A 288,358-nucleotide genomic window follows, 5' to 3' on the forward strand; every position below is an offset into this window, starting at 1 on the left:
TAGTCCCTCTGTCTAGAATGCTCCATCCCCCAGATATTCGCAAGAATAATTTTGTCATCTCCTTCAAGTTTCTGTTCCAGTGTCTCTGATTAGTAAGCCAATTTATATAACATAGCAAACATTTTTCATCTCCCTGCCAGATACACACACACACACTTTAACGTCCTTAATGTTTCCCTGAAGCACTTATCACCATCTGATATGCTAATGTTTAATGTCTGTCTCCCTCTATTAGAATAGAAGCTCCATTCAATAAATGTCACTGAAGGAATACATGTTAGTATATGTAAGGATTTTTTTTCTGATAGTATACAGGAGAGAAAGCCAAGTGGTAAACTTTAGAGAGACTGAGGGTGAAGTGGGAAGGGAGGTTTTGTTCTTTCATGTCTTAACATATTATTTTAATTATCTCATTATATACATATATCAAATCTATTGCTTTTAAGTCGTCAGGAGTTATCTGATATTTTGTTTTTCATAATGTGTACACTAAAAATAATAAATGATTTTTAAATAATAAAATAGATATTTGCCATGAGACTTCCCCCCTACTTAAGTGGTCCATCCTCTCCACAGATCAATGAAATTAAACCCCCAGCCCATCGCCCCACTGCCTACCAGTCCACTCCCTCCAGGAGTCCACTCTACCACAGCACGGCCCATTCTAAAGACTGTGCAAGGATGTGCAATGATTATAAGAACAGAAAATTAGAGGAGTGTTCTTATTACCAACTAGCATCACATGTGTTAACTATAGTATTTCTGAGTCAACCTTCTGTTCACCAAGCTTAATATTCAGCCCATGAGGTATGGAACCTTCCTTACCGTACGCTTCCCATATACGTCAACTTCCCTTTCATGTCAAACCTGCTTCCCCAGGGAGCCTTCATCTTCAAGGTGTTGAGGGGCAGCACAGCACAGGTGGACCTCGCTGGAGGAACTTACCTCTCTTCTCTCCATCCTAGCCACTTCTCCCTCAAGTCTAGCCATCCCTTTCCCACCTCCACACCTTATTTCAGTTCTTCAAGTCCTCTCCATTTTCAACCATGCTTCAGGAAGCCTGCCTTTACTGTTGGTGGTTTTTGTTTTTTTTCTTAAACCAAAGGCCCTCAAATCTACCATGGGGTCATAAAAGCCCTGACTCTCAAAACAGAAAGCCCTAGCTATTTCCATGAGATAGATACCCGAGGATTCTACAGCTGAGAAAACAAAATAGAACTCATTTCTCGATCAGGTGCTCACGGCATATACACATAAAAGAATTTTAAAAAATCATTCCTAATCCAACCATGAAAAGGTACCAGAGCTAAAGCTTTGGTACATTTCCATATTTAAATCATTGAAATCATATAATATATTTAAACGTGCATGGCAATTTTTTCATGTACCATTGGAACACAAGCAATAAAAATTCTTCATAAGCACAGTTGTAAATGACTGCTCACTAGCTCCCTATATGGATCTAACACCACTTCCCTCAATCATTTCCCATTCTTTGGATATTTAAATTGTTTCATTGGATATATATAATTGTTAAATTATAAATGCTGCTAAAATTAATATATTTTGTGAAAATCTGCATTTTAGATCATTTCCTTAGGAACGATTCTGAGAACTGGAAGTGCCATGTCAAACAATATTAACACTTTGGGGCTTTCAGTATATGTAATCAAAATATCATATAAACATGTAATTACAACTTAAACTCTGATCAAGTGTGTTCAAGCATTAGACATTGCTGTTTGATAACTATATACATAAAAATAGTACCTCACTGTTTTATGCTAATTTGATTATTTTTTAAAGTAAGCTTTTTTTAATGTTCTTTAGAAAATCCTCTGAATTGTGCACATCTTTTCCTCTTTTACTGAATTTTGGTCTTAATATATTTTTTATTGATTTGTATGATTTCTTTAAATGCTAAGTACAATATTACCTTACATATCTGTTAAAAATACTTTCCTAATGTGTTAACCTGCCTTTTGCTATGTATCATCTTGTTTTTATATTTTTAATAGAGGGTTTTTAAAAAATTATTTTTATATAAGAAGTCAAGTCTAGTAGTCTTCTCCTCATTGCCTCTAGGCTAAAAAATTCTTTCCTATTCCTGGCTCAGAAGACATTCCTATTCCTGAATATTCTCCTATATTTCTATCTTTTTTCGTGTTTTGTTGATTTTGACATTTAATGTTTTAATCTATCAGAAAATAGATGAGAATTTAGTAAGAGAAAGGATTCTAAACGTTTTTCTAATTATTCTAGAAGTAATTATTAAATAATTCTACGCTTTATTATTGATTTTTTGGTCTCCTTTATCAGGTATTAAATCTTATTTACATTTATTTTCCTGAATTATCTATTTATTCACTTATCTACTAGTACTGTGCAGATATAATTGCTATAACTTTATAATAAGTGGTAATAAATATTCTAAATAGAATTCAGTAAGGTTGTTTTCTGCCTCATTATATTTCTTTTTCAGCATTTTTTAGTGCTGTTACATCTTACTTGTTTATTTTTCTAAGTCATATTAACAGATATTTTGGCAATTTTTAAAAGACAAAAATCCTGTTGGAATTTTTATTGCAATTACATTAAAACTATAAGTTGATTTAGGAAAAGTTGACATTTTCAAATTAATCATGCTTCTCTTCAAGAACATTTTATGTCTATATTATTCAAATTCTTTTATATCTCTCAGTTGAGTTTTGTAATGTCCTCCACAGAGATACACACATTACATTTTAGTGTTATTCATAGACATTCTCCCCCTTTTATTGCTACTGTGAATAGAATCTTTTTTTCATTATTATTGTTAACAGGTTATTGCTATAGAGATTAGCCACAGTAATTTCAACCCAGAAAACTTTTAAAGCAAGTATTACCAAGTGCTCATTTCTATAAAAGAGAAAGAAATCTCTGTGAAGTACTCATAAGGCATCTAACCTTAAGAATTGCATGTCTTTCTGATGAACCCGCTAAAATAAACTGCACATACTTCCATGTAACTAAATAAGTTGATTTGATCGATTGCTTAAGCCATAAATTTTTGGATATAGGATCATGCTCACTAAAACAATTATTTTTAGTTAGAACGGTTACTCTGAAACCATAGCTTTTGCTAATAATTAGATAACAAAGCCAGGTGTCTATTGAGATTTCACCTAAACTATGAAAATAAAACCATGCCATCTGCTAAAAGAAGAATGCTTGATTTTCTCTTCTCTGTAACAGGGTGAAGTGGAGGGAAATGAGCATGTGCCCACCTCATTTGAAAATTCTACAAAGTCTCTAAGATGCATGTGCCGTAAAGAAGAAAAGCCAGAATGTGAATATTAACACTATGAAAATGAATTCATTTTTGCAGGCTGTCAATGAGCATCAATGGTTGCATGTGACAAAACTTCAACTCAGTTCAGCTTAAGATAGAAAGAGCACTTACTGACTCACATAATTGGAAAGTCTAAGAGTAGACAAGACATACTTAAGGTTTCCCCCTACCTCCCCTCTCTTCATCTGCCTTCTCATTCTTTCTTTTGGTTCTGCTTTTCTATGCTGCTTTTTGCTTATTAGCTTTATTCACCAGTGGAGATAAATAGGGTTTATCTCCACCCCTGGAATTCATGTGTCTTCCCATGTATCTGCCACTTATTTCTCATTCTATCCTGTTAACATGATCTCATCAACACAACGGACCAAAGTGAAGTTCTGCAGAATGTCCAGATAATCCAGTCCCTTCAGACTATATTATGACAGACGGAAGGAGAGTTAGCACATTCCTGTGGCAAGATCATAAATGTACACTGCTGTCCATTCCACATAAACGAAAACTTGTTCTGATCCTTTTTCTTGATAAGGATGAAAAAATGCATTCACCATATTGATGGCTCTATATCCTTTATCTGAGGCTGTGTTTATCTGCTCTAGCGAAAGTATATCTGGCACAGCAACTGCAACTGATGCTACTGTTGACTGCATTTGTGGCAGTCCACTATCATCTGCCAGAAACCATTTAGTTTTTGTAAGGTCAAGACTGGTAAACTAAATGGAGATGACCACTTCTGCCTTTTTTTAATTGAGAAGGTCATCAATCTCTGAAATAACCATAGACTGCAACATCGTGATTTTAGTGTCTTAGCCAGGATGTAGGACAATTTCTGAAACTTCCAGTTGGCCTTCCCCACATGATAGCTCTTAAGCATAGGCCAAGAAACCAATGTGGGAGTCCTACCAACTTCCAAGTATGTCCATTCCAATAAGACCTTTCTTCTTTTCTAATATAAGCATTTAAAGCTAGAAATTTCCCTCTAAACATTGCTTTAGTTGCATCTCACAATTTTGATGTGTTGTATTTTCAGTATCATTCAATTTGAAATATTTCCTAAATTCCCTCGTGATTCTGGTTTTGACCCATGGATTACTTAGAAGTGTGTCCATTCTAATTAAATATTTGAGAAATGGGGAAACAACCACTAAGTGGGTTCAGGACGCTTTGTGAGCTAGACTTGGCCAGGACTCCACTTATTACCTGGACCCTGTACACCACTCCACCTGGGAGGCATTATAATGCTTTTGGTCCCCAGATATCAATGTCAACTTGGACCCTGTGTCAAATAATCTTCAAAATGTGGAGGTATTTCCCTTTCCGCAGTGGAGGATTTCCCCTGTATAGGGTTACCTGAGTAAATGGGCATGATCCCTTTGAAAGACAACTGGAAAATTCCTTAGTGCATATGCTTACCATAGTATTTGGGCATTCTTCCTCATGGGAACTACTGTCTCCTTCAATCAATGGCTTCTGTGTCTGAGAAGTGACTTAGTCCAAAAATTGGACAAGGATAATGACATTTTGTTGGGCTAACTGGTATCAGCATCTTGATCATCCATCCTTAATTTCTTTTGATTGTATAAATGAAGCAATGCTCTTCTTAAATTCCATCTATCCTGACCCTAATAATATTGTGTGCTATTAACCGTTTCCATAGCTCTCTGAAGTTCGGGCCCGGTTCGCTACCATTCCAACCCCGTTGCTCACTACAATAGTTGCACCCATCTTGTTTCTGATGGTTAAGTGGTGCCACCTGGCCTATATCTATCAAGTACGGTTCTATAACAGCATCTTCTACCATCAGTTCTGACATACAAAGCTTCTCAACAGAGGCCTCGCCAATCCTGTGAGGAGCTCTTAACCTGGGATGGACCTTCAGAGCAGTCCCAAAGTGAGGCAAGTTGGCCAGGACTTTGTAGCCCTGAAGCGACCAGTCATTGACTTTAGACTGTCTCTCCCCACCTCCAACCCCTCCAACACAAACCCCAACCCGTACCCTCACCCCAGAAGAAGGAATAACTTTTGGTGAAGCAGCTACCTTCAGTTGGCAACTCCCGAAGAGAGATGCTCTGTGAGGTGTAACCAGCCAGCACTCATGGCAGCTAGGGTAAGGAGGGCCTCAGTCCACAAGGGTGGATCTGGGTGGTGCACCACAGCATCCACCACAGTAACACACATTTGAGGAATGATTAATAAGATAAAAGGCCTATAGTTTTTGGAGGGTGGGGGAATAGAGGATTGATTTTTATTTTTAATTGACTGAATTACATTCTAATTCAAATCTGCTGAAGCCATTTCCATACAATTAATAAAAATAAATAAACTCAGGAGATTAGACACATAGCTTCAAAATTGTCATTAAATGGCTCCCAAGGCAGGACACCTTCTCTGAATATTTTCTTAGCTTTATGAAGAACCAGGGTATTTGGATCGCACACTGGTGGCCTAAAAGTCCAAAACCTGCCCACAGATGTATTTTGATTGGCACACAGAATGTTTTCTAAAAATTAAATTCCTTGCAAACAGTTAAAATCAATAAATCTCACAATAAAATCAAATTGTTGACTTCCCCTGCAAAATGGTAGATCTGGGAACACTTGTCCTACAGGAGTGCATTCTCAGGAGTAGGCTGCCCTCTCCCCATTCTTATACCCAATGGCTGGGACCCCAGCTAAACTGGTCAGTCTCTTCTGGTGAAAGTACTTTCTATTGCCTGTAGCAAAACAGATATAAGTTGGCAGAGGTTCAGGCTGCAAGAAGTTTGCACCACTGTAAGTTTGCAACCAAAAGCCTAGAATATATATTTTACTTTCTGGAGTTTCAGAGCATCACTAATAGAATTTGCAAACACTTTGATCCACCCAATTCTTTAAGACCCCTAATCTCTAAAGGCCAACCATACAAACAGACAGAGTCTGGGACAACTATGTCAAAAGTTAAAAGAACTGATGACATTTTAGCCAGTCCAGAATATCCACTGTTAACTGTGTTCATAAACAGAAATGAACTACACTATACCTCATAATGCTGGCTCGCAGGTTAGATATTTTTAAAAGTTTCCCTTAAATTATCTCCCACCCTACAATTCAGTATTAAAAGCTGCTTTGTAAGGACTTTTCTATTTTAAAAGGGTACATCTTTACAAAAAGACTGGCCCATAGGAGAGTATCCTCTTGCTCACTAGACCCAAAACATACATGGCATTCAGATCCCTGAGAATCATAGCTTTATTGCATAATGTGTAGAATGGGCCAATGAACTTTATGTGACCATGCGCCCAAATATTCAACAAGCACCTTGACGAAAGGAAGTACAAACGTTAAGAGCAATCACACCTAGATGAATAAGGAAAGGAAAACAGAGACTCCTATCATTCATGCCAGGCACTGAGAAGCAGCCTCGCTAATGCTGACAAGGGAAAATGGTAGTAACTGTGATTCCTCACAAAGTATGTAAGGTTTTTGCCGCCAGCATCCAAGAAAGAGATGAAGTCCAAAACTTTGACCGTGGTCTGAAACACAAATCTCGTGATATCAACACAAAACATCAGGATCTCTATATAAAAAGCCCAAATGTTCAACAGAAGAGTCTTAATCATTGGGGGTCATGTAGGTGTTTCCTAATAATCGTTCTTCTTTGGTAATAATGTGTTTGGCTGGAGCAAGCAGAACAAAGGGAAAAATGAGATGGTGGCAGCCTGGGAAAAACAGGCAAAGTGCTGAGGTAAGAATATAAGGTTTCTAACGTTGGACACTTTCCAATGATGATAAGATAAACCCATCTCACTGGAGTCTTGTGGGAATGAGGTAATCAAAATTATGCTATGGCTTATTATGCATAGAATGATGAACAGATGTTTTCGATCTCCTCTGAGGAGCCAACAAGTAGGAAAGGGCACACACTGCAGCATAAAGTATGTAATAGTGTTTCTGCAACTTTAACGTGCATCAGCATCACCTGCTGAAGCAGAATCTCTTGGGAAGGTGGGGAGGCAAGAATTTGCATTTTAGCAAGCACCACAGGTGATTCAAACAGAGGTGGTCTATGGGCCACATGTGCATAAACCCTGCACAGAAGTGAACCAGAAGGAGGAGCCATCTAGAAGCTGAGGGTTAAATCTCTGGAGTGAGATAGTGATGGGAATTACTGAGTCTCAGATGTCTTTAGAAGTAAAACAGGGATCCTGCTTGCATAGCGAACTGTGCATAGTTCTGGAAAGCAGAAGGAAAGGGATTTTGAGGCAAATGTGTTCTTTTTTTAGAATAAAACCCCATTGGCTACATCAGCAGGAGGGCAAGAAGTAAAAACTGGAGTGGAAAGATGTCTAGACTGAGCATAACGTTGTTGAGTACTCGTCTCTCCTCAACTCTAACGGGCAGAGCGAACTTGAACAAATCACTTTATACTTGGTACTTCTTTGGGCATGATTTTCTTCATGAATAAAATGAGATTAGCCTAGAATTCCCAGGTGTCCCATCTTAGTTTTTCTATTGCTTCATAACAAATTACCACACACTTAGGAGCCTGAAACAACCCAAGTTTATTATCTCACAGTTTATGGAGGCCAAAAGGTCAGGCTTGGCAAGGTTGGATTCTCTGCCCAGAGTCTCACTGGGCTGAAATCAAGGTGTCAGCCTGGGCTGCAACTCCAACCTAGAGTTTGGGGTCTTCCTCTATTAAAGACTGAATTGTGATCCCACAAAATTCATATGTTGAAGCCTTAACCCCACAATGTGACTATATTTGGAGATAGGGTCTTTAAGGAGGTAATTAAGGTTAAATGAGGTCATAAGGGTGGGACCCTAATCTGAGAGGACTAGTGTCCTTACAAGAAGAGGAAGAGACAACAAAAATCTCCCTCTCTCTCTCTTTCCCCACCCGACCTCCTCCTCCCCCCCCCCCCCCAGGCCCTAGTGCACACAAAGAAGACCATATGAAAACACAGTGAGAAGGCAACTGTCTGCAAGCCAGAAACTAACCCTGCCAACATCTGGATTTCCAGAACTGTGAGAAAACAAATTTCTATTATTTGAGCCATCCAATCTGTGGCATTTTGTTATGGCAGCCCTGGCAGACTAATGCATCTTTCAAGCTCACATGGTTGTGGCAGAATAAGTTCCTTGTGGTTGTAAGACTGAGGTCCCTGTGGATTCCTGGCTGTCAGCCAGGGGCTAGTCTCAGCTCCTAGAGGCCGCGTGCATTCCTTACCATGTGCTCCCTTGCATCTTGAAGTCAGCACATTGACTCTCCCTCATGCTTCAAATCTTTGACTTCCTCTGTCTCTGACTTCTAGACCCAAATTTAAAGAGCCCATGATATTAGGTCATGTCCACCTTGACAATCTTTCCATTTTAAGGTCACTTGATTTGGGATCTTAATTACACCTGGAAAATCTCTCTAAGCAATACCAACATTAGTGTTTGATTGAACAACCAGGAGAAGATGTATGTATACCAGGGTCCAATAATCTTGGGGACCATATTAGAACTCTTCCTACCATACCCCTTCAAAGAAGTCAACTAAGCTCTAATGTTTTATAGTTTGATGTTATCGAGAGTTACTCATTATTCTCCTCTCATGTATACTGTCATAGTTCCTGGTAAGCCTGGACATATTATATTGTGCCTTCATAAGGTTCCTGGTTTTACGTTTTCCCCTAAAAATGAAATTTGTGGTCACTGCCTTTTTCTTAAAAAGATTAAATAGAGTGGTGATGAAAGTTTGTTTGTTTTTTCAAAATCTCAAAAATAAACAGAAAAATACATTTGGACTACTATCTTCCATCTATAAAAGAATAAAACTGAAGATATTTAAAATCACTTAGTCCACTCATTTTTAAATGTTTCTTTAGCTGATGAATCCTTTTAAGGAATGAAAACTACATAGAACTTCAAATAACAATTAGGCTAATCTGCTGAAGTGAAATGGGATCCCATTTGGCCCATAATAAATAAAGAGGCACATCCATATGGAACATAATCCTACTCCCTCACTTTACTGAAACTTTCAACTTTAAAGACAAATGTGCCTTATTCAGGCCTATATACTCAAATCAGTGACAAAGTCAAGCCTAGAACTCACATTTCCCAGGTCTTAGTTTAGTGTTCTTTGCAATCAGCATGTATAGTAGACTGTAGTTCCTCCCTGAATCTTTTCTACCTACAGTAGATATTTAAGGTGTGACAGTAAAACTTGCATGAATTTCTTTTTCCTTCTTCACAATTTCACACACAGAAAATTCATTCTTACTGTAGATTTTACCAGCATCAGCCTGTGATTTCTTTCTTTCCCTATTAAGTCAAGAACTTCCACTTTTTCCCTTGAAGAAAGCACTTTTCGGCTGCTCTTTCACATATCTGAATTGCCAGCATCACTACTCTTGCATTTTGGGGCCATTATTAAGTAAACTAAGGTGACTTGAACACAAGCACTGCAATACTGCAACAGTCGACCTGATAACCAAGAGAGCTACTAAATGACTAACACAGGTAGTGTATCTACAGCGTGGATACACTGGACAAAGGGATGACTCACCTCCCCAGTGGGACAGAGCAGGATGGGGCAAGATTTCATCATGCCACTCAGAACGGCCAGCAATTTAAAATTTATGAATTGTTTATTTCTGGAATTTTCCATTTAATATTTTCAGACTGTGGTTGATCAAGGGTAACTGAAACCACAGAAAGGAAAACCTGCAGATAAGGGGGAAATACTGTACTCAGCATTATGTATTTACCATGCAGTAGTTGAAGAATTGGATTAAGCCCACTTCCAGAGATGGAACTTGATTGTTTTAACCTAATCAGGTATGTCCCCTCACTTTTGCCACAGTTAATTGGTTAAGGTAGACCAGACCTAACTCACTGTAAATAGCATTCCTTAGGTCAAAGTGATTGATTCAGAAATGAGTATATGACCCAATTCAGGCCATTTAGTCTTAGCAGGAACTGTACGGCAAATGAAGATCCCTCACTCTTCTGAGAGAGTCAGTAGAAACCAGTCCTTACAAAGATTGATGCCACGCTTTGAAACATCTCAGTATGTGACTGAATTGAGGTAATCAGTCCCTGGCCTAACTGCCATCCAGAAGCAGAAGTAAATCATCACTGGAGAAAGATGACAATGTCCAGAGCCTCAACTTCTCATTATAATTTTACATATACACTGCAGAGCATGCAATCTGAAATTATTGGACATCAAAAAGATAAGAATTGTCTGAAAATTAAGAAAAAAAACAGACAACAGAAACATACCTATAGGAAATCCAGATACCGAACCTATCAGACACAAAATTTAACATAACCTTGGTTGATATATTCAACTTAAACAAGCAAGATAGAAAATTCCCAACTGAAAACTATTTTAAAAATCAAATACAGGGGGCCGGCCCCATGGCCAAGTGGTTAAGTCCGTGTGTTCCATTTTGGTGGCCCAGGGTTTCACCGGTTTGGATCCTGGGAAAAGACATGGTACCGCTCATCAAGCCATGCTGAGGAAGAGTCCCATATAGCACAACCAGAAGGACCTACAACTGGAATATACAACTATCTCCTGGGGGGCTTCAGAGAGAAGAAGAAGAAGAAAAGAAAAAAGATTGGCAACAGATGTTAGCTCAGGTGCCAATCTTTAAAAAAAAAAAAAATCAAATAGAAATTCTGAAATTGAAAAACACAACTATTAATATTAATCAGCTGGAGATAGAATTAATGACAAGAAGATAATTCAAAAGAAAATATCAAGTGGATAGGAAGACAATATTATCAAGATGTCAGTTCTTCCCAACTTTGTGTATAGATTCAATGCAATCCCAATCAATATCCTAGCAATTTATTTTGTGAATATCAACAAACCGATTCTAAAGTTTATATTAAGAGACAAAAGACCCAGAATAGCCAACACAATATCGAAGGAGAAGAACAAAGTTGTAAGACTGACATTATCCAATGTCAAGACTTACTATAAAGGTACAGCAATCAAGAAAGTGTGGAATTGGCAAAAGAATAGACAAATAGATCAATGGAACAGAGTAGAGAGCCCAGAAATAGAGCCACATAAATTTAATCAACTGATCTTTGACAAAGTGGCAAAGGCAATACAATGGACAAAAGATTGTCTTTACAATAAATGGTGAAGGAACAACTGAACATCCACATACAAATAAATGAATCTAGACACAGACTTTATACCCTTCACAAAAATTAACTCAAAATGATCATAGGCCTAAACATAAAATGCAAAACTACAAAACTCCTAGAAGATAACATAGGAGAAAGCCTAGACGAAGTTGAGTATGAGGATGACTTTTTAGATACAACACCAAAGTCACAATTCATGAAAGAAACAATTGCTACGCTGGACTTCATTAAAATTTAAAACCTCTGCACTGTGAAAGACAATGTCAAAAAATTAGAAGACAAGCCACAGACTAGGAGAAAAATTTGTAGATGTCACACCTGATAAAAGACTGTTATCCAAAATATACAAAAAAGTCTTAAAACTCAACAAGAAAACAAACAACTCGGTTAAAAAGTGGGCCAAAGACTTTAATAGCCATCTCACCAAAGAAGATATACAGATGAAAATAAGCATATGAAAAGATACTCCACAACACATGTCATCAGGGAAATGCAAATTAAAACAAAAATGAGATACCACTCAACACCTGTTAGAATGGCCAAAATCTGAAACACTGACAACACCAAATGCTAGCAAGGAAGTGGAGCAACAGGAACTCTCATTCATTATTGGTAGGAATGCAAAATAGTTCAGCTATTTTGAAAGATAGTTTAGTCATTTCTTAACAAAACTAAACATACTCTTACCATACAGCCCAGCAATTACACTCCATAGTATTTATCCAAAGGAGTTGAAAACTTATATCTACATAAAAACCTGCACATGGATGTTTATAGCAGCTTTATTCATAATTGCAAAAACTTGGAAGCAATCAAGGTCCTCAAGGAGGTGAATAGATAAATAAATAAACTGTGGCACCTCCAGACATGGAATATTAGTGTTAAAAAAGAAATGAGCTATCAAACTATGAAGAGACATGGAAGAAACTTAAATGCATATTACTAAGTGAAAGAAGCCAATCTGAAAATGCTACCTACTGTATGATTCCAACTATATGACATTCTGGAAAAGGCAAAACTATGGAGACAGGAAAAAGCCTGGTGGTTGCCAGGGGATGAGGTAGAGGGGACAGGATGAATAGGCAGAACATGGAAGACTTTTAGGGCAGTGAAAATATTCTGTATGATCCTGTGATGGTGGACACATGTTCATTATACATTTGTCCAAAGCCATAGAAAGTACAACACCAAGAGTGAACCCTAATGTAAACTATGGGCTTTGGGTGATCATGATGAGTCAGTGTAGGTTCATCAGTTGTATCAAATGTACCACTCTGATGGGGGATGTTGATAATGGCGGAGGCTGTGCACGCATGGGGCTGGGGGTATACAGGAAATGTCTGTACCTTCCACTCAATCTTGCTGTGAACCTAAAACTACTCAAAAATAAATAAATAAAACCTTTTTAAAAAGAAAATATCCAGAAGGAATCAGGGAGAGAAAAAAAATGGAAAATACAAAAAGTTTGAGACCAAAAGGAATATGATAAAAATATGTAAGACGTGTAATTGGGCACCCAGAAGAAGAGAGAGAATGGAAATAAAGCAATATTTGGAGCTATAACACTACACATTTCCAAAAAAACAGTGACAGACATAAATCCACAGATTCAAAAGACACTAGAAACCCCAAGAAGGATAAATACAAAGAAAATCATGGCTGGGCACATCAGAGTAAGATGTACCTAGTTTATTTACCGAACTAAAACTGCTGAAAAACAAAGGTAAAGAGGAAATTCTTAAAGCAGCCAAAGTAAAAAAGTAAGATCACTTTCAAAGGAGAAACAATAAGACTTGGGATAACTTTTCAAAACAAATAACGGAAGCCAGAAGATGATGAAATAATATCTTTAAAACACTTTAATCTAAAATTTCATACAAAGTAAAATAACTTTTAAAAGTGAAAATTCAATAAACCCATTTTCAAACAAACAAAAATAAAAGCATTCATCACCAGCAGACCTACAAAAGAGGAAGACAGAGAAAGGAATTTAGAATGGTTTGGAAAAATATCAAACAAACAATAATATGATAGGTATAAACACAAAAATTTAAGTAAATACAACAAACTTAGCCTTACTAAATAGCCCAATTAAGAGACAAACATGGGCAGCTTTGAAAAACAAAAATAAAACTTAATTCTATATTCCTCATAAGAGACATGCATTAAATCTAAAGACACCAAAAGGCCTAAAGTAAAAGTTGGAAAAAGATGTACCATGCATACACTAACCTAAAGAGAGTTTATGTACCTATGCTAACGTCACGCAAAGTAGACTTTCTGGCAGGAAGCCTTATTACAAATGAGGAAGGATATTTTATAACGATAAAAGTACTATTTTAGCAGGAAATTATAACAGTTTTAAATGCATTCATATATAATAAATATAACCTAAAAATAAATAAACATTAACAGAACTAAAAGGAGAAATAAACAAATTCATAATCATACTGAGAGCGTATAACATACCTTTCTGAATAGTTGATGGAACAAGCAGACCAAAAAAATCAGTTAAAGATAGAAAAAATTTGAAAAACAATTAATTAAATTCGTCTATTTATATAGAGCACTGACCATAGCAACTGCAAAAGACACATTCTTTTCAAGTATATGTGGAATACGTACCAAAATTAGCAATAAGTTAGGCCATAGAGCAAGTCTCAATAAATTTCAAAGGATCAAAACCATTCAGAATATGCTCTCTAGCATAATGAAATTAAACTAGGACTCAATAACAGAAATATAACTAGAAATTACCCACATTTTTCCAGTTAATATGTTTCAAAATTATCCTTGGGTCAAAGAAGAAATAATAAAATCAGGAAACACTTTTAGTTAAATGAAAATGAAGGTATAAACACACTGGCAATTGTGCAGTACAGCTAAATCTGTTCCTAGAGGGAAATTTATAGTCTTTAGTGACTATATTTGAAAAGAAAGAAGGCTGAAAATCAATTATCTTATCCTAATAAGGATACCAGTCATCGGACTTGGTGCCCACCGTGATGGAATATGAACTCATTTTAAGTTGGTCACGTCTGCCAAGATCCTATTCCAGACAAGGTCATATTCACAGGTATCAGGGTTAGGACTTCAACATAACTTTTGGGGGGACAAAATTCAACCCACAACACTAAGTATTAAAAATATAGACTCTCTACCACATTTTGGAATAGATATAACGCTATCTCCATCAAAATTGAGGCAGATTTGTTGTGGAAATTGACAAGCTGGTTCTATAATTAATTTGGAAATAAAAAGGCCTAGAACAGTCAAAACAAGTTCGAAGAAGAAAAAAACGAAGTCAAAAGATTTACACACACTGCAGAACATCTAAAATAAAAAGACTGAGTGTCAGCAAGAATGGAAGCAATTGGAACTCTCCTACACTGCTGTTGGAAGGAGAAGTTGGAAGAATCAGTGTGGAAGAATGTTCAGTAGTGAGATAACACAAAGAATCAGATTGTCAGATCAGGCTCAGAAGATTCAAGGCTCTCCCCCCATATCAAAGAATAATACAAGGATACTGCTCATTATGACACAGGCAAAGCAAGGAGAGAGCGGTGACTGCCACTCTCCAGATTCTTTCTTGTCATGTTAGGTCTGTAAGGAATGCGTATGGGGCATCACATATACAAACAGAAGCTGTTTCAGTTGTGAAACATCGACATTTTATATTCTGATAATTAAATAGCTTAGGTGACACTTTCTTGGAAGTTATGTCCCACAAGGACATACATTCTAATTTTATTTACAAAAAGCAACATAAACTGTTAACTACATCCTTCTAAAAGCTTTCCATAGATAAGGACTCTCACACTAGTAAATACTGTTAGTCTATTTGTTAGTGGGTCTTTCATTGGCCTGTTTACAAGTGGATTCACCTGGGTCATAATTCTTCCTTTCTCTGGCATTCTTTTTTGTGTCTGTGTATGAGGAACGTTGGTCCTGAGCTAACATCTGTGCCAATCTTCCTCCACTTTGTATGTGGGACACTGCCACAGCATGGCTGATGGAGCAGTGTGTAGGTCTGCACTTGGGATCTGAACCTGCGAACCCTGGGCCACTGAAGCAGAGTGCCCAAACTTAACCACTATACCACCAGGCCAGCTCCTCTCAGCCACTCTTAATAAAGGAAGAAAATTGATTGCAGAATTCCTACCAAATCTTTCCTTCCTGGGCAATATTTTTGAAAGCTGAAGACATGCATAGCCTAATGCACAGCAACTCCACTTTCATATTCCTGTCCATCAGAAAAGCATTATATGGGCAACAAAAGACACATAATGTGTCTTTATGTATCAGTCCTGTTTGTGGTAACCAAAACTGGAAACAATCCAAATGTCTATCAACATTAGAAAAGACAAATAAATTGTGATATTCACAGATGGAATACCAGAAAGCGAAACAAATTAGTAAGTTACTTCTCCACCCAACAACATGGATGAATCTTGCAAACACAATGTTGAGTAAAAGAAACCAAGTATCAAAGAATACATACTATATAATTCCAGTCAAATAAAGTACAAAAAAAGGCAAAATTAATCTGCAGTGTTAGAAGTCACAGTGGTGGTCTCTTTAAGGAGTACCAGCTGCTTCGTGGGGGCATAGGAAGGCTTCTGGGGTGCTGGTAATACCCTATGTCTTTAAACCGGCAGTAGTTACATGGGGAGATTCACACTGTGATAACTTGCTAGTCAGTATGGTTACGATTTGTGTGCTTTTCCGTATATATGCTATAATTTAATTTTAAATTTTTGTGTGTTTTTCTTAATTCTCTGCACTCACAAACCCTGCCCAAACACTCGCCATCTCATTATGACCGGATGACTTCGCTGTCTGCTTCACAGAGAAAATAGAGGCCATTAGTAAGGATGCTTGTACTTCTCACCCGACCCGATCAGTCACTCTCCTTCACAAACTCGTCTGCCTCTAAACCTAACCCGCTCTCCTTCCACGCACAGTGAAGAGCTAGACCACTCCCGGCTTTGTTTGGGACTACCTCCTTGAGAACCTCGTTCCACGAAGTATCCTCCTCTCGTCTTCCTCACTCTGCTTTGTCCTTCCCAGTAGCATCTACTTTTCTCAAGTAGTTCCCGTGAGGAACAACCCTACTGTGGTCCTCTAATTACTGTAACCCCTCTAGTTACTGCCCTTGTGTTCTCCTTTCCCAGCACAGCAGCTTGAAAGACTTACCTGTGTTTGCTTTATCTACTCATCATCTTACATTTACTATTCACGTCATTGTAATCTGATTTTGTCCATGCCGTTCCCCTGAATGTAACCTGACCACCTGTTTGCTAGGTAATAAAAAGGGTATTTCCCAGCCCTTGTCTCAATTGACTTCTCCGGAGCAGTTGGCTTCTCCCTCCTTGACACACCGCACATTCCTCTCTCCAGATTTCCTTTCACTTCCCTAGCTCTTTCTTCGCTGCACAGGCAGTTCACAACGGGGTTACTTGCTTCTTCAAGGCCAGCAGGAGAATGTGTGCTGCTGCTTGTCACTTTTAAAGCCTACCTAATCAGGTCAGGCCCACTCAGGATAATATCTCTTTTGCTTAACTCAAAGTCAACCAATTAGGGACCTTAATTACATCTGCAAAATCCCTGTACTCTTGCCATACATCATAGGGTGGTCACAGGAGCAATCTCTCGCCATATTCACAGGCTTGCCCACACTCAAGGGGAGTGGATTATATAAGAACGTGAGTCCCTGGGGCTCATCTTGGACTTCTGCCTACCGCAGGCCCTGGTTAGGAAAGGGCTCTGAGAGAACCAATGTTTGAAGGGCAACTTGTAGGATTAGCGTGAGAGTTTGCCAGGAAATAAGAAGGGGGGTGGACTGATCTCCACCCAGCTGGGGGCTCATTTTCTTGACCCCCCCTACAAGCTACGGAGGCCCCACAGCACCTTTCCCGGGGACCAGGAAGTTCTGCCTTGGGCAATGGCAAGCTTCCAGGTGGGAGATTTCCCCTGAAGGCAATGCCCGGATGGGAGCACGGGGTGAACAAAGGGGCAGGGAATCAAAATCTGGAAAGGAATGTGAGGGTTTTTTCTTTCTTACATTTATCAAAAGGAGTCATGGATTTCAAAGAATTGAGAAATGCTGCATTAGGGGTTGATGCATAAACGCATGAATGCGTGGTCAGATGTAAGTTGGAGGAGGACAGCGTGAAAGCAAGTGCAGACAGGAGAGCTACTGCAGAGTCCACCCACTGGTCCCCTCCCCAGCCCCACCCCCCCAGGGCCAAGTACAGCGTCCGTCCGAGCATAATGGGTGAGAGCATCAGCTGCTGGTTACTGAGCTCCTGATAAGGAGCCCTCGCTATTCATGGAGCTTGATGCATCTGCTCTTCTCCCCACAACAACAGGACATCAATATGACCTTCAGCTTGCAGATGAGGAAACTTGTAAAGCAAATTATTCAAACAGCCCAGCTAGTAAGTGGCTGAGCTGGATTTAGGCCAGACTGTCTGACCCAAAAGGCTGCACTCTTAACCATGATGCTAAACCCCCGCTGAATAATCCCAAGCACCAACTGGCCTCACACAGTGCTAAAGGATTTGTAGATATCTTCTCATTTACACCTCTAGAGGGCTCCAGGAGTAGGCATCAGCTCTGCTTACAGAGCAGCAAAAAGGATCAGAAAGCACCTTGCCAAAATGCATGAGTGTCAGAACTGGAATCAAATTCTGATCTGTCTAAGGTTCATCTAGACGACTTCCATGTTTAAGCATAGCCCTTTTGTAAGTGAGCAAAAAACAACAATATCTGGAGGCTACTGAACAGATCTGGACCTTGCTACCTCCGAGGGGATGTCTTGTCTTCTCATCCGGCTTCTTTCTCAATACCTTTCCTCATCTTCCCCCTTTTTCTTTGTTACCACCCTGCACCTGTATTTCCTTGAAGCATCTATACATAGAAGAATCCACCTTTTACTCCTGGAGATGGATTTAAGACAGGACTTTAACTTTCTAAGGATATGTACTTTTAAGTCTCATTCCAAATTGCAGAGTCAATAGTCTTGCCCCAGTTAAGGAATTTTAGCAAAATGGGGGAAAATTGGCAGGGAAGATTCCAGAAGTTTTGCCGCAGATTGTGAACTTTCCTCTGGCTCTGTGCAATTGAACATCTGATAATTTCCTAAATAAAAATTTTACTTATACATATATATATACTTATATATATATATGTAACTTTATATATATATATATATATATATGAGAGGTTTTAGGGGTTTTTTGTTTTGTTTAACACAGTTTAGAATAATAAGAAAAATATTCTACTATTCTTCTGTCTCAGGGCTTCTTCAACTCCCCAGTACTTATCAACAAAATAATTCTGAATGTTAAATCCTCTTCTTTTAAGGCCACCAGTGTAAGGCCCACCTTTATGACCTCATTTAACGTCAATCACCTCCTAAAGCCTTATCTCCAAATAGGGTCACAGTGAGGGGGGAACAAATTCAGTCCACAGTGAGAACTAAGGGTTTCATCAGGTACATGGGGTCTCAGAATGAAAAGCAGCTTGTCTGGTTAAGGAAGAGAATTTGATCACTATGTGATTGCGGCACCTGGTTGTCTAAATTAATCTTTATTGATTGTTTTCTCAAATCAAGCGTCCTGGAGGAATAGGGAATAAAAAAGCAATAAGCTTTTGTAAGACACACATCAAGCAGTGAATGCCCAAATTGATTATTCAATAAAAGGGTAATTTTTTAAAGTTTCTATCCTCTCATTTCTACACGGCAGCCAGTCTTGGCTTCTAGAGCAATCTTCCTTTTGTTAAGAATGTTAGAAATAGAAACTTCTGGCGCACTGATTTGTGTGTTTCTGTGAACTGAGCCCGCCATCCAGTGGCGAATGTAGGAACTTCAGAGACGCACGCAGCGTACAGTACTCGGGGCAGAGATGGACCGCTTTTCATCAAGCAGTTTCACATAGTCGCTGCTAATTACAACTGCCACCTCCAAGACAAGAAAACACTTCTAGAAAACAGTTCCTTTAATCCTAAAGAGTTTGCCTCGGACTTTCTCAGTTGGGAGGAGGATAGAAAACAGGGATAGTGGGGTTGTGGGTAGAATGTAGTGAGGAGAGCGTCGTTCTCAGCCTTAGCTTCCCTCCCATCCACAGCCCTCCCTCTCTCCCGACGTCCCGCCGCCAGAATCTGAGCAGACACCCGCCGTCTTTGCCAGCCTCCACGCCCCATCGCTGCTGCTGCTGGGTCTGCCAGGGCTTTGTCTCCCCCCACCTTTTTCTCATTCCTTTTAAGCAGACATAATTAAAATCTCTCAGACTCATTATCTTTCCCCCAAAACTTGCTGCTTCACTGGTGTTTGCTTTCTCAGGGAATGGCACCGCCATCTGGTCAGACGCCCGGTCCGGGCACCTAAGCCCTCCTCTGTCCCACACGCTCACAGCCACGGTCACTGAGTCCAGCCCAGGCTACCACTGACCGTGTTTCCAACTCTCCTGTCCTCTCTGCTGTTACTATCACTTCAGCCCTATTGATTTTTGTCCCCATTCTTGTCCCGTCTGCGCCCCTCCAATCCATTCTCCATATTGCTGCCCAATAAACTCTACAAATTTGTACTCCCTGCGCACTTTTTTGGTGAGCCATATTAGAAAGTGCAGCTAAGCATTATTTGAGGAAGTAAATAGAAGACTCCTCACAGGAAATATAAGATAGACCAAAATAAAATGAATGTAGATAATAAATATGAATAAGTATTGTGTGTATGGGTGGATGTGTATGTACAATACATATATACACACAGAGATACACAAAGATATACCAAAGTGGAAAAGACCTTTCTAAACATAATACAAAATCCAGAAGCCATAACGAAAAGATTAATTTGACTACAGAAAAATTTTAAATTTGATAAAGAAAAGTAAAGTAATAAAAGTGGGGGCTTTCTGGCCAAAGATCAGGGGAGATGCCCTTTCCCTTGGCATATTTTAAAGAAATACAAATATAAAGCTGTAAGGAAAAAATTCAGAATTGCAAAAGATAGACATCAGTCAAAAACTACTACTCAAATGATTGATATCTACTCAAATTATTATAAAGTAATAATCAAGTATCGCAAGAGCTGCTTTCTCAGGCCTCTGCTGGGAGGGGTTCTTGCTTTTCATTCACATATCTGAATGGTGGGACTCCTTCCACCCATCCTTGGAAGGACCGACAGAGAGCTCTGTCTCCACCAAGCCCGAGGATGAGAACTGCTCCCTCTTCCCAAGAGTGAAGTTACCTGACTCTTTTTACATCGGAGCTGATGAGAGTGATGAGATGAAATTACAACTTTTCTTATTCGGGTCACTTAGAGCTGAGCTCCCTCTGTTTTCTATTAGTAATACTATAGAATAACAAGTGTGCTTAATTTCTCACACAGAGCAAAAGACCTAAGAAATTTAGGGGCCAGCCTGGTGGTTTAATGGTTGGGTTCACATGCTCTGCTTCAGTGGCCTGGGGTTCACAGGCTCGGATCCTGGGCGCGGACCTACCCACTGCTCGTCAAGCCATGCCGTGGCAGGCATCCCACATACAAAACAGAGAAAGATGGCCACAAATTAGCTTAGGAATAATCTTCCTCAACAACAAAAAAGAAAAAAGAAAGAAAGAAATTTAGAGTGTATTTCATTTTCTATTTCTCTTCTTGTAACTTTATTATAAATTAACTTTTTGGAATGAAACTGCTCAGGCCTTGCTCTAAGAACAAAAGTGACAGCCTATCAAGTCCCTCTCTCTCCAGGTGAGACAAGGAATGTCAAATGTAAAAGTCAAAGCAAGGGTCTTAAGCTGGACAAGCAGGATTTTTCCAGAAAGAGTCTCCTGACACAGGTACTAAACTATCAGCTTTAATAATCACCTCCCCCCAACCCCTGATGGCCCCAGCAGAGGTCTGACCTGACTCAACTACCCGCTGACTTAACAGGGAGAAGTGAGAAAATCGGGGGAGCCCAGAACAGGGAAACTGCTAGACCAAGCCCAGAAGCATGAAGCCTGGTAAGAAGGTCTTACAGGGAACCAAACAAGAAACCACGCCACCAGTGCTGGGCGGTGACCTCTGGCAGATTCAACCCCCTCCTGACAGAAAAGCAGGATCCAACCAACAGATTAGCCCCTCCCTGAAAACAGGAATCATGAGGGAGAAATCCTGTCACAGCGGGCAAAAATAAGAATGCAGACACCTTCCCTTCACCACACCACCAATAACACACACACACACACACACAGACTTTACCCTTTTACCTCAGTGTTGGAACAACCAGGTTGGAACAATGAACTAGGAACGTGGGTCTCTCTCCCAGGAAGAAAACCTGCAGCATATCAAAGCAGTTTTGCTTCCACTTTCACGAGATTTCTCTGTCTATACCTATTATTGCTCATTACGTATCTTCCTTGAGCTCCTGTGGATGAGATTTCTGAGACCCTTTAGCTCTGAAGTGGCCAAAACTGAACATTTGCTGAATTAACTTCAAGGTCAAACTGCACCCTGAGCCCAAATTCACTCCCTACCTATTTCCCATCTTGAATTATGCCCCGCTGCAGGATCTAATAGAGCTCCCCAAGAAGTGTGCAAGGAGCACAAAGGGCATTTTTAAATCCCCAAATCCGTCAGCAGCAATATAAATATGCACCAAATTTAGACATAATGAATCCCTTCAAATAGTAAGTGTCTAGGGAGAAAATGGACTCCGGAAATAAAATCCTCTTGTATACAGCTGAAAAAATTAATCCCCCCATTTTTTCCACTCCCAAATCCTTATTTGCTTAGTCTGAGAGAATCTCATCTCACTGCCTGGGTAGGGTCAGACCCTGCCTCAGTCGCCACAGCCTGACTTTCACAAAGTGGATTCCTTCATCACCTCCCAAGCTGAATTAACCAAACTCAAATCTCTCTCTTAAACCACTTGTACAAAGAATTAGAGTAAATAGGGAAAGAAATCGAGCATCAGCACCCCAGGCACAAAATGTAGAAAATACAAATGGTCAGCTCCTACCATGGTTACTCCAAACAAAATAATCTCAAAATCCAGAATTTAAAACAATCCAGAATCACATTAGGAGAACTATGCCATCAAAAAGGTAATAGTGATATTATACATCCCCTCTCCTGGGAAAAATAATTCACCTATGAACACTGCACCCTCTCCCAGAAAGGCATTTGAGACCCTTCTGTCTTCCAGCATGTTGGTTCACAACCTCAGGAGGTTCCCAGATGAAATCTGAAACCGGCCCGCAAACATGGAGGGCAGGGAGAGACCAAAGAAAGGCAGACCACTCCAGACTGGTGGGCGTCAGGTTTAATAAGTGAGGGAACTTACATACAAGGCTTGTCTTGGGTGGCCCCAAGATGAGTAAATCGCCGCACCTGGCTGCCAGAATCTTAACAGTTTACCTAGAGGCCTTAACTGGGTTCCGTCACATATACCGTCCAGATGATCTCAATGACACATTGCTCTCTCAAGGCTGTGTCCTTGCGAACGGCTCCCACTGTGGGAATAGTGGGCAGAGAGTACATTCCAAAGATAGGGCTGGGGGGAGAAGGAGAGGAGCCTCTGATTGCCCCATCCTGCTCTTGGGTCAACCAGGGGTCACGTCCTCTCGAGGACCTCCTCCAACACAGCAAAACGGAGAAATTTGCAAGATGGTGCCTCCAAGTCTCCAGGTTTTACCTGAGATCCTCTTTCCCCCGGCATCCATTCTACATATTTTAAAGCCTTAATATTGTTTCCCCTCGAACCTTGTGTCCCTGACGTCTTCATACTTAACTGGTTTAGAATTTAGACAGGGAAGAGTGATAATTATAAATTAGATACAACTCAACAATTTATTAACAGTCATAAGATCCTCCATCCCAAGCCTGATCCCAAAAGGCACACAGATTTGATATATTTCGTATCCATCTGACCTGAGCTCTAAGATCTCACTCTTTCTCCTAAGGAACTTCTTTTCTTCCTCCAGCTCAATCAACAGCCTTTGCTTCATTTTCCTTTTACTTCCCAAGTGGTCCTATTCTGAGCCAAGCCTAAAACTTGATTTTACCAATTCTAATCCTTCTTGAGTTTCAGGGCAAACCTGATTCTTAGAGGTACCTATATTCCAGCTACAGGCTCTTCAATTTTCTCCCAAACTTCAGGGGTTAGAGAATTCAAATGAATTTATTCTCAACCACAGCAAAAAAAAAAAAAAAAAAGATGAGGTAACAGGCACATTTGATGACCCTTGAATTTACAACATTTGACACTAAATAGTTGTGAAATGCAGAGGTAAGAGAAATAAAGGAAAATATATGAGTTGCATGAGACCCAGTTTTTTAGGAGGTAGCTCCTTGCTCCACACATCAGAATAGATATATTCCCTAGGACTGTGATTTATCTCAAGTATATTTGTACTGTCTCTCCTCTAGGTCAGGATCGCTATCTTCCCCGTCTTTTATTGCCAGCTTACAGTATCCTACATGTAGAAAGGGCCCGGTAATTTGGGGAGCACCCCATAGGCCTGTTAACAACAACTACAGAAATCCCACCCCTGTATGCTATTGCGACTCTGATTCTTACCGCACACGACATAGTCAAAAGGCCAGGGTCCAGTTTCTGCCCAGGCAATAAGCGGCTGTATGACTCTGTAGAGTGGCTTCACTTCAGGGGCCTCTCTTGCCTCGGTTACAAAGTGAGAGGGTTGGACCTGACCTGTCTCCCACATCTCTCCCAGCTCCATGTTGCCATAAGAATTACTCTCAAGTCTTCTTAAGATAATGTGCATTTTGACCACGTTAAGATATTATATTTGTGGAAAGAATGTAAATAACTAGGTAATTAACAAATTAGAAGAATTAACTGACTGATTGTCCTCTATAGAGCAGTTAGCTGAACTTCAAAACATGCATATTTTTTTATATATGAGTGTGTGTGTGTGTGTGTCATTAGACTGGTAAATTTTGAGTTTCAAGCAGGAAATTTTGGAGCATGAATCTTGTCCCAATATTGGTACACGGGAATAGAATCCTGAGCATCCAGCAGGCAGCCTAAGGCACTCAGTGCTTCAGAGGACTTTTCCAAAGAGGCAGGAAGCTCTCAGAGGAAGACGACACCAGGACTTGGCCCATCATCGTCCTCATCACAAGTCTACCAAGGGACAACTTTGGTCCTGCAGAGAGCAGGGAGCTGAACTGATTGCCTTACCTCTGGCATGACCCAGGAAGCCACCGTTTGCAAATTCCTTTCCATTTTTCTTCAGGGAGGTCAGTTATTCTTTTGAAACTATGCTTTTCTCTCTTAGATTCCTGTACATTGCTGGGTCTGACTGTCGTTTTTGGCCCCGTCACCATCCTCAACGTTTCAGCCCAGAGTGGGTGCCTCCGTGTGTGTGTACCGTAAATAGACATGCTAATTCTAGCAGCTCTTCAGACTGTACTTGGCTTCCCCGGACTTTCAAACACCCCTGCTTTAGCAAGAATACCCTCTCCTTCAATAAATGACCAAGTGTCACTGCATTTCAAAATGCCAGTCCTGAACACAAATGGCACACTGTCAGTTCGGGACATCAAAAGGCCTGTTAGGGAGAAAAGCTGTTAGGGGCTGCAGGTGGGCCTGACTCTGTAAAACAGGGGGGTTAATGACACCTTTGTCCAACAGCTAAGATCAGGAATTAAATCTTAATTCTCTATAAGAATAGCAAGTTGGAATTGGATCACATTTAAAGGAAAGTTGTATACCACCACTGAGAAGTGAAAAATAAATCAATTCTTCAATCACATCCGCAAAGTTTCCCAGGGAGAAAATCCAATGGGATTTTTTTTTTAATCTATATCCTCAAACTCTACCCAGGCTACTTACCAAGTACAATTACACAGACAGACATGCATGCACACATGCACACACATTCATGTACGTACACAGATGCAAAATATTTAAATCCAACCAAGAGTTTCATCCATAGAGTTACACCATGCAGATCCTTATTTTAGCTTCTGATAAACACACAATCTGTTTTCAAATGTTTTTTATTCTATTTCTCCTTACAATACTGAGTACACTAAGTGCTTTTCTTAACCTCACTGAATACTGAAGTCATAGTTCTCTCTTCTTCATCAATAAATCGGACCGTATTTTTTCCATGTAACCAATGTCTCTCTGACTCAAGTGTCCTAGATTACTTCTTAGCATAACCAAAAACTTCTTGAGAGAAGAGATTTCCATTAGCTTTAGACTCCTTTCAGAGTTTTTCTAGAACTCTAATGGGAACTTCAAGGCAAACATAAAAACCTCCCTCCATGTGAGAGATGAAGGCCTTTCTAAGAGACACCTATTAGAAGGGAGTCTTCGCGTGGAAGCGTGCCCTCTGAGAAAGGGAAAACATGGAACATACTCTGGCTGCCCCTCAGAGCAGAAAACCCTCTGTACATCAAGTCACGTAACCTTGTGGAAAAAGCCAAAATAGACACAAGAATAATCCTCTCCCAAGTCTTAACAAATAACAGATCCATCGACAATCTCAACGCCTTCCTTATTTCCTATTTAGTTGCAAAGAAGTGACTGTCATGAGATGGAGGAGATAACCACGATCTTTGTTCTGCCAAGAGCCTTCATGTAGCTGGGTCCTTTCCACGTGCTCCGTGAATGGACACACAGATATCCATGGGACTCTGCTAGCCACTCGCAGGCAACTCTCTCACCCACTGTAGATCAGCGCAAATACAGCCGGTGCTTCCCTTCACTGCTTTCTAGTAAGTCAAGCATACACTGGACACTGGATCATTAAGCTTGCTTAGGAAAAGTACACCATAGCTTGATCTATTATTGTCAGAGAAACCTAGGAAAAGTAATTTCCTTTACAACTTGTTAGCTAGCTAACATAAAACTTACTGTTTAGACACCAGAGCATTGGGCATAAAATAAAGAAGTTAATATTTGAACACTGATGCCCTTATAATCAATACTTAGGGCACTTTTTTTTTTTTTGGCTTAGAAGTACACACTGCATCTTTTTATAAGATGAGTATCAAAATTGAAGTAACTCCTTTTCTATGTGTTAGATATATTTGAATGTGTATAAATCAAATTTCAAATAAACCATTTTAGGGAGTCGCAAAAGGAAAACTTTTTCTAAAAAACACAGACCTATAGTTTGTGATATAAGCAGTCAGGCCCCTAATGTATATCTTTGGCAAATTTTCATGTTTATTTGTTAAGATATTTTATTAAAGTCAAGCCCGCTTTGATTACCTGAAAAATATTGACCAATCATGAACCAGGACTTCTGACAACAAAGGAAAATCCACCTCCATCATCCTCCAGTGCTGGCCTCTGTCTCATAGAAAATGTTGATGGATTTTGGGTGTATGAAAATATGGGAAACTCTACTTCTTACAGCTAAAGACACAACAGGAGCTTCCTCTGAAAAGCTCCATCATAGTAACACTGCACTAGCGGAAATGCCAGCCATTCTGAGGCACAGGGAAACCGCGAAGGGAAGGCCCAGAGGAGAGAGCACCACTTTGTCCTACAAGACTGAAAAAAGAAAGATTCTGGATTCTCCCCTCCCCCTCATTTCTTTCTGTGGCCTCTTACAAAGTCTATCCAATTTAAGCCTTTTTAATTGTGTTATTTAAAGCTATTTTAGATCACCTCCTAACGAACAGCGCTGTTGTTTCTCACAGCTCTGCTGCTCTGAAACAATAAACAGGGGTAGCTGGAGGTGACCTCAAACCACATATTGTTACAGATCACGGATTCCCATTCTGTAAGGCATGGAGCACGTTAAAGCTTAGAGCAGATGGCCTGAGCCGCATCACATCTGGTGAAGGCTTTTCTAGTAAATCAACTCAGAGACTAGAGTGTACATCCAAGGAAGGATAACTCCCAAAGCCCTTGGGAAGTGAACCTTCTGGCGACCCCAGGAAGGCGCTGAAATGGATGTTTGTTTTGTAGACAGATTCTCTTCTCAATCCCTTCCTTGTGGCCATTACCCTGGGAGCGTTTGGAGGTTGGGTTGATATAAACAGGCTATCGGACAATCGGTGCGTTTGAAAGATGTGGAGCTTGGCTACTTACCAAGATCTGAGAGAACTTTAGCCTGCGCTGCCTGAGAGCCCTAGCAAACAGGCGAAATCCACACAGGACCCCCAAGAAACAAGCGCTGGACAAGCAGAGGGATGCTTCTCCCCAGGAAATGGGAACTAGTTTGAAAGGAGTGAGTAATGCTGAAATAAAGATGAATTTCACATTGAACCCAAACGGGTTCCCCTGGGGTCTGCTTAAGAAAGCTTGAGTTCCTTAAGAGCAGCCTGGGAAAGGGAGTGACTCACTCTCGTCTCTCCCAGCTTAAGCACAAGCCCCCTGGAAGCAAGGCACTGGCAGGCACCATTTAACATGACAAAAGGCAGAAAAACCTCAGCTAATTACAGCCCTGGAGGGAGGCAGGTGGCCAGCATTTTCTCGTCTCTACACCCGGCTGTCACAGAGAGTGAGTCACACTCTGAACCCGGCTCGCCTCAGAGGCAGCTCAGTGCCCCCTGAAACTGCATTTATTCAGCTGGCCCACCATCTGGGCCAGCCCAAGACAAAACCACGACCCAGTCGAGTTTGCCTTGGGGATCCTCCCAACTGCACTTTTGCAACCACTTTTGGCTTCTGAGCAGAAGTAGAACAGTATCTCCCCTTTCCCTGAGATATGTGACTTTTCTGGTTTGTGTTATTACTAGGACATTTCTAAAGAGAATTAGAGTAATCACCACCTCTATCCATGTCACAAGAACATCTCCAAGCCCAGGACCCAAATCTACATCTCCAGGTTGGAGCTCCTTCCTGGGTTCCCAAAGTCAGTCTCCTCTACATTGCTACTGACATGTCCCAGAAGTATCCCCAAATTCAGCCTAGACACAGTGAGTATCTTCTCAACCCAATCCTACAACACCTCTGGTATTCCGTGTCTTGGTCAAAACACCACTATCCAACCACTAATCCAAGCAAGACACTGGGCACCATTCCAGGTTCCGCCCCTCAATCCAGTCTCCAAAGCCTAACAATCACAGCATTTTAATATCTCTACATTGGGTCTCTTCTCTCTACCCCATCACCTCATTCCTGAGAAGCTCCCAGGTTACAAAATTCAAGTAATTCCTTTTAGCTGTGATTTTTTTTTTTCTGACTGTTTGGAATAATAAAAGACTATTTTTATATTGGAAGTTATTTCTATATTGAAAATGGACTAAATGAGGCTTTATCTAGAACTATTCAGAAATGGGACCACTACTTTCTTATAAGACGTTCTTCAAGGGACATAGATCAACCTAAACAGAAAATTCCTTGTAAAGTTTATATATATATTCTCTAGCCAGACAATACAGAATAGTATATAGGTATCATAAATCTGGGAGAAATTTGACACTTACTTCTGGCAGGCAGGCCAATATTTTAGACTATGTTACAGTTAGCCCCTATTCTTAACATCTTCTATTTGCTCTCTGATACTTATTCTTAACCTTTCTCTACCCTAATGTGAGCCTTAGGAGGTTGACTAGAACAAACTACATCAATGGGATCCTGTGGCTTCTGACTTTTGGTAGGATTTGGCCAATGGAAGGCACTGGGAAAAGATCAGAGGAAAGGAGTGAGGTCAAGGGACTCATTCTCTCTCATCTCTCTCAATACCCTCCCTTCCAGATTGTTTGAGTTGGCAGTCTTCTCCCAAAGGGTTCCGGTAACTACTTCCTCCCCTTACATCTTCACGAGGGTGGTATCAGCTCTCCACAATTCCCATACTATAGTACTGCTTTATTCTCTGTTGGTTCCTTAAACTTTACCTACACCTGTATAAATAGTCCCCTATTAAGCTCTCCTCAAAATAACTACTTTGCGTATACCATTTGCTTTCTGACAGGACTCTGACTGATAAAGTAAATGGTGCCTGGACTGATCCTGGGAAAAAGACTTTACAATGGAATTCTGGGATTTGAGAAGTTCACAAATAACCTCCTTGTTAAGAGAAAATGGAATTCAAGTAATCCATGGTATGAGTTGGCATCACAGTTACGCAAATTATCACATGGCACGGGATGAACTGGAGGTAGAAGGCAAGTTGCTGAGAGAAAAAATGTCTGGAACATATCACTGCTATGGCAACAATAGTGCTTGTAAAATTTGTGGGGTGGCTTATAAAGATCGTGGGGCCAGCTGGCTTCTGATGGCCCAAGAAAGTATACACAGGGAGAGGAAGAAATTGGAGTTTGTGACCATCCAACTCAAAACATGAGTGGAAAATCAGAACGATTCAATGGCAGGATTTAAAGAGTCCCATATCTTATGGAGTCACAGAGAAGATATGGCTGAGGACCAAGAGCAGGCCTGATTTTAGGACATGTAAAGTTAGAAAACCTATTAAGTGCTCAGCCCTACCATGTCTCTTCACCAAGATAAGAGTATCGGCTGGTAGTGAAGGAGTGGGAACCTGAAACATGGGAAGCGGTCATTTGAGCAGTCAGAAATGAGGCTGAGAACTTCAAACTCCCAAATATTTCTGAACCTTCCTTAAGAGTGGAGCTAACCCCTCCCCACTCTCCATCTGAAGGATGCAGCCTTCTGGGAGAGAAAAAAATTTCAATGACTATACCTGGGGTTGTTGCTTCAAAAATGGATGCTTATTGGGCCTGGCCCCGTGGCCGAGTGGTTAAGTTCACATGCTCCACTGCAGGCAGCCCAGTGTTTCGTTGATTCGATTCCTGGGGACGGACATGGCACCACTCATCAAACCACGCTGAGGCAGCGTCCCACATGCCACAACTAGAAGGACCCACAACGAAGAATATACAACTATGTACTGGGGGGCTTTGGGGAGAAAAAGGAAAAAATAAAATCTTAAAAAAAAAAAGATTTAAAAAAAAAAAAAGATGCTTATTCTCCTCAAGACCTCAACCATTTCTTGCCTCCAAGTTCATAATAGGAGTTTGGTACTAACAGAGCTCAGACAAAGAAGTGCATTATCTGCTTCAGGATTCTGAAGAGCACTTATATGAATGATCTGAAGAGTGTGACACCAGGGAAACTGAAATATAAAGTTTGATTGGACTACATGTATTGATATGGGTCCACTTACCCAAGAATTAGAATTTAATGCATTGGCTTCAGCACCCAGAAGTGGTGTTGACAGTCTACTGGATTGGTTAATTGAAGCCTGGACTCAACAGTGACAAGCAGTCAATGAGGCTAAAATGTCAAAAATTTTGGTTTACTGTAGAAGGAATCCAAAAGCTCAATGAGATGGAAATGTTGGACCAGATCTCAACCTAACCTTACCCTCTAGAAGGACCTGAGGACACTTCATTCATCGAAACACTAGGAAATTAAGATATTTATTGATGAGAAGGGAAGTTATTTATTGGTAGGGAAGGGAGATAATCAGTATCTTTGAAAAGCTCTATGGCAGCTGGCCTCTATAAGCCCATGACAACAGGGGGAGATGCTGCAATGGAACCATGCTCCCTGGTTTCAGTGGAAAGAATGGGATCCCTGAATAGTAGAAGACAGGTGGTAGCCATCTCCAGCATGGACAAGATGGGCACAATTACCACAATAATGAGGTGACAGGATAAGTGGTGTGTTGGACCAAATGGATCACCCAGTGGGTCCAGTGAGACCAGAGATCCATCCTATCTGTGGTTATTCCCTTAATCCCAGAATGTAGAGTGGGAATAGATGTACTTAGTAACTGGTAGAATCTTCACTTTGGTTCTCAGGCCCGTGAATTGAGGGATATTTGGGTAGGAAGGGCAGAATGGAACCCTCTAGAACTGCCTCAACTCTTTCCAAAATAATAAACCAAATACAATAGTACACCTCTTGGACAATTGCAGCAATTAGCACCGCCATCAAACATTTGAGAAATGCAGACAAGAGACGGTAATTCTTTTTTTCTAATTGTTTTAAAAACACATAACAGATAATTTCACATCTTACCCATTTTTAAGTATACAATTCGGTAGTGTTAAGTATATTCACATTGTTGTGCAACAGATCTCCAGAACGTTTTCACCTTGCAAAACTGAAAATCAATATCCATTAAACAATAACTTTCCATTTTCCCCTTCCTCAACCCTGGGCAATCATCATTCTGCTTTCTGTTTCTATGAACTTGACTACTGTAGATACTAGGGATGGTAATTCTTAACACAATACCACTTAACAGGTGTGTTTGCCCAATGCAAAAGCCAGCTAGGGCACAAAGATGACTATAGATTATTACAAACAGTAGCAGATGGTGATGCCAACCACTGCTGCCATTCAGATGTGATATCTTCTCTGGAGCAAATTAACATAGCCCCTGGCAATTAGTGGAGACTTAGCAATTTTTCTCATTCTTATTAGTAAATACAATCAGGGGTAGCTGCCTTCATGTAGTAGGAAGAACAGTATGCACTGTCTGACCTCAGAACTATGTAAACAGATACCAAAATTCAACAAACAGACTGGGAATAAAAAAGCAAAGAAACGTACAGGAAATCAAATTTAGTAAGAAAATTAAAGGATCAGATCAGGAGATCTAAATCAGAAAATCATGATCTCCTATAAAAAACAAAGGAAAAGAAATAGAGAAGAAAATTTTTTTAACATCCCAGAACTGAAGACCATGAATTTCTCAATTGAAAATATCCACCAAGTGCCCAACAAGGTGAATGAGAAAGGCTATTTAGCGACAGACCCTCTAAGGAAGTAATTAAGGTTAAATGAGATCATAAAGGTGGGGCCTGATCTGATAGGATTAGTGCCCTCATAAGAAGAGACACTGGAGAGCTCACTCGCTCTCTCTCCACACTCACCAGGGAAGGACCAGGGAGGACATAGTAAGAAGGCAGTTGTTGGCAAGCAAGGAAGAGTTCATACCAGACACTGAATCAGCTGGAACCTTGATCTTGGACTTCTAGCCTCCAAAACTGTGAGAAAATAAATGTCTGTTGAATAAGCCACCCAGCCAGTGGTATTCTGTGATGGCATCCTGAGCAGACCAATACAAAATTGAAAGCATTCAAGTATAAGAGAATAAAAACACGTTCAAACATGCAAAATCTCAAAAAGTTAACCTCACGTGCATCCTTCTCCTACAAGTTTCTGGAGGACCAAGTATGGAAGTAATCTAAGAAAGAAGACGGCGTGGAATTCAATGCAGGAAAGAGGCCAAAAGAATTTCGAGGGTGATAGTAAAAGGGAAACCAACATTCAGAAACCTTCCTGGAGAGAATCTATCTTGATTGGGTCAGGAGAACTCAGGGCTGCAGCAAGAAAGTCACCAAGGGGGAAAAGAACGGGTGGGGGGGGGGGGGGAGTTAGAGGGTGAGAGAGAAAGAGAGGGAGAGAAGGAGGGAGCGGAGAGAGAGAGAAAGGAGAGAGAAAGAAAGAAGACCTTATGTGTTTGAATGTATTGTGACAAAATTTACATTTCTGACCAATGCAGTTTGGGACTAAATTAAACAGGTCAATAAAAAAGTTAGAAAATTAAAACAAATACTATATTTAACACATAGAAAAGAAAAAGTTGTATAAAAAAGTAAACAAAATTACAGTACACTACATAGCTGAGCTGTGAACAATATGTACATAGTCGTAATAAAATAAACATAAATATTGATTTATCATATATGTGATATAGTAGGACTACGTATTATATGTGTAGGGGGTGGAGGAGTATAAAAGAATGAAATATTCATCTTCTATTGTGGAAATTGGGGATGGAGGAATTACAAAATAGTGATATAAATATGTTATTTAGGAATATTATGGTAAATAGCAAAGGGAAAAGCTAAAAGTCAAAAACAGAAGTTAGGGTGGGAAGCAAGAACACCTTGCCAAATATTTTACTTTATATACTCTATTTTATTGTTCTTTAATTTAATAATAATTATAATAGCGCACCAAAGAAAGAGTACTCTCTTTTAGAATTATTAAACAACCATTTCAGCGGTGGCACCTAATCCTTGATATTTGTCTAACAGTTCTGTCTAACAGAAAGAGTATAGTCTATGGCATTTTTAAAAGAGTAACCCTTTGATCCATGAAAATTCCTTTCCTTAAATTAGCAATAAATTCAGCTTTTATGATTTTTTTTCAGATGTTAAAACATCAACACACACCTGTGTTTTTTTTAAAATGGAAAGAAAAAAGAATTCTCCTCCTCTGTGTTGTGTGGCTTTTATGCCACAGACCAGGAGGGGTAATAATATACTCCTGGCCCTGCTATCTAATTCTTATATGAAGGTTTTACCCAAGATCAGCTATTCAAAATCAAAATCGGAGGTTTTGGTAAACGTCATCAAAAACTGCTGCCAAAAACCACCACATTGCAAGCTTATTTGGTTCCTAAGAGGTGTGTAATACAACCACTTTATCTTGAAGGATTCACCAAAAACTAACATTACTTAAATTTAGATGTCTTTTTTTTATGTTGGAAAGCATAAGGATATCATGACCATGCTATATTGTATAAGAATTTGGAATTCATTGTCCAGTTTGTTTTTGTGTTGGAAAAGCTCCTGCATTTTTTAATAATAATAAAATGCGATTAAAATAATAAACTCATGCTTAATTCATGAAACAAGCTTGCAGTTTTCTAAACATGACATTTGACTACCCCAACTCAACTATCTAATAAAGTATATATGTCTGCTCCAAACTGAAAATTAGAGCATCATCAAGCCCCAAATTGGAAACTTAGAGCATCATCCATCCAGAATTTGTGAAAGAGTATAATCTCACAATTCTGCCATTCAATGCTGATCAAAAGTGCAGTTTCAAAGCATGATTTTACGGGTAATTGCTTGGTAATAAAAAGAGCATTCTTTCCTGACAATCATAGAACTAGATACCAGGACCACATCATTTTTAGTCCTCAGAATGGCTTACGCTGAATTGTTCTGTGACATTGTGCCTGCAGCTGGCTTTGAAAGATAATAATAAGCAGCTCTATGAATTCCTTTATAATAACCCCATTTAACACATGCTTGATCTGCACGGATTTGTTATAAACCACCTTGTGATGGTTAATTTTATGTGTCAACTTGACTGGCCTAAGGGCTGCCCAGATAGCTGGTAAAACACTATTTCTTGGTGTATCTGTGAGGGTGTCTGTGAAAGAGATTAGCATTCGAATCAGTAAACTGAGTAAAGAGATGCCCCTCACCAGTGTGGGCAGGCATCGTCGCATCCGTTGGAGTCCCAAACGGAACAAAAAAGTGAAGGAAGGAGGAATTCCCTCTTCTCTTCTTGAGCTGGTACATCTATCTTCCTCTGCCCTCTGACAACAGAGCTCCTGGTTCTCCGGCCTCCAGACTCCAGGCCTTATACCGTCAGCCACCCTGGTTCTCAGGCCTTTGGGCTCAGACTGAGTTACAGTAGTTTCCCCTTACCCACGGGGGATAGGTTCCAAAACCCCCAGTGGATGCCTGAAACTGCAGATGGTACTGAACATAGTATATATGCTATATTTTTTTCCTAAACATACATACCTATAATAAAGTTTAATTCATGAATTAGGCACAGTAAGACATTAACAACAACTGATAATAAAATAGAAACGATAATATACCATAATAAAAGTTATGTGAATATGGTCTCTCTCTCTCAAAATATTGTATTGTACTGTACTCACTCATCTTCTTGTGATGATGTGAGATGATATGATGCCCACATGATGAGATGAAGGGAGGTGAATGATGCAGGCATTGTGACCCATGTGTGTCCCAGGCAGGACGGGATGGCATGAGATTTCATCACACTACTCAGAATTGTGCGCAATTTAAAATTTATGAATTGTTTATTTCAGAAATTTTCCATTTAATATTTTCAGACCGTGGCTGATCTCAGGTAACTGAAACTGTGGAAAGCGAAACCACAGATAAGCGGGGACAACTGTCTACCACCAGCTTTCCTGATCCTCCACCTGCAGACAGCAGATATGGGACTTCTCAACCGCATAACTGTGTGAGCCAGTTTCTACAAGTAATAAATAAATATATATAAAGGTTCTGTTCCTATTGGTTCTGTTTCTCTAGAGAACACTGACTAATACATATCTGATTCTGAAATATTTTCCTAAAAAATAAATGACTTTAGGGCTGGTCCCCGTGGCCGAGTGGTTAAGTTCACATGCTCTGCTTCGGCGGCCCAGGGTTTCACCACTTTGGATCCTGGGCGCGGACCTACCACTGCCTATCAGGCCATGCTGAGGCAGCATCCCACATAGTAGAGCCCGAAGGATCTACAACTAGAGTATATGGCTATGTACTGGGGGGCTTTGGGGAGAAGAAGAAAAAAGCAAAATAAAATAAAAATAAGATTGGCAACAGATGTTAGCTCAGGTGCCAATCTTTGAAAAACAATCAAAGAAACAAAAAATAAGTGACTTTAGTATATAAACAACTTCTTATGGAGTTTTCATGCTTCCCCAATGCTCTGCCTGCTAAAATAACATTCTTAGGCATTCTTAATGCCTCAGAGTCACCTGTTATATTAAATAGTCGTTCTGTCTCCAACTTTGCTGTCTGCTGTCACTAGCAGAGTTTCTTTTCTCTTCAAATGTCCCTTGTGATTTGCTACCAAGCTTTTCTTTCATGAAATCAATTTCACAAGCTGCTTCTGTATGGGCAGAGGCTCCATAGGCCTCTCCCAGGGCAGGCTCGCTCCCAAATGCATGGTGGCTCTTAGAGAGATCTGGCTACATCTTGTTGGAGCCTAGAGTCCTACCATCGAACCCCTCCGCTGATTCCACAGCTTTCAAGCCAAGCTGTCATCTTCCTAAACTACTTTGAGTTACCTCTTTCCAATCCCTCTTCCATCAGAAACCTATTCCACACACCCTCTTTTGCTTCAACTATTAAGTGTTTACATCCTATTGAAGTTCTTTTTTTCAATATCAGTTAATCTCCCTCCAAGTAAGAGTTGATCTCCCTTTCCCGAGGGGCCACCTGGTTGACTACACAGACAAAAGGCCAGGTCCTAATGCCTTCATTTCAGAGTCTAACCTCAATGCTACCTGGCCTGCCACTGGGTTGCTTGTGTAAGAGATTAAAAGTTCTACTCCAAGCAGCCTGCAACTAAGTCCATTAGGTCTGCTAGCTTTTTTAACAAAATAGAGGTGCCAAATCCAACACAGCCTGGAGCTTCTAGGGGCAACATTAAACCAACCTCGTTGGCAATAGACTAGGCTCATCGGAACAAGCCTCCTGTTTTCTGATGGGTAGTTTCAGGAAAATAAGCCCAAGTATAGCTCACGACCACCAGAGGTAGTCTGAAGCCCAGGCCAGGACCCTGAACTCCAGGATGGCCCTAAAGTTTACCCTACTTGATGATGCAGAGTCCCAGTTATCAGTCCCAGGGCTTCAGGATCCAGGACCCAGGGAAATTAGGACACTAGAGGCCCATCTTGGGACCTTCTAGAAACACTTTTTCCCCAGTGTCTACTTTCTCTAGGATCCACAATAACGTAAAACCAAGGCCGGTCCACCAGAGCCCCAAGTCAGCCCCCAGAGCCATCCTCCTCCATTTCCAGCAGCGTCCGTGCACAAGCCTAAGTTTCTAATTGAGCTGAGTTTTCTGCTGCCCAGACCATAGGGAACAAAATCAGGACCCCACTTCCACTAATAGCATAGCACATTGATACGAAAGCAAGTGTAAAGAAAATTCAGAGCTGCTTATTGAAACTAAACTGGAATCCATACGTATTCCTTGTAAACCTCTTTAGTCACCATCAATCTCCAGGCCAGAACTGGACCTTTATCGCTTGCTGGTATATACAACCAAAGGGAGAGGAATGAATCTAAATGCACTATGGACACTAGAAGACTGGGGACAATCTGAAACCCAGACATGCCAGTTTCCTAAAGTAAAATTTTGAGCCCCCCAAGGCCAAGTTGACAGGGCCTCATTTACCCTGGTCCCCAGTCTGGGACACTGTAATGGATTAAGAGGGGCTTGTGAAATCAGGTGCCCAAGTGTCTGCATGCTAAAATCTCAAAGTAGAAGCAAGAGTTAGACATTTTTCTAGGCATTTTATAGGATGATTCTTATAGGCTGATAAATCAGAGATATAAATCGGTGTATACAGAATTTTCTGATAGAATATTGCCTTCAGACGAGGTCAGAAGAGATAGTGTAATTGATATGTGTACATGGCAACATAATGGATAAAGGTAGTCTTTAGGGATCCACCAAATAGCAGAACAAAGGAAGAAAACTTTCCAGAACCAGGGGTTTGGGGCCCAGAGAGACAGACAGAAGCAAAGAGTCAGTGGGAAATCTGAGAAACTAACACCGGAACCTATAAAGATGGGGTGTGGAGAAAACCCTCCTAGAAGCCATTTGGAAAGAAGGAATGGACACATGTCTGGCTTAGTGTCTGCCACAGAATCTTCTCCAGACTATGTAGGTAGATTTCTCCACTTAACAACTTCTGATAATTAAAATAACCACTGGAAATAAAAGTGGCTTATTATAATAAACAGAAGGATACAATACCAAGTAAAATATCTATGAGGAAACTATGAAGGCTAGATGTTACCTTTAAGCCATGAACTGCTTTTTATTTGTTTTACTTAAAACAAACATTTTTATTGCATTTATTATGTGCCATGAACCATTTCTAAGAAGTTTTCAAATGTTAACACATTTACTCCTCATAACAACTGTAGAAATAAACAAAGACTGCTCAAATGCAAACAAGTAAAGGCTGTATTTTCCCGTCCCAGCTTGCTATAGCAAGGGAATCAGCCACCATCATTTGCTTTTGGCAGAGACTCAAAGTCAGGCAGAGGAGTGAGGAAGTTTTATAGTGGAAAAAAGGGAAGTCTTTGGGTATATCCTGATTTGAGGCTGTTGGCATAGGGGAAGCTGTAGGCAGACTAACCAGAAGCAGGGTATCCTCTGGGATTCATTAAAGATGAGTATTTGTCTTTCTCTGGTTGGTCTTAAGTTGGAAGCAGGAACAAAAATTGGAGATGCTGTCACTTATTAATCAAGTGCTGATCATCTTAGGCTGATTGATACAGCTTTTACTGTTTGGCTTCCTGGATTATTTACTAGAGATAGTGGTCTAACTTCCTACAAGTCTAACTTCCAGATAGTAGGCTGGCTTCCTGGGCTGGTTACTGTAGATAATGGGTTGGGCCAGTTGCTGTGGATTGTGGGTCAGAGTTCTCTTTTTTATATATGGTCTGGCCATCATTCATTTGTATATTCAGTCTCCCAGTCCTACCTTTTGGTCATTCTCTCATTTGCAAGAAGCTGATCAATTCAGGGAAAACGAGGGATCAAGATTTTTACCACTCGGACTATCCAGTCATCTTCATAGTCAACCATATTGCAAGATATTCTCAACCTTTTTGTTGTTTCACCATCATGGTGATCATCTGATGAGAGAGCAGCTACATATAAGCATTTAAGAGTCTGGATAGAATGCAATGGACCAGTATCATGACCACTATGACAAAAACAAGAACAATCAATAGTCCCTGTAAGGTGCTTCAAAACCAAGAACACCAATTACTCAACCCAGGCCAAGAAAACAAATCCCATAGGCCATGAGGATCAATCTTAGAAAGCCAAATAGCTTTTCTCTCAAGGTAATCTATACCCTGTTCCACCTTGCCTGTTTCATTGATCCAAGTACAAGCATTAACAAAGGCACAGATGCTACCACGACTAATCAACAAGAAATCTAGAGCAATGCAATTGCCCATCACAACACATGCCAATGAGATGAGACTGGTCTGTATTCTATCTAGGGCAGAGATGGTGTCTTTAATGACTTCTGCCAGATTAATGATAGATTTCTTACAGCCTTTTCTATTTGTATGATTCCCACCAACGGGAACACTGCTCTGATTGTTTGCATAAACAATCAGTCAGTAATTCCCCCAGGTAGTATGCCTGAATAACAAACAGTGGTCTCATTTTGAGGCTCATATCTAAGTCCAAACTTGATGACTTACAGAATTTGAGTCTCTGTGTTCAGACAAGCCTCAGAATACTATTCTTAACATGTCTGAGGTGTTAGTCTGAGGCAAACAAGACCAGGTATCCAGGCCACAAAGGAAGTGGTGTCCAGTAGGGGCACATAGATGTACAGGAAAAAAAGGAATTATTCATGACATGAGGTCAAAGCCAAGACCTTACCTTTGCTAGGTTACATATTAAGATCTCTATCAATCTCCTCCAGGTAGTAAGTATTTGTCCCACTGCCCTACGAAGTTTGTTGAATTCAAATTTAGAATTACCTAGGATCTGATCAATAGAATGTAATTATTGGTTATTTTTATGAGATAAAGGAATACTAGCAAAGTCCCATGTTAATTTGTTTAAGGCCAATTTTCCATGTAGGTACAAGTGAACACACTATCAGCTATAAATCCCTTTGGTCCCAGTTAATAAAACCAAAATTGCCCAGAGGTTTTTATCACAGGGTCTAGTAATGGTTAGCACGTCCAGGAGTCAGTAAGATTGAGGGCAGTGGTTACTGTCTGTATAATCTAAGAATGATGTTGGCATGAGTATGTTCTGACCTAACAATTATAGTAAGGAGGTAAGAAAAGAGGAAAAGGGCCATTATGAGTGGACAAGAACAAAGGGCCTATAGAAAATGAGAAGAATGATTATAAGCAAATAGATAAACAAAACAGGAATTAGATAGGGGTCTTGGTCCAACATCTTGGGCAGAAGTGCCCACTATCCATTGTCATCTGCTTATTCTGAAGGTCTTGGGTCAGCTGTCTACTTCTGAAGAGTAGCTGCTTCTGGAGGATCACTGAGAATTCTCAGTTTGATTTCCCCTATTGGAAGAGCCTTCCAATCGTGTGGAATTCTGAATTTCTTCTTTAGTTGTGAAACACGGACCCAAGGATTAACTCCCTGGAATTTCACTGCTGTCCTTTTTGTTAATGGTGTCTGATAGGGCCCCTTCCAAGTTTCAAAGGCAGTCTTTCTCTGATGTCTCTTCCAATAGGTGAAATCTCCTGGTTGAAGATCATGAAGAGGCTATTTAGGAAAATGTTGTGGGGAGGTGACCTTAACCTGTTGGTGATAGGACTGGGTATAGTCCATGAGTCCCTTGCAATGTTTTGCCATGTCTACACACAGCAGGGCAGAACCTCATATTGGACGTGACAAACAAATGGCAAGCAATAGGATATATTGGAGTATATGAGGAAGCCATTTGTTGTAAACCTAATTAGGTCTGACCTTGTTTTCCAAAAAAGGCCTGACATGGCCCTTGAGCATGCATTCTACATCTGCTTTAAGCATTTTTTATGTCCCAGTAACAAGAACAAATGGCCTTAAGATAAAGATGCAACTTCCCCCACATTGGCATTTCCTTAAGGATAAGCATCTTTCCCTAGGCTAGGAACTGATTGCTGCGCCCACCCTGTGAGCACCCAGCTGGAGACAACAAACTTGCTACCCTGCTGTGTCCATCGAGACAGCAGACCTACTACCTGCTCTGTATATTAGTCGCTGTGCTGACAGAGAAATCTTATGACTACTGTAAAAGGGACATTTCAATCATATGTGAAACATGCTCTTTGAGGGTATCTAACCACTCTGTACACCTCCACTTCTTTGGTGCCCTTCCTTCCTTGGGGAAGAAAGGCCCCAGACTAAGCTAGTCCTCAGATCTAGCTCAGAATAAACTCACCCCAATTTTCATTTATAGATTGGTTGTGGATTATTTTCATCAACAGAGGTGAAATCCTAAATGCATGGACCTTCCAGTTACTAATTCATAGGTGGATAATCAATGTGTCCCTGAGAGAGTAGACTGTATGGCCATAAGGGCTGGTGGGAGTACTTTTGGCCAAAGAAGCTCAAGAGTTTCTGAAAGTTTTACTAATTTTAATTTAAAGATGCCATTGGTCCTTTCAACCTTTCCAGGTTTAGACTGTGAGTGGTAAAGACAGTGTTGTTTTTGAGCAAGAGGTAATGTCTTACAGAGTTCTTTTATAATGGTTCCTGTAAAGTGTGTGCCGCGATCACTTGATATAAAAGTTGGAATGTCCTAGGTTGGAAACCCAAAATCAAGCAGTTTTTTAATAACTGTAAGGGCTTTAACTTTTCAGCAAGGAAATTCTTCAACTCATTCTGAAAATAGACATATAATAACTAAAACATATTCAAATCCCATGGAGGGTGGAGGGTGGATGAAATCCATCTGAAGGTGTTCAAAGGGACCTGGAGGTTTTGGCTCCTGATCATGTCCCACCTTTCCAGTTTTTCCAGGATTATGCTGTTGACAGGTACACATGATCCAAAAATACTCTCTGCTGTCTTTCCAAACTTTCCCCATCAATGTTGATTCAAGATACTAACCAATTTGTCTATTCCATGATGAGTAGTTTCATGGAGAAACTTAGTTAATATCCACTTGAAATCATCTGGTGTTACCAACTGGCCATCTTAAAAGCGCCAGAGAGTGCACTGAGTGAAGGGTACAACTAGATGCTTCCCAACCTCCCCTTTCAAAATCAGGGCCAAATGGTGCTATTTTAAAATGGCCTCTTTGAATCCTTCCAGGGATTTATCCTTTGAGGGTTTAGATAGGATCATAATTTTGGTTAAAGCAGCTTGTTTGGTATAATGGTCTGCTAGAGCATTTCCATATTATCTTTTTACATGAGTCTCAACCTCTATAGCCACCTCTCTAGGAAACAGGAGTGCATCTAAAAGTTCTTTAACTTGCTGTCTATTTTTAATGGGAGTTTCAGCAGAAGTGAGAAATGCTCTTTGTTTCTCAAGCGTCTCAAAGTCACGTACTACCCCGAGAGCCTATCTGCTATCACGTATATATGTTTACTCTCTGGTCTTGAGCTAGTTGACAAGCTCTAGTAAGTGCAATAAGTTCTTTCATCTGGGCTGATCTTACCTCAGGTCAAGGACTATATTCTTAGATTAGTGATTGCATATCCTGCTTGATAACTTCAAGTTTCAGTTTTGAGGTATGATCCATCAACAAATAATATTGGGTTAGTATTCTCAATAAGAATCCCTAATAAATCTGAGTGAGGGACAGAGAGTTCCCTATTGGAGGTACAACAATCACGAGGCTCCCCTTCTTCTGGTGGGGGCAGGAGACTGGCAGAATTCAGGGTATTACGGTGGTGAATAAAATTGTTAGGAGTAATAGAATCTCTTAAGAGGTTAATTGGCTGGCTGAAATTGTTTTGCGTTCTCAGTCAGTAGTAATATCTGCACTGCCTGAGGAACCATAAGGTCAAGCCATGAGCAGCAAAAGCATCGACAAGTTTTGCAGCAGCAGCGACTGCCCTAAGACAAGGGGAATAAGTGTTCGCAACTGGATCAAGGGTGAGGCTATGGTAAGTGATGGGTTTTTGATGGTTCCCATGAAGTTGAGCTAAAACCCCAAGAGCTTGTGCAGATCGCTCATGCACAAATAGACGAAATGACTTTTTGCAGTTAGGGGTGCCTGGGGAAGGAGGCTGCTAAAGAGCCTTCTTCAGGTTACAGAGTCTGTTCATGGTCGGACTCTCAGAGCAGACGGTGTCTTACTTCGAACTTAGTCAATTCATAAAGAGGTGCTGCAGTGTCAGGAAAATTGAGCACCCCTTGTCTGCGATATTTAGTTAAACGCAGAAATTCCCTCAGTTGTCATTTTGGAGGGATCTAGGATAAGTCTGGATAGCCTTTATCTTTATCTTTATCATCTTTATCTTTATTAGGAGAGAGTGTTTTTCCCTCTTTAAGTAAATCATGCTGTAAATAATGAAATAATGATAAAATTGTAATGTATCTTTTGAAACCTCATGTCCCTTTCCGCTTAGGCTGAGAACAAGCAAACGCGATCCTTTCTGTAGGCTCCCTTGTTCCCAAACAAAGCAGCACATCATCTACGTATTGTATCAAAAGTGAATCGCAGGGGAAATTTAGATCTTTTAAATCTTCATCGAGGACTGGGAAAAGTAGGAGAAGGCTTCAGTGAACACCTGGGGCATGACTGTCCAGCTACACTGTTGTCCTCTCCAGGTGAAGGCAAAAAGGTGTTGACTCTCCCAGTCCAGAGGCACAGTGGAAAACGCAGAGCAAAGATCCCCTCGGTGAAGCAAGTGGTTTCAGGAGGAGTTGATGACAGGATGGTATCTGGGTTAGGTACTGCCAGGAAGTGAAGGATAACAGTTTTGTTGATGGAACCAAGATCTTGACCAAATCAACATCTTCATCCATTTGGTGTCTTTACTGGCAGGATGGGAGCATTACACAGGCTAGGGCAGGGCATAAGAAGACCTTTGGATAAAAAGCTTCCAACTATAGGTTTGCTCTCTTTACTTCTGGCTTCAAGGGATATTGCGGACATCTAGGTAATAGTTTGGTAGGATCTATGTGATCTTTTAGAGGTTCTGCTCCTATTATTTTGACAATGTCTGTGGAAATTTTGGCCCATAGAGTGTCAGGTACAGCATCAAGATCCTTGTCTGGGGCATACATTAAGTATAATGGAGGGGGCAAAGGCATATCCAGAGAAGACACAACTTGATTATGAACTGAAGAGTCCTTTGAACCTTAAAAAACAGTCCCATGGATGTGCATTTAATATTATTCCATTTGCAGGGTAAGTGTCCCCCTATTAAATTTGCAGAGGTGGCATCACAGAGCAGGAAGAGATGTTTTTCAGTTAAGAGCCCAAGGGTTACAGTGAGGGTTGGAAGAGAGGGAAAATCTCTGTGTTATTAGAAATATCAACCACTGTGTGGTATGTTCACTGTGAAGAAGATGTGGAGCAATGGTGACAGGGTGCAATGCAGAAACAGTGGTACCCACATCTACCAGGAATTGATAAGAAGTCCATCTGTATTTTTATAGTTACTTCACCTTCAGTATTTAAGGGTATGGTAGGATGTGGGGTGCTTTTTCCCTGCTTAGAGACCCGCATTGATCTGAATTGAGGGATTTTTCTTTGTTTTGGTTTTTCCTTCATAAGATGGGACAATCTTTTTTCCAGTGTCCTTTCTGTTTACAATGTCTACAAATGTTCTTGTCAGTAGGTGGTTGGTTGGGAAGTGGGCCACCTAGCTGTTTAACCTCCAGTGCCACAAGTTCACTTTTGTTTGTGTCTCGCTTTTGTTCTAAAGCCTTTTCAGAATGTTCTGCCAGGTGTCATAGTTCAGCTAAAGGAAGTATTTCCCATTCTGTATTAGTCAGAATGCTCCGGAGAAACAGAACCAATAGGAGATATCTATATCTATAAATACATCTATATATCTATATCTATATAAAAATCTATATCTATATAAAAATGGGGAGAGAGAGAAAGATTTATTATAAGGAATTGGCTCATGTGATTATAAAGGCTGACGAGTCCTAAGATCTGCAGCTGGCAGGCTGGAGACCCAGGAGAGTTGGTGATGCTCCAATCCAAGTCCAAAGGCCTGAGAACCAAGAGAGCCAATGGTGGAGGTCCAGTTCAGATGCCAGCAGGCTCAAGACCCCGAAAGAGCCAATGTTTCAGTCCAAGTTCAAAGGCAAGAAAGAAACAGAAACAGATGTCCCAGCTTGAAGGTGCTCAGGCAGGAGAAATTCCCTCCTACTAGAGAGTCTTTTTGTTCTTTTCAGGCTCTTAATTGATTGGATGAGGCCCACTCACATTAGGAGGCAATCTGCTTTACTTAGCCTACCCATTAGAAGGTTAATCTCATCCAGAAACACCCTCACAGACACACCCAGAACAATGTTTGACTAATATCTGAGCACCTCCTGACCCAGTTAAGTTGACACATAACATTAACCATCATATATTCCAATTTTTGTTTTTAAACTAAGTCTCCAATTTCAGGTTTAACTCCATCCACAGAATGAGAGGAAAGGGCTGCTGTTATATTAGCACCTTCTTTAACTTTCAAATGTTGGAAGGCATTTTCCGATCTATCCCAAAAATCTTCTATAGTTTCATCATTTTATTTGTTTGCATGACTTAATTATGGTTCAATCAATTTTCATTAGAAATATTTCAAGTATAGCTCTTAGGAGACTTTGACCTACTTTTCTGGCCTTTTTTGAACTTCAGGTTGAAAATGAAAAGAAGGATCCTATAGATTTCTACAGGATCTCAGGTTCTGAGTTAGTCCAAGCAGCTTTAGCCATTCAGAATTTAGCATCTGAGGTTCCGACTAACGTGTACGAGTTGAAATAGGTCAGATAACCCTGGGTCATATGCACCCAAAAGAATTCTAACTACTTCCATGAATATTTGCTAGTCTTGTTTGGGTTTAAAGAAATCTTTAATTCTAGCTCTTAATTCAGCTTACATCCAAAGCTTAAATTCTATAGTGGTTTGCATGTCTGGCTCATGGGAAGAATGGATTTTTAGAAGCAACTGACATTTAGGGATCTTAGGAGAGCTGTTGGGAAAAGGTAAGGGTCTGCACACAGGGCAAGGAAGGAGGAGGTTCAGAAGGATAAGGAGGAAGGGGGAGAGCTGGATACAGGGAGGCAACTGGAGGACTGGAGGGGAGGGTTTACTTGGAGAATAAATCTGGTTTGTTCTTGCTTATGTTTGTTTAACTGCTCACCAGCATTAGCCAAAGAATCTTTTAGTGAAGCAATTTGTGCCTTAGAATTTTGTTTGGAGGCCTCTGCATACCAGTCAGAAGACACTGCCCATTTTCCCTTCCTTTTCTAAGGGACCTCTCCAAAGAACAATTTTCTTCAAATCAAATGTTCCCCCCAGTGGCCACTGAAGGTCCATATCATCCTCAGTGAACTTATGCTATTTAGAAAGATTGACACAAGAATTCGCACTGTGATGAGAGTCCCTAAAAGATGTAGGAGTTTTTCCTGGCAGAGGAGAGGTTTAGACCTAGACAACCCCATGAGATGTGGCGACCGTCAGCAGGAATGTAATGCGTGGGCACCTCGTGACTCGGGCTCCCAAACTAAGGGTTGGCTGCCTCCAAAAGCAGACCTGACAATCTGCACCCTTTGCCTCCCACCCTAGGCAGAAAATCAGAGAATGCTCTCTCTGGACCAAAGCCAAGCTCTCTGGACACAAAACTGACGTGACAGGAAAAGCTCAGCTGGTTTTATTGGTGACTCATAGTAAAGCTTGTCCAAATGGATGCCAGTCCAGTGAGAACAGCAAACTTTGTGAGGCAGCTTCAAACAACAGGCTTATAGGGACTATGCCTGTGTTCCACCCTATGATTCTCCTTCTGATGAAAAACTTCGAGATAGTACAACACAAAATAGCAGTGCAAAAGATAGCGAAAAGTGATGAAATGACCTGACTCCACCAAGGATGCCACACAAATGGGAACCAATCATGGAACTCAGTACCAAACTGAGAATAGATAGTCAAAGAACTCAAGGCAAAGAGAAGAGTTCAGACCCAGTATTGACCAGCGATGTCCTCACGAACTCCATGAGGTAGGACCGACAAGGCACAAGGGGACTCTGTGGGTACTGCACCTGGTTGAAGGCGGGGGTCTGTGGCAACAGGCAGTGAGCCCAGGTCTCTGTGGGACCTCCACAATAACTGTGAAATAAAAAAAGCCCACACCAATGAGAACAAGCAGAGGCTATTGATTCAGAGCTTGCAAGAGAGCAAGGGAGTCAGCCACTATCACTTACATTTGGCGGAGACTCAAAGGCAGGCAGAGGAAGGGGAAAGCCTTACAGTGGAAAAAAGGAAAGGCTCAGGTGTGCCCTGACTGGAGGGTGTCTGCATGAGGAAGCTGTAGGAGGACTAACTAGAAGCAGAAAATCCTATGTGATTGGTTAGGGGTGCAATTTGTCTTTCCCTGGTTAGCGCTAAGTTGAAAGCAGAGACAAAAATCAGGGAAGCTGCCAGTTATTAATCAAGTCCTGGCTGTTTGGGGCCAATTGTTACAAGGGGTTACTGTTTGGCTTCCTGAATTGTTTGCTAGAAATAGAGGGTCTGATTTCCTACAAGTCTGACTTGAGAATAGAAGGCTGGCTTCCCGGGCTGCTTCCCATGGACAATGGGTTGGTTTTCTGGGCCAGTTGCTATGGATTGTGGGTCAGAGTTGTGTTCTTATATATGGTTCGGCCACTATTAGTTCATATATTCGGTCTGTCACAACCCACAGGGTAAATAATATTATTCTCACCTACAAATGAGGGGAGTGTGGGACAGAGACACAGTTTGTAAATGGCAGAGCTAGAGTTCAAACTAAGGCACCCTGTCTACACCTGTGCCTTCAGCCCTGCAGGAAGCTGCTTCCAATGTTGCTATCCTGGTGTTGGGTCCATTCTGGACATTCATTTTCTGTGAAGAAATGTAAATCTCAGTTCTTCTTCCCAGCTATTTGGGGTCCTACCCCCCATTTTTGTGGCCCAACCAAAGAGGATGAGAGCTTGACTCTGGTATGCTAAAGCACAATGCCGTGTAATGTATTGTTACTTTAATAATTTATTAAACAATTTTTTTAATTTTGTGTTTGATTGTCTTCCCTGGTAAGACTAGGAAAGGAGAATTTTCACAGTTGCGCTCCCCGGAAGCAGACTCTGAAGCAGATTAGTACGCAGTGAGTTGATTAGAGAAGGCTCTTGGACTCAGCCCCTGTGGAAGGGAGTGGTGGGAAGCAGGACCAAGCAGAGAGGGAAGTGCACTGTGATGCAGCCTCAACGAAGGACTCAGCCACCCCTCTGAGGCACAGGGAAGCTGGGACAGCCCTTCAGAGTTGGCCTGCATTGCAGCAAGGGCATCTGGCCTTATATTCCCCCTGAAACTGGTGAGTAGTGCAGGCTGCCCCCCAGAGCAGCCATGGGCAATTTCCAGAGGGAGCCAAGGCTGAAGGCTGTCTTCTGGCAGCACCCCCAGCAACTGGGAGAATGAGGCCTTCCTCCATAGGGGGAATCAGCATCACAACGTCAACAACGGAAAATAAGTGTGGAGTGTGTTTACTGAAAACATCAGTCTAAGAGAGCGAAGCACTAAGAAATTACTCCTCAGAAACTACTAACAATAGAAAAAACTTCTTAAAGTGCTAATTCCTGGTGGTGTTATATTTGGCTGCACTAAAAGAGAAACAGTTGAGGCAGTAAGGAACAAGCCCTGAGTGCTGCTGTGACAACCTTCTGGGTAAGTGAGCTCCTAGAAATACATACCCAGAAATGTCAGGGTGGTGGGGGAGGCCACGCGGCTTATTGCTCCAGCTTGTTCTAAAGATGCTTTTGTCCCAGCTTGACCCTCATTCACACCACAAACTTTGTGATTTCCTTAAGACACCAGTGGAAGGACACAACACTTGGCTCCTGAACTGGAACTAGACCACAGTATGGGTCAATCAGTGAATGCCTTGGGATTTAAGAGCAGCTTCTCTACGTGCTGTAGGTTTAAATCTTGTGATCCCTGAGCCAGGGGCCTCTCCCCTGAACTCTGTCCAAGTCAGGGGCGATCTGGAAAGAGATCGACAAAGTTCCACGAGGAGGAGGAGAGGCAACAGAATGGAAGAAGGAAAGAGAGTGTGCAGGAGATAGGGAGGAGAAAGGGGGAAAGGCGAGAGGAAGCAACAGACTGAAAATGAGGAGGCTGCTTACAGTGTCCCACCTGAACACACGAGACAGATCAGAAGACACGGCAAAATTCTTTCATCCTCTTGATTCTAAGATTAAGTTGACTTTGCAAGTAATTTCCTGGTAGAGATCATATGCCCCTCTCCCCACCTACCAAGGCTGGTTTGGATTTGGAGAATAAAACGTTGTTCTACCTACCAGCACTCTCCTACAGGAGAACACAGTAAAGCTTTGTAACCTTTCCCTCCTGTCACTTTGAGCAAATAGTCTACAGAAAGACACAAATCATTCACTGAAACCAAACCCTCCCCACTTATAAAGAAAATGGGTGGCAGACAAAGCCAGGAAGAGTGACACCCCATAAAAACTGAGTAGAGAAAGCTGAAAGCAATCTTTTCAATTCACACTAACAGTAAGACTATGAAAAGGAATCATCTATTTTTCAAGTGATTTGCTCGTTATAACAGAGTTCAATGCAAAAACAAAATGCTTAACAGTTCAGAAAATAGCTTTGAAATTTCATGTACATTTTCAAAATGTATATGCAAATTCATATACATCTGAGAATTTTCTCAGAATGACCCACAAAAAACTGTATACCATTTGTGGGAGGAAATAAGCTATTTTCAAATATTGAAGAGCCCAATAAACGTATCTCTTAGATTTCCTAAATATCCTAATAGAAACTCCTTCTCTTTATTGCACTGAAAGTTCCCTTCAGAATGTTAGGTATACATTTATTCCAAAAGTGCCCTCCTCTGAGATTTGGATTTTTCTACTTTTTTCACAGGTCTCTTAGCAAAACATTCAGGTTCTCCTGGCCTCATGCTGACTCAGACAGCTGAAGACTTGTATTAGTTAAGGCAGGTTTTGGAAACTTGCTTTTTTGACTTATAATATGGCTAATTCCCATATTAATTTTTAAGAAGTCATTCTTACACAGATTTAACTAAAACTCAGGTAACCTGAACCAAACTCACCTTGGAAGGATGTTAGAAAGTATAACCCTTGTGCTATGCGACAAGATTATTCTTTCCTTATTATTATTGGTATTTGGCAGCCAATTAAATATTCGTTATTTACACCAAGTTGTCCATTGTGGGCACTTCTGGAGAGAAGATTTTGGTTTCATTTTATTTTTCTTTATTTTGGTGCTTGTTAGAAGATCCTCCTTTCTTTTTGCATGGGAACATTCATTTTTTAATTAAGTAATTTGAGGTTTTTTACAGATACAAACTGGAAATTTCATGGAAGAAATTTGTAAGGTTGAACGATTTAGCCAAGAATATGCTCTAAGTTTTTACTTGGCAGAGAGGGGATTACTTCATAATTCCCATTCCTTTTAACCAATCTCTGTTTCTAACACCATCACCGAATCTGCCTCAACTGGAGAGGACAGCGTCATCTCTAAATATGGCACATCTTCCTTCTCTTTATTTACTATTAGGAGACAGTACATGTATCTATTCCTATAGATATTTAAAAGTGGGTTCAGGTAGACAGTCATTCCCCACCCACCATAAAATATTGTACAAAGCAAAACCCCAGTTCCATCAATATTATGGGACCCTGGGATTTCATGGTGTCTCCAATTTAGTGACTTCTCCACGTCAACAAGGTCCCGAAATCTTATATGACCTATTTCTGTAATTGTTCCATTTTGTGCAGCATCACGTATCCCCTGGCAGACATCATTTGGCAGGAAGGGGTTCTAGGCATAAACTGAAGCATCATGTCACAAGGAAGGCAAAGCTCCACAGAAAATGCAGGAATAAACTGACACTTGCAGTCTGTCACAGGGATGAGGGTCAAAATCATCACTTCAGCTGTGCTCCGGTTTCCTAAACACCAGGAGCCTTGCTGGGATGGTAAAGGTGACAGTTCACAATTTCATAGGACCCGGGGCTGAGAATTTAATTTTCTTTTCCATCATGTTTTGAAGTGATATTGCTCTACTTTTCCCATGAGCACAGAGAGACTAACATAGATGCAAAAGTGAGCACTTTTTAAGCAAATTAATCCAGTTTTGCTTAGCATAGACTTTGGTGACATTCTAGGTAGGGTCTGTGTTGTGCTAAACCAATAACACAACTAAGGTGCTAAGAGAGTATGGAGGAGTCAGCAAAAGTTTCCATTTGAGTAGATCTATGAAGGCTTCACGGTGGAGGTGACATTGGACCCAGGCCTTGAAGGAAGAGTAGGGTTTCACTCAATAGAGAGCTTTCTATGAAGACAGAGCAGCAGGAAAGTGTTGGGCTCTCATGGCAAACATGTGGTTGCATGCAGGTGCACACGACTTTTCTGAACTCCTGGAAAATAACAAAATATCCTTCAGTCACCATTAGTCATAAAAATAATTCAAAAATTAAAATACCTAGTCCCATATAATAGTGGAAGTTCCAAAGCTCAGCTTAGCATTATATTTTCTCCAACGTTTAACTTTTTCTGGCTTCAGTTCAGAAGTGAGGAAGGAGCTGTGTGGTTCTTCTGCCCTCTACCCTCTCCCAGCTTACTTCCTGCCCTACAGGGAAGCTGCACTTTCAGACTGCTCCTGGGTCAAACCCGGATAGCAGCAAGTGAGGAAAGAAGGGGTTCTTGCTTGACCAGTATTCCCAGATGGGCCTCCCTGTTAACTACACATGAATTGTGGTGGTGCTTTCCTTGGGCTCTTCAGAAGTTCCCAGGACCCCAGGGAGCCTCTTAGCAACTCCTTCTTCAACGCTTGGGCATCCAGAGGCATGCTACCAGTCTTCTTATGCTAAGTTTTCCTCACTCTGCCAGTCAACCCTATAAAAAAGGCCTCCAAAAGACAGCACACCAGGTCTCTCTCCGACTTGGTCCACATGTGTCCACAGGAAACAATCAGGCATCCTTTACCCTGACAGTCGCTCCACGCACAGCAAGAACCAAGCACTTTTCCTGGCTCTGCCATCAGAGTAGCCTTTAGTCCTTCTCTCACCCTCTGGAATTCCTATGCAGCTATCAGACCCTAGTCCTCTGTGTCTCTCAGCTGTGGGGAACACATTTCAAAGCTGTCTAACTGGCCCCATGGAAGCCGTGATGGGTTGGAGTTAGAAAAGAACACCGTGTCACCCGTCTTCCAAAGGGGGCATTTGTCTGTGCATATGTATCCATTGATGGATGAAGGGATAGATAGAATAAATTACATTTACTTAAATGGGATCATACCACTTTTAATAAAACAGACTGAATTTAACAGAAGGAAAATTGTGAACATAAAATCAGTGTTCTTTCTTCATAAGATACATTATTGCTTAAAACATCTTTCTAAGGATAAGAAAAAAGAGGAAAACTTAGTTTTCAGTCATTAGTTTTTTCTTACATGCTTCAATTTCAGATAATTGACTAACTCCTTGCCATAAAAGAACATGTCCTGTCATATCTCTTCTTCTAACTCCTTGATTTTTCTTAGTTGTAATATTATTTTACATTGTTTGGATTTATATCATTTACTTTATATTCCGTAACCATGATTCTTAGGGTTTTAGCATGAGATCTATATTTGAATGGATTCAAGTCACCTCCCAGTCATTTTATTTTAGCATCTCTATTCTGGTGTTTTTTATTTTGATTCAATTCTTATTTTTCTAGATTCATTGGCAAATAAATTTTCATGAGTACTGTAATTTCTTACATGGTTTATGCACTTCGAAACACTCACCAGAAGTCTTTGGTTGAAGAACCCTCTTCGTTGACTGTAATTTTCTTGGGTCAAAATTTCTTCCCCTCAGAATTTTGTGGACATTGTTCCACTGTCTTCTGGCATTAGATATTGGGGAAGTCGGGGAGCAGCAGGGACCAGTCGGATTCCCCCTTGCAGGTGATTTGCTTTTTCCATTAGGACACCTGAGGGTGCAAAGTGGAGATAAAGAACGAGGGCACACCAGGGGACCTGGCAAAGATGAGGATGTTCACAAAACAGTGTCACCAAGCAGTGGCTGTCGGCTCATCACAGAACCAAGTGTGCTCTTTCTCTGTTTTCATCACTCTCCCGAAGGAGGAGGAAAAGTCTGCAGGAATGTCCTCTCCCCAGACAGAGGTGCCGCTTCTCAGATCCTTGTGGTTGCTGGGGACAGCCCAGATAGAAGTCTGTATCTTTCCAATAGTTCTAAGACAAAGACAATATTTTCAATAGAATTTAAAAAGAAAATGAAGAAAATTTCAGTCAAGGCCTATTCAGTATCTCTCAGAACTCCAGTGAGTCAGAACAATAGAGCCTGCACATTTAGGACAAGCACCACTAAAACTAAAGCAAAAGTTTCTCTGGTTCAGGTTTGATTTGAAGAAAATCATACACATATACCAATATGAGCCTGAAGTTTACCAAGGACATTTTATTTAAGGAAAAAAAAAATGAGAGCTAGTCACTAGTAATCTTTAACAAGATTTATAAATTTAAATATTGTAACAAATTTTTAATACAGCTCAAGGAAAATATCAATTAATACTAACTAAAAATTCACTCCATATCTACTGATGCGGGGTCAGTGAGTCAAGGAGTCAAAAGAAAGATTTCTTGGACTCTCAAGGTCTGGCAGTAGTGCTGTTTTATTTACAGAATAGTGTGGAATAGCATGGGGACAGGACCCATGGGCAATCAGAGCTGCTGCTGCAATGTATTGAGGGTTAGGGCTAAATTGGGTACGTGATTTATTTTTACTGGAAAAAGAAAAGATGATGTAAAAAGTCATTAAATGGTTTCAGTGCAGATGGGGTCTGGTTATTGTGTGGTCGTATAACTTTAGATATGAATCTGGTCATACAGATCGGCATGTAGGCAAAAAGAGGAGGATCAGCAGTAGTTAGCTCAGGGCTAAGCTTCCTCAAAAAAAAAAATAAGAAGAACAATAATAAAGAACTATCAAGTACAAATTCTATATTTGTGAAAATATCCTTCAAAAATGGAGGGAAATACAGATATTCTCAGATGAAGAAAAACTAAGCATTTGTTGCTGATAAATCTATCTTTAAAGAATGGCTGAAGAAATTGTCTAAATAAAAAGGAAATTATAATCCAAGATGAATTTGTGGGACTTCAGGAAAGAAAAAAGAATATCAGAACAAGTAAAAATAGAGGTAAATATAATAGATTATCTTAATACTTATGAATTTCTTAAATTATATGTTATGGTTAAAGCAAGAATTATAACAACATCTGGTATGGTGATCAATGACTGTAGAGAAAATACTTGAGACAAATATATTTTAAAAGTGGGAAGTGTAAAAGAACATAAATGGAGTAAGTTTTCTACACGTCACCTGAAGTGGGAAAAAGTTGCTATCAGTAGAATATGACACGATGTATGGATATTGCAACACCTGGAGTAAGCACTAAGAAAACTATAAAAAGAGATGTACTCAAAAACACTATAAATAAATCAGATGGAACCCTAAAAATTGTTCAAATAAACCACAGAAAGTCAGGAAAAGAAAACAGAGGAATGAGAAACAAAGGAAATAAACAGGAAACAAATAACAAAATGCCAGAGTTAAGCCCTAACACATAGGAAAAGACAAGTTACAGACTGGGAGAATATATTCGTAAACCACATAACCAACAAAGTGTCAGTATCCAGAACATATAAACAACTCTCAAGGGGCTGGCCCCATTGCATAATGGTTAAGTTCACAGTCTCTGCTTCAGCGGCCCAGGGTTCACAGGTTTGGCTCCCAGGCATGGACCTACACACCAATCATCAAGCCGTGCTATGGTGGTGTCCCACATACAAAACAGAGGAAGATTGGCACAGATGTTAACTCAGCAACAGTCTTCCTCAAGCAAAAAGAGGAAGATTGGCAGCAGGTGTTACTTAAGGATCAATCTTCCTCACAAAAAAACAAAAAACAAAAAACAAGAACTCTCAAAACTCAACAATGAAAAAAAATCCAATTAGAAAATGGGCAAAATATATGAAGAAACATTCCATCAAAGAGGATATCCAGATGGCAAATAAGTACATGAAAAGATGCTTAATATCTTTACCCATCAGGGAACTGGAAATTAAAACCACAATGACACAGCACTACACAAATATCAGAATAGCTAAGACTAAAAATAGTGAGAACATCAAATGCCGGCAAGGATGTGGAGAAATCAGATCACTCATACACTGCTCGTGAGAATATAAAATAGTACAGTCACTGTGGAAGACAGTTTGGCAGTTTCTTGTAAAACTAAATATACAACTACTATATGACCCAACCATTGCATTCTTGGGTACTTATTTCTCAGAGAAATGAAAATTATTTTCATACAAAAACCTGTGCATGAGTGTTCATTGCAGCTTTATTCATAATAGCCCAAAACTGGAAACAATCCAGGTATTCTTAAACAGGAGAATGGTTAAACAAACTATGTCACATCCATACTATGGAAACTCGTCAGCAATAAAAAAAACAAGCTATCAATACATGCAAAATCTTGGAGGAATCTCCAAGGAATCATGCTAAAAGAGCCAATCTCAAAAGATGACAAACTGTAGGATTCCAAGTACATAACATTCTTGAGATGACAACATTGTAGAAATGGAGAACAGATTAGTGGTTGCCAGGGTTCAGGGATGGGAGGTGGGGTGGGTGTGTCTATAAAAGAGAAACTCCAAGGTTTTTTGTCATGATAAAATTGTTCTTTATCTCGACTGTATCAATATCCTGGTTGATATATTTGCAAGATGTTACCATCGGGGGAAACCAGGTGGAGGGTACACAGGTAGAACTACATTTAATCTACAATTATTTCAAAATGAAAAGTTTAATCAAATTTTTTCAGAACTTCTTTCTGGGGAATGTTACCCATTCTTATTTATTGGACTGTAGAAAAATTAATGTTTAATATCTAACATAGGCACATTTATTTCCAACTCTGCTGTTAATTCTGGTCCCAATGAAGGATAGCCGACTTGTTTCAACTCCACAATTGCTAAAATTAACATATATTACAAATAAGCTCTGTCTAATGCTTCCTGATCCTGATATAGCCAGATGAAACCACCACTAACCATCAAAAGACTGGGAGGCTGCTGGCTAATTTTCATACTGTCTTACTAAGATCAGGAATAGTAACACCCTCTAAAAAAACATAAATTAGTATGCAAGAAGACAGTATCCTGCTCTTGGCCAGGTAACCAGTGATCTCTGCAATGCCAAATCTGGTGGGCACTGTTCTGTCCCCACCTTCCACAGCTCTCAGCCGACCACTCTCTTCTCTTGAAGCTCTTCAGACTTGGCATCTGTGCCATTGTTCTCTCATGGTTTTTGTCTACCTCATCGGTGCCTCTTCTCAATGTCTTTTACAGGCTGTTCCTCTTCTACCCATTGTCCAAATGGTGGCTATCTCAGAGCTCATTCCTTGGCCCTCTTCTCTTTATTTATAGTCTCCACCTGGGCGATGCCGTCTATTTCCTAGTATGTAAATACCTACCTTATGCGGACGTCTCCCAAATTTACATTTCCTACGCACATACCTCTTCCCTGAACTACATGCTCATGTACCCAAATTTTCACTCAAGTATTTCACAGGCATCTCAAAATTAACATGCCTAGAACTGAACACATGTGTGATTTACACACACACACACACACAAAGACATGTTGCCAAGTCTTCGCTGTCTTAGTAAATGGCACCATTATCCATTTGACAAGCCCAAAATCTGAGCACCGCCTTGATTTCTCCCCAAATCTAATTGTTCAGCATGTTGTTTATTTCTACCTCCCATATATCTCAAATCTCTTGACATGCCTCTTCTCTGCTGTCACCCTATTAGTCCACACTAACATCAACTTTCTCCTGGACAACTGTAAGAGCCTCCATATTGGTCTCCCTGTTCCCCCCTTGGCATATAAATTGGACCAAGTCATTTCCCTAATGAAAACCCTTCTAGTGGCTTCCCGCTATACTTCAAATAAAATCTAGATCCCTTACAATGGTCTCCAAGACTGAGCCTGGCCCTTTTCTACCTCCCCAGCCTCACCGCTGGTTCACCTTCCACACTTCTGTCAGGATGACTTTGAACTACCAATTCTTCACTTTAGAGCCTGTCAGTTTCTTCTGACTGAATCCCTCTTCCTCTTACTTTTCATATGGTAGGCTCCTTCCCACCTTTCAAGCCTAAGATTAAATATTGCCTCTTTAAAGAGATCTTCCCAAAAGTATACCCCCACACTATTATCTGTTATTATGGCCTATTCATTTACTTTATTTCACTTATAAAAATTGTGTATATATAAATGTTTGTTAGGAACTGGATTTTGCACACAACTGATTTCCCAGCACCCGATCCAGTACAATAGGACATTCAACAAATGCGTATTGCACAAATAAATATTTGAATGCGTGAACGAATATGACAGAAATAAGACTGGTTAGCTTCAGTTGTAAATAGAGGAAAAGTAGAAAAGGACAAAAGAGAGAAAGAGAGGAAAAAAACGAAAAGAGAAGGAAAATGAAATTGAGAAATAAAGAAGAAATACATACAAAATCAAACTTGGATCTTTTATTTTAAAAAGTTGGTTTGGGGGCCAGCCTGGTGGTGCAGCAGTCAAGTTTGCACATTCCACTTCGGTGGCACGGTTGCCAGTTCAGATCCTGGGTGCAGACCTATGCACTGCTTGTCAAGCCATGATGTGGCAGACATCCCACATATAAAGCAGAGGAAAATGGGCACAGATGTTAGCTCAGGGCCAGTCCTCCTCAGCAAAAAAAAAAAAAAAAAAAAAAAAAAACAACGAGGAGGCTTGGCAGCAGCTAAGGGCTAATTTTCCTCAAAAAAAAGTTAATTTTGGCTTAGGGTTTAAGAAATTGTTATGAAGACGCAACTCAATTCATTAGTCAGGAAATTAACCTGGCTCGTTCAAGTTTGGCATTCACGTCATTGTTTCACTTCGTCTGACGAGTTTGATGGATAGGAATTTGTATAGCCATGTAAGTGAACACACACACATCCAGTAAGCACTGGATTGCAGCAAAAATCATAAAGATGACTCAACCTCTATTCTCACCCCAGAGAATTTATCTGGCTTAATAAAATGCCCATAAAACTGGTGACTTTTGAATAGATCTAGGGCATTTTATCACCAAAAGACCAGGGTGAGAGGCATCTGAATTAGACAAGTTCTTCCCCATTAGAAGAAATGAACTTTTGGAAACAGGTCAATTTGTAGGTTCTGAAATCACATCTCTCTAAATACAAGGCAATTTTTTTTATTATGTTATATTGAATTAGCGCACTTTTGAGAAATTAGTTACCTTTGTAATATCATCAAAGCCGGGCATCACATTATTTTATCTATAAATCAATATCTCAGTTCACTTGACAGAACTCTGAAAGGTCTTATTGACTCATCAGCAGGCTAGGATCCTAGCAGATGACCTATGGAGCAGACTTGCCAAGGTACACAGCAGGATTAATTAGGAACAACACAACAATTTGATCACACCATTTTTGAGGGGCAGAGTTCATCTGATTAATTAGAAAATACACTGGAACTCAAGAACGTTCCTGGGAATTGATGGTCATGGGGGAAAACTAAGAACTTCAGACTTCGTTTACCCCATTATGCCCAGCCATTAACCCCAGCTGCTCGCTAATCCCTCTGGAACTCCATTTTGCTGATCTCGCTCTACTGTTGGCATCGCTTCCCCAGCCCTCCTCCAGCCCTTCCACCACCACACCGCAACCACCATCACCCCGCCATTTGAAATCAATCTAAAGTCCTTGAAAGAGAATGGCTAAGTGATACAATAATACCTCTCAGTATTGGGAGCAGAGGGGAAATGGAAGCAGCTCTGGGCTGTGATAAATCTATAAAGAATTAATTTCCTTAACCCCAAGTGATCAGATATAATTATTACAGATATAATTATAATTATGACTATATTCCCCTTTTTACCTGGAGAATAACTTCCACCTTAAATCAAAGTATTATATTCACTTACTACTGTCTACACACTTTTTCTCATGAATGTTTAGAAATTATTGCCAAATAAATTAAAATATACAAACTCAACATTTATTGAGCACCACGGGACATACAAAGAGGCTTCTTGCCCTTGGTAAGTTTAAAGTGTAGGTGTAGAAACAAAATTAAAACATGTATTGAGTGAATAACAATAGAAGGAAGACAACAGATCAGCCCTCGATAAACTGCCAAAGAACTGTTCAACCAGAAAAAGGTAAAGGTGTTCAAAAAAGATCTGAATGACTTTGGAAGATTTTTATAGTGTAGAAGGAATTGTATCGGCTTGTGAAGAATGCTAGAATTCAGAGAGGTAGAGAAGAAATCGAAGAACCCAACCAACCGCAGCAATGTAGAGTGAGCTGCTGGCAACTGGGTTAAATAGTCTGGGTGACAGAGAGTTTGAAGAGAAAAATGGTCGGAAATTAAGCCAAAGAGAGCTGGTTGCCTACTTCAAGATGGCATTAGAAGTCCACCTATTTAACTTCCTCTTAAAAATAAAAATGTGGCGGGATCTTTATCAGCTCTGAGCATAATATGGTATTTATTGGAAGTCAGAAATTTCTAAAAACATTCTACAAGATATAGTACAACTGGAATCAAATTGAAGGAAGGCCCCACCAGGCCAACTTTTAATGTATAAAAGCAAAGTGGGCAGGAAATAAGGAGTTGGGATTCCTAAGAAAAAAAAATTATACATCCAGCAAACTCTGAGTCGTGGGCCTGGAGGCAGCGGGGGCTGAGCAAGAAGAGCAGGAGCCCACATCACCCTTGGAGACATGTTTGGAGGGCAGGAGGCACCCGGCCCCAGAAAATGCCCTCCCTCCAGCCGCACTAAAATGGGCGGGGCGTTAAGGTTAAGGAGAGAGAGGGGATTTTATTCATCAGAATTCCTCTGAAGTGGAGTGCTGACTTTCCCCTCACAACAATTTCTCCTGAGGTTCTCAGGAGAAATTAGGGTGAAGGAGGAGGGAAAGGACTCTTAAGTCTGGGCACAGCATGAGGACACACCCCAGTGATGTGATGGCCGAAAGGAGATCTTGCGAAAAACAGAAAATCAAGGAGATGGGTTTACTTGCAGTGGGGTGTGCAGCATAAACTCCTACCGCATGAACACACACCTCCCTGCAAAACTCTTCAGGAAAGTCTACATGTCTCTTAAATTTTTCTGTGTGACCAAATTCTTTTGATGGATAATAAGCTCTCCATTCAAACTGGTGTATAGGGGGGAAGGAGGGTGGACAGACGATACATGTCTTGACACAGAAGCAGAGTACTTCATAACAACCTGGAATTAATTTTAAAAAGTTGTGGGGTGGGCTCTCAACTTTTCCAGGATGCACTCGGCAGACAGTACAAGCTAATTATGCCAAGATCACTAAGGGAACACAAGAGAGGCAGGTGGGTGGGGGCATCTGGGATATAGTGAACGGTGGGAGGGATTAAAAAAAAATCCAAAAACTTTTCCATCTTCAGGACACTATAAATTAAAATAATTTTTTCATATTTAATAATGTTAGTTGATAAATAAAGCAGACAGCAAAATCTTGTGAGCCCACCTGAACGCTCCAGCACTCATAAAAAGGAAGAAATAGCCCAATATACTTTAGCACAAGAGTTCTTCCTAAGGGCAGAGCCAGAGTCCTGCTAGTAAGAGAAGGATTCTTTTCTTATATAGGATTAGACTGTGTTGCTTATTTAAAAAATTGCCCTAACAAAGAGAACAGTTCAGTGGTTACCAGGAAGAAGGGGGCTGCCATGGCGGGGGGACAAATGGTGAAGGGGAGCACTCATATGGTGATGGACAAATAATAATGCACACTAAAATTTCACAATGTTGTAAACTATTATGACCTCAATAAAAAAAATGCCCTGTAGACAGTTGATTAGGCGATTGCCTAGCAGTTCTATTGACAGGAAGATGACACTAGGATTGAATCGCTGTTCACCTTCCCTGGACTCCAGTCCATTCTCCTTCCTCAAAACTTGTGCAGAAGCAAACATCATTTTTTCTGGTAAACTCATCGAGAAGCAAGATAGTTTCAGACAGAAAGCAAGAAAGGTCTCCTCCTATGGAATGAGTGTAGTTTTCTTGAGGGAGAACAGGGGTTACCCAAATAAGAATCTTGAAGAAGGGAGTATGTAAGATGAGGGCATGAGTCTGAGGGCAGGAGAGTCACAGACACGAAGACCTAATCTTCGTATTGCTCTGGAAGGCAGCAAAGGCCAAACCTTGAGAAGCGAAAAGGAAGAGGATCAGCTACATCTGGACACAGCATCAAAGTTCCCTATCTGATGTCTGACTTTGGCTCTACCTTCTGCCTTACTTCCAACAGGCTTTGATCAAGCAGAAACAACATCCTCCAAGTCAGAGAGGCAGAGGCTGGAGCTGATGGTGACAACAACACAAAGCTTGATCCCATAAGCAACTTCAGAAAAGGCAATATGGGTCAATGTGCAGGAGAGAGAGCAGCAGCGCCCACCTCACTTATTGTGTGTCACGTGGGGCTGTTGCCATGGTAGGCTCCTCCTGAGGGTGGTCAGGCACCAGTTGATGCAAGGGTGATGGCCTCACTGACTTTCACTGCCACAGTAGACAAGGGAAAATAATAGCTTGAGTCAGTTGTGAAGTTCTTGGCCATTCAACTGCCTTGGGCTATGGCTTTCTTAACGCTTTTCACAGTTAATTAGAAATTAAACTAGTGAAATAAAAGCACAGAAAAGATAGGTGGTCCTCTTTCCTCTTTTTCTGGGACTGAAAGATTAAAACAGAGGCTCATAGCATCTCTGAATCTCCAATTCTAACACTGGAAATTATAGGCTAATTTACCAGTGAGATTAAGTTAAAAAGGGAAATCACCACACTCCTGGTTTAAAAGAAGTGGACTAAGCTGGGGAAAGGAAGTACCTGTCCCTCTATGAAATAACTTTGCAAGAAACATACAGCAACCTTCAAAACACCCTATTGTATTATCACTACAATTTAGAAGGATGTTGCATCTAAGAAATGGGGGAGATCAAGATCAGGGAAGTCAGTTTTAGACGTAAAGGAAACTACAGGCTATATAAAATAAAATGGAAGTATTAAACTGTGAGTTAGATTATCACAGGAATAATGTAGAAAATTGGAAGTCTAGCTTGAGAAATTTTCCCAGAACTCAGAGGAAAGATATTGCAGTGAAGAACAAAAGAAGAGATGCGGGAGGCTATGTCACAGTGGTTTAGTCTAGTCCGGGAGTCACACAGGCCTGGGTTTGAATCCTGGCTCTGCTGCTTTCTAAATAGGCAACCTAGGGAACTATGTAGCCTTTCTAAGCCTTATTTCCTCATCTATAAAGTAGGATCAATAATAATAGTATCTAAGTCATAGGGTTGTTTTAAGATTTAAAGGAGAAAATATATATATAATAAATGTAGCACGGGACCTGGCACTTAGAAAACTGGCACCCAGTAAATGTTACTGGTGATGCTGTTGCTGGTGCTGATGAAAATGATGATGCTAACGGCAATAACAGATCCAGAAACATAAATATACTTGTAGTAAGAATTGTAACATGAGAGAATGAAGTAGATGGTGCAGCATTATGTCAAAAAAGATGTTTTGGCTACAAGTAGTAGAAAACCCCACTAGAGTAGTGTAAGCAATAAGGAAATTCATTGATTCACAAAGAAACAAGTCCCAGGGGAGGGCAGCCTCTCAACCGTATCAGCAAAATCCAAATTGTTTCCATCTCTATATTCTACTGGCTCAGAGTGTCAGCTGTTCCCCTCAAGTTGGTCAGATGGCTTCAACAGGTCTAGGTCTCACATCCCCACACACCAACATCTGCACCAAAAAAAAAAAAAAATCCTTTTTCCTTGTGATCCTCTTTTTGAAGCAAAGAAACATTACCCAGAAGCAGCTCCAACCCAATAGACTCCCCTCATTGTCCCATTGGTCAGAACTAAGCTCCATGCCCACCCCTAAACAAAGAGAATGAACCACAATGATTGACATTGCATAGTCTATGTCTTACAAAAGTTAGCACATTGTAGTTAACAGGTGAAAGTAGACTTTTGGCAAGCCCTATTCTCTGGCTACAGGGCAGCATGTCCATTAGCAATGCATTCAGCTGCAAATAGGAAACAGAACAATCAGTGCCATAGGTCTTCACCTGACATACAGAACCGAAGCCCTGAGCTGACGCATCTACTCAATGATGCCATCAGGGACCCGGCTTCTTTCTTTCTGCTCTGCCATTCTTAGCGTGCTGGAGTTCATCTTTAAGCTTGTCTTTTCCTGTACCTCCAGATATCATATCTGCATTTGAGTAAGGAAATTTATCTAGGAGGAAGGGGAAAGGGCAAAGAGGCAGAGGGGCTTCCTCCTAATGAAGTCTTTGCCTTTTTGTTCCAAAAGCAACTCTGTCCCCAGGAACCTGTGCCTACATCTCACTGTCAGAACTGTGCCGCGTGCCATAACTAGCTGCCAGGTAGACTGGAAAACTGAGTAATTTTAGCTGAATACTTTGCTGCCCTCGACAAAACCTGAGCTCAGTTTCTAGAGAAAAATGGAAGAAATGAATGCTGGGTAGCCTACTAGCGGTGTCTGCCACACTCAATAAAACTAGAAATAGAAAAGGAGGCAGATACTTTTAAAAGTCAAACTCCTTGCAAATTTAAAACCAATCTCCTTAGTAATTCTTGGATTTAAGAGAAAGTAAGAATTATAATGCCATCTGTACTAATTATAACATAATACTTCATACCAAAGCACACGAAATAACCCCAAAGGACTCAGAGTAAGATTTGGGGCTTTATTTTTATTATTACTTTTTTAAAAATGAAAATAAATTAATTGAAGAAACTAGAAAGAGCATAAAATTAACCAAATGAAAGTAGGAGATAGGAATTAGTTATGGTAAAATCAGAAATCAATTAATTATAAAGTTAAAAAGAAACACAATTGATGAACATATATCAAAGCTGTTCTTTGAAAAGACCAATAAAAGCCACAAATCATAGTAAAAAGCATTTATTAGAAATCACTAGTAAATATAATTAATGCTAAAACAAAATTATCACCAGAAACAAGATAAGCATACTTGATTTCACCGCAATTACTCAACAGTGTTCTCAACGTTTCTCCAATGCAAATTGGAAAGGAAGAATTAAGAGATATTCATCGTGAACAATAAAATAAATCGTTATCCTTTGGCACATGATAGTCTACCTGGAAAATCATAAAGAACCAATGAAAAATGTATATAACTAACAGTTCTTGTTCAAAAACTATTATTAGTCTTACTATAACAACCAGCTGAAAATGTAATGGAAAAAGTGTCTATTCGTAATAGCACTAACAGGAGCAATAAAACCTACCCAGGAATAAACTTAAGATACATGATAGATATATATGTATATATAAGACCTAGGTGAAGAAAATGGCAAAGCTTTACTGAGAGGCACAAAAGAAATTTGAGAAAACCAAGAAATAAGTTTTGTTCCTTCTAAGAAAATTTTGATAATGTTATATGAGCTATCTAAAAAATTAATCTACAAAATTAATGTAATGTCAATGAAAAGTCCAAAATAATCTTCGGAACTTAACAATTTTAAATTCACTTCGATGAACAAATCTAGGAGAACAGGCAGGACATTTTTTTAAATGAGGAGGAAGGATTTGCCGTAGGCAGATGTTAATATATATTGTATGTAACATATATACTATAGAGTGGTAATATTCAAAATAGCATAGCACTGGCACAAGAACTGATGGATCAATGGAACATAAAAGAAAGTCCAAAAGAGATTAAATTTTATAAGAATTGAGTAGGTAATAGCATATAAGCATTAGTTGCTCAATAATTAATCATAGGGCAACTGTCTGGCTAATCATTGGAAAACTAGAGTCGTACCTCACTTCTTACTCCAAAATAAATTCTAAATGGAAATAATTTTAAACGGAGCTTAATAATTTTTCTAATATATATATTTTTATATTTTATATTTTATATCTTATATTTGCTTTTGAAAAAATGCAAACAAAATTAAAGGTAAATGACAAACTGGGGGAAAAATTAGAAATATAACAGAGAAAAAGTTAAATCCTCAACCCATAAAAAAAAGTATGTATAATTTTATGTTTTTTTAAAAAGAAGGTCCAATTTTTAATGGACAAAGTACAAATTACCAATAAACTCATGAAATAATGTTTGATCCTCATTAATAATAAAAGAAATTCAAATTATATACAGTATGGAGAGAATTTTTTGCCTATCATTTGGCAAAAATACAAAAGACTGATGATACCTAGTGCTGGTGCGGGGGGCGGAAATGCCCACTTTCTGGAGGTCAATTGGCTAATATGTGTCAAAGTCCTAAAATGGGAAGTTTTGACCCTGAAAGTCTATATCCAGGAATTTGTACCAATAGGATTTTCCTTTTTTAAAAGTATTTAAGTAGATGCCCATTGAAGCATTGTTTATAATACTGAAAAGAAATAGAAATATTCTAACTATCCAAAAATAGGCGATTCGTTAAATAAAGCACGGTACATCATACAACAGAATGCTGTGTAGCCATTAAGAATGACGTTGTGGGCATGACAAAATGTCGAAACATATTCCAAAGTGGACAGGAAAGCAAACCCCTAATTGAAACTATGGTTAATTCTCAGTGGGTAGAATATACGAATTTATTTTTCTAACTGTGCTTCTAATGAACATATATTTGCAACTTTGCTTTTAAGTTTAATATAAGGAAAGTTAGTGCCCAGTTCCAGAAGGCCTTGCATTCCAAGCTAAGAGGTTCTTGGAGCCCTTACAAACGCAGACGGGGCACCTGCAAACATGAAGGAGCTGACTCCCAGCCTGATGCTCCTCCGTTCCCCTCTCCATTGCTAAGGATGAGCTCAGTATGCCCCAACTGAGGTCTCAATAGGGAAGAGATAGGCCTAAGCTAGAACTCCCACACTGGAGAACCTCAGGACCCCATAGAATGAGTGTGTGAATGGAAAACACTGCTCAGAGAAAGCCCGTTTATCAGGATGAATTTGAACAAGAGACTCCAGATGTTTTAGTTGGCTAGGATTCCACAACAAAATACCGCAGACTGCATGGTTTAAACAACAGACACTCATTTTCTCACAGTTCTAGAGGCTAGAAGATCAAGATCAAGGTGCTAGAAGCTTTGCTTTCTTCTGAGCTGTCTTCTCTTTGGCTTGTATATGGTCATCTTCTCCCTGTGTCCTCACATGGCCTTTCCTCTGTGTCTGTCTGTGTCCTAATCTCCTCTTCCAATAAGGACACCACTCACATTGGATTATGGCCCACTCTGATGCCCTCATTTTAATTTAATGACCCCTTTAAACACCCTATCTCCAAAGACAGTCACAGTCTGTGACGCTGGGGGCTAGGACTTCAACATGTGAATTTGGGCAGGGACACAATTCAGCCCATAACACAGGGTTATCCTGGGACTGCACTTATCACAGCTGGGGATGAGCCTAAGGTAGGTCCCCTCTAGGATGGTGAACATACGGCAGTTCCCTAGGCTTCAGAGATGCTCTCTACAGGACTGCAATTCTATCTTGATGACACTCAGAATCTGGGTTTGGAGACTAGACATAATCATGAGATTTGCTAAATGATGACTGAGCGTCATTCCATTCTGTCTATGAGGCTGTGGGTTGAGTTCTCTATGTTGGGGGGTGGGGTAGGTGAGCCGAAAAGAAAGTTGAAGAATCCCCTTAAGGAACTGTGGGGAGCCACAGAATTTTCTCAACACAGGTCGAAGGAACCTTTCCAGTTGAGAGCAGGGAAGTAAATCCTACTATGTCATGCACATAGGAACTGATGAACAGACTTAGATTCAAATTACTCCTGCTCTGTAAATGAAGGAACAAAGATTCCAGCTTCTCTGTGGCTCACTGATACTGGCCCAGAGTAAACATCTCCCCCTTTCCCTCCAAATCTTGACACATGAGCCACATACCTGAAGACAAAACTGAAAGAAATGGTCTGATTTTCCTGTGCACCATACAACCTGAAATTACCAAAACTGACCAGTAGATGGTAGTCTTGAACCGGTGAGGTAAACGTTTAGTTTAGTTACTCCCCGCGTAAAAATCAGCCAAGGAAGCGAAAGAAATAAGCTGACCGGGTTTTTTGTTTTGTTTTGTTTTCTGGGTTTTTTTTTTTTTTGAGGAAGATTGGCCCAGAGCTAACATCTGTTGCCAATATTCCTCTCTCTCTCTCTCTCTTTTTTTCTCCCCAAAGCCCCAGTACACAGTTGTATATCCTAGTTGTAGGTCATTCTAATTCTTCTATGTGGATGAGGCCACAGTATGACCAGATGAGCGATGCATACCTCCAGGCCCAGGATCCGAACCAGTGAACCCTGGGCCACCCAAGCCAAGCACGCAAAAACCATTCTGCCACGGGGCCAGTTCCCTGATGGGTTCTTGGTGAATGCCTTAAACTGTATAAAATTCAATAAAAATAATAAATTGCCCCTAGTAAGACTCAAGACAGGCCAGCCCGGTAGCGCAGCAGTTAAGTACCCACGTTCCACTTTGGCAGCCCGGGGTTCGCTGGTTCGGATCCCAGGTGCTGACATGGCACTGCTTGGCAAGCCATGCTGCGGCAGCCGTCCCACATATAAAGTAGAGGAAGATGGGCACGGATGTTAGCTCAGGGCCAGTCTTCCTCAGCAAAAAGAGGATTGGCAGCAGATGTTAGCTCAGGGCTAATCTTCCTCAAAAAATAAATAAATAAAAATTAAAAAAAAAAAAAAGACAAGGCAAAGAGGGTCTGTGGGGTTTATCAAGTCCCATATCTTTCTCTCCAAGGCTTACAGAGTTTCAGCAGACACCTCTGTCTCCCTCCTGCTTCTCACTGTCTCACATGTTCAGCACTCCCCACCTCAAATATCCCGACCCTTAAATGAGCTACAACAGCCTTTGAGGAAATTAAAAGTAACTTATATTCAGGAACTTTGAGTGCCTTAGCAGATAACCAATTCATGAACCAGAATATTTCATCAATTTCCCAATATTTTACTATTCCAATTATTTTCTTAAAAGCTTCTGGAATGCCCATCCCTTTGTATCCTTGGACAGTTACTTTGGTACATCAAGAAATATAGTCTGGTGTCCTTAAACACCAAAATTACCTAACTCCCCTTTCTTTAACCAAACCACTAAGAACCTTCTGATTTTGATGTGGCTCCCCTGTAGCTTTCCTATGGGCAAAGGATCAGAATAGCAAACGTTTATGGTACCCATAGTGTGCTAACAACTATGCTAAATGATATATTTCATTTAATTCTCCAACTACTCTAAGCCTGTTTCCTCTTCTATAAAATGTGAATAAATGAGGCATATAGAAGATTGATCTGCTCAAGGTCGCAGTTACAAGCTGTCAAACCCAGGCTAATTCCAGATCTCAGCTCTCCCCTTCTCAGGAGCCTTCCCCGACCTTGCTGGAAATACCCCCTACCTCCTTTCCTGCTTTGTTCTCCTACCACTTACCACCACCTGGGAGAGAACGTTTGACTTGTTTTCTTTGTTTTGTTCACAGCTGTATCCCCAGCACCCTGAACAGCGCCCCCTACAGAGTAGGAGCTCAGTAAATATCTGTGGAATATTTCCTTCAAGCTCTATCAACTTGGATAATGAGAGCCTGAATCTGTGCCCTTAAAAGAAGGATCCACTTTGGGGTGCTGACACCCCAGATTTTTCAGCAATCACAACAAGGAGCACACGCTTGAAGACTGTGATTTCACCAGGTAGTACCTGCCAAGTAACATCTGGGGAGACAGACTGCTTCCCGCTGGACACCCAGCCACTGACTCTGTCCCTTTTCTGTTAGAAATTTCTACAGCTACAACTGGGCAAACACCAACGATGTGTGCTGACCATTGTTAAACGATCTGCAGGCATTGTGTTTAATCCCAGCAACATCTCTTTATGTTACAAAGTGTTTAAAGAGGCTCGGAGTGTCTAAGTAACTTGTCCAATGTCACATAGCTAGTAAACAGCAGAGCTGTGGACTTTTTTGAATGTAGGCCTGGCCTACCGAGGTCCAGAGGTGGTTATAGAGGGAAACTGTGCTGTTGGTGCAGGGAGAATCAGCTCATGGATACAAGCCACTGCTTCTGGCCCTGGCTCCATTCTGCACCGCAAAGGGTCTCCTGTGCACACACATGAGTCCTCAGCCTGGACATCCAAGCCTTGCCCATAACTCCTCCAAACAGCCATTCTTTGACCTGCTTCAGGCCAAGAAATGAGCACACCAGAGGGCAAACCAAGGCAAGAGGCTCTGGGGGGCTCAGGAATATCTGGGCTGGGCATTCTTGGGTCCTACGTACTGGGAGCATGGTCTAGAAAAGGGGGCAGGTATGGGCTCCAGGTGAGCATGTCCCTTGGGCCCAAGGATTCCTCACTCCATGAAAAAGGTGGGGGACATCTTCTCATTACAGCTTAGCTGCTAAGAGGTCTAGCAAGAGGTAGGTCACCAGCAAGCCTATCCCACAGATCCCAGACAGATAGATACCGGCCCTGATATCAATTCCCCTACATTAAACCCAGCATATATGGGGTTAAAACCAAAGCACTCATCTCCTTTCCCTGCTTACTCCTTGGCTTCCTGGCACCAGAATCCACCATCCACCATGGAGGCAGACAACCAAGGAGATCCACCTGCAGATTCCCTTATCTCGCCATCCTCCTTGCAAGCAGCCCCATAAGACCAAACGCAGGCTGGTGGAAAAGCGCCAACCAGCAAGGCCACAGGCTCCCCCTCCCTACAAGCAGCCACGTTCCTTGCAACGTTGAAAACCCCTTGCCTCTCATCTTTTGGGGAGACGAGACAAATTTGAGGGTTCACTCTCATCTCCTGGCTGACATCACCTGAAATAAAAAGGCTTTCCTTGCCATAAGCCTGGCATTCCAGTTTTTATTTGGCCCCTCTTGTGTGTTGGGTAAAGAACCTATGTTTGTAGCTGGTAACAAGATCCCCAAACAGATCCCAGCAAACCTAGACCCACCTTCCCCTTGAGGTCCAGGAATCTCCTTAGAATCCTCTACATTCCTATCTTTGTCCTGGGGCTTTCCGACTTGTCTCCAAGTTCTGTTCTCACCAAAACAGAGCTCCAGCCAGCACTCTAAGGCCCTGCTCGCCTCCAGTCCCAGCCGTCGGGAGACGGCCCAAGGGAAGTGGGTGAAACAAAGCGAGAATGGAAGGAAGCAAACGTATTGATCAGTCGTTATCCTTGAATGCTCTGCCTACTTTTTCATTTTAAAATTGATATATACTGATTTAATTTAAAACAGAGATTATAAAAATTTAAATAGCCGGCCCTTCTACCCTTCCAATTCCACTCTCCTGAAATAACAAATGTTAATCATTAGGAGAGTGTTTCAGTCCACAATTTATGCTCCTACAAACATATCATGGATGGACATGTTGGGGTATAAACATAAACTTCTACTTTTTGTAACTGCCACCAAGTGTCAATTCTCCTTTCCCCTTGGTTAGTGGCTCCTTTCATATCTCAGCCCAATTCCAGAATTTTCCATCACTTTGGGATGTTAGAAGAGTCTTAATTCAGTTTTTAAGTCTTCAATCACACGTGATTCAGAGTTCTCATCTCCACCTCTGACTCGGGTTCATGCTAGACTGCTGGTTCCAGCTGTCTCTTCCACATCTCCTCCCTCTTTCTATGCACTTACCCTTTGGAGTTAGTGCAGGGAAGAGGTGGAGGAAAAACAAAATCACATGGCCGACCAGCAGAACTGCTATTCCCTTTCTTTTGGTTGTGGTTGCCTTTCTAGCCAATTGACTGGCGGTTGCTCAGTCTGTTGGCAGATATCCAAATGCTGGCTCTCTTCAGGGTGCAATAGTTGGTCCTTCCAAAGGCCCAGGGGGTGTTACCTGTCTCCTACCTCCTGCCAAGTGTGTTCTTGCTGCTGGGATGCCCTTACCCATCAGGTGGCCCTCTTTTGAGGGTACCATTAGGATGGCCCTTAAATCCAGCTCCTTCCAAGGGGTCCACTCAATCTACAGGAAACTCAGGCATACTTGCTGTGCCGCATGTAGAGGGCAGGCTGTTCTCTTGGCACCAGTACTCTCAGTCCCACTGTATCTCCAAAGCCCCAGGAGCATTAGGTACTCTGCTGGACCAGCAGATCAGAAGTTTGCAGAAAAAGACAATCATACTCCTTAAACTAGGGTGCTGTTCTAACACCTTCAGTCTGCTAGGAATAAGGATGGGAGGACCAAGTGAAAAGCCTCCTTTCTCATAGTGAAGGGAGGATGAAATGTTTGCTGCCCACCACAAGCTGTTTTCCCTCGCAAAGTCCTCTTTCTCACCCAATACTCCTCTTTCACAGATGGGAGCTGGGGGAGACATGATAGCGTCAGTCTTGCTAAAAAGGCACTTTCATACAAACAGCTGGAAGTGCTCTGAATTTAGGATCTGGGGCATTTAGTACCATTTGTTAATCCATTCTAAGTTTAGTCAAAATTCCAAAAAAATAAGGAAAGCCCCACTCGGTCTCTAACCCCACCTGGTTACATATTCATATGCTGTGATCTCTTTTCCCACTTTTATATTCTGTTTGCACAATAGGCAAATATATGACTCTAACTCTCCAGGTCATACTGAAGGCTGACTGGACAGGGTATGACACACAGCAAATGCTTAATAAATTATTAGCTATAATTGCTATTATGATGATTCCTTCAGGTGACCTCCTGACATACCCATCCAGTTACATTATCCTTAATTTCTTCTTTCCCACTGGGTACATAGTTTTGTCTTAATTTAGGGAAGCAGACCAAAAAAAAAAAATTCCTATCAGGCTTTAAATATCAGCTTCTCACTTGGAAAAACTTCTGATCATAATTTGCTAAATCCTTTCAAATATCTTGTTAAGTTTCAGCTGGTACGAACAGTAACTATTCTGGACATAATTAAACGACTCCATTAATTTTTTAAAATTTTAGTTTCCCCTTGACTGTTTAAGGGGAGCAGTTTCCCAGAAAATCTCTCAGAGTCTCTGTAACCCTGGGAGGGGCTCTTATTTGGTCCTCCTGCGAAGGTAGATTACAGAAGTGTCTATAAAAACCAGGACTTAAATGATCTTACCTGATTAGAATGTTCCTCCTAACAGCCAAATACATCTTCTGGAGGCTCAAAAGAACCCCACAGTGGCCACTGTAATTTTAAATTATCTTGGGTTATCTTGATCCAAAAATTCTTTTCTTCTTGCAGTAAGGATCCTTTTTATAGCTATTTTTGAAGTCAATTGACCATTTTAAAGTGAGATCTCCTTTAGAATGTTTAGTTAACATTGCCTGGAGGGTGGATTTATATGCCCTCACAATATCAGGCAAGGGAAACGTTTCCCAGTGAGACACAACATTTATCCCCACAATATAATTTAAAATAGAAGCAGGCATAAGAGATGTAATCATTTTTATATAAAACCCATCATTCCCAGCTGCACCTGTTGGAAGAAGATTAGCACAAAGACAAAAGAAAAACCAAAACCCTGAATAGCTGTTCTTACCTACTTCCACTGCCACCTTGAAACCTCCTGCTGAGGCATCTTGGCTCCAATGGTGAGGTGACCCCGACTGTAACCTGGGGTGATCAGGTGTCTCTGATCCCTCACCCAGTCCATCCCTCATGGACTGCTACGGGCCCCTGGGAGAGGGGATCCCTTAAGGGACCCGTAAAACCATTCTGGGGAGAGGGACTCCCTCACTCCATTCCTGGGGAAAGGCCTCTCCTTTCCCTCAGTCCATTCCTGGGGAGAAGCCCCTCTTCTCCCTCAGTCCTGCATGCACACACACACCCTGTTATGACGCTAAACCAAAGGGAGACTTTGTGTTGGCTCGCAGGAGATCCCTATTGACTCAAACGAAGCAGCAGAAGACAAAAGTCTAAGTGCAGCCACTGGTGCCAGTTTGCTAAGAGTCAGTGGGGAAGAGTCTGGGGGCCAAGCACTGGGCAGGACAGTCTCGGTTTCCCTCCCGGTTCACAAGCCTCCCAAAACATTGGTGAGTCAACACGGGATGTGCTGCCACAGCTCATTGCTTCACCTGTTGGGAGTTGAGAGGCCAGAATCAGAGGAGCCAGAAAATATTTTAGTCCCTCCAGAGTTGCTGTATTTTGTTGCCGAGCCCTAAGGGACTGGTGACCCACAAGTGGGTCCTTTTGCCCAGAACCACTCATGCCAACAGAACAAGACCGGGTTCTGAATAGCAGAGCAGAAACTATTCATTGATCAAGGAAGATGAAGGAGAGCTTGTGCTCTAAAAACCTTCTCCCCAAAGGGAAGGTGAGTAGAGTTCTTATGGGATGTGAAGAGGGAAGGGTCTCTGCATCATCGCTCAGGGTGGGGGCATTTGGGGCATGCACAGATCTTCCCTTCTTGCACACAGCACCATTTGCACACATTTCATTTTGTGCATGGCACCTTTTTTGCATGGCACCCCATCACCATTTTGTACCTTTCTGGTTTGGACTAGTTCTGTGATTTGGCAATCTAGCAATGCTCTGCCTTGGTTCCTATAGTTTAAAAACAAAGCATTAGACACGGAAAATGTTTTAGGGACTTCTTTAGGTGACAGTTTCTCACTAAGCATTGTGTCATAGAGACCTATGATATTGTGTGAGTGTTATTAATATAAGTGTTTTAAAAATTATATGACATTCCTAAAATTCTGATCTGTCCTGGTTGTCAGCCATAATTCTAGTTATTATATTAAAGTGTTGTATGTCACAAAAATAGCGAAATTTCTTTGTCAATTGCTGTTTTTAAGTCTTTTGTCATTTACAGACAGTTTTGTTTTACTTTGCTTTTCCAAATATGTTTCATCTTCAGAAAGATTTATGGAAAGGACTCTGACATGTGCTCTAGAATATAGTTTCTGATAAACTTTCAGATCACAAGACTGAGTTGGGTAAGAAATTACAGAACTCTAATGGAGAAACTGATGACTTCATGAAACTGCTAACAAAAGATCAAGAGTTGGTTGCATGAAACTGAATGAACTGATGAGGATTATTATAATTTTTTTAAATTTTCTTTAAAATATTGTTGGCTTTTTAAAATATTGTTTTTCCAGATTTAAGGAAACATTTTCCTATTAAACTAACTATGACATGGCAATTTGGTAAACTATACCTTTGTAAGCAGAATTGAAACAGATGTCTTTTTCTCTCTACCTGAATTTGGAAACTCTTAGTGAGTAAATATTCTTATTTTCACGGCAATATAGTTATTTGCATAAGTTTAATACGAATGTGATCTCCTATTTATAGCAGGACACAATTGGAAACACTGGTTATATTATAAAGGCTTTGGCTGGAATGTCATATTTGAGAGAAACAGGCATAGACTCAGATGACCCGACAGCTTTGAGGAACAGAGACTGGACTTTATGGAATAAAGCCCCTTGGAAATATTGGCCTGGTACCTTGCTTACAGGGCTCCCAGCAACCTTACCAGGTGAGTAAAGAAGGTCACTTCCCTGGCAGGTACAAGGAACCTCAGGATATTTTGGGGAACCTCAAGAGAAGAGAGGAATTCACCCAAATCTAAGGTATTGCAGGTGGAGTCTGATGACAAGTCCTTGGCTTTGCTTTCCTGCAAGAGACCTTTAAAGCTCAGAGATTCCTTATAAAAAGTTCCCACAAAGCAGAATTAAAAGAACCTATATGATCCATTACTATTCTTGCTGCACTTACGTAAATAATCGGGCCAAGTTTATTGAAATTATACATTTTAAAAACCACTTAGTCTTAATTTGGCTATCTTGGGTAAAAATGAGGATTGGTTTAGAGACAGAAATTATGTTTCTGTAGAAACTATAATACATAATTGTGGATATTAGCTGCTAGTTCTGTTAACTGTCTTTGAGGTTTTTGTTTCCTACCTGTAAACTGAACTGGATCCTGAATTCTAGTTTCCTCAACTATCTGGTTACAGATCTCCAAACTTACTAGCCAGAGATGTAATATGGTGTGGGTATCAGTGGGCCCAAAGAACAAGTGGTTTATTAAACCTTTAAGCTATAAACTGGGTCAAAAAAACAGTTAACCCCTTCCTTTCTATATGTGCCAAAATACCCTATTCTTTTGCTGGGTAGGCACCTACTGCATAAATTACGAGCCTCCATTATTTGAAAAGAGACCAGTTGGAGACCAGCTGGAAGTAAATGTGCCCTCAGTCTTTGGTCACCAGCTGATTCTGCTCCTGAAAAAAGGGACTGAGTAAAAAGATTTAAAGGGAAACTTAATGGAATTACCAGAGGTAAATCCCCAAGTTTGGGCCCAAGAAAAAGTGGTGCATGCCATCCAAGTGAACCCCATGACTGTCAAACTAAAACCTGGCACAAGTGCCCAAATGTTAAACAAGATCTTCTCAGATAGGATGCCCTAAATGGCACGGCCCCTGTCATAGAAAACTTGATCAAGGCTCATCAGGCCATGCCCATCAGCATGCAACACTCCAATCCTCCCAGTCAAAAAACCAAGTGGGGAACACCAGAGGTACAGGAGAACAACTAGAGTATGCCCTTCAGGTAGCGGAACCGGTAAAGGCACTCACAGCGTATGGAAACCAGGTCCTGCTCAGACCCACAGACCTGGCCCTCCATCCCTTCCAGCCCGGTGACTGGATATTCGAAACTGCTCACGGCCCTTCCAAGATGCACCCACTCCTTAGGCTTACATAAATAGCACTGACATCATCAAAGACAGCACTAGGCAATTAGAAAAGGCTAATTGGTTAAATAAAAAGGCCAACCAGATCTAACAAGACAGATCTAGAGTGGGGTTAGATAGGCTCTTCCCAGTCTGATCTGGTCTCTACCTCTGCTGGCTATTCTGCTTCTTCTACCCTTTGGACCTCACATTCTAAACTGTCTGGTTTCCTCTGATACCAAAAGACTAGGATCTACTAAATTCCAAGTGGTATTAACCCAGGGATACAACATGTTCAGAGTCTAACCCAGTGACAACCAAACATACCTAAAGTTGCTAGGGATAAATTCTTCTCCTCTATGGGCCCCTATGACAATGCCCCTGGTCAGCTGAAAGTGGTTATGGAAGACGGACCTTCATCCATTGCTCCCCAAGAATGAAGACCAAGACACACTCAGAGAAGGGATTTTGTCATCCAGAGAAGTCCCTAAAACATTTTCCATGTCTAATGCTTTAAGTTGTGTTTACAGGAACCAAGGCAGAGCACTGCCAGATGGCCAAACCACAGAACCAGTCCAAACCAGAAAGGTCCAAGAAGGCGATGGGGTGCCATGCACAAAAGGAAATGTATGCAAAAGGTGCCATGCACAAAAGGCGCTGTGTACAAGAAGATTTGCACATGTCCCAAATGCCTCATCCCGAGTGATGATGCAGAGGACCCCCCACTTCACATCCCATTAGAATACTATTCACCTTCCCTTCAGAGAGAAGGTGTCTTAGAGCCCAAGCTCTCCTTCTCCATATTCCTTGATTAACAAATAAAGTTTTTGCTCTGCTATCCAGAACCCAGTCTTGTTCTATTGGTGCAAGGAGCTATGGCAAAAGGACCCACTTGTGGGTCACCAGTCCCTTAGAGCTCAGTAACACTTGTTTTTAAGAATGAACCTGAGACAAACTTGAGGCCTGAGACTGCTGAAGAACTATGCTACACCCAAGAAATTCAAGTTCAGTTCACTTATTCTTACAGCAGTTAATTCTGTAATGTGCTGAGATCATTTTGTACCAATAATTTGCACTTGGTGATCAGGCAGGTACATATAGCAGAGGCTACAAAACACATTCTGGTGGTAGAGAGCTGGGTGGGGGGCATGCACCAGGGAGGATACCAAACCCCCAGAGGGAACTGATGGGAAATGGAGAACTTGGAGGTTTGGGAACTTCTGCCTCTGCCTAGGAGCATGCTGCTATGTCTTCTACTTTGTGGAATTATCTCTATGAGATTCCATGTCCTCTGCCATTAAAGAAACTTTATATCTTCTGTGTCTGTTGGTGGGGGCGGGGGGGGGTCTGTCAATTACATGACTGTACTATTTTGACAACTGCACACAATTGGAAGTTAAAAACAAAGAAAAAAACCTTCATTCAAATAGGTTTAATGTAAATAAAAGGAATTTAATGTCGCATGCATCTGAAATATTCAAAGGTATGTTTGATTTCAGGAAAGGCATGAACTAGCAGCCCAGAAATATCACCAATAACCTGATTTGGGGGCCATGTTTCTACTCTGCCTAGCTTAGTGTCAACTCACTACAGGATGATTTCTCTGGTCCTAAAATTGCTCCAGGACTCCAAAGGTCCATGCTTCCTCATTAGTAACAATAGAGAAAAAGAGAACATATTTATTCCAGCATTTCCATAAAAAGTCCTTAGATTCACTCTGATTGGAACAGCTTAGGTCACATCCCCATGAAGTCACAGATGCCAAATCCGCATCCAAATTGCAATTATACTCCCTGGAACCAACGCCAACAGAAACCAAGAGTCATGTATGCTGGGAAAGCATAAAGTCCACTACAGATGATAACATAAACAAAAAAAGTAATGTTCCCTCTCCTTCTGGCTATGTATCTGGCATGAAACTATAGACCATATTTCATTTCAAGAATGTTCAAAGCAGTGCTTAAAACAGGAGAAAAATTGGAAGCAACTTTAATGTCCAACAATATAAAATCAGTTAAATAATTCATAGTACATCTATATAATAAAATGCTATGTTAGCAGTTCTAAACCACCTAGGTCTCAGGTCCCTTTTATAATCTTAAAAATTATTGAGGACCCAGAAGAGCTTTTGTTAATGTGGGTTACAGCTATCACTATTTACTTTTTTTTTTTTTTGGTGAGGAAGACTGTCCCTGAGCCAACATCTGTGCCAATTTTCCTCTATTTTGTATGTGGGACACCACCACAGGATGGCTTAAGAAGTAGTGTGTAGGTCTCTGCCCAGGATCTGAACCCACAAACTCCAGGCCACTGAAGTGGAGTGTGGAAACTTAACCACTACACCACCAGGCCAGCCCCACTATTTACCATTTTAGAAACTAAAATTGAGAGATTTTTTAAAATATTTATTAATTTGTTTAAAAATAGCAGTAGTAAGTCCATTACATGTTAACATGAATACATTTTTTTGAAATGCACCCCCCCACCCCCCCCCAAGAACAGAAGAATAGCACTATTGTCTGGTTTAACAGAAGTGGCTGGATTCTCAGATCTGCTTCTGCATTCAATCTGTTTTGATATGCTGTTTCAGCTGTAGTATATGAAGAAAGTCTGACCTCAAACAAGTATGTAGTTGGAAAAGAAAGGAGTCTTTTAATAGTCTTTCCAAATAATTGTAGACATTCTTCTTTAAAACCATACCAAAACTGGACAAGTGTTAGTTCCTTAAAAACTAGTCGTAATGTGTAATCTGAAACCATATAAATGAATTTTTTCATATTCTGCGACATACATTAAAATTCATTGGTCCATTGTGCGCTTCAAATGTATCTTTTATCCATGCATGATTTTATAAGATCACATATTAGTCATCCAGAAAATATTGGTTCACTGAGTTACGTAATCTTCTTAACTGTTGACAAAAATAATTATATAATGTAAGAAAAAAACTGCTAATCCTACCCATCTCATTAGAAAAATCCTACCCTTCTCATTATGGGAAGCTGTCAAACTCCTGGAAGCAGACACAAGTTTTCCAAAATTACAAATTTTGCTAGAAATCTCAAATTTTATCATTGGTAACAAATAACCATTAGTTTTCCTTGAAGAGAGACACTGACTTTGTTCCATTTTGAGAAAATGTCCACCAAATGCCCAAGTCTGAATAACCAATTGTAACCACCCCTGATGCAGGAAGGGTTAATAATCACTGGAAAAGGCTTGCCAACAAACTGTGACCTGGAGGTGAGGAGGTTGGTTAGCCCATGACGGGTAAGATCTCCAATGGGAGGCAACCTAAGCCAGGCACAGTCACCTAGGGGCACAGATGGAGACACGATATCGGGAGCAGGAGGGGCCATTGCCTAGGAGGCCTTGCATGCTCCGAGATAAAAATATACGAGCACAGCAATAACATGATAATATCAAAACACAGTTCGAGGGAGGGCTCTTTGAGAAATCACTAAGAATTCTTGGCATTCACTAATTACATTGTCCAGAACACCTGTGTATGTTTAACAGATGTAAGCTATGTATATATTGAAACGCTGGTTATAATAAACTCAGAGTGGCCTTCAGCCCTCTCCACATCTATCCTGGTGTGTACATTGGATCGCGACACCAACACCAATCATAGTTTTCTATCAGTACTTCTTTTCAGTAAAATGGTATTCCCCTCCCCAAAAAAGTAAGTAATTCAATTCACCACTCAAACCGTCAAAGGAGGGCTTTCCTTGAGATGACCATCATAGTCTAGTACATAGAAGAGCTTATGCACACTTTCCATTTCAGCACACAGAATATTGCAGAGATGTGTTAAGATTGAGAATTAATAAAACCAACAATTTGGTGCTATTGCCTTGATTTGCACTAAAGTACCAGTGGTTATACTCATTATTGCTTTGCACCTCAGTGCAAATACCAACATAGTACAAAAGGCAAATAACACCTTGGTTTTATGAAAATAGTTTTGCTTTTGCAGATCCCCTGAAAGGGTCTCATGGACTCCTAACTGCCTGCAGACCACACTTTGAGAATCACTGTACTACATAAAACCACAAAAAAAGATTCTGCGGAAGACTATTTAATGACATGGGGAAAAATATGTTCAAAATAAATTCAAGTGAAATATAAGTAACAAAAAGTATGTTTTTGACTCTTTAATTCTACTTCTAGAAACAATCTGAAACAGAAAAAAATGACAAAATCGCCAATAGAAAAATGATTATGTAAATTATAGTATATTCACCAAATAGAACAGTACGTAGCTGTAAAAAACAGTGAGATAAGTACGTAGCTGTAAAAAACAATGAGATAGACCAATATATACTGAAATGGAAAGGTCTTCATGACATATTAAGTAAAAAAATTTTTGTTGCAGAAAATTGCATATTATATGATCTGATTTGTGTTAAAAAAAAATTAAGAATATGTGTAGATACATATGCAAAGGCACGTAAGTGCAGAAGAAATGACTAGAGAACTTCTGTCACATATTTAGTAGGAGGCACCCTCTGGAAAGGGGCTGGGAATGGGATGTGGGGAAATGGGAATATGCGGGATTTTTGTGTTTTAAGTATAGCGTGAATGTTTTACAAAGAAAATTCATTCATATATCATTCATGTAACAAACGAAGAAAGGAAATGAATATAAAAAGGTTTGGGAGGATACATGAAAAGGGTTAACTGATTATCTACTGGAGGGACTACTAGTGATTTTTCTTTTCTTTTTTTTCACTTCTCTGGATTTTCTAGTTCTTCTACAACAAAGATGTATTTCTTCTTCATTAACAAGTTATTTCTATTTACAAAAAAGTCAATTAAAGGCCATTTGGTAAACTGCTTACAGTTTTATTAACTATGGTTTACCCAGCTCAGTGTCAGAGTATGGCTTTTACATATTTAAGTTATATGTGCTACACAAAGAGAATTTAGAACCAAACTCTGACATCCTTAAAAAATAAAATACTCAAAGTAATTCAGTAAATGAAAGCTTACAAAAATATCTATCTTTATAATATTCAGTATGAAGGACTTTTTTTTATTATTTGAAAAATAATAGAAATAATATATAAAATACAAAGTGCATATTTGCCTAGTGCAATTGGTCTCCTTTGTTATAGTCTTTTTTTCCTCCTTACATGGAATCCAAAATGTTTCATTTTCACTTATCTGGTCCACTGATACCAGTTAACAATGTGTATAAAAGTTTCTTCTAAAGATAGTAAAAACAATTTGTAAAACAACTATGCTTTCTTTATTTCCAAGACAGAATTGCGGGAATATCAGAATATTTAAATCATGCACACAATCACTGTATACCTACTGTTATCTATATCAAATCACATTTTCCAAATATACTGCTGAAATAAATAAAGAGATTAGAAAACAGGGCAGTAACAGTGCAATCTTAAAGGAAACTAATTTAATATTCTATTCTATGATGTAATCACCCAGGCTCTCAGAAGACTCAACTTTATGTGAATTGCACAGGGCTGTTTTAAGATGCCAGCTGTTCAATAAAGTGAGTTTTACTTTGAGAGTAAAATGATTTTTAAACTGAAACATCACTCCCCAGTCTTTTCATAAATGAAATACAGCACCCCTCTTACAATACAGCAAGACACACATAATTCCTCTAGCAATTGCCAATTTAACTAAAAAGACCCTTCTTTTTCGTTCTGGCCATTGATTTTTTGCTGGTATCAACTAAGATCTTATCTCTCTTGCCAAACCCCGCATACATTCTCTTTAAGGCTCCAGATGAAGTCTATAGGAAAGAAACAGAAAAAGAAACATTTGTACTGTTAAAAATATGTGGCAGTTACAAAAAGTAACACAGGTCACTGAATATACACCCACCACTCTTTCCTTGACAAAATAAAATTTATTTTTGGATTAAGAAGTAAATAAAAGAGACAAAATCCCTGTATCATTTCTTTAGGCAATTACTTGTTATCCTATTATCTATTCTCAGACACTCAAGTGTAGAGACACACTCATTTGGGAAGGAAAGAACTGAATGTTATTTTAGATCTATGTCCCATTGAGTATTTGCTTTGGGTTGACCAAAATGGTGAATTTAACATTCAGAGGAAGGTATGTGCCTGAAGATGTATGCACGCGAGTGTACACACACACACACACACACACACACACACAGGGAGTGCTATTAGGCATTTGAAAAAGTAACTTCTACATCTACAATAGTAAACAGACTAAAAAAGTGGTTCACTCATCATCAGCACCTTGCAGAGTCGCTGAAACAGCAGATACTCAAAAAAAATCCGCTGAATAAATGAAAAACAATTGTTTTTTGTCTCACTCTTTTGAGAATCTGCTAACAACTATAGAGATCCACTTCAGAGAAAAAAAGACAAACGAACACATGCACAATACTTTGCACAATTTTAGGGATCTCACGCATCAAATAAGCCCTCAGAACCCTAAGATAAATGTCCCTGATAAACCATTTTTTTAAGAACCCAAAAGCAGTGGTTGTGTACTATACGACCTGCACATGAAAAAAATAAATCACTTTTAAGCAGGTAAGTGTTCCACAAGCCTAAAATGGTATTAATGTGTGTTATCTCAGTTTGAGCACTAGATCCTCAAACATGACAGAGAAACTATTCTAATACGCATCCACCTTGGAATCTGGCAGGGTTAATTCAGTTATTGGAACTATTTGAAGGACTTTATAAGGTAGCCTCATCCAAGTTACAATGTTTCTGTTAGCTTAAGGAACAAAAACATAATTTATTCCATTTCAAGAATGACGCCTATATCCATATATTATTCACCAACTGCTTGCTATGTTTTATTACGTTTTCTACGTTTAAAAACGGTTTCAAAATATTTAAGGATGGGGAAAAAAGTAGAAGATCTTTGGCAGAAAACTGCAAAACTTTATATTAAAAAATGGTAAAAACTGTTAGCTGTTCTAGCTTAATTAAAGAAATCCAGTGTAGGAGAAAGGGCTATTCACGCATCAGTAAAAGCTAAAGAAAAAACTGGGCCGAGATAGCAACTTTTCCTCTGGGTACCTATTTCTTCACAGGGAAGAGAAGACCAGGAGAACAGATGAGATTTTTACTCGCTGTAAGATACTACAACATTTGACCTAGAAACAATAAATATTGGGGATATAAAGTGACACAGAAAAGGGTTGGGCAGAGATAAAATTGGCCCCGAAATATTTATTCTTCCCAAAAGACCTTAATATCAAAATCCCTTATAGTCACAGACAACTACAGTTGGTTGCAATTAGAGTTTGAAGCTCTGAGTGCACTGGGAGGAGAGAAACCAGTGAAGATTATAACAAAGCCAAATGTAAAACAGAGCATGCATCTGAACCATAACAGAAGAGAGGGAAAAACCCCAAGTCTTGTCGTAGCTGAACACCACAGAAGAAGCAAGGACTTTGAAACCAGACAAAACTAGGTTTCAGTCCTAATTGAGTCACTTGTTAAATGTATGACCTTATGAATATTATTCAAGTGTCAACTTTTTCACACAGAAAATGAGAATAATGATACCTAACAACCCTGGATTATTTGGAGAGTTAAGTGAGAATATATGCAAAATATCAAAACAAATTCTGACTTATGTGTGGCACCCATTAATTGGTACCTAATGTCACTTAAAGTCTTTTATCTTCTATAACATTTCTACAGAATATGATCTTCAGCGCTTGTAATTATAAGAATGATCTTATTTCATTGAGAAAGGGGAAAAATGCTTACTTACACTGAGTGTATCTTTTAAGTCTCAACAATAAGTATCTGGAGAGACTTTAATTATGACGTCTAAGTCACCTGACGGAAATGCCTTTCCGTGACTACTTCTTTCATCAGTAGAAGACTAAAATTCCCAGAAACCATAATAAAATTTTAAGAGGGTACTTACACCTTTTTGACACTCCGAATTCTATTAACAAACTATTATCATTGAGAATACAAACCATTAACTCATTTCTGGTTACATGTGTGCATATGTATGTAAGCAAATAAAGAAATATGTACGTTATATTCACAATTTAATTTTATCTGAAACTAAGATAAATCTAAACATTAGTTATCAAGTCTGATGTACATGTCATGAAAACTATTTTATTAAATCAATTTACCTGTGGATGAGAGTCTGTAAATAAATCTTCTATTTCTGGATCGCTGGATGGCTGATTCCAAGATGTCAGTCTCAGTGAATTTCTGTGACTCTTATCTTTTGGTGAAAGATCACAAGGATGTTTTCCATCAACCTTTAACATTTTTATGGAATACAAAATAGTTACAGCAAAAAATGGTTATTTTCTTAGCAAAAAAAGCCCCAAAAACTATGCCTAAAAAAGCAAAGCTTAAGAAAATTCTTATTATTCTGAAGTACTGAATTTTAACAATAATGATTATAATAAATTACCTATAAGACATTTTTTCTAAGTATCTTAAAATAGTTAATAAATAATATGTCTATTTTAATTTATAATTAAACTCAGTAGCAGGGCAGGACATATCACTCTCTCTCTTTCTCTCTCAGGCAGTCAAGGAAAGGAAAAAGGAAAAAAGTGATATAGGAGGAGAAGGTTTTGGGAAGATGGTTGCAGCAACAGCGTAATTTTTTAATTTCTCTGAATCCCAGCATTAAAACAGAGAGAACAAGATAGCAACAGCAGAAATTCATCATCTACATTTACAATGAAACTAAAGGTATCCTTGGGAAACCCAAAGTATAAACACCTGAAGACAAACCACCAACAGCCACAAGACCTGCATGGGAGAAAGCAGAGGGAAGCAGTGAGGTGCGGGCACAGGAGAACCCCAGAGCAGCCCACAGGTGGACAGTGGAAAGCAGAACAGATTAACACGAGAACAGCAGCTGAAAGTGCAATAGCAGGTGACTGAAAGGTGTCCATAGCAGTGCCTGAGGGGCTGAAGCAGCTGGCTCCAGGAACTCTCCTGACCAGCTGATGCTGCCTTCCAGGAGAAGGGCCCAGAGAAGGGCCCACACTCAGGGGAACTGCTGGAGTCAAACCAGAATCAAGCAGGTCGGGTGTAACAGAGACAACGGGAAAGAAAGCCCAGTGGCAAAGGAGTATGTCTCATAAACCAAGTTTCCATATTTTGAACATTACACACACAAAAAAGGAGAACAAGCTCTGTGAAGTTGGAAAAACTATCCTGAACCATGCCTTCTTTTGAAAGTGCCGGAAAACTAAATTCACATGAAAATGAGCAAGAGAGATTACCAAAGTCAAATCCTAGACACCAGAAAGACTTGCTGAGATACAGAATAAAACTGTAATCTCTCACAATGAGCTGAAAAACACTGAGAAAATGATTCAAAGCAGGATAGAACATCATACATCGAAATCAGAAAAATTCAAAACTGAGGGGGAAAGCTCAGGAAAGAATTAGAAATAAAAGAAAAAAACTACAGAAGTGAATACTGAATTACAAGAAACACAGTAATAAATACAACAGATTATGTCCAAAGAGAACTGGAAAGGTGAAAAAGAAGAAAACAATTTTAAATTAAAAAGAAACGAAGAACTAAAAGGAATTCACAAGCAGTGACAAAAACTGAAGGGAGGTAAAGAAGACCCAACATAGAGATAGTAGGAGCCCCTGAAGAAGAAATACAAAGCAATGGGAAAAAATATTAAAAAGTAAAATTTAAGAAAATTTTCCTGAAATAAACAAAATTTTTAAAACTATAAGAAAACTTTCCAGAAATCTTAAAAAACTACATATTTAAAGAACTCACTGTGTACCTACGTATATTAAATCAGAACTACCAATAATCAAGAGATAATCTTCCTCCATTAAACATAGGCATGACTGAGCTTCTATCTCAATAGCCATCACAATAGATGTAAACCAACAGTGCATCAACGAATAAAAAGAACTGGCTCTGACATTTTTCTTATCAGAAACCTCATAATTATAAAATGAAATAGACTAAGGGATACAACCCAGGTCAGTAGAGAAGACGAATGTTAACATATGCAAGATCCTGAAACTAGGCCTCCAACAGACTCTACAGTATTCAGAAGAGCTTTCTATACTGGGAGGCAGATGTAGGAAAAATAGTTTGGCTGGCTCGTTCACCTCTTAATCTACTTCCCAGGCCAAATATCCTTGTTCCCTTAAATGGGGGAGGGAAAGGGCTAAATCCAGTAGGCTTAGTATGATTTCCACCTCCCACCCCCCAAAAATCCCACTCTGTTGTCAGTATCTCATGTTATATCAATAGGGGAAAAGCAAAAATGCTAATATGTGGTTAAAATAATATTTTACTACAAATATGCTTCGATATTCACAAAAAATAACAAGTTACTCCTTTTCATGTATTGAAGGGTAGAAGTTGGGAAAAAATAAGGTTTTAGGTACCTGATATAGATTTCAGAAATAAAAGGTTGAGAATAGAAGCCACATTTCACTAACACCACCCACATATATTTTCTTTAATGCCTTTCTTACAGCTAGTTCAATTGTCAAAATAATGTAAAGAATTCCAATTAAGTCAATTTCATAAGGTTATCTAGGATGTAACTATATATAAACCTGAGGTACAGAATTTTAAAAGACCAATTCCTTTATTTTTAAGCTACTGAGAAAAGAAGTTTAATTGTTGGAAATCCTACAAAGATGACCTCAGAACTGAAATGGAGTCCCTAATTCTCTAACATAAATATCAGCAACCACCTACTACCATGCTCAATTTATCATCTAGGAACTAAAATAATTTTTTAGTTAATTATTAGTTTTCACAGTTTTCATCATGGAGTCATGTAATTTTGGACCTGGAAGATACTGAAGGTCAAATTTTCAACTTTATACAATCATTTAATAGAGTCACATTGTCAAAAAAGTTATTTTCTGATTACTATTTATCTTTCACTGCACAAAGCAATAATTTCCAAAGCATTTGATTTCAGTAAATTGTACCATCTAAAATAATACTAAATCATGGTCTTTCTCCAATCATGCAAAAAGTTCATCGGGATATGCTCAGGTCCATAAGCAACAATTATCCTTCTACCTGCGATATCCAATATAACAGGAACAGAGCATGAGGAATGACAGAACGACAGACAAATCAGTTTGGGGGGTATTTGTAATAGAATTTGTTTTCATTTTCATTAACCACATAAAGGGCCATATGCTTAAAGCCAATATTAACTATACCCATGAAAGAAAGAGAATTTCCAGGCTATATAGCCAATATAAGGTAGAGGTAAAATTTAAGCTGACATTCCACACAATAAGCTAAATAGATGGACCACATTCCCTTTTCTGTCGTTTAAAACATCACTTTTCTCAGATCAGATTTATGAAAAGCAAAGGAAATACAGCACACAGATAAAAAAAATCACCTTATATCAGAATTTATAATAGTTTCAAAAATACAGCATTATTAGAAGCTGCAGATTGAACAAACTGACACTTTATGAAAATTCTACATATAATTAACACCTTGGTATTAGTGCCTACTTCGTCCTTGCTTCTCTTCGAACGTGAACAGCTGTCCTCAGAGTTGGGGAAACATCTCTTTTTATTGGAATCACATGAAGGTTGGCATAACGGTCTGTTGTCACAATCTTTTCTCAGGATCTCAATTGCCATGTAGATAAGGTATGTGTCAATGTTTTCAGGAACAAACATTCTAATTAGTTTAGTTTTATTGATATCTGTAAAGGATGAAAAAATAAGATTTAAAAATAAACTACATAGACTATTTTAGAAAACCTATGAGCTGGAAATGGTGAAATATTTTGTAGAAAAAGAGGAGAAAAGTGGCCAAAGAAAATGTCCCTCTGTCAAATGCCGATAGCCCTAGAGAACAAAAATGGAGTAAAACGTGCCCCCTCATTCCTCCTGCCCCACCTGCACCCACTGCCTCCAAAACCCAAAGACAAGCCAGTGCCATCGACTGCATAAATTATGTTTCAAACTATCTTTTGTGGGCTGCCCTAAGAATCAAAACCACCATTCACAGAATTGTTTCTAAAGGAATTATGCTTCAAATTCCTAATATCAATAAGAAGTTAATTTTTTGAAGATAATTTATTCTTAAAATAGAAGCTAATAATACTTGTAAATAAGACGCTAATAAAAAGGACTCTTTCAATGGATATTGTAGCATTACAAAATACATCAATCATTTAAAATGCATATTAACTAAATGAGTTTTCTGGGAAAGATATATCTTATTTTCAGAATCAGGGAATTTTTAATTTTTCTAACTCAATGGAACTGAATCAGACTGTGTCAGTCTCTTCCCACCTTTTACAAATCATGGAGCCATCTCCCACAGACCACTATTCATGTTTCAGGTACTTCCTTCCAACATCACATTCATCTGCAGTTCTGTAGAGTACGGTAAAACCAAGCAGCTTAGAACCTATTCACTCATCTTCATGTAATTTATAAAACTAGTATCAAACATTTCTGACACACAATTCAAATTCAAAATCAAAAACTGAGTATTTTTAAATGCCACCATGAAAAGGCGGTCTTTAAATTATTGCAGTTTCCAGGTTTATATTCTCCTTTCTTCCAAAGACCTTATCTTGCTCCTCCAGGACTTCTCCAAAAAACCGCAGTTAAAAAAAAACAACAACAAAACAGCCAGGCAGAGAAGGTTACACAGCTAACAGAAACCAGGACAGGGGCTACTTAATTATTTAGCCTGTACTCTAACTTTAAAGTTTTAAAATGTAAAACTGATGCTAATCAAAATCTTGGAAAGATAAGATCACCTCTCTAAATGTAATAAAATCAGCAATGTGACTATCATATCTATCAACCAAACTAAAGCTTTATTTGTCCCTTGGTCATTACCACTGAAATTCCACCAATTTTACTACTTCATCATTTTTTAATGGCCCAAGAGTTTTCTGCTGTATATGTCTATCAGAGTTTACTTTGAGCTCCCTTTCATTTGTTTTCAAATGAAAACAGACGACGCCAAACTTAACCACTAGGCCACAGGGCCAGCCCCATTTATCTTCAATTTTTCTTTCAAAAAAATTTTCTAATGAACATATCATATGTATCTTTCCATATTGCTAGATTCCCAGAAGTGAGATTGCTAGTTCAAAGATTAGACACATTTTATATTTTGATACATATACCTCGATAACTGTGCTGTCTGATACAACAACCGCTAACCACAAGCAGCTACTGAGCACTTGAAATGTGGCTAGTGTGGCTGAGGAACTCAGTTCTTAATTTTAAGTAATTCTAATTAATTTAAAACTGATACTTGATTCGGTTATCAGAAAATTTTTAAGTATGTTTGGAACAAATTTGGTGTCTTCATCTACTTTATTCAATTGTAAATTTTATGAAAGCTAAATACAGATCAAGTATTTCAAATTAAAATTTAGCATCAGAATTGAGATACCCTGTAAACCTAAAACGCACACTTGATTTCAAAGGCTTAGTTCAAAAAATTAATACATAAAGTTATCTTACAAATAATTTTTATATTGATTATATGTTGAAATAACATTTTTAATATATAGGGTTAATCAAATTAGATCATTAAAATTAATTATTTTTTATAAAACTTTACAAAATAAAATTATCTGTTTATTTTTACTTTTTTAATATGGCTACAAGAAAATTTAAAATTGTGTATGTGGTTCACACCATATTTCTTTTTGGATAGTGCTGCTGTAGAAAAACCGTACAAATTTCCCCGTACTCTAGCCAACCAATACTACTGTATTGAATTCATTTTCTTCTTGTAGGTATTTAAATATTGGACAAATAAACTATACATCCTTAATTTCACCATACTGTAAATGTAGAATTTATAAACCAATTTTTGGGAGAACATCCACAGAATCTTGAACTATCATAGCATCGTGGGCTAAATGAATTATTTTGAAAAGAAAAAATGAGTTATTTTATTCCACTTGATACAAGCTATTTCTAAAATGAGAATGTTTTCTTTTTATAAAATTATGATGTATAAACATTTGCCTAAGGTTTTAAGCCACAGTTAATGATTTAATAAATGTAGAAAGTTATACTGTAATTAGAATATAATATCTAGATATAATTAGAAAATTCATATATTTACTTACACATTTCTATAAGTACCCTTTATGTTTTTATCTTAAAGTCATCCTACAATAAATATATGCAAAGAAGTGGCATCTAGCTTTAAAGGGGCATCTTATTCTGTTCTAACTTTCCAGGCAAGTTAGTGCTGGAAATATCTCCTGGAGAATAAAATAATGAACACCGGCGGCACTCCTCCAGCGCTTTAAGAGATCATGTTACCTTCACTGTTGTGGCAGGTCCCTTGGAAACCACCCTTAATTTTCCACTTACATGCACATAAAGAACGGGAGAATGAAATTACTCAAAATATTATCCAGGAGCCTCATTAAATGCCTTGCTTAATGTATAATTAAGCACAGTTAGAATCTCAACTCCGTAAAAAAAAAAGCTTAAAATTTTATAAACATGGAAAAACTAAAAGAATAAAAAGGTAGAGAATTCCTTTAAATATTAAGTTACGAAGAAAAAAGCTACTTAATAAATAAGATAGCATGAAAATAATAGATATGATTTCTCAGTTCACAAATACTCTATTCTTTGGTATAAGCTTATGTCATAATAAAAGATAGAAAATTCTCAATTCAGGATTGTGCAAAATTTAAATGTCAATCAAACTTGTTCATTAAAACACCGAATTATGTGATATGGCTATAGTTAAATAAAAGATGAAAATAACATATCTGAACCATTAACGTAGCATGTATATCTTCACTTCTTATTATAATTTATAATTCAACAATGTTTTCTACAGTAAGAGAACAAATCGTATTTTATCAAGGAAAAATAAGAATTCAAAAGTAAAATTTAACATCAATAAATAATTTCTTACAGACTATAAATGTACAATCAAAAGAAATAAAAGAGCTCATAGTGCTCACACCTTAACTTCCTCAATTTTGGTTTTGGAAGTAAACTAAAATAATTTATCTTTTCATATTATATGTACAACCTACACACGGCATATTGACAGAAAGATGAAATGTGTTTAATAAGCATATTTAAAAGTGTTTTCTATTGTTCTTTGGAATTTCAATTTAATATTTATTTCTGAATGAAAATTTATTTGTTATACTCAGTGTACAGTGGTAAAGACAAATGTTTTAACTAATGCTTTAGTCACTATTGATTACAAATATTTTCTCACCTCCCTGATATTTACTGAATCAGGTTGTGCAATTATAAATAGGGAATTTTTCATTATATATTCTGCTTGATTTTAGTATCTCAACTTAAAAAGTTATCTAACATCAGAAATTGAAATTGCTAAACTCAGAACATGGAGGGTTCTAGACATCTAGAAAATATTTAAAGATACTAGGTATATAAAGATACTAAACTGAATATAATTAAGTACCTTTATTTTACTCATCAATTAGAGCCTTATAAACCCAAATCCTGTATCAGGATTAGAAATTGCATATTTCTTTGTTTTACATAGTTGGCATTACAACTTTAACATGTATAGTAAAAAGAAAAACTTGATCAGTCACATTAACCCTGACATGACATTAAAACAATCTGCCACTCTCTAGGCCTCAGATTCCTATTTCTGAAACAGGGTTGGAGTAGGAAAGGGAAATTTAATGAATTCCAATTTCCTTTCCAACTCTACAATTCTATAACTTTACAACAATATGATTTAGAAAGCAAATTAGCAGCACCTCAAATGTTCGCCATGGCCAAAGAAAGTATACGTTGTCAATACATGGCTGAATAATAGAATCTTAAATCTTCCTCTACCATTTTCTCCTGCCAATAAGAACTGAAATTGGAACATCCATTTTATGTCATTCAAGAATATTTGCCCAAGAATTCTTTAGTACTCGAAAAAGAAAGAGATAATTAAAACCTGCCTGAATTATTAAACCTACACCTGTATGTTTCTATAAAATACTGTTTTGAAATCTCCCTTCTGGTATACTTTTTATTAACTTCATATTTTCTTAATTAGCTACTAAAAGGATAGAGTACAAAAGTCACCACATGTAGAGGCATTTTAAAGAAGCCACAAGATCTTACCATCTACTTCTTCAATCATCATCGTCACATTCACCATCACCGCCACCACCACCAGTTATACAACACACACCAAGTGCCAGAGCATTCTGTGCAGTCTCTAAGTGTTTCTCACAATTCTGTGAGAGAGGCAATAGTATCCCTCTGTTTTAGAGATGAGGAAACTGAGGCTTAGGGAGACTGAGTACTTCACCTCAGTCACACAGCTCTGAAACAGTAGAAGCAAGACCTGAAACAGGTCAGCTGTCACCAGAGCCTTTGGTCTTACTGACCAGGCTAACACCATTCATCAGTCTTCATGATTGAAGACAGGCAGCCAATGATAGCAAATAGGACTGTTAATAGGAAAAAAATTTTTTAAAACTGCACAAATTCTTTCAGAGAATACTGTCTACTATCCAACAGCACATCAAAAGACATATATATCTCTAAGTCCTGAGAGATAATACATATATAGAGGAAAAAATAATTCTAGAGTATTAAAATCAAGAAGACATCTGAGTCTTTGAGTTTCCCTAAAACACTAATTCATTTTGCATTGGAGAAAGAGGTTTTATACGATCACAATTCTACTCCTATGAAGTAGTTACTGTTTCCTTCCTCTGCCTTAATTTCTAGGACAATGACTGCTGCAGTTAGAAAGACTGGAATGGGACCAGGAAAGATGGCTATCTTTCTCATAAGATGACTGACAGCTGAGATATCTTCGCTATTTCATCACAATCCAGGATTTGGTCCTCAGGTTTTCAGATTTAGAAATCTAATTTAACCTTAATAGATCCACATTGACCAATTTCAGAAAATGCCGATTCATTAATTTACAATGATGAATTCACAATTATCACAAAGATAACTACCCAGATTAGCATGACTAGTGCATACTTACCCTATAGACAGATCTAGGTGGGAAATCAAACTATAACCAGAAAGGTAAGAACTGACATAGAAGCAGAAATAGTTGTCAGGGTGTCTTCCTCAAATAAGATCTTGACAAAACTTATCAATAGGCCCTTAGTATCCTTTAAGTCTTACTGGTCAGGACTATAAATTGCATATTTCCTTCTTTTAAATAGTTGGCAGTACAACCCTAACATGGTATAGAAACAGAAAAACTTTAGTTCCCGGGAACTAACTTAGAGGACCACTGCCCAAGCTCTCCTCTGTCTCTCTCCTGGGCTTCCACAGCAGATTAATGCAAGTGATGGAGGCATTCTTTCTTCAGACTTTTCAGCCAAGTTGTGCTCAAGCCTAGAATTCACGATGACTTTTAAGATGACTTGAATATCCTGTTCAGATCAATTAAGTATAGTACCGATGATACTTTCAGAGGGTGATCTTATTTCCCTCATTTCCAAATTTTTAGGGGGAATCGTATAGTTGTTCTCAAGTGGGAAAGAATTTGAGGTAATAAAAAATCGAATTATTTGCACTGCAGCTTTGGAGATAAGGGTTTTTTTTTGTATGTCCACTGCCCTGTCCTAACAGTCTGAAAAAATTTATCAGGTTTATTGAGTTATAACACACCCAGTTTATTTGTACATCTGGGGAGAAAAATCTTCTAATGTACCTCATCTTTATCTGTAAAAAATGGATCATAATTTAAAAATAGGCTTATTTTAAAAAGTTCTGAGAGCCGGCCAAGTGGCACAGCAGTTCTGTTTGCACGTTCCACTTCAGCGGCCCAGGGTTCACCAGTTCAGATCCGGGGTGCAGACCTCCGTACACACTGCTTGGCAAGCCATGCTGCCGCAGCCGTCCCACATAGAAAGCAGAGAAAGATGGGCACGGATGTTAGCTCAGGGCCACTGTTCCTCAGCAAAAAGAGGAGGATTGGTGGTGGATGTTAGCTCAGGGCTAATCTTCCTCAAAAAAAGAAAAAAAAATTCTGCGGGGCAAGCACAGGGGCTCAATTTCCACAAGCACAGTTGAGGTTCTGCAGCAAAGAGACAAGAGGAAACCCTTCTACAAGGCACCTAGAGAACTTGGTCCATCCCTTCAATGTCACAGTGACTGATACCACTGACTCTATTGATTAAGAAAGGCTACTTACATGAAATCAATGACAAGGAATCAGAAAGATTTAGGGGAAAACTAGGAGTCCGTAAGCTATGGGGAATGAATATGGAAAAAAACACGTGTTGAATTCAAACGATGAGGTAAAAATTAGGAAAGGATGAAAGTGCACTGTTTTGAGATGGGTGTGGAAGTTGTAATCTGAAGCTGAAAAGCAAAACAAGAATTCTTAAGAGGCACACTTTTCTCTGAGCGATAATGGGAAGAAAGATTGTTTTTCTAAAACAATAAAAAGTATGACAAAAGTCAAATTTTCATAGCAGCATGAAGGGTTAATGCTGTTAAAGTGAAAACAGCAGATGGCTTGTTTACTTTGTCTGGCTTCAATGAGTCGAGTCACTAAGGCTTCTGAGAGGGTCACGGTTATCACCTGAGTTGACGGGAGGGTTTCGGATGACATCAGCAATAATCTTGTGAGTCTCTGGAGTCAGGCCTGCTCGCTCCATGTCGAGTGGGTAGCCGGCTTTCAGCGCTTGGAGTAAGTGTGCGCCAACTGCTGTGAGAGGCAGAGTCCTGTTCTCAGATATGCTTTTCTAGAGAAATAGCAGCAAAACAGCCAGTGAGTTTTTAAAAGTTCCCACTGTACCGTATGGAAAGAAAATGTCCAAAACCTTCAGGCAGTAAATGTTCACTGAGAAATAGACAATGGACTAAACCCTCACTTAAAATTTTCCTGTTAACTATTTCTTTAAAACTACCCACATTATACAATTCCACAGGTTTTACTTTTTATACTTATTATATTCAATAAAACAAAGTCACCTCACTGTAGCTAAGAAATTAATCCTGGTCCCTCTGTAATTATTCACTTTAAAACCTATTAGCGGCAGAGACTAATCACTCTATATAAGTCTAATAGCTACCATGACCTTTTGAAAATATAGTTAACTGTAATCGAATATTCTACATTCTTGAAATAACAGATGGTACTTCAGTTACATGAATTTCCAAGAAGACAAATCCCAAAATGCTTATTGATAACATATGGCTCCAGATGCATTCTATTAAAGGTTCTTGAGAAGATTTTAATAGGTGTTTTAAACTGGCTCTACTCATAAAATGATAATAACCACAATTTAACGAGGGCTATTTTCCTACTATTGAACTTGATGTGAATTGTGTTCAATTTAGACAGTGTTATATATTTATGGAGCTTTTTAAATGAATGAAGCCCCAAATCTATTTAAGATATGTACTATATAAAACATTCCTTAAAACACTCAAAAGTTTAGTCATTCAGCTCTAAAGTATATTCTCTTTTAAAACATCTTGGAAGTCTGCATTTGGTGTGAATGTTGATGCTTTCACAGAATAGAGCATTAAAGCAATATTTTCATCGTTCAAAGATAAGTTTTAAATTACTTTCATTAAATGTCTACCCTTTTCTACTAGATGGTGTGCACCATGTGCACATAATATCAGGGTTATTTGATACCAGGCATTAAATTACCTAAAACTAATTGTATTATTGCTCCTGATTAATTAGTCCTTAGGCATGTTTAATTTTGTGATTAACTAGCAAGACTCTCTCAGACTCCTGGGAGATACAGATAATTATACCACGATATTACACAATAATATACAACCAAATAATAGCAAAAGGCATAAATGAAGATATACCACTCTTCACATTTTTAACCACGAATATGTGACATAATACATAAAACCTCCTATCATGGCTGAGTATTAGAATGTACTTTATTCAGAAAATTTGGAGGCTATACTAAATTTTCTTAGTAACTATATTCAGTTATACCCCCATATATGGTCAAATTATGTGTAGATAAGCATATTTAACATGTACATGTAAGTTACTGTTTAAATAAAGAGTGAACTTAAAATTCCTATTTATCATGTAATCTGTTTCAAAAATAGTACAATGGAATTATCTGCTTTCTCATGAAACGGCTTTTGTACTTTTAATTAAGGAATTTGACTATCCAATTAGAACATCTATTAAGTGATGAAGACAAGCTATGGACTGTTTACTCTTATTTATACTGGACCTTAACCAGAATAAAAAGTGTGTAATGTAGCCTAGTGGATGGAGACAGAGAGAACAGGAAAAGCAGACAGTGGACCCTATAGCCTGTTCCAAACCAATTTAATGTCAGAGAGGATACGAATTCACATTAGTTAAACTTAGCTGGAATTACTCTGTCCCTATTCCATTAAGATATACTCTCCATTTTGTATATTAAGAAAACTTCAACAACCTTAAGGATTTATGCCAGAACAATGAAGAAACATTAAGTATGGCCATTGTTCACAATAATTAGATTTTTTCAAAGAGCATTAGGTATGGTTAAAAAAACAGAACAATACTAGAGGACAGAGAGTAAAAAGCAAGTTTGTTGTTTTTTTAAACTCATTTCTAACGTCCTTCCAGAGATAGTCCGCACATTTTTGTAGACATACTCAAGGATACGTGAATATATAAGCATGCATATATAGATGGAGATACATTCTGAGAAATGCATCCTTAGGCAATTTCATCATTGTGCGAACATCATAGAGTGAACTTACACAAACCTAGATGGTATAGCCTACTACACACCTCGCCTATATGGTACTGATCTTATGGGACCACCATCATATATGCAGTCCACCATTGACCTAACCGGCATTGTGCAGCACATCACATATACACACAAACATTCACATGTTTATTTTTCATACTGCTCGGCATCTCCCTTTTTACTTAAGAATATATCTTGGAGATTATTTCTTATCAGTCCATATACTAATAGTTTTTTAACTATTAATCCAATTTAAAAAGAAAATTGTCTTAAAATACGGCTGCTCTAATATCCCTAAGCTATAATTGTGTTTATCAGTACCTCTCGTATAAGATAATCATGGTAAAACTATTCTTGCCGTTTTTACTTGACAGAGGCAAGCTTAGCAGAAAAAGAAAATGACACTATATTCTAAAATTAAATACAAAATAAAACAACATAAAATATTGTAGGACTAGAAGAAATCTATCCCCAGTCACAACTTTAATATTGAAAAGCTGATAAAACACATGTCTAGAGAGAATTTAAAAATTCTCTCCACTTGAAAGTAACACTCACCAAAGACATGTTCTTTTCTTGGAATAAAGAATATGTGACGGCCACAGAGTGTGAAAGTGAGCGTGCTTCATCTTTCACCACCGGACTTTTCTGCTGTTCTTGAGGCTTTGTACTTGGAAAGAGGTCTGTCTACAAAATTTTAAATGTAGCACAAATGATCAATAATGCTATCAATATAATGATAGATAGAACATCAGTATGATCATTAAGCATGAGGGGGAAAAAATAGTCTAAGGAGCAGTCAAAAATTCCATTTTTATGAGGACCTCAAAGAGAAGTTTGGTTTTATTTTTACATATTCATTTAAAAGGTAAAAAGGGAATAAGTCTTTAATAAAATATTTGTAATAACAAACATGGCTGTGGAAGTAGAAACTCCTAGTCTCTCCTTTAGCTAATAAGAGGGAATAGAAAACGAGCTATGATGTGGACCACTCTGCCTTTAAATTAGTCCCCTAATCCCCTAGAAGCGAATATTGAATGAATGAATAAACAGAATTAGTATCCAAGTTTAGGTACTACAGCCACAAATTCTGCTAATGTATCAGAAGTATACACATATAGTTTAAAAAGATACATACACACTGTGCTTCTAAACTTGAAGCATTATGCAAATTCTTAAACATGGTTCCTTACGAGACGTTTAAAAGAAAAAAAGGAGGGGACTGAAAAACAAGATTAATTAAGAAATACTAGAATTTTTTTAAAGACTGCAAAAAAGGTAAATACTAAATGATAGTTATGATAGTACTAAATGATGCATGATTCACACAGATATATGAACAGTTTCCCTCCAAAATGCCCACTTTACCTTCCAAAACAAAAGAACCAATACTAAAATTAAAAGAATTAAATCCAACAGAACTTGGCTTATTGTAACCCGCACTGGTCCATTCCTACCCTAAACGAAAGTGAGTCTGTAGATTAGTTCACAGGTCTCTGGGACAACTGCAGGCTGGGGAACAGAGAAGCCAGAAAATACAAGACCTAAGGTCTCCAGGTGGTTTTAAGCACTCCTAGATTTTCAAGGAAGAACATTTTTTATTCAATGAAAATGAGTTATTTCCATCTGAGACCTTAACACTGTGAAAATTGGCCTTAAATTTCTAGGAATGCCTAAAATCAAACTCCAGATTCCTCAGGATTACAGTGTAGTCTATACCTGGAGGCAACAATGGGACAGCCCTACACCAAGGTCTTGGAAATGTGACCACCGTGACTTATGCTGGCAAATTCATAAGGATTTTAGGATTCATGGGACAAAATCATAATATCATCTGTAAATGTGTGACTGAAGCATTTAGAAACATCTAAAACACTCAGCAAAGTAATTAAGGTGAGAGCAATGGTCTCAAGGTGGGCATAGAATGTGATTCTAATAAGCAAAAATCTAATCAAATCATGCTTTATATAGATAAACAGAACAGAGTGGTCAATTACAGAAACATATAAATAGGAAAGGAAGAAGGACAAAAGTAGGCAAGGCCAACCCAAGCAGTGCTCAGATGAGAAGACTTCTTGGCTAACGAGATTTGAATATTATCGTTTTCTTGGCAAGTAGTGCATGAGAATGGCTCAAACTGCTTTTGTTCCTGAGAGACTGCTACTCAAGACACCGTCAGGATTTCCCTCGTACGCCAAGCTTGCTGAACAACTTTCAGATAAGACAACTTCCTTTATATCTTCTTCCTCTAGGGGAGGGAACATACTGGTTGGGTCAAGTGAAACTTTTCCAGTATTCTCACTACAATGAACTCACATTCCAATATTTACACTTACATTTATATATACACACAAATGCATATACATAAACCAAGTTCACAGAGAAAGATAATGCAAATCTACTCCCCAAAACACAACTACTCTGTGACAAGACCTACCAACTTTTTGGATTACAGGGGTGAGGACCGAACCCCTAGCCTAGACCATGGCAAACGCCACAGTGGAGCGGCCAGCTAGGCTTCCCCAGAAAATATGTATTCCATCCTGATGCATGTTTAACTAAAAACTGCAAAACACAGGGGCTGGCCCCGTGGCCGAGTGGTTAAGTTCGCGCGCTCCGCTGCAGGCGGCCCAGTATTTCGTTAGTTCGAATCCTGGGCGCGGACATGGCACTGCTCATCAGACCACGCTGAGGCAGCGTCCCACATGCCACAACTAGAAGAACCCACAACGAAGAATACACAACTATGTACCGGGGGACTTTGGGGAGAAAAAGGAAAAAATAAAATCGTTAAAAAAAAAAAAAACTGCAAAACACAGCTATTCTGAAGCTTTAAAATAGAAATAGAAACATGTACCGCCTGGCTCTGTTTTATTTAGGGGTGGTGTATGCTCAGAACATCAAATCCCCACCTCTAGGGTTATTTGATTGGAGTTATCTTTTGCGTTGATGTGAGAGTATAGCTCTGATATGCTTCCATATGCAAACTGAAATCCCAAAAAGGTTTGGAAAACACCTGATTGCCTTGGGTCAGATAATTCAAATTCTAAAATTAGGCAGCATATATATGACATGGAAAAAGTCAAACAGAAACATTTATAGTTCTCACCAAAGCAGTAAACCAATATTCAACTAATATAATTTTTGATTAAAATCCATAAATGACAGGATATGGAAACAAAAATAAATTTCTTTCCCAAAGAAGAGTTCATAAATATTTTTTCTCATACATCTATACATACTATAATGGACCACAAAGATAAACAATCTTATCAAAATAACACCAATATTATTCATCAAGGGACGGGGCTCCTCTTTAACTTTTTTAATTAGTTTGTTACAGTTCTCATTATGACTACAGTGTGCTGTTTTAATCTACCTTTTAAGTGTGATTAGAAAAATAGTTGTCTATCTCTTTTAAGGCTTTTCTAAGTAGCTGCCAACTATGAATTAATCTTTGGAGGGGGGTGGACATTTTAAAAAATTATAATTTTCATAAAATGTATTTCTATAAAATGATTTTAAAATGCTTTTCCTAAATGGCTATCTTTTTTTTTTCTCCCCAAAGCCCCAGTACATAGTTGTATATCCTAGTTGTAAGTCTTCCAGTTCTTCTATGTGGCATGCTGCCACAGCATGGCTTGATGAGCAGTGTGTAGGTCCACGCCCAGGATCCAAAACATCGAACTGCAGGCTGCTGAAGCGGAACGTGCAAACTTAACCACTCGGCCACAGGGTTGGCCCTGAAACAGCCATATTAATGGGTTTAATATTCATGTTCTCATATTTGTAATTTTTGATTTGTACTATGACAGTATTTAACTTTTACTTCAAAATTTTAAGTAACTATATTAAAAGCTCAATGAAACTACTGAATAACAGAACTGTCTTCATTTATTAATTTTTTTTTTTAGTAAATAGTTTGAATTTGCAGAATAGTTCAGGTGTAATACCTAACCACAGAAATTAGCAGTCATTTTCTCTATCCAGGAGGTTGAAAAGATTTCATATCCATTATTTGGAGCATTTATCTTTTGCCCTCCTTCAATTTCCTCTCTTGAAGTGGGGTTGGGCAGGATAATTCTTTCATTATTAAATAATACTATTAATTCATGAAAGAAGATACTACCATCAAGAGTCCAAAGAGAGGAAACTTAGTCAATTAACACTGGTTAAGTATGGTATTCTTTATCAAATTGTTAAGAAATTATAACTTTGTTTTTAAAATATCCAATATGAAACATAAGAAATTTTCACATGATGTCTGGCATAAAAGTATGAAAAGAAAATTTAAAGTTGCCAAAGATATTCTACATCAAAAGAGGGAAATGCTACATACAAAAAGCAGAAGAGTTTTCTACTGAGAGTTAGAGAATGACTTTTCTAAAGTGGGATGGGTCTGTTCACAGCTTACAGAAGGTTCTCAGAAATAAAAACAATACCGCCTTGTATATTTTTAACTCTTCCAACTTTGTATACACATCCCCTATCTTTTATCTTTCTGATTTATCTGTTGTTTCTTTGATATGGGGAAGGACATTTTCATTGTGTGAGGGAGGAAATGGAGACCCAAAGATGTTACAGAACATGTTCGGGTTCACCGTGTCAACTATGGCAGAATCAAAATCCTGATCCCTGACTCCGAGTCCAGCGGTCTCTCTACCACTTCACCCTGCCTTACCCTCTGTGCTGGAGTACACAGGACAGTGCAGTCTGCCTGTGGAGCTGAAGAAGCAAATCCAAACAATCCTTGTAGAAATGGTCATTTATGGTGGAGCAAGAAGTAATAAAAGGATATGAAGAAAACACTCTTGAGACTGAAGAGAATAACATGGAATCTACTTAACATCAAATGGTAGCATGAGTGGAAGGGCTAAGGTAATTAGGGAATACGACAAACAACGAGAAAAACAAAGTGGCTGGGCTTCCTTATCAACTAACAGCAAGGATAACTTTGCAGCTTTAACTTTTACCTACATTTGAAAGTAAAAGTTAGAATTTATCAGCCTAAAATACAGTACTCACTCAAATTTAAAAACGAAACCTCTCAACAAAACAGGAAAAAATAGTAATAGAAATAAAAATGGACAACTACTTCATTATCATCTTAAGAGCTATGTAACTAACGTGTTTTTATAACTGATTTGCTGCAGAAACAATCTGAATTCATTTTCTAAGTGTCTGGTGTGGAAATGAAAATAAAGGCAAAAAATGTTGCTTTTGGAGGGTGTTTTGAAATGGTCAAAAAATGCGTGTATTCTCTCAAAGTTCCTGCAAACCATAGTATTTTACCTGAATACTATTTGTTTGACTGAAATGTTTGATGACTTCCAACAGAGGGGCCAACATAGTAGCTTTGCCTTCAGAAACACCGTCGATCCTTTTCACATTTTCAACCGTAGTAGGTCTGTCATAGAAAAAAAGGGGCAAGAAAGCACTGAAATACTATCACTCCAGCAACACAGCTGACATTCGTCTTCATACTGATGCTCAATAAACGTATATTTTTTCCAACAACCAAAAACAATGCATAATACAGCTAATCCTGTTTTATAATGTTTTCCTTTGCTTTCCACTCTTTAAAGATTTGCTGTTTTAGTAATCTGTGAATAAAAATACCACCACCCCAAAAACACAGTACTAACTGGAAAACAGGCCGTAATCATAAAGAAACAGGCTAACACCTCATGTTTTACTCTATTATTGATCTCATTTTTATAGATATGAAAAGAAAAACTATGAGGCTCTAACTGAGGACAACTAAGAGCCTAAGAAACTCTCAGAATAAAGTCTCATTCATTATTTACAAAGTGTTTACCTGTTACAGTAAACCTGCTAACTACTTTAGGCTTTTAATGCAGTATTTCTTACTGTGTCCAATATCCAAAAGGCTGTATGATGTCTTCTTCTAAAATAGCTGCCCATGTAATGATTACTCCTTTTCTTTTAAATATCTTCTCTGAATATTTAAGTGTGGTCTTAGAATATTTATTTTTCAATGAAACAGTTATTGTAAGATATAAGCACTATGTAGTATCATTAGAAAATTCTGCAGTAAAGTAACATCTCTCAGATGAAATTTAGTGACAGAAACAATTTTTTAAAAGGAAGCATAAAAGAAGAATACAATTACCAGGCAACTATTCTTTGGAATAATTCCTTCTAAATATTTATTGACCACCTAGAATTGACAGGTTGCTGTGCTCGGTGCTTTGGAAGATACAAAGAGGTGAGAAACATACTATCTTTATTCACAGAGTTCAAAATCTAGAAGATATAACACATGTACATGAATAATAACGAAAACATAAATAAAGCATGTGTGGAAATGCCATAGACGCATTTGTAGAATTTTCATTTGAAAGTCCTTCATAAATTCCAGAGAGGAATTACTTTGCTGATAAGAACATGGAAGACTTCAGGGAGAAAACAATCATAAAGCTAGATCTTGAAGGATTTCTTAACAGGAGTTTTGAGGAATTGAGGAAACTATAAGGCAGAAACAACACTGTAAATAAGCATACGGAAAGTGCAAAAGGGTCTTTAACAAATGGTAAACAATCTAGGTAAGATAAGCCATTCAAGATCCCGGGACTTAGATGGAAAAGTAGGTTTAAGTCCACAAACGGAGGGCCTTGAAGTGGAAGCTAAAGAAGCTACACAGTGGGAAACTAGTTAAGCAGAAGTACACGATGTAGGAAGATTAATTTGGTGCTCACATATCAGATGAGACAGAGAGAGACGGAGGAAAGAGTGACTGGTTGAGAGGCTTTTGCAATACTCCAAGGGTAATGGTCTGAACTAAATGGTGTCACTAAAAAGAGGGAGGATGGCATAGGCAGACACACATGAAATATTTAAATAAAAAACCTAAAAACTATTTAAATAAGAGGAAGAAGGGGATATATGTTAGAGGAGTGAAAATGATATCAGGGGTTTTAAACATGCATGACTGAGAACAAAAATAAGAAACTCAGAAAGAAGAGTTTTAGTGTTTGCACGAAACGCATGTAGGGAGGGCTGGATAACGAGTTAGATTTTATATATCCCGGATCTGACTGCTGACAACAGCTGGTTTTCATTCATGTGGAAACGTGGGACTAAAGCTCACCGAAGAGATCACTTCCAGCAGCCTGGGAGATCTGCGAGTCCCCTCACATGCGACAGTTGACGCCATAGGCTTATTATCACAATGATATATTTTACAAACCTATTATGTTAGAAGAAAATAAGCTAGAACATATACAAATAGATGGTTTACCTCATTTTGGCCATATCCAACAGTATCTTATTTGTTGCCAGGATAGCTGGAGGAACGTCCATGTTATGGGCACGTTTCTGCCTAGCTTCTACCAATTCACCGTATAACAGAGTCTGAACAAAAAAACAAAGAAACAACTCAATATTTTTTAAACGTACTTAGAAAAATCCAGTCCTTTATTTTTAGAGCTTCAGACATTACATTTTTCCCTTAGGATGAAAATAAACTGAACTTTATCTCGGAGTCTTAGCTAAAGAACAATTTTTAAAATACTGGCAACAGAATTGAAGCATGCATAGAATTATAACCATCCTCTCAGAAACTGTCTTTTTACAAAAGCCATACCTGAGACTCTTGCTCTTGAGCTGAAATAACAGGTTCTGAGGACTTGTAAGATTTTCTTGGTGATTCCAACATGACGCTAAAATATTTAAAAGAAAATAAATAATAAAGGCTTTTCTTTCCCCTAGTTCACCTTTATTTCACCCTCAGAACAAGAATATCTTTCCAAGTCAACACTAACATTTATTCTTTGAAGTCCCAGCAAGGCAATTTGTTACTTAAATGACAGCCTAGATTTTAAACATTCTGGATCAAACAAATTCATTATAATGGTAAAGTTAAAACTGTAATTTGAGTTTATCACAAAATTGGCATACTTAAGAAGGGTATTTGCCCCATCCTCATCCTCAACCAAATGCTTTGAAAGAAAATATTCCTTATATATACTGAAGATAGCTTTCTTAACCAAAAGGAATACACTCTATGATTCTTAATGTGATATCACTAGTTTTTGGTTGGTGAGGAACATTAGCATGGGATTAACCAAATTATTCACAATTTTCTTCAAAATCAAAGAAAAATAAGCCAAAAGGAGTAATTTCACATTTTGAAAGACAAAAAACACCTAACTGGCAAACAACATGGTATGAAAGGTGCCAGGTATCAAACTACATAGAAAACCAATTTCTACAGAGGCATGTTCATGGATAAATAATTATAAATAGAAAAAGTCATGAAAATGAAATTGCATAAAATAGCCTATAAAAGATGACTAATTTAAATAAATTCCTGCTTTTTTTTAGGGAGAAAGGGGGAGAACATGCTTGATATTTAAGAAATGTTTATAAATTTCTCTGTTGCAAGAATTCAAAATCTATAGTGTAAAGTAAGATTTTGTTTTCACCATTACCAAATCCGTTCACCAAAATAAATAGATTTGAACCAGGGGAAAGATAACTCCAGTTCAAAGAATTAGTAACACCAGGTTACTCAAGACAATTATACATTTGTTTTAAGTCGTATAATTAAATTAACCTTCATGTTAGTATTTACGGAAATCTTTATACTAATGTACAATTTACAAAATGGTATTTTAAATTATTTCACAGACAAATTTTGTTATCATATATACTGGCAAAATTCTGGGTAACACATCCCTGAATCAGAAATATATGTGGAAAACATTTAATAGAAAATGTTTTGCCTATGAATGCTATTAAAAGTGCACAGAAGAAAAGCTCAAAATAACTACGATGAATATCATCAAAGAGATAAGTGGAGGTAGTATATCCATGAAACAAGAAAAGATTGCCACATGTTACTAAAGAAACAAAAGAGAATGAGAAAGAGTTCTCAGAAATTAAAAATTTGAACACTAAAATTAAAATTTCACTAAATGGGAGGGGATATAAAGTCAAGGAACTCTCCAAGAGAGAAAACAAGCAAAAAGAGATTAAAAATAGGAGAAAATAAAAATTAGTAATAGGCACACTAAAAAACCAAGAAAAGGAAAAAAAAAGACAGAAAATAGGAGAAAAGAAAAATTATTACAGGAACACTAAAAACCAAGCACAGAAAACAAAAAGACAATTATTAACACCAGGTAAAATTAAGGTAGTGGTGGCCATGATAACACAGTTTGGCTTAGCAGCATATAATATTTGATATTAATAATGTAAAAGGAAATTATTAATATGACCAAACTTGAAATATAATTATGTTGAGGTGGAGGGACTGAAAGACGGGAAAAGAGGGGAGGCCATATGGGAGATAAGCCCTAATCTACCATGATAAGGCATAAACAGAAAATTTCTAAAACTGTTATGTCAAAAAACAGTAATCCAAACATGTCCCTTAGAAATATGAAGGCAAATATCAGAGAAACCAGCTGGAAGGTTTGAGGGTGACTGCTTCTACAGAACAGAACAAAGTGTATTTGGGAAGGGTGTGGACTGGTGTGCTTTGTTATAAGCCTTTAAGTACCAATTGACTTCTTAAACCACGTACACGTATTATTTTAATGAAAACTCAAATGAATTTTAAAATAAGTTATTGATATGTAAGCATCCTTCTCATTTCTGTACGCTAAGCTCATATAGTAAAGTTAACTCCTGGAGCACTCCACAGGTATTTCAAACTCAGTATGTGTATCATTAAACTCCTAATTTTAACCTCATCCCCTGAACATCCAACCTCTCAAATTTGTCTTCCTCTTATGTTGCCTAATGAAGGGCATGACAGTATGCTCACCCGCAATCAACAACAGAAACCTAAGAGTCAGCTTCAAATCTTCCATTTCCCTTAACCCACCTATCTTTTTAACCACCAATTCCTAACAATTCTATCTCCTAAATATGTTACAAATCTATTTCTTTCCACGCCCACTGCAACTTCTCTTGTCTAAGCCACCATCATCTCTTGCAAATACTACCACAATAGCCTCCTTATTTATGTCTCTACAACTCTGATCCTCCTACAATCCATTCCCTCCATAGCAGAGTCATCAATCAAAGGTTGGCACCCTAGGGTGCATGGGCCAAATCCATCTGTTCTGGTAAGGACTGTAAGCCAAGACTGGCTTTTTACATTTTTTAACAGTTAAAAAAAAAATCAAAAGAAGAACATTTTGTGACATGTGAAAATTATATGAAATTCAAATTTCAGTGTCCATAAATAAAGCTTTATTGGAACATAGCCACACTCATTCGTTTATATACCATCTACGCTGCTTTGAGGCTATAAGGGCAAAGTTGAGTAGTTGAGACAAAGACCACATGGCCCTCAAAACCTAAAATATTTACTACCTGATCCTTTACAGAAAATGTTTGTCAACCTCTGTTCTCAATCATAAACTTGATCATGTCACTGTTCTGCTTAAAACCCTTCCTTAGCTCCTAACTGCCTTCATGATCAAGCCGAGTGTTTGAAAGGAACTTGATATTCTGGTCCCCGTTTAATTCTCTCGTCTTAAATTTTACCACTTTTTTGCCTCCTTGTACCAGGTAATCTCCAGTCACACTACTGAGTTCCTCTATCATATCAGACATTCTCTTGCCTTCAGGTTTCAGTATGTGGTCCATTCCTCTGCTTAGAAAACTCCCCTCACTTCATCTGACTAACTCCTACTTAAGCTTCAAGTGTCACTTCCAGGAAGCCTTCTAAAGCCTCTATGTGTTTCCAAAGTGTGATATCACTGGATGGTAATTTTATGTTCCCTTATTTCTATATCCCACTAGAGCATAAACTCTCGGAGGGCCAGTGACTATGTCTCTATTATTCTCCACTGAATCTCAACGCCTAGACTAGGACCTGGCACAAAGAGGACGCCCAGTAAAAACACAGAAAAGTTTAAATGAAGAAATGCTCCAGCATATTGAATGGATATATTGTTTTGTACACTCTTTAAACTCTTTGTTTACCTAAAACATAGTAATCAGACACCACATACCCGAACAAAAAGAAATTGTTTTGGGTGGGAGACATATTGTGATCAACGTTTTTGTTGGATCCAAAGTAGTATTACCTATCTAAATAATAAAACCATTAGAAAGTGAATAACAGTATTAGAGCACACTCATTTCCTTTCATCTGATATGTATGTAAACACAGTCACTTACTCTGTCTACAGGCCCTGACAAGTTTTTCAAATTCTCCGTCTTCAGACCTTCCGTAATTCTATACATTCGCCACACTTTTATTAAGTCAGCAAGTCAAATATTAAGCTTAAAAGTACAATAGGTGCATTACCTTTATCCTTACCAACTCTACTATCCACCATTTTATGATGCCATAAAATCTTTTCTTAAAAAGAATGGGGTGGGAATATATATTTCATACAAAGATAATTAGTGTTTAGATGGTAGAGGTTGACAATTATAAACCTGAAACCTAGCTCTGCCATTAACCACATGCTCTTGAAGAAGTTAGTTAACTTCTTAACCTTTGGTATCTTCAACTGTAAAATGGGGATAAATAATAGTAGCTAACTCATATGTTGTTGTAAGAATTAAATGAGATATTACATATAAAATGCTTAGTATTTAGCATAGAGCCTGGCAAACAATAATACCCAAAAAGTGTTAACTATTAAATTAATGTTAATACTATCATTTTATAGGCCTGCTGTAATAATTACAACACTGGAGGCTTATGCTTTAACTTCTTCTGCCAGTGAAATAGGCTTAAAAGAATCAAAATAAGTTACTTTCTCAAGTACTTCTAACTGTGCTATTAACCTCAGAAATCATATATCACATATTTTATTCTGTTCATGTCACATCTCCTTCCAAATTTTACGTTTTGTTATATATGGCATTTTCCTCTTTATTAGGAGGGAAATTAAAATATGACAGACCTTTATCTTTAGGAAAGAAAGGAAAAAAGTGCTGATAAAGTATACATAGAAAAGAAAAATTTTGAACTTTGTACCTTTTTTTAGGAATGTTACTCCCAGAAGAAATTTTATCAAATGCTTTATAAGAATACATCTTCTCCAAGTTAGCCTGCTTTTAAACATACAAAGATCCGTTATAAGAAAATTAGAAGTTTCAAAAAACTTTTTTATATGAAGAAAATAAAATACAAAATATCACGAAGACAATTTTTCCTCTGACTAACCAAGTCATCAAACAAATCACCTGAAAATAGGCTCTTGAATTATCAGCTTCTAGGGTTCTAAAGGCAGTTAGAAATGCAACACAACGTCCCATTGCCCCCAGATCTATAGAGAATATGTGATCAAAAGAATTCTTTGAGACACAGCAAGAGCCAAAGTTACAAAAATGATTCCATTACATTCTGCACACTTGAAGAAAGCAGAGAAAGTTCACTAGAAAATTTAATTCAGCATATTTGTCTAATACCCCAGTGTTCTAATTAGCTGAAGTCTGCCTATGGGTAAGTATTTAATCTGTAATACTTACCTAAGATCTAAAACCACAGCAAGGAAGTATGTGTGTATGTGCTTGTCCATGTATGTGTGTATAATTTTAATGAGAACATTTAGGAATCAGGAATACTTTTCCATACTCTACATATCACAATATGTAAAAAAAAAAAAAAAAAAGCAAGCCAAATGAGCTATAAAATAGGCTTAAAAGAATCAAAATAAGTTACTTTCTCAAGTACTTCTAACTGTGCTATTAACCTCAGAAATCATATATCACATATTTTATTCTGTTCATGTCACATCTCCTTCCAAATTTTACGTTTTGTTATATATGGCATTTTCCTCTTTATTAGGAGGGAAATTAAAATATAAAATTCTAAAATAAGAATTGTATCAATAAAGAATGAAATAAATAAAAACCATCTCTCTAATAAAAACAAACCTTATTCTCTGCAGTTAATTCAGTTGGTACTTGACTAGAGGAATGCTGTCCAGTGTCTGAAGATACAGTTTTAGAACTGAAAAATATCAAAATTAAATTATCTCAAATATTCAAATGTAATTAACACACGAATCATTCTATCTCCACTCTTAGAAAGGCAGATAAGATTACATTACTCTTTTAGAACTGATGATTCTTAAAATTGGGGTGTTTTTTTTTTTTCCAGAAAAAGCTCTGGAAAGTTCAAATTTAAAAGAAAAACTGGGGGCCGGCCCAGTGGCGCAGCAGCTAAGTTCATACATTCTGCTTTGGCGGCCCAGGATTTGCCGGTTTGGATCCCAGGTGTGGACCTGCTCACCACTTGTCAAGTCATGCCTTGCCAGGCGACCCACATATAAAGTAGAGGAAGATGGGCACAGATGTTAGCTCAGGGCCAGTCTCCCTCAGCAAAAAGAGGAGGATTAGCAGTAGATGTTAGCTGCCAACCTTCCTCAAAAGAAAAAAAGAAAGAAAAACTGATAATCTAATGTAATCTAATGCACAACCTAGTGATTACAGAAAACAATACTCCATTATAAACTTAAAACTTGCTAAGAGACTAGATCTTAATTATTCTCAACACAGAAAAGAAAAAATAATTATGTGATGTGATAGACGTGTTGGCTAACACTACTATAGCAACCATATTGCAATATACAAATGCATCAAAGCAACATGTACACTTCAAACTTACACAAAGTTATATGTCAATTATATCTCGATTTAAAAAAAGAAAAAAATTGATAAATGATTGATAACATGTAAAAGTACTAAAGAGTAGGCAACAAGTGTATTCTGTTCCCACCTTCGGCACACAGAAGGAAACACGGTATATGGATCCTTCAACATTGATCTCAATGCTGCTCCTTGAATCAATGAGAAAGCAGCTTTCTAAATACTATACTCAACTACTTCCTACTAACCAAGAAAGTCTTCTCTGATTTATCTTTCTCCCACTGACCCACACTCCTAAACTGACTAAAGGAGGTATACAAAAACAAAATCTTTACTCATTTTACCTGTATGGCACCTGTAAATTGGTATAATTTGAATCACTTAAACAACAAAAAACCCAGAAGTTTAAAAAAAAACTGAAAAATGAACCTCGGTAGAAGAAACCTCCTTGGACGCAGCTCTTCATTAGCTTCAAGGATTAGCCTCTGAGGGGATCCTCTTTTGGCTTTATCAAGCCAATTTCTACCCTATCGAAGGCAAGAAGAATCTCTTAACGCATAGCAAGAAAAATTAAATCCAATAGGTAGACTTCCACATCACTTACCTTTTTTGTAAGGGTGCAAATCTTTATAAACTTTTCTTTCCCAGGCACTTCGACCAAGAATCCCTCAGTTATGAGCTGACGGGAAAGAGCCCTCCACCACGCCCTTGTTTGGTCCTTGCCAGTGCCAAAGAAACTGTGACTGCGATATTTATCTGCGAGACGCTTGGAATTCTGAAATTAGGAATAAAATCATTATCTAAAAATGCTTATTTAATTAAACAGGTAAGTAAAACACAAAACCATCTACTGATTCTTTGGATTTAACAATAAATTTCAGCTTTAAAAACCTACAAAATTTTTATACCCATCCTGCTTGCTCTGATTACTTGACACAAATAAATATATAACCAAAATAGTGCTCCTTTTGTGTTTTAAATAATGACAGGAAATTCACATATAATTCACATGTATTTCCCAATGTAGAGTCTGGATATGTTTGGAATAGTTAACCTCCGCTATTTAGACCTTTTACTAACATACCCACATCATTGCTAGAAAACAGTGATCATAATCTACAGCTGGAGACTAGAAGCACGGGTGGTAAAAGGCAGTGTGACCTGAGAGCTAGAAATCAGGGAGTGCAGTGCAACGACCCGCGATTTCCACTGCATGGCTGTTTTCACTGTGCCTTGTTCATACAGCACCGCAAAGTTTACTTCACCGTTTCTGATTTAGCGGCTTCACTGAGATATAGCAGGAAAGCCAGGCGCATGCTAAACAGTTGATGCTTTTGAGGTATATTTTCCTAAGTGAAGAGAGGATTCATACCAGAGACTTCATAGCCATCGAGTTCTAGAAATGTTGGGGAAGCTAGTCTGCCACACGCGATTCTCTCATCCGCTAACAGAGACATCTCTCCCCACCTTCACTCTCTATAAAGTACTTTTCCATTCACTTGGTCCTCTTACTACTTCTTTCCTTCATCCTACGCACTTAAATACTACTTTCAAATGTATGTATGTAGTAGTATATGAACACAGGGCTTTATGGAAAATTGTTCCTGTCTAATGTATTTGTGGTGAACACTGTAGACTGTAATTTCAGGGTCATTCTAACCTTCATCCTCTGTGACTTCTTCTACCAGAGAATCTGGAAAGTTACAAACCCTATTTGTCAAACTTCCTTTCAGCTGGGTTCTGAATATGATTTAAGTCTCACTAGTCAGAAGCATTTTTTACATGACATCTATAAGAAGAAAGTGGTATTTTTGCAGATACACTTGACTGTGGAGGTGTTTTCTTTTCAGGAGAAAGTGTTAGCAAAGAATCTGGCATAAAACTCCTAGTTCCTAAGTATCAAGAGGCATCATCCACTTTGCTGAGAGAGATTAGAGAAGGCGCGGGGTGGTTCCCAGAGCAAGCAGAAGCAGAACTTCCTGATTGTTACAGCCCTTATTCAGCGCAGCTGGGGGTGGATGCTGTAGTGGCAGCTTCCCAAATGACAGACAGCTTCTTGATGACGGAAGAGGCCGCGGCTCCATGGTGGCCTACTTTGTAGTATCATCTCATCAACAATACTATAAGCTATTTAATACTCAGTAATAAATACCTTTCTGTTTCAATTAGCTAGAGTAATTATGAGCTTTCTAATATAACTGCTGTATTTTAGGCTATATTAATGTTTCAAAAACATTCATCTCTTGAATATGGCAAGCAGTTACTGTATTCTAAAAATTTCAATATAAAATGAAATCTAAAATATCAGAAACAGGCACAGCCTGTAATTTAACCTTTTTTATATTTCGTCTATACCCTAATGAAGGCTTAACAATCAATGCATATAAAAATCCAGAGATCAAAATCAAAAGAATATACAGGATGAGTTCCAGCAGACGTAACTCAGGCACTGTACGCTCTCTATCATGAACCTATTGGTTTTATTGAACTGATGAGAATGTTATGGTTACAAGTTTCTCTTTTGGGAATGTTAAAAATGTGAATACAAGTGAAATAGCCTAAATATGGCCGATCCCTCACACAAAGGAATCTAGGATGAAATTAGAATAAATTAGGATACATTGCCATCAGAGACACATCAGTGCCTAGATACTTGGCTTAAAACGAGGCTGCTGATAGGTTTAGTTAACAGAGTCTGTAACATTCTATTAAATCTTAAAAATAGAGTCCTTTTCACTAAAATAGCTAAGTAATGAGCTTTAGTATCATGATGATTATATTTACAAAAATTTTATTAGAACAAGACTTAGAGAAATAGAAACACCCAGATATAATGTGGTACCTTTTTCCTTGTTAACAAACCCAGCCTAGGCTATCAACTTTGGGTCGATTTGAGAAGAATGTTTAAAATCAAACATCATAGAATTTCAGAGCTGGAAGGAAAATTGGAGCTCCTTGATCTACTTAGCAACTTTTTATCATATTGCTAATAAATAACCAGAGACTCAAGATATTATGTGGTATGCTAAGGTCCTTGAGCTAGGACTAGAACACAGGCCTCAGACTACTAGTTCTAATTTTTTATTACTATACCATGCACACACACACACGTGCATGCAGGCACACACAGACGCCGATATACTTGCAGATATACACACATACACATATATATTGACTGCAGGCTCTCAAGTTAGATTACCTGGGTTCAAGTCACAGTTCTGGTACTTACTAGCTTTTTGACTCTGGACAAGTTATGTATCTGTGCTTCTATTTCCTCAGCTGCTATACAAGCATAATAATAGTTTCTATCTCTTGGTGATGGTGTAAAGACTGAGTAACCAGGGCAGAGCCTGGCTCAATAACATTAACTCTTTTTTGGGCTGGCCCAGTGGCACAGCAGTAAAGTTCGTGAGCTCTGCTTCAGAGGCCCGGGATTCACCAGTTTGCATCCCAGGCATTGACCTATGTATAGCTTATCAAGCCATGCTGTGGCAGGTGTCCCACATATAAAGTAGAGGAAGATGGGCACAGATGTTAGCTCAGGGCTAATCTTCCTCAGCAAAAAAAAAAAAAGAGAGAGAGAGAGAGAGAAGGATTGGCAGCAGATATCAGCTCAGGGCTAATCTTCCTCAAAAAAAAATTAACTTTCTTTTTTTTAGTTAACAGCTGATCCTTTAACTCAACCTGAATTTCTTAAGCTAAAAGCAAAACCATGACTTAGTATCTAGTCAGTTTTCCTTGGAACACTCGTAATGGCACTCTACATCAGCTAGGGGCTTACCTTTGTAGTAGGAGAGTCTATTACTTGTAAACTACTAATACCAAAGGTATTAAATTGCCTATCTAGTACTTACTAGCAATCTGAATATGAAAAATTATTCCTCTAGCCTTGCCTTTCATAAGCAGAAAAAACCCTGAAGTGAATGAACACATTTACTAGAATGATGCAATGAGATTTTTTCTAAGCAGCAGGGAGGAATTGTTCCTTCCCCTCAGGATCAATCATCTTTGTGAATACTGTATACCATGTGAATAAATTTACATTGTCTTGTTTCCATGGCAATCACCATGCACAGAATGAAATATCTCTGTTCTTTGATATAGAGCACTTTTGTTTTAAAGGAATCACATTCCCTTTTCAACAAGAAATCCAAACTAACCAAGCAACATTTTTTAAAAAACAGAATACAATAAGGATTTTCAACAACAAATGTGTCACTCTGAGCAAGGCATCCTCCATTAACTGCTTAAGTGTTCCAGTTAACTGAATTTTCCAGGTTAACCCACTGATGGAGTACAAGTGACTAGGATGAGAAACCTAGAGAGGATACAGGAATGTGGACATTGGTTTTAAGGAGGGCACAGTTTTACACACAATCTCTTACCAATCACGAATCTGCATTCTAGCATCTCTCTATCATGCAACCTAAAAATACGAATTTATGAATTTAAAACTGCATGTGAACAGCACAATAAATAGAAAAAGCACTAGAATAGTTGTCAGGAAAGCTTCCTGCTTATGCTGATTCTGGCACAAAGTGATTGGTAAGCTGAATTAGATGAGACTTATCATCACGGAAGGTGTTAGGTGTTACGCAGGAGGAAATAAGTATAGTGTAGCATAGAAAGAGATAAGGGGCATATGAATAGATACAAAGTATTATTGAAGTTCTGAAGAGAGAGTGCTTGTTAATAGCTGGGGAATTAGAGAAGTCTTTGTGAAGTTATCACTAGAGCTTTCTAGTGTGGGAGATGTGGTCGATTTTGGCATTCAGAGATGGAATGAGAGAAGAAGGGTGGAGGGGAATGTGGCACTCCCAGTAGAAGGAATTCCCACAAAAAGCAATTATGATTTTTAAAGATAAGTTAATTCAGAGAAGTGGCAAGTTTGTTTGTTTCCTCTATCAGACAGTGCTGCAAAGATTGTGCTTTTATCAGAAAGTGACACTTTGGGTCATGTACTCTAGCCAGTCAGCTCCCTTTACTCTAATACTCTAATACTAATACCATCAATTAGTAGGTTTCCATATTCCTTAATATGTCATTTTGGTGTCCCTTATTTTTCCAAGCTGACTTTTAAAGGAAAAGAATGAGATAATTTCCCTTGTTGAGTGTATCCCATAGAAGTAAGGACTCTTAGAGAAAAAAGACTATTTAACCCTTCCACCTTATTTTACAGCGGCTGACACTGAGTCCCAGCAAGTTAAATGACCCGCCCTATGTTCTTAAAGTACAAAATGAACTATTTTCATTTTAGTTAGTTAGTTTAATTAAATTAGTTAAAATGTAAACAGCTTGTTTTGGGTTTTTTTTCTTTTAACTCTTTCCCAGTTCCTACAGGCCAAAGAAGCTCACAGCTACCACTTTCAGGGCTTAAGAAAGTCATTGCTTGGCGCTGACCCCGAGGCCTAGTGGTTAAGTTCCACATGCTCTGCTTCAGCAGCCCAGGTATGTGGCTTTGGATCCCATGTGCAGACCTACACCACTCATCAGCCATGCTGTGACAGCAACCCACATACAAAATAGAGGAAAACTGACATGGGATGTTAGCTCAGGGCTTATCTTCCTCAAGCTAAAAAAGCAGAAGACTGGCAACAGATGTTAGCTCACGGTGAATCTTCCTCAGCAAAAAAAAAGGGTCATTGCTGGAGCTGTTATTCCATGTGCAAAATAAAACCAAAAGATAAAGTAACAATAATTATCTCTGGGAATATATTTCAATCAGTTAAAACAGCTTATCCAGAAAATTAAATGGATAACCCTTTTCTCTTAGTTTGAAAATTATAAAGGATGATTAAAACTTCCAATAGTTTTCCAATGGCTGCCTATAGTCAAAGCATCTTTTATCAAAAGTGTTATCTAATTCTGGAGCCATGATAAGGTTTAGCACTTTGATAATGTGATCAACAAAGAGGCTTCACTTAATCTCCTGGTTATGCAAATTAATGAACTGTGTTTCTGTTTTCTAATCTATAAAATTAAGATAATTGTGTACCTTATCGAGTATTCACACAAGGTGTTTAAAGATATTTATGTGGTGAGCTGTTTAGACAGCTAAAACAAAGCTTCTTAGGCAACATTTCTACTATTTAATTTCCAACTAAACTTGCGCTTTAAAAACAAAATTTTAAACTCCATTCACAAATACCTGGATGGGCTGCATAATCGTTTATACTACGTAGACAAATCTTGTGTAAGAAAGGTGAATCGTGTGCTGCTGAAATTATACTTGTCATATATATGTACAAATAAACTCCAAGAGTTCACAGTTTAAAACATTTATCATCTTTTAGATCAAAATGATCTACAAAGATATTAATTTTTCCTAAATTAGTTAAGGTGGACGATTTACTAAATTCCCAAAAGAACTGCAATTATAATTTTTAAAACAATATCCCAGTAGATACCAAGATCACTGCAAGGAAGGGAAAAAAAAACTTGCCTTATTTTCACTGTAGTTAATGTCTACAAATTTTCGTTAAGTGGTACTTTTTAAAAAGTTTTACACCTTTACCTAGCAAGGGTAGTATAAAATTTCACAAAGAATAAACTTCTTAATTTGAGGACTCCCAGAAGAGGCTGTCAGTATAAGTGGTGTGACTTGGTTTTCAAATAATAGGTGAAATCTGATCCCTCTAGGAGCCCACATACACTTATTTGTTGATACTGGATACTGCTGGATTGCACTAAATTAAAATAAGAATAATTTTTATAAAGTATACATTCAACGAGATACACAGGTTTTGAAGACAACAGAGACAGAAGAAACTTTCATAGATCTCATTTATATTTAACCTATCCCTTGCAACTTAAATTATTTCTATAAAAAAATAGCAATCATAGCAGCTAAAACCAAGTTCCTTAGGCAACATTATTATTAAATTTCTAATCAAACTTGTGATTTAAAAACAAAATTTTAAACTCCATTCAGAATCTAAAAATACCAGTACCTGAAAAGTTAGCATGTCTCCAACATATTTCATTAAAAATATTTCACAACTTGAATATGTCTCTTTCTAAACAAAAACTCAGAAAATAAATATGTACAAGAAGCATTCGAGTATTTAACAAATCAATGCTTACCTAAATTATTTTAAAAAATTCTACACATAAAGTGAGACTTTTAATCTCTACTTTTAAGTATATTTTTAACAAATATACAAGTATGCAAAGGATTCTATCTCCCACTTTTGATTTATTCAAGTAATATCAATATGCAATGTTTAGTTTTGCTTTATAGACTTCTAAATCAGGAATAAAATCATATAAACAAAAGAACTATAGAAAAAGTTCTTTAACTGTTGACAGTCACGACTTATTCATATTGTACCTACAATTGTTAGCATAATGCTGGCACACTAATTACTCAAAAAAATAGCTTAATTGACTATTTATTTGTTGATAAAGCAGAAAAAAAAAAAAGGGGGGCCTGGAATTTTAAATACTTCTGAGAAGAAACAGAATAGAGGGAAAGAAAAAATATAATACCAAATATTGTTATTGAACTTAGACATTTATAAATAATCACTGAAATCAAAGTTTTGCTCAAAGAACTGACTACTTTCCAGGGCACCGAAACATATAATTTTGTTCTACTTGTCCCTTGACACATGAAAGTTAACTTTTCTTAATTATTCTAAGAAAGACCAGTCTAGGGATTCATCCAACTGAATGTAATAAACTAACAGAATGCTTCCAGGCTGAAATGAAAAGCTGAACATCAGCCTGAAATATGAAAACGGCGGTAGCTGTGATACGCACAGGTTTTGTCAAAAGTAATGAATGCAGTGCTTAACTAGGAACTTAATATGACTCCCAGTTTCTAATAACTCATCTAAAGCCAAAGCCACAATCGTAATACAGCAAAACTCTCAAGAAAAGTGTAACAGGAGGAAAAGAAGAACTATGAAGGTTATTCACAGATATACTTACGGATCCTTGGAGAAATAAAATTGGAACCCCAATTCCAAACTTTTCTCCTAAGATGTTCACAGCAGATAATAGCTGGAGTGCTTGCGGACCGAAGTCCTGGGCTGCATCATCTGAGTCATCAATGAAAAAGCAATGATCCAATCTAAATAAAAATAATATGGAAGAAAGTTTAGCCAAGGCATGTACCTTTAAAAATGAAAAAGTCTAATGTGATAATTAGGCAAGTAAAAAAATATCTTAAATATACCAAGTGCTTCAGAAGCTACAAATAAAGTTCCTTACAGCCAAGAGCTGGTGAAGCATATAAAACATGAAAGATAAACTATAATATAGTATCACAGGTATGTTATATTGACGGTTCTCAACCCTGGTGCCCTTGAACCCAAATTTTATGGGAGGTACCTTGGACCATAAAAGAAGTTAAAGCAAGGAGAGTGCAGGATTACATCTCAAAGGGCTCCACTTATGTTACATAAATATCAAACTTCTGTGTTAGGTTTTGTTGGAAGAAAAAGTTTGTTGCAAAAATAAAAAGAGTTCTTAAATCTCCTATGCAATAAGTTGTTAAGCTCTAATGAGTGTAAAACATGATAGAAAGATCACAAACTTTTCCTTTAAGTCCATTTAGATGTTAAAATCCTAAGCCATCCTTCAGGTAGTTTTAAAATTACCATTAATAAAAGTGAGAATTTTTTAAAGCAAGGTAAGAACAAAAGGACTCCTTAGAGAAAATCAATCAGTACAGTTCAACTACCTAATTTGATTGCTTTCTTTATAATAAATGTCTTTGAAATAGTAATAAGATTATATTCCGTATTCCAGATATAATTACATGTTTGTGGAAAGAAGGACTATGTTTAGGTTTATTCTCCTATTCTAACTTCTTTAGTATGATACTTAGCTCATTAATTTTCTTAGCTACCAAATTCTCAGAAGATACCACCTATGCTGCATCTTACAAGTTTTAATGTATATTATTATAATTATCACTAAGTTCTAACAATGTTTTAATTTCAGGTTTTTTTCCTTTGATGAGTGATTTAAAAGTGCTGTTTTTAATTTCCAAATGAATGAGAATTTTTTGTTTATCCTCTTATTTACTTCTAATTCAATTGCATTCTGGTCAGAAAATGTGCCGTGTTTGATACCAATACACTGAAAACTTTAGAAACATGCTACAGTCTGGTACAGAGGTTCAAAAACTTTTTATAAAGGGCTAGAGAGTAGACAGTTTGGACTTTGTGGGCTTATGGTCTCTGTGTCACAACTACTCGGCTCAATTTTGTAAAAACAGCCAGAGATAATACATAAACTAAAGGGCATGGCTGCATTCCAAGAAAAGTATTGAAAAAAACAGGCAGCAAGTGGCTGGGTCCACGGGCCATGGTTTGCCAACCTCTGTTCTAATACACAGCCAATTTTTGTAAATACTCCATGTATGTTTGAGAAGTGGTCTCTAAAATTCAATTAGCTGAAGGGGGCCGGCCCGGTGGTGCAGCAGTTAAGTTCGCACGTTCTGCTTCTCGGTGGCCCGGGATTCGCCAGTTTGGATCCCGGGTGCGGACATGGCACCGCTTGGCACGCCATGCTGTGGTAGGCGTCCCACATATAAAGTAGAGGAAGATGGGCACAGATGTTAGCTAAGGGCCAGGCTTCCTCAGCAAAAGGAGGAGGACTGGCAGTAGTTAGCTCAGGGCCAATCTTCCCCCCCCGCAAAAAAAAAGATTCAATTCGCTGCGTGTGCTATACAGGTACTGTCATAAGCTATGTAGGTCATGAAGTAAAAGTGTTTGAGACACATTGCTCTAACCACCTCATACAAGGTTCTATATACTACGTGTCTGATAAATGAAATTTGTTACCATACTGACCAAATTTTCTACAGCTTACTAATTTTTTGACAGTTTAACCTACTGACAACTAAAAATTATACCAAACTCTTCTATCTTGATGACAGATTTGTTGATTTCTTCAAGTTGTTCTGTCAACTGTGCTTTATAGATTTGTAGGACATTTTTTTTAAGATGCACAGACAATTCTGTCCTCTTGGAAAAGGAACCATTTATCACTGCATAAAGTACATCTCCATCCCTAATAACACTTCCTTTGTATAACAGGAATACAGCTACCACCCTAGGTATATGGTTAGCTCAACTAGGTATATCATTTGTTTCTATTTTTTTAATTAATATAAAGTTAAATTGATTGTATGTCTGTGTGTGTGTGTGTGTGTATAAAGTTCTACAAATTCAAACACATCCACAGATTCGTAAGAACAGATTCATCTAATGACCACCATAATCAGCTTCCACCACCACAATCAGGACACACAAGAAATCCATCCCTGCAAATACTCCCTGGTGCTATTGCTCTATAATGATACCCTCCCCCTCCCTCTAACCTCCAGCAACCACTTATCTTTTCTTCTTCCCTATGGTATTGCCTTATGTTTGAGAGAGAATATCATATAAACGGAATCATACTGTAGAACTGGTGTTATTTTTCTTTTAAATGTTTGGTAGAATTTGCCATTGAAAACACTTGGGCTAGAGAATTTTGTTTTCACAGATTTTTAACAAGGATCCAATCTCTTTTTCAGTTGTAGGACTATTCACGTTATCTATTTCATTGTGGGTGAGTTTTGTTAGTTTGAGGTTATCGAGGAATTGGTCCATTTCATCTAAATTATTGAATATACCTGCACTGAGTCATTCATAGCGTTTCCTTATTACCCTTTTAAAGTTTGATGGGCCTGTAGTGAACTCCCTCTTTTGTTCCTGATATTGGTAATCTGTGTCTCCTCTCTTTTTTTCTTGTTAGAAGTTTCTATAAATTTTATTGACCTTTTCAAAGAGTGAGCTTTTGAGTTCATTGTTTTTCTCTGTTGTTTTTCTGTGTTCTATTTCATTGATGTATGCTCTTTATTATTTCTTTCCTTCTGCTTCTTTTTAGTTTACTTTGGTTTTATTTGCTTCTTAAGGTAGAAGCTCAATTACTAATTTGAAACCTTTCTTCTATCATAAGGATTTAACGTTCTCTATCTCCCTCTCAGTATTGTTTTAGCTGCATCCCATATATTTTGTGTCTTCATTTCAACCAGTTCAAAATATTTTCTGATTTACCCTGAGACTTTCTGTTTGACTCATGGATTATTTAATAGTATGTTATTTAATTTTCCAGTGTTTGGACAATTTCCTGTTATCTTTCTATTACTGATTTCTAGTTTAATTCCATTACAGTCAGAAAACATACTGTGTACGAACACAATTCTTTTAAATTTGTTAAGGTTTATTTATGACACAGATTACGGTCTATGTTTGTTCTATCTACATCTGGAAAGAATGCGTATTCTGCTATGGTTGGGTGGAGTGTTCCATTAAAGGCAATTAGATCCAGTTTGTTGATAGTTCTGCTCGTTTCTTCTATCTTCTTAGGATTTTATGTCTACTAGTTCTATTCATTACTGAGAGAAGATGTTGAAGTCACCAACTATAACTGTGGACTTCTCTATTTCTCTTTTCAATTTTGTCAGTTCTTTTGCTAAGTATATACACACTTAGGATTATGTGTTCTTGGATGTGATGGCTAAGTTTATGTGTCAACTTGGCTAGGCTGTGGTACCCAGCTGTTTGGTCAAACACTAATCCAGATGTTGCTACAAAGGTATTTTGTAGATGGTATTAACATTTACAATCAGTTGACTTTAAGTAAAGGAGAAAACCCTTGATAATGTAAGTGAGTCTCATCTAACCAGATGGAGGCCTTAAAGAGCAAAGACTGAGGTTTACTGGAGGACAAGCAATTGTGACTCAAGACTGTTAACATAGAGATCCTGCCTCACCTTCCAGCCTGCCAGCTTGCCCTACAGATTTCAGACGTGCCAACTCCCACAACTGCATGAGCCAATTCCTTAAAATCAATCTCTTTGTCTATCTGTGTGTTTGTGTGTAAATACATATGTGTGCGTGTTTTTCTCTAGAGAATCCTGACTGTTACATTGGTAAAGTGACCTTTTCATCATCCTGTATCATCTTTCTTTATCCCTGGTAATATTCTTTCTCCAAAGTCTCCATCGTCTGATATTAAAATAACAATTCCATCTTTCTTTTGATTAGTGTTTTCATGGCATATAGTTTTTATCCTTTTATTTCTAATCTACCTATATAATTATACCTATAGTGGATTTTTTATGAACAGCACAAAGTTGGGTCATATTTTTAAACCAATTCTAACAATGTCTGCCTTTAAATGGATTTTTTAGACCATTTACATTTAATGTAACTACTGATATTGATATTGATATGAACTATTGATATTGATATTGACATTAGATTTAGGTCTACCATTTTACTGATTTATCTATTTATAAAGCAAAATACTCTAATATTGTTTGCTTTGTCTTCTATTTAAATAAATTCATTATTTTGTTTTAAAAAACTGCAGTACATATATCTCAATGAAAATTCAATTAAAAATGATTCGAAAAGGAAGAGAAAAAAAGACTTTTAGAACGTCCATCTAGAAGCAGAAATCTTTACCTGAACCTGCAATTATCACAGCAATTTTCAGTTCCCATAATGCCCACGGAGGCCTTTCGTAGTTGTTTATCTTCAAAATGAGACAAGATGATTCTACCCAAGAGAAAATTTAAAATTAAATGAAAGAACAAAAACGTATATCTTAAATTCACTGCTGAAAATAATGAAGTGAACTTATCACTGATTCACCTGAGACTTCAATATTTGGCTTCAGTTTATTAAGGCATAAAGAAAGTTGACTTAAATGTCAGAACATATGTAAAACCAACAAAATACTGATTCTAAATACTTCTAATTATTTTGGAAAACGTTTTTCTTAAAAGAGCACCATCCATAAGTCCATGTTATTAACGGAAATAAAACAATACATACTGTCGCCTACACTTGCTGGAACGAAGATATTTTTCCATCTTTTCCATCATCTTTAATTTGTATAATCGAAACTTTTCATCAGGTATGTCACTAAGGCGGTTCCTGTCAATCAAAAATATCACTGGAATATGTAAATTGCATTAGCTGTTTTGTTACTTTTTATTTATTACTGTTTATTTTTCATAACCTATAACATCCACACCCCTATCAAGATAACATTGCTATCATCCCAGAAAGTTATTGTGTCCCTTGCAATCAATGTCCCCAACAAGAGGCAACCATTTTTCTGATTTTTATGAAAACTACTTCAAAAGAATTCTACCTATGTCCAGGCATCAATTTTTTAGCTGCCTTTGAAAAATTATTATAAACCCTAAAGTTTTTCATTTTGATTTACATACTACATGCTTTTGGCAATCTTTCTACTATATATGAATTTTTACTTTTTCCCAGTAAAAGGTTTTTCTTTATTTTATATGAGAAACAAAAGCATCTATATAAGGAATACTAAAAGAGGCTCATGATCCAAATATGAGCCTTCATCCCTATTAGTTCTTCAGCCCTCTAAAAACTATCGCTTTGTACTATAGAGTATTATGGGACACCAGTAAAGCATCAGAATTAAGTTCCTTCCCCAAACGATAATAACTAATTTTTTTCCATAATATTGAATTTCCTTAAAACTGTTAAATAACTCTAAAGACATGTTTGTTCGGTTTTTTTAAAAGTTAATGTTGCTCTAACTTATGACTCTTAATTCTAGTCTTTGGTGAACAAATTTCATGATTATCAGATATCAGATGATGACAATCTCTCAAATAGCTCTGCACATCTTTCCAAGAATTCTTTCCAAGAATAAATAGAAGTCTGAGTTGAAGAGGCTTCAGATCTCTCAAAAGAAAACAACAATTCACCTACAAGATCTACATTATAATACTGACCCTCATCAAAATGGACCTCACTCACTGATATTCTGACTATCCAACCTTCTGACTGATAAAAGTACCTCTGTACAGTTCTCAACGATGACACCAACAGGTAATCCAGTTAAGTGAGTTCTGGGAAGTCTGAACAGGCAAATGACCTCTTATTCAAAAACACTCTTATCATTTGATACCACCAACCACCCTGCCCTTCCATGCAATTTCCCTAAAAGTCTCTTCCACTGCTGACTCTAGTTTCTAGGTTAACCACCTAATCTCATTTTTCCAAGCTCATGGGCTAAATATTGCTCCTTTTTTGCTTTATTTCGTTTGTTTGTTTGTTTAGCTCACCTCCTTCTCCTCAGATAGAAGAAACAAAGAAAACAAATGCCTATACTCTAAGAACTAGACCTGCTCTTATGTTTGATTTGATGATCCACATTTAACTAATCTTATCAGTGTCAGTAACAAATTTGAGAAAAGAAAATTACAAGTCTCTAACAGCAAATCAAACGAATATCTATTCTTCTTCTGGGACTATTACAACAGTTAAAGTACAATATTCTACACAACAAAAATAAGTTGAAGAAGAAGAAAAACTCTAAAAACAATACCAAAAACAGAAATCAGTTGGAGTCATTGGAAGATTTATTAAATTGAGGTTAATTTGCAAATAATTTCCTTACAAAAAAAGATTACAGGGGCCGGCCCTGTGGACAAATGGTTAAGTTCATGCACTCTGCTTCGGTGGCTCAAGGTTTCCCTGGTTAGGATCCTCGGCACGGATATGGCACTGCTCATCAGGCCGTGCTGAGGCAGCATCCCACACAGCACAACCAGAGGTACGCACAACTAGAATATACAACTAGGTACTAGCGGACTTTGGGGAGAAGAAGAAGAAGAGAAAAAAAAAGAAGAGGAAGATTGGTAACAGATGTTAGCTCAGGTGCCAATCTTTAAAAAAAAAAAAGATTACAATAACTATCAGGTTTGACTCTCTAAAATAATAGCAAATGCAGACACTGAGTCTTTGCCAACGGTACAGCCTCCACAATATGAAATATAAAATTATATATTTACAATGATGACTGGACAAGTGTCTTCTCTCGGCCACAGGATTCTAGCATAGGATAGAATTTAAAAATTGTATGAATTACAGTGACATTTTCAGTTGAGAACCAGCAACTCCATTTATTCTAAAACTTTGTTTTTTCTAATAGAAGAGCTTTATCTCAAGGATGGCACATATTCATCCTCAATCCTTGCTGAATTCTCTTTTATCCTGATTAACCCTATAGTTTTATTTCCCTTAGGATAGATGCAAAGAACAACCTGTCTATACTGAAAATTCAAGTATGGGTTTTCTGGTACCACTATTTGATTACCAATAACTGTTACTTCCTGTTAAATCTTAATGAGAACCATTTAAAATATCTTTTGAGACCCACATAATCAGGAACTATTATCTACTGATGAACCTACAAAGCCACGATATAAAATTCAGGCTAAGTCTTCAGCACTTTTAGCATAATGCCCAAAATAATCAGAACTAGTAGGAATCAACTTATGTTTGATACAATCCCAAACTTAACAGTAGCATGCAGAGCTGTGTTCTATCCCAATTACTTTAAATTAATTCATAAGAAGCTTTACATAAACACTAGCGTCACTAGGAAAACAATAATTTGTTTAAGAGGATGGTTTCATTGGCTCTATGTTAGGAAACAAAAGCTACTGGGGCTGGCCTGGTGGTGCAGCAGTTAAGTTCGCACATTCCGCTTCAGCAGCCTGGGCTTTGCCAGTTCTGATCCTGGGCACGGACATGGCACTGCTTGGCAAGCCATGCTGTGGTAGGCATCCCACATAGAAAGTAGAGGAAGATGGGCACAGATGTTAGCTTACAGCCAGTCTTCCTCAGCAAAAAGAGGAGGATTGGCAGCAGTTAGCTCAGGGCTAATCTTCCTCAAAAAAAAAAAAAAAAAGCTACTGACTACTCCTAAAAGGAAGAGCTGAAAATTGAAAGCAGGGGGCCAGCCCCATGGCCGAGTGGTTAAAGTTCCACATGCTCCGCTTAGGCAGCCCAGGTTCACAGGTTCGGATCCTGGGTGCAGACCTACTCCACTCATGAGCCATACTATGGAGGCATCCTAACATACAAAATAGAGGGAGACTGACACAGATGTTAGTTCAGGGCTAAAAAACAAAACAAGAGGAGGATTGGCAATGAATGTTAGCTCAGGGTGAATCTTTCTCACAAAAAAAAAAAAAAAAATTGAAAGCAAACATTTTTACCTAATTAATCCCTATTCTTCTTTCAGACTCAACTTACCCTATCACTTCCTGAAGGAAGCCTTCCTTACCTGACCTTTTTACCTTGGTAAACACAAAGCCCATTATATGCTCACTACTCAATGCATCTTTCCTTCATAATACTGAACACAGTTGTAATTTTACACACATTTGCATGATCCTTTTTAAAAAAACATTTGACTACTGAAATTTTCAAACACAAAAAGAGAACTGTAAAATGAACCCTATGTCTCCATAGTTGTGTGATTCTATGATTAAGATCTGCCATCTCCATTATACTGTAAGCTCTATGACAAGAGCTCCCAGATCTGCTTTTATTTATTATCGTAGACCTAGCACAGAGCATAATACTTAGAACAGAATGGGCACTCAAAAAAAAGCAGCTCACGAATAAAAATAAAAAGTGTATTGGATAGGCACTCTCATCATTTTAATAAAATGGGCTAATACGTCCCTTCAGAGTTCAATTTATTCAGCTATATGGAGATGCATTTTGGCAGGCCCATGAGTCACCACACATAAGATTTTTCCTGAGATTTCCCCCCTATGGATGAGGCAATCAGTTGCTAAACTCTGCCTCTAAAATTTTTGCAAGATGAAGTTTTCCTTTCCAGTATATATCTCACAGAACTTAAGTGCCAACAAAATACTTGTTTAGTATTTAAGAAGAATGGTTTTCCTGTATTTAAACACTAAAAACTGAATTTTTTCATGGCAATCAGTGCAGTGCAACATGATTATTCATACAGTCAAGGGGAGGTGACATGCTCCCAGAGAACTAAAAACTAAACAGCTGGAGAAGAGAGCCAAACAGGGATTGGTAGAAATCATTTGGAATAAGCACAATTGGAGCATGAGAAGAAAGAACCAATAACAAAATAAATGGTACCTGAAGTAACTATGGCTAAAGACATAGTAAACCATGACAGGACCTGAGGAAAAAAATCAGCTCATGGATGCACAATATCAGGAAAGTATGCCAGCGGGTCTACGTTACATTCCCAGTATAGTCCTGATTTAGTGAATTCCTCACATTAAATGAGGGCTGGCTGAAATCGGGTCATCTCCTCTGGGTGGTAACACTTACCACAAACGTTCTTCTCAGATGTCCTATGTTTCATTTGGGTTTTAAATGCACTTAGACACACTTCTTGAAATTTCAGATGCTGCCTCAAATACTTTCAAAGTTTATATGGAAAGAAAGAAATCCACAAGGGTGAAAGAAATAAATGTTTTTACCTATTTAAGTTGATGTCTGTTGGAGTCCAGAGTAGGTGACAAGAACTTTGAAGTCCATCCCGGCCAGCTCTACCAATCTCCTGGTAATATGATTCCATTTCCTTAGGAGCACCGTAATGAATGACTTTGCGAATATCAGCTTTATTAATGCCCATTCCAAAAGCTATGGTAGCTACGACACACTGAGAATAGATAACAGCACAGATTGACAAACATTTTGCAGAACTAAAACCTTACATGTTCAACTTTTGGCAAGAATAAGTAGTTGATTAACTAAAGTCCTTGGCATGAAACTGAATTTGACATAATTTCAGTCAATCACTTATAGATTAAAAGATTATCTGCCCAATTTACAGATTAAGGATTGGTGTCCATAAACTAGGATTTCTATTCCCTCTCTACAAAAAGTAGTAAACAAAGCAGTTTCTCTTAACACCTATGAGTACAAGACACAAAAGAGGTTCTTAAAACGTTTATCATATTAAATGAGACTTTTGTGTTATTATGAAGTTTCAAGAGTCCTTACCTGATTGCACAGTATCTTAATATTTTCTAGCATTATTCTAAGTGGAAGGAAGCTCCTCATTAAAGATGGAAAAATGAAACATGAATACATCTTTGCATCTTTAAAAGGATAAACTTGGCAGAATATCTAATACATTTGAGTATACTGGGATGAGATTTACATGATTGGGGGAAATTTTAAAGAAGGATTAGTGATAAAAACACAAAAAACTGAACAAAATTTTTAAAAAGTTTATGAACAATAAGAATACAATAAGATGTGCCAAAAAAGTAACAATAATATACTACATGGCTTGGAGATAAAAAAAGCATTTACAGAGGAATAATCATGTAAATACATAATAGCTGAATATAAATATAATCAAAATTATATTTTGGGAAGAAAGGGGGTTAGAAATATTTCACATGGATGAGGTGAGGAGAAGGGCGGGAAGGAATGTGAAAGAGAGCTAAACTTTCATCTTTCATAGTGGGGAGTTGAGGGGTAATGCCTAATTCTAACAAAGAAATAAACTAAAAACTACGTAATAGCAGTATGAGCAAATTATTGCCAGAGAGAGTTGTAAACACCAAAAGAATAAACTAAAAGAGTTGGGAGTGGGAAATAGAAGTGGGGAAGGAATGAGTGACTGATGCTTTTCATTGTAAGCACTACAGAACTATTTGGTTGTTTATGTGCATGTATAACTGATAAAAATTAAAGTGCCATTAAAAATAAAATGTGTTAAGATGGACCAAGAGAAGCAAAAGAAAAACAAGAAAGAAATAAAGAAAATGCTGAACAAATAAAAGGAAGCATGAGAAAGGTAACAGAAAAATAAATACAGGAATGGAAATAATATTAAGAAAAAGCATTGAGTGAATAAAGCTGGCAATTTTGCTATATATGACTGAATAAGCAAAATAACAATTTTAATTTTCTTTTTCTAATGTCATTTCTTATGTAATTTTTTTCCCGGCTTTATTGAAATATAATTGACACATAACATTGTGTAAGTTTAAGATGTATAATGTGACAATATAAATGTATTGTAAAATGATTACCATAACGAGGTTAGTTAATACATCCATCACCTCACATAGTTATCATTTGTGTGTGTGTTGTGTGTGTGTGTGGTGAGAATTTTCAAGATCTAATTTTCATCCTATGATACTGTTTTTAGATGAGACCAACCTATTCTACAGATACGATTTTCAAAATATCCTTATAAACTCTCAGGTGTAAAGAAAGATATTTTATCAAATAATTTATTTGCAATCTCATTCCAGAAAGGAAAGAAATTCAAGCCGTCTTGAAAAGGCAAATAAAACACAAAAGGGAATAAAACTAAAAGTCAGGATTAAAAGCAAGAATGAATGGTCACAGACTAAAAATGTGAATCTACATCTGAATGTGGTTAGATTCGGTTAACTCGACCCTGAGTTAACATCTGTGCCAATCTTCCTCTATTTTCTATGTGGGACACCGTCACAGTGTGGCTTGATGAGTAGTGTGTAGGTCCACGCCTGGGATCCAAACCCATGAATGTCAGGCCACCGAAGCAGAGCACGCAAATTTAACCACTATGCTACCAGGCCAGCCCAGGAAGTAGTTGATTTAAACCTACTAAAGTGGCTTGAATTTAAATCTTCCCAAATATTCTGTATGACACCCACTAAACCAGGATTCCAATCATTACAAATTGAAATTATGACATGATTTCAATTATTACAGGAATCTCAGCTGTAGCACTTTACAATAACCTCATCGATACCCTTCCTTTCTTCAGTTTTTCTCCTTCTAATAAATCCTTCATAGTACTGCTAGTCTAATGTTTCTATAATACTCTTATCTTTCTCAAAAGCACAGAATAATCTGTCATGATGGTTTCTAAACTCCATTCTGCGGAGCTCTGTGGATTATAAGACACCCACAGGGACTGTCTTGGAGACAGGGAGGCTCTTGGACCCCTTTCTCCCTCACATCAACTTCAACAAGAATTATTCTACTTTAATTTGTTTTATCCATGAGATAAAATTTCATTTACATAAAAAACTCTAACGCTCAAGTAGTCTGGAAAAACTACAGGCACATCGCACCAAGCCCAGCCTGCCTCTTTGCAAGTTTTAAGCCCCTCTATAACTGACAAACCAACCTGTTCAACTTTTTTCCTATGAGTCTCTAACAGTTCCTCCCTGACTTTTTACCTATACTTTGTGCCATTCCTACTCCACTCCCTTTCTCTCCAACCATTCCAAACTACTCACAATTTCCTGAACCCCGTATGCACTTTCATATCACAGTGCCTTTGAACAAAGTCCTTCTTCCTGGAATTCTATAACCAATTCCACGTCCCTCATCGCCTACTGGCCTCGCATACTTGACAAACTTCTATTCACCTGTTCGGACTCTACTCAAATTGCTTCTTCCTGGATGGACCATCCCTGGATCACACAACTTACCTTAACAGCTGGCGTTCCATCCTCTGTGCTCCTGAGTGCTATGTACAGGCTGCTGTTTATACTAGTCTACAATAGTTTGCTCACATTTCTATCTCCCACATTATACACTGATTCTCTTTATCAGAGAGACTGCTTCATGCCCAACGCAAAGAAGGTATTCAATAAAGATCTGGTAAATGAATAGAGAAATATCTGTTTCCACTATAGGGAACAGAGAGTAACAATGCTCGATCTTCACACCTGAATTTCATCTCTCATGAACCGATGATGAACCTCTTTCCTTGAGTTACTACCCATGCCTGCATGGTATGTTCCACAGGCTAACTGCAGTTTCCTGAGTTCAGCTGTAACTTGTTCTGTCATTTTTCTGGAAAGACAATAGATGATAGTTGGACCTTCAAATTCCCAGGCAGAACTAGAGAAAAAGAAAAACAAAAGAACACACATATATATCCACATAGGCTTCAGACCAGTTTGGGTTTTATCTATTTAATTTTCCCTTTCTTTTTAAATTTTTAATTTAAGTTCAATTTAACTTTTTAAATTTTAAGTTAATTTTCCTTTTAGTAAAAGAGTAAAAGGAGAAAGCATATAGAAAACAATGATATATTTAACAACATAAAAATCTAAAACATTATGGAAAGTCAAAAGTGAAAATAAATTATGTTAAACCCCAAATACCTTTGACCCAGTTTTTATCCAAATTAAAGTTAAATCCAGGGATAAGTTTACTTAAGCAGAAGCCTTGATAAAAACTTATAAACTACTGGAAATGCAATTTCCATACTTTAGGAAATGTAAAGCACTAGATTAACAATTAGTCTTCATTTACATAAGAACAGTAAGTGAATATTTACACAGAAGAACGGATAAAATTTATATTTCATTATTCTTAGTCTCTCTTATGATCATATAATTGAGTTTCTATACCTATTTACTATAAAAGCAAAAACTTTCTTGTAAAATTAAAGGATAATTTTAGAGTTCAAAGACGTATTTACTAGTAATCTTGAGACTGTTATAGAAAACAACATCTGTTAGAAAGTCTGTTTTAGAAAACAGTGCTTATTTATTAACATGTAAATGATAATTTCCATAGAACGTTCATTTAATTCCTCACTATATTCATTTACAAATACATTCATTGATGTTGAGTTAATCAATACAAAAAGAATGTATTATTTTAGATTTAGGAAAAGTTATTTTACTTAATTTTTAATGCATATACCCTTTGATACAATTTCAATTTTAGGACTCTATCTTACAAATATACTTACACATCTGCCAAAAGATACATACACACAAATATTCATAGCAAAACTATAATAGTTTAAAATAATCAATTTCATCATTATGTACATTCATATTATAAAATACTACGCAAACATTAAAAAATTAAGTGTATGCAAAATCTTTAAAAAGGACTATGGCAAAAGTTATTGAAAACTTAAAGGAGGAAAAAATCAGGCAGTAATTTCACTCTCAGAGTCTTACTGAATAATCTACTGAAAGTAATTTTTGATAATGACCAAATGGACTTCCATATCAAAAATTCAGTAAATTACTTCATAGAGTGAGAAGAAATAAAAATTACCTTTTTAATGTACAAAATTTCATTTAAAAATCACTTTTCAAGGAAGAAAAAACCATTCACCAAAACGCAGATATTGTAATATCCTATACATTAAGGCCCTAATTTGGGAAAACATAATATATAGAAAGATAGCAAAGATACTTTAAATGAAAGGCGGAAATTGCAAAAAAAATAGATCTACCACAAAACTATTTCCATATAAAGTCAACAACAACAAAAACTGGGAGCGCATATCTGCACCATACAGAGTCAGAGAAAAGACTAGAGCTAAATTCCAAAATATTAATAGCGATTATAACTGAGGAATGGGATGGGAAGATTGAAGTACTTTTTAATTTATATACATCTGTATTGTTCAAATTGATACTAAGATTATGTATCACTTTTTACATTGAAAAGAACAGAAACACAAAAATTTGAACTTATAGAGCAAAAAAAATCAAACGAGTAAAAATTCCTTTTACAAAAGGATTCACTACTTTGCCAAGTGGTTTAGTAAAGACTGTTATTTCTTCACAACAATTTCCTAAAGGGGAAAAACCCTATCTTTTTCCAACCACTAAATTAGATAGGTAAGAGGCTTATCTATCTAATTTAAATGTATCATGAATATAGAAAACAAGTAAGGTCAGAATTTAAGAAACAATGAATACAAAAAATGTGAATACTGACTTTAAAAAATGACAGAATTAAATGAAGGTAAGAAAATGGAAACAAAAGGCAATATTCTTAAAGTCTTAATTACCCTCCATTTCATTGCTCATTAAGAGGAAAACTCTTTGTCTAAGATCTACAGAAAGCATTCTCACTTTCAATGGTTCCCTGCTCCCAAAACTCTTCTTGGAGGACTGAAAATGAATGCAAAATCTTTCTTGATTTGCTTCCGGAAAAGTCATGGTCACATTAAATATCAAAATCTTGGACGGTCTTGGATGCCAGGCTAAGGAGTTTGGCCTTTAGCCCACAGGAAAGAGAGAGCCACTGGAAAGGAACGCCAAGAGTTGGGGACGTGCTTTCAGATGACGGATCTGAACTATGTAGAGAATGCAATAAGGAGCAATGAGGAGGAGGGATTATAACAGTCTGGGCTAAAAAGCAATAAAGACCTCAATTAGCAGAACTAACATGAAAGACAGTGAGAAGAAAACATTTACAGAAAATCATAAGAGGACAATACTATCAGAAAGATACGATGCCACAATGTCACAAAAAACACAGTTTCAAAAAGAAGAGGGTACTGGGGACAGTGCCATAGAGACTGAGAATAACATGGACTGAAAAGGGTCAAAGATGAGGAGAGTGGATAATGGTCTGACTGTGGAGACTCTAGCCTACACAGGCTTCTTCGAGAGAACGTTTCCCTTTAGGACGGAAGGGAAGGGAAGCACAGTGAAGACTCACTGTGGGGAGATCACTAGAGCAGCCAGAGCTCTCAGAACATATTCACTACGTTCTTGTTTTATTCTGAATATAGGACAATCAAGGCAATAGCAAGTCCTACATTTAAATTCATCCTAAAGGTCCCCGAGAGTTACCGTAGGGTTTCCTTAACTTAGGATGATCTCTTCTTTTTATCCCTTTCTGAAAAGGAAAACACTAATGATGTTCTTTAATCTCTATTTGCCAAGATTTGTTTTGTCTTTGTATTAGCGGGACAAATATTATTATAAAATTACATTTCTATGTATTCTGACTTAAAAACGCATTTCATAACATGAAAATTATAAGCCTTTCACTGAGCACACAGAGCAGGGAATAAGGCAAAGGGAAGCTTCTTAGCATACATAAAACGCCTTCAAACAAAATAAATAGGAAAGAGTACTAGTGACAGTTTCTTCAGTAAAATGAAAATATGTAGCTTACTGAGCAGTTATAAGGATTAAACTAGATCACTTATATAAAGTGCCTAAGATAGTCCTTAGCACACAATGTGGGCTCAAAAATTGTTTATTATTAAGATAACTTAAAATTCCCAAATATTCAAGAGTAAGTCATATAATTAGTGAACCAGATAGAATTCAGATAAAAGACTCATTTGTTTTTGGTGTTTACTCGTCAATTATTAAGAGTATATGTCGTGTTTAAGCAACAGCATGGAGTATAGAAATATTGGAAGACTTAGTTTCTGCCTTCAAAGTAGACTTTTTCCTCAGTCACTGCCTTGAATATATAACATCACGCTTGACTTAAACCAAAGCTAAGTAGAATCCAAAATATATTAAATATGCACTAGAAGGAAATAGTAAAAAAACAAAATAAATTTTTAAAAAAGAAGGAAATAGTTAACATAATTTACCAACTATGAAATCCTCACCATGTCTTTTGGACAAGAAATTGCTTCAGATCCTGAAGGATGTTTCCTGTTTTTTGTCCAACTTCTAAATACAAGTTCGGTCGATCAAAACCAGTACAGGTGATCCGAGGGTTCTTCAGTTCTAAGCAACGCACAATGTCGTCCCGGATTGAAGAACTGGCCGTAGCAGTGAGGGCGACCACTGGAACCTGAATGAAGTAAAAGGGATTTTTAGAAGAGAAGAGAACTCATTAATTCCCAACATTTCTACTGCCTTCTTACCAAGAGACTGGAAGACAATTACAGGAGGAACAGTGTTAAAAATGCAACTCTAAAATTATTCTTTGCTAAAGAAGAAAAAAAAAATCCTACTTATTTGTTTCTCAGCCTTCTGAATACATTTACTTTATTTAAATCAAAACTCATTTAAATAAAACATTAAATCTGTAAGATTCCTAAATGCAATCTACCTTGTCTTGTTAAATGAAGCCTACTTATTAGCTATTATCTATTATTATCTTATTATCTATCTCTCCATTTATTGTTTTTGACATTCATTTCATCTGTAAGAATGCTGATATAAATGGAAAGGTATGTATGCCCTATTTTTGATTCATCTATAATTCACAAGTTATAAACCCTTTTAATCACTGAAAATCTAACTATACAAAGCAGGGAGTCTTTTTTTGTGTCCTATATTAAATATTGTGGTTTATGGCTCCTCAGATCTAGAAGTGAAGCTCTCAATGACTGGGATAACATTTCTCCAGTTTTACTAAGTCAGTCACGGCACAGTATATATAATAAAAATGCATAAAATGAAACATCAATTATTAACTAATTTCTTGAGCAACCAAGTCATGTTCTATTCTCAGTCTAGCAAACACTTCTCAAACTGGATTAGCAGTCAAAGCAGGAGGCACAGCAGGTACCAGAAAAAACATGAATATGTAATCTTTCAGAAATTCTAAAGTAGGACAACAACATATCCCCCATGAAACTACATTTAAGATCTTTGTCCCTATCATCACAGGGAGATATAATCAACCATGCCATCATTTCATAATCAGGAAAAATGGACTAAGTCTTAAAGTTGTTCCTAAATCATCAGCTGTTCTATACCTAAGAATACAACCTTCCTAAAACACTCTTTTTGGCCAATTACAAATACAGTAAACAATATCCTCATAAAATAGTTCTTCAGATACACTCCATCTACCTCACAAGTCAGTTTAAGGAATTATCTTGTATGTAAGTGAAAATCTGTGGGTAATTTGTAAAAAAGCAATTATAGAATTTGAAAAACAAGATACAATTTATTAAAAACTATAAACTACTTTTACAATCAATATAACTTCACTGAATTAAAAATTACCTAAAAGCTCGTATTAAAAAAATCAATTAAGTTTGGGAGTACTTTTTTTAAATGGAAAAAAATTATATCAAAACCAATGTAACCAGGTAATTGGTATTTTTGCATTCTCTATCTTTAAATTTTGTGAAATTATTTAAAAATGTAACTCCTAAATTAAATTCATTGATTTTTGGCTTACAATCAGACTGTCCTCTGAATTTACAGGGTGCCTGTCTAATAACATAGATGAGTAGGCCAGTTTATAAAGAAGTTAATCAAGCCTTAATATATATATGTTATTATTAATACATATATCTGCCATATAGCTCTACATCAAATGAAAAGAAAATATCTATGTATCAGATACAACGCTGAGAAAAAGGGAAGTTTAAACATCAGAAGTTCTTAGGACGCGCCTTACAACAACAAAGCACTTCCACCTAAATTAATGAATCAATTTATAAATGTACTAATAAAATACTTGTTTAACTACATATGCAAATAAAGACAAGTTTTCAGGATGGAGACTATAAGAAAAGATGGTTTGGTTTGTTTTTCAGCAATATAATGTATGAGTGGAAGGGCAATGCATTTATGGAAATAAGCATGAAACGTGACACCTCTTGAAGAAGTTACTAGAAAAATCAGGCAAAATAGCAGCACGGTAAGGGAAACACTCTGGCATAGAATCAGTTACCTCATTCAAATCCTGCCTTTGCCACTAGTTAGGTGTGAGAGTTGAGCTGTGTATTTAACTCTCTCAGCTTTGGTTCCCTCCTCTATAAAACGGCTACAGTAACAATAACACCACCAATCTCATAACATCGGTGGGAAGATCAAATGAGATCAAACATGTACTGTAATGTGCGGAACACAATGCGCAGTTCACAGCGAACACTCACAAAATTTCAGCTACTCCTGAGACATTGCAACAACTGAAAAGAGTTCTATACGAGAACTCCAGAGACATGGGCACTACTCGCAGGTTTGCTTTGCGGCTGAGTTTGGCAAGGGCTAACTTGTCTTGGCCTTAGTTTCCTGACCAAAATATGAGATGGAGAGGGCCACATGTTAGACTCACTGCTAACCAAAAATTCCCACTTTGCCACCAGAAACCCCCTATTCCAGTGACCTACTAACAGTGAAAAATCACTACAAATTCACTCTTTTTGCCTCGGACATTCTCGCAAGTCCCAGTTAAGAATGTTGCCTCCACAACTAGAAGACAGAATAAACTAAAGAAATATATTAAACTTAAAGAAACAACAGTTACTTTCACTTCAGAAATGAGTAGAGTCTTTTCTCTTAGAAGCTTGTGGTGCTTTACGATATTTCAAATTTATAAACGAAGATGAAGCTTAAAAGTAATACACAGGCTGGTCTGAGAAAGATGACCATGCATCCCGGCTTGCTGGGCACTCCCAGTTTACGCGATCAGAATTATTAACAGCTTACAGCCTTCAATTTTCACAAGCAAACCAGTTTGGATGATAAATTATACTGTCACCTAGTTATATCAAGTTCTTCACTCATGAAACTCTTATTCTTTAAGTCAGCAAATCTTGGTTTCTTTAGGAATATGTACCAAATTTTGTTAAAACAAGCAACAAAATATAAATTAATCTTGTGACCATAAATTTAGCCACATATTTCAACAGTGTAGCACCTACAGATTCAAAGAATTATAACTATTCCATTTGCTTCTAAATGCAGGTCGTGTGGCTAATTCTAACTCTGTACTCCTAAAATCATGCTTCATTCAGTAACTCACCATCTCAAATAGTTTTTAGTGACTACTATGTGCTGATTTTTGTGAAAGGGCTGGGGAGGAAGCAACGGAAAGAACCAACACATCTCATGGATCTCACACTTCCTCTTATTTGAATTTTACAGTATTTTCAGACTGACGTAGGGCTTTCTGCCTGGCTGCTCTTTCTTGAGACTCACTTTGTCTGATTCTCTCCAAACAGGAATCTTTGTGCCAAATGGTTTAGTGATTTCTTTGCTATTTTTGAACTGACTGAAATAATATGGAGTGAAGCATTGCAGGTTTACACCAGTTGTCCCAGTGTAATTACAGTTGGAAGGAGAAAAAAAGCACTGAGAACAGTGAGGAAAATGAGAGTCCCACAACCACAGGTGGCCTTTCTCACCACTTAGCTAAGAAAGAAAATAAAGGAAAACACTTGGTGAAAAGGTATTCTCAGCCATTGCTGGAGGAACACTGTGTTCTCTACTATATTGAATCATCCCAAGAAACGAAAATGATCCAATGGTCCACAGCCAGACATAATAAAAGACTAATTCAACACTGAAAAGTGTTTAAGAACTCCATAAAATATTTAAAACTCCTCTAAGACAATCCTTCTAGAATCAAAGGCCTAGGAAAGGATTACAGAAAGCAATTTTCCTAGGTGCCAAAAGCTTACGTTAAACCATTCTAAATGAATGGAAAGCAGTCCTCAAGGAACACTGAGCCTAGTGACTTCTACCACAGAAATATCTTCTTTATTACATGTAACACTATTAGACTTTCTATATTATTTGTACCATTTCATATACCGTTTATTGCTTGGTACTATTGCTTCTACTTTTATAGGTATGAATCTAAACTCCTCTACTGGACTACGAGCTACTTTAGGGCAGAAATTGTTTTATTCTTCTTTCAATCATTTTCTTTAGAAACTAGCACAGTTTCTACTGCCCAACTCTGCTACTCACCACCTGTGTGGGGAAGTGCCTTCTCTGATTCTCAGGTTTCTCATCAGAATTCATTTATTCATTCACCCAATTATTTATGGAGCACCCACTATGTGCCAGGTACTGTCCTAGATTTTATAAATCAAATCACCGAAAACCCTTCCCCACAAAGAATATTCTAGTAGGGACCCACAGACAATAGACAAAATATAGTACAGTAAGTTAAACAGTCATAAGTGTAATTAAAACAATAGTAAAGGGGGACCAGCCTGGTGGCGTAGTGGTTAAGTTCACACACTCCACTTTGGTGGCCCAGGGTTTGTGGTTCGGATCCCAGGCACGGACCTGCACACCACTCATTAAGCCATGCTGTGGTGGCATCCCACATACAAAATAGAGGAATACTGGTACAGATGTTAGCTCACTGACAATCTCCCTTGGGCAAAAAAAGGAAGATTGGCAACAGATGTTAGCTCAGGGCCAAACTTTCTCACCAAAAAAAAAAGCAAAGTAACATGAAAAACGTTGAACCTTGGGGGGTTAATCTGAAATTTTAAATATAGTGGTCCAGGAGGTCTAAACGAAAAAGTAATATTTCAGCAAAGACCTGAGAGAAGGGATGACACTGCGTGAATGACTTGGGTGAAAAGTATTCAGGGAGGGAAGAGCGGGAACAAAGCCCTACCACAGGAGCATGCTTGGCATGTTTGAAGTATATCAAGGAGAACAGTGTGGCTGGAAGCCAGTGAATAAGAAGGCAAGTAGTAGAGGATGAGGTCAAAGAGAAAAATGGAAGACCACAACACATAAGACATTGCAGTGACTTCTGTCTTTATTTAGAGTGAAGCAGTCTGCTACTAGAGGGTTCTGAGCAGAAGACGTGGTCTATCTGACATATTTTAAAAGTATCACTCTGGATGCCGTATTGAAGTAGACTGAGGAGGAAAAGAGCAAAAGCAGGAAGACCAACCAGGAGGCTGTTGTAACAGCCCAGGTGGAAGGAGACGGTGGCCTGTCCCTGGGCTGTGACAGAGATCGAGAGAGAAGTGAGCAGAGTCTGTATACATTCTGCAGACCTCATGAGATTTCCTTACAGTTTAAATGTAGGGTGGGGTGTGAGAAAAAGAGAGGAGTTAAAGAAAATTCCAAAATTTTTGGCCTGAGCACCAGAAGGATGGAGTTGCTATTAAATGAGATGGGGGAGACAGAGGGAAAAGCAGGTCTGGGATCGAGAGAATATGAGGAAGTCAGTTAGGAACAGGTTCGGTTTGAGAGGCTTGTCTGGCATCTAAGTAGAGAGATGTTGAGGAGGCAGTTACCTTTATGTAAATGTGCATGTGTACCTATGTATATGCAGTCTATAAAATGGTGAAAATAAAAAATAGTGATAACACCAAATGCTAGCAAGGAGGCAGAGAAAATGGATCACCCATAAACTGCTGGTATCTATTCAGGGTGGGGATATAAATTTAGGATCTGCAGCATACAGATGATATTTAAAACCATATGTTGAATGAAATGACCAAGATGGTAACTGCAGAGAGGCAAGAGAATAGGTCCAAAGACTAACATTTCAGGCATGCCAATGTTAAAAGGGCAGCGAGGTGAGAAGAAACAAGCAGAGGAAACGAAGAATGAAGAGACAGGAAAGAAGGAAGAGAACCAGGGAAGTGTGCTATCCTCGCGACAAGTGAAGAGTTGTTTCAAGAAGAAGGTAATGCAGATATTAATCTTGCCGGATTGTTGTGAGGGTAAACCAAGATAAAAGCATTAACCCGGGGCCGGTCCCAGAGTTGGAGCTCAATTCACAATAGTTTGATTCTCCTTCGATATATACTTGCTAACTGGCACATTCAAGTTTTTTGTTGGTTTGTTTTATTTTATTTTAATGTCTGCTCCAACCAAATCTTTAAGAGAAAAGCTAACAAAAAGAAATTATTGTTAAGATAGCTCTCGATTTGCTAGCTATATGCACAAATTAATAAGCAATGAAACTGAACTAGATAATCTACCAAAAGAACAACAAACAATTTCTTACACTTTTTAAAAATTTTTTATTTATTTATTTTTATTTTTTTGCTGAGGAAGATTCACCCTAAGCTAATATCTGTTGCCAATCTTTCTCTCTTTGCTTGAGGAAGATTGGCCTCAAGCTAATATCTGTGCCAATCTTCCTCTATTTTGTATGTGGGATGCTGCCACTACAGCATGGCTGCTGATGAGTGGTGTAGGTCAGTGCCCAGAAACCAAACCCGGACCACCAAAGCGGGATGCGCCAAACTTAACCACTAGGTCACAGGACCAGCCCCTCTAACACTTCTTACTTTACTCATATTACCATTAAATCTTGGGCCGAGAAGACACTATAGCCTCACTACTACCAGAAAACCAACATCGTTTATTCATACAAAATTAATACAGTAGAGTAGAGAACTTAGAAATAGATTCACATAAATATATCCAAATGATTTTCAATAAAGTGGCAAAGCAATTCAACAGAGAAAGAACATCTTTTTCAACAAACGGTTTGAAGCAACTGGACATCTACAGGCAAAAAAATGAACTTCAATCTAAACCTCACACCTTATACAAAATCTGACTCAAAACGGATCATGGCCTTAAATGTAAAACATAAAAGAATAAAAATTTTAGGAAAAAAAATCATAGGAGAAAATCGTCAAGATCTTTGGTTAAGTGAAGAGCACAATAAGAGAAAAAGGTGATAAGTTGGACTTTATCAAAATTAAAAATGTTTGCTATGTGAAAGACACTGTGAAGAGAATGAAAAACCAGCTACAAATTGGAAGAAAATATTTGCAAAGCACATATCTGACCAAGGATTCCTAGCTACAATATATTTTTTAAAACTCTTAAAACTGATTAGTAAAAAAACCAAACATTCCAATTAGATCAGGCATTTCACAAAAGAGGCAATTAGTACATGAAAAGATGTTCAACATCATTGGCCATTAGAGAATGAAAATTAAAAACACAACATGATATCACTCCACTTATCCAAATGGCTAAAATAAAAAATAGTGGGGCGGGCCCCATGGCATAGTGGTCAAGTTCGCACACTTCACTTCAGCAGCCCAGGGTTCGCAGGTTCAGATCCTGGGCGTGGACCTACACACCGCTCATCAAGCCATGCTGTGGTGGCCTCCCACATATAAAACAGAGGAAGATTGGCACAGATATTAGCTCAGTGACAATCTTCCTCAAACAAAAAGAAGAGGATTGGCAATGGATATTAGCTCAGCAACAGTCTCCCTCACTCACACAAAAAAATTAATGATAACACCAAATGCTGGCAAGGATGAAGAGAAACTGGATCGTTCATACATTGCTGGTGGGAATGTAAAATGATATAGCCCTCTGGAAAACAGTTTGTCAGTTCCTTAAAAAGTAAAAACGCACTTATTAGGAGCCAGCAATTTTACTCCTGGTCACTTATCCCAGAGAAATGAAAACTTATCCTCACAGTTTTAATCATTCACCAATTAAAGGACCTTTGGGTTGTATACAAACGTCACAGCAGCTCTGTTGATAATAGCCAAAAACTGGAAACAAAAGTCCTTCACCAGGTGATGGATAAACAAACTGTGATACTACTGTACATGGGAATACTATGCAGCAATAAAAAGGAACAAACTTTTGATACACAGGACAACTTACATGGATCTCAAAGGAACTATATGGAGTGAAAAAAGCTAATTCCAAAAGGTGGCAAACTGTATGATTCCATTTATATAACAGTCTTGAAATAACAAAATTATAGAGATGGAGACCAGAATAGTGGTCACCAGGGATTACTTAGGGGTTGGAGGAATGGAGGGTGTGGCTGTCAAAGGATGGCTCCAGGGAACCTTGGAGTAATGGAACAGTTCTATCTCTTGATTGCAATGGTAGTTATACAAATCTACGTATGGGATAAAACTGTATAGAACAACAGACACACACAAACACACACACGACTACTTATAAAACTAGAATAAGAATAAACTGAAGTAACAATAAACCGGAGACTGTACCAATGTCATATTCGTAGTTTTGATATTGTACTACAGTTATGCAAGATGTTATCACTAGGGAAATTGGGTGGATGGTACATAGACCCTCCCTATACATTTATTTACAACTGCCTGTGAATCCATAATTTTTCAAAATAAAAAAACGAAATAGTTGTCAGTGTTGTAAGTTTTCAAGCTATTCATGTAAAATATGCCATTCATGTACAACACTCATGTAAAAATTTACTGTTCTTTATAATCAGGGAAGAAAGTAGAATTCTAATACTAACAGCTTTATTAAAACCCTTTCGAATAGTTCCATTTTTAGGTCTTCAACATGACACAAGAAGTCATAGCCACACTTTCTTTCACAGCATCCTAGAGTAAAACGACATATGGATAAGAGTGGTGTGAGAAGGCATGACGTCTAACCACGCTTCCTAAGCAGCAGTCAACAAACTATGCTCTACAGGTCACGCCTGGCCCACAGCATGTTTTGTTACGGCCCTTGCGCAAAGAACAGTTCTAACATTTTTAAAGGATTGTTAAAAAAACAAAGAAAAATATGTGACAGAGACCACACTGGCCCATAAAGCCTAAAATATTTATCCAGTTCTTTCAGAAAAGGTTTGCCAACTCCCGCTCTATAGTATTCCTCAATAAACTACATGCCAACCTTGGAAGGAAGACAAGTTAGAACTTTTTAAAAGTCTTTCCCCTGCTTACATCGTTCATTTGCTCTTTCACAGAGAAGTCTTCGGCAATGGCTCCAGGGAACTCCCCAATCCTGGACTCTCCCTTAGTAAGAGTGTCATTTCAAGACATCACACTTGGCAAAACTTACCAACGGGAATGCTGTTTTTAGGGAGCCCAAATTCCTGAATGAATTTCTAAAATCATGTCCCCACTCAGAAATACAGTGAGCCTCATCCACAGCAATAAGTGTGATACCTATAAGAAAGAAAAATATAAAGGGGGAAAATAAATTAAGTTCAAAATGAAAGAATAAACTCATCTAAATCAGTATCAATTTCTTCACTTAGGATATATAAATATTACAGGAAGGAGAATGAATAACCAAATCAAAGTACTTGGTTCATATAAAAATATAAGTGTAAATAACATCAGATATCACTCAAAGTCATTATTGAGAATGGAGGTGGGGAGATATATGGATAAAAGGCATAAGGATAAAAGAAGGAAATACTTATATCTTATTCAAACATATTTATCGGATTTCAGCTTTCATCATTATTTATTATTCAGAAAAATGAATTACTTACTATTATTTTGTCCTCAAAACTATCATCCATGAACCATCTGCAACAATAACATCCTAAGAAAAAGAGCTCTTCTATTTCTCTTTGATAATACTTTCAATTTTAGCTCATGGATTAGCGATCCAAAGAGATAGAGGAGTCAGCACATTTCTAGTGAGATTAAGTGCATCACTCTCCACGATTGATCACAGATCATATTAGAGAGAGTTCCTCTGAAATGCCAGTATTGGAAGACAGGAAGACAGCCACATTTTCTAATGTAAAATGCTAAGGGAAGAACTAAATCTCATTATGTACGAAATAGATAAGAAGGAATATCACTTGTTCTTTCTTCTCCAGCAACCTCTCCACTCTACGGCCACACCACACACCCATGTTGAAATGGAATCAATAGTGTACAGTAATGCATTTCAGAAAAGAGCTTTATTGTATAACCATCCATTACGACAACTTCAGATATTTCAAAGTAATGACAGTGGGTCTTTTGCCCTCAATTAGCAAATTAATACTCAAGACAAAAACAGTTTTTTCCTTCAACAGGGATGATCATTACTTGATACTTATCTGAGTATTAAGAATGTGCTGCTACTAGCAGGGCAGTTAAAAACATGTGTGTGCTCGGGAGTCAGGATTGCCTGGTTGTAAGAATCTGGATCCGTCCCTTAGAATGTGTATTACCTTAAGCAAGTTACTTAAGCTTTCCAAGTCTCAGTTTCCCACAAGTAAAAGGTGGACAGTTACTCTGAAGATTAAATTAGATCATACACGTAAAATGGTAAGACAGGGCCCAGCATAAAAGAAAGCTCGAGAAAAAACATGACTATTATTATTATGGTTATTAAATGCCTGCTATGATCCAAACACTTTTCTAGAAATAAAAAGATTAATAAAATGCAATCCACGACCCTGAAGCTTACGATTCTAAAAGAAGAACAGACATTTAATCAACAACTGTAATTCACTGAGATTACCAAAGAAAGGATAAAACAAAAACCTACTAAATATGAGCAAAGTGGGTTGATTAGGATCAAATTTCCCTGGTTACTACTCAGTGGCTGGGAAAAAGTCAATTTACCACTATATTCATTTTGGCTTTAGAAACTAATGACCTAGATTTTAAATTAAATAGGTTAAAATAAAGATGATGGCTCCTCCTTTATTTTAAAAGCTTCCTTTAATAAACAGGTTTGACTAACTACCCTTGAAGGGAGCTGAACTTTGTCCCTCACAGTCAGTCTAGGCAAGCATTTGCCAACTTTCACTCTAAATGTGCAAGTCCAAGTGTCTACCTAGTCCCTACACATATTTCATTTTGGCATAGCTGTCACTCAAGCCTTATTTCCAAAGTTACAAGTTAAAAGACAATTATGAGAATGTTTGGTTTGAAGGAGCCTCCATATAAAATTATGTTTGCTGCCTCTGTTACACACTCATACTACTTAAATAATGTAACATTTACCATAAAAATCATAAATCTGATTAGCTACATGTCAGACTACTGTACAAATAAAATTCTGAGTATATTCACTTTTGCAAGCATCTTACAATTTCCTGCAAACAAAAGACAAAGAAAAATATTTCAAAAAGAATTTATCTCTTTTTGTTCAACATTGAAAGTCAAGCAAAAAGAACATTTTCATCCATCATATGCAGAGTATTCTGCTTTAATGATTGCAGTATTCATAATTTAATCCATTACAAAACAAAAAAAGAGAATTAGAACTACCTGTCAAAAGGATCCAAGTAAATAAGCCCATTATTAACTCCATTACAGGAACAAAAGAAATACCAAAATGGGACAAAAGATATACAGACCACTATGGACACAGACCCTAGCTTTTGCAATAAAACTATGAAATTTATGTATCTAGGGTAGCTAGGCTTAACCTAAAGTGAAATATTCTAAAGAGCTTCATACAACCCAATAGGAGATACACCATATTTGTTTTCCATTAAAGGCAAAATATAAAATGCCAATAAGGGAGTTTAACATCTGATGGATGCACTCTTTGATAATATATTTAAACAAATGTTAATTGCTGCCCTCATTCTTCTGTTGGTATTTAGCATATTAAAAAGATACAAATTTCTTTTCATTATATTGCTAGAAAAATTGCTAAATGCTTTCCTAGAGTTAAATCACAGTAACCATCAAACAAGATGTTGCAATATTGAAAACTTTACCTATCTGGAATTATTTTAATATAGAATTATACAGCAAGATCATCTAATATTAGAAAACAAAGATTGGTTGGTTCAACTGAATGTTTGAAATATGTGCATTCACAATAGAAGCCATGACTGCAACTCTTAGACAGCTAACCCTAACCATTAAGAAGGGAAAAACGAACAGACAAAAAATTTTTAAGTACAAAAAGAAGGGCCCCAGCTTTTGATTAATTCTATATTTACATTTCCTAGGAAATAAGCTCTGACTTATTATTTTTTTAAAAATTAATCATGCTTACTGGTGGCAAATATTCAAAGGTACTGTGGTTTCTAACCCTGACTACACATCAGAATGTGATGAAAAACTACAGACGCCAGGGCCCCGCTCCAGGCATGTTAAGTCAGGATTTTCAAAGTTGGATGAGTCCAGTTTTTCTAAAGTTTGAAAGGTGATTCTCGTGAACAAGGGTGGAGAACCACTACCATGATTTAATTAAGATTCAGAATACGAAAAAGGAAATTATAATTTCATAGAATCTAAGGTTCAACATTCATTCAACAATACATTTAAATGCCTACTACGTGCCAGGCACTGCACTAGGGAAAAATAAATAGAAAGGAATGGCATTTTTTTCCTCAAAAAACATATAGTCTAGCAGAAGAAAACAGATATATAAACAGGTAATTATAATACAGGAGCCTAATTTTAGGGTACTATGGGATAAGACAGGAGAGACACCAAGTTGGAGAATCAAAGATTTCCTGGAGGAGATAATGCTTGAAATAAACTTCAACAGATGTGAAATCCAGTATCCATGCATAAGTTTAACTTTAAAGGATAACTCAACTCAATAAATACTCTAAAAGATCCTACTGTACCACTTACCAATATTAGCCTGAAGTTGGTGGAGTAGGTACAAGTTCCTCGAACAGAATTCTGGAGTTATGTATACAATCCGATATTTGCCTCTGCAAAAACAAAGAAATAGTAGAGGAAACATACCATCATAAAGAAAACAATCACTCAATGAGTTACAACTTAAAACCATAATATCTGATAAATCTTTTAAATAGTAATATATTACGCCACTTATCAAAAACTAAATGAATGTTATACATGTGTGTGTATATCCACATATATTAGTTTTTGATTTCACTTCAACGCTTGAAAATAAAAATTAGCAATGCTTGTCATGGAGTACTCAGGATTAAGGTGACATTAGAAGCCAGGTTCTGATCTCCTGCAGTCTTGTCCCAAAACTTGAATTAAGTGCAATCCACCCACATACCACCCTCCTTCTCAGAGAACTACAGCCCATTATCCTATCTCTGACTCCCTCCCCCAAGATTAATCTGACAGCACCCATGTTTCTCAATGTATTCTGCTCTCTTGCCTATTTCTTCTTGGGCCAAGGACAGACAGTGTATCAAAGTCAAGTCAATTACTCTCTGTCCTGGAATTTGGGCATCTGACCAAGAAACAACCAGTCTCTGCAAGTGATAAGACCTAGAACACATAAAAAAAGGAGCTGCAGAGCAGTCTTCTCCTATTTTGTGACTAGAAAAGCAGAGAATGCTTATCTCCTCAGAGAGAAGAATGAGGAAGACACATAGATGCTCTAAGTAAAAAGAAAGCCCTGTAATATTTTCAATACCCAATTCCAGTCTGTTCCTAAAGACTGGCTAACTTCTTTTCAGTGGGAGCCACAAGACATACCTGCCTCCTTAACATAAAATTCAGTATTTGCTTAAGCTCGCTTGATTGATTTCTATTCCGGACAGACAGAATCCTAATTAATACAATGTTTCTAATAAAGATTAGGTCTTGTGCAAAATATGTATATAGTCTCTTTTCCATTCTACCAAATGAAGACAGATCAAGTTAAATGAAATGAAATTTAGTTTTCTATATAAAAAGACTAAAATATTTAAATTTTATTGTCTATTGTGTGCTAGGCATGGTGCTTCCACTAGGAATTATGAACAAAACAATTAAGAACAAAACAGATATCCTTTTAATCTCATGAAATTAATTCAGTATTCTAACTAACACAGGAAACAGTATATAATAAGCTCTGCCCAGGTTTGAATCTCAGCTCTACTTCTTACAAGTTAAGTGATCTCAGGCAGGCACTTAACTTCAGTGTGCCTCAGTTTCTACAGCGTAAAACTGTGATAATAATTATAAAGACAGCTAATTCTTTATATACCTAGATCCAAGGGAAACCCAAACAAAATCCAAGCTGGCATTTTAGTTGAAAAGATGATTTTGAAATATTTATGGAAATATAAAGGACCTAGAACAGACAAAAACCTTTCAAAGAAAAGAATAAAATTGGAAGACTCGCACTACCTGATTTCAAGGCTTTTTATAAAGCCATAGTCATTAAGACACCAATCCAGACAGACGAACAGAAAATAGAGTGCAGCAATAAACCCACATATATGTAGTCAATTTATCTTTGACAAAAGTGCAAAGGTAATTCAGTGGAGAAAGGACAGTCTTTTCAACAAACAGAGTAGAACAAATGGATATCCTTATGCAAAAAAATAAATTATAATCAATATCTTGTACAATAAACAAAATTTACATAAAATGGGTTATAGACCTAAATGTAAAACTTAAAACTGGAACACTTTTAGGAGAAAACACAAAAGAAAACCTTTGTGATCTTGAGTTAGGCAAATATTTCTTAAATTTAACACTAAAAGCAAAATCCATAAAAGAAAAAATTGACAAACTGCACTTTATCAAAATGAAAAACTGCTGCTCTTCAAAAGAACTGTTAAGAGAATGAAAAAAGTCATAAACTAGGAGAAAATGTTTGCAAAGCATATATCAAATAAAGGATTTGTACTCAGAATATATAAATGACTTATCAAAACTCAATAAAGAAAAAATAACAATAAAGAATGGACGGGGCCAGCCCAGTGCTGTAGTGGTTAAGTTCACGCACTCTGCTTCAGCAGCCTGGGGTTTGCAGGTTCGGATCGCAAGCGCAGACTGACCCAATGCTCATCAAGCCATGCTGTGGCAGCATCCCACATACAAAATAGAGGAAGATGGACAAAGATGTTAGCTCAGCGACAATCTTCCTCAAACAAAAAGAGGAGGATTGGCAACAGACGTTGGCTCAGGGAGAATCTTTCTCACCAAAAGAAAAAAAAAAAACAATGGACAAAAGATGTGAATAGACACTTCCTCAAAGAAGATATACAGATGGTCAATAAGTGTATGAAAAGATGCTCAACATCATTAGTCATTAGGAAAATGTAAAATAAAAACACTGAGCCCCTATTAGAAGGGCTAAAATTAAAGACTGGCCATACCAAGTGATGGCAGAGAGGAGCAGAAACTGGAACTTTCAGACACTGCTGGTGATGGTACACTCGCAAAAAGTCTGGCAGTTTCTTAAAAAGTTAACATAGAATTACCATATGATCCAGCAATTTCACTCCTAGACACATACACAAAAGCACTGAAAACATATGTTCATATAAAAACTTGTACACAAATGTTCATCGTACCATTATTCATAAAAGCCAAAAAGTGGAAACAACCTAAATGTCTGTCACTGATGAATGGATAAATAAAATATGGCATGTGAATGGAATATTATTCATCCATAAAACGAAATGAAGTCCCGACAACATTATGCTAAGTGAAAGAAGTCAGACACAAAAGGTCACATACTAGATGAGTCCATTTATATGAAATGTCCAGAATATGCAAATCACAGAGACAGAAAGCAGATTACGGTTGGAAGGGGGTAGTGGAGGAACAATGGAGAGTGACTACTTAATGAATATGGAGGACTTCTGGGGGTGATGAAAATGTTCTGGAATTAGATAGTGAGGATGGCTGCACAGCATTGTGAATGTACTAAAAGCCACTGAACTGCAGACTTTTTAAATGGTTAAAATAATGAATATTATATTATATAAATATACCTCAGTTAGAAAAAAAAAGTTAAACATATATCCATCACAGGATTCAGCCATTCCACTCCTTGGTTTAAATCAAGGAAATGAAAACACATGTCCGTAAAAGACTTTATAGAAATGAGTGAAGTTTGGGGATGATGGCTATGTTCATTTTCTGGATTGTGGGGATGGTTTCGTGGATGTTTTTATGCCAAAACTTACCAAATTATACATTTTAAGTATGTAAAGTTTATTGTATGTCAATTACACCTCAATAAAGGTGATTTAAAATGTTTAGGAAAAGAGAAAACATATGTTCAAAAAAAGATTTTATAGAAATGATCACAGCAGCTTTATTAGTAATTGCCCAAAACTAGAAATAGCTGCAGCGTCTATCAATAAGGAAATGAAAAAACAAACTGTGGTATTTTCATACAAAGAAATACCACTCTGATATTTAAAAAAAAAAAGAGACTATTCACACATGCAACAACATGGAAGATTCTCAAAACATCATGCAGAATGAAAGAAATCTTACACAAAAGAGTTCATACTGCATGACTCCATTTATACGAAGTTCTATAACAGACAAAAGGACAGTAGAAAAAATTAGAACAGTGGTTTGCTTTAGGATGGAAGACAGAAGGACAGACTGGAAAGGGACATGAAGGAACTTTCTGGAGTGACAGTAATATTCTATATCATGATATGGGTTTGTGTTCCATATTTGTACGCATTCATCAAAACTCAGTAAACGCATGTGTGTATGTGCATGTATTAATATATACACACGTATTTTTGTTTGTGTCTGAGCTCTTTGGTAAGAATTATGTCATGATAGTACTGCTGGGGCAAGAGATCTAGAATCCAGGCCCTGCTCAGCCATTTATTCCCTGAGTGACTTTGGGCAAATTACTTTCTCCGGGCCTAAGTTTCCTGATCTGTAAAGTGAGACAAAGCTAGATACTCTCCAAGTTCTCTTCCAAAACCAAACTTTTACAATTCCATGATCACAGTGCTAACCTTACAGGCCAAGAACTGAAAATAAGAGGTTTCTTTAAGTTTGAAAGATTTTAAAATTAATAGTTCTGCAAATGTACTATAAAAAGAAAGTACATTTTTAAATCATGGACATTTTGTGCATGCATTAAATAAAATTTCTGTGTGTACAAAATTCTCTCACATACCATAGACACCTGACCATATGATCAGAAATCACATAAATTACTTACAATTTAACATCCTCTAGAACATTTTTTGACTGTGCTGATCCCAGAAAACAAGCTGGAATGTTGGACATTCTATAAGGAAAAAAGAATATTCTGGAGACATGTATGTACTACAAATATCAACTTCATTCTTAAGTGAGAAGGAATAAAGAATACAATGATGTACATATTCCTCTTCTTTGCAATCCTCACTCTTTTTGTAACTCACTAATTTTATAAACCAATTCCTTCAAGGAAGCAGGCTATTAAGGTGGGTTTTTCCAAAAAGAATGCAAGCTCAGGTTAAAGAAGTTAAAAATTTTTTTGTAACTAAAAAACGTACTTCCATGCATACACTTCATACAAAGCTAAAGAGCAAGGGTAGCCAAAAGAAAAGAATTTTGAGATATGCAATGTAAATTGGCATAAAGTTTGCTTTTAAAAAAATTTTTATCATGCCACTTGGTAGCCTTGAATTACAGTGAGCTCAAGAAAGAAGAAAAGTTCCTCCACTAAAGTGTCATTTATTACTGATAAAGATAAAGCAACACTTATAGAAATGTGTTACTAGGAAATAGATTTTAACATAACATGATAGATCAGATGTTTCCTTCACTGAATTAAAAAAGGGGTGATAATGTGGCAATGAAAACATTACTTACTCAAGCTGGAGCACTTGGTCTTCCATCAAAGAAATAAGAGGAGAGATGACAATGGCAATCCCACCTACATAAACTGGTGGATACTGGAAGCATAAACTCTTTCCATATCCTTGAAATAAAAATAATGCACTCATAGAAATAAAAATAAAGCCTTGGTACTTCAATTTCTTCTTACAATGTACTTATATTAGATGAAGGATCACTATTAATATGCTATCTTCCTAAGAGGTAATGATGCATAAATTTGAGCATCTTCTCTCAGTTCACTCTCTTCTATATTTTACATCATTTGAATTTCTATTTGTATTTGTATTCGTATTTTGAGAGTTTAACGAAAGATTAAGCATTTCGAAACATTTTTGTTTTTTAAAGGATTAGGTTATTTGCGTAAGTATAACTTACCAGTTGCCATGACAACAACGTTATCTCTTCTTTCTTCCAATACAGAATGAATCACTTTCCACTGAACCCTGGAGAATGATAAGCAAAAAGCTGTTTTGTACTAACAGGAAACCCAAGGGACAAGGTGAAATCCTTTTAATTTTTTCACTTTCTCTAACTGAATTTCCTTTACATTTTTAAGCTTCAGTATAAAAATGTATCAGCCCCAGAACTTTAAAACAAAGAGCCCCATTTGGTCAACCTCCCATTTAAGAAGACTGAACAATTAGGAGTTTCTATGGTATATGTATTAAATTTTATTACATACATCTCAAGTATAAAATAAAGTACAAGCTGCATACTAGATATCCAACAGAATCACTGGTTTAAAATAAATAACAGCAATGCTCCAGCGACAAAGGTTGACTGAGAAGGGAAATGAGGGAACTTTCTGGAGGGATTATAATCTTCCATATTTTATTTTATTTTATTTATTTATTTTTTTTTTGTGGAAGATTAGCCCTGAGCTAACTACTGCCAGTCCTCCTCTTTTTGCTGAGGAAGCCTGGCCCTGAGCTAACATCTGGCCCATCTTCCTCTACTTTATATGTGGGACGCCTACCACAGCATGGCGTGTCAAGCAGTGCCGTGTCTGTACCTGGGAACCGGCGAACCCCGGGCCACTGAGAAGCAGAACGTGCGAACTTAACTGCTGCACCACCGGGCCGGCCCCTATTCTTCCATATTTTAATAAGGGCTTAGGTTATATGGGTGCATGCATGTACACTTAAGACTTGCAAATGTACACTTAAAGTTTGACCATTTCCGTGTATGTAAATTTTACATCAAAAGAAAAAAACATAAATAAATATTTAACTATGGTTACTGATTCATATGCTGAAGTACTTAGGGAGAAGTGTAATGATGCCCACAGTTTACTGTAAGATGCATTTTAAAAACTGGATGGATTAAGGAATGGATAGACAGATGATCAAAGGATATATGATAAAGCAAGTAGACTAAAATGTTTAAAATACAGGTATTCATAGTACAAACAAATTCAACTTTATCTTTGAAAACTTTTTTAGTAAAACATTGAGAGAAAAATCAATTGGACATGTGATCTCCTGGTGTGCTGATAATGACCTATTCTCTTTTATCTGAGTGCTGTTTACAGAGGAGGCCTAGTTTGTGAAAATTCATTGATCTGTACATTTGTGTGCACTATTCTGTATGTAGGACATAGTTTAATAAAAAAAAAATTTTAAGATCAAAATAAAAAAGGAAATAAATGCTTCCATGGATTAAATTTTAAATTCCCAGAATCAGAAAAATCCAGTCTAGATTTTTGCACTCTTCTCAGTTTTATTCAAATTTACTTGTTTCTCATCTCATTTTAATACTCAGATGTAAATACATTTGAATATATTAAAACTGATAAAATTATCACTGTTCTTCAAACTGTTGTCTTACAAATTTCTATTATATCAGCATGCTTTGGACAATAAGATGCACACAATAGGCACATAGATACTTATTTAATGAAAAGTCAGCATTAAGATTCATTTATTAATGTACTTAAACTGGTTTCTACCCAGAATTCTCTAAAGTAAGGAAAACCATTTTCTTGACTTATAAGAACAACTTGCAGATATGAATTTTATATAAATATTACTTCAAAATAACTCTGTAGTCACTCACAGGAAATACAGTGCAGCATGTATAAACTAGAGCGAAGCTGGGCTGTTACTGTTAAATGGATGGATTATTTGCCTTGTTTCCTTTGCAATAAGATAGGAAATACGCAATTTAATTAACTGAGATTATACTCACGGCTTAAAACTGGAATGGCCAAAGTAGGTCTTGAGGCAAATCACTTGCTCTGCATTAGGTCCTGGTAACAAACGGTCTGAAGATAAAAGAAAATGGGCATTATGTTAAAATAGAAGCACACAAGGTAAGAGGGAAGGAAAGTTTTATTTCACTGGCTTCTTTTAAAGAATACAGTGATAGATACCAAAGGTTACTGTTCTCTGCCTTTTAAATCCAACTAATTTGGCCATCTGGGTACCAATCATGACTCCAGTTAATACTTTGATTATCAGCTAATACTAAGGATTAGAACTTTGTTGTGGTTCACACTTTTGCTGGCACTGTCAAAAACCAATGTTTTGGAATTTGCTATCCTTCTAAAAACTAACGTTTAGACCCAACCTGGAAAGCAATATACCAATCCAAATCTTATAAAAATGGTAATCAGAAATTACATTAGTGTCACAAATAAAATCCACAGATAAAATGAAATCTTAATTTTAGTTACCACTCCACCAAATCTTTGACCAAAATTCTAACTGCCTAGAATAAAGAAGTTACGTCAAAATTACCCAACTGATTTTCATTTTCTTCTCAGGTTTAAGGGTTCATAAGTGGCCAAGAAAGAGCAAAGCAAAGAATTAAGACAATTCATCTTTAAACAAATGAAAATTCATTATTATACTTCTCAGCTTTAACAACTCTAAATAGAAAATGAAACTGATTTGGAGATATCATGTCTGTATTTGAGACAAGAAAAAGGGAAAAACAATTTTTTTAACATCTTCATATATCTTCCACATACAAAATACATTTAAAATTTTCCACTTTGTAACACTGATGAAATCCAGCTCTAGAGAGAGTTCTCTTTATGAGAAGATCCCACAGTTTGCTACAATTAATGCTATTACTTACACTTAAATAACAGAAGGTTCATTTAGTGGATTCTTTACTATGGTTAGCATACACAGCATGAAAATTAGTCCATTTTGCTATTTGTTCCTGTACAACCTGTTTTAAGTAATAAGCTCCTGAAGAAGAGACACTACGTATCTACGCCATTTACAATAACGTTTAATATAATTAATGATTTTTTTATGATTTTAACAAACCAAATATAAAATTCAGGACGAAAAATTTCACATCACCATGTTCACCAAATGACACAACACTTCTATTACTCTCCTTTATAAGTAGTAAGATTGTGCTTTATGGAGACCAAAATACTGAGGAATTTAGTAACAAGTTTTTAGGACCTAATTAACAATATCACAAAATCCTTAACCTCCCAAAGGTTTAAAAACTAGACTCTAAATCAAATTCAGTGCTAAGTATCAGAGGTGAGTCATTCCAAACGTATTACAGTGCTTACCTTCATCATCTTCTTCTTCCTCTTCAACAGCTTCACTCTCATCTTCCTCATCTTCAAAAGGAACATCCAGATTTCCTTCCATTTCTGTGCCTTTTGAATGAATTGGATCTACCGTGACAGTATTTAGGTTTTCTAAAGTCTGGAAGTTTAAAAGAAATTTTAAAAGCAAAACCATCAACAGTGTCATATCTTTTTCACCAAACACAAAAGGAGTATTATTTACAGAGCCTACAATTTTGTTCAAAGCTGGCAGATGTGCAAGCAATACCACAAAAGAACATGTGTGCTCCAGTTTAAATATGAGCTCAAGAATGGTTTCTAAGGCACAAGGCCAAAGATGGAATACTTTCAGCATGAACAGTGTTCATTAATAGCATATAATGAACTGTCTCTGGGGAAAGTTATCATAAATTTTGACTTTAGATAACTTGAAACATTTTTTCTTTATCACACTTCAATGTTTTCAATTCTGAAAGGGCCAATGTGGGTTTTAATGTTACCTTTGTAATGAGTTTCTCTATATCACGTGTCAGTGTCAGTCACATCCTTTTTGAGTAAGCATAAGGTTTAAATCATAAACAAACAATAAATGTGGTTTTGGAAGCGTCAAAACAACAACAACAAAAAGATTCAAATAACTTTAGGAAAGGAATATTACAAATGTGAAATAAAGTTATTTGTTTTTATTTTGACAATATCTGATTTCCTCCTCTAAGTGAAGACGATCAATTTAAAGAGTGTTAGGATATTTCAAAACTATTTCACCTCCAAAATTTTTTACTGAGAAGTGACAGGAAGAATTACTAAACCACAGTTGTCATTTTCTCTTTTTATTAAACCTTCCATTTAATAAATTTGACTTTAAAGGTTTAAAAAAAGTGTATTCATTTCAAGCCTGGAAAGGGGAAAAATGTGATTCTGTTCCTGATTTTTTATTCAAGTCAACAAACATACTTAGAAAAGCATTTTGAAAATAAAGTTCTTTCATATGGGCATCCAGATTGCCTTCTAAGAGGTTCAATATATAAGTTTGTAGAAGTACACAAGTATCCTATAAATGCACTACTTGAACAGTACTCCTCAGAGAAATGGTTAATCAATGAAGGAATATAATTTGGTATTTACGTTCTGTTATTAGTGTTAGCTCATATTTACTGGACACTTAAAAATTCCAGACTCTATACTAAGCTCTTCACAAGTAACACCTTAAATAATAATTACAACTGTTAACTGAGTATCACAAAGGCTAAGAAACTTGCCCAAAATCACACAGCTAATAAATGGAGAAGCTGGTATTCAAACCCACATCTAAATTCAGAATCCACATTCCTAATCACTACTCACTACGCTGTCTCAAAACTAAAGAATCAGGAACCTAACCTCATTTCAAAAAAACAAAAATCACATTGACCTAAAGATGAAGAATAAAAAGTATGCATAATAGTGAACTACTGTATTTTTCTTCATTTTTCATTTAATTTGGCTAAATTTTTGCTTTTCTTTCTTATTGTCCATCCTTAGTTCACAAAACCTAAAAAAGAAACTGGAGGTTGAGTGAAGGGGTAGAAAATACATAAATTATAAAATAATATTTTCAACTTATATAATAAAATTGGGGAAAACGGAATCATCTAAAACATTAGAAAATTATATATAATAAATATAAAATATCCATAGTAAATAAAACCAAAGAAAGTAGAGATGAATATTGAATGTATCAAAATAGAACTTCCAAATAAAAGGGGACATACATAGATGGGAAGAAAGAGAAACTTATTTCAATACTGGAGAGCTGAATCACTACCCACATTCCAGAAAAAGATGAAAAGAAAGTGACCTAAGAGGGAACAGAGAAAACATAGTAGCATGCTTTCTAGTATGTAAAAATTAGTATACTATCACTAAAATATTATTCATAGACATATAAAGCTGTAAAGAAATATGAACTGGAAAAAATATAATGTTACATAATTGATAGCAACCTCATTGTGGTGGGACCAGTTTAGAATTAGGTAATACTTTACTTAATTACATATCCTTTGGAAATAACTGGAAGTAATTTTCTATACTTTTAAACATACCTTAAGCATCTCCATTTCTAAATCTTCATCACTTTCAATTATATAAGATACATCCTCTTCATTATCCTTGGAGGATACATGCTTTAAAAAAAAGTATTTCAAACATTAATTTCCAATATAATTGACTTCATACCCTCTTTTCTACAAAATAAAGTTCCTATACACTAGATATCTTTAGACAACTTCCTCTTCTTCTCTAGCAGATAAATTTATATGACATATTTATGTTTATATGATACGTAGGTAAAAAGGGAGAGAGGGTAGTAGGGAGGCAGAAAGAGAAGGAAAAATAAACATAAAAACAAAGAAAGAAACAAAGAACCAAAAAAAAACAGAAAGAAATATAATTGGAAAGATAGACAAGATAAACAGACTTGAAATAAAGCCCACCCTCTAAATGAGAATACAAAATGACAAGTTCAACCATGGTTAAAAAATGTCAAACTGTGTTTCCCAAAGTTTTTGACTACAGCAACTTCTTTGCAATGTTGGAAAATTCTGTACAAAGCCAGCAACAACAGGTGTTCTTTTATATCCACTGATTTAAAAAAAGATCACCAAAAGCTACTATGATTGTAATAATACCTTTAAATAAATTGCTATTTTACAAATAGCATCTACACGTATTTGAAAAACAGTGTCACAAAAGTTTATTTATTCAGACATAGCCTATGTTTGGATATAAGGAGCTTTAACAATAATTTGGCAATCCCCAGGAAGCAAGTGTCCAAAAGCATGGAACCTGCACAAAAGAAACCCACAAAACATATATAGAAAAAGCATTCCCCAATATGTCTAATGTTTACGTTGAAAGTAGGAAAAGGAAGTACAGCCTTAATTAGCCTGCAAAAACTAAGCCTTAAGAAAAGACTGTAAGTTTTATACAAGAGAAAAATTCTTTTACTTTTTAAATGGGGTCTTTAATGACTAAAGGAAAAAAATGCTAATAATTATTGCAGAATAAAAATTGGCAAGAATTGGGATAAAAGATATCAGTCAGATCATGAAATCCTGATCACAATTCTGTATCATTATATGAAACATATCATTCTAAAGTGTATACCTAATGAGAAATTTCTAGAAAATGAAAGACTAATGCAGACGTTAGCAAAAGATATTTCCCCAAAGGGGAATCTGTCTTAGAAGTGGTTGGTATGAGAATAGTTTGAAAACAACTTTAAAACAAAATGCATTTATACACTGATAGAAGTGATTGCTAACACAGTTACCAAACATAGACAATTTTTTAAACACTGAGACTTTGAGCGCCATTAGAAAACTGAGGAGGAAATAACCCTAATAAATGACTTGCAAATCTAATTTTAAAAAGTTACTGCAAAAGAAAATGCATAAAATTCTACCAAATATGGGCACTCTAGGTAATTTTCTTAACTGATGAACAACAATTATGTGATAAAAGTATACAGCTATATGATATCTCTTTTTATGATGTGTCTTTATAATAAAAGAAACACAATAATTCCTCTAACACAACTTCACTGTTTCAAAAACTACGCATAACTTAGCCAGGAGAAAAACATAATTTCACAACTTAATTGAATCAGAACATAATAATTAGAAATCTAAACATGAAGTTGAGAATATGGAATATTTAACAATAATCTATTAAGAAAAAAACATGGATTGGTGACTCTCCAGATGACAGAAAAGGTTAGAGTCAAGCAAAAAACATCAGTTTATTAGAAACCCTCTCACAATAACAAGTAGAGAAAACCCATATGAGGAAATAAAAATACTCCCCAAAATCAGGTTTGGGAGAGTAAGCACTAGAAGGTATGTCGGGAATCCACAAAAAGCAGAGATACCTGTTATGTAAAAAGCAAGAAAAAAGCTAAAATAGCAAATTACAACAAATACGTATTGACACTATAAAATCTTTCCACTATAAGACTATACGATGCTGCTTATTATACTAAGTAAGGAGCAGTAAACTATGGGTCACAAGCCAAATCCAGCCCGCTTTTTGTCTTTGTAAACAAAGTTTTAACGAAATGTAGACAGGTTTATTTGTTTACATTTGTCTATAGTTGTTTTCACACTAAATTGGCAGAACTGAGTAGTTACAACAGAGACTGTGTGGTCTGCAAAGCCTAAAATATTTACTATCTGCCCCTTTACAGAAAAAAAATCTGCCAACCCCTAATAGTGAATGAAATTGTTTTCTCTTGATTTAGTACCTCAGGAGATTTGTAAGTAACATCACTAAGATTTTTTTCCTGAGCCTGCTGTTCCAAAATTTGGAGTTCATATTCTGTGATATCTAATGACATAATTCTTTCTGTTTCCTCTTTCAACTTATTGGCTTCTAGTTCATCTTCAAATTCATCGTCTTTTCTTTTCACTTCATTTCCAAGTACATTTTCTCCATCATGTTTAATGAAATTATCCAGTGTTGTGTCCCATGTCTCATCTTTAACTTCAGTAAAAATTTTATGTTCTCTAATTTGTTTCTGTAGTACTCCACCAGCAGTCGGGTCTCCCAATGGTAGTAAGTTAGAATTGCCGCTAGGCTTCAATTCGGTCTCGGTAGAACCAAATATCATCTTCCTCAATGAATCGAGATTTTCTGAAATATCCTTCAACAGTACAGAAACCCTATAAAAATTTTAAGAGAGGCTAATTCAATTTTAATTGCATTACAATTTTAATTAACTATAAGGACAAGTTTTAATGCATTTTAAACAAGTAGAAGCTTTCTAAACTTTCACTTAAAGGACACATTGGATTAAAGCTGCTCTTCATTCCCTAATTCCCCCATATGTGAATAGCTTGTGAGCTCCTGTCTAGTACAGTAAGGCACTTCTGCATTCAACAGTTGACATGTATGCTTACTAAGCATTAGCAGTGTTTGGTCCCAAAGTAACTGCTTATACCAGTTATACTCTTTATGGTAATCAAATTAAATGTAAATCAAGTCAACGATAAATGACCACCAAAAAAAAAAAAAACTATTTCATTGGATTCTAAGTTGAACACGTGGACTTTCCAAATTTCCTTTTTAAATAAAAAGTTCTATCTGATTAACTATAGTCAAAAGAACTATAAAAGTTTGGAGGAAAAATCTGAAAAACTCCTAGGACTCTGCATTCAGATTGCTTCAAGTGTCTTAAGTTTTCACTCCTGTACATTTAAACAAAATGAAACTGGAAATTGTAGATGATATATTCCGGGTGTGCTTTAAACAAGAAACACTCAGAACTCCAAGCAGCAGGCCTATAATGCATGAAAAAGCCATTATGTTATCAAAAGATTAGGAACCAAATATACATTAATATGTTAAGTCAAAAGAACATTTTTAGGATCCCATGTTTTACCTAACTTTTTCAATTTACTGATCAATTACCAGTCCCAATACATAAGAGTATTTATGTTTTAATTCAAAAATGATGCTATTTTGCATCTTCAAAAACCTCAAAACTAAACATATTCTTTGGAATAGAAAAACAATGTTCCCATCAGTGGACAAATATAACAAGCAAGAAAACATGGAAAAGACGTATATGAATCTATATGAATAAATATGAACTCAACTCCTTAATTACATTTACTAATATAACATTTGCAAGTCTTAAGTGTACATGCATGCACCCACGTAACCAAAGTCCTTATTAAAATATGGAACATTACAATCCCTCCAGAAAGTTCCCTCCTTTCCTTTCTCAGTCAACCTTTGTCCCTGGAGCACTTCTGTTATTTATTTTAAATCAGTGATTCTATTAGATATCTAGTATGCAGCTTGTACTTTATATGACTTAGTGATTTTAAATGGCTATACTATAACCAAACCTGGTTAACTGCAAAGGAAAACCACCACTGGAGTGTAAAATGAGGCACACTATCTTATTTGTTGGTTAGAGGCCTTATTAAAGTAATTTTTAGTTACTTCATAAAAGTGGAAATTAGAGGGAGAAAAGGGAATATGAAGAGCAAAGAGACATTTTACTATTTAACTAATGCTTTTGTTTAGCTCTTCTAATTTTTGTATTAAAATCAATAGTTAATAGAATCTGACATGACTTTTTAAGTTTTATATTGATGATTCAAATAAAAATTTGATCATTCATGGAAATAAACTATCAAAAATGCTGAGTTGTTTCATGAGTTATTTCCATAGTAAAAATAGCACCATTAACAGCACTCCAAAGTTGGATTCAAGCTTAAGATGACAAAGTCTACATCAACACAAACAAAATCAAAAGGAAAATTAAGTTCAAAACCTAAAAACTCACTAATTCTAACACTCTAAAATTTTTTACATCTTATAAAGAATGTTTAGCATTACACACAGGTATTCAAATATAAGAACAACAGGCAAAACTCATTTTATTGCACTTCACTTTACTGTACTTCACAGATACTATGTTTTTCATAAGTCCCTTCACCAGCAAAAAGATTACCATGCATTGAAGGTGCAGATGATGGTTAGCATTTTTTTAGCAATAAAGTATTTTTTAATTAAGGTATGCACTTTGTTTTACAGACATAAAGCTATTGCATACTTAACAGACTACAGAATAGTGTAAACATAACTTTTATGTGCACTGGGAAACCAAAAAATTCATGGGACTCGCTTTATTGCAATAATACCTTACTGCCACAGTCTAGAACCGATCCCACAATATCCCCAAGGTATGCCAAAATACTTTAGTAGAAACAGATACGTGACACAGTTTACTTGTTAAATGCATGAGGAATGCTGCCACATATAAACACAGCAACAGTGACATACAGATTGACTGACAAGACTACAAGGGCTCATTTATCCTGTGCTAACATCAGAAAATGACACGTTTCATGTAAGATAACAATTTACCCTAACAAATATCAAAGGCCGTCCTGCCTTCTTCCATAAGGCATAGTGTACTTTTCCTTCTTTCTTAGGATTGTTATTATGCATATTAGTAGCCTGCAGACAGTCTCCGCACCCAGCAGAATGTCAAGTACATGACGGCAATGCAACAGATATGCACTGAATTTAAATCAATGACTAAGTCATACTGTATAATTCAATACCCTCCAGATCCACTGAAGCAGAAAGCTGTTCCCTGCAGTAACAAACCACAAACCACTCTATTTTAAGAGTTCTTAGTTCTAATTCTTACAGTTTGTCCACTCCACAGACTGCCAGCTGTAACTTCCAGCTGTTGTCATGTGCATACCATTCCTCATCCATACCTGGTTTTCATTTTAACTGGATATCCAAGCTTGTAAAACTGTATCTATAAATGAAAAGCAAACATGTTCTGAATGTGGCCTCATGCACTCCACTGGAATTCACTGAGCTTGAATTCATGCTGACGGCACATATTTTGGCTGTTCAGAGGCCTTTTTGGTCCCCTCTGGTTCTGAAGTGTAATCTAGATAAGTCAGGTATTACTGTAGACTTGTTACAAAGAATCTAAAATAAGAGATTTAACTAGTTGTTGTTTTGACACTAAAACTTTACAAGATTTATCTTTACTAAAAATATATCTAGTATTTCCTATTCTCAAATTTTAAGAAAACCTATTTAGCTTTGGTGTTACAAAGCAAAGCATTAAGCATATGCAATTTACATTCAGTAGATACTTTAATTGCTAGAACAAAGATCTGAAATGCATGTACACATCACGTAAATGGTGATTTTTCTTCTTTCATGAAGGGAAAAATGTAAAAATGAATAGGAAATGGCTTTACTGGTAACCCTTCCCCATTATCTTCCAGAAATTCTCAGTTACATAAAAACTACTAAAAGAAATGGCTAGGAGGAAAAATGACTCTGAAAAAGAGCTAAATTTCTTTATCATATTTTGAAATCTCTCAATCAAAATATATCACAAATTGCATCCAAAAAAGAATACAGTAACATCGCATTTTGTCAGAATCAGAATTCTATTTCAACTAACTGCTTCACATTTCTACAAAGTATTTTTGCCTCAAAATTATATTACCACATCGTAATCATTCTCTGTTCAAGAGCATTCCTGCTTTTAGAAGAAGTAATTACACAGCACCAGTAGTCCAACGTCTATTAATCCAAATATCTCAAGTTATCTAGTGCTTTAGCTATAAAAAGATCTTTAAAAGCTGAATGCCTCTTGTTCTAATTGTCTACTGATGTCTAAAAGTTGCTTTTATTTGTAGATTTCAAGTGACCAAACTATAAATATAATTAAAGGATAGATGCCCATAAACAGACAGAAAAACACAACTTTGAATCTTAAATATTTTACTTCATGTGGACTTATGAATTTTATTTTACTGGGTTTCATAAAACATCCTATAGAGCAGACAGAAAAGTCTTAAAATGTTTGATGCACAATTTAACAACTGGAAGATATTTCTCAAATTTATATGTCAGTCTGTGTGCACGTATTCAAGCAAATTTATTTGAGTCTACCCTAACAAACAGTAATTTTTCATATATAGGAAAATGCACTAAGAAGCAACAGAATCGATAAAAACAGATAAGATTTAACCTCTGTGGATTTTCCAACTTTCTGAAAGTGTCAGGAAGACGCTTAGCCAGATCCATCATCTCCTCGGAGATTGAAGTCAACTGTTTCCTCACGTCACCAAAAAGAAGTTCCTCCTCTGGAAAAATAGAATCAATATTAATTTTCAAACCACAAAGCAGAAATATTTATTTAGCCATTTATTTAAACAGCATTAGGGCTCACATGTTCATTTTCTTTCTTTAAATGAATTCCAACAAAAAGACTTCCTTATCCTATACCCAAATCACCTCAGTCACTTTACTTCCCTTTCAAATTTCGCTATTTAAATTTTAGAGTAAATTCCAAGTGATGTGCATTCATACATATTACAACCCAGTGGTTATCAACCTAGGCAGAAAAGAAAGTAGAAATGAGACTCTGAACTCATCTGCCACCATTTCAAAATCAGAAATCAATGCAACACCATGTGGGCTGCTACTTATTAAATACAGTTTCTTAAACATAACTCTACCCAACAGCCATTCTTCATTGCCCTCATTGCCAGTCATCACCCAAATAAAATGCAAGTCTTTCTAATCAGTGAGCACCTTCCAAACTCTCAACTTCATTCTGTCTGGTACACCATTCTCCACCAACACCACAAAACCTGCCTTCCTTTCCCAAACCCCTCCCCTGCTCAGAATTTCTTACTCTTCATCAACACTCCTCTCGTCCTTTAGAAAGTCCAGCTCCTCTGAAGCATATAACATAGGATTACACCACCTGTTATTCCTGATTGCTGCAGTAATCTCGTGATCTCAAAATCACATCCTTTCGGTGTACCCACAACATGACTAACAAAAATGTACAACTGAAATCTCACAAGGTTGTAATCTATCATAACATTAATAAAAAAAAAAAAAAATCACATCCTTTCATTCATTGAAGGCTTTAGCACCCAGTTCACTGTCTTTCCCGTCACTACTACTCTTGTGATAACTCCTAGTGATTTCAACATTCACAGAGATGCTCCAGCTAAAAGTGTGGCCTTTTCAGTGCCTTGATCTCTCCATTTCCAACAATATTCTCCTCAGCTGACCTGAGCCACCCATTCCCATAGTCATACCCTTGACTTTATAATCGCCAAAAGTCACCACTCTTCCAAACTCCAATTGTAGGCATTACGCCCTCTGAACATCAGCATGCTTGCCCCAATATAATTCTTGCACACTCTCAGAACTAAATCCAGACTCACCACCTTTTCCTTACCCATTATCCTTCCCACTCCCTCTCCCCACCATGTCTTACTTTCCTTTCTTACCCATATTGTAGTAATCATTCCCTTCTGTGGACTCTCAACTCTTTTGCTCCTTCCTCTCTCCATGGGACTTACCTGACAAAACCCCCATTCTAATTAAACCAAGCTTTTTTACCAACTTGATGCCTACACTCGAGCAGTTGAATATAGCTGAAAATAAAACACAACTTCAATGACTCACTTCACTTTGCTTTAAATTCATGACACAGATCTCAAATGAACCCTCAGTAATCACTGTTAATTATTCTACATTTCCCACTTTCCCACTCTCAAGATGACTATTTCACAGCTATTTCTTTCTCTCCAGGCCTCCAACATCTGCTTGTCCCTCCTTTCACTCAGAGAACAACTTCACCTTTTATTTCACTAAGAAAACAGAAACAAGAAGAAGAGAACTATCTCATTTTCCGACCCCCAATCTGCTAATTAGTCTGTATTCATATCCCTCTTCTCTTTACAGCAAAATTCCTTGAAAGAGGTATCCATTCTCACTGTCTTAATTTTCTACTCCCATTTTTCTCCTAAACTGATGCCAAGTAAGCTTCCATCCCACCAAAACAGCAGACCTGCTTTGGAAAGGTTACCAATGGCCTCCATACTGTCAAATCTAATTGTTAATTCTAGCCCTCATCTCACTCCAACCCTCAGAGGTATTTAAAATAGTTGGTAACTTCCTCCTGCTTAAAATATTTTCTTCACTTATCTTCAGAACACCACTTCTCCTGTATTTTCTCCATCATGACTGCCCCTTCTCAGTCCTCTCGGCTGCACTCTCCTCATCTTCCTGACTGCTGGTGTGCTCTTGATGTCAGTAATTGGGCCTCTTCTCTTCTGTACTCCATTCACTCCTTATTTTATCTCATCCAGTTTCACTGTTTTAACTACCGTCTGTATGCTGACGATTCCCAGTTATATTTTCAACCTCTACCTTTCCCCTAAACTACAGAATCACATTCCCAACTAATCGATCTTCTTAAATATCGACAACCATCTAAAATTTAGTATGTCTAAAACTGAAATCTAGATTTTTCTCACCAAAACCTGCTCTTCCCATAATTCTTCCAATGTAACTGGCCCTTCCATTCATATCTTGGTTGTTACCCCCTATGGAGAATTCACTCGCAAATCTTTCACAATATATACCTTGAAAATATATACACAGTCTGCCACTTCTCACCTCCTCTATTGCTACCAGCCTAGTCTGAACAGTTACCATCTCTTGCCTGGAGACTGCAAGAGTCTCCTAACTGACTTGCCCGCCTCAACACCCGCCCTCCGATAGCAGCCAGAAAAATCCTCGTAAAATAAAAATTTAATCCTGTCATTCTCCTGTTCCAAATCCTGTAAATGCTTATTTTAGTTAATAAAATATTAAGTCAGAATCACAGCCTATAAGGCCCTAAACGATCTGGTCCAAGCTACCTTTTTAGTTTCATTTTCCTACTACTTTCACCCTTACTCATTTCACTTCAGTTCTACTCGTGTCCCTCAGACAAGGCAGGCAGCCACCCTCAGAGGCTCTGCTCTTTCCTTCCCCTGTGCCGGCTGGGTTCTCCCCTCGGATGTCCGCAGGGCTCATTCCCTCACTTCAGTCAACTGAAGAGGCTTGGTCTGTTTTGTTTAGTGCATTTTCCCCAGCAACTGGAACACTGCCTGATCATAACAAACACTCAACAAATATGTTGTATGAATAAATGAATATTCCCTTTCCAAACCAAGCTTCTAAAAAAAGTTGCTTACACATGCTTTCTCACATTCCTTAGCTCTAACTTAGTCCTCTATTCATGTTAATATGATTTCCACCCACATCATTCCACTACTCCACTCTTGCTATGGTTATAGCACCTTCATGTTACTGAAGCCAATGGACCCTTTTCTGTTTTATAGCACACACTCCAAATGACCACTCTCTCCTCGAAACACCCTTTTGTCACCCAGTACACTTTTGCTGTAGTGGAGAGTTATAGATGATTGCCTCACTGTCAAATCCAATGATTAATTGTAAGTCCTCAGTTTCTCAAACTCTCAGCAGAATTTAAAACAGTTGATAACGTCCTCCTACTTAAAGCATCTTCTTCACTTCGCCTTCTGCAAACCACACCTCCTAATTTCCTTCTATGCCTATGGCAACTCCTCTGGTGTCCCCTCCTCTATGCAAACATTAAATACTACGAGTTCCTCAAGATTCTAAGCCCCAATTCTTTATCTCTAACTCCCAATTCTTTAATTCACACTGTCAACTGAGTTACAGGCTGTAAATCTCAGTGCCCACTGGCCACCTCCACTTTGCGATCTCACAGGCTGCCTTCCTTTAACATATCTAAAGTCAACTGCATGACTCCTTATCTCCAAATCTTGCTGCTCCTCTTCAATGTTTTTCATCCCTGCTGCTCATGCCAACAACACAGGAATGATCTTTCACGCATGGCTCTCATCATCACATCAAATTCTACTGCTCTGTTAAATGTATTTTGAATCTATCCACTTCTCTCCATCCTCAATACAACCAACCAAGCAAGGTCACCACCATCTCTCACTTGAATTACTGGCACAACCTCCTAACAGGTCTTCCTACTGTGATCCTTGCCTCCTACTATCCATCTTCTGCTCTACAGCCCAAGTTATTATTATTATTTTTAATGTAATTCATGTCACCCTTGTGTTTAAAACACTCAACAGCTCTGAGGAGGTAAGGTAAACCCTTAACACGGCCCTATCTGCTTTCCTTTTTCTGCTTCTCCTTCATGCCTCACCCTGTCATCTTCAACAGTTCACCAAACTGAACTACTTTCAATAGTCTATTGATACCATGATTTCGCTTACCTCTGAAACTCTGCACGTCTATTTCTTGCGCCTACGACACTTTCCCTGTATTCTTCAGCTAGCTAACTCCTGCTCATATGTCAGGTCTTGCCTTAAACATCAGTTTCTCCAGAAAATATTCTCTAATAGCTAGAAGTGTGTGTTAGATGTCTCTCCTATGTGCCAACAGAAGCATCTTGTTCTCTCACATCGTAACACTCATCTCCCTACCTTGCAGCTGCCTTTTTTGTTCATCTATATCCCATAAAACTGTAGGTTTCTCTCCAAGGACACAGATTATGTCTGTCTTGTTTAGTACTGTATTCCCAAACTGTAAAGCACTCAACAACATTTAATAAGTGAATAAATACATATTTAACTACTATATCATTTAGTGCTTATTAGCTACCTAATATTTTAACAGTGAGAAACAATGTGCAAATATTCTTTTATTTTCTGATGTTCTAATCTACTTTTATCCTTTAATAAGAAGAAAAAAAACACATTCTTACAATACAAATCAAAAGTGGTCATTTGAAAATACCACCTGGGTATCCACCAGAGAAATTCAAGAAAGGGGAGGCTGAATCCTCTGGCTTAATAACGGGAAGGAAGGTAGGGAGGGAGAGAAAAAAAGGAATGGTAATCTTAGTTAAAATTCCCTGGGATCCTAGTCAAGTTACTTCTCTTCGGATAGCACAATATACTTACACAGACAATGTAGCAGAGGATAAAAGTGAGGATCAAAGAATGTAGTATTGCAGTGACAGGTACACAGACACCATGACTTCAGTACTGACTTATAAATATATGTTACTTCAGTGAGAAATACCTTAAATATTCATCGGAAGCATTTTAATCAGACAAAATTGCAGGAGTAACCTACAAGCAATTCTGCAAACTACAAAATCAGAAAATCATGAATCTCCTCTTTTGAATTTAATTCTAATGTGAGTTAAACAAGTTCTTATAATGTTCTGTAGGTCAGCTTCAAAAACATATCATTTCCTTCAGTTACTCAGGATAATTTCTAGTCACGGCACCTTTGGCTACAGGCAGTGAGCAGGCACTCATTAGAAGTGGCTTTCCAGGGAGAGAAAGAAGTATAAGAAATCTTCTACCTTAAAATATAAAGGAGGGTACACCAGACAGCATATAGATCCCTTCTCAATGACAATTATAAAGGATATTATATAATTTTATATGAGGAAGTCATCCATATTTTTAAGTTTATTTAGCAAAATCACCTAATTTAATTAACATCTTAACAAACACAATTATTTAAAATCTCCAAAAGGAAGCTATAAGAATAGTAATAACAACTCTATACAGACCAATATAGGTGCTTTGAATATTGTGTCCTTTTTCGTGCTCATGACTATTCTATTAAATAGATATTATGCTATCACCCACATTGCAAACATGGGCAAACAGGTAAATTCCAGGTCACAGAGCTGGGATTCCACCACTGGTCTATGTGACACAAAAGCCTCTGTTCTTCCACTCTACTATGTAGGTCTGCTACCACTAATCTATCAAGATATCTTAGAAAGGCACTGAAGATGAATGAAGTGGTCATCGTTTTTGGAGAAAAACAGCAGAGTTATCCTACCCTGGAGAAAATTTAGAAATTTAAACCAGGGTACTATAAAGAATCTTACATACTTTAAATTTTTGTAGCAAGGATGTATAATCTCCAGACTGGGGGACAGTTGGCTGTATCATTGATGTTATCAAAGCCACAAAGACCCAACTCTAGAAGCCTAATGAACAGCGAAGCTACAAAATAAAAGTAGTAAGTCTTGCTTCGCCAAAAGTTACATGCCTGAAACCCTAAGCTTTGGCCAAATCAATCTTACACTAATGTCAAAACTGCCCAGACACTCAAGAAGTTGTAACAGTACTAAAGACTTCGCACATGTGTGAATACTGTCTTTTGGGAGATGAACCTCACAAAAGAGCAAATTCAAATTTTACTTTTAGATCATAACATACCTCTATTTATAGTAAACATTTGCACAGCATCACCCAAAATTTCTAATTTTCGGTAAATAATGAAACCAGCCTATAGAAAAACAGAAAAATGAAAAGAGTATATTAAAGATAACAAAAATAAAACTCTACGTCCCATCTTTACAAAAACTCAATGAATCCCAAAGCACCCAAAAAGCTGAATTCAACCTATTATGTTATACAAAGATCTAAATGTCTTCATTTACTCACCACGCCAATTACAAGAATAGAGAAAGTAAATGATCTATGCCTTAAAATAAAAGTTTAAGTTTTCAACTTTTAACATCAAATATTATAAGCAGGTATCCAAACCAAACAACTTACAAATGGAATCTAAGAAAATATAATCAAGTAAGAGAAATCTGTTTTGACTACAGATATCGACTCCCTATATCTCACGAAATCAGCTGACAATGTCAGTGTATAAAGAGTCTTCCTTCTAGGTTTACTATTAACAGAAACAATCAAGTCACACTAATTTTTAATAGATAAAACTGCTACAGAACTCATGTTAGTTCTCAACAAGTTTTAAGATTTTTTTAAACAGAACATAAAGGAAAATTATCATACTATTTCCCGACAAAACTGCATTTTTTTATGTTTATAAATAAAAGGAGTTTCTATTCCTAAAAATAGACACAAAAAAGGAAACAAGAAATTCATCTACAAATGCAAGTATGAATATGAATTAGGGAAAAATAAATCCACTGGGACACAAAACATATTTCTTGGGGGAAAAAACCCAATAATGCTATATATAAAGATAAACCCATATTTCACTATAAACATGAAAATACATCTGACTAACAGCAGTGGAAAGCTAAATTTGGAGGCAATTTTCCTAAATTTTTACCACATTTAAATATAAATATAAGAAATAAGGCCAGCTTCAATATAGAAACTGCCTTGTAATTATTTTTATTCTGAAGTTGCTTATAAATCATAAATATCATCAATACCATTTGTGCTTGCTCAGTCTGGGCTTATTAGCCTTTCATGTTTTCAGAGAACTCACATTTTTTACATACAAATTGGACATTATTTTGGATTCATGACAATAAAAATAACTACCATTGAACAAACAATCTACTGATTGGTACTTCCTAATTAATATTGAGAATTAACAATTTCAATAAATGTCTCCCTAAGCATTCTTAACGTCAAACTGATTTAAAATATTTTAGTTGAGTTTGTGCCACTACCACAATAAAATTTTTCTAAAGTAATTTATTATAAGGTTTAAAAAATACATCATAGTCTAAAGATCTCTGGTACATACATAAGCATCCGTGGCTGCATACAGTTTCTGATCCTCAGTGAGAGGAAAATTATTCCAATCACTACAGCGGACAGACTTGTCTTTCAGAAGCTGTTTACCGAAGAGGTGTTTAACCAAACCATTGAGGCTCCAGATCTCTGCACATTTCAGCTGGAAGTAATGAAAAATCAACATAGCAAAAATCATTTCCTTCTATTTTCAGATATTCCTAAATATCACCAAATGACCATGCAAAGTAAAGCTGGAAATGTTATACCAAAATACAAGGCAGAGACAGTCCTTAATAAACTTCCAGTCACTAAAAACCTCATTTGCAGTACACATTATAAGAAGTTAATTCTGAGATCAAGATGTTGTGGTGTACATATACATGGAATACTACTCAGCCACAAAAAAAAGATGGAATCTTGCCATTTGCCACAACATGGATGGACCTTGAGGGTATTATGCTAAGTGTAATGAGTTGGATGGAGAAAGACAAATACTGTACAATTTCACTCATGTGCAAGATAAAAAAAAAATGACAAAACAAAAACAAACACATAGATACAGAGGACAGATTAGAAGTTATCAGAGGGGAAGGAGGTGGGGAGAGGGCAAAATGGGTAAAGGGGGCCAACTGTATGGTGATGAATGGAAACCAGATTTTGGTGGTGAGCACGCTGTAGTATATAGAGAAGTTGAATTATGATGTTGTACACATGAAACCTAAATAATTTCATAAACCAATGTTAGCTCAATAAAAAAATTAAAATTAAAAGAAAATTTTTAATTCTGGAATTTCCCCAATGTAGGTACTAAAATTCTTGGAAAGTATTATTCATGGGAAAAAGTTGAATAGTTTGGTAGGCTTTCTACTTCCCAGCCAAAGAATACTTGGCTAAACATGAGAATTTAACTTAATGACTACATTAATAAAATATGTGAAACATAGGCAATGGAATTGATAGTCAAATTTCCACTAAGAGCATCTTACTACAGGGGCGGCACTAGGCTCTCCCTTAAAAAGAAAAGTATTGATATAAATGGATGAAAGAGATAAACTTAAAATACAATATTTAAATTTGCAAATATATGAAATAAAGTGAAATAGTACTAAATATGGGGGGGTTGCTTGCTTAAAGAAATTATTTGCTAAGGCAATGGATTAGAACTGAAGGTTTTCATCATGGAACACTCATTTGGGAATTCTCTATTGTCACAAAAACATTATACAGGTTAAATTCTTTTTTCAAAAAATCTAACATTCACATAGAAGCAACATTCTGTGAAGCACAAATTTACCTTGTTTATGAAAACAATATATGTACCACATTTACCTTTTCATTTGCAACATCTGTCAGCTCCACAAAACTCTTCAATTTGATGTCAAAGTCACGTAGAAGTTTCCACTGATCCCCTTCAATTCCTACACCTACTTTTTTAATTGCTTTGTTTTCAAGCAACATTTTTAATCCCTGAGGAAAAACTATAACATTTTATTATTATTTCCATAGGTCCTATCAAGTATGATGGATTTATTTCTACTTCCTATATATTCTATGTTTATATTTAAATTTATGTTTATATTAAGTTTAAAGTCAGAAACACACTCACCTTGAGTATTTCTTTTCTTCCCTAAAGCAAAAGACCCGACTGATAAATGACAAGAAAAACAAGTAGTTTGAATGTCACCTCTCCTAACACTAACGGTACATTCCTGGTCTTTTTGCCTCTCTAAACTTCAGTTCTCTACTCTCTAACACAGGATGAATATCAATGCCTGACAGAGATGTTGTGAAAATTAAATAAAACAGGGATATGAGTGAATCAGGCGTAACATAAATACTTAAATAAACGGAAGGTGATGAGATTAATTTTATAGGGATAAAGTTGACATAATACAATTCTCTACCATATAAAAATGGAACAAAGACAAGAGATACAAACCTGACATTGAAGAAATATGAAACAAGTAACATTTGCTCTCTGACACACACAACTGAATTAGTGCAACTCTGTCCAGTTTCCGTTTATTATATATTGGTGGCCATTCCATGTCAAATCCCACCACATCTCCATCAGACAGACTCAAGCTAAAGGGGGGGGAAATAGTACAAATTAATTACATTAAAATTTTAACTTCTGCATACCTAACGAAATCATTCAAAAAGTTAAGAGAAGCCATAGGTGGTAGAAGATATCTATGATACATATAACTCATAATGAATAGACAGAAAATATTAAAAATTCCTTGAAAAATCATAAGAAAGACAATCGAGTGAAAAAATGGAGAAAAATAACATAACATATAAACAGGCAATTCCCAAAAGGAAATCTAAATGGTCAATAAATCCAAATAAATATGCAAAGACATGAAATCTCACTAGAAATCAGAAAAGTGGAAATTAAATTTATACAACTTCATACCTATCTGACCAGCAAAAATTCAAGCCTCACAACATCAAGTGTGGAGAAGAATATCTACCACTGGGACCACTCACATAGTGGTGAATGTTTAAGGTGGTAAAACCCTCTTGGAGATAGCTCTGACAATATCTGGCTGAAGGGGTACAAACACTACAACCTGGCGCGCTTTTCTCACAAATACGTCAAACTCTCATATGTGCACAACCAGGCAGAAATGCTTAAGAATGGTCACCGCAATACCATTCCTACTGGCAAAAATGGAAACAAACTGTATTTCCATCAACAAAAGAATGGATAAATTGTGGTATATTGAAACAATGGAATATTATATAAAGGTTAAACGAGAACTACATATACCAAAAAGAAAAATTCTCAAAAACATAAAATGTTGAGTGAAAAAGACAAGTGGCAGAATACACACATAGTTTGATAGCATTTTTTAAAGTTTTTAAATCAGCAAAATAATGGTATGTATTTTGGGATATAAAATTATGAATATTATAGAAAACAGGTGGAGGGAATGCTAAACACTGCACTCATGATAGAAGTCATCTGACAGAGCTGCAGAGGGAGAATCAGAAAGGGCAGACGGAGCTTCAGCTGTATTTTACTGTTTCATTTCTTAATAAAGCTTTGAAGAAAATGAATATTAAGATTTAATAAAGCTAGGTGGGAGGAATACGGGTGCTTGTTACAATACATTATCTATTATTGTTTTTATTTGCCTATTTCACAAGTTTTAAAAATTAAAAATGTGTTTTAAAAATTTTTTAAAACTCAACTTCTACTTTGGGCCAAGACGGATTAATAGTGATCAGAGATACATCTCCTCCATGAACAAATAGAAAAGTGGACAAAATATATAAAGTTCCAGACACTGGACAACAGGCAGTACAGACCTATGCTCTCTGAGGGAAGGGAAACAAAGAAGAGCCTCACTGCTGCCCCAGCTTTCTGCCTGGAACACTTCCCAGACAGCAGAACAGGCAGCAGAACCCAAAGTAGAGCGCTGAGCTGGGGAGACAGGGTTCAAGCCAGAGAGGCTGAGGCAAAAGTTGTGGGTAGAGTTCTGGAGAGGAGGGAGGCAGGCAAGAAAGGACATGCAAGCACTGAGTGAACCTATGAGGCCGGACAAAGAACAACGAGGGAACCGTAAGCTGAACAAGTCCTAGGGCCTACACAAAGTAAGGGGCAGTAAAGTTCTGAAAAGTCAGAGTAGAGATTTTTGCGGATCACCTGGGGCAGTCAGCAAAATAAGCGTCAAACTGTAAAGCTGATCTTAGGTAATTTAACCACCCGACAGAGCAATGCTCCTTTCTCGGTAGGAAGACAACAAAATCTAACATTCAACAAGGTAAAAGCACAATGTCCAATCAGAAACAGCCAGCTAAGAAAAAACAGGAACATGTGACCCATAACCAGGACAAAACTCAATTAATAGAAAAAATAACTAGAATAATGGAAGTAAGACAAAGACATTAAAACAGCTATTATAAATATGCTGAATATGTTCAAAGACTTAAAAGAAAATATGACTATGATAAGAGCCAAAAGGAAGATATTTTTAAAAAGAAACAAATGGAACTTCTAGAGGTAAAAAATACAATAAAATTAAAAATTCATAGGATGGGGTAACAGCAGATCAGACACTACAGAAGAAAAAAAAGTGAACTTACAGACACAGCAAAACAAACTATTCAAACTGAAGAAGAGAGAAAAAAGAATGAAAGAAAAACAAGAAGACCCAAACGAAAGTGAGCCTCATGATCAATGACACAGTCATTAAGCAATCTAACTTACGTGTGTACTGAGTGTGCCAGGAGAAAAGAGTAACAGAATGAGAGAAAAAAATTTGAAGATATTTTTTAAATTTGATGAGACTATAAACCCACAGATCCAAAAAGCCCCAAGCAGGATAAACACAAACCACACTACACAAAGGCATATCATAATCAAATCGTTGAAAACTGGCGATAGCCAAAATCTTTAAAGTGGTCAGAGAAGATAGAAAAAAAACCAGCCTGCCTTTCGTAAACCACATGGAATTCATCAAAACTACATTCTTCAAACCACTTATGCTTATTGCCTTCAGATACGACATACTATGGCACGGTCAAAGGTAAGATGGTGGAGTTAATAATCATAAATAACAGAACCTACCTCCTCTGCAGGAAAAATTTAAATGTATATAATGAGACCCAACAGTGGCCAGACAACTACAACGGCAGTGAGGACCCCTGAATGCTTTCTAGAATACATCTCACCAGGAGATCATTAATAGGTAGCTTAACTTATCTCTGCTTCTATTAACCCAATGCGTAACAGTTTAAAAGAAAAAAAGAACAAGTATAACAACTTCAAAGAAGATCTGAGTGAATTCCCTACTACTTCTCCTTGTAAAATGCTTCAAGAGTCTTAGATTGCATTATTGCAGAGTCCTAAGTTAACAAGGCAATTTTTAAAAATATTAGCAGTCATCTTTGATGTTCTTTTTAAGGATCATTTGCTATAGTTATTGCTGACTAAATGCAACAGAGCCAATCGCAACCATTACTCAATATTACTATGTCGGTATTTTTAACGAAATATAAAGGGGAACCTGAAGTTGCATAATTCTTGCAGGTTTTTTCCTAGATTGGTGAAATATAATGTGTTCAGTAATTCTATATATAACATCTAAAAAAGTTAGCTGAAGCAATAGAAAGGCTTATGAATGAACAAACAGGTACATTACAAACATAATTCAGTGATTTCAAGTTTTTATTTAAAAAGTAGAATTAGAATTTACTGATATTCTACATGTAGAAATAATTCTTTACTGAATACATCTCGACTGTAAAACTCAATACACTTATAGATATTACCGTAATGGTTATCTTCAAAGGGTGCAAACTCAAATGAAACCAGGAAATTCAAATCTCTTACCTAATATCTTCTGATAGGAAAGAACAATCACTAGCTTCATAACTGTACACAATGGATCCAGTGAATTCTAAGAAGGGAAGGTCATCTTCAAAAACACTCTTCTGACTAGATGCCTTAAGTTAAAGAAAATTCCAAAAAGCCACAAAGAAAGCGCACATTAAATAAAACATGTTCATTGAAATAATAAAGTTCACTGAAGCATTAGAAGTATAAATCGAAGTTTTATCAACTAATGCTTTATAGACTAACGGAGTCATAAGGACAATTTACAAAGATAAAGCTACCCATTTTTAAATTATTTCCTAAGAAGTTTATTTGCAAGCTTCTAATCTTATTTTCATAAAAGCATTTATTTTATTAATTTTTTCCTGTAATTATATTAGTGTTCTAGGTGTAATAATGTTGCCTTAAAATGCTAAAGACTGGTTGGTAGATCTTAAATCTATGAGGACTTAAAAATAATTATAAAAACTCACCAAAGTAAATACTGTTCTAAATTATTATCGGAATTGCAACAAACTAGTAAGGTCAACCACGCAAACCAGATAAAAAAGGGAAAGCATAGAGTAAGAATTCTCATTTTGTAAACCCAATTAAAATTTAATCCCATTCACCCACTCAATGACTAGATTCTGGCTCATTCACACAACAGCAGCTCTAACTTACCTAGCGACCTGAAGTGAGGATTGACTCATTTTACAGTCAAATTTACATTAGATTTCCCATCTGAAAGGATAATTGGCGAACTGCATACCTTTCTTTCTTCTACAGCACATCTCTTACTAGGCATAGACATCCATTCAGGAAGTCTCCGCTTCGGTGGAGATGTTTTCAACTGTTTTTCATTCATCTTTAAAAGGCTCTAGTTGCAAAATCCAAAAAACAATTACTTTGTGAATAAACACAGTACAATCTTTGAAATAAAACTCAGAGATGAGCCTGTCAATACGTCTGAAGAACTAAACATATATTCTTAAAGTAAGTTATGGCATCTAGGCACAAGAATAGGTTATCAGAGCAGCAATCGCAAAAGAAAGAGAAACAGACACAGCATTCTAGATCTAATAACTATACATTTAGCATTCCTTCTTTTTAAAATAAGTAAGCCAGTGTAATTGAGTTCTAAGGTTCTAGCAGTTTTTGATCCTTTCAAAGAATAATCTCTATCTCATTAACAATGAGAATCCTTGGGTATATAAATTGCTATAAATATTTAACATCTTTAATTTTCTTATTATCTGTCCCTAAGATCTAAGTACACTCAGCAAACAGTGGGATTTGTTCACAAATCTACTTGAAGAAGAATTTTGAGACAGATAACAGCTTTTCTCTATTAAGGTTTTGTTATTACACTCTTGGCCCAGCAAGTGAACAAGCTTCCCTAAGAATAAGAGTTTTTTAAGACTCTGTTACTAGCTTTAAGTGCTCTTCTCAGTGCAAACCAAACTTCAAGAATGGTTACAGAAAACACAATGAATAGGAGAACCATGACATACTCTTTTTGTTAGTGGTAGAATGGATCCATACCTTCAGGTGAGTTAACATACGAAATTGAATAGCCTCAAATTCTTAATAAAATTTTTCAAGCCCCAAGCTTAGTTCCTATTATCTCAAATTTACAGTAAAAGGGCAGCAGTGTTGAATATCCACCTGAAGACTCTTATGATGAAACATGGTTAATGTGAAATAACCAGAGCAACTACTTATCATTCAGGGATAGCCTGTTATCCCTATTGATATTCAGCAATATAACTCTGAAGAAATTAAACAATAAATTTGGCAAGTATCTATTTTAATGGCTCATTTTTCCAAACATAAACCCCCGAAACTGCAAATATTGATAATTAATGGAAGAAAATTTTAAAAGATTACTTTAGCAAACAAATTTTCCATATAGAACAAACTCCACCACTCTTATGCATTGGGAAGGAAAGGGTTAACAGTGGGCTAGTAACTCATTCTCCCTACTGAGGATCCTAATAAACATGCTAATGACCTCAAAGCAGATGGTAGCCTGGTACACCTATCAATGTGTATTTACTAGCAGAAAAATACCAAAGAGTACCTATCCAGAAAATGTTAGCAAGATATAGCTCAACTATCTAGATTGCTAACTGTAAATAAGTCTGGCATTATGGTGTATTAATTTATGGTTGGAAAATGGGGGGTAGTGAAGTAAGCTGTGTAATTAAGAGAATTCAAAACAGGGGCCAGCCCAGCGGCACAGTGGTTAACTTCACATGCTCCACTTTGTGGCCCAGGGTTTGCAGGTTCAGATCTCAGACATGGACCTATGTACTGCTTGTCATGCCATGCTGTGGTGGTGTCCCACATACAAAACAGAGAAAGAGTAGCACAGATGTTAGCTCAGCAACAGTCTTCCTCAAGCAAAAAGAGGAAGACTGGCAGTAGATGTTAGCTCAAGGCCAATCTTCCTTACCAAAAACAAAAAAGAGAGAGAATATAAAACAGAGGAATTTTAAAACCAAAACAACTTTCTTCCTTTGTGCAATTTCTCTTTTTTTTACACACATTGCTTAAAACTATTCTGTTAGTCCAAAACCATAACATGGCCTAATGCAGAAGAAAAGCACAATTTTGGAACCTGTGTCTGACAGTTTGGGGTTCCTCCAAATAAAAAAATATTCCATCTGCACTTGATGCTTGCCTGTATTCTCTGAATCATTAGCAAAGTCTGGCACTATGTAAGATCTCTGATTCACTGAATCAAAATTGACAACTCAAGTCCCTGGTGTCACCACCTGCATTATATGTAAGAAGATAAAATATGTAAAATATACATGCTTTATTTACTATAAAGCATTTTACAAATGTTCATGGTTATTAATGAGTTCATAGTTGCCACAAATTCAAAACCCTTGACAGGAGAATCAAAAGCTCATCCCAAAGTGTGTATATATAGAGAGAGAGAGTCTATTCTTAATGTTAAAATATATTTTTATAGAACTGGAAAACAAGTTTTTGCAATACACAGAGTAGATCATTTATCTGCAAAACTGCCAGAAAATTGAAGTTTCTACAAATAATACACAACTCTATAAAAATAACTATCAAATTTTGGAATTTTGTAATTCATTTATACTGTCAAAACAGAAATAAATTTCAATAATTTATCTACAGCCACCTATAATACTAAAATCATTTTAATTTGAAACGTCTAATTTTTAGATGTAAATGTTCTCTTTTGCTTACAAAATTCTTTCTAAATGTTTCCAGGCAAAGAATTTGAAAGTAAAGTTGTTTACAAACCCAATATCCTTGTCAAATTTACTCACACCTTGGTACAGATAAAAAGCACACCAAAAATCAAAGTTGTGGAATAATTTTCAATAGGAAATTCTTCAACATACTTCAGGATTTTAATCATTAATCAGTTAAAGGTTATTCTTGGAAGTGATCCAAGCCATTGAATAATAGAATATTTTATGTATACATTTAGCTGTTATGTTGTTGAATATGAACAACTTTGACACATCTTTTTCTAAAATCAAGTCTTTCATCATTTCATAATGGTTCATGTTGTACCATTAAAGGATCTTAAATTCCTCTTTGAAATAAATAATGTATTTTGATTTCCTTTGATTTGGACTTCCCTGGAATCATCTTGCCTATCCATCCACCACTATCTGCCACTTTTCAACCTTGATCACTTTTTTAAAGGCTGTCTTGAAACAACACACACCTGGGACTTCTGTTGTTGTTTGTTTTTCTGGTTTTTGTTTTGAATAGCCCAATTTGAACATGTCTTTCTTTCAATAGGGAAATTCATCTCATTCACAGTCAGTGTAAGAACTTGAGTTTTCCCTTTCATCTTACTTTGATTAGTATTTATCTTACTTTCTTCAGTTTCCTCTTATTCTTTTCTATTTTTTTCAGACTGGGTGAAATTATCATTCATACTCTTTTTTCCCTTTGTCAATGTTAAAATTTCACTTTTTTCCCATCCTACTATTACAGTGCTATCTAAGCAAAATAATAAAATTATACCTCCTCCCCACCCAGACCCTACATTTGCACTACCCTCTACCCAGCAAGGCAAAACTCTTAGAACGTTTTTACTTCTCCACCCTTCTAACGATGGTTTTTTGCTGATATGGTTTCAGTTACAGCCTGTCAATTTTCTTAGTATTGTCCTTCTATTTCAAGAATTCTTACTGTTTTCTAAACATTATGTTACAAATTTCATCATCCATTTAAATATAAATGTGTATATAAACTTAAACACGTATGTAAACGTATATATGGCTTACTATAGTTTCCTCTGCCCTTCATCTTACCCTATATTGCATCTCTGTTCTGACTCCACTGTTTGTTTAGAGGACTTTTTTCAACTGTTTTCTTCAGGTAGAACATGTAGATAATAAACTCTGATTCCCTGCATATGTGAAAATGTATTTTTCAAATAGATAGGAGAACAATGTGTTGGCTGAGTGAAACAATCTCTTAGCAGTTCGTAGATGTTCTCTTACAGTCTTTACCTTTTTTTTAATTGGCCCTGAGCTAATATCTGTTGCCAATCTTTTTTCTTTCTTCTTCTCTCCAAAGCACCCCCGGTACATAGCTGTACAACAAATACCTATTTGGTTATCAGCCATATTTTTCTACGACAACAATTCTATTGAGCATTTTATTTGGGGAATTATGTTTTATTCCTTTCTTACCCTCCAATTTTCCTTTTCCACAGTTTTCAGTTCTTTTGTTAATACATTTCCTGTTGAATCCACTGATAACACTTATCAGGACTTTAAGTTCTTTTTTGTTTAGAAATTATTTTTTATCAAGGGTGACACTATTCAGCTTATTGAGTTTGTAACTGCTGATTTTCCTCACATCCGTGATGATTCTTGATTGTCCACTTCATTTATCAATGAAGGTCTACCCCAGGAGCTGACAACATTTTCTAGTTCACGGCACTGTCAGAAAATGAAAATATTTTTATGGCATACTGGGAAGGGGATCGGCAAGTGTGAATATAAAATTTTGTAAAACTTTTATAACTTCTTTATAAAATTAAAATTTTCAAACCTTTTAAATAAAGTTGAAGTTGTTTAGATGCACATGACTGTTTTGTGTCAGGTTTATGTCTAAAATGGCTACACACGACTCCCGAGACCTTTTAACAACATTTTCTTAACGCAGTAACCATCACAAGGAAGCTTTGTTAGCACAAGTGACAGCAAACGGCAAAAGAGGAGGCTTCGCTCCAAGGCACTGAAAACTCCTTTTTCACCATTAGCCAGCATTCCAATAATTCAATCTTTTTAAAATTGTGCCTCAAAGGTGCTAAAATTCTTTAAATCTAATAGCTCCTCCTTTTCTTCAAAGGTGCTAAAATTCTTTAAATCTAATAGCTCCTCCTTTTCTTCTACTGAGAGATGTGCTAATTTCTTTTGATGATGTAAATAAGCATTCAAAACGAATTTTTTATATCAAGCATTTCAATATCATGCTAGAGCTCTGTCTCAGCACACGGTGACTCTGTCCTACTAGTATTAACTCTTCTTTAGGATTCAAATAACACCAATTACACATCACTTCTAAAACTATTTTAACTTCACTCTCCAAAACCAAAATTTTACTCTGAATCCATAAATTTTGTCAGTACACGGTTAATATATTTTCCGTATGATCATCGCACTTTTGATTAAGCTCATTCAAGTGCTCAAAATGTCAATTAAGAATACCATTTTTTGAAGCCAATAACTACACCTCAACAAACCTGTAAGAATTATTCACATAGAATAATTTGAAATTTTCCTTTTAGCTCATAAATCTTCCACTGGACCATCAACACTCTTCAGTAATGAAATGGCTCATCACATTTCTTCACCTAAAGCTAAAAAGAAGGCACTGTAGAGGCTTGGATTTCACTAGGTTCACCATTTTTATGACATCATTTAATGTGGAATTCAGAACTACAGGCAAATTTTAATAAACAAGAGCTTCTCTGTGAATAAGACAACACAGTACTTGGCATATCAGGCTTTTTTATATATATTGAACTTAACGTAAAGCCTTTACACCCTCCTGTTATTACCAGTCCCAAACTTCCACTGTTTCCATAATATCTTATATGTTTCAAATTATTCATTGTTTACTTTGCATACTTCATCCCCAGTTGGTTTTGGAACTTCTTTGCCAAGCAGTAAGTCCCTTCTCGGTGTTTTTCTTCAAGGATTCTACACAGCCTCCTAAGTGAGGACGAGTACCAGTATTTACGGATTCATATCTGCCATGAACACCTTTTTCATTGAGTCTTCTGGATTAGTGTTCTGTCTTTAACAAATTCGCAACATATCTTCTAACAGAATAGTCGAAAACGGCAACTTTTCCATCCACTTCCTTTGCCTCGCTGGTCCCAAACATACTGTTCCACACAGGCAGGAAAAAAGAGCTGATTTGGTAAAATAGTGAGATATCTGGGCTTCATTAGTTGTGTGATCCTGTAACCAGTTTCTTGAACTCAATCTGATGATCACTTGTATCAATCTCTTAAAAGAACTTTGTTCTTATTTTGTGCTCAAAGATACTTTCAAAAGTTCAAATCTTTTTTTAGTAAAATAGATGCTTTTGAAAAGGTACCAGAGTATTTTGTTTGACACCCCTATTTCATTTGATTTAGGCTGAAAAATGAAGAACTATGGGAATATCACATTCTATTCTGAGATAATCTTTATTGACTAATTATTGATTAAATATTTACTATTATGTTAACTCAAGAATCAGACTACTTTCCAGCTTTAATCACTAAATTAGACATTATAGTGGGAAAGTAAATATCTGTAGAAATTAAATCTATTTGAATATAAAGTACTTAAAATACTGTAGGTCTTTAATTCCGTGGGAAAAGTTTTTTGTGAATTTTGAGCTTGTCCGAATTCTTATATGAATATTTTTTAACAAATCTTATCCAAAAAAATTTTTTAATTAAGAAGACTAAATAAAAACTGAGTGTAGTGAAATATTTATTTTCATTGAGTTTAATAATAAAAAAATTTAAAGTTAACAAATACACTTCCAGGTAATCAAAAATATCTTTTAAATGAGTTTCTGAAGTTATGAAGGCCTATATTTCCCTTATTGAATCAACTGAATTGCATATGTTCAATTATTAATTATTTTTAGATAAAAGCACTAGTTAAATGCTAAAAACAAATGTACTATGAAATTCTATTAAAATCAAGGTTTGACAAATTGTCACATCAAAAGCCCATAATAAATAATAATTAAAAATTAAATAACAAGAAAATTAACAAAATTAATTGTATTCTATTAGAAAAAACTAAATATCATGAAATAATCATTAGCTAACAATCATGATCTTTTCTACGTTAGCAGTAAAATTACGAAAACTAAGACAAACAAAATTGAAAGCATTTTATGTACACGAACACACCTATCTTTCCCAATGATTAAATAACATACATAGACACAATTAAAGTAATAATTAGATAGGAAATTATTTAACAGGAAAGTCAGGAGCAAGTACTACCTGATTCAGCCATAAAATAACTCTTTCTGACCATGTTTATTATGCACAGCCACGCATGTTCTGAACTCAAGTAGTTTACAAAAGGATCCTCTTCATGAAGGAAGTTCAAATATAATTTCACCTATTATAAATCTTTGAATGTTTTATTAAATGCTTTATACATTTGAAAACTATAAAAAACATGCAGCCATCAAAACCTTGCATTACCTATAACCCATAGCACTACGCTGCAGCCCAAACTGGAAACCACTAACTCTGCCGCAGCTAACTCTTACCAATAGTCACCAGGCGCCCAGTGTCGCCAGACTTCCCAATTTTTCAAAAGAAGACAAAGAATTGGATGTTACAATGCAATCTTCCACTTGATATCAATTTCCAAGACCACTCTGCAGGCCAAAATTTGGCCTGAAGCCCTCTCAGTTTACAACCTCTGCTGCAAACAGATCGATACTAGCAGCTGGTGTGGGCGTCCCCAGGAATTTTAAAAGTCAATACCCTTTCACCAATCATTCTTTGAGTGAAATACTTGGGTTCATTTTTGTAGCTACTCTACAGAATGACTGGTGGCAAAAGAGCAGGAATATGCTAACAAATGGAGCTCCCTGAAGAGGCACACACAGGACACAGGGTGGTGGGCGGGAGCACCTGCTTAATTAGCGGAGTAAGAAGTGAATTATCCTAAGGATGGAGCAATTCTCCTTTTCACCCCCATGTCTGAGTCTACTGTACCAACTCACACTGGCCTGCAGCATTACTCCGCTTTTCTCTGTGGCATCAAAAATCACGCTGGGAGCGCCCACAGAAAATCATTCACTTGCCTGTGCTGCAGAATCATGAGAAAACCTATGAACCCAGAGTGGGTGGGGCACTGGCCCAGTTCTTCCAACCCATCAACTACGAGTATCAAACATATGCTTTCACAGTCAGATTATTAAAAGGACTTGTTTGATGGTCTAGTGTGAAAATTAATGTGTCTAACCAGAGCCTAGGAAGAGAAGCCATCTTCTCTTCATGAAGGCAGTCTAAGGATTTTCACGCAATATCAAAATTTCCCTCAAAATACTTCTTCAGGTTTCAAACCACTTTACACATAGTTTCATTTTTAAGAATTAATCTTACAAAAATAATCAGCATTCATGGGGCCAGCTCAGTGGCATAGTGGTTAAGTTTGCATGCTCTGCTTCAGTGGCCTGGGTTTTGCAGGTTTGGATCCCAGGCACGGACCTACACGTCACTCATCAAGCCATGCTGGGGCAGCATCCTACATACAAAACAGAGGAAGAGTGGCAACAGAAGTTACCTCAGAGCCAATCTTCCTCAACAAAAAAACAAAAACAAAACACAGCATTCCTCAGAAAGATTTATATACAAGGATAGTCATCCTTCTTATGTATAATAGTATTTAAAATATTATATAATGCAACATATAATATTTATAATAATAAATAGTTGAAAACAGCTTACATATCCAACAATGGAAAAATGATTAAATAATAAATTATGGTACAGACATAAAATAGAACACTATGCAGTCATTAAAAACACGTTCTTATAATTTATCAAGTGAAAAAAGCAGGTGAGACTCTAATTTTATAAAATAAATGTGTGTGTATTTGTGTATGTGTGTATACATATATACATATTAGATATTTTTAAAGGTCGGGCATAATGTATACCAAAATATTAGTGGTTATCCCATGACTGCAGATAGTTTTTTAAATTTTTTTCTTTATACTTTTCTAGATGTTCCAAATGTTCTATAAGAACATGTGTTACTTTTAGCCATCAAGAGGGAAAATATGCCAATAAAAGAGGGAGAGTTTTATTTAAATGAACAATCAAGGCTATATTTTTTTATACTATAGAACAGGAAGAGTCAGCAAACTTTTTCTCTAAAGGGTCAGACAGCAAATATTCTGGGCTTCACGGGCAGATTGTCTCTGTCACAACTACTGAGGTCTGCCGTTGTGACACAAATGCCATAAACAATAAAGAAGCACGGCTATGCTCCAATAAAACTTTATAGATGATAAAATCTGAATTTATACAAATCTCAGGAAATATTCTTATTTTTTTCAGCCACTTAAGAACGTAAAAACCATTTCACTCACAGTACAAAAACAAGCAGTAAGTCAAATGCATCCCGCCAGCCAGTTTGCCAACTCCTGCCATAGAACACAGACAAAATGCTCTAAGACTAGAAAATGTCCAATGCTGCTATTAACAACTGTAGCTATTTATTAATCACCATGATACAGTGATAAAATACCTAAGAATGACACTTCTTGGTAAAGTCTTTTTGATAAATTAATTGCAAAATGGACCTCCTGACAGGTAAATGAGTAGGCTTATTATAGGGTTAGGGTTAGTAACATTAGCTAATTAAATGTTAAGAGATTATCTGCCAAAATTATGAATTATGTTTTGAGAGAAATTCATCTTAAGTGATTTTATTTGATAGCAATTAGATAGTAGGACAAGCTGTCTACTGAAGCCACTTCTAGTTCATGTCAATAAAAATCACACCAATAAATGTAGGAAAATTAAGAGTAACTGCATTCCACGTTAGCTAAGAAGGAATAACTTTTTAACTATAACAACCAACAAATCTAGGAAAATTAAGAGTAACTGCATTCCACGTTAGCTAAGAAGGAATAACTTTTTAACTACCCAGCTTCTAAACCACACTCTACTCTACTCTGGCAGAGTAGAAATTCATCTCAAGAGTACATTTTTCCACTTAGAATGGTGTCATCTTCTAGAATGGACAGACATAACACCAGTCTCATAGAAAGGAGGGTTTCAGTGGATTAGCTCAGAGATTTCTTTGTTCCAAAAACCTCTCAGTAAGGTAAGGAAATTAATACCTACTGTTACCATGGTAACTGACTTGCCTAATTGCTTGAGGGCTAAACTGAATAAAGTATCCCAACCTTTTTGACAAGCATAAAAAAAAAAAAAAAAAAAACCACTTTTAAGTTAAATGGCACATACAGATAAACATTTCAAGTCCAGGAACAAATTGTTAATAAGTAGTTCAATGTTCAACTCTAAGAGGCAATTATGTTGTTTAATGTGGACAAATCTGTACTTACCTAAAATGGTTCAATCCTATTTTTGTTCAAAATATGCAAAGGCTAATCTGATGAAATACAGCTTTATAAATTCTGATTATTTAATCAAAAATACAACAATTTTTACAAAGACTCTGAAATTTGCTAACAAAATGTCATAAAAGAGTAGTCATGGTACATAAACTATAATTTCAATTAGTCTCTCTGAGCATTTATGGAAATGTTAGAAATACCCATTGAATTTCAGAATATTTTCACATATTCACAATGTTTCTCCGGGGAAGACAGCTTAATAATCATCAATGAGCACAAGGGAAAACTAATAACAAAGGCTAGCTGATTCTGCAAAAGTTAGCAGACTGCTCTAGTATTAAAAACTATACTATGAAGAAGCAGGGAAGTACAGGAGAAAGAAGTCTGGACTTGGCGTCAAAAAACCTAGGCTCCACGGGGCTGGCCCCGTGGCCGAGTGGTTAAGTTCGCGCGCTCCGCTGCAGGCGGCCCAGTGTTTCGTTGGTTCGAATCCTGGGTGCGGACATGGCACTGCTCATTAAACCATGCTGAGGCAGCGTCCCACATGCCACAACTAGAAGGACCCACAACAAAGAATATACAACTATGTACTGGGGGGCTTTGGGGAGAAAAAGGAAAAAATAAAATCTTTAAAAAAAAAAAAAAAAAACCTAGGCTCCAATGTTGCTTTGTGTCAAGAAAAATTATCCAAAACTTAGAAGTAAGACAAAGAGAGGGCAGTATGTCCTTTCAATGTCATATAGGAGCATAAGCCCTCCCAAAGATTATGTCATTAGGGAACATACCTTCATTTGACTCATTGTTCACTATTGTTTAAAAACTCAGACTCTATGAAGCTACACGTTAACTTGCAAACTTTTGCCTAGTAAAGATGCAACTGAATTCTGTCCAGTAGAAAAGATCATCTCAAAGCCTATGGTTTTTATTGCCTTGTAGGACAGCTTTGCATCTAACCTAGCAATCTCATCCCAAAGTTCTTTCTCCAACGTCTATATGTGATGGTCAGTTTTATGTGTCAACTTGACTAGGCTAAAGAATACTACTAGCCCAGAGCTGGCAAACTTTTATTTCTGGGTGTGTTTGGGAGGATGTTTCCAGAGGAGCATTTGAATAGGTAGACTGAGTAAAGAAGATTGCCCTCACCAAAGCGGGTGGGCACCATCCAATCTGTCGCGGGCCTGAAGGAACAAAAAGGCAGAGGAAGGGCAGATGTGCTCTCTGCTTGAGCTGGGACATTCATCTGCTCCTGACCTCACACATCAGCAGTCCTGGTTCTCGGGCCTTCAGACTCAGACTGGGACTTACCACACTGGTCCCTGATTCTTGGGCCATCAGATAGACTGGGTCTTACACCATTGGTTCCTCTGGTTCTCAGGCCTTCACGTTTGGAGCAGAACTACGACATCACTGGCTTTCCTGGGCCTCTAGCTTGCTGACGGCAGATCTCAGAACTCCTCAGCCTCCACAATCATATGAGCCAATCCTTCACAATAAATCTCTTTCCATATATCTATATATATCTCATTGGCTCTGTTTTTCTGGCGAATCTTGACTAATACAATGTGTAATCTTTATTCCTCTTTGAACCAACTTTATCTCCTGTTGGCTCCCTCATTAAAGAAATGAATAAATGTGACATGTTCATTCTGTATTTGTATGAGAACCGGTCTTCAATTTTTTGGAAAATTATGCTTTGATACTTGGCCACTTAGCATCCATGTGACCTTGCATAAGTCATTTTACTTTTCTAAGTTTTCATTTCCTTGTTTGTAAAGTGAGATTATTATATATTATCATTATGTATTCTATTACTCGCCTTAATATATTGACTATTATTCTATATTATATTAATTGCCTTACTGACCACAGGGTTGATGTGAAGATGAACAGTGATAAACACAATGCCACATCTTCTAAACTGCAGCTGTACTTGAGTTGGTACATTGATAGGAGTGGTGAAAGATCCTTTACTGCTCTTATACCTCATTCCCCCTACTGTATACTGAGAGGGATCCAGAATCTACAGGTGCAAATAGAGATACCAAACCCAAACAGACTACACAGAGTATACCAACTTACCAAAAGTTAATTAAGCACTGCAGCACTTCATAGGTAGAATGTTCTTTCAAATGATACAGTCAAACAGAAAAGAGAAAATGGATTCATTTACACAAGAAGACTTCATTCTTACCCATCGGACCTGACTCAAGGAGTAAACTGAATTTTAATATTTTAATATGCATCTATTTTCTTTCTCTTTACACTAAGCAAACTATATTTAGGAGGTTTCCAACTATAATCTAAATTACAATAGTAATACTTGTATACTCATCTAACTTCTCATGTGTGTCGAAAGGAATAAAGAAAATTTCAAGGACTGATAAATTATAAGACTGAATTAATAAGTGTTTTCAAATAACCTAACACAGAGAGCTTATAAAACCAAAGCAGCTTAAATGCTTCAGCAATTCAATTTGGTTATCAATGCCCTAATTTTGCTTAGACTCTTAGGGTTTCACCTATAAAATTACGTTATTTTCACTAAGAGAGGCAGCTTCCAGTTAAAAAAGCCTTTCAAATTTAATCCACAGTGCAATGAACTTTAAAAACTTAGGGTTTGATATCTTTTCATTTATTTTTTTCCAGTTTTATGGAGATATTACTGACATACATCACTATATGAGTTTCAGGTGTATAGCATAAAGGTGTGACTTACACATATTATGAAAGGATTACCACAAATAAATTCAGTTAACATCCATCATCTCATATAGATACAATAAAAAGAAATGGGAAAAAAATTTTTTTCTCCTTATAATGAGAACACTTAGGATTTACTCTCTTAACAAATTTTATATACACTATATAGCAGTGGAACTATACGCATCATGTTGTACATTACATCCCTAGTACTTATCATAACTGGAAGGTTGTACCTTTTGACCACCGTCCTCCAATTCTCCTTCCCCCAATCCCCACTCTCCAGCCCTTCCTCTAGTAACCACAAATCTGATCTCTTTTTCTATGAGTTTGGGTTGTTTTTTTTTTTTTTAGATTCTGCTAAAGATCACACAGTACCTGTCTTTCTCCGCCTGACTTATTTGACTTAGCATAACGCCCTCAAGGTCCACCCACGTTGTCCATCCGAATAGCAGGATTTCCCCAGGTTTTTTATGGATGAATAACATTCCATTGTATATATAAACCACAACTTCTTTATCCATTTACCCATTGATGGACACAGCTTGTTTCCATGTCTTAGCTGTTGTAAATAAACCTGCTATGAACATGAGGGTGCAGATATCTTTTAACTTATTATATTACATATTTTCTGAAAATGTAACCTCACCCTTTGAGTGTTTCTATACTTACCAATATACTAGCAACTAGTTTATATATATACATACATATATACACACACACATATATACATACACAATCTATAATTTATTGTAAAAGATATAATTTACAAGGCAATCTCTTGTATTGTTTTTGAGAATTCCTTTCTACTTTTCTATGCAATAATAGAAATAGGAGGGGATGGGATGGAAGAAAACAAAGAGAAACCAAAGAATCCATGACAAAGCCTTCATTAAATTCCCTAATTAAAGAGGCTTTCAGGACTTCCATTATGCTATTGCTAGATTTCTGCTAATCTAAATTCCCCTTCAAATAACTCAAGCAAGCAAACTAGACAAGCTAAATAAGACCACCTATTAGCATTGGTTTGGCTACAGTTAAGTCGCTGCAATTTTAAAAAGTAATAGGATGAATTTTTCCTCGTGAAAACTATTTCTTTATAGGTATCTACCAGATTTTCATAACTGTCAAATATTATATAGTAATTTTTATATAATAAAAATTACATAAAAAGCATTCTGTATTAATAAAGTCAATTGAAGTAAAGTGTAAATGGAACCAATCAAATAAATACAATAAAATGCCATTAAAATGCTAGCAACAAGGGAAAAGGATAAAAGCCTTTCTAAGCTGCGTCATGGTGAGAGGCCACACTGTCCATAAACCAGGAACAGAACTTGACCTGAACTGAATCCACGGCACAGTGAAGTGCTTTATAACTGAATTTCATTATCCAACTGAATAATTCATTATTTTTAATGAATTTCCTCTGTTCTGTAAGTAGCTATAGCCAGTCAGCTGAAATCAAACATTATAAAACGGGAAACTGCAGAGAAAGTTTTCAAGTAAGTCAATTTAAAACTTGCTTAGGTTGCCTATTTTTCCTTTTATATTTATTACTATTACTTCATGTGGTCTGAGATGAAACTTTATGGGACCCATTATCAAGTGGACATTGAGGGTTGCCTACCCAGCATCCATTCCACCCTGCACCCTTTCTACGGTACCATAAATTTAATTAAGATAATGACCAGTTACCCACAAAGCCAATGTGCTTCAGGGAAGCTGCCGCCACTCCCAGCTCCCATGGTAAACCCAACTGATCTAAAGGTAACCCTATTCCCCTCGCCACAATGAGGATTCAGAAATTCAGGCCCGGATTTGGTTTAAGAATAAAATCTATGACAATTCAGGCCAATAAGGCACAAGAGGAGGTGTTTAGGAAGGTTTCTGAGAATAACACTGTCTTGTTCTAGTAACAAGGCTACCAGAAGAGATGCCCTCTATTTGAGAACGTAAACCTGGGCCTTCTACAGCCACTTTGCCACCATGAAGGACGTCAGCTAGAGGACAAAGCCGATTTAGGGACAAAGCCAACACACAGAAGGCAAAAACGAGAAATGGAGCCACAGTCAATGGATTAAAGCAGTGTTCAAGTCAGCCTAGCCACCTTCAAGTTACATTTTAATAATAAATTTCCTTATTTTTTAGGCCTATTTAAATCAAGATTTCTGTACATATGTTCTAACTAACAGACAAAAACCATTGAAAACAAAATTATGTGGTCAATCTTTGTCTTTCTTTAATCTCTTATCTTAAATAAAAGTAAATTATAAGGAGAAACAAAATAGCCAAAGAAAGTATACAATACCAAAAGTTTCGAACGTCATATATTTAGTTACAAAACTTTTTAAAAATCAGAATAAGAATCAAAACAACATTAAATAGCAATTTAACAAAAAATTATAACTTAACTAAATGGGAGTGATGTTTAACTTTAGGATGCAAAGCTCTGTGTTGGGTTGAAATTCAGCAATGCCAGGTAGAAAGAAAAATGCATAAATTTTACAATAAGACAAATTTAAGTGTGGGAAGAAGAGTTAAAGATAAAAATGGAAACTAGGTGAAAAAGAAACTAGAAAATTAATATACAATTCTAAAAGCAATCAGGGGCCGGCACGGTGGCATGGTGGTTAAGTTCACATGCTCCACTTTGGCGGTCTGGGGGTCGCAGGTTCAGATCCTGGGCGCGGACCTAGACTACTTGTCAAGCCACACTGTGGCGGCACCCCACATAAAAGGGAGGAAGATTGGCACAGATTTTAGCTCAGCAACAATCTTCCTCAAGTAAAAAGAGTAAGACTGGCAACAGATGTTAGCTCAGGGCCAATCTTCCTCACAAAAATAAATAAATTAAATAAATAAATGTAACCATAATCTGAACAGACATTTTTCTAAAGATATAGAGATGGCCACAAGGCACATGAAAAGATGTTCAACATCACTAATTATCAGGGAAATGCAAATCAAAACCACAATGAAATATCACCTCATGCCCATCAGAATGGCGATTACTGAAAAACAAGAAATAAGTGTTGTAGAGGACGTGGAGGAAAAGGAACGCTCGTACACTGCTAATGGGAATGTAAATTGGTGCAGCCACTATGGAAAATATGGAGATTCCCAAAAAAATTAAAAATAGAACTACCATATGATCCAGCTACTTCACTTCTGGGTATTTATCCAAAAAACACTAATTTGAAAAAATATATGCACCCCATGTTCACTGCTGCATTATTCACAATAGCCAGGACTTGGAAACAATCTAAGTGCCCACTAACGAATGGATAAAGAAGATGTGACATACACACACACACACACACACACACACACACAATAGAATACTACTTAGCCATAAAAAAGATGAAATCTTGCCATTTACAACAACGTGGATGGACCTTGAGGGTATTATACTAACTAAGCAAAATAAGACAGACAGAAAAAGACAAATACTGTATGATTTCACTCATATGCGGAACATAGATACAGAGAACAGATTAGTGGTTACCAGGAGGGAATGCAGGTGGAGAGACAGTGAAAGAGGTAAAAGGGCACATGTGTACAGTGAGAGACGGCAACACAACTTTTGATGGGGAACACGATGTAGTCTATATAGAAGGCGAAATATAACGATGTACAACTGAAATTTATACAGTGTTATAAATCAATGTTACCTAAATAAATAATTAAATAAATAAAAGCAACCATAAATTTGCCCAATGCAAAATCTTTGCCAAATCTTTCATAAGAACTTCAAATACAGGCTAAAACGAATAAAAGGAAAAATCAGCAATGTGAGGGTTGTACACCTCCTAGAAGACAAAAGTTATCTTCCAGGCCAATTCTCTTTCCACCATACTTCGGTGCTTTCATTTTATTTATGAACAGAAAAAGGAGATCAGGTGCCGACAGGTGACATCTCATGCCACACATCAAAATTTCCAGAAACAACAAAGCTTTGCTATTTTTTCCAATGGCTTCTATTATTCCTACTACAGACTAGGAAGATCCCACACCTATCTTCTTGGCCTCAAGGAGACCTAAAGAGAGGGTGAATCTCTGCCCTCCCTTGAGGAGCTGGCCTATCAGAACAAAGGCGGAAGAGATCATAAAAATGCAGAGACAAGAACAATGGGGTCAGAAAGAAACAAAGGTTTGAAGTAGGCTCAGGAGAAAAGGTCACTGATTCCACTTATTTTGGGGAGAATGTGAAATTATTACAATTTCATATTTTCCTATGAATAAATTATTCAAAAACCATGCTCTTTCTTAATCCTCCCATATACTAAGTATTTTATCAAAAAAAGAAACAAAATCATCTTTAAAGGAGGCTGATTGCTATTACTAACCAGCTTTTACAAGAGGTAAGCTTAATTTTTATCAAAAAGCTAAAGTCTCCTAAAACAATTTTTCCCCAGTATTTCTCTGAAGTCTGGTAATCTATCTATTTGATTAAAAAGAACAAACACTCCTGAGATGACCAGATTCAAGATAAGTATACCCAAATTAAGTTTTTCTATATATGAGCAAGAATCAATTCGAAAATAATAAATTATATTTAAACTCACTAACAGCAAAAATGACAACCTACCAACAAATAAAGTTAACATAAAATATGTAAGACACATTTTAAAGACAACTAGAAAAGTTTACGAAGACATCAAAAGAGGGCTAGATAAGGCACACTGAGTTCCTGGATAGTTAGTCTCAAAACTATTAATATATTAATTAAATTAATATAATCAAGCAGCAATATCAAGAAAAAATGTCAGCAGGATTTTTCACCAAACCACACAGGTTTATATTAAAGTTCACCAGAAAGAGAAAATGCTCAAGAGCAGTAAATACTTTTTTGAAAAATAAGATCAATAAGGGAAAACTCACTCTACTAAATATGAAACAGTACAAAACAACAGTAATTAAAATAGTGCAGAATTGTATAAAAACAGAGACGTAAGTCAACAGAATAAAACATATCATGTCCAGAAATAGATCCATGTAAATACAGAAATCTGACATATAATAAAGGAGGCATTTCTAATCTTTAAGAAAGAACAAAGTATTCAATAAATGAGGACAGGGGCCGGTTCAGTGGCACAGCGATTAAGTGTGCACATTCCGCCTCGATGGCCCGGGTTCACCGGTTCGGATCCCGGGTGCGGACATGGCACCGTTTGACAAGCCATGCTGTGGCAGGCATCCCACATATAAAGTAGAGGAAGATGGGCATAGAGGTTAGCTCAGGGCCAGTCTTCCTCAGCAAAAAGAAGAGGATTGGCAGCAGTTAGCTCAGGGCTAATCTTCCTCAAAAAAATAAACAAATAAATAAGGACAAAACCGTCTATAATTCTGATATACCATTATTAGCAAATATTAAAAAGATTAATCATATAAAATATTTGCAAGAGAACAGAAACTGGTCTCACCATTTTCCAAGACATTTTGTAGAAGTTACTAACATTTTAAATTTGCATACCCTTCAAGCCAGCAACTATATCTATCCTATAGAAATACACACACATGGGGCTGGCCCCGTGGCCAAGTGGTTAAGTTCACACGCTCCGCTGCAGGCGGCCCAGTGTTTCGTTGGTTCAAATCCTGGGCGCGGACATGGCACTGCTTATCAAACCACGCTGAGGCAGCATCCCACATACCACAACTAGAAGGACCCACAACGAAGAATATACAACTATGTACCGGGGGCTTTGGAGAGAAAAAGGAAAAAATGAAAATCTTTAAAAAAAAAAAAAATACACAGACATATGCACAAATATATGCAAAGAATGTTCATTACATCAATCTGTAATAGCAAAAACACTAGAAGCAATTAGTAGGGTAAATAATAGCTAGAAAAACAATGACATATCCATAATACGGCATAATAACTGGTCACTAAAAGAATAAAACAGAACTATATATATTAAGATGACAAGTTCTATAACATGTGCTAAATGAAACAGAAAAAACTAAGAGTCAGCAGTAGTTACCATTTAAATTTTAAAATATAAAATGAAATTCTGTGTATATGTAAATGCAAAGAACAATCCAGGAGGATACATATCAGTTAACAGGGGCCCGTAGAGGGAACAGAATGGAACTGAGGTCAGGTATGTAAAGGGAGAGTTTTAATATTCTACAGTTTCTTTCTCAGCAGCATATTTCTCTCTCTCCCTCTCTCTCTCTTTCCCTCCCTCCCTTCCTATGCCCTCCCTCCTGTCTACCTCTTTCTTGCAATCTGAGAGTAATATGAAGGGCCTCTGTAAATATGGAAGTCAATAGTGATTTATATTTTTCCAATTTGGGATCCTGAGTATAAACACAGCCTCACAGTTTTAGTAAAATCAAGAATGAGAGGAGCATCAAGAGGCTGATTATCTTAATACTGGGAAAGAAGAGGGTAAGAAATTCACTTAGCCCTCAGCAAAGCTTTTTGAATGGGACTGACCTCATCACCAGTACCAGAAACAAAACTCAGCTGCCTTAAGGCCAGCAGGGAAATCCCATTTCCCTTGCCACACAACTGACTCAGGGATAGGAACTATAACCCAGGTCTCAGTTCTCTGGTCTCTGTCCCTCGTCCATAATTACTAGATCAAGGTGGTCCAATCGTAACAAAGCTGAGGATTCTGGTATGGGAAGTGATACTTTTGCTCCTGTCAGATGTGAAGTAAGAAATATACAGCCACGGCAGAGGCACACAACCATCTTACAACCATACAAGAAATCACGCTGAAGGTAAAGCACCTTCACGCCTTCTTCATGGAAGAGGGCCAAGCACAGGTCAGAAAAATAGTCTGAACTTGTCTGAAGCCCACTCTATCTCAGAACCTATCAATTAAATAGGCTAATAAATACCTTTTATTGCTGAAGCCAGTTTGATCTGGTTTTTCCATTAGTTGCAACTGAAAGCATCCCTGTTGACAGGATGGGAAAAGTAAAACCTAATACCACTTTTTTTTTTTTTTTTTTTTTTGAGTAAGATTAGCCCTGAGCTAACATCTGCCGCCAATCCTCCTCTTTTTGCTGAGGAAGATTGGCCCTGAGCTAACATCCATGCCCATCTTCCTCTACTTTATATGTGGGACACCTGCCACAGCATGGCTTAACAAGGAGTGTGCAGGTCTGCACCCAGGATCCGAACCGGCAAACCCCCGGCCGCCAAAGCAGAATGCACAAACTTAACCGCTGCACCACTGGGCTGGCCCCCTAATACCACTTCTTGATATGATTTTTTAAAGACGCTATAAAATTCCATTTTATTTATCATAATTTATTCTCTATTGATGACAATTAGGTTGCTTGCAAATTTCATCACAAATAATGTTTAATGAACACCCTTGTGGGTATGTGTATATCTTTAGGCATTCATATTATCATTTCTATAAGATATAAAATAACTAGATATGAAATTACTAGGTCATAGAGTACTCCCACTTCTCTGCCTGCCTTCTCACCATCAAATTATTCACAGTCCTGAGAGATAAAACAAGCCAAAGAAGAAGCCTACACAGAAAACCAAGAAAAACTTCTACAAAAGCTGCATTATAATAAGCCTTTGGTGACGGATTTCAAACTGACAACTAGAAAAGATGCCTTACATCACCTGCCACTCTTACAAGAATACTTAGCTCAAAGAACAGAAGTCCACGAAGGGCTTATGTGTTGACCATCAGTCGCAACATAACCATATGTAACTCAATACCTAACTTTGCAGTGTTCGACATAGATCAAGTCGAGGGTATTTGAGTTGGGTGTTAATGGACCGTTATCATCATCATCACCATCAGTATTGTAGCCATTTATATCTATATCCTACCTTTTCTCCCCCTCTATTGGTCCAGTGGGTCACGACTTTTGATGCACAATTTCTGAGGAAGATACTATCTCCCAGTTTTCTGACTAGTCCTCCTCCAATAATCTTGCCTACACCCTGCTCCACTCATTTGTCCACATGAGGATACCATGTTATTACCGACTGAATCCTTCCAGAATCTAAATTCCAAGCATCTCACTCTCCGATCAACATCTCCTATTTTTCAAGCTCATTCCCTCTAGAAACTCAACTCAAACAATCTTTTGATCCAACTAGGACCTATAATCCAAATCCTTTTACCTTTTCAGTCTCCTCACCCCCAAATAGTCCCTACTTCCTCCTTGTTTAAATTGCAAAGTTATACCCATTTCCTTGCTTATTCCCTTAACTTTATTGCCTGTCTCTGGCTTCATTATTCTCTCCTGACAAAACTCTAACCTTGAACAAAACAAATTCTCTGCCTACTCTGTGCCTGTACCTACGCAGCTGAAGGAATGGAGCAGGTAAAAAACACAACCATGGTGACTGGTCTCACCTTAAATTTGTGACCACCAACCTCCAGTGGACCCACAAGCTTCCTAACAATTCTACAACTTTTCACTAATCTATTACCCTCCCCTTCTAAGATAATTATTTCATACTTTCTCCTCTTAAACCTATCATAACTCTTCCCCCAACCTTACTCTCAGCTAATGACCTTGTTTCAGATTTCACTTAAAATAGAAGCAACCAAAAAAGAACTTTCACAAGTTCCTACCCTGAAATTTATTCACATAATTGTATCTATGCCCATATACTCACTGTGATGGTTAATTTTATTGTGCGAACTTGACTGGGCCATGAGGTGCCCAGATATTTAGTCAAACACTTTTCTGGGTATGTCTGAGAGGGTGTTCCTGGATGCGATTAACATTTGCATCAGTAGACTGAGTAAAGGAGATTGCGCTCCCCAATGTGGGCGAGCCTTATCCAATCTGTTGAAGGCCTGACTAGAACAAAAAGGCTGAGTCAGGGAGAATTCACTCCCTCTCCCTGACTGTCTTCAAGCTAGGACATTAGTCTTCTGCCTTCAGACTCCAACTTGGACTGAAACATATGCCATTGGCTCTCCTGGTTCTCAGGCCTTCAGACACGGACTGGGAACTATACTATCGGCTCTCCTACGTCTCCAGCTTGCCAACTACAGAAGATATATATAAATAAGGAATTAGGAATTGGCCCATGTTATTATGGAGGACAAGAAATACATATGTATCTAGTAGATATAGATAGGTATATATCCCCATGAGCTATCTGTGCTCCTAAATCCAGCCCCTCCATGTATGCACTAGATTCCACACTCTCTCATCTCCTCTAGGGCATTTTTCACCTCTCCCCTGGATCATCAATTTTTCCCTCTCTATTAGTCTACCAGAAAAGTCGAAAAGTCCCATCAGTATATAAATATACTGCAATTTCTCCCATCTTAAAAAAACAAACAAACTTGACTCTTGGCTAACTGCTCCATTCTTCTTCTCCTCTTTACAGAAAAACTACTCAAAAGAGTCATCTAGATTACCATCTCCATTTCCACTCCTTCCATTGTCTCTCCAACCCACTGGAACTGCTCCACTCCACCAAAGAGCTCACAGCAAGGGTACCAATGACTTTCATGTTGTCACATCCTATAGTCAATTCTCAGTCCTCATCTGGCTCAATACAACAGCGGCACATGACATAATTAGTCACTCTCACCTTCTTGAAACACTTTATGAGGTTTCTGTGACAGTCCTTGAGCCTCCACCTACATCAGTAAGAATTCCTTCTCAGTATCCTTTTCGGGTCCTTCCTTACCTCCCCAAACTCTAAACATCACAGCATTCCAGATTCAGGTTACAGACCTATTCATTCTCTTCTCCATCAACATTCACTCCCTTGTGGATCACATCCAGTCTGATGGCTTTAAAATTATCTACAGCACAAAGATGACTTCCAAATTTATATCAACAGCCTAGACCACTCCTCTGAACTTCAAACTTGTAATTCAATTATCTACTAGATACTTGAGTGTCTAATAGGCATATTATACTCAACGTGTATAAAATTTCTCCAAACCGTCCCACACTGTTGAAATTACAATTCTCAGTAAGTGTACCTCCATCCTTCTGATTGCTTAGGCCAAAAACCTTAGAATCATCCTTGACTCCTCTCCTTCTTTCACACTTCACATCCAATCTATTAGTAAATACTGCTAGCCCTACCTTCAAAATAAAGCCAAAATCCGACCTCCTCTCAACCACCTCCACAGCTAAAAACCTGGTCCACATCACATTGCCTCTTATCTCTATAATCTATTCTCAAGGGCAATCAAAGTGATTTTGTTAAAAAATAATTCAATTTAAAGGATTATACACCATAACCAAGTGAGATTTATCCCAGGAATGCAAGTGTGGTTCAACATAAGAAAATCGATGTACTATATCACCTTAATAAAATGAAGGAAAAAACACATGAACATCTCAATGGACACAGAAAAAGCATTTGACAAAATCCAACACTCTTTCATGATAAAATGACTCAGAAAACTAGGGATACAAAGGAGTTTTCTCAACATGATAAAGGGCATTTATGAAAAACCTACAGCTAACATCATAATCAATGGTGAAAGACAGAAAGCTTTCCCCCTAAGATCAGGGGCAAGACAAGGCTACTCACTTTCACCATTGCTATTCAATACTGTATTGGAAATTTTAGCCAGAGAAATTGGACAAGAAAAAGAAATAAAAAGCATTTAAATTGGAAAGGAAGAAGTAAAACTATATTCATAATCCTATATATAAAAATCCCAAAGAACCCACAAGAAATCTACTAGGTCCAATAAGCAAATTCAGCAAAGTTTCAGGGCGCAAGATCAACACACAAAAATCAGCTGTGTTTCTATACTCCAGCAATGAACAATTTGAAAGGAAATTAAGAAAGCAATTTCATTTACAATAGCATCTAAGGATAAAATACCTAGGAGTAAATTTAACCAAGGAGGTGAAAAACTTGTACACTGACAGCTACAAAACATTGCTGAAAGAAATTAAAGAGGACACTAATAAATGGAGAGACACCAGTGTTCACAGAAGAAAGACTTAATATTGCTAAGATGTCAATGCTACCCAAAGTTATCAAGAGACTCAACACAATCTCTATCAAAATTCCAACAGCCTTTTTTTTACAGAAATGGAAAAGCTGATCCTCAAATTCATAGGTAACTGCAAGAGCCCTGACTAACCAAAACAGTCTTCAAAAAGAACCAAGTTGAGGACTCACACTTGCCAATTTCAAAACATACTACAAAGCTACCACATCAAAACAGTGTGGTACTGGCATAAGGATAAACATATAGATCAATGCAACAGAATTGCGCTTCCAGAAATTAATCCTTACATTTATAGCCACTTGACTTTTGACAAGAGTGCCATTCTGTAAGGAAAGAAGGAGTTCCTCAACAGACGGTGTTGGGACAATTGGATTTCCACAGGCAAAAGAGTGAAGTTGGACCTCTACCTTACATTATATACAAAAATTAACTCAAAATACATTGATTCAGGGGCTGGCTCAGTGGTGTAGTGGTTGGGTTCGCACGCTCTGTTTTAGCACCTGGGTTCACCAATTCGGATCCCGGGTGAGGTCTTATACACCACGTATCAAGCCATGCTGTGGCAGGCATCCCATATATAAAGTAGAGGAAGATGGGCACGGATGTTAGCTCAGGGCCAATCTTCCTCAGCAAAAAAAGAAGAGGATTGGCAGCAAATGTTAGCTTAAGGCCAATCTTCCTCAGCAAAAAAGAGGAGGATTGGTGGCAAATGTTAGCTCCGGGCTAATCCTCCTCAAAATAAAAATAAATTAAATAAATACAGTGATTCACATTCAAGAGCTAAAACTATAAAACTCTTAAAAGAAAACATAGGGGTGAATCATCACGATTTTGGATCGGGGAACAAATTCCTAGACATGATACCAAAAGCACAAACAACAAAAGAAAAAAATAGATAAACTGGACTTTATCAAAATTTAAAACTTTTATGAATCAAAGAACATTATCTAAAAGTGAAAAGACAACATACAGAATGGGAGAAAATATTTGCAAACTGTATATCCGATAAGTGTTTCATAAAGAGAATATATAAAGACCTCCTACACCTCAACAATAAAAAGACAATCAACTCAATTTAAAAATGGGCAAAGAACTTGGATAGTTCTCCAAAGAAGATATACCAATGTCCAATGAGCACATGAAAAGGTGCTAAACATCATGAGTCACCGAGGAAATGCAAATCAGAACCATAATAAGACCCCAGCTCATGTCACCACCTAAAATGGCTATAATCAAACAAAAGAAAGAAAAGTTTGGGAGTGGATGTGGAGAAATCGGATCCCTTGTAACATTGCTGGTTGAATGTAAAATGGTGCTGCTGCTGTGGAAAACAGTTGGGCAGCTCCTCAAAGAACGAAACATAGAATTATCACGTGATCCAGCACGTCCGTTCCTGGGTATACACCCCAAAAAATTGGAAACAGGGACTCAAGCAGATACTTGTAAGCCAATGTTCACTGCGGCATTATTCACAATAGCCAAAAGTGGAAAAAAACCCAAGTGGCCATCAACAGGTAAATGGATAAACAAAATGTAGTATATATACACACCATGAAATATTATTCAGCCATAAAAAGAAATTAAGTTCTGATACATGCTACAACATGGAGGAAACTTGAAAGCACTTTGCTGAGTGAAATAAGCCAGATACAAAAGTACAAATATTATATGACTCCACTTATATGTAATATCTAGAACAAGCAAATTCATAGAAAGAGTATACTAGAGGTGACCAGGGGCTGGCCAGAGGGGACAATGGGGAGTTATTTCTTAATTGACCAATTACAGTTTGTTTGGGATGATAAAAAAGTTTAAGAAACAGTGGTGATAGTTGTGTTACATAGTGAGTGTAATTAATGTCACTTAATTGTACACTTAAAAATGGTTAAATTGGTAGGGGCCACCCAGTGGCTAGCGGTTAAGTTCTACGCTCCACTTGGGTGGCCTGGGGTTCCCCTTGGGCTGGGACCTGCACACCGCTCATCAAGCCATGCTGTGGAGGCATCCAACACAGAGGAACTAGGATTTACAACTAGAATATACAACTCTATGCGCTGGGGCTTTGGGGAGAAAGGAAAAAGAAAAAAAGAATAAGATTGGCAACAGATGTTAGCTCAGAGCCAATCTTCCTCACCAAAAAGAAGAAATCCAACATAATTTGCTAAATTACACACAATTCGACCCCGTTGTGTAAATACAGTGTGCCTCAATTTCTGCAGAAGGATAGGCCACATCCGACGGATAGAATCCTAAGGGTACACGATAGGCAACCAGTCACACAAGCTGGGGGCGGAAGGGGCGGGGAAGCACACTTTTGGACTGACGAAGCTCTGAGAAGGCCTGCGGCGGTCGGGGGTCCTTTTTCTGGGAGGTGGAAAGGGGAAGGAGGATGCCGCTTCTAAGGAATCTCCTACACACAGCCCAGAGGCCTGCTGCAAGAGACTGAGCACCTCCCGGGGAGCAGAAGGCTAGAATGATACCCCAGGGTCTGGAGCTGGCGGATGCCGGAGCAGGGAGGTCACCTTACCTGAAAAGAGCCAGTTCTACGGGTCTTCTTCAGCTGGATGACTCGTGGAGCCCCACGGCAGCAGGACCCGGAACCCAGGCATCCAGGCTAAACACCAATCCAACAAACTTTATTCCCGCGTCGCAGAGTGCACGCCCGAGCGTCACGGCGCACATAATACGCCTGGGTCCTGGGAGTCCGACCTTCCCCACTCCTCCCTCCAAGTCCGCCCCGCCCCGCCCCGCCCCGCCCCGCCCCCTTCGTCTGTTCGCGGTGCGCGGCGCTGCAGCCTTTCCACCGGCTGGCTACGCGGTGCGCATGCGCGGGGACTCTCGCTGCCGCTGAGCACTCTGGGAAGTGTAGTCTCTATGCGGGTGACGGTGGGCAGCCTGAGTCCTACATCCCAGCGGAACCTGGAGAAGTCACAACACTCTTGCCACCCCGGTCCTCATTCCCATCGTCACACCTGTCCAGTCACCTCGCACTTGCGCTGCATCCCCACTCGCTGGGCTTCGGTCAGGGCGCGCCCCGAGGGAGAGCGCGAGATTCCCTCTTCCCTTCAGCAGGCTGTGCTGGAGGAGGCGGGGTCCACTGCCCGCCCCCCGCCGCCACCCGCCCGGTCTTCCCCCCTCCCCTCCCCGGCGGGTGTCGGGCCGGTGCCCGAAGAGAGGCGGCGGCCCCCGCAGCGGCCGCAGGAGGGGCGGCGGCGGTGGGCGCCGCAGGCGATGCCCCTGCCCGGCTGCTCCGGCGGGGGGCGGTGCGAGCGGCGGCGGCGGGGGAGCAGGCAGGGGGCGGCGGCTGCGGCGGCTGCAGCAGAGGGGCCGAGAGCTGGCGGCGGCGGCGGTCGTGAAGGGCATCGGCGGCGGCGGTGATGGCAGCGCTGATGTGAGTGTCTGCTGGCTGGGGACCCCGGGGCTGCCGAGCCCGAGGCGGCCGGCCGGCGGCGAGCGGGAGCGGGAGGCCGGGGCGGCGGAGGGATGCTGTGTGCGCGGTGCAGAGTCGGGAGACGCCGCCCGCCGCTGCCGCCCGTCCGGCAGAAGCGGGAGCCGAGCGCTGCGGCTGCCGGCACCGTGCGAGCGCGGCCCGGTGTGGGGGTCCCGGGCGGAGGCGGGGGCAGCGCAGGCCGAGGGGCGTCTGCGATTATTCTCAACACCCCTCCCCCACCCCACCCCGTGTGTCTGTTTGTCACTTGCAGCTGAAGATGGAAAGAGCCAGGCGAAGGGGAGGCGGCGGCGGTGGCCGTGGCCGCGGCGGCAAGAATGTAGGGGGCTCTGGCCTAAGCAAGAGTAGACTCTATCCCCAGGCCCAGCACTCCCACTACCCCCACTACGCGGCTTCGGCCACCCCTAATCAGGCTGGGGGCGCAGCCGAAATCCAGGAGCTGGCCTCCAAACGAGTGGACATCCAGAAAAAGAGGTTTTACCTAGACGTGAAGCAAAGCTCCCGGGGCCGGTTCCTAAAGATAGCCGAAGTCTGGATAGGGAGAGGCCGGCAGGACAATATCAGAAAGAGTAAACTGACCCTCTCCCTGTCTGTGGCAGCGGAGCTGAAGGACTGTCTAGGGGACTTCATCGAGCACTACGCCCACCTGGGCCTGAAAGGCCACCGGCCGGAGCATGGCCACGGGAAGGAGCCAGGCTCCAGGAGGAGACAGAAGCACTCGGCACCTTCCCCACCCGTGTCCGTGGGGTCCGAAGAGCACCCTCACAGTGTCCTCAAAACAGACTACATAGAGAGGGACAATAGGAAGTATTATCTAGACCTCAAAGAAAATCAGCGGGGTCGTTTCCTAAGGATTAGACAAACCATGCTGCGGGGGACTGGCATGATAGGTTATTTTGGCCACAGTTTGGGCCAAGAACAGACTATTGTCCTCCCAGCGCAGGGAATGATTGAGTTTCGTGATGCCTTGGTTCAGCTGATTGAAGACTATGGTGAAGGGGAGATGGAAGAACGAAGAGGTGGAGACGATGACCAACTGGAACTCCCCGAGGGGACTTCTTTCAGAGTGGACAATAAAAGGTTCTACTTTGATGTGGGCTCTAATAAATATGGAATTTTCCTGAAGGTAAGTGAGGTGAGGCCACCTTACCGTAATACTATTACTGTTCCATTCAAAGCTTGGACAAGGTTTGGGGAGAATTTTATCAAGTATGAAGAAGAGATGAGGAAAATTTGCAACAGCCATAAAGAAAAGAGAATGGATGGCAGAAGGGCCAGTGGTGAAGAACAAGAATGCCTCGACTAGAGTGAAATTGAACTCCATCAGGCAAAATTTAAAATCATAAATTGGCTAAAAGTACTGATCCATAATCACTTGAAGAAGTTTTTCCTCTTTTTTGGCCCTTTGTTATTAGTAATACCTCTAGTAGTTTATACTTCAAGGAGTCTGATTCTCATGTTATGTTATACATAGAACACTATAATTCTTATGGGAATTCCAGCCTTCCCAGAGCTAAGTAGTTTAGCTGCTTCAACTGCTCCAGACTATTGAAGTATTCAAATCAGCACAAAATGTGACATTCTGACCTTCTAAGTACCATAACTAAGATTTACCTTGCACTATGACATAATCCTGAAAAAAAGATACATATACTTAATATGGAAGTGTGAATTTCTATTTAACAAATTCCCCCAAAAAGTATTCCATCCCTACTTCATTAAAAGCTGCCAAGCTAATTCCTAGGAAAGTTACCACAGAAACAGAAATTGACCTCAAGTACAGTATTAATATATATATTTATAAACGTACAAGTAGAAATATGTTGTCCATTGGATGACTAATTATTAAACAGTACCGTTAAAGAATCCAATCTTAGAGTTACTGTAGTATTCTATCATTTCAAATTTTGTGGTAACCCTGCAGTTTATAGTTGCCATATCAAAGCCATGGGAGAGTTTTAATTGGTTATTCTAAGCTAGTTACAATCCCATCTTCACCTCTGCTAATTGTACCATCTACTCATATTGACTTTTTAAAGTTTCAAGAATTACTTTTATGTCACTGTTGAGTGGGAAGCTTCATCCTATGGCTTTGCTATGGAAATCTTGGTGTTTTAGCTTTTCATGCTAATTTGAAGGTTGTGAGAAGTTTTTCCCCAAAATATATCATGGACTCAAGGTGTTATATTTTATGCTTCTTCTTTAACACTATTTCAGAGGGGTTGGTGCACCAGTTAACTGATATAAAAATACATCTGTAATAATATATTTTAGTAGCACTTTTGCAATTGCTACCCTTAAAACCATGTCAACACTTCCAGTATAAACCTGGCTTTTCCAGGTGTTTTAATTCCAGAAAAAAAAAAAAAACAACTTTTTCTTAAAAGCATTTAGAATTATAAATTTTCAGCCTGGGAAAAATATTATTTGAAGATTGGTTATAAACATATTTGAAAGGAAAATTCAGGCATTTTCCAAGGTGCTCTTTATGATGCTTAAAAAGGTTTACTTTACACAAGACTCACCCATTTACCTGTATTAAAAATTACTTTTCAGGAAGTGCAATTTTTCAACACTTAAGCAATTTTTTAAACCAGTGGATATAGTGTATCTGTGTACCAACCCACCCTGTGTTGACTGACTGAAATTTTATCTGTTGAGCTGCGTTCTTTTATGAATGAAATTATTGTCTTTTATCGTGGCTTTATTCACCTCCTACACAGTAAGTCCATAAATCGTGTTTAAGAGCCAGACTCTGATTTCAACCCCCAAATATAGCTCTCATTGATGAGAGCTGGCTGCATGGATTGAGATCAGAATGTAGCTCTTCTTTTGTAGGCTATAAGTAATTCAAAATTATTTTAACAAGTTTTTTCCTCCAGAGGTTTGTCCCCAAAGACATTTAAGGAAGGTCACTAAGAAAACTTGATGATACGAAGTAAGAAAGTTAATTTCACTGGTTTGTTACTTAAAAACAAGCCATCAGTAATCCGGACATATATGCTGGTATTGGTTTGAAGATTGTATTTCACGTTTTCTCAAGTAATACGAAGGAATCTCATTAGTTCATTATAATTATGGACCATCTGGAACCACTGAAGGTTAGAAAATCATGTTAGTACCAGAGTTAATAGCACATGGTGGGTGTTGAGACTCTAAAAGTGGCAAGGATCTTTAAACAGTCCTAACTGTAAAATAACTATCGTAGGGTTGACAAAAGGTAGTTTTTGGTCTATGAAGGAGTGATGTGCACTTGAATTACTGTACTACTGATTGTTACTGCTGCCCATCATAGTGCCTATTAATAATAATCAACCTGTCAGATTTGGGCAAACTGGAGCTGTGAATATTCCAGTATTTGAGTGTTCCTATCACTATTGCTGTGACTGTATACTCTCTCTTATAACCTTCCTTTCTAAAATATTTATATCCGTTAAGTCTAAATGATTTTTTTCTTTAGTCTGATAAGATTTGAGTATGTGTCTATATATATATACATAAGTGCGTGTGTGTATATATATGCATACACACACAATACTATGTCAGACTTAAATATCTTTAATTCATTGTATATAAATATTATTAGTTTAACTTGACATTAATTATTTAAGTAAAGAATTAGTTAAGCAGCCAGATTTTCTACGTTGTATGTATACTTCAAAGTTTTTATCATCTCAAAGCTACAGATTGGATAGATGCATATATACTGGAAACTGAATATAATTTAGACTCATTAAGCCTTCTGCCACTCCTCTTGTTTCATTTTTTTATAGTTAATGTATTCATTGAAAAATGAAATGATGCTATGATTTTTTATACTTAAAATTGGCAATCATTCATTAGCCATAATCAAATAAGATCCAGTTCAAAACTCTGGTATTAGGACATGTATTGCCATGTATCTTATAAAATAAGCTACTATTCTTATCTGTGCAATATACGTTTTATTTGTTGTCATATGTAACATAAATGGAGCTGCAATATACATGGTATTCTACAAAATAATAGGATCCCTGCCTTGAAGACATTAAACTCTTAAGGCAACTACGTTAGAAGTCAAAAATGAGCATTAAAGTTAGTAACCAAAATTACTAGTTCACTGTATAATTCTAAAACACTGATGATGTTTGCACATAATAATCCAAGCATAATGTGGTACAGACTCAAAACTGTAATAATATAAGCTAATAGTATGAAATTTGGAAACGGGTTCCTCATAATAGTTGGCAGTGTGCTCCTAGCAATTGAAAGCAGCACTGATCTGTTGCTTATATGCAAAAGATGCAATGTATTATAAAAGTATTAAAGTTCTGCCACATTTTATAATTTTCCTTGTTAAAGCCCCAAACTGCCATGTCCCTTAAACTTGAGTCAAACACAAGCTTATTTGCACTAAAGAGCATGGCCAAAAAATAAATGACAGGGTGGAAAAGCTAGTTGGAACCTCTTGAAATAATTGGTTCTAATGGGAGAATTTCACATTTGTCTATTTGAAAGCTATATGGTCCAGGCAGACAATCTGTCAGTTCACTAATTTAATAATGCACTTTACCTTTTGTATATAGAAAATGTACATTTATGCCACTTGACAGGTGGGATGTGTTTCAATAACTATGTAGTTAGAATCTGTAGGGTGATCTCTTGCATGCGTATGTTTGTGTTGAAACTGCTGTAGTAACAAGTTCCCATTCAATCAGTGTAATGGAGAAGGGTAGAAGATGCTTTTGAAAGAAATCCCAATACATTTAACAAAGAATTTTAAAGTAGAACTCATATTTGTATTCTTAAGGACTAGAATCAATAAAAAACTGTTTCTAGCCCAGATTAGTATTACAGTTGAGACTATATCTAGTTGAGACTCCCCATAATACCCTGAAAGTTAATTTTGGGAATTTGTGCAGACAACAGATTTTTTTAATGATTCTGTTTCATTGTTGCTGTATGTTTAACTGACTAATGAAAAGACAGTACATGATACTGTATTAGAATTAAAAGTGTGGTTGGCTGATACGGCGTCATTAAGAAAATACACAGACTAAAGAAAGAAAGTTTCAAATTAAGAAAATGCAAAGAGGCTAAGAACAATTGCTAAAATAAATATATTATTTCAAAATTTGCAAAAGAGCTCACTTTCACCAACCAAAAAAGGGTATTGGGGGATTTAGTGTATCCTTCCATCCTAAAGACTTCCTAAGATGTACATTTGAAAACTAGATAATTGTTGCTTAATAATAGGTTGTATGTACTTTACTAAGAAACACTGTGTACTGACGATTCATCAAGAGTATGCTATATTTATTGCATTCATTTTATAACTCTGGATAAGAATACATTATATATAGTCATCTTAATATAATCATGTATTTATATTGTAATTTTGCAAATATTTTCAGTAAAATAAACATTTATCTGAGCTGTACAATTTGAAGAGGATGAAATTGGAATACACCCTCAGACACTCATTTTTAGTAAGCAGCTACATCGAAAGCTGATGTATGTACTATCATTCCTTTAGATTTTGTTTTATGGTTATTTTAATATTTAAGAGACTAGGACTTAATTTGAATTTTTAAGTGGTGTTCTGAAAATAATTTTTTCATAAGTGTGACTTTTTTTCCTGCTTATTTCCAAATGTCTTTCATTGAAACTGCTTATCAAATCCTGTTCCAAGCTTTATGTGAGGGCTTAGCTTTAGTCACAACATAGTTTGAAGTCTGTCTTTATCAAAACACCAAACGTCTTTGGCAGGATAAAATCTCAAGTAGACTACAAAGAGAAGTTAAAATTGATTCTATGCCAATAGAATAATACAGGTGTAATGTTTATCACTGCCAAATAGGATTCATAAAATCTTTCTGAAGTTTCCTAAAGATTTCTTGAACTTCATAGAGAAATGGTGGCTAATGACTTGCCCATCAGAGGAAGAGAAAAAGGATGTTAGCATGTTGTTGTGACAATCTATAATCCACAAAGCTGTAGCAATGAAGTACAGGGAAAATTTGTTTTTCCCAGTTTAATGTCATATGAAAATTGAGTGTTTGGATCCGAGTTACTCTGTCATAAAGTAAATATACCGAAATTTGTGTAGGTGGAGCTTAGAAAAACAATCTATGTGTTAGTATATTTTCTTGTATAATGTAAAAAAATTTAGTCTTTTTCTTAATTTGACTTAATTTTTAAAATTAAATTTATTTTAGTAGTGGCTTTTTAATCAATATTTTTGAATAAGGAAAACATACATATAGTATATAATTTAAATGCTACAGATGGGTAGACAGTGAAAAGTAGCAACCAATGTTACTAGTTTCTTCTTTATCCTCCTAGAGTTACTCTGCATATACAAGCATATGTGTGTATACATATATTCTTTTTAAACATACAGATGAAAACATATATACATTATACTGTACCTAGTAGTATCAATTTTAGATCTATCATTTTAAGTGAATTTTTTCCCTTTTACCTAGATACCACACTTGATCTAATTAAGACATCATTTAATTTATATTAGCACACCAAGGGAACCTCAAGGAAAATTTTAATGAATCCCATCGGTATTTACTTAAAATGCAAATACATGTATATATTAATTTTAAAATTATAAATATTCAGTTTCCCTTCCCTATCTCTAACCACCTTGTCTTCCTATCTCCCCCCCTCCTTTCCCCAAAAAAGCGTTGGTCTTTTTCCTGAAGTAATACAGTTCGGGACTGCCAGGATATTAAACTGTTTAACCAAGTGTTTTTTTAGATTAAACGTGTTCTCTAATGAAAAACACCCAAATTTTAAAATCTTTAACAAGTTATCACTTTCAGTCAATTTTTACTAATTCTGTTATTATCTTATTTTTATCCAAAGACCTTTTCATTGTAAGAGCAAATGAGAACTAGAACTATAGTGAAAGGTTATGTTATGAGTCTGTTGAGATCTTTTGACTTATTAACAGGAGCATTTATCTTTATGATGAAAAGGTGTAAGGTTATTAATGAATAATTCATTTAGCAACTTAATCAAATCCAAGACTAAACAAAGGGGTAACACTAGTCCTGAGAGTTTAGAGCATTGATTCCGCATTGAAGGACCCAGAGTCTGTCAGATGTCCTTGGGACCCGAGGGGTACCCTGCTGATTTGGGGAGAGAGTAAAAACTTTGGGGCTATGAGGTTCCAAGTGCAACTAAACCATCTCCACTATCTGCTGGAAGAATATGAAACAGTAGATATAATTGTTTAAAAAGGAAGTTAGCATAATTATTATTCCTAAAAATGTAGGGAAAGCTGCTTTAATAGTTCCCAAACCCCACCATCACCCAAAGAAAAAAAATCATAATTCTCTTTTCATTCACATCAAGGTTGTACTTCAGGTTACTTAGTTCTAATGACCACCAAGAAAAAATTATCTGAAATAGTAAAGGTCCCAGACTTGAACCCTGAAGGTACCTATCAGAGTAGATATCCAATACTATTAGGAATATCTTAAAGAATATATGAGTTGACGTAGAATTTTTTAATGGGTTGGTATCTGTAGATTTTATGAAAATGTTAAAAGTTTTAAAAAATTAAAGCATTGATTTAATCTTTAGAGTAATATCTCCATGACTGGCAACATGATTTTCTGTTTGGAAAATTTGAGAGGGGTATTGTTAAAAGACGGGATTGTTTTAAACATATATTTTTAAAGCATAAAAGAGTCTGCTTATTTTATTTTTATGATAAGTAACTCATTCTTTGCAGAATCTGTAACATTGGTAAGAATCTGGTATTTACTTGTTTACTCTTAAAATGGTCTATATGTATTGTTCCTTATTTAAAGAAGAGGGTCAAAAGAAAGGTAAATTCACCTTCAGGAATGAGTTTTGCCTAAATTTAGGCTCAAAAAATATTAATAATTTCCCATCCTCAATCAGGGAAGTTCCCATGGTGGTGCTTTCTGGTAAATTGTGTTTTCCAAACTTCAGCTTCTTTCTAATCTCTTGTGAGAAATCACTTATTCTTATTGAGGCCAGCGGCTTCTAGCAGTAAATAAAGTTACTCATAATGAATTAGTGCTGCTGCGGTGAAGTTAGTTTGTGATGTGAATATGAAGAAAATACTCGTTTAAATGGAATATACAGTCTCTTCTTTAATGTTGTTGACATATTTTTCAGATTGAATAGTTGTTGTCTGTCCTCTCATGTTTCTTATATTTGGTTTCTGAAGTGTTACTCTATTCAATGTTTTCATTGTTCCGGGAAATAATAGGGGTAAAGAAAACGAAAAGTAATCCCTAAGATAAGTGTTCATAGTATTTAAAAGTTAGAGTTGCTCAAAGTGCAAGATTGGGGAAAAATATGCTTTTGTTGGTTTTGTCTTTATCAAAATAGTGGTCTAAGTCTGATTATTTTATTTGAGCTGATTAAGTCAGAATTTGTTTTATCTGAGAGTCCTATATTCAGAAATATTTAGTGTTGTATTTTTCTTAGGAAAAAATGGCTCTGTACGATAATACTCATTTTCAGGATTTTATTTAGTATTTGTTGTGGATTCGATGAGGTTGTTGCCTAGAGGTAGCAGATATAAAAGAAGAAAGAGAGAAGAGAAAAGTAGTGGCTTATTATTTTGCTTGCCTGTAACAAAAAGAAATCAGTCTACCAGAAATGAAAGAAAGAAGTCATTCTCAAAACTAAATCTCTATTTAGCCTTTAAAAGAGCATTGAGAAAGAACAGTAAGACCTAATTCTGCCAGTATGTGTGGCCTGACCCTGAGCAAATCATTTAACTTCTGTTGGATGGCTTCCTTATATGAAAAATGAACAAGATTGTGCTAGAAGCGAAGGTTCCCTCCTACTCTAAACTTTTGCGATTCTGTATCAATAGAGTGTGAAAGAAAAGATAGATGGAGAATACCAGAATTGGAGAGTGTGAGTAAGAGAGTCTCTCTTTAGATTAAAAACTATTACAGTGCAGCAACCTGTGATGTTACCCAAAAGAACATACAGTTTTATAACACGTATGTATCTCTCTAGCCACACAAAATAAAACTTTCTTCCTAGTGCTTTTTAAGACCAAATTGTTAGATACTGACTACGTAACTATCCTATGCTTTAATTTTTTTAAAAGAAATATTTTTATTATCTTATATGAGGTCTCATTCTTGGAAGCATCACTTGTCTCTACAACTTCTGTAATCATTTCTTATATTCCACATGACAAAAGAATTTGAAAAATTCACATCACTTGCTGAAATGTCATTGTTCCTTAAATAACCATAAATTGCATTGATAAATAATACACTGCAATTCTCATTGCAGTGGTTCCTGAGAATCAAGTACTGCCTTTGACCCCTATTTCCTTGGTCCTGTTGAACTTCCTGTTACAAGTAATGATGTCTAACAAAGAAAATCAGGAAGGACACTGAACTGTGAATCATGTTGTTCTGCTTTAGAGGACCTGTAACTACTAGGGTGTGCAAAGGTAAAACATCATAATGAGTTTGTTTGTTTGTTTGTTTTTAGCCTTGAGAAACCGCAGAGGTTGATGATCGGAGGGGAAGAGAAGCAGGACACAAAATTTTTTGTCTTAGAGGCATTTATTTGGGTACCGCACTCCTCCAGTATGCAGTGCCACCACCACTGTCAATAGAGAGGATTAAGAAAGAGTGGCACCTTTCTCCCTAGGCCTGTCTTTTTTGTTTATCAAAGACAGTATTTAACAGTAAACAAAGTGTATTTTGAGGTGCATATACACATGTGTATTTTGTTGGTTTCAAAAATATCTGTGCACGTAAAATTCCATCGCAGAAACATTCAATGTAATAAAACAATCTTAAGCCTGGCGGTAGTTCACAATAGCAATCTGGTTGGTCTCCTCTCAACAAATTCTAGAGAGCGAACTGGCTATTGTAGCAATTTTTTTCTCTCTTCTCCCTCTCGTCAAACTAGTAGATACGTTTCAGGTTTGTGATTGCTGCTGCTTCGCTGTTGTTTGAAATCTAAGTGGGATATGAGAGAATGGTTTAGTCTGGCAGTCCTTTGCCCTTACCATTCTGTAGACGTTTTTCTTAGCTTTCTATTTCAAACATTCCAAGCAACTTTACCAAAAGAACACACCTAAGTGCCAAAACTACCCAGCAAATAAAACAACAGAACCATAAGATAATGATTTAGGTATAAGGATAAGGATGTATACAAGACCTAGATACAAAACATTCCTTGTCCTTTGCTAATTTACTTCAGAAACTGCTGTATATTATTTCTAGGTTCTTCAGAGTAACGATGTGGTTTATACCAATGATTGTCAGTCTAGCATTTCAATAGGACAAAATATTTCGAAGGTTCAGTTGAGTTTGTTATGGAATTTTATCAATTGCTATTTAGTAAATTCTCCAAAAAGGGTAAACCCTAGTATAATCAGGTGTAAAAATAGAATTCTAAAATTCCATCACTCATAACCTTCTTTTCTTCCCTTCTTCCCTCCCATACACTATACTCTTTTGGAAATGGGTAAGAATACGAATTTCTCCCACTACCGCCGTGGCCCCATTACATCCTGTTTATTTGCTCAAATGACAGTTGGAATACAATACAAAGAAAACTGAAGCTGCACTTTGCAAATTTAGAAATTGCCCTATAAATAGATCTATAGACTCTAAGAAAGAAGAACGACTACTTCGCTCAGCTTCTCTCCTATGTATTCCTGTATAGCAGTTTAGGATGAAGAGAAAACGGTTCACTCGGGATGATAGGGACTGAGAGGTCAGTTACTCCGACTTTTCAATACGCAGTGGATCTTCAGAAAATGTTTTGTCTAGCGTGATTGACAGGTAATTTCAGAAATGAATTTAGCCTCTAGAAAAAATTGCACCATGACCATTTTTAAAGAAAAGGTGGTAACAAAAGGAAGAATCAGTCAAGATTCATTATTACTAATACCTATTACTTATTGAATGCCTACCACATACTTGGCATTGCTGGGCCCCTTATATCTATTATTTCCAATCCTCATAAACAACACTTTTATCATCCCCATCTTAATATAATTTTCCAGAGATTCAGAAACTTGTTCAGTATTTCAGAACTAATATATTTGAACCTAAATTGACACCAAGCCAAAGATTGTGCTCATTCTCTTAGGCCTGACTGCCTTTAAGACTTAACTGTGAAATTTAACCCCCAGACGAATAAAGCACAATCTACCCTCAACCACCACTGTAAATCTGCCTCAGATTACTGGGAATTATCTTATCCAAAACTATTCCCTATATATTGGGCTGGTGCCGCCAAGAGACACTGGCTTATTTGAGGGTTCATCTGATTGGATGAAGTATGGTGCTAACAAATACAATTTATTTGATCTTTAATATAGTTTACAGATTGAACCTTTAATCCGAACCATCTATTTCAAACAATTGTCAATTTTTAAAAGGGATCAGATGATTAGGATATAGATGGGTCATCCCAATTCTACCCTTAAGGGTAGAGAGGAGACAAAATACTATTCACTGTGAGTCTACCATTTCATTTTCATGAACCGAAATCAACTGATTATGTTAAATTGGTTTGGAAATAAGTCTTATCAATATTAGGGAGAGTTCTATTGTTTTTTGCAACTTTTTCCGCCATCTCACACTTTCTACATTCATTTCATTTATTTTCCTATTTAATTACCAAGTTTCCTCTTTTTTCCTTAAATCCGGCAGGATAAACTGAGATGAATGCTCTATTTACAGATGCATACACATTTTTCTGCATTGCTCTAGGCCAGTGGTTTTCAAACTTTAGTATAATTAAGAATCACCTAGAGGGTTTGTTAAACCACAGATTGCTGGCCCCTACCTCCAGAGTTTCTGTTACATAGGTCTGGGGGAGTGGGGAAGGAGAGGACCAAAACTGTGTGTTTCAGACACATTGCCAGGTGAGCCAATTCTGCCCATCTGGGGACCACAGTTTAAGAACCGCTGCCCAGGTTGATGTGATTTTACCTTAGCTATAAAAGATAATAAAGGAGAAACTTGGTCAAAACAGCTGTAGCATCTTGGTAGAAAGAGTACTCAGTGCTGCTCATTCTGCCTTGAGAAGTTGACAAATCTTAAAACGAGCAACATTTTTTATAAATTGACTAGAGTTTAGGTGAAAATTTTTCTCTTCCCTTTTTATTTTCATTATATTTAATAACTTTTCTTGGTTCCCTCTGATTTTTTAACAGCTATCTTGAGATAATGCTGATAGGAATTAACAATTATGAATCCTTATATGAAAGCTTAGCTTCCAAATTTACGGAGACTGAAGCATAATTTTAATGTATTAAATAACTCTGGTGTATAAATCTTAGTAAAGGAAAGTGAACAATTTCTGTACTAAAGATTTATTAATACAAGTTTTACTGAATGTTAAACATTAAGATTGAAGGGACCTTACAACTAGTTTAGTCTCTTCATTTTCATTTTGTGACATATGTCATATAACTCAAATGGTTCATAATTACTAAAATAGGCTAAGTAAATAGAAAATAAAGGCTAAAGCTTAAAATGCTGATTATCTCTTAAGATATGTAAGTGGTAAGAAATATACTAATTTCTGTTAAAAGCATATAATATTTTACCATCTTCTTGTGTCCTATCTACATGTGTAGGATAGAGAAACTATGTATATACTGTGTGTATTTATGGTACTTTTTTCAAATTAACAGTTGGACGCATTGATTTAAATTTAGACATACTTCACCTGGACACTGAATGAGCATGTTATTTGAAAAACGTACTTACATATTTAAAAATAATTTATATTATGTTTGCCATCCTGTGGACAGTCTATAATTAATGTGTTGATCAAAATTAATAAAACCATATATTATATATAAATCTATGTAATTGATATAGTCTATAACTATACATAACCTCTTAGTAACTGTCATTCTAGTGGATCAGATCCTGTCAGAAGTACTAAATAAATTAATAGATAGACATTTGGCAGTTCTGCAACTTCATTAATTTCTCTTTCCAACCACTACCCCTTCAAAGATTAGTGCTCCAAAACAATGAATGAATTCCTAATTGTGAAAGAGATTAACAGCCGACATAACAGAAAGAGTTACCAAATGAAAAGGATCGTTACAAGGCAGTGTAACTTTTGTTAAAATTCTCTATCCTGTTTGTATTATAGCTACAATTTAAATTCTAGATTTAAAAATATTAAATTTTAGAATTATAATCTGAGCAGGCTTCAGGCAGAATAGAGATTTATAGGAGATTTATGGGAGATTTCGCCTCAACATGAGGGCAAACTTGAAGAAGTAGGGTTACCTCCCTGTTAGTGGAATTATTTAGGACAGAGACTAGACGTGCACTTAATGTAGGATGCATAAAGGGAAGTAATAAATCTGAAAAAAAGCTGGACGGTTGTTGCCATGCAGCTTCTTTTCAACTCTGAGAGTCAGAATTTCTTGGGAATAGTACTTGGAACTTATTGTATTCAGGTCTTCTGTTAATTTACCAGATTGGATAAAGAAGTGTGATTTAAATTTTTCTAGTATTATTCTAAAAATATATTAAGAAAAAACTTATTTCCTCCCACCCGTTGTTATTGCTAAACAACATAAGACAGAGTTTTCAAATTTTCATGAGCTTTACTAATTAAATGAATTAGTTAAGATAGGTTTTATGAAATTTGCCCTGCAAAATTATCAAGCTTTTATAATGTTCATAAGAAAATTTTCACGTTTAATCATTTTTTTCAGAAACAATTATATGAAGGAATAAATTCAGTACTTATATTGCTCTTTCAAAAATACCTGCTACAGGTTTATTTGGAAAGACATAAGTGATAATACAGAAAATAGGAAGACTAGATTATTGGATATTATCAAATAAAGCTTTTCTTTATAAAAATCCAGATTAAATTCTATTTAAAGGTTGAAGCAATAAAATAAATGTTTTCATTCTCCATTTTTTCTTGCACTACTAATTTAACTTAAGATGAAAAGAAACAATGTAGTTTGCTAATTTCATCTTAAATTTTCTATTTTAGAGAACAGGTTTCCAAGTAAGTTGGTTATTGCTGCAAGTAATATTTGAGATTCTCTCCTGATGAGTTTCAAGGCTTTGTAAAGGGGAAAAGGGTAGCTGTGGCAATAATATCTAAATTCAGGGATCTAGTATGAAACTCAGTTCTGACTTGCATGGTCCACGTTTTCTTGTCACTTCTTCCAGTCATCTGTACTTTCTCGAGATACTGTAACATTTCCAAATTTCAGTGGACACATAATAATACCTTGTAGAGAGAAATCTGAGTAAGTTGAAATGTATTACACCAAAGTCTATATACTATATCTGTGTTACAATTTCTAAATATTTAGCCAAGTAAATTTTACTGTGCACGAATATTACACGTGTGTGTGTGTGTGTGTGTGTGTGTGTAAAATTTTAAAGAGAACCCAATCTTTCCCACTCCCACTTCCATGCCCTGGAGAAGTAATGACAAATTGGCTTCTTCTTGTTTGTTACTACAATTGATTGGCTGCCCTAAAGTGCTATGTTGAGAACTTGAAATCTGCATCTAGAGGGAAGGAGAAGAACAGCATTCATGCCAAATATTTTCTCTTTGTCATTCCTGCTTGAGAGCAACAAATGTTCTCATTGTAGTTCTAGAAATTTTAAGCTTAGCCAGACAGCTGGCTCTTGCAGCACAAACTACCATTTGACTCACCCAGGAATGTATTTCTTCTAATACTTCAAAGAGATTGTTTTAATCCAATCTCCGGTATGCCTTTGAGGAACTCAAAGAATCATGGCCGTGATGATGTCATCAAGAATACCCTTAGGCATTAAACTGTTTATTTGTCTTTAATGAGTTCTAACCTCCATTGAAATGACAGCAGTTTCTCCCTTTAAAATTTAGTCCAGTCTTCCTCAAACATTAGTGTACATAGAATATTAAAAATGTAAGTTCAGGTCCCCATCCCCCCAGAGAGTCTGATTTGGTTGGTCCAGGGTGAGGTTCAGAAATTGGCGTTTTTGCCTTGCTTTTTCTGATACAAGTGGTCTGGAGGCCATTCTTTGTCATGGACTTACACTTGCATCCTTTCTTCCGTATATTTCCAGTTGGAATTGTTTAGGTTTTAATACCGTCAGCCATAACACCGTGGTGTATGGATAACACCATAGATAATGATTTGTTGGTTATGCTGTTAAGTAATATCTAGGCCTCACTTTAAACACAGAGAAGCTAAATACATAAATCCAAGTGTTTACTGTAAGATTTTGTACTGTCATATTGACTAGCTTTGTGGGCAATGATCACTAGGAATGCTAGTTTCTCCCCTGCCTCCAAAGCTCAAATTCAAGCTACTTAACATTTAACCACTGGTTGCATACTCCAAAGATTTCACAACCAGAACATTTTCTGAGTCTTTCCAGCCTGAGTCAAGTCTTCTGACAAGTTGACCCTCTAAGTCTCAAATGACTTTTCTCAATATTTTTTTTTTGGATATAAATCTATAATGTATTAGAAGTATAAAAAAATATCCTTAGTCAATCTGAATATCTCACTCTCCTGGTCTTGTCCAGATATTTTTAAATTGTGGTAAGAAAAGCACATGACATAAAATTTACCATCTTAACTATTTCTAAGTATATAGTTCATTAATGTTAAGTATATTCACCTTGTTGTACAACCAATCTCCAAATCTTTTCATCTTGCAAAACTGAAACTCTATGCCCATTAAACAATTCCCCCTCCCCTGACAACCACCATTCTACTTTCTTCTCAACCTTTTTTTAAAGAAGCAACATATTTCCTTAACTCTTCTCCCATCAAGAATGGGTGTATAGTTATTGCCACTTAACTGTCCAAGTATGGTCCTTATATCCTGTATTATTATAATTCTCACATGTAAAAAGATTTACCATTATAAAGCAATTGTGCTTATATTGAGAGATCCTTATACTCTTTGGGTGACTGCAAATGAAGGAGGTTATATCCTGGAAGCTTTGTACTGATTTACGGGGAAAGACGACTCTAGGTCTCATGGGGACTCCAAAGGGATATTTGTACTTATTTGTTTGTTTCTTTGTTGAAGGTTTAAGGTTAGAGTTACCAGGGCAATTAGGCTTCAATCCTGGAATTTCTGTAGATTTTTCCTATGGATATTCTAGGATTGTTTTCTCATTTCTTACATAATAGATTGGAAGTTTTTCTGGAATTTGACAGTGTTAATGTTCACTAAATGATTTCGTAATCTTTGCTTAGTAGAATATGAAACTGTTTACCTTTAAGCAGCTTTATTAGAAACGTAATTTGGGAGGAAATAGGCATAAATAAAAGTGCATTTTCTGCAAATTGAGTGTTTCAAATGTTACTTTCAAAATCATTGGCAGTAAGAAAAACTTCAACCTAAGAAACACTCTTAAAGCTCTTATTTTTCAGAAGTTTTTCTTCAAAGAATTTCTCTTGGGGCCAGCCCAGTGGCATGGTGGTGAAGTTTGCACAGTCTGCTGTAGCAAACCAGGGTTTGTGGGTTCAGATCCCGAGCATGGACCTACACACAGCTTATCAGGCCATGCTGTGGCAGCGTCCCACATACAAAATAGAGGAAGATTGGCACAGATGTTAGCTCAGCGACAATATTCCTCAAGCAAAAAGAGGAAGATTGGCAACAGATGTTAGTTTAGGGCCAATCTTGCTCACCAAAAAAAAAATTCTCTTTCTCTGTTATTAAAATTTTTTCAAGAAGTCAGTGAAATTTGAAATTCTGCAAGCAGTGTCTATCTAAATAACTGGAAATGCTATGAATATTATGCTCATGATTTTGACATAGGAAAAAAAATCTACCTTTTCTTGGCCTAAATTATCTTGGAACTAACACAAAAACTGGTTGATCATGATTCTTGGATAATGATAACTGAATCTTTCTTCATTTTATGAATTCAACAATTCATAATATCAATGTAGTCTTATGAATTTTTCAGACAAAGCAATTAATTTAGAATTTTAAATCCATAATTTTTGTAGCACCTAGATTTTTCTTTAATGATCTTCTGCAACATATCGATAATATTTACTTCAAAGAAAATTCTTTAAAATTGAATCTCATTATTCCTTTCATTTCCATAATAAAGTTAGAAATGCTTTTTCAGTAGGGGGAAAATTTTTTTGAGTTGAAAAGACTTAGTGAAAGTTGTGGAGCGTCTGGTTCAGTAACATACTGAACAATTACCTTTTTTTCTTTACAGTGCTCCTGTCACTATTTAAGATCTTTCTTCGTTTCTCACCATTATCACCCCTAAATCACAGAAATTCATTTAGCTCCGTGCAAACCTCAGCACACACACTGCCAGCAACCTAGAACTTAACTGCTCCCCTGTTTATAGTCTCTAACATAAGCCAGGCACTAATATTTTGCCAGTAGGAATCTTTATCTAATATGGTAAACTTCAGCCTGAAAATTCACCAAGTTCTGAGCCTTTTTCTGAGAATTATTTACCTACTTTATCAAGTATAATATTACATTTACTTAGAATAAAGGATGCCTGTTTGATTTGTAATAACTAAAGCTAGCGTGCTTTATACTTCAAGCGTTATTAAACTGTACTCCTATTTAAGGGATCCTTTGGGTCATTAGGTAACTATGTGCAATTTGGTTTGTTAATCACCATTTATTGTTTGACTCATTTTTTTGAAAAGACCCAAATATTATATTTAATGACATACCAAGGTGGGATTCCAGAAGTACCTTAAGGTGGTCTGCATCTGACTTGAGACATATTATGTAAAATCTATTTTTTATTTGATGGCGATTTTTTGTATTTCATGTGGAAGAACTGAATCAATCTTAGGTAAGCACAACTTGACTCTGAAAGTAGATTTTTAATTGATTCAATTCTAAGTGACAAGTTAGTTGTAGTAATTTTGTTACAAGATAACTATAAAATGAATGTGAATGCCAAATTACTCACTATATTTGTGCTACAATAAAATTGTACAATACAATACAAAACAAAATTTTTTGTGCCAAAAAAATTTGGTTGTGTATTATTTGGACGATGATTTACAGCACTCATGGAATTTAAAGACTCCTAAGGTCTCACCTTTGCCCTCCTGGTGTGCAGCAGTGTGGTACAGAGGCAAGGGTGCTGTGTTATCCCTGAGAAGCCCTGGCTCTGTGCCTTGTACCCGAGTCTGGGGCAAGTCATCTACCCTCTGTAGGCCCCATCTTGATTATCCGTCAATTGTGGATGGTCCCCAAGAACCTTTTAATTTCTACATCCCCGGAGTCCGTGAAACTTCTCTTAAAGTTACTTTCAACTTCCTTGTGTAGCCTTCTCTCATTTTTCTACGGATCCTCTTTGATTTATCTGACGTTTATTGACCATCCTTTCCTTCTTGACATCCTTCATATTTAGTTATGGTTGCTTTAGTAAAGTTTTTCAGTGTGCTGTTTCTCTGTCTAATGTGCCCAGTCCTCTTTTTTACCCTGCCACTTGATTTATATATATATATATAATATATAATATAGAGAGGTAATATATAGAGAGAATATAGATAATATGTATATATATCTTCTGGCCCTGTACACCAAAAGCTTTAAATAGGCAGTTCTTCCACTTCCAAAAGATTTTTTTTTAGACACAGCCTAAAACTTGATTAAATATGTTGAAAACTTAAAACTTAGTTTCCTGTGTAAAAACCCTATCTCCTTAACTTAAATTTAAGTTTAGAACCAGAGACGGTTTCTCCCTCTTTTCTAGTCCCCTCCACGCGAACACTATGCTGATTACTTAAATCATCTCTCTTCACTTAATCATCACTGTTTCTGTTCCTGTTTTGCCTTAGAAATCTTTTTGCCTCAGGATCGAAGTACTTAACAGACAAATCAAAATGGCGACAAGTGGGAATGAAAGTGATAATTTAAAAACCTGATAAGAAATACTATGTCATTTTATTTCAAAGACTGACTCACAAATTAAGGTGTGGTAGAATATGGGATCTTTTGTTTCCTGCACATCCTAAATTTTACTTCAGAAATATTCTTTCCCTTGCTTAATAGATAAATGATCCTGTTCTGTTCACTCAGTGGATGTTGAGTGGCTGCTGTGTGCCAGGCCCTACACTAGGGACTAGAGGTACATCAATTTACAAAAGAAAAATATTCCTCTGCCATTAACTTTGTGTGCCATCTTCAAAGTTATTTAATTCAAAGCAGGTTTTGGAGCCTGATCAGACTGTCATTTTTTCATTCAGTAGATATTCATCTGATTATTTGCCATGTGCCAGGCAGTGCGTTGGTTATATATGAGAAGTGTATTTGAAGCTATCTATCATAAAATGCCGTATGTTATTTTCCCTTTAACAATTTTTCCTTTAAATATGATTATCTACATTCTGTTGTAGTGCTCAAAATACATTTCATTGGTGTAAATTTAGAGAACTACAGCGATACTATTTTAAATAATAATTCTGTCTTCCCCATTCCAAATCTCTGTTGATGTTCTAGGATGAAAATTCTGTTTCATCTCATGTGCCTACTGTATTCAATTGGTAATGGCTTCCTGAGCTCTAGGTTGGAGATGACTGTGAAGCCCCACGCAGGCTCATCAGAAAAGACTGCTGTGATTTCTGTGTGTGCCGGGGGATTGAGACAGGGAGAGGATGGGGAAGGCAAGGAGTCGTGACATTCGTATCATATATTTGCCCTCCCTGCCCTCAGCTTTTGTATTCATCCTCACCTGAATTTTATTTCTCTCATTACGTATACTATATCTTCACAAACTCCTTTTCTCTCCACAAGTCTGTAGTTACAAAAATCCATCCATGTTCTCAACTATGACTGTCTCACATATGTCTTAGCCAAATGGAATAAGCCTGATTCTGCCGTGACTGTGTCTGTAAGTCAGAAGTTGTAATAATTTTCACTGTAGATGCATTGCAATGAGAAGCCATTAATGGGTAAATTCAATTAGTTAGTGGTACAAAAGATTCATTTGTCCTGAAAGTTTTTCCATAACTGGCCACTAATTCTGAAATATTTTCTAATTAAATTAAATATAAAAAGAATATGGAATTCTAAATTATAATAATTTACATATAATTTGACATATTTTTCAAAGTTCTTTCACATGCTATATCTCATTTCATCCTGATGAAAATACTGACTTACATTAGTTCAAATCACTAACCTCACTTAACAGTGAAGAAAATAGGCCCAGCAGGATAAGTGATTTGCTGTAGCTCACTTAGTGATCTAATAGAATACCAAGGTTTATAAGGAGCCCACTGCTCATTGAGGCTTTCATAATAACACTAGAAATTTTAAACGGTAAACTTGAAATCAAAATTTTGTAAAATTAAACAGGTTTTTATAGCTAATTTAAATCACTTTTTGAAATGCATTCTATATAGTTTCCTATTTTTGTCACATCTTTAGGCTCAATTAATTCTGCCCTCAATCTGCTATCAGTTTTGGCCCTGGCCAAAATCATTTTATTGGTGCTCAGTATACACAAAGCGCTTGCCTACATTCAGCCTCTTTGCCTCTAGTTATTGAGTCTTTGACCCTCTCTATTCTTGTCTTACTGCCCGAGCTTCCCACCTTAGGGAACCTTCCAGAACTTGATCCTAATGGCCAGAATATAGATCCCTTCCAGTCCTATCGACACAAATCTTTTCATGGCACCTGCATTGCAGTGTAGCCTTCCAAAAATGCTATTTAGAGAATTTAGGAGATAAAACTACCTCATTTTCACAGTAAGTTCAGTTAATAATTAAAAATCAACTAGAGAATTTTTTTCTACATCCTTATGAAGAAGAGATAAATGACCACTTAATAAGTTGGAAGCAGGCTTTCTCAAAAACTTGTTTGAAAGGGATGTTCTGAGTTTTTATCAAATTAACTCAAGAACCCACATCTTCTTCATTTACATCATTGCACAATGATTGTAGTTAACAGTGAAGATTCTAGAGCATCGAAGTATTCTCATTCACATGCAAACTTTAATCATGCTCAGTATATTGTATTTATTCAATATTCAATAGGATTCGGTTTCAATAGGATGAAAAGCATTGTGGTTAAAGCTCTGTGGTTGACTAGGAAATTCCATTAAATAAATGATTGCTCCTGGCATTCCCAGTTAACCACAGTTTTGTAGCATCACTGAGGAATTAGCAGGCTAAATTCCAGATTCTTACATGCAGATTGAATTTTTCTGTCTCTAGATTTCTATGGCCATAAAAGTTTCATATTGGCTCAATCTGCACAAATTATCACGTAGTTATAAATTAAAAAAAGATCAGGGGCCGCCCCGTGGCCAAGTGGTTAACTTCGCGTGGTCCGCTTCCATGGTTCAGGATTTCGCCAGTTTGGATCCTGGGTGCAGACCTAGCACCACTCATCAAGCCACGCTGAGGCAGCATCCCACATGCCACAATTGGAAGGACCCACAACTAAAATATACAACTATGTACTGGGGGGGCTTTGGAGAGAAGGAAAAGTGAAAAATAAAATCTTTAAGAAAAAATCAATATGCCTAGGATTATCAAGAAGGAGCTTAATTAGAAGTTCCTATGTTTTGCTATGAGAGGAATAAAACAATAATTTTAATCCATTTCCTCCACCCCCTTAAGCAATAGCAATAATTTCAGCTGTATTTTTAGGTGCTGGGTCCCCCCCCAGAGTTATCAGGCAGTCTCAGTGGCCTTAGTACAGAATAGTAAAGAGCACAGACTTTGGTGTCAGCCAGTCCTGGGTTAAGTCCAAATTCTGTCACTTATTGTGTAATTTTGGGCAAATTATATAACTTTATAGAGTTATTGTGAGAATTTGTTCAATCAACATTCAATTTGTACTTAGTAATGACTCACTATGTGCTGGGCAATCATGTAGGTCCAGGGGATGGATCAGTAACAAAACAGATAGGGTTCCTTGCCCGCACAGAACCTGTGGTCAACCATAATTTTCGTAAAATTAAATGTCTTAGGGTACATGAAGCTGTTAGCACAGTTTCTGTCACATAATAAGCATTTAATAAATATTCATAAGATTATTAATTCTTCCCAATCCATTGTTCCCCGTAAAGTGTAACAAAATTATGCAAAATTGGAAGGGAGCCTCCTTGTACCACAGGAACTGTCAGGTATAGCAGAGGCAAGGGAGTTGGGCTAGTTAAAATCTCTTGAAGCTGTTTTCAGTCAAATACAATAGCAAACAACTGTGCAGGCAGAAATTTCTTGGACAGGAAACAAAAAGCACTAACTTTCATAAAAGAAAAAAATTATAACTTAGACTTCATCAAAATTGAAATTTTCCACTCATCAAAAGACACCATTAAGAAAATGAATAAACTGTCCACAGACTGGGAAATAGCAAAGCATAGTTCTGTTGCTGGAGGAAATCGGAACTGCTTTGTCTCCTTTTTCAAAGAGATGGATGATCGTTAGACCATTTGCATGATTTGGGGACCAGTTGCCCCACTACCAAAAGAATTACATTCACCTGTTTCCTAGTATTGGCGTAAGTATCCAAAGGGGCTTGACACCCTAGCATTTTCTTGTCTAAATCTGCCATCCGCTTTGGGTTTGTGGCCTGAAGGAGTCTTTGGAGTAATGTAACATTTTATAACATATAGGAAAAATATTAAGGTTGTCATGTGACTTCTTCAAAACCATTTAACTAGTCATTTCAGAACTTAAACTAGACCATATTAAGTGGTCCCTCCGCTTCCCACTGTCTCCTTTTCTATTACTTTGCTTCCAAATCAGTGAGAGATAGTATGTGGGCTTTATTCAGAATATTTGTTTTCTTCTTTCAGCTAGAAGAGTTTTCTCACATGTTTATTTTGAAGTTGAAAACATTATTACAGATTATGTCTGTAGGTCACTTTGACTCTCAAAAAAATAGCTCTTTGATAGTTGATACGCCCTTTAACCCTTGGTTTCTGGATAGTAAAGGAATCATAATAATTTAGGGCTCAGTTACTATCATAAAGAGGCTCCTATAGCCGGTCCTCTTAGTACTGAGCTTTTCCTCATTTCCTGTCATCTTGAACTATAATTTTTTCTCTCTTCTAGCACGTGATATTCTGTTTTTATTTTGTATTTATGAATCTTTAAATCTCTCTATCTCAGATATGTTTACATAAGATTATACAACTATCCATTCTATTAATTACGTAAGTTTTTATTATTCACTCTAGAAAAGCAATGTTCTTCAGTGTCATTAATTGAGTTTTTAAAAGGAAAATTTTAGTTAAAAATCTTGGTTATCTTGTATAAATTTATTGTGTTGTTTTACAGTTGTGTTGATTTATATTTATGTGATTTTTATGTCAACAATAGCAGCAATAATGACATGTGGCTTAGGTGTTTCAGAACATTGCTTTTTCCTTTTTACTAATTAAGTATGTGCCTATGTTTTCCCTTTCAATCATACTGAAGTTTTAATGTGCAGTAAGAAGCCGCTATATGAGATAAGAAGTGGCAATCTGAGGGAAACTAAAGCATTCTTTCTTTTATTCAACAAATACTTGAGTTCCTTCCATAGGCCAGGCATTGTGCTAAAGAAATTGCTTTTTTCATTTTTTTTCCCCCTCTAATCTCAGGTAGAGATGAGTTGACAAATTATATTTTATATGTCTTTGTATGACTTGTGGATTTAAGACAACGTAAAGCTTTGGTGGGTTTGAATTGGAATTACAAAAAGAAATAAATTGAAGAAATAATTATCTTACTTTTGATTACAGTTTTAATTCTGCCCGTAATACTTGGCATCGCTTATAGATAAATTCTCTTCAGGATATTACTCTTTTCTTCTCAGAACCAAGAGAATTTTTTCCCTTATTTATTTTTAGAGTTGTCAGTAATGAGGTTATTTCTTAGGAAATTGGGAATTCACTGGATATTTTAACTCAGTGTAACCTCTTTCAAGTTGATGAACACATGGCCCCTTAGATTTGAAGTGGTGAGGTAATCATTAATAAATTAGGCCCCAACCACTAGCATTCAAAATGGTTTTAAGATGTGATATACTATATATCCATTCGATTGTGCACCAAGTAGCATAAGATAAAATCTTGTTTTCTTCCTGCCCAAATGTTTGAAGTTCATCAGTCTCCTTTAGATGCTAATGGAGTACTACTGCTCTGCCAGTACTCACTCATCCTTGGGGAACCAAGAAAAGAGTGAAGGCTGTACTGCGATAATCACCTTTAAGTAGAATTCAAGCCAAGTTTTTATTGATTTTTTTTATGCCTGTATAGATTAGAATTTTCACAATGATAAATCTGTCTCGGAAAATCTTTTCTGTTCTAGTGTACTTTTTAAACATAAGATATTTTATGCCCTTTCTTAGAGCTGATACATTTAGTATGGTCCATAAAAGAGTTTGTCGTTTTTCTCCAGTGCTGAAGAACCTGTTTTGGTTCTGTGCCCTGATATAAAATCCATGTTATCGCTAGAGTATTTATTAGTCATGGATCCCATTCTGGGATATGTTGCTCTCTAGGGGAAAAATTGTGTGAAAGGAAAAATTTTGAAATGAAAAAAAGAAAAATGCCACCCAATTCCTGATGCTTCAACAAGAATATTGTGTTTAGTAGTACTGCTTTTTAACATTTTGTATTAGGGTATAATTTACAAACAGTGAAATGTTCAGATCTTAACATACCATTCAGTCAGTTTTGAGGAATATCAAAACATAGAACATTTTTCTCACCCCAGAAAGTTGCCATGTACCCCTTCCCAATCAACACCCACCCCATCCCCCGATCCTGACTTCCAAAAGCAATCACTGATCTGATTTCTGTCACCATGGGTTAGTTTGTCTATTCTGGAATTTCCTGTAAATTAATAGATATTTTTTGTATTTGGCTTCTCTCACTCAGCCTAACGGTTTTGAGATCAGCCCTGTTTTCAGAAGGCAATTCCTTTTTATCGCTGATGATAAACAGGCAAGAAATAAGCAGATCTTCCCTGAGTATCTTAACTGACACACAACTACTGTTAAAATCATGGCAGCAAACCTGTAGTAAGAATCGAAGAGACAAAATACGCTCAAACATTAATATTAAATGACAGCACTCCTAACATTCAAACAACTCTCCCACCTTAGTTAATATTATGTTCATCAAGAGGTACTCTTTTGGGACACTCTAAATTATGAGATACTGGGCAAGGGCACTTCAGCAATGGCAATGGCCACGGAACTTGTCCTTGTTTCCTTTGCTTTATATTTCTGCTTTGACCTCAGAAAGTAAATGGGAAAAATGATTCCAGGTGAGGAGATTCTTCTTATGATATCGCTACTATCAAAACATGCTTCCAGGAGTGCTGTCATTGTTTGTCAATATGGTGATGCCTGGGGAGCTTTTATGCACTCTTAAAATTGTATAACATAGACCTTATGAACTCAGTTTATTATTAGGAACTCACTTTGATCCATAATTTATATAAATGAGAGGGGAGTAGATACAATGAAAGCAACATCCAGATTGCATTTTTCTTTTTCTGAAAGCTCCAATTGAATTTACCTAAATTTTGCCATTTTAAGCAAAAATTCATTGAGATCCTGGGGAGCAGCAATAAATTTAAGCAAAAATTATACTGTGATTCCAGCGAGCCGTAGTAAATTGTGTACCAGTAGATCTAAGCGTGGATTTTTACTGTCTGCTGTTGTCTTTTTCAAGAGAACTCTGTTCTTACCAAGAAGGAGTCTGAATTTTGATATAGCTAAATACAAGAGAGGATTGAGCTGGCCTTTGGCTAGTCCGTCTCAATCCTTACCGTCTCCACCTTTAAGGTTCTAAAATAAGGAGCTGAAGAACCACTGAGTCACATACCAGCAGCATCACAACAGACATTTTCAGTGTTTATGCAACTATTCGGCAAGGGAAAGCATAACCACATATAGTGCTACAGTGCTTTTCTCAGTCCTACAGAAGAAGGAAGACACTCAAGTGAAATGTTCTGCCAGTTTACTGAGAGAATATTAATAAAGCTTTAGGTCATTGACATCCATTTATTTTCTTATTTCTGCCTTTCTGCCTACCACTAAACACATAGACTTTCTTCTCCCATCTCATAGTTATTTTTCTCCTTGTTGTGGTTGTCAGTGCCCGTTGAGTCAATTCCGACTCCTAGTGACCCTGGAGTGCGCCTGTGGACAGCAGAGCGGAACCCTGCCCCGTCTTTTTGCCCTAACCTCTCATCTTCCGGCGCTGTGTCAGGCAGTGCTCCGCTGCTGTTCACAGGGTTTTCATGGCCAAGTTTTTGGAAGTGCAGGTGGCCTGGTCGTTCTTCCTAGTCTGTCTGGTCTGGAAGCTCCACTGAAACCTGTCCACCATGTGTGTCCCTGCTGGTAATTGAAATCTCAGTGGCATAGCTTTCAGCATCACAGGAACATGCCACAGAATGACAGCCGACAGATGGTGGTGTGGTTCCCTGACTGGGAAACGAACCCGGGCTGCCGTGGTGAGAGCGCCGAACCTTAACCACTAGCCCATCAGGGCTGGCTTATTTTTCTCCTTATGGTTCCTAAATTATTTTACCACGTTCATATTTCATTCTGATAATTCCAAAAATACTGAAATGAAACTTCTCTTTAACATGACCTACTTTAGTGTAGAATTTGGCCTAAGTCTTATTTCTCGTAAAAAGGCAGTTTACGTTTCAATTACCAAGAAAATCTCATTAGTGTAATTTAACCCGTAAGGAGGACGTGCAGTGCTATCATACTAAGCCTCCAGGATATATGTTCTAAACTAGAAAGTTGGCTGACTGCTTTTAAGCAGTATGCATGGGTTCTCTAAGCAGTTCGTCATCATTTTAGTTGTTGTAATTAATTTTAATTAACTGTTAATAATGTTTGTTGCCATCTGGAAAAATGAGAATATGGCCCTTGTTCCCATTTGAGTATGAGTAATGATACCAGTTTAATGTTAGAAGGGTAAAGAGGTCTTAGGTTGTGAAATAAAGAATTATAACCCTGATTTCCCAGTAAGTACACACTGTTTGAAGGATTTTGAAAAGTCCTAGCTTAGCAGAAATTAAAGCTGATAGGAAATCATCTTTTCTCTGCCCATGTATTTATGGTTCTGGCTAATAAAAATTACGTTTTTGCTTCCCAGTTTTGGAATTAATAATGTTTTTCTTACTTCTCAGTCAAAATATTCTAATTAATAGTGCTTTTATTAATATATGTACAGCAACTTAGAGATTCAAACTTAATATCGTTTGTTTTTCTGCTGATGTGATTTAAAACCATGCCTCTAATTTTTACAAGAAATAATTTCAGCTTTCTCTCTTTGGAATTGGAAATGAAGTCATGAATTGTACTTCATTGTTAAGACCTCTTCTTCAGGGGGCATGGCCACATAAAGTAGTGGGAGTAGGAGCAAACCCCTAGCTACTAATTTTGCTGACAATATAAAGTATTATAATATCCACACTATATTGACATAATTTAAGTAGATTTATTCAGGATTTAAAAGGCTTTACATGGTATTGTTGCAAAAGAAGGGATAATGGTGTTTTAAAGAAAACTTTCAATACTCGCAGTTGTTTGAGTTCCAGAATGTCAAAATTCACAAGTTTATTCTTTTTTCTTAAAAATAAAATATTTTAAATACTGTGCAGATTCCCATCGTGTCAGAGGAGGAACCAGTTAGAACAACATGGAATTTTAGAGCTGGAAGAGACTTTTGACATCATCTGGTTTAACCTCAGCATTCACCTAGTTCACTGAAACCCCTATCTTTTCAAGGATCTTAGCTTTCCTGCATGAATTTCCAAAAAACTGGAGAATCACTGGTTCCCAGTTCCTTTTGCTGTGTATGTGTCACTGTCTTTCCATCCCTTCTGATACTCTCCATACTCATGCTAATGATTGCACCTGTGAGGATTATTTCCATGATTCTTTATGACTGAATTAACTTGAGAAAAGAATAGTCCATCATATGCAGAAGCACAACTTTTATTTTAATACTTTGCAGAAAGAAAAGTGATTAATTGAAAGTTTTAGGAGTAGTGGTATAACAGTCAATTGTGTCATTGATACTCTGGAGGACGCATACCATAGGCGTTTGCCACAGTGATTTGAGAGTGAGTAATACTACTCTTATTTAAGACGAGTAATACTACCTACTCTTTTGTAGTTGAGAAGCAAGAATGGGCAAGCATAGCTTTTCAATTGTGGGGGGAGGAATAGGGGCAGCATGTTGACGTTCTTTGTTCTGTTTTTTCAGTCCCATTTCTCATTCATTAAGTCACCAGATATTTATTTTGTATACAGCATGAGCTAAACACTGTGCTAGGTCTGGATGTACAGCAGACCAGATCCAGCCTTTGGCCCCAAGGAGCATATGTTATAGATACATAGCAGAGGGCAGTGCTCGATAACTGCCTGCAGAGCAGAGCAGATGCGTCAGATCTCTAAAAACCGTGTGTAGCAACGCTGCTGCACAAGCAATTTATTAACTTGGCCTTCCTCATGGGGATACAATGAGAAATAACTATTATAACTAATTGTGGGGCATTTTGGAAATGAAAAGTACTATAAAAGAGCTGAATAATAGAAAACAAGCTTAAATTATGGGGTAGGAACGGCTCTTCTAGGTATGTTCGGTTATTTTTGTCGTCACTATAGAAGTGCTACCAGGGAAAAGATACATTAGGTAAATACAATGCCTCACATTTGCAAAGTCAAGAAAATACCTGTGTGTATTAGCAAGAGAGATGGTGGAATTTTGTATTATTTGGGGTATTACATGAGCTAAATATAGTTTGAATATCACATATAGTGTGAAGTCTCCACACATCTACAGCTTCTAAGAATATTCTGCAATTCAATGTTTATTTGAAGTATTTCTCTTAACAATTTTTAAATGCTGCCACTATCCAAGATTATTATTTACCAACAAGGGATTATATTCTCATGCTCAGAAACTACAAGAAAGTTGTTTAAATTATGTGGGATGAATATCTATCCTTTCTGTGATTAACCTATCAGTATGTTGGGTTTGGGAGAGTTTTTATTAGTGATTTATCGTGCCTGATCCTTTCTGATTTTACTTATGTTTTTTAAGTTTGTTATTTCTCTCAGAGAACTAGGATGCCAATTTATATCTCATTCTACAGCTTCGGAAGATGAAGAGTTTATAGAATTGGGCATTTCTTTCGTACGTTTTTATGTGGTCATTCTTACACCAAGATTAAGATTCTCAAACTGCAGGAAAAGGAACAGGTTCTTTTTTGTCATTTAACATTCCATGACTATGAACTAATCCTAGTTTTAACATTTGCACTGTTATGATTTTAGCAGCATTTTTCACCCTGATTAAGTGAGACACTACGCCACAGCGTTCAGCCCGTGGCATAATAGAAGACAGATGACCTGTCATTGAGAATCATGACCTTACATCTCTCCCTCCTATGAACAATATAAGTTTTTTGGTCTCAGTGTATAATGAGACAGCTCTCTAGTTTAACTTCATCACACCCAAACAACAAAAATATTAAAAATTTGACTTTATGTGCATGCCATTTGTTTAAAAATATATATTAATAAAATTATTACAAGGTAGAGGGATCTTCATGTTTTATTGTCTTCGCCTGATTTACCAAATTTAATAATATGGAGAACTTCCACACAGTTGGTTATTATTTTATTTGTTCCCAAATGTTGGTGCTTTGGTCTCTAATGTCCTTTTGTCCTTATTATCTCTGTACATTTCCATTTAGCATTTCTCTTTAGAATAAAGAGATAGGAGCATGAAAATTAATAACCCATACATCAAACATTTTTGCTGTGCTTAATAGGAATGAACAATCAAGGCTAGAAATCTTAGTGTTTAATATTGTTTTCAAAACTCGGTTATTACATATATTGTCACCTCAGTGATTGAAGAGACTAAGTATAATAGGTAGTCAGATAAAAACAAGATAACTAAACCAATGTTTAAAAAAAGGGCATATCATGTCTGTGCATTGCGTGGCAGAGTATTACCAAAATTCACCTAAATAAACTCTTTATGATCTTTTCAGATTTTATGGGAATGCTTTGGCTATACTTGGATTTGAATCTTCATAATGACAAAGGTTCTTAACAGTTATTTTTTTAAAACACACTATACTGTTTCTAGAAAGTTATAATTCATCTTCCTACTTATACTTGTGCTAAGTTTGTGAAACTGTACTATACTATGATGAAAAAGGTAAAACTTTCTTTATACTTAGATTTTGAAAAGTAGCATTGTGTGCATTTTTAAAATATTGGTAACTTGTGCCACTTTGATAAAGGAATGTGCAATTATAAAGGTTTATGCCACTTTAATTTGTTTTTTAATTCCCAGGAATTACTCTTACTAGGCTTTAGATGCAAAACCAAACCCAATTTGAAGGCTAGCACTTTTTTCCTACTGGTAGTTCTTGTTTTTCTAATTATGTAGAACATTCAACTTAAACTTTTGCTTCTTTGCCATGAAGTTTAGCTTTTCTCCTCCATCTAATCTCAAAAACCTTTAATTTAAGCAACATTTTACATTAATTCAGTGGTAATTAGAAAAGCATTTTAGGTGCCATGGCCATTTAATCTGGTGCCTGACTTTAGCAATTTTTTGATAAAAATAACTAAATTTCTGCAAAAGAATATTCGAACATTTTAGTTTTTATTGGTTATAATCAATTGAGTAGTTGATGTCCTTATAGTCATAATTTCTCTTAAAATCTGGAGCTGCCGAGACAACTAAGTACACAGCTGTGCTTATAATACCCCCATATCCTCCAAAGAGAAATGACGAGAAGAAATAGAATTCTGTATGATTATGGCTATTATATATACTTCTATTAGGTTACCAGTATTTTACTGTGATACATCCATGGGTAGTAGAAGCAAAATGAAAACAAGTATAAATACTTTAACATTAGATGTTGTCATCAATATGGATTATGCATAAGATATTGCAATAAAAAATATTCATTGTGCCTGTAATTGAAGAATTCATCTTAGATTTTTCTATGCCTTTTTCATTTAAGGCTGCACAATCATTTTAAATGTAAAGACAACAGAATATAGGAATGAATGAAATGATGGCCCTGTTTGCCATGGGATTAAATATCCTGTTGAATTTTTTGAGGGACATTGGCTACTGTATATTATGACATAAACTGGATTGTTCACAAGCCACATGTGAGTCTTATGTACAAATCACAGCGTTTAGAAATTATACGTCTTTCCCTTTCCTCATAAAATAAATTCAAAATTTATAATTCAGATTTGATTATTTTAAGCTGTTAATTATTTAAAATTACCTAATATGGATTAAAAGATTAAATGAAATACAGACTATGAAAGAATGCTAATAGTATAACCCCACAAGCTATCAAACTTCTCATAATGTTGTTTCTTATAAAGCCTTAAAGTATTTTAGTGAAAAATTAATTACCTGGAAATGAAGGCACTTTATTACCTTGAACTAGCTATTTGTCCGTATAGAATTTGCCTAAAATCCCAAAAAATATTCTTTATCCTTTTATACATTTATCCTACTTATGTGTTTTTCTGAAGCTTCTTATAATATAATGTAATAATTCAAACTATTTTAACTTAATAGAAAATTGCATTACACAATTTAACCAATGAACAATACACAAATAAAACTCAAGTGTAACAAAAGTGTATGTGATAATGGCAAAACTGTTAGTCCCTAAGTTAATGCACAATCATTTGAGGTTAAAATGTTGTAAAATGTGAAGGCTTTTTCATTGAGCAATTTTTAGGCAGCTTTTATTTTTTAAATCTTGTTTTTAATTGGTACTACCTTGTGTTGAAATGTTGGTCAAATATAAGGGCAATCAAAACTACTAAGCCAGCCTACCATAACTCAGTTTTGTTTTGGTTGAGTTTTTTTAATGTAACCCTAAAACATTAAGAAATCAGTTTTGTTTCTTCTGTGCTCAAGTCAGCCTTGCCTGGTAAATCAGTAACATGGATGTGCTGCTGTGTATGGCTGTTTCCTCTTCAGAAAATTAGTAGTTAATTGATACGGTGGATTTGGTTCAGCAGAAAAAGCATAGGATAATTTTTTTCAAAAGTTAAATTTTTTTCCTCAAGTGAAACCTTACATCTTTCTGACATTTATAAGGTTAGGCTAACTTTTTTCCAAGAATGTTTTTCAACAGAAGACTATTGCAAAGCGAACAAACTGCTTTCTTTTTTGTTTGGGGACAGTTCACTTAAAAACATATTTCTATAATTCTATTTATTTTTAATTCTTTCTCTCCAGTGACCATTTTTCTATCACTAGTTTTAAATGTTTTATGAATTGTAAATGTTGCTTCATAGATGCAGTCTTCATTACGTGGTACAGAAAGGAGTCAAGTTTTTTCGAGGTTTGCTCTTACCCACGAGAGACTAAAGATAAATTCCTTGTCAATTCTTTCCTTTGTTTCTTTGTTTTCTTTTTTAAATAAGATATAATAACCCAAAGGTGTGTTAATGTCATGGCATGAACAATCTTAAATGTAGATCTATTGAGTATTTTGTGATGCTGAGTAACAGACTTTTCTCAGATCTCTGTGATGCTAAATATTTTCCTTAGAAGGTTTTGTTTAATGTTACATTGTTATTCTGAAAGATGTTGGTCCTAGTGGGATTTTTAAAAACAGAAAACAAATAAACGCATGTGTTACAAGTATAGAAATGGTGAATTGTAAACTTACCATATAGTACTGATTCTATTTTCAAAAATGTTTTGCTGTTAAATATATACAACATAAAATTGCTGCCATCCTGTAATTGAGTACTTTTTCCTGAATGACCCTGTTATCACTATTCCAGAATTAGAAGTTGGGCAGATACATGATTGATTCATGTGTCTGCATAGATGCTTCAAGGTATATTCTTCTCTTGGTGAGTAAAAATATTTTTTCCTCGGCATCAATGCATTGAGATCCGAATATACCTGTATCTATCTATTATTGCACATTTCTTATACAGTATCTTCTACTATGCCAAAATTGGCCTAGACACAACTTAAAATTGAGGGTTTGTTACATGTTTTCTAACAGAAAGGTTTTCAATGATGTTCATTATGGGTATGTACTGTGAAAATAGTGAAACTCCCTTTAAAATTTCATAAATGCTAAATTTAAATTAATATTTTTTCTTTAGCTCACAAATTACCCTAAATCCAGAGAGAATATCCACCTTTTTCACTGTTGTCAAATCCAGCATAAGGAACAGCCCTATGACACTCCAAAAACAGTTGAGGACTAAGGAATAAATCCCTTATGTTACACTTCAGAGTAAAGGCATTCGGTGAAGGAAATGAACCACAGTTCATCGTGAATACGAGGCTTCTGTACTTGACATTCCTCCACGGAAGGGAAGACAAGTGTCAACACCATTGGCATCCTTTTCAAACTGATCTTATGTGGAATATCTTCCACCACACTGGAGTACTTCTTGACTCTATCAGGAGTTTTGTTTTGTTTTGTTTTGTTTTTTAACTGATCGAGCCTTTCAGTTTTCAAAAGACCATTTGTCAGCATTGAGGTAGAGAGACATAGATTTGAAAATACTTTCTTAAGAGATCATGTAACTATATAACTCTGAATTTAAAAATTGAGGAGGAGGGACCATTTCAACCCACTGCCTCTCACAAGAAACACGTTTTTAAATCTGTAACTGCTTTAGTGTTAACAGGGTACAAAGTGTTTTTTGTCCTGTATTGTACTTCAAAGGTTCTCATTGATTGGTGATTGTATTGTACCGTATGAAAACCAGTCATACGTTGCCTTGTATTGTTTATAATAGACCATACCACGTCCTACTTCAGTTTTCATGTTCCAAGTTCTTCAGTGATGCATGTTAACAGTTAGGTCCTCAAATTCTGTGGTGCTAATTCTTCCATTTCCAATGGTGCTTTTGTGGATGCTAACTGCACACATGCTGAACAAAGCTTGAAGTTTAAAACTTTCCTCCCTTCCTCTGTTTATATGAAGTAAAATAAAATAACTTGAATTTGTCTCAAAGTATCGCTGACAATCTAATAAACTGGTTTGTATGTGTAAATACATATTAGTTTGGATTCTCAGTTACTTTTCAGAAAGCAGATGAGTTCTACTGGGCCCTCATGTCAACTAAAAGTAGATCTTACCGTGTGTTAATTTTTTCATTTGTGCTCCAGATTTGTGGTATCTTTAGGAATTTAAATCTAGTTGGCTTGACTTCTAAAATCAAGTTTAGATTACATCTATAAAAACTAGACCTGTCAGCCATGGAAATAAGTAAGTTGAGAAGACCAAAAATGTGCTGAGTGCCTTTGTCTATTTTAATGTTTATTAATAAAGTTTTATCATCTGGTTGAGCCGCGAGATAACATTTGCATGGAAGCAAGTATGCCTTCCAAACCTTTATTGCAATGCAAAGGACACCAAAAAGGCCATTCCTGTATGCTGATATTTAAAGTGAACGTTCCACTCCACATGTATGAAAATAAGGAGAAAAAAATCAAATTGAAACTTCCCAGGACAAACTGATGTCACATACCAGAAGGGCATAATAGATGGCCCCGTGCCGTGGTTTTATTGGATTTTTAATTTTCGCGTCTGCACTGGGGATCACAGCAATGGGCAAGTGCAGCCGCTGTCCTCAGGAGGCCAGAGGCTGTTTCTTCTAAGCCAGAGGGAAACTCAATATTAAGGCAGTGTGCAAATTTGCTTTCTGACTTTGCTATTTTGCCTCACCCTTGGGTAACCTTAAATTCAAGAAGAAAACATCAAAATAAATCTATTAAGGTTCCTCACGCAACAATCATTGATCTCAAATAGGAGATGGTCAAACCCATCAATCTAATCTGGTGGGTCCGACGACTGACGTGACATTTCCATACTACTATGGTTCTTTATTATATAAAGAGTGTAAGCTACAATAATTTTGCCTCACTTAGTTATTAAATCATGTCTGACATCAGAAAATGAAGTTTAGAGAACAGAGCCATGTGAACACTGCACTTGCTTCTCTGTGAGTATCTTGAACAAACGCAGTATTTACTAAATCACAACCTCTCCCCCAAGATATTTCTACTGTATATTTTTATAGCTACAGGATTCCATTTTATGAAAACCGGCAAATGGTAAATGTCCTACAAAATAATTTCAGGTTTTCTTTAATCAAAAAGAGAGAGAATGTAGTTAAGTCTATGAATGTTTTAGAATATCTTTATTTCTGGGGTAATACTTTGCCTGTTACTTGAAAGAAAAATTCTAATTTTATGAAAAAATGAGAGAATAAATAAATTGCTTTTGGGAGAATAAATCTACTTTTTAATCTATATGGAAAGATCTCTAATTTTTATCCCCACAGTCAACCAGATTTATGTATGACCGTTCACCGTAATGTTTGTCCCACCTAAAAAATTATTCTCACAAAATTTTTTGTCGGCTTTTTTGGTATGAAATTATTTTAAAAACTCATCAGCCTTTTATAACTAAGAAGTAATACAATGAGCAATACAATGAGTACACTTTGTAAGTTGGCTCATTTATGAAAATAGTATAGTCCTTCCCTTGTTAAGTGAAACCATCACTGAAGTTTTTAAAAGTTACAAAATTATATTTGTCTTTTACAAAATTTCATATAAGTTTATCAACGTTATTTTGGTTAAGTTGCATTTTCTGTTCCTTAAACAATAATTTCCCTTGGAGAAATTAAGCTCAAGATGTCTTCTGTAAATCCTTTCATGAAAGCACTTCCAATAAAGATCCAGGTGTTCTCCATTGAGGAACGCCTCTTCAAATAAATTTCATGTACTTTAAAAGCCTAACCTTACTCATTTTAGGGAACTTTCTCGTTTGAAGTTGCTTTGAGTTTGAAAATGGCCAATAATAGTCATATTGACCTTTAAAACAAAACCAAAAAGAGCCAATTTATAGCCTATGTCATTTCAAATTTATCTTCATGTGTTCTAAAACTGTTGAAGTAGGTGCGTATGAGTTCACTAAGACTAAAGTCATTTTTCTTATCCCCCACTTTATCCTTGGGGAAGTGAAAAGACTCCTACAAAACAACCAAAACGTAGTATAATTCAACACAAAAACAAATGAGTGGTAGATGAACCATAAATGAACCATATAATGCAGCGCGCATGGCTCTACACACATTCTCCCAAAATGGTCTCTTACGTTCTGTGAGTGGTAGCTAAAGCTTACGCATTTTGCAAAGCATAATATTTGCCATCATGAAAGACTTAGCAAAAGACTGGCTCATGAAGATCAAAAGGACTCTGAATGAGGGGCCAGCCCGGTGGTGCAGCGGTTAAATGTGCACGTTCCGCTTCGGCAGCCCAGGGTTCACCAGTTCGGATCCTGGGTGCGGACATGGCACTGCTTGGCACGCCATGCTGTGGTAGGCGTCCCACATATAAAGTAGAGGAAGATGGGCACAGATGTTAGCTCAAGGCCAGCCTTCCTCAGCAAAAAGGAGGAGGACTGGCAGTAGTTAGCTCAGGGCTAATCTTCCTCAAAAAAAAAAACTTAAAAACAAAAGGACTCTGAATGAAAGGGTTTGCCCTCAGTTTTGTGTATTTAGAAATCAGTTTTGTTACTTCATTCTGGGTAAATATACAAGAGATTCCTTTTAAACAAGGCCATAAAGACAACACCTTGAACAGCAGGTATCCAAGGTAGTAAATAATTTACAACAATAACATAAAGTATTAGAAATACAGAGTAGGGTTGAAAGGAAACTGCATAAGAAATGGACTTCAAATTTTGCTTTTATACCTTTAAAATTATTTAATGATAAGCATGTATTATTTTCGTCATTTTAAAAATGATTTTTTAAAGGAAGGAAATAAATGCTAGATAGATTAGAATACCTCATCAACTGGTTAGCACATTCTCTTTCTAGTAAGAAAATTTACATATAAAACCTAATGATTAATGTCAGAATGTTGCTTGACAAGTATAAAATCAGATTTTTAAAATGAGTAATGTTAATGAACAGCATCATGTTATGATGGGTTCCATGATACCGACCTTCCCTGGAAACAGAAATAATCACATCAGCTTGTCAGAGCAGTCACCCCAAGTCAGAGATGGAGATCACTAACAAATCCTTGTTCTTCAAATCTTTTTTTCTAGATTCCATGTGACACTATCTTTCAGTATGATAATATTATTACTTATATAAACCACATATTATATTAGTATCACTTTAGACTCCTTAATGATATAATACCATTTTGTAATTATTCATCATTATTCATATAAAATGATGTAGTCATTATATATTATTACATCATTATATCATATAATCATTATTAATGATAATCATTATTAATCATTAACCATCATTCTCATTTAATCATTCACTATCACTATGAATATCGTTCATCATTAACAAAAGGTTCACATGCAATACCCTCTCTGACCATGACCCTCCTTGAGAGAGATTTCCCAATTTGGAAGTAGCTACTAATGAAAGATCAAGACCTTCCTCCCTTGCCCTCATGGCAGACCTTGCTAATAGATCATGGCCCTCTTTACAAGGGACCAGATACAGCCTGAGAATCTTAATTCAGCACTCCTGGCAGCCACCACCGGTTGACTAGACTTAGCATACAAGATTGGCCATTCTGCCTTAGATGCCCACAGGCACATATACAAGCCATCTGTCTGGGTCCTCCAAGAAGCAGAGGCCACAATGGGATTAGATGTGCAAGAGATTTGTTAGAGGAAATCCAAGTGAGGGAAGATGGAGAAGGAACTGGTGGAGGAGCCATCAGACCATGATGTAGTTCTGCCCCATGTGAAGGAGAAGAAAGAAGAAACTAGGGAGGGAGCGAAGAAGGGAATAAGAGAGTCAGGAGTTACTTCTTAGACTTCAGCACAGTTCTAAGAAAGTTTCAGCCGGGCCTCTGGGCAGTCCTGAGACAAAGTGGCCCTTCAGAGGAGGCCAGCATGTTACAGGTACGGGCCTGCTAAGTATCCCTGCTACACTCAGTCATTTGCTGGGAGCAACCTAGGAAAAGCACCACCTCAGTGCGAATGTGGTGATAGATTTCAGAGCACAGCAGCTGATCTGTGGGTCAACTATACTCCCTGCAGTAGGAAATCCGAGAGATGCACTTTCATGGCCACCACATGCTCCTGTTGGCGCTGCACAAATCTACATCTCCACCGAAGTTGAAGGAGCACCTTCTCCACGGTTCCCACAGGACTTTCTTCCTGAGGCAAAAACTCAAAAAAGGGAAGTTAGTAGGATAAAGCACAGCCCTTGGTGCTGCATTTGATCTCAGGACCACACCTGGACCTCATCCTCTTCCTCCTCCACCGTCCATTCTAAATTACCCCTCACCCTCAGCCCTCGCCTTGGCAGGACTCAATGGCTTACCTGGTGTTGTGGCTCAAGCTTCCATTGCTGAGGCATCTGATCTCTTGGTAATCATACCTTTCTCAGGCCGTGGTCGCTGCGCAGGTCCATTAGCAGTTACAAGGGGCAAGGAAGTTCCAAGAAGATGCCTGAGTGGATAATGTGAGTCCCACACACATTCCTCCCTCCCTGCCCCCATTGTTTGAAAGCAGCACTATCTCCTACTCTAATTATCCCTGCCCATATAGTGACTCCTCTGCTACCTGCTGGCTCCTAGGAATGAGGAGGCCAAAGTGCCCTGGCAGCAGCTGTAACGTGTAGTTCAATGGATACTGGCTGTGTCCGTTGGCAAGAATGTGCCCCATTTGGAGACCAGAACCTCCAACTCTGCAGAGCCCAGAGCTGCAGAGACAGGGGGCACAAACTCCCCCAGGGGGTTATTGGTAGTGATGGTGAAGGAGACCAGAATATGCCACCTTAAAATATGCCACTTTGGCATATTGATTATTTTGAATTAAAGTTACTTAAGAAACAGCCGGCGCAAAAAGGACACTCTGATGCTCCCTTGTCCTCCCAAAAAGCAGGAAAAACACCTCCCATATTAAGTTATCCTTCCTATACCAGGTAGGTAGAAGGCATCCTTATCACCAGAGATAGAGAATTTAAGGCCAAGAAGGCTGTAGAAACAAACCTTGTTATTTCTTCAGTAATGTGCTACTCCAAGCCCAAACCCCCTTGTTTTGTCACTTCTTCACAAATTTGTTGATTCCTTGTCTAAAAGGTATGAAACCTGCCTGCTTTGGTCATTCTTGGAGTCTCATATTTTTATGGGCTCCTGTATGTACAAAAGTAAATTTGATTTTCTCCTGTTAATCTGTCTAATGTCAGTTTAATTATTAGATCAGCCAAAGAACCTAGAAGGGAAAAAGGGAAACTTTTCCTCCCCTACCATGGTAAGTGAGGCTACTCCTGCTTCCACCTTTTGATTTCCAGATTCATATATTCTTCCTATTCAGTGCACAGCACTATATAGAGATCTCTGATTTCATGCATATACGGCATCTTGGAGGATGGCACCCTACGCTTTCGGAGCATTGCCTCAAGTTGATGCTTCAGCTGTGCCTTTAAAGACTGTTGCTGCCTTCTGTGAAGCTGGCTTCTTTTGAATGGTGTGATATTCGTGTTACAGGCCTTCTCCATCCACCTCCTTCAATGTGAAGTGGGTCCCCTGATTAGATGTCTCTGTTTCTGCTACCATGGCCACTCATTCTGAGGTGGCGGATGGCAGTCTGACTAACGTCAGTTGGCCAAGTCATTTTGTCTACTTGATTGTTCAGTGCTTCATCCGTGGTGAATACCTTCTGGTTGACATTAACATGTGAAACAAAACTCCTCACAGTTCATGCCCACTCCCATATGCCAATCTACCTGCCTTTGCTCCACACCTCTTTGTCCCAGTGTTCCAATCCTTTTTCTGTCAGGCTCCTGACCAGATAGCCAGGACAGTGACGACTGCCTTGGAACTATAAATATTTTCCCTCTGGGCCATGTCTTCCATACAAAGTGGATGACCAACTGCACTGCTTGCAACTCTGCCTGTTGGGAAGATTTTCCATCTCTACTGTCCTTCAAGGCCACCCCACCCATTTTCAGCTTACATTCCCATACCAAGCCACCTTATTCATAAACCAAGCTCAGGATTTTTCTTCCTCCTTCATCTGGTTGTCGAGTACCCCATATGTCCGTATGTGTGAGATGAGAGAGGGACACTGGTGCATCTCTTAAGGTGATAAGCATAAGGAGCTTTGGGCTGTCTGTTCATGCAGTATTGATGGTCTCTGATCCTGTTCAGGCTTGCTCTTGGATGTATCATTTCAATGTCATGATGAACTACTACTGGGCCCATCCAACTTTATAACTTGGAGGGTTCAACAGAAGCCAAATAATAATGGGCAATTCTGTGCCCGTGGTCTACAACCCATCATCTCCACCAGGACCCAGTAGTACTTCAAGAGCTATTTCTCAAAAGATGTCTAATTCTCTGTTGCTTGGCATGATCTTATTCCAGAAGCTGAGGGGCCTGCCTTGTGATTCTCCTGCTGAGGCTTGCCAAAAGCTGTGTCTTTTCCCATTGCATCTTTTCCCACACACTGACACTTCCAAAGCCATCGAGTCTGCCCGATCATGTGAACCAAGCAGTAGGGCTGCTGCATCTGCTGCAGAGCCTTTCCTGCTCTGAGCCCTAAGCAAATCTGGCAGTTATCTATGTCACACAATATATGGGCCAGAGCAATATTCTTATCTGTAGAACGTGTTGTTTCCCAAGCCCAAAAACGCTAACCAGGGTGCTGAGCTTCCCTTATGTCATAGGGATGCAAGACGCATCATTACGTCGCTTACTTTGGAGAAGGTATCGTGGCATGCTTCAGACCCCTCGACCCCTTAAAAATGTCACTGAAGTGGCAGAAGCCTGAATGTTCACAGCGTACATTCTGGAGTTCCCACCTCCCTCAGCCTCTTGATCTCTTCCTCTGATCATATAAACCAATGAGCAGAGTTGCTTGCACTACAGCCTGAACCTGTTGCAGAATCTTTTCTTACTGAGGGCAACTCAGAAATTCCCCCTTCAGTGAGTGTTGTCATTGCTCTTCCCAGACTTCTAAGAACTACCCTAGCAGTGAATTTTCCCCCATTCCCTGAGGTCCTTGCCAACGTGTTGAATCTCAGGTCCTGACAAAGTTAAATCCCAGACCCCTTATCAAGCAAAATATCTCAAAATACAGTCCAGGGTGTACTCCTCTGGCTAATTCTTGCAGCTTTTCTGATGAATAGTCTCTTTCCTTCTTTGTCATTCCCAGCATATACCCACCCAGGTTATGCCGGGACTGAACCTTGGTTATCAGACAGGGAGGAGGCAAGGGCAGCTTCTGAGGGGAGCACATGTTCCTTGGGAGGAAGGTCTCTAGCATGATAGAAGTGCTAGCTCTTACTAGGGAAGGACGGGACACCTCCGCAAGCCTAAAGGTTTTGATGGCAGTAGGGTGGGGCGGAATCCTGCAGAGACAATATACTTATCTATCTACATGTCCTCATCCTAGTTTTCAGGGCCCCAGGTTTTTCCTGACCAGCACCCTGACCTTGGTATAACAGCTCTGTCTTGGCTGAATATTCAAACATCTAGGGATCTCTGCAATTCTGTTTGATCTTTAGCCTGTTCAACTGTGTCTGCTCCCCACACTGCAGGAGGTAAGGACCTCTTTGTAAGCTACCAAAGAGACCCTCTGGCTCTCACACTTAGCCATTAACTGCTTGTTAGTGGCTTTGAGCCTCTCATTATCTCTCCGCTGGCATCAATACAACTTAGCAGTAATCAGCCAACTCTGCTGTCTCTGAGGACACTGTTCTCTCCACAGCTCTCAAATGCCTGAATCATTGCATCTGCAACAGCATTCCCCTCCTCCAGGACATCTCCCTAGGTCACTATCAATGAAACCTTTAGCATGTGAGTCACCACCTTGTGCTAGGGACAATCCATGCCTCACCTGTTAACCAGGTTAATGTCCTCCTTTACCCACTAAATGGTTAGTGGGTCAGTCCCAAATCGCATCTTGTATTGGATCTTTCTTGGTAGTGCTTGTGTTAGTCCAGGTCATCTGAGAAGCAAATGCTAAGACGGGATTATATATGTAAGAGATTTATTGGGGCAAATGCTGATGAGGGAATCTGGGGAGCTGGAGGAAGCTGGGAGAGTCATCAGACTGGTGCTGATCAGCCTCTATGAAGGACAAAGGGAAAATCTTAGGTGGCAGCATTGTTCTAAGGACATTTTGGCAAGGCCAACAGGGAGTCCTCAAGCCAAAGATGCCTTTCGGGGGAGTCCTGTGTCTTTCAGAAATGGGCCTGCTTTCATATCCCTGCCATGAGCAGTCAGTCATTGGGAACAGTCCAGGGGAATGGGGCTTTGGCATGAACACAGTGATGGAAGTCAGAGCACAGCAGCTGGTGCCTTTGGTTAATTACCTTCCCTCAGTAGAACTGGGAGGCACATTCTCATGGCTGCCACACCATCACACAGAGGCATTTGTGACCACAAAGAGCTCATCTCAGCCATTGATGAAATGTTCATGCTTATTTGGCTCACTTTGAGAGAGGGGTAATTTTGATCCTTACTCAAAATTGGGGGAGAGGGATTAGCCTAATTGGAGTCTGAACTGACAATGAGTAATAGACTTAAAAGTAATATTAAAATATTCATGAGTACTCATAAGCTCAATAGTCAAATTTCTACTGCAAAAACAACTACTTTAAGACTTTTAAAAATATTCTAATATACAAATATTTCATATATATCTTACATGTTAAAATAAAAATATTTCTTTCAATACTCAAAGACTAAATTTGTACAAAAAGTAAATATAGAGCAATTTTCATGTAATCAAAGGATTATTTTTAAAAGATTTCCTATATGATGTATTTAATAGCAAAGTCTGCTAGCATATTTTCTTTCATCATTTTAGTTTTTTATTTTGCTTGATCACAGAGTAACATATATATTTTTAATCAATTAGTATCTAAATGTATAGCTTAGAAAGTTAACGTCCTCCATAATTTTACTCCTCATAGATTTTTTTAAAATAACACTTTTAAAACTTGAGATATACTTCACACAACATAAAATTCACTATTTCAAAGTACACGTCACTGTTTTAGTTAATTCGCTATGTCGCACAATCATCACCTTTATCTAATTCCAGAATATTTTCATCCCCTCAAAAAAGAAACCCTGTGCTTATTAGCAGTTAGGTACTGCTCCCCCACTTCCCACAGGACCTGTTAACCACTAATCTACTTTCTGTATCTATAGATTTGCCTATTCCAGACATTTCACATAAATGGAATCACACAATATTCAGCCTGTTGTTATGTCTGGCATCTTTCACTTAGCATAACGTTTTCCAGGTTAATCCATGTTATAGCATGTACCAGTACCTCATTCCTCTTTTATGCCTGAATAATATTCCATTATATGCATATATCATATTTTGTTTATTAATCAGTTGATGAACACTTGGGTGATTTCCACTTTTTGGCTATTATGAATAATGCTGCTGTGAACGTTCATGTACAAGTTTTTATGGGACCTTATGTTGTTAGTGCTCTTGTGTTTACACCTAGGAGTGGAATTTCTGGGTCATATGGTAATTTTGTGTTTAATTTTTTTGAGGAACTGTTGTCCACAGTGACAGCACCATTTACATTCCCACCAGCGAGCAAATTACTTTTTATACTTAAAATATCTTATGCATCTTTCTGTGTATAAAGATTAATAAAATTACTTTAAAACTGTTTAGTATTCCATTGTATGAAGGCATCAAAATTTTTTTAACTAATCCTCTAATAATGCATTGTTCTCAGTTTCTTACAATTTCAACTAATGCTGTATTAAACATATTTTACACATACCTTAACAAGTGAAGTTACTTGGTCAAAAGAGATGCCAATTTTTAATTATTTTATTAAGGCATAAGTGACATACAATGCACTGTGTATATTTCAAGTGTACACTTTGATAAGTTTTTATTTTGTATACAACCATGAAACCATCACTATACATATATAAAGCAAAATAATATATATATAAATCAAAATAATAAACAGATCCATCACCTGCAGAAGTTTCCTTCCCTCTCTCACACTTGTCCTCACCTTTTCCTCCATCCCCAGGCAACCACTGACCTACTTTCCATTAATATAAATACACTTGTATTTTCTAGAATTTTATATAAACTGAATCAATGCAATATATACTTTTTTTTGCCTGGCTTCATTTACTCAGCATAATTATTTTGAGATTCATCCAAATTGTGTATATCAAATAGTGCATTCCTTTTATTTATTTGTATTATAGGAATACTATCACAAATAGTATTCCATTGTATGGATATACTAAATTTTTTTATTTATTGATCTATTGATGCATATTTGAGTTGTTTCCAGCCTTTGGCTATAAAAAATAAAGCTGCTCTGAAAAGCTGTGTTCAAGTATTGTTTTGTACATTTGCTTTCATTTCTCTTTGGTAAATACCTAGGAATGGAATGAGTGGGTCACATAGTAAGTATATGCTTAATTTTCTAAGAAACTGCCAAATCGTTCTCCAAAGCGGTTGTTGCATTCTATGTTCCCACCAGCAATTCCTCCACATCGTTACCAATACTTGGTATGATTAGACTTTCTAATTTTCGCTATTTGAGTAGGTATGTTCCCTAATGACTGCTGATGTTGTGCATCTTTCCATATGCTTATTTACTATCTATAGACCTTCCTTGGTGAAGTGTCAAATCTTTGCCCATTTTTGATTTGCCAATTTTTTGATTGCCTTGTTTGAATTTTAAGAGTTCTTTATACAAGTCCTTTATCAGATATATGATTTGCAAACTTTTCTCCCATTCTGTAGCTAGTCTTTTCATTTTCTTAGCAATGTCTTTCAAAGAACAGAGGTTTTAATCTTGATGAAGTCCAATATGTCAATTTTTTCTGGGTTTTTTTTGAGGAAGATTAGCCCTGAGCTAACTGCTGCCAATCCTCCTCTTTTTGCTGAGGAAGGCTGGCCTTGAGCTAACATCCGTGCCCATCTTCCTCTACTTTGTACGTGGGATGCCTGCCACAGCATGGCTTGCCAAGCGGTGCCATGTCCACACCCAGGATCCGAACCAGTGAACCCTGGGCCGCCAAAGCAGAACATGCTCACTTAACCACTGCACCACCAGGCCGGCCCCAATCAATTTTTTCTTGTGAATTGTACTTTTGTTGCTGTGTCAAAGAATTCTGTGCCTAACCAAATGTCACAAAGATTTTCTCCAATGTTTTCTTTTGTAAGTTTTATAATTTTAGGTATTCCTCTTTGAGTAAATTTTTGTACATGATGTAAGATATGGATCAAATTTCATTTTGCTGCAGTAGAATTTCCAGTTGTTTTAGCACCATATGCTGCAAAGACTATTCTTTTCCACTGACTTCCCCTTGCCTCTTTATTGAAAAATCAGTTGTCCATATATGTGAGGGTCTATTTCTGGCTCTGTTCTGTTCCATTGATAGATTTCTCTATCTAAGTACCAATGCCATGCTGTCTTGATTAACATCTTGAAATCAGAAAGTGTAGCTCTCCCATTCTTATTCTTTATAAAGTGGTTTTGGCTATTCCAGGTCCTTTGCATTTCCAAATGAATTTGAGAATCAGTTTCTCCATTTCTGCAATAAAGCCTACTGGGATTTTGATGAGATTGCATTCAATCTATACATCAATTTGGGGTAAAATGTGATCTTAATAATATTGAGTCTTCTGACCCATGAACATTTAGTATCTCTCCATTTAGTTAGTTCTTTAATTTCTCTCATGAATCATAGTTGTTGTTTTTAAAGATTGACACCTGAGCTAACAACCAAAAGGAGCCAATCTCGTTTTTTGGGGGTTTTTTTTCTCCCCAAGTCCCCCCAGAATATAGTTGTATATTTTAGTTGTGGGTCTTTCTATTTGTGGCATGTGGGACACCGCCTCAGTGTGGCCTGACGAGTGGTGCCGTGTCCACGCCCAGGATCTGAACCAGCAAAAGCCTGAGCCACCAAAGCAGAGCGCGTGATCTTAACCACTCTGCCACGGGGCCACCCAGTGAATCATAGTTTTAAGCATACAGGTCTTGCTCATCTCTTTTCAAATTTATTATTTCATAATTTTGATGTTATCATAAATCATGTTGTTTTTGCAATTTGTTTCTTATTGTCCATTCCTAATCTAGAAAAATACAACTTCCCCATGGATTGAGGGAGTCCAGTGCCTCACAAACAGTGGCCCACTCTTCCTGAGGGATTTTGGGCAAGAGCGGGTTCCATAGAGCATTAGAAGAGGCAACAGGGAAACAGGTCACGATGAGCTAGGAGGCCGGGGATTTCCTTATAAGGCCGGCAGTAAACTGGCTACCACTGAGTTGGAGGATTGTGATTGGTGTATGCTAGGTTTCCTTGACAGGTGTTTTCCACAAGCACAGGCCGACTGGTTTAGATTTGTGATGTGGGCCAGCCCACTGGAGAGGCCTCCATTTTGTGGGTCCTGATATACAAATTAACTTTATTGCTGCAAAGGGGAACCCTATGAATAGGTCGCAGGCAAGGAGACAGACAAGGCTTAGTTCATGGATGGTTCAGCTCAGTGTGTGGGTACAAGCTAAAAATGGACTGCTGCTCCGGTGCAAACCCACTTAGGGGTGGCTCTGAAGACCAACAGTGAAGGGAAATCTTCCCAATGGGCAGAGCTTCCATTGGTGCACTTTATTCACTTTGTGCAAAGGAAAAGTGGCCCAAGGGAAGACCACGCAGACTCATGGACAGTGGTCTGTTTGGTTAAGAGCTTGAAAGGAGAATTGCAGCACTGAGGACTGAGGACAAGGAGGTCTGGGGAAGAGGCTTGGGAGTAGGCAAGAAGTGTGGAGATCTGTATATTGCTTGTTCATATCTACCAGGGAATATTAACCAAGGAAGGGGCACTAAAAAACCAGGCAGCTAGAATGACTCACACGCAAATCTCAGAGTCTCAGAGCCTTTTTCCCCAAGTCACTTATCTGTGGCAAATACACAGTCTTTGGTTCTTTATCTGATTATACTTAGTAACAAACAGTGCATTTTCCCCAAAATCGTAATTCTGATATCAGAAGAGCTTCCATATTTTCCCTCTGTATATAGTGTGGTACCACTTGCATTAAAAAAAGGAAACTAGGGGGCCGGCCCAGTGGCGCAGCAGTTAAGTTCACACTTTCTGCTTCTCGGCGGCCTGGGGTTTGCCAGCTTGGATCCTGGGTGCAGACATGGCACCGCTTGGCACGCTGTGCTGTGGTAGGTGTCCCACATATAAAGTAGAGGAAGATGGGCACAGATGTTAGCTCAGGGCCAGTCTTCCTCAGCAAAAAGAGGAGGATTGGCAGTAGTTAGCTCAGGGCTAATCTTCCTCTAAAAAAAAAAAAAAACGGAAACTATTATCTGGTTGTGTTTGCTTTGATATACAGAAAATATTCCTGGAAAGACATACCAGAAAGAATTAACAATTGGTGTCTTAGGGAAGCAGAACTGTGTGATAGATTAGGAAGGAGACATTTTTACTGTATACACTCTTACGTTTTTTGAAGCCATGTCTTAGGGAAGCAGAACTGTGTGATAGATTAGGAAGGAGACATTTTTACTGTATACACTCTTACGTTTTTTGAAGCCATGTCTTAGGGAAGCAGAACTGTGTGATAGATTAGGAAGGAGACATTTTTACCGTATACACTCTTACGTTTTTTGAAGCCATGTAGTATCAATTCAAATATAAATTTAAAAACATAAATTTGACCAAAAAGAAAATTCCAAAAGAGCGAGCACTTATTCACAAAATTTCTTTGTCCTTTTTCTCTCATACTTTCTTTTTCTAATTCCATACTCACAGAAATTGCCACAAAAGCCCTTATCCATCCATCTTCAGGATCTTCAAAGTTAGTTTCAGGCAAACACTACATATGCAATGCTCCTCTTTCCTGCAATACTTCCCTTTTTCATATCTATTCTTTGTCGTCTTCCAGTAAAGCTTTCTTTTTTCTGATGCAGTCCCACTAATCTCTCCATGTTCTCCAGTTTATTTGTTTTTCCACTTTGACCATTATCCACATGAACTTGGGCCAATAATAACCCAGGCTTCTTCCTCTCAGGACGTAAGGGGTGAGAAGATTAGAAATAACTAAAATCTAATATATTTTCTCCTTTTTACATCTCCTTCTTAGCATCACTATCAATTTTAACGTCTTGATTCTATAGAGTATCTTCAGTACCTAAGATAGTCCTGGCATTAACACTATTCATGTTAATGTAATGTTAATTAAACTTAACATTCATTATTTATTGAGCTGGATGAAAAAATAAAATTGATGAATGAATGATACACCTTGCCCAGAGGTCAGCTCATTTTTCTATGCAACCTTGAAACAAATGCTGCCACTCTCAGATTTTAGGAGGGCTACAGCCCCTGTGTCTGTAGTCAGAATTCCCCTAAAGGTGATTTGAAGATACCCGACTCCTGGCTGGAGAAACATGTTGTTAGATGTTTGCCCACTATGGTATGGGAGAGCGATGCACCCAGAGAAGGCATGGAAGCTCTGCCCCTTGTGTCCCTGTATCTTGCCCTGTGCCTCTCTTCCATCTAGCTGTTCCTGAGTTATATCCTTTGATAACAAATTGGTGATCTACTGAAAGAAAACAAAACAAACGAAAATATCCCCATAGTGGGCAAGATGTCTACCAACCTGGAAACTCTCTGAACCCTATCCTTTTGGGTTTTTATGGAAACTTCATTACATAGGCATGAATGATTAAATCATTAGCCATTGGTGACTGAACTCAATCTCCAGCCCCTCTCTGTATGGTTGGTTCCCCTGGCAACCAGACCCCATCCACAGGGGTTTTCCAAAACTTAAGCTATTAACATAAACTCAGGTGTGGTTAAAAGAGAATTGTTAAGAATAACAAAAAAAACACCTTTATTGCTCACATTACCCTTTTATCACTTAGGAAATTCCAACAGTTTGGTGTTCTGTGCCAGCAATGGGATGAAGACCAACACTATGGGATATTTAATGAAATTGCAGAGATGGCTCGCTGTGCTTCATGTTTTCTCTGAATTCTCTAATCTCTCTGTCTCCCATTGCAGGTCAAAACAATTTGGCATGGTGTCTGTGCACTCAATACCTCTCTCAAACCAGCTTGAAGGCTAGGGCTGCTAAATTGGAAAATGTCCTTGTCTCCCAGGACACTACTTCTGTAACTTCTTGATTTGTAGGTCTCAAAGCAGAAGAGTGAAAATTTAAAAATTTCCTGACAGTTCTCAAAGGAGACCCGAGACTGAAAGGTTAAAAACACCAACACTTATCAAACAGAATGAATGTTCCTTCTTCCATGCTAACAAAGTGTGGATACTAACAAAAAAGGTAAATCATCTCCTTTTTACATTCTGTCCTCTCGCTCTCACCCTGGTAAGCAAAGGTCTAAATTCTGAAAATCATTAATTATATTCTGAATCTCTCATATAGTGAAACAGCAATTATATATTATTAACAAGCTTCAGGCTGAAGTCTGCTCTCTATTTAGCAGAAAAGACCCTGTCCTACTTATTAAGAAACTACTATATCATTTATTTATCACATACCCACCATATGCTAGACACTATGTTATTTTCTTTCACATAAATGATCTCCTTTAATGTATTCTTTTTTCTGTGCATTTGTTCATTCATTGCACAACTGGTAGCAGGAGAAAAAAAATTCTAACAGGGATTTATCCCTCTTGACTTGACTGGGTCCTTAACCATGAGGACACAGAAAATGAAGGGTTAGTGTAATAAGCTTTGATTTTTCTACAGATGGAGCATTGTTATTTAAATATAATTTCTTCTTCTATATTGTATTTCCTGGTTTTAAAACATGATTTCATGGGTGAGCTAAAACTAGATACATAACATCAGTCATTTAAACTCTCACTGTTAATTCTACCGGAAAACATTTCACAATGTGTATGAGTTTGAAATCACTGGCCACATTCCAGCTTTGGGAAAGAGGCAGTATAAACAGTAATGTGTCTCACTGAATAGCTCTACATGCAACGAAGTGTTTTTGCTATGTCAATACTTAAAGTGATAGATACTCCTGTGTGCAAATTTGTCGGAATTTAAAGGGAAATAAAAGAGGATGGCTCACAAACATCATTACGATCTAATTTTAGAACATTTTCATCCCTTATAAAAGAAACCCATACCCATTAGCTGTCAATCGCCATTCCCACTCCCAACTCCCCACTTCCCAGCTTTAGGCAACCGTCAATCTACTTTCTGTCTCTAGATTTGTCTATTCTGGACATTTCATATAAATGGAATCAAGGCTCATCCATGTTGTAGGATGAATCAGCCTTTCATTTATGAAGAAGTTTTTTTAATATCTAAAAATCAACAAATTCTTTGTGAGGTGATGAATAAGGTATATTGAAGATAAACATATAATTTAGTTATGTACCAAAATATCTTATTTTGTTTGTGTCAAAGTAGGCACTTATTTACAGATTTTGATAGAGAGCTGTATAATTTAAGTTTAGAAAATAATAATTAAAAAGAAAGACTTAAGTAAGTAGGACATGTTTTATACCTTAAATTTGATCATACATTTCACCATATCTAAAAATTCATAGATATTGTGGAAAGTTAATAGTTTTAATGCACTCACAAAGAAACGAATCTGAAGGGCTGAAGAAAATGGGTGCTGGAAAATTGATGAAGAGATTGCTTTTCTGTAATCAACACCAAACAGAGGTCTGAAAACTCATTTTAGAGTAAGAATATTCAGTTGCCTCATAAATAAAGCAGTCATGGGGGTTTCATTGTGTAAAAGGAACATGAAAAATGTCATGCAGATTGTCAGCTGCCCTTAGGGCACCAGGCAGAGATCATATCTTTCAGCAATTCACCCCTAACTCTTCTCAGTTTTTCACAGGTCCCTTCCCAGTGCTGTGCTCTAGGCTTCCTTTGACGTTCAGTTGCCTTCTCTCCCTATCCTTGATCTGCTCTCCCATCATCGGATACATCTCGCGTGGAGAAAGATAACACAAGAAACGAGGCACAAAATGCCCAAGTGACTTTTTCTTCTCCAGAAGCCTACAGTGAAACCTCATCATTGTGGGCTTTGGCAAACTAAGCCTTGATTAAGGCTTCAGTAAATCAGAGATGCCAAACAATAAGAACAGGTAAAATAATCATATGTTTAATATTTTCGAAAATCATCTAATAGCTTTCCTAGTAAAAATTTTAAAATAATTGGACTTCCTGACATTTTCTAAGGTAGTATTGCTTTTATTCTGTCCCACACAATGGTGAGGTGTTGCAAACTGATCGAAGCCACTTTGTATGCACAACACTTGGGTTCTTTTGGAAAGATGACAGTAGCTGCCTAAGAAGACTGCCTTGAATGAAGATTAGCATCCCTCACAATCTTGGTGCCTGGGTATGAAAAAAGCAGCCCTTAGACCACATTCTGCCCACACACATACATTTACTGTCTAACCATTCACTAAGCAGGCAAGCACAAAAGCCATTCACGCAACCTATTCTGAGCTCAAAGGAAATTTCTACTTGCTTACTTTTCTTTTCCTTGTTTCCTTCATTCCCCCTCTTTCTTTTTTCCAGATTCCCTAACCTCTCTAGGCAGACACGCCAGAACTTTACACAACAAAAATCCTCTTAGCCTAAGATTACATTTCTAAGAATACATGCTACAGGATTCGGATACCCTGATCCTTATACCCTGTACATGCAAGTGTGGGGAGTGTCTCTAAAACATTTCACCAATCAGTAGCTTGAAATTACCCATTTCTAACTTTCTTCATGCTCTTTAACAAGTCACTAATTTTACCAGTAGGACAACCATTTTTGACACTCGCTCTGCTAAGTAGTAGGGTCACTACAAGTGGATCAAGATACAGGTAATCCCAGAAATACCCTCTGTGCAGGATAGCCATCTCTGGCAATCTGTGATCAGAATGCCAGCAGCACTTCGGCTGTAGCTTAATCTAAGTACCAAGCACATGATAACACTCAGTCCGTGCTGACTTATTTTAGAGCAAATTGCAGACATTCTAACATGAGAATTGCACCAAAAACTTTCCACCCCTGGAGTCTCGAGTCCCCATCTGAGTCTTATTTGTGAGCTTCCTTAGACCTTCCTTGTTTCTTACAACAACAAGAACAAGGAAAACCAATCCTCCTTCCTCTTGCCCACACTCGATCAGTTGTTGACCTCTGGCCATACTCCTCCATAATTAAGCTCTCGTCTGCCGCCTCCACGTACTCTCTTGGCCAGTCACCTAGGTTAGGCCCGTTGCCTCTCATGGTTGCTCTGCCAAAACTCAATAACTTCATTTAACCAGTACACTGTGTACTTCTGTGTACTGTGTACTTCTGTACACCGTAAGAGCTCAACTAATACCCTAGGGAGTAAATCAACTGAATTAAAAACCAATCAAAATTAGAAAATATATAACAAACAAAGCTGAAGTAACTGATTAGCACTAAGTCGTTCAATATATTTAAGAAACAGCGCTACAGATTTCAATTGAGAAATCAGACTTGTTGCATAATAATCCACATACAAATGTAAACGTACCGACAAAATTCACCATTTGGAAAGCTGTCTAATGGCATTAGTAATAGAGACAGTTAGGTTGCTATTTGCTTCCATAAGACTAATTTTAATGGGGACATGTATGAAATGTGTCCAATTGTTCAATAAATATTTATTGAGTGCCTACTATGTATTAGGTGCTGTTCAAAGCACTAGGCACATGGCAATGAATAAGACAGGAAAATGTCTCTGCTTTCATGGGGTGTATATAGATTTACATCAAGCTGCAAATGCATCTCTCTCCTGTTCTTTTATCACTCTGGTTATCACCAATTCAAAATGGAAACTGTTGGAAACTTAGGACCACTTGTCCTAAATTATATTAAAGTTGGGAAGTGATGAGCGAACATAATTCATGTTATGGAAATCTGCTTTCAAGCCAATTTTTTAAGGAGTACGTCCTTTCCTATCATCTCAATCCTGAACTTCCATGAGGACTGACTCACTCATTCATTTGTTTGTTTAACAATTATTTACTGAGTGCTTATTATGTTCTAGGGAGACAGCAGTGAACTGAACAAAGTTCTTGTCTCAGGAGCTTACATTCCACGGCAGAGAGACAGACAAAAGAATTTGTCAGGTGATATGCAGTGCTAGGAATGGAGGAAGAATAAAGTAGAATGTGAAGAATAGGGAGGGTAGGGGGTAGGACTAAGTGCCAGCCCTTAAAGAAGGTCTCTCTGCTATGTTGAATTTACACAAAAACCTGAAGGAAGTGAGGAAATGAGCCATATGGATAGCATCAATATGAGAGGGAAGAGCATTACTGGCAGAGGGAACAGCAAGTTCAGAGACCTTGAGGCAGGATTGTTCCTGGCACGTTCCAAGAAGGGAAGTCAGTGTAGCTGGAACAGAGTTAATAAGAGAGAGAATAAATAGATGAGATCAGAGAGTTGATGGGGGAAAGGGAACAGATCATGTAGTGGTGTGTAGGCCATCTTAAGGACTTTTAGGAGTGAGATGAGAAGCTCCTGGAGAGTTTTAAGCGTGTGTCACAATTTGAACTATATTTTAATAGGTTCCAATAAACCACAAGAAGGCAAGGCGGAAGCAGAGAAAACAGTTAGGAGGGATTTGCAGTAACCCAGGTGAAAGATGATAGTGGAGGGCAGTAGTGGAGATGGTGAGAAGTGGAAGGACTATAGATATGTCCTTAAGATAGAGCCAACAAGGTTTAGAAAATATGAGATGTGAGAGAAAAAGAGGATGCAATTGTCTGAAAAGTGAATCCCTTCCCAAAAAAAGAGAGAATATATTTCTAAAAATATAATACAGTTTTATATGTCAAATATGTGAAATATAGCAACATGGTAACTTTGTATTTGGCATTCTAAATGCTTCTTGTACATTATCCCATTTCTCTTCACGTGTCTTTGTCGGGTAACCCAAGAATCTATGTTACTATATTGCTCCAAGTATACACATGGAACACCTAAGCAATGGGTTGGCTTGCCCAAATTTACTTAAGACACATTATTTCTTAGTCTCACTCCAGACTTATTTTCTTTTTACACCCATGCCCAACCGCACCAACATTATCATCCAAAAGTATTTTACACATGCTGTGAAAGATTACATAAATGGATGGATACACTTTCAATTTTTAGGAACTTTCTGACATAAAATTTGACATCTGCAATCTCTTCAAAGTGAGATGACTAAGTGGTATAAAATAGTGATGGTAAAAGTGTTTTCTAAAGATGATTACAGGTTTCCCCACTACACAAAAGGAGAGTGTTCCTCTGAAACATTTTGTAAGCCAAAATGGCATAAAGCGAAGAAGCAATTACCATTAATTTACATGGAAAAAGTTTTCAGCACTCCCAAACCCAAAAAATAACATACCAAATCATACCAAATAACACATAAAACCTAAAATAACACTAACATATAGTAAAAGCAGGAATGATGTGATAAATACACACCCTATGTAAAGTAGAGATAATGTCTGGACAGTGCAGCTTCACTCACCAGAATCAGAAAGCCAGTGAACACACTAGAAGGCTGAGAGGTAGTGGTGGCGATGATGGCGATGGTGGGAGGCACAGGGGGCTGGGGTGTAGGAGAGAGAGGAAGAGGGGCACCTGTTAACATTCATCACCATGTGAGTCCATCAGGGCAGGCAGGTCACTAACGTCTCTACCTTCTTCTACGTCTGCCTGCCTCAAGGTCAAAGGGTGAGCCTCTGCACCTGCTGTGGCTGATATGGTTGATGTGGAAGGCTTGAAATACAACAGTATGCTTGACTACTTAGCCTGTATAACCGCTCACTACCAAACAAATGCTGAACACTATTTTCTCTTTCCGACTTTTTTCATGAAAGCAAAAATCCTCTTCGGATATCTTTTGATTAGCGAAAACAGGTGCTAATGTAGGTCTTTGATAAAAGTGAAGTGGCATAAAGCGAACTTCAAATAGTGGGGGAAATGTGTATTCAGGGAAAAAAGGGTTATTTAAATCCAAGCATTTTTGGCCTATCATTATTAAGTTTTTAATATCAAGTCACATATTCTCATAGGCATTGGCAAATTAAGTTTCCACAAGGATGAGCTGTTCTCTGGCATGTTTTACGCATGTTTTCAAAGCTTACCAACTGGAGTTCACAGCCCGGCTGTCCTGCGTGTTAGCTGTGTGATCTTGGACATTTCCTCATTGCACAATGAAGATAACAATAGTACCTACTTTACCAGGCTATTGGGGATTTAATGGTACACAGAATAATGCCTGGCACATCATAAATACTCAATAAATAATACCTTCTAGCACCACCACCATCACCGTCATCGTTGTTGGGCTAGCAGTCTGTTAGTTGGTAAATCTTAAAACCTGAAACTATTTCCACCCAATGCAAAAACAATCATTCATTGCAGTCAATTCATTAAAAAATCATTTGACCTAGTACGGATGAAGCACCAGTTAGATTCCCCCCACCCCCCACTGCCTTTCAGCAGCTTATTTTTGGCATTGGAGAGACATAAGCAATGGAAAGCAACTTTTCTTTCCTTCCAGCCACTGTTTTCTCTCTCTGTGAAAATTGCTGCCAACGAGAATAGTCGCTTAAAGAGCAAGGGATGGCTCTTGTCTTTCAGGGCCATGCCTGCTTCTTCTAGACATCATTAGCCCAGAGGAGACAGGTCAGGGCAAGGGCTTAGCATTTGTATTTGAGGCTTTCTCTCTCACTCTCATCACTAAATGGTAGAAAGTTGTTGGAGTAAAACAAATCCATTCATTGTAAAAAAAAATACCCACACATTTCTTCAAGCTTGAATTCCGGCCTATTTTTACCTTGAAAGGATAATTTCAGATAAAGTTCACTTTTTTGATGGAGATAAAGCAACCTTATTTTGCTCCTTGACCTGTGTGTCCTATGGATTTCGTACACAAAATCCAAGCTATATCTTCCGTCTCTCTTTAAAGTTTAAAGAATGCCACTCTTTGCGTTGTATCTTATAAACAATGTTTCATGTTGTGGAGAGGAACCAGGGGCCATTCTGAATGATGATTTTAATCCCAAATATCAGCTTCTGGGCTAGAAAACTTCCCGACTTTCCAAGCCTGTGCAGGTAAGGGTGAATGTATTCTGAAGTCTCACCTTAGCTCTTTCTTCTTCACTTCTCTGCATCTTTTCTCCCAAAGCAAAATCTCAACTTGACAAATTTCTCACCTGGAAACTGTTCATTCACAGGATTTTCAAATTGTTTTCAGGGTAAACTAGTTGATTTTTCACTACTGTGTCCCTGATACCTAGCACATAAGTATTCATTATATGAAAATAATAATGCTGAATGATTTCTTAGTTTTTAAAGAAAGATATGTGCAATGTAGGCATTTAGTCAAAGAAAATTCTAGGAAAGAAATCACTCCACTTGAGTACTTGTAAGTAGACAATAGAATCGTGCAAATTACTATTCTTCTTCTTGCTCAGGAGAAGCAATGATTAAAGACAAATGTAAAAGGATCAATTAGTACCTATGCTAAGAACTTGCTGAAATCAGAGCTGGCTCCATTTTTTTGGAAGAGGCCTAACTTTGGTTCTTTTAAATAAATTATAAAAAAAGGTTTAAAAAGATTCAGAGGCCAGTGAAAAAGAATTTTTAACTCCTATTTATTCTCTTACCAAAAGAAAAGTGAACAACATTTAGCTATCACCACACTAGCTTTAGCCTGCTGCTTATGGAGTCCTTGCTTTTTTCATATCAGATGTAACCTTTCCCACACTCCGACTACAAGGCAAATGCAGTGTTTCTTACCTGCAGTGGTTGGTTTTCCTCTGCTTCAAAGGGGGAAAGTCTTCTGGCCCTTTTTAAAACTTCTGATGCAGAAAAGAATGGCAATGATGACGTCAAATCATAGTTCTATTACCTCAGTTAAGAAATGTTCAATGGGTGGGTCCCTCTCTATTTTTTAGTGCTAATATTAGTATTTATATTAGTTTAAATATCAGTACAATATTCATATAAGACAATTTATATTAATACTAGTACAAGTAGTGGTTTTTCATAGGAACTTTGCAAACTTTACATGTTCCATTCGTGGAGATAATGTGAATTATTTTTTCCCAAGAAAATTGCACATGGATCTTGGTAAGACTTGCTTGAGAAAACTAGTTAACAGCCACAGTTTTCTATTTCTATTTTTTTTCCAAGAGAGGAGGGAAAACCATTCAATATATAATGAGTATGAGTAAGCTTCAGGATCAGGAAAAGGAATTGTACTGAGGTTCTTCTGGAATGGAACTCTAATGTATAAATAAAATCTTTATATTAAAAAATGTAAATTGACTTTCTGTAAATAGACCTATATTTTAAGGGCTACTGGGGTCATTCTTAGTTAAAGGATCTTTGGGGAAAATCTTTTGGAAATTGAAAAATCCCTTTGAGATATGAATAATATGTTAACTGAACAACTTGGCAAATCTATTGGGTGTATACTGAGTTTTCTCACAAGAGAACTCATCAATAGATAAGTAAATTGCGGTTTTCTATGGAATGGTGTAGTATGCTGAATGGAATATTATTCAGCAATGAAAAGGGCCTAACTACTGGTTGAGAAACTGCCTGCCATGGCAGCAGGCCCACAAAGGACCATTAAGACAGTTTGACCACAAAAAAATACCCCATGGACCCCTACTTGTTCCAGGAAATGTCTGGACACAGAAAACCCTCCACCTCTAACACTGAATGCTCCTTTCTCTTTTGGAATGTCCCCAAACTGCTCACTTGCCCCCTTGCAGCTAACCAGGGACTGCCAAATACCTGAAAACCAATTAGAAGTCTCTCTGCTTCCCCAAAACCCACATTAATAGAACACCTGCCAATCAGAGATTGTCTCAGTATTTCTTCTTTTTGCTTTAAAAACCTTATTTTCTATTCTAACACATTTGAACCCTTGCTGAAACAAAAGTGATGGCAGATGGACTCCCTTGCCACAAGTATACGAATAAGTAGTTTTTGTTAATTTTGTCTCAGACTTAGTTTTATCTTTGACATGATACTCACAACAACATGGGTGAATCTCAAAAACATGAAGTTGAGTGAAAGAAGCCAGATGCTGTATGATTCCATTTATATAAAATTCTGGAGCAGGTAAAACTAAGCTATGATGATAGAAATCAGGACAGTGGTTTCCACTGGAGTGGAATTGACCGGAAAGGCCATGAGGGATCTTTCTAGGATGATGGAAATGTTCTATATCTTTATTAGAGTAGTGTTTACACTACTGCGTATATTTTTCAAAGCTCATTGATCTATACACTTAAGATTTGTGCGTTTTATTGTATGTGAATTGTACTTTAACTTTGAAAAGCAAGAATGCCTCTGATTTGAAAGAGCTGGAAATTATAGCATTCAGTGCTTACCCATGATTGATTTTAGATAGAGCAAAGCTCTTTCTGTGCCTTACAAGGAAATCTACCATCTCTCTAATAAACTTAAAACTTGGTGCTCCAAAGCTGGCAATGGAAGAGGAATTCTTAGAATAAAAATCGTAATCACTACTGTTGAACACTTACCATGCTCTTTACATACGTTATCTCATTTAATGCCAACAATAGCCCTCTGAGGTAGTGTTACTCTTATCCTCATATAACAAAAGAGAGTACAGAGGCCCAGAGATATTAAGACACCTAGTTTACTAGTAAGTTGGAACTAACAAGTGGAGAAGTCAATATATAAACCAAGGCAGTTTAGTCCCAAAGCCTATGATTTAAATCATCATGCTGTATTGAAGAAGGGGCCAGGCAGACATCACAATCTTGACTTTGAACTCATTTTCTCTTTGGGATCTCTCATCAGTCTGCTGTTACAAAACACTGAAAAATAATATGGCATTTTAAAGAAATTTATTTCTATCTCTCACAACAGTCCAGAATGATGGTCCAGATTGGTAAGCAAATCTGTCCACATGATCCTTCAGGGATGCAGGCTGATGGCTGCTCTGTAGTCTTAATGTGTGGTTTCCAAGGTCACACTGGTCTTTAGCATTCTAGGCCACTGGCAAGAGGAAAGAATGGTCACCCAAAGCTGGGGAATTTGTTAGAAGCAAGTGAGAAGAAGCTGCATAGATCACTTCTGCTCATTCCACTGGGACACTTTAGGCACATGGCATACCCAGCTGCAAGGGAAGCTGAGAAATGTAGTCACTAACTATGCAGCTATGGAATGGCACAGCTCTTTTATATGGAAGAATCAGAGAATGGATTTTGTTGGACAGCTAGTAGTTTCTGCCATATTACCCAAGACATATATGCATCATTCTTATTGTCCCTAAATTTGCCTCAGACAAAGATAAAAAATATTAGATAAAACTCTACTTTGGGGAATAGTAAAAGAGAAAGAAAATCTGTGCAATATACCACAAAATAAGATGTCCTACAAGAGACAATTTGCTTGCTGAAGCCCACAGGCCCCATCTCCTCCCACCTCCTAGTCCATTTCATGAAGTGAGTGCTGTCTCAATCCAGGCTCTTTATAGTTGTCAGAGGAGAAAAGAACCACAGTCAAATTTAGCTCAAGTGAAAGGACTTCTTTTGGAAAGGACACAACAGGCAATCTAAAGACATCTACAGACAGGAAACAAAGCAGAGTTGACTGAACTATATAGGAAAGAACTGGAAAAAGAAAGTTCTGAATCATTCATCCAGTCAACAAATATTCATTGAGCATCTATTATGAGCTGCTGGGCACTGGTCTAAGTGATACAGATACAGAAGTAAAAAATGACCTGGAACATACCTTCTTAATCATAGAGTTTATATTATAGTAATGGAGACAGACAATAAATCAAATAAATAAATGAAATATGTAATATATCTCACGGTCTTAAAATGTTTTGGAGAAAAAAAGAATGAAAAGGGACATAGAAAATGTTAGAGTGTTTGTTTGTGATAAAGCTTGGTTAGCTGCTCCTCAAACCCCCCTTTCTCTTCCTCCTGGGCATGTAGCTAGATTACATTCCCTAAGACCCCTTGTAGTTAGTGGTGGCCAAGTGACCGAGCTCCACTCAATGGAATGTGAGTAGATATGATAGTCACCTTATGAAGGCCTAACCCATAAAAACCACCCATACACAATGCTCCTCTCCTTCCCCATTTGATCACTGACCGAAGAGCACTCTGAGACCTTAGATGGGGGTGGAACCACAAGATAGAAGAATTCTGGGTCCCGGAATGACCACATGGTTGGCTGTTCTCCAACTGGAAATCCAAAATTGGGCTTTATGAGAGCAAGAAGTAAATTGCTATTTAGTTGAGCCACTGAGGTTTGAGGATTGCTGTAACAGAGCATTAATTACTCTAACTAATATAGTAATTGCTACCAAAATATAAATTATGAGCCTCTCGAGGAGACCAGAGCCTCAAGAAGGAAGAACCATAGGTCCCTGAATGATTAAGGGAAGGCTGTTTATCAACCCAGAGCACTCAGTTGGGCCTCACGTGGTTAGAAATAAACTTCTATTGTGTTAAACCACTGAAAGGTATCTATTAAATCACTGGACTTGATCAATTAGAGCAGCTCACATTCCTTCCTCTGCTAATCAGGGATGCTGTGTGATCTCTACTCCCTTTTTGGCTGCATCACTCTGCCATTCTCCTGCTTCTCTGTGAAGACCAGCTCTCTGGTTTCTCTGCAATTTAGGCCAGAACATAGAGCTTCCCTGAAGTCAGCTCCAGCCCTGACTGTGCACAACCTTTCAGTTCAAGTCAGTTGTACTTGTACAAGTTCAGTTGTAGTCATCTAACTAACTAAGACTCTCATTGTCACATTCCAACTTCTCAAAAGCAAAAATCTAATTGACTCATCTAATAGGTATCCACAACTTGTCTTACAAGTTGTGCTGGGGGAGGGTGGGTCACAGTGGTGTTTTCCAGGGGCTATGGGCAGAGCAATATCTTGAAAAAATCACTGTGGATAGGAAAGCAATGGTTGCCAAATTTACTACAGATACCATCTTTGCATCTCTTCTACCCAGGAGCCCACACCCAGAAACTCACCTCCCTGAAATGGGACACATGTTCTCTGTTATATGTTCTAAATTCATTTATTCAGTTAAGATGTGTTGAATAAATGACACCAGGAATAATTGACCCCTTCAGAGAAAACGCTCACTTTATTCACAGGGGTGTGGTATTTCCCAACATCTGTAACACATTTACCAAATCTGGATTCAACACAGTAATCCCCACATCAAAACAGAATTATATGTAGAGTAACAAGCAGAGGAGATGTTTTAATCATCATGAATTACTCTTAATTGCTTTTGGTCACTAGTTCTTTCTACTATCCTTAGTTAAGACTTGAAAAAAATTATACTTGCATTATACTCACTTTTAATAAAAATTCTTGGCTGGGACCATTATAATTTCTCCCAAATCTTCCATTGAAGCATGCCTGAGGGCTTGAAATCACAATAATCCAATGTCAACAAGGAAATTTCATGCACATGTAAACAGAGAATACGACTTCTGAACTCCCTTGCAGCTAGCTATGAGGACAGAGCAAATCTTGAGTTCTTTTGGAAAATCAAAGAGATTCTTCACCTAAATGGACTCATTTTGGATTTCTAAGGGGCTTTGGGCACATGCCTAAGTGTTATCTGTTGCTGCCTCTGGTACTGAGTACAAGACTGAGGCAAAAAAGGAAGGAAGAGAAAAGGGCATATGTGGGAGAGAAAATTGGTCGGGAGAGAGGAGGAGAGGAACAATAGAGGGAAAAAAAGGAAATAGGCATATTTGAAGGATGGGAAGTGAAATATTGCCTCTGACAACACTTAAGGATTCTAAATGAAGGCCACCACTGATCTACCTAGATGAACTTGAGGTGGTGTCTTTCTCAGCTTTCTTTAAATTCTGCCCCTCAACCTCACTGCCAGACACACAGGCACATACACCAAGAGGCCATCTTACTACGTTCTAATAGTGTATTTCCCATCAACTATTCATGTCCATACTTTGTACTCTCTTTGTTCCAAGTTTTTATTCCCCTATGTTTTAAAATGCCTTCAAAATTATTTTTTGAAGACTCAGAAGAGTGAAAACACTGCAAATCATAGTATCAAGGACTTGGAGTGGCTTGACTTGCCGGTGGAAATTCAGTAGTGTTTATACATCCATTAGTATCTCTGATTTTGAGTCTTAGTCTATTTCATTACTTAATAAGGCCTTCTTTGTACTGGACCTTTCTACAATATAGTCATGTGTTGCTTAACGATGGTGATACTTCCTGATAAATGCGTTGTTAAGCGATTTTGTCCTTGTGCAAACATCATAGAGTGTACTGAAGGGGAAAAAATTTGCCACCCCAAAATGTATCTCTTTAATGTGAGGATTTTTTAATCTGATTATTTTTAAGAAACAAAACACTCAGAAAGTTTTTTTGTTACCTCCCCATTAACTGCCTAAAAGAATTCAGAAAAAAATATCCGTCTCCGGAAGCAAGCTATCACCTTGACATAACATAACATGAACTAGGTGGTAGACAGGGAAGAAACTAGAAAAGCCTGCTTGTTGGGCTCCCCTCTGTGTTTTTCTGTTTCTGTGTGGCCAAACACTTGTTTTCCAAACATTTCCTCCTTTTCACCTACCTGTGAATTGCCTTCCTTCCCTTGAAGTCCCTGATTCTTCTTACCCCCAGCATCCTATTTTGTCTTTAGCTGAGGATGGTATTTAAGTTGAGGGCTGCAGCCATTTTGGTGAGTTACTTGGTTTTCCTGGGTTTCTCCCATGTATACATGTTACTAAACTTTCTTTGGTTTTTCTCCTGTTAATCTGTCTCAAGTCAATTTAATTCTTAGACCAGCCAGAAGAACCTAGAAGGGTAGAGGAGAATTTCTTCCTCTAGTAATTACACAAACCTAGGTGGTATAGTCTACTACACACCTAGGCTATGTGGTACTAATCTTATGGGACTACCATTGTATATGTGGACTGTCATTGACTGAAACATTGTTACATGGCACATGACTATACTAACCTTAATGCTGTATACTGAATGTGTCCCCCCAAAATTCAAATGTTGGAAGCCCTAATCTCCACTGTGTTGGTATATGGAGGTGAGGCCTTTGGGAGGTAATTAGGTCATGAGGGTTGAGCCCTCATGAATGAGATTAGAGCCCTTATAAGAAAAGATAGAAGAGAGATGATCTCTCCCTCCACCATGTGAGGATTCAGCAAGAAGGTGGCCATCTGCAAACCAGGAAGGGGGATCTCACCAGGAGCTGAATCAGCCGGCATCTTGATCTTGGACCTCCCAGCCCCTAGAACTGTGAGAAATAAGTATTTGTTGTTTAAGCCACTTAGTCTATGATATTCTGTTATAGCAGCCCAAGTAGACAAAGACAACTAGACTAAGAAGTATTCAGGGTGCAAAAAGCTTGAGTCCCCTCGATATGAAGCCAGGAGAAATAGTTCCTTTGTGACTTATGGATGGGTTATTTCTTTGCCCCCACAGTATTGCTTTTATAAGTTAATTTTATATAACAGTTTTAATCCAGCATTACTGTAATTGACTTTATTTCTTAGGAAGCAAATTATAAAGAAGAAAATTTAGCTGAAGTATTGTTTTTTAAAAAATGCTTAGCTAAATGTATAGGGTGATGATTGCATAATATTATGATTGTACTTGATGCCATTGGATTGTACACTTTGGTTAAAATGGAAAATTTTATATTACGTATATTTTACCACAATAAAAAAAGGCTAAGCTTTTATTAAAAATACACAGACAAGTCAAATAGAGCAAAGGAAAGAAAAAGCCATTGATCAATAAAAGGTTATATTAGTCAGAGCTCTTTGGTTCTCAAGCATAAGAAAGGCAAGTCAAATTTCCTTATGTGAAAAAGAGCATGTATTGGCTCATGTAACTGAAAAGTCAAGGAATAATTTTTTTTGTTTCAGGCATGGCTAGATTCAAATAATCAATGTCATCATGACTTTTGTCTCCATCTATTGGCTGTACTATCTTCTATGTTAGTTTCATTCTCATACAAGTTCTCCCCAGATGATGGTAAAAGTGGCTACTCACAGTTCCAGGCTTATATCATATCACCTTAGCAACCACCGTTGCTATAACGCTCTAATTACCCAAGCCTGGAATGTGTTCTCACCTTTAGAGCAGAGGTATAGAGTTAGCCGCACCTAAACCACCCGAACTGAGAGTGGGGAGGAATGGCTCCCTAAGGAAATCGAGTCCTGTTACCAAATGGAGGGAGAAGGGACATTGCGCAAGCAGAAACCATAGGTCTCCAGTAAGGGTAGAGGATAGAGACTGGGACATGTTTGCCAAAAAGTGAGAACCAATGGGAACATTTAGAGACTAAAGACAGAAACAAAATTCCCTAACTTTATTTGATAATATCCCATTAGGATGGGGCGTTTGCTTGCTCGCTCGCTAGGTTTTTGGCCCTGCATCTCTCTACAGCTACCACTCTCTACCCTTTCCTTTTTGGCCAAGATTCTTGAAAGATTAATGTACTCTTGTGATTTCCATTTAGAACTGTTTTCTGAAATGATAAAAAGGCTACATCTCCACTTCCTTTCTTGTTCCCCCACCCCCAAAAGTTAACACAATGGGCTACCTAAATGAGAACATTCAGCATGTGAGTGATAGATTGGATCTGTGTCCTTGGCCTCATGTTTCATCACCTTCTCAGCCTGTTTCTGTAGGTGAAAGAGGAAGTTGACTTTTACTGGCTAGAATTACATAATGATACCTTCTGTGTCTTTTCTTGATGCTCATTGTTCACCTTAGAGGGGGGGTACCAAATCAAGCAGACATAGTATTAACTCTCATCCTTTGGCGTTCCTAAATGTGGCACTGATAATATACAATGACTAACACACTCTAGGCTCATTTGACTTTGTCCTTGGATTATCACCGAGTGCACACACACACACACACACACACACACACACCCCTTAATGTTTGACCCTGACCGGAAAGCACACAGATGGCCAAGAAGAGAGTTGCATGATGGTAAGCATGGACAATAACCATGTAGTTAACAGAAATATAACTTGAATCCTCCTCACCACCCCAAATTACTTTATTTCACTTCTTCACAAAACCACCTGGAAATACAATCACGTGATTTAAGTACTGAGCAGAAATAGCCCTATGTCTAGATAGCATATCATCTTTGGCTCCAGGTTAAACTGAAGATCTTGTCATCATTATTCCATTAGGCCAAACAATAACAATCTACTAACCGAAGGAAAAATTCACCTAGCTTCCCCTGAGAAGTCAGAAAAGAATAGGGAATTTCAATACTACCTAAAATATCAATAAATTTAAATGGAGTCCAGAAATTGTTAGGAACGGGCAGTCATTACGATGGCACTAGAATAGAGAAGGAAAACCCCAAATGAGCTCACAAACATTGGAAACATTTTTTAAAGGGAGAATCAGACTGAAAAGAGAAAAAAGTACACCAAGAAGTTAACAGGAGACAAGCAGGTGTATTTGTGATTCAATCTAGGGGAGATGAGGAAAACTCAAGCCAAACAGATACTGTGCCCATGAAGGAAGAAGTAATTGAAACATAGTGAATGTGGGTTCCTAAAGCAAGGGATTCTGCCATACTCTAGCATGAAACCAAAGCCTCTAACTTGAATATTGGGAAAAGATGGGAAAGCAGGCCGGGGAATCCCTCCCTCAGTCAACCCAAATTGAATAGAATGTATTAGGGCTGTTCAATGTTTTTCCATCTCAAGCATACAAATTTCTCTGCATCTCTTATAATATTGTAGCAGTTGGAAGCAGATTTGAACTATCAGAAGTTGGTTCTAGAGAATGTCATGATCAGAATTTGTGTTACAGAGAAATCACCATGTCTTAGTTATCTTGTAGTCCTACACCTAGACAGGTGGCAGGCACGTACGTAGTAGGTATTCAGTACATCTTGAATAGTTGAATGTTGTAGCAGGTGCAGTCGGAGACTTGATCTTATCCTCTTGACCCACCCTGAGGTCATGAGCAGTGTCAGGTATGATATCCCTTACTTGCTGAAGGCTTCTGTTGTGTGGGTCTCACCCTATTGACAGTGATGCTATCGGTTAGGAATACCTGAGTCCCTCACCTGGGCCCCTACTACTTATGGCAAGCCCCCACAGACATTTCCTGTAGCTTATGTTGTGGCTGGACCAGCCCTTGTGGTTATTATTATTGCAGGAAGAGACAGAGGGAGGGAGCCTGGACCTGGATGGAAGGTGTTGTGCCTAGGGTTTCCAGGGTTCACTCTTTATTGGTGAATTTAAAACGTAAGAGTGGAAATTAGGGTGCAGGCAGGGAAAAGCGAGGTCACTCAAGCTGTCAGTGATCTAGGTTTAGGGCTTTCTAAAAGGGAACTTCATGGGTGGGGCCAGCCTGATTTCTCATCCAGTTGTTTTGCTAGTAGCTGTGTCATACAGCTGGCAATATGTTTATTCAGGGTGGATGTCTTTGAAATGAATGCCGCGGCAATCAAAAGCTTAACTTCAGGCACTTGTACTACAGCTTCCTAGCATTTCTCTGCCTGAGGGCGTTCTCTGGCCACGGGAGCTGTTCAGCCTGGGCACAGGGCAGACCAGAAGTGCCCCGGGAACAACCCTCAACTGAAGAAGGGCAGGAGTTGGTGGATAAAATAATCAACTTCCTTGCTCCTGGGTGAGACAAATCTGAGGTGTGGTCTCACACTTCCCAGAGGGTCCCTAGCGAATAAAGTCGTTTCCGCAGCTGTAACCTGCTCATTAAGGAACCCTTTATTGACTTTCTTCTCTGCCCTGTCTTATTTCTCCACTCCTTCAACATGCTTCCTGGGATACCCTCTGAATAAACTACTTGCACCTAAATCCTTGTCTTAAAGCCAATTTTGGGGAGGTTCAAAAACTAAAAGAAATAGCTAATAACCTATTAAGACAAGTGACTTTCTCGTCTTATTTCCCTGACCTTGTAATGCCCCTTACAGAGTTTTTGACCCCCTGGGCTCTAAAGTTATCAGTCAGGGAGAAATGTGGCTCTGAATCCCACGAGACAAATTTTGTTATTCATCAGAGTGAATAAAGATGGAATAATCATCACATTCTGTTGGTTATAAAGCCAACGTAAGATATTCATTTATTAAAAATTGTTGAGAAATCTGAACACCAAACTGTGTTGAACCAATCATTATACCTCATTTCCAAGAGACTTGTATTAATACTAGTATTAATTGCCAATATAGAACCAACCTATTCTCGCCCAAATCACCTACCCTCTCAGTAGCTCCATTTTTCTTATTTGTGAAATGGAGATAATCCTGCTCTCCAGCTCCTTCACAGGGGCATTGTGAGGATTAACGAGTTAATGCTGGGAAGCACGTTTCTGCCTTAGATGAATGTTGCTATATAAATGCAAATTATTGCATTACAGCTAGGCTTACATGTACAAATGCAGTGACTTTTAGATCCTAGATTCTTTCATAACACTGAGAAGTAATTTTAATCTGAATGCAGCTTCCTCAATTTTTTTGTCCAAGAGAAAAAGCAATCAGTGTGAAGCGTAGCCAGGAATTTAGAGTTGCTCCTGACACTTTTTTCCAGACCTTCTCCCTGTCTCCTAACTGCTCACTGGTTACGTGTGTGCTCGCTCCTCAACTACTGATCAAGTCGTCTCTCCATCACTTTCTGGGCTACCAGGTGTTCCCAACCCTCCTGGAGCCCTATGAGGCTTATTTAAATGAGCTATCTGCTTCTATTAAAAGAGAATCCTTCTGTATTTTACTTTTTCAATTCTTATAGAATTCTTCCTTCTCCTAATTCACCCCTTTGAAGCCTGATGAGGTGCATTTGAGGCAGTGATCAAAAAGAGGAGAGAAGGAAAGTCCCTAATATTCCTTTGATCAAATTACCATCTGCATAAAACTTGGCAAACTCTCCATGATCTGCAGGATGATGTCCACCCTTCTTAGCTTGGCTCTCTGCCTAGCCTGTTCCTAATCAGACCATGAGGCTCTTTCTATCCCTTTCTGTCACTATCATCCTATGCAAAGAGTAATCTCTTCTCTTATCTATCTTACAGTTCAGAAGACCTGGATTTAGCCCCTTTTTGTCCTTTACTATCTGTGTGAGCTTGTATAAATTCTTTCCTAGCTTAAATTTTTTCATCTACATACATGCATGTGGTATAAAATTCAAAAGACACAGAAAGTGTAAAAGCTAGTCTCCCCTATATCCCCTGCTTCTCACTCCCAGAGGCAATCCTGGTTAGCAATTTCTAATGAATCTTTCTGGATATAGTCTAGGCATATACAAAACATATATGTAATCCACATAGGATTTTGATTGGGATTGCATCAAATCCATAGATCAAGTTGGCAAGAACTGATATCTTGACAATATTGAGACAATCTTTTTATCCGTGTTATTTTGATAAAGATTGCCCCAGGGAGAGAAGCCCAAGGCGTCCTGTCCCACATACAGATCTATATCATCTTGTGGGAAGCATAGGACATCCTGAGCAGATCTGACCTGACTTCTATCCAAAGTTATAGGACCACCAATAACCAGACCCCACCTGCACTGATACCATTTTAACGATTTTTTTCATGATCTTTCCTTTGTCTTTTAATGAATAACTCACATACCTATGCCTTACAAATTTAGCTCTAACCTTCAACGCATTGCAGCTCTTTACTGCCCAAGGGTCCTGTCCTCATGCTACTCTATGCTATTCTCTGAATAAAAGAGCACTACTGCCAGACCTTGAGAGTCTAAGAAATCTTTCTTTTGACTCCTCGACTCACTGAGCCCACATCAGACAATATTGAGACAATCTTTTTATCTGTGTACATGGAACATTTCTCCATTTATTTAAATTTTCTTTGATTTCTTTCACCAGAGTTTTGTAGTGTTCTTCATATAGATCTTACACATATTTTGTTAGATTTACACCTGTTTAATTTTTGAGGGGCTAACGTAAATGGTTTTGTGTTTTAAATTTCAAATCTCAATTGTTCATTACTGGTATATAAGAAAGCAACTGGCTTTTGTATATTAATCTTGTATTCTGCAACCTTGTTATCATCGCTTATCAGTTCCCAGAGTTTTTTAATTGATTCTTTGGGATTTTCCAAATAGACAATCATGCCATATACAAAGACAGTTTTACATCTTCCTTCCCAATCTATATACATTTTATTTCCTTTTCTTTACTTATTGCGTTTGCTAGGAGTTCCATTGTGATGTTGAACAGGAGCAGTGATAGAGGATATCCATGCCTTGTTGCTGATCTTATTAGGAAAGTATCTGATTTCTCATTCTATTAATTTGCTAGGGCTGCCTTAACAAGACTGTGTAGCTTAAGCAATAGGAATGTATTGTTTTCTCCCAGTGTCTTCACATGGTCTTCCCTCTGTATCTTTCTGTCCTAATTTCCATTTCTTGTAAGAACACCAATCATATTGGATTAGGGCCCACCCTAATGACCTCATTTTAATTTAATTACCTCTTCAAAGACCCTATGCCACATTCTGAGGTACTAGGGGTTAGGACTTAAACATATGAGTTTGTGAAGGGACACAATTCAGCCCATAACACTCACCATTAACTATGATGTCAGCTGTTGATTTTTTGTAGATGTTCTTTATCAAATTAAGGAAGTTCCCCTCTATTGCTAGTTTGTTGAGAGCATGCATGCAGATATTGTTTAAAATAACAGAAATGGCATAATTAAGTGATCTTTTAATGACAAAAATCTGATCTCATCACTCCCCTGTGTAACACTGTTTAGTATTTTCCATTTGTGTTACATCCCACATGGTGCTGCCTGATCTGGTCTCTCCTTAGCTCTCCAGCTTCATCTTGTGCCACTTTCCCCTTACCTCTTTTCTCTGAGCACCCTGGCCTGATTTTGTTTCCTCTGAAAGAAGGCCTTCTCTGTCACTCAGCCTAGATCACAGCCTCCCTGCTATATACTCTGTAGATATACTGTTTATCATAGCCATAGTTCTATATTTTTGTGATTTTCTATTTAATGTCTTCCTTCCCCTCTATACTAAAACCCCCAGGAGTCAGGAATTGCGTCTGTTTTGGTCATGATTATATGCTGGTAAGTATATGACAAATGAATCTTCAAAGTTAAGCTAATTGTCATTGACTTACTTTTTTTTCTTTACCAAGTTCTCTACCTATTGTATTCTGTTATGTGACTATATTTTATGATGTATTAGTTAAGGTTTTCCAGAGAAACAGAATCAATAGGACAAAAGAGTGATACTGAAGAGGAGATTTATCATAGGCATTGACTCACCTGGTTATGGAGGCCACAAAGTCCCACAGTCTGCCATCTGCAAGCAGGAGAACCAGGAAAGCTGGTGGTATTGTTCAGTCCAATGCTGAAGGCCTGAGAACTGGGAGGGCCACTGGTATTAGTCTGGAGTCCAAAGGCACGAGAACCAGGAGCTCTGATGTCTGAGGGCAGGAGAAGACGGACGTCCCATCTCAAGAAGAGAGACTGGAAATTTGCCCTTCCACCGCCTTTTTGTTCTATTTTGGCCCTCAACAGATTGGATGAAGCCCACTCACATTGGTGAGGGAGCATCTTCTTTACTCAGTCTACCAACTCAAATGCTAATCTCTTCTGGGAACACCCCCACAGACACACCAAAAAATAATGTTTTGCCAGCTATCTGGGCATTCCTTAGCCCTCTCAAGTTAACACATAAAATTAACTATCACAATGAATTGGACAAATGGAAGGTGCTAATGTTGTCACCTAGCTATAGCTTGTGCAGGTGTGTATTTTGTTTCAACACTGTCACACGTGTTCGTCCCTAACTCCCCCTAACTTTCCAGCTTTATCTCAGGCGTCTCTCATCCTTATTCATTATGCGCCAGCCACTTTGGCATTTTAATATTTCATTTTTATTTTTCTCTAATAAAAATAAAGCCTTATAGTTTTTTAAAAGTACAGGGGATGGGTAAAATGAGTCAATGTGGTCAAAAGATACAAACTTCCAGTTATACGATAAATAAGTCCTGGGGATGTAATGTACAGCATGGGGACTCTAGTTAATAACACTGGATTGCATACTTGAGAATTGCTGAGAGAGTAAATCTTAAAAGTTCTCATCACAAGGAAAAAAAAATTTGTAACTATGTGTGGTGATGGAAGTTAACTAAACTTATTGAGGTAATTATTTTGCAATACACACATATAGCCAATCATGATATTGTATACCTAAAACTAATACAATGTTATATATCAATTACATCTCAATAAAAAAAATTTTTAATAAAGTCATGTAGTACTACAAGTTTTCAAAACATAAAAAAACAGTTCCCAATTCACTTTACAGTCCTACCCGACTTAGGCAACCACTTTCAGCTCCTTTAGATGCTTCTTGTGACATTTGCAGATATTATTATTATAATGCTCTATTCTTGATTTATTAATTTTAGATATTACCTATTAACTTCTTATAATGGAAAATAAGGATTTAGCATTCATATACTATCTATCACTCCTGACACGTCTCCTCTGATAATACCACTTTTTAGATATATCACAACTTAAAAAATAAATTAGTATTCTGATTTCTTCACTGTGACTAGATAATTATTCTTTACTGCTAAACAAAAAGTATAATTTGATTGCATTTTCTTTCCAGGTTTTATCTGGAGTTAATAGTTATTTCTTCTGTTCCTGTGCTTTGTATAACTGATGTACCTGTAATCTTTTCTTCCCAACTTTTCATAGAATTATAAATCAAACTTAATATTATTTTTCACATCATCAAATACACCACTTCTGGCTCGTGTGTGTGAGTGTTTTTCTTAGAGTTCACCAATCTCCCCCAGTCTGGACCAGTTGTTCTCAAGGCTTTTGACAAAACAGTTATCCCAGAACTTTCTTTTGTCATCACTTTTGGAATTCTCTTTATCCCTCATCTACGTTGTATTCCCTAGTTCCTTGATCCCGTGTCTACCTCTTTCTTGGTTTACCTCTTAATTTTGATGGAATATACCATGCAGAAATTTCCTGAGAAAAAGTGCTTGGGAGGTAAATTTTTATATCCGAAAATATCTTTACTGTCCTGTCACAATTTTTGGTAGTTTATCTGGATAGAGAATTCTAGGTTAAAAATATTTTTCCCTTAAGATTTTGAAGACGTTTCTTCTCTACTTTCTTGCTTCTAATGTTACTGATGGTAAGTATGACACATTTCTAATTCTTGATCCTCTCTGAAAATTATAGAGTTTTTTCTTTATTCCAGTGAGGAAGATTTGGGGAAAGCAGCATCAGCAGAAGCACAGCTTTTGAGTCTTTCCAAATCCCCATATAAAAACAGAGTAATTGGGCCAGCCCTGGGGGCCTAGTGGTTAAGTTCGGTGTGCTCTGCTTCGATGGCCCAGGTTTGGTTCCCAGGCACAGACCTACACCACTCACCTATCAGTGGCCATGCTGATATCAGTGGCAGCTCACATACAAAAAAAGAGGAAGATTGGCAGCAGATGTTAGCTCAGGGCTAATCTTCCTCAGCAAAAAAAAAAAAAAAAAAAATAGAGTAGTTATATAGCAAAACAAAACAATAAAAAACTAGGTAATGAGATGTCCCACAAACCCCAAAGTACAAGCAGGTGAGGACAAACTCCCAGCAGCCACAAGCCCTGCAATGGTATCTGCATTTAAGCAGGAGAAAAGCAGAGGGAAGCATTAGGAGGGAGTCTGACAGACCTGAAAATAGGAGAACCCCACAATAGCTGACAGGTATTCACTGGAAAGCACAGCAGGTCAAACTTATAACAGCATCTGAAACTGGGAAGGGTTTCGTCCACTCCAGCAGCAGGTGAGAACAAGTGTTCTGGCCCCCGTAAAATGAGCAGAGCAAAACAAACACTAGAATCTATAATTCAAGAAACCCTGTCAACAATTTAAAAAAAAAACAATTTAAATCTACATGATGAAAGGGTACGCCATGTACCTAACTAACCCACTAATCAATCTGACAATCACCAACCCAAGACGTATTCTAATAAAAAGACTGGACTTAAAAGAAAAAATCATTTGGGCATCTAGGCAAAAATAGCGAATGATATAAAGAAAGATTATCACCCAACTTTTGTCAGCAATGGTTTATGCCAAAAGGACAATGGAGCAATGTATTTAAGATACTCAAAGAAAATGTGAGTCAAGGATTTTATATCCAGCAAAACTGACTGTCAAATGTAAAGGGGTACAGGCAAACTATTATCAACACACAAAAACGAAGAGTTCCTTGAGCGTTGTTTCCATGGGTCCTTCCTGTAGAATCTACTAGAGAAGAGTTTGAAGCAACCAACGAGGCTAAATAGACTTAGACAGGACAACTGTCTGAGGGCACTCACATGTCCCACTGCGATTTATACTTCAGGTATTTATACTTCATTTGTCATCCTGGGAATTTAAAGGATGGTTTCAATCTTGAAATTTAGTTCAGAGAAATGTCCTTGTATTATTTCTTTGAAAATCTACATTTTCTTTGTTTTCTCTTCCTGAAACTCTACATCAGGTTTATTCTCCTATATTCTATCTCTTTGCCTTTATGTTGTACGTTTTGAGAGTTTTCTGACTTTCTCCTGCAGCCTCTATGCTGAAAGTATTTAATCTCTCATATTTTTGATGTCCAAATGCTCTTTCTTCTCTCTGATTTTATTTATTTATTTTTTGTGAGGAAGAATGTTGCTGAGCCAACACCTGTGCCAATCTTCCTCTATTTTATGTGGGATGATGCCACAGCATGGCTTGATGAGCAGTGCTAGGTGTGCGCCCAGGATCCAAACTCATGAACACCAGGCCGCCAAAGCAGAGTGTGCAAACCCATCCTCAGTGCCAGCAGGCCAGCCCCTCTCTGATTTTATTTTTACAGGAATCGGATATTGTTTCACAGAGTGTTTTCTCTGATTTCTCTGAGGATGTTATACTTACAAAGTCTTCTTCTGCTCTTTATAATATCTGCTCCCTCTGAGTTGCTTTTCTAGTCTCTGTATTTCACGATACTGGCTTTCTTCCAGCATATGGTGACCCTTGATTGTCCGCTCATATTTAATTGGATTACTGAAGAGCTGGCTAAAGCTCTGGCTGCACAGAGTGGTTTGACCACTGTAGGGAATTTGGGCAAGGACCCTGTTGATTTAAGAAACCTAAAAATATCCATTTGCGTAATTTTTTTTTCTTCTCTGGGACCATTCTGTTCCCCTAGAGAAATTTGTTGTTAGTGCCTTTGAGTTGATCCCAACTCCTAGCAACCCTGTGTATAGCAGAGCAGAACCCTGCCTGGTCTTTTTGCACCATCCTCTCACCTTCCAGCGCTACATCGGACAATGCTCCATTGCTATTCACAGGGTTTTCAAGGCCAGTTTTTTCAGAAGTGGGTGGCCAGGTCCTTCTTCCTAGTCTGTCTTAGTGTGGAAGCTCCACTGAAACCTGTCCACCAGGGGTGACCCTGCTGGTATTTGAAATCCCAGTGGCATAGTTTTCAGCATCACAGCAACATGCCACCGTCACAGTATGACAACTGACAGATGGGTGGTGTGGTTCCCTGACCAGTGGCAATGAGAGCGCCAAATCTTAACCACTACGCCATCAGGGCTGGCTCCCAGAGAAGTGTCTCATGTATTTTTTCTGGAAGGCATAACTGTAGTTGCTACCATTCCAGGAGATAAACAAGAAAAGGCAGCTGGCGGAGGGGGCGGGAGCGGCTCTGCCTTTTAACGTGCAGATCTGCACTTACTCTGCCTTGTATCAGTCCTGCACCTGACTCCTATCCTCCGTTCTGCCTGGCGTCCTCAAGTGTGGAACTTCTCTAATTGAATTTCTCCAGATTATAAACTTCTAAGGTCCTGCAGAGGCTAGAGAGAAGGTTGTTGCCTAGCTATGAAACATGGGGAAAAGGAATTGGAATCTGTTTCATATACAGATTTTCAACTAATCATTCCTTCCAGCCCCATCATTTACCCTTACCTTCCACTGCTCCTGGTGCCTCCAGTGACTGACCCTTTCTGTGGTTTTGTGGGAAATAGGCTTGCTCTTTTTTCTCATCCTCTTATGTAGGCATGTAGGGTGTTAGCTTCCCTGTTGTATTAACGTTATTTATCACTCCTCCTCTGCTTACTATCTTCCAAAAATTTGTTAACATCAGTGGTTCATTGTTGTCTCTGTTTTTCTTTATCTTTATGAATTTTTATATTTCAAATTAATTTTCTGTCATTTTATTAGGGCCTTGAGAGGAAGCAGCTATAAACAAATCTGTTGAATATAGGCTTACAAGGAAGCCTTCCTTTCTATTGCTTGAATAAAAGTATTGTGTTACTTTCTATAGCAGGGTCTTCAGATGTGCTGTTTCCTCTCTATAAAAGGCTCTTCCTCTTTTCTTTCCTCCAGGATATCCATTTACTCAATATAGTGGGTTGAACTGTGTCCCTGCAAAAGATATCCCCAAGCCAGTACCTGTGAATGTGACCTTATTTGGAAGTAAGATCTTTGCAGATGTCATTAAGTTAAGGATCGTGAGACGAGATCATCCTGGATTTGGGCGGGGGGGGGGCTTTAAGTCCAATGACTGGTGTTCTCATAAGAGAAGAGAGAGGGAGATTTGATACACACAGACACAGAGAAGACCCAGAGGGGAAGAAATCCATGAGAAAACAGAGACATAGATTTGAGTGACGCATCCATAAGCCCAGGACCTCCAGGAGCCACCAAAAGTTGGAAGGGGCAAAGAAGTACCTTGAGCCTTCATGGGGAGCACAACCTGGCCAACTTCTTGATTTTGGACTTCTGACCTCCAGAACTGTAAGAGAATAAATTTCTATTGTTTTAAACCACCAAGTTTGTGGTTACTTGTTGAGGCAGCTCTAGGAAACTAATACATCTAGATAATTTCAACTCACTCTGCATGTCTCTGCCTGAATGTCACACTAATAAAGGTCCCCCAAATTAGGTCCCCCAAATATACAACCTCATTATACTACTTTGTAGTATTACAATAATTTTCAGTGTATAGTTACTTACGTACTTCTTTGTTTCACATCTGCTTCTCATGAGGAGAAGGAATATATCAGTCTTGTCCACTCTTGTACCTTCAGGACCTGACGCAGTGCCTTGCCTGTAGGAGATGCTCAATTCGTTCATTCATTCATTTGTTATTCTGGAATTTCTTCTTTCATTTTTTTCAATTCCACCCATTCGTGATGGTATAGCTTCAAAACATTTCCTTATTATTCCAACTATATTACTGATGACCTAGACCTGTAATATTATAATTACTTTTTCATGTGTACATAATTTATCTCCATAACACCCCTGTGAAGTCTTGGCATTTCATTCATTCACTCCTCATTTATCTACAGACATTTAGTAAAAGCCACTTTGTAAGCTATATCACTATTAGATTCTATTAGACAGCCAGGGATAAGCAGCTTCTACATCTAAAAATCAGACACTTGAGTTAGAGAGAGAGAACAAACTGTGATAGACAATGTTACAAATGTCAAAGAAGGGGTAAAATGTGGAGAAAAAAATCAGCTGGAGAGATCAGAAGAGTCTCTGTAAGGCGGCCTTTAAGCTCCCTATGCTGCCTCCCCACACACACATACATAGCATCACTCGTGGTGGGAGCAAATAAACATTGGCTGGTGGTGATGGCAATAGCTCCTTGAAGAATTAATAATCATTTACCAGGCACTATGGCTAAGTTGTCTTCTCCTCTGTGTCATAATCAAGGCTTGGGAAGCAGTCAGAAGCAGATGCAACATAATATTCCCACCGCATCTCTGGTAGGGAAAAAACAGTGATTATGTGGGCTTCTGTGTCTATAAGTTTTAATCACAGTTTTACCAGGTTTTCTTGAGGCTAAAGCAAGGCATCTTCCAGCAGCTTTATTCTGTACCTCTTTCTAACCTGTATGAACCTCTATTTTTGCATCCAGCACAACTATATATTGTGTATTATGTGTTCATATTATGTAACTATATATTGATCTGCTTCTTCCACTAATTTATAAGCTCAAGAAGGGCTATGTCTCATTCATCGCTGTATGCCTCTCCCCTAACAAGATGCCTGGCATATAATAGATGTACAGTATGTGTTTGCTGAATAAATGAGTGTCATTTAGTTAACCTTGCTGTGTTCCTGAAAGTTCTAATTTTGGATAATTTCTATGAGTTGAACATTTCTTTAAAGCTATGGTTATATGTGCTACCATCTAAGGTGCCTGTAAATCATGCTTTAAACTGGATGGGTGCTCATTAATTCTCAGATCTGTATCCACTGTTCTATTTTCCTTGTATTTCTATAAATAGACGTGGTGTGGAAATTCATCTCTATGAAGCAAAAGACAGGAATAGCTACACCCTTCCTTTTACCACTAATATTAGAATGTGGACACATTAACTCTGATCACAATTAAATAATGGGGAATATAAGCGTGTACCTAGAAGAAGCAGCCTGCCAATACTGAGGATTCACAAAGCACACACACACACAAGAAAATTCTCATCACCCCACTCCAGTAGACACAATGCAGAAGACCTTCTGGCTTGACTCTGCTGTTGTCCACATGCCTGTGGTTTGCTGTCCTCCCTCACCCAGAGGTCCAATTGCCCAGGTAATCAGGAAAGTCTCTTGGGAGAACTGACAGATGACCACTACACCTCTTTGATCAGTGTAGTGGATGTTTTGGGGGCTCCACTCAGATTCCTTCAGATTCCTTTTACCATTTCTAAGGGTCCTCGCCACAGTTTCTGTGTTTTTTCTTTTAACCACCCACACCAGTGACTCTCTCCAGAGCACTGCCTAAGGATACCAGAGCCAGTTTGCCCACACTTGCAAAGAGGCACATGGACCTGGGAGTTGACCTTTCCTTGGAGGGGCCCTTAGCCACTGGCTGAGAGAGAGTATTCACTGAAGGAGCTTCAAGGCCTGACTAATACGTCTGGAGTGGATTTTGAGGGTGCTGGACCCAAGTGGGGGACAGTATGCTAATCTGGATAAGGGAAAGTTTGTTAATATGAAGCCATTGTCCTATCACTCAGGATTTAATGCCCTGGCAATGGAACCATTCCTAATGTGCTATTGAAGTGGCTCTGAGAAGTTTGTGGGGGGAAATGGCCCTCATTAAAAGGAGCGGAGAAGCCAGAAATGCCTTGGCAGAGTGGTAAAGGTGGTATTTAAAGGCTCAGAGATAAGAACATGTCAGATTGAATTAATTATTCAAGACTTAAGGACCCACTATGTTCCCTGTGAAGGCCCAGAGGACACTCCTTTCACTTAGGCCATAAGGAATGTGCTAATGAGTGGGACACAGCACTCTTATGACACTCAGTTGTGGGGTCCTCCATCGCCCAGGGCCACTAGTTCCAGATGTTGTTGTGGAATTGTTCTCCTTACTGAAAATGGGAATGATAGGCTTCTGGGATAGTAGAGGCCAGTTAGCAGATCTTAACTACCAGAGACAAGGTGAACTTAATTATTGTAACGTTTAGCAAGGTTGAAATGGTTCATGGATGGGTCAGCTCATTGGAGCAAGCCACAAATGGAATGGGCTGTGCTACAGCCACATGCAGGAGTGTTTTTGAAAGACAGTCATGAGGGGAAATCCTCCTAGAGAGCTGAGGTTCAGGCAATGAACCTGGTTATCTACTTGTGCGAAGAGAGAAATGATCTGGAGTAAGGATATCATGGACCATTGGGCAGATACTGCTGGGAAATGCCAAGTTGAGGGGAGGAGAAGTCCACCTCAGCAGGGAGGAATAGTTAGTTTAATACCAACTTTGTTCAAAATTGCCACTGCCAAGTGATAATAAAAAGTGAACTGACTTTTCGTCAATTTTATCATGGTTTGTAAATTCTCGACAGACAACAGACACCCTTCTTGCCTGCCCTGGAGTGGACCACTTCTGCCATTGTTGCCCTAGTTCACCATGGCTCATAGGCTGTGGTGATTAATTTAGTTGGTTGGTCAGAGGTCTGGAAGGAAAAAGACTGGAGACGTGACAGCCTGGGAGCCTACAGGAGAAGATCAAAGTGTGAAAATCTTTGTATCCTCCATGAATGCCTACCAGAGTGGATCCACTGCAGAAGAGGCATTAAACAACTAAGCATTTGCCCAAAATGTCAGATTTCCATCACCAGCCACCTGATGCCTGAACAAGATGGCCAAGATGGAGGCTATTTAGGGCCCAACAGCATAGACTCCTTCTCACCAGGGCTGATTCAGCTACTGTTGCTGCTAAATGTCTGGTCTATCACAAGCAGGGACTGACACTGAGCCCCAAAGATGGTACTTTCCATCAAGGAGGCTAATTAGCCCAGTGGTGTCAAGTTGATTCATCAGATCCCTTCCACCGTGGAAAGGGCAGTGATTAATCTTGACTGGGACTGATGCATTTTCTGAGTCTAACTTCTTTGCCCACAATATCTTAGGATCCCGTATAACAGAACCTTACTTCACAAAACAAAGGGAGACAACGAAGAGCGAAGAAGTCACAGACATGAGATCCATTGGTCATACCACAGATTGCATCACCCAGGCACAGCTTGCCCGATAGTTGGAATGCTCTTAAAAACACTGTTAAAGATGCGGCTATGGCACCAGCTTAGAGGTGACTCCCTGCAAGTTCAGGCCACTGTCCTTCAGGGTGCTATTCCTTCAACCAGTGGCCTTTATAGGCTGCTGTGCTCCCCATAAGTATAACACAGGGACCCAGAAACCAAGGGGTGGAAATAGAAGTGGCATTGCTTACTGTCACTCCTAGCGACCCACTTGGAGAATTTATCCTTCTCGTCTCCATAAGTATGGGTTCTGTGAGACTACATATCCTGGCTGCCAGAGGGGAAATGCTTCTGCCATGGGATACCATAAGAGTCCTAATAAACCTAAAGCTACAGGTGCCACTTGGTCATTTAGGGTTCTTCTTGCCAGTAGAATAAGAGGCAAAGAAAAGAGTTACCGCACTGGCAGGAGCAATGACTCCGTTCATCATGAGGCGATAGAGTTGATGCTACAAGATGGGGCAAGAGGAATGTCTTTGAGACTTGGAAACACCGGGGCAAGTTCCAGTGCTCTCAGGCCCAGTTTTAACTCTAAATGGACAACTGTAGCAAAAATGGCCTGATCAGGGCCTGGTAACCAGGGGCTCAGACTCCTCAAGGATGAGGTCTGGGTCACCTCAAGAGGTAAGCCGTCTAGACCAGAAGAAGTGCTTGCTAAGGATGAGAGAAACTAGAATGGGTACAGGAAGCAGCTGATGAATACCAGTTACAACCTCAGGGCTGACTGCAGCAATGGGGGCTTTCGCTGACCTCACCAATGTTCCTTTGGTAAGTTTCCCCCCAGAAAAGTGACCAACCGCCATCTTGAAGGAGCCGTGACAGGATGGAGTGAACCTAAAGTGAGACTCAATTAGATCTGAGTGTTAGAATGAGTGGACGGTAGTGACCGTTGCTGACACTTTACCAGGATCCCCTACAATTCCTTAATTCTTTCTGTGTGTCCCACCCTCATTTTCTGTGCTCGTTTATTTTTAATGGCTTGCACATGCAACTTTCTTCATACAACTGCCTGAGAGCTGCTGGAGCCCCTGCCCATACTCGCCAAGAGCCCAAAATACCTGGAATTTACATCCCCTGGAAAGGCCCTTAACCAGTGACTGACCAGTGAGAGAATATGAAAGTCAAGCTTCCTTGCCTCAAGTTTCCACAAACCCTGAGATGTAATATATACTCCAGAGCTCCCCACAGGATCATGCTGAGGTTAGTAATATACCTGTGGTAGGCAGAATTCTAAGATGGCTGCCAATGACCCACACTTGTGTATAAGTCCCTCCCTTTGAGTGTGTGCAGGACCTACGAATACGGTGGAACATCGCTTCTGTGATTGCGTTGCATTATACAGCAAGGTGAAGGGATTTTGCAGTTGTAATTAAGGTCCCTAATCAGTTGACTTTGAATTACTAAAAAGGGACATTAACTGAGGTGGGCCTGACATAATCAGGTGAACCTTCCAAAGAGAACTTAGGCTTTTCCTGAGACAAGGAGCCCAGTGAGGCGGTAACTACAGTAGTCCAGGCAGGAGGTGATGGTGGCTGGACTGGAGAAGTGTGGGAGGAGGTGGTCAGATTGCAGATAGACTTTGGAGGCAGAGCTGACCAGCTTGCTGATGGCCTAGGGAATTCCCTCAACAGCATCCTTCATAGATCTTCAGACAACTCTAATTCAACCACCACTTAGGTGATAGAGAATTCATTTTGGGGCAGCTCTGTTTGACAGAATCCTCTTTTCCACGGTGAGCTAAGTCTGCCTCAAACATGACTCAGCCATTTGGTCCTAGTTCCAGTGTAGTGTAAGTACCTGAGGGTTGGCCTTCTGGATTGTAATGCAAGTGCCTGACGTTACCCAGGCATCCACTTCAAAGACGGCTATCTCCAAGAAGCAGTTGCCAGCTACACGACTAGACGAAGATCCAGGCCACCCTACCACTGAAGGGATGTTTTAGAGATCTTTGTTTTAGAGATCTCTGGTTGACTTAGATAACTGGCCATTTGCTTGTTTTTCCCTTCCCATGCTTTAATTCCCACTCTTATGTTTTAAATTCACCAATTGGGGGTGGGGGGGAGGCTGTGAAACCCTAGGCACCCCTCCCTCGACCCAAGTAAAAGCAGAACATCAGGCCCATACTCTCTCTCTACCTGCAACCTCACTGTGTGACCCCAGGCTTGCCATATACCCTCCAGGGTTTGTGAGTAATAAAGCTTGGTTTTTTTCCAAAGTTCCCTGACTGTTGTTGCTAAGGTGAATCCTGCAATCATAATAAGAACCACAATGGCCAGTCCAGCCACAACACTGGCTCCGAAAGGGGAAATGTCTGTGGGGTCTCGCCATGGGCCCAGGGGAGTGCCCCCAGGCATTTCTAGCCGGTAGCATCTCTATAGATAGGCTGGGACTGGCACAAAAGCTCCAGGCTCTGAAATGGCCCCAGAGAAATCTGCTCCCTGTTCCACTTGCCAAATGTCAGTCACGGCTTGCTCATGTCCTACCCTTTGCAGGCTCAGCTCTATCATTTTTCAAACCCATGAAAACCTAGTCTAGCAAGAAATGAGAGACTCTCCCCAATAGTGAGTAGGGGTATGAAAATAATTGATATACAGAAGGTGAAGAGAGTCCTGGATGTCCGTGTGAGCGCTGAGCAGCAGTCTGCCTATAATCTTCACCCCTAATAAACAAACAGATACACTCGTACACTCATGGCTTCCAGGTAGAGCCAGTCTCTGGTTTGTCTGCGAGGGTTCTCTGACCCCATGCAGCTTCCCCAGTGGAAATAAAGCTTGGCCTTGAATCCCAGCTGGGGAGACTGTAACTCAGATTCCCTCCACCGAGTTCATTCCACCCACTTTCCTCCGGGACTCTTGGTATTCCTTGTAATGACTCCTTGCAATCAGGAAACCCACCTGCTACTGAGGATCACTGCTGTCTGGAAACCCTGCGCACAGTGCTGCGCCCGTTGCTCCAGAATCAGGTTGCTCTCTTGGAGAACCCTGGTTGACCCAGACTCACCTGGTGATTGTCATATCTCCATGGATTTGTTGATACGATTGTACACATTTTCCCCAGGGGAAGTTAATGCCCCTGCTGGTTTCTCCACAGCATTGCCACTCTCAGGCTCCGGTTCCCTGATGCTGCTTGTTAGAATGTCCCAGCATGCCATGCAGCTTGGCTAGCAAATTATGACATATGACTGAAAGAATGTTAGAACTTGAAGGAATCTTAAAGATCATCTTGTACAGTGCTTCTCAAACTTTCTCTGAAGCACATATCTGAGGAAAAAACACCAACAAAGGCAGTGGATGCCCTCTCTTTACAAACAAGAAAGCAAACCTGGAGGCTAAGTGCCTTGCCAAAGGTCTTAGAGCAAGTTGCAGTTAAGAACTAATTACCTGACATACAGTTTAGCATTTTGTGTATCATTAAGAGTCACTTTCGGGGGCCAGCCCGGTGGCCAAGTGGTTAAGTTCGCATGTTCCGCTTTGGCCACACTGGATTCGTCAGTTCGGATCCTGGATGTGGACCTACACAACGCTCATGAAGCCATGCTGTGGCTGCATCCCACACAGAAGAAGCAGAATGACTTACAACCAGAATACACGACTATGGACTGGGGCTTTGAAGAGAAAAAAAAAAAAGGTAGATTGGCAAAAGATGTTAGCTCAGGGCCAATCTTCAAAAAAAAGTCGCTTTCACCTGAATCTTTTCTGTTAACTTGGATTTATTGCCAACCTGTGAGAATTTTGAGGATTAGTTTGTGCACAAGTAAAATTAACTTTAAAAACATCTTTTGATCTATCTCTATCAGGGATCATGCAAGATATTGAAACGCCATGATATTTAAGACAGAATTCTTTTTTAAAAATTATTTTTCCAGCTTTATTAAGATATATTTGATATAACATTGTGTAAGTTTAAGGTGTACAATGTGATGATTTGATACACATATATATCACAAGATGTTTACCACAATCAGATCAACACATCTTTTACCTCACATAAGTACCATTTTGTTGTTGCTGTCATTATAGTGAAATAAGACAGACCTCTTTGAGGTTTATAAAAAATAATAGGTTATTTAACAATTCCGCTTGAATAGAAATGGTAACCTTGATAGGCTGATAGGGTCACCATTTTTCAAATGGATTCAGATGAATAAAGTTAGTATAGAGAGTATAAAGAAGATAATACAAATGTGCATGGAAACTAAGGTATTTTGGCAATTTGATTCTAAATCAGAGTTATGAGCTGTATTTTTCTCTACTGGCCATTTCAAAGAACAAACACATTGTACTACATTTTCTTCGTTTTCTTATCTAAAGAACGCAAGACTATATTTTAATAAAAGCTTAGCAATACAAAAATGATAAGAAATGATTGAGAAAGAACAAGATTGAGAACAAAAGACAGATAAGAGACCAGAGGATTGAATAGCATTCCTTGAAAAAAGACAACACAAGATCTCAGTTCAACAAAAAGGGAGTCTTAAAGAAACATGCTAGGGCTTTGTGTCAGTCTGCCAGGCTGCCATAGATTGGGTAGCTTAAAGAACACAAACTTATTTTTTCACAGTTCTAGAGACTAGATGTCCAAGATCAAGGTGCCAGAAAGGTTGGTTTCTGGTGAGGCCTCTCTTCCTGGCTTATAGACAGCCACCTGACCACTGTGTCCTCACATGGACGTTTCTTCTGCGTGTGCACAGAGAGAGACATCTCTGGTGTCTCTTACTCTTCTTATAAGGACATCAGTTCTATTGATTAGGGACCCACCCTAGGACCTCATTTAACCTTTATTACCTCCTTAAAAGTTCTATTTAAC

The 288,358-nt window shown here is 37.6% G+C and overlaps 2 protein-coding genes and 1 long non-coding RNA gene across 43 annotated transcripts; 2 read left to right on the top strand and 1 right to left on the bottom strand.

Annotated features, from left to right (window-relative positions):
* Positions 1-78,597: 78,597 nt before the first annotated feature.
* WRN (WRN RecQ like helicase) lies at positions 78,598-203,252 on the bottom strand. 40 transcript variants are annotated; one of them, XM_070253446.1, is made up of 37 exons: positions 203,021-203,242; positions 180,916-181,167; positions 176,988-177,095; positions 176,234-176,346; positions 172,829-172,974; positions 172,219-172,367; positions 170,900-171,049; positions 169,603-169,672; positions 163,530-163,644; positions 162,247-162,290; positions 159,249-159,666; positions 157,051-157,131; positions 154,970-155,108; positions 153,619-153,694; positions 151,807-151,874; positions 151,405-151,513; positions 150,767-150,835; positions 146,497-146,579; positions 143,006-143,112; positions 134,119-134,306; positions 130,451-130,625; positions 127,244-127,425; positions 122,772-122,873; positions 122,400-122,492; positions 117,862-118,003; positions 110,534-110,704; positions 110,359-110,456; positions 109,216-109,291; positions 108,314-108,387; positions 103,949-104,024; positions 103,604-103,716; positions 101,635-101,749; positions 96,901-97,029; positions 94,194-94,356; positions 87,152-87,348; positions 83,788-83,919; positions 78,598-81,429 (listed from the first exon to the last, which is right to left on the bottom strand). In XM_070253446.1, exons 10-37 carry the CDS (start codon positions 162,255-162,257, stop codon positions 81,313-81,315), a joined length of 3,504 nt encoding a protein of 1,167 aa, XP_070109547.1. In that variant the 5' UTR covers positions 162,258-162,290; positions 163,530-163,644; positions 169,603-169,672; positions 170,900-171,049; positions 172,219-172,367; positions 172,829-172,974; positions 176,234-176,346; positions 176,988-177,095; positions 180,916-181,167; positions 203,021-203,242; the 3' UTR covers positions 78,598-81,312. The 40 variants fall into 40 exon arrangements, with proteins under 40 accessions (XP_070109547.1, XP_070109542.1, XP_070109526.1 ...); XM_070253441.1 differs by having other exon boundaries at positions 87,134-87,348; positions 108,314-108,390; XM_070253425.1 differs by lacking the exon at positions 162,247-162,290 and having other exon boundaries at positions 176,900-177,095; positions 203,021-203,252.
* LOC138921097 (uncharacterized) lies at positions 179,955-185,528 on the top strand. Its single transcript, XR_011433378.1, has 2 exons — positions 179,955-181,534; positions 181,580-185,528. It is a non-coding gene; the product is annotated as an uncharacterized lncRNA (long non-coding RNA).
* A 179-nt stretch (positions 203,253-203,431) lies between the features above and the next one.
* PURG (purine rich element binding protein G) lies at positions 203,432-237,975 on the top strand. 2 transcript variants are annotated; one of them, XM_003364228.5, is made up of 3 exons: positions 203,762-203,884; positions 204,195-205,067; positions 237,069-237,975. In XM_003364228.5, exons 2-3 carry the CDS (start codon positions 204,201-204,203, stop codon positions 237,171-237,173), a joined length of 972 nt encoding a protein of 323 aa, XP_003364276.1. In that variant the 5' UTR covers positions 203,762-203,884; positions 204,195-204,200; the 3' UTR covers positions 237,174-237,975. The 2 variants fall into 2 exon arrangements, with proteins under 2 accessions (XP_005606396.1, XP_003364276.1); XM_005606339.4 differs by lacking the exon at positions 237,069-237,975 and having other exon boundaries at positions 203,432-203,884; positions 204,195-209,360.
* Positions 237,976-288,358: the final 50,383 nt, after the last annotated feature.

This window comes from Equus caballus, chromosome 27 (assembly GCF_041296265.1).
Source record: "Equus caballus isolate H_3958 breed thoroughbred chromosome 27, TB-T2T, whole genome shotgun sequence".
In the NCBI taxonomy this organism is placed as follows: Eukaryota; Metazoa; Chordata; class Mammalia; order Perissodactyla; family Equidae; genus Equus; species Equus caballus.

Coding starts and splice junctions, on each gene's coding strand:
- WRN (XM_023630593.2), bottom strand. CDS start 177,083: ATGAATGAAAAACAGTTGAAAACATCTCCACCGAAGCGGAGACTTCCT. Junction 159,667..163,529: donor AAGTTGGAAAATCCACAGAG/GTTAAATCTTAT, acceptor AAATTTTTATAG/GGTTTCTGTACTGTTGAAGG. Junction 110,705..117,861: donor TTTTATTTCTCCAAGGATCC/GTAAGTATATCT, acceptor TCCTAATTTCAG/AATTCCAAGCGTCTCGCAGA.
- PURG (XM_005606339.4), top strand. CDS start 204,201: ATGGAAAGAGCCAGGCGAAGGGGAGGCGGCGGCGGTGGCCGTGGCCGC.